The sequence below is a fragment of the Wyeomyia smithii genome, chromosome 3, assembly GCF_029784165.1.
Source record: "Wyeomyia smithii strain HCP4-BCI-WySm-NY-G18 chromosome 3, ASM2978416v1, whole genome shotgun sequence".
Lineage (NCBI taxonomy): Eukaryota > Metazoa > Arthropoda > Insecta > Diptera > Culicidae > Wyeomyia > Wyeomyia smithii.
The window spans coordinates 98,416,868-98,660,660 of record NC_073696.1 but is presented as its reverse complement, the minus strand read 5'-3'; the positions used below and the strand labels follow the sequence as shown (position 1 = coordinate 98,660,660).

Here is a 243,793-nt window from a genome sequence, read left to right as displayed (position 1 = left end):
GTAGATCTGATAAAACTCCAACAACACGATTTAAAAATCTGCCATAACATTTCTAACACACATTTAGATGTCAAAGATGCTGGGCGACAGAAGTTGAAATATGCTGTGCAGCTTTTTTCGAACACTGTATCTCAAGCTATTAAAAGAGGAATTAGTCTTGGTATGATTGATTCACCAAACGCTTGTGAGACTAGTGACTTCATCAAACTAATCAATGATTGGTTTGATCTATTCAATTCTTCGTCTGCTGTGAAAGGTCACAGAGAGCGCATGACAGCGTTTGATGCATCTAATGAAACGCATACAGCAATCCTTAAAAGTACATCCGAAGCTGTCAGGTGCTTGAGAGTACCAAATAAAAAGAGCATGCTTCCATTTCAAAAAGGAATACTGATCAATAATGCATCAATTGTTCAACTCGCCGAAACATTAAAAGCAACATACGGTAATCACTACATTCTGACAAGGAGACTGCAGCAGGATGATCTAGAGCGCTTTTTTGGTACAATTCGCGCCAAAGGCGGACTATACGATCACCCAACGGCAATGAATTCACGTATCGGTTGAGATTGTGTATTTTAGGTTATATCTAAGCATAAGAATGATTGTTTGTATAAGAAATATCGTTCTGTTTTATTATTCCATTCAGGCCGTTCCGATTGCACCCAGCAAGTGAGTGATTGGAGCAATGTAGAAGAAGGAAATGAGCAGATGGATGATCACCTACTAACGGCTACTATGCCGATTCATGTTGTAGATTCAGAGACCTCAGAACGTATTGAGGAACCGAGTTTCACAATAGATGAGTTGGAGTTAGATGATACAGATGATACTTTTAGTTTGACTGAGTTCGAAGAAGATGCTATAGAATATATTGGAGGATACATTATCAGAAAGTTGCATTTGACAGATCAAGTTGAAGATAATTCGACGGGCTTCACATGGGTAGATCAGTTATCGGGAGGTTAGCAGTTCCACAAAATATGTCCTAGTTTTAATACTTTTTTAACGGTAATTTTTGATTTGGGTGAAACTTTGTACAGATGTTTCTGTCTTTTGTGCTATAAGTATGTAAGTAGGATTTTTTTGCGTCACGATTAGTTTAGATAGGACGGTTTGTTTGAAAATCTGTGCGAAGTTTCAGTTAGATAAAAAATAGTCGATTCAAATAATTGTTCGTTTTTATGGAATTGCATAGGTGGCCTTATAAAACCCAGCCTAGAATTCAAGAAACAACTAATATGTTTGGAACATTGCTTCGTTTCCGTTCATGGCGATAAGCTGAATTGCGAAGAGAGAGCTATAGAGAAATGCTTGAGAAAGTGTCAAGACACAGATATTTCGCTCAAAGTTAAACAGCTTTATTTCAAAACTCGTTTGTATAACAAAATCAAAACACTCAACAAAGCCAACACTGAGCAATTGAAAAAGAAAAGAAGAAAACTTAATAAAACAATTACATAATCAATCGTTTACATTAGTAATATATATCCTAATTGTACTAATAAAAAACAAAATAATAATATCAGGAAATGTCCAACGATAATGAAATCTGACTTTGCATTAATATTGATGACACTTGATTGTCCCTTTAAACATTGTTTTTTAACTCTTCATACTTGGAGGTATCGCAGAATCGATTTTGGTTGAATCCTGAAATTCGTCACTAGCTGGAGAGAATCCGGAACATGATCGGATGCAGCCAATGTGGTTTTGGACACTTGGTTCGGTTTCCATTAAATTATGCTGTTTGCATGAGGTCTTATAGAAGCTTATATTAAAACAGATGTACATAATTTAATTGTCGAATGAACATTTCAGATGATCAGATGATACAATGAACGCTACGGTTTGTAGCACTTCGATCATCTGCGTCGAATATCGCTTAAAAATGCATATTATGCATTGCATTGAATATGATCATCAATGAACCACGTGGTAATGCCTTTGTGAATTAGTCATTTTCATCGCAGCAACTGATTTGTTTATTTCAACGATTCAGATGACGTCACTAAAAAACGAATTTCCAGCAGTAGCTAGCCTTGTTTTTGTAAGCCGTGCTGTCACGCAATCTCATACATTTTTCGTGGTTCCCAACTTGACACATACACGTACGCTTGCGCTGTTGTCGGAATACAGGTCGCATCGCAAACACGGCAGCAGGTGGTGCTAGTGTTGCTTAAGTAAACAGCTGTTATCATCCGAACGATGGATAGATAAATGATTTGTTCAAAGTGTTATGTCTGTTAATCTGTGCTTTATCGATTGATTTCAGTTGTTATCGTTTCATAAAGGTGCATAAAGAATGGTTAATCGGGTTATAGTTACAAGCCAATTGGGTTGTTTAGCTATTCACGGATTTCCGATTTTTATATATCATCTGAAAGAGTGTAACTTTCTGAGCAAAACGTGATTTTTTAAAACTTTATTTCACTATCCTTCGATTTTTAAATGAAGAATAAAAATTCACTCTAAATTGCTACTATGTCAGTTGATATATGGGCGAACTGTCATTGAAGCGATTTCGAGCAGTTTTAAATCGTGATTTAAAAAGCAAAGGACAACGATAGAAAAAAAAATTATATACCGTTTTACGTAGAAAATGCAGATCCTTCAGATGATATAAAAAACTGATATTGCTAAACAACCCAATTGGGTTCTTTAGCTATATATATAAATTTTTGATTTTTATTTCTCAGGGTATCGGCTATATTATCGTCCGGTTTTATTTATTATCGTCCGAGGAGCAAATAAAATCAAAGAGAACTTATATTCCGCAGAGAGGTACTCTGCGTTATAAAGAACTATCATGCAAGAAAAAACAATCTTGGACATCGTTTACTCCCTGACTCTAACAGGTAAAACCTGACGATAACAGAGCCGATACCTTCAGTTAAAAAACTGATTTTTCTATGCAAAACGTGATTTTTACAAAAACTATGTCGTTTTCCTGCGATAATTGAGGAAAAAAGCGTTCTAAATCGCTTGAATGACAGTTTGTACAATCATGAACTGTCATTTTAGCCATTTCGAAACTATTTCGAGCAGTTTCAAGTTGCGATTCGAAACCCAAAGGACAACTATATAATTTTACAAAAAATCATGTTTTGCTCAGAAAATTATACTTTTTTGGCTTATGTCTAGAAATCAGAAATCCATCTAGCCACAAGCTTATTTACAAAGTGGTTTTATTTCGAAATGAAAAAGTTAATTATGACCTTTTACAATGATGCTCTTGAATACTGATATCCCTATTTCAGTGACGGGTAGGTGGCGTCAGAATGAACGACGAAAAGAGCAGAAAAAGATTGACATTTCAATGACAGCCGCATCGTTAAATTTTCTGCGGCCATCTATATTTTCAGCTGCCATCGCGAAAACGTATCTCATTAATTTTGGAAAAATCTAGTGATTTGCTCTGAAAAACTTACATTTGTGTTGAGGAAAATGTATGTTAGTTAGTGATTTTAGAAAATGAAATTATTAATTTGATTTGATTTGCAGGGCGCGCTCGAAAAATCGTTCCGAGTCTGCCGATTCGGATAAAGCCGATAAGAAACAGCGCGGACGTGAAAAAGAACGCAAGAAGCGTAGCTCTAGCAGCAGTGACAGCAGGTTTGTGGAATAAAGCTTGAGCATCTTGACTTCTGTTTTTGCCAAATTATTGTTTTTCAGTTCATCGGATAGCAGTTCGTCACGTAGCAGTTCTGGATCACGTTCAAGCTCATCCAGCAGCTCATCTTCGTCATCCAGCTCGTCGTCCTCCTCGAGTAGCGGAGCAGAACGGTCACGACCCAAGCGAAAAACCGCAACTCGATCTCGCTCGCGGAGCGCCAGTCCGCCTGCAAAGGAGCCTCCAAAGGACATCAAACCTATACTACCGAAAATTAAAGAACGCAACGACCGGCGCACTCCAGAGCGTGACAATGACAATAAGGAAAACAAGCAAATTAAACCGACAAGCCCTCCAGATCGAGCTGCTAAGGATACACGCAGCCGCCGGTCACGTTCAGGATCTTCTAAACGTAGAAGGAAGGAGCGTTCCGTCACGCCACGCCCCACACGGATACACGTTGGTCGATTAACAAGAAATGTTACTAAGGACCACATTCTTGAAATTTTTAGCACCTACGGTGAAATTCGCAATGTGGATTTCCCCACTGATCGTTTTCAACCGTTTACTCGTGGCTACTGTTATATAGATTTCGCTAACCCGGACGGAGCGGAGAATGCGTTAAAGCATATGGCCGGTGGACAGGTCGACGGGCAGGAAATATCGGCTGTAGCCGTTCTGGTGCAGAAAACACGTCCCCCGATTCGGCGCCCTTCGCCAATCATGAGAAACAATCGGCCACCACCGCGCTGGCGTGCGTCTCCGATGCGCTACAGACGCCGCGATCCAATACGACGCAACAGCCCCCGACGCCGGCGCTCCCGCAGCCCAATCAGAAGGCGACGTCATAGTAACAGCTCGGACAGTTCTCGCTAAATCAACCGGGCGCGGTCTTGCGTCTTAGGCTGGTAGATATGTACGTTGCGATGAGTTCTTTTATTGATCATAATCAACTTTTCTTGAGTGGATAAGAAATATATTCAAATACCCGACCACCTAACGGACGGAATGTCTTTTTGTCTTTGTCACCACTAGAGGAAATCTTAGGATTACGAAGAAATAACCTGAATGATAAATTTAATTGAAAAAATGATCACATGAATGGAAATAAACACATTATTCTGCAAATACATAATAATCGTTCAGATTTGTAGAAGGATTTCTTTATCTAAAATAACACAAACAATTAGTCTTTTAAAATTGTCTCACATATATTCGCTGTTGCACACATGTAGGTCTAAGAACTGGTTTTCTTTTATACGTATCACTGGCAATCAGAGGAGGGAGGAGTGTTGAAAACGAACCGAATTCGTTCCACTAGACTACATTCAAAACATTGCTTAAACTTTTTTTTCGTAATACCGAACCTAAAATCTAAAATCACAATCGGATGCAACCCAGCTGAGCGCGTTTTACAGACATACACAATCACATATTTTTTAGCTGGTTCTAAAATCTATCTCCCATTCGACGGTATTTCGACACATTGCCGCAAACTTTCTCACGTGCTCCTGCACTAGCCTTCGGTTGACCTTTTCCCTGAAAATAAAATTGAGAAAATCGGGGTTAAAATACGTTTAGATGTGTATAATTATAGGTTGTTGATTACTTGATAACTTTTTTGATGAACTGTTCCTTGTCTGTTGCACTGACAAAGAATGTGGGAAAGTTTGGCTTCTCGAGAACTTTTATCCAACGAGCGAAATCGCTGGGGTATTTGTAATTCAGAGCAAGAAAAATGTCGGCAAACACATCAACATGAGCTCGAGGTGTGTATCCGCCTGGGAAGTAGAACAATTTAAGTTTTCATTGCTAGCATAATTTTTGCTCTCTCACCAAGACATAAGAAGGTGTTGCGCAGCAGGTTCTCGCCTTGAGCTGCTACGGCGTTCATCATCAGCGGATAGTTACGCGATTCCTTGATAAACACCGACAGAAAACCGACGCTTTTCTTAATTGGACCCGTCTCAGGAAGTATCATGCTCTTCATAGCTGTAGAAAAACAGAATAAAATCAAACAGTTAAATCTTCTCTTCACAAAATTCTTCCTTAACCACTTCGGCGTACCGTATTCAATTAACTTAATACAGTCGGCCTGCACGGCACTGTAGCAAATGGCCATCTTTTTCACTATTCGAGTATTGAACATGTAAAATGTTTCGATAAGATCAGCAACATCAGATAGTTTTTGGTGTTCATCGTATTGCTAGAATAGAGTAAGTAAAGTATTGATTAGAACATTACCGCCAGTAATCCTGCTGGCTTGTCCTATACCGAGAAACTTAAGATTTAAAATAAAAATAACATTCACCTGCATTTGCCCAAAGTTATACTCCAGGATGGCTGAGAATAGTTGCTTCATACTCTCTTGACTTTCCGGATCGTTATAAAAGATCAATATAAACTGTGAAAAGAAATTTCACTGTTACTAAACCATCGGCAACAATATACCAAAATAAACCCACATTTCCGGCCATCTCCACAGCGGACGGAGCGCACTTGTTGGCGAAGATCATCAGTATGAGACCGCACATGTCGTTCAGAAGTGGTTTGATATCGTCCATCAGATTGGTGAGCGCCTGCTGTAGCGCTTTGCACAATGTTTCGATAACACTCTCGTCGTGGATCCAAAGGGTGCAAAGGTTTTTCAGCAGACCCATGGTCTTTTCCAGTATCAACAGTATCGGTTGGACAGGTTGTGATTGGTTGCTTTGCGTGGGAACGAGCTGCAGCTCATCGTCCTCTTTTTCTGTGCGCTGTGCAACATTCAACTTGCGTGTATTGAGCGAAGAGAACAACTTCGAGATCATTTCCAGCCGTAGAATTACACGTCCTTTGGCCGCATCGCTTTTCTCCTGGTTCTGAACGTTTGCTTGAAGTTCTTCGAAGCAGGGCGAAACCATAATGTCCAGATATTGAATGATTTGATCGTACGAGATTACGCTCATAATGTTTCCGACAGTATACATGAGTCGGATCATTTCGGAATTTTTTAAATGACCACCCTGGAGAGTCGATCGGCAGGCATCGAGAAGTGGCAAAGCAAACGGAGTCATTTCCTTTTGGCACTCGGAGGTGAGATCTTTAAGTCCAAGCGTTGCTTGTGATGCTTGCGTCGAACTAAGTCCCTTAACGAGCAACTCGATCGCTGATGGCAGGTACTTTGGATTATCGCTAATCCAATCGCTATAAGCTCCAGCGGTTTCTAATGCCATACCAAGTAATTTATCGCTATACTTTTCGTACGGAATTTCGTTCAATACTTTGAGCAGTTTAACGACTTGTGGATATTCAGCGTATTCTATCTTCTGAGCTATGGAACAGTATGCGTGTATGGTCGCTTCCAAGAGTGGCCAGCTGTCTGTATTCTGAGGGTCATAATTTAGGTACAATATCGACTCATCCAGCGCTTCCGAGAGTACATCCAGCATTATGTCATTTAAAACATCGTGGCATGATAACAATGTATCTCCGATATCTTGCCGATAACAGCGGAACGTTTCCAGATCATCGGAGTTCCATTTGTGCAGTACACTGTCGTTAGGTAGTTGGCTTTTTCGTATCAAAACCTTCACAATATGCGCATAGACGGGCTTGATGGCATCCCAGCATTTCGTTTTGCGTTCGTCGTTTGGCATCGAAAAGATCTCGTCCTGTAGCATGTACCAGAATTCCATCGCCAATGTACTGCAAGATTCATCCACGGGATATGTACCGGGTTTATCGGTACACTTGACCAGCAAATCTACGGTTCTGCCGTACACCTTGGCAAGCTGCTCGTTGTCCGAAAGAATCCCGGCGAAGATCGCCGAGGAGTAGCATTCCAGGGTCGACAGAAAGAGAGTGTAAATGACAAACGCCAAATTCTCGTTGTCGTTATTCTCCTTCCACTCTACATCCAAGATCGGTCCCAGAACGTCCAGAAATAAATGCATATAGCGAACGACCGTTGCTGAGTACTTGTGTCCGTTGCAGTTTTGAGAACTCATTATTTTCTGGAAATTTAAAACAACAAAGTTGATAGTCGATTAAAGGTAGAGTTGTATTTTTGATATTTAGATGAACTAGTTTAAAATAGCATAGACACGAGAAGGTTCTATTAAGCGCTTAACATTATCACGAACCAGACTGAGGCGATCCCCCTGGCATGTGTAACGATAAGGAGGGGGAGAGACCAGGCCAACGACATTTGTACATAGTTGAAAAGCCACTACGCAACGGAAATTAACGGCCTACTAGCCAAAATTTTGACGGAGAGCTACGTCTTACGGTAACGTGGAGGTGCAAACTGGAAAACCGAAAACATCGAGAACGTCACGAAATTTGCTGTGCGTCCACCAAAATGAGGAAAAATTGTGATAATAATTCATTGATATACATAAGTGTGTGTGTGTGTATACATATGTTTGCATGAGGGAGAATTTGAATAAACAGAAAAAGTGAAAGTGTGAGCGAATGTGTATGTTTGAGTGCACATGTGCGTGTATAAACATGAAATGGTTATGTGCGTATGAAAGTGTATGCATGCGCATTATTACATACATATTTAACATTTTTAACGTGAAATTTCGGTTTTCGAATTTTTTTTTTTTGATGCCAAATGACTTAAAAACGCATGAAACGTCGAGAATTGGTGTCATCTGAAAAATTTTTTTTTGCAAAAATTTACTCTGGGACGTTTTTTCAATTGTGGAAGGCTGAGTTCAAAATGTTTAGAATTTATCTTTTGAAATTGATCACTAGTCTCTCGAAATAGCTTGAAAAATGATATACACTATAACTAGCATCGAATACATTATGTTCCATTAGGGTGGTTCATTTATTCGGCATAGGGTGGTTCATAATATTGTGAAAAATGAGAATGAAATAAAAAAACACTTCGGTTCGTTTGATTGGTGTGACGTCTTCGACAAAGTTGTAGATAATAGTTCTGTCTTTCTAAAAAAAATATACACTCAAAAAATTATTCGTTTAAAAGTTAGAAGAAAGATTAAAAATTAATTATTCAAAAGGGCTCATTTTTTAAAAACTTGATTTTTTTAATAAAACCTACGAAAGATTACCAAAACAATGAAACCAGTTCGATCATATAGAAATCAAGAAAAATAAGTTATCATTTTTCGAAAAAAAAAAAAAATATTTTCTGAAAAAAAAAATTATTTTCAATTATTTTTTTTAAAAGGCATCTTTTTTTTATGAGAGGACAAAATATTATCTACAACTTTGCCGACGGTTTATTTGATTGACATAGTGTATCTGGCAAAGTTGTAAATGATAACTTCGTTCCTCCAAAAAAAATGTACCCTGTGAAAAAAAAATAAATTTAAAAAATATAACTTTTTTTCTGATTTCTTCATGGCCGGTTTCGTTGTTCAGGAAAACTTTCGTAGTTTTTATAAAAAAAAATCAGTTTTTTCAAATGAACTGTTCTCGATAATTAATTTATAACTTTTTTTTTTTTTTAATTAGTAATTTGTTTTTAGAGTGTTTATTTTTTTTTCGAAAAACAAAACTATTACTACAACTTTGCCGAAGATGTCACACCGCTCAAACGAACCGTGTTGGCTCTAAAATTTTTTGTAATGATCAATACCTATCCGAAATAGCGGATTCCAATAGCTTTTCAAAAATGAGTTGTGTTTCAATAAATTAAACCAATAGCACAGAATGGCATCTTTTGCCTATAAAAACGTCTATGCAAAGTTTCAGCCAATGGGCACGTTCACGTTCTGATGATGTAAACTTGACAGAAAATGTATGGTCGAACTGTCAAAACGACGCAAACCCAGAAACAACGAGTCAATTTTGTTGCGTGTCTGATTGAGATCCCTATACTCTCATTATCACTGAATAACCTCGATACAGTCTTTTGTCCGATTATATAAGCCAGAGCACTGTATGTTCAATCAAGTGTTGGCAAAGGACATTATTGTGGTGAAAAAAAAACAAATAAATTGTCTGGTACAACATTCGAAAGACGAGTGCAAGTGTCGTAGAGAGTAGATTTTTCAAACAAAGTAATATAACATATTCCATCAGTTTCCACCGTTTCATTTAAAAGTTTAAGACACTTGGAATCGAAAACATTTTTCAAATATTAAAATTCCATGTACCTCCCGTGTGTGATTTTGCAAATGACATGAAAGCATTCAACATTTTCCACGAGACACAATCTTAATTTTGGTTGAGATAATTTTTTTTTGCACAGAGTAGTTTGATACATTTTGTAAATTTGTTTTGTAATATTTTGCCATTTTACTTATAACTTTTCCAATTCAACATTGCCACCATAACGACAATGATATAACAAATATTATATTTTCAGGAATTTTTCTATTGGTATTCAGTGAAAAGTGATTTTTTTCATTTTATACTCATTTTTACACAATATTATGAACCACCCTATGTCGAATAAATGAACCACCCTAATGAAACATAATGTATTATAGTGTATATCATTATACAAGCTATTTCGAGAGACTAGTGATCAATTTCAAAAGATAAATTCTAAACATTTTGAGCTCCGCCTTCCACAATTAAAAAAACGACTAAGTCCCAGAGAGTAAATTTTTGCAAAAAAAAATTTTTTCAGATGACACCAATTTTCGACGTTTCATGCGTTTTTAAGTCTTTTGGCATCAAAAAAAAATTTTCGAAAACCGAAATTTCACGTACCCCCCCCCCCCCCTTGGGTGATTTTTCGGTTTTCAAAAAAGCCAAACTTCAATCGCTTTGCGCCACCCCATTTTAAGTCCGATTGAGCTGAAATTTTGCACAGGGTGTTTTTTTCGAGCAGGTGAACATTTTGTATAGGGTTTTTTTTTAAATTTTCTGGTCACTTTTTTTACATACGATGATTGGCGCCCTAGTGCACAGGTAGACGAAATGTGCCCTCACATACTGTCCGAAGTCTTGCTACCAACACGGTCCGTTTTTCCGATAAATCACTTACGAACAAGGCACCAAACAACTTACACGGCTTACAAAACACAATTCCTAACCCGATAAACGTAATGGAAACCATGACCCTCGGAACATGGAACGTTGCTGGATGCTCTCAACAACATGACCAAGAATTCATTGATCAGTTTCTGCAAACAAATAACGTAGCTGTTGCAAGCCTCCAAGAAACAAGGAGGGCAACGTGTACAATCAGCACCAAGTCATACTCGTGGTTCAATGTTAACAGAAAGACTGTGCATGCAAGAATGGGAGGCGGGACTACCCTAGCTATTTCGAATGGATTGGTACTCAAATGCAGATTTTTAAGAATATCAGATAACTCATGCCCCGTATTTGTACTAGTTTTCGAAGAACTGCTGATAGTTGTTTCCATATATGCCAGATCCTCAAGCGGACGAGTCTATCCTGAGTACAGTCTATTACACAATTTCCTTCGACATCTATCCCCACGCGAACAAGCTAACGTGATTTTAATTGGTGACTTCAATGCACGTGTTGGATATCGCGACTTGCTACCAGCGAACAAACCAAGAGTTGGAAAGTTCCTCTATCACCCTTGGAGCATATACTCCAAGCCTACAATTATCGACTTTGTAGCTCTTTTGGACCATGCCCAAGTGTGCTACAAACTTGGACTCGCGGAATGAACCAATCGCAGATCGACCACGTGACAATGCCCATAATACCTCGTTTTCAGAAACCAAAGTGCAGGTGCGTTGCAGGAACAGCCGGATTCCCTGATCATGCTAATGTTAACCGTACGGTAAGAAAGCGCTTCAGCCGAGGAGGTGTGCCCTTTCCGGTCAGGATGTTTGCAATAACATGGAGAATCTGCAACAGGCGCTCCATGTTGTTGCGGGTCCTGCTTGAAATGGGTACTCCCAATGACTGAGGTATCTCTTATCCCACATCACAGCCACAAAACCGTTTTGGCACGAAACATACCAAAAACAAAACCAGAAAACCTAGCTATCAAGTTTCGCTACTTACGACTGATCCAGAAGTAAGAGAGCGCTACCACAACGCTCTAAACAGCAAACCGCTACAGCTGGAGGAGAACACCCCAACGCATATAAACCAGCTAACCGATTCAACTGTAGACGATATACTGAACGCAGCGGCGACAACACTGAACATAACCAAATCCCCACAAACGCTCAAAAGACTGAGAGCTGGATGTGAGATGAAAAAAATTCAGAGAGAGCTACTGGCAAACCACCAGAACGCTGAGCTTGAAAAGAAGCATAGAGAAGCTAAGAAAAGGAAGCGCCAGGCATACGAAGAACACGTGGAGGAAAAAGTGCAACAGTTTTTCGACAACATCGAAAGTTTCCCAGCTTTTGATCGAATCAGGCTCACATTTCGATATTTGAAGCGTCACCGACGCAAAGCAACACAACGAACCGCAACATTCATCTCAATGCGAAATTTGGAGGAAAAAATGGCAGGAGGGTTGTGTGCAAAGCCACGACCGCAAGGATGAAGTAGATCTTTTACAAGAAAGAAAACCCGGCTGCTTGCGTGTCAGTCATTTTTTAGTTTGTTGTTCAATTCAATATCGGATAAGATACCGATCACATCTTGGCGTTATCACTGACAGTGCGAATAAAGTATTCCTTGTGATAAAATAAACAGCGAAAAGCTGATTTAACACTCAAAACAAGACGGCTCATGTGCTGTCAAAATGAGTCAACTTTTCATTGAATGCATTTACTAGTGCCCGCTATCGCACAGAGACTGCATTTCACTAAAGTGCCTCACTGCATCAGCTACTATCGATGCTAAACCCACTGCAACTGCTACGCTGTCCGTAGCCATGCCAATGTTTTGGCCGCTATACGCTGCTATTGGTATCCGCTGTCCCTGCATCAGCTGGCCCAGCTGCTATCGATGCTGAGATCCGCTGCAACTAGTGCACTATCCATTGCCATGCCACAGCTGAGGCCGCTATCCGCCTGGTATCCACTGCACTGCTACTGCTGCTGCTAAGGGAAGACTGCTGTTGTCGCTGTCTAGAACTATTATGAGCGGCTTCGACTTGACTTGAATTATCTTTTGTTTCGAATTTGTTTACAAAGGTATAATTTTTTGACAGGATTATTGCTCAGCCCTAATGGCTCATCTTCTTTGTTCATAGTAGTACTTATAGATTAATCATTGAATCTTCTTGGAGATTAATTATATATCTTTGCTTAAAGGGCATGGTAAGTTTATGAAATAAAATTAGATAACCTTCCTATCTAACACTAACTTAAAACTAAACTGGCGAAGTTCGAATTGCTTTGTGAATCGATCTCTGGTGAGTGGCTTCGACTGAAACAGGCTCTTATATAGGGATGAAAAACCTATCGATAGTAGTAGGATATCATCGATAACTGTCGATAGCCATTTCAGTCAATAATTTTCACATCCTTACTTATACAGACAAATAGCAAATTTAAAATGGCAAGGTCTATGATTCTGTCGACCGTGCTTGGGAAGCAATCATATTAACGACTAGTCAGATCAGTCAAATTTCGCGCTTCAACAAGGATTGACCATTCTCAATAATATAGTTGCTTGTCATGATTTGGATATGATAATTTTTGAATTTTGATTATGCGAAAAATTAATTTTTATGCTGATAATGAAAGCTTTTCGGATGTTGTGCTCATGAGTGAAGGAAAAGATAATTCAGTACGTTCTGAGACACGGAGATGAAGTCAAATATATATCTGTTCCAAATTTCTTGAAAGTGTAAATTGATTTAAGAGAAAATATTAACTCTTCAATTAGGTTTTTATTTCATCCTGAAAAGGACAATTTGTTGTTTAATTCAATGTCTGATAAAATGCCGAGCACATCTTTGCGTTATCACTGGCAGTGCAAATAAAGTATTCCTTGGGGGAAAATAAACACTGAAAAGCTTTCCAGAACGTTCATTCCGTTGGATGCATTTGCTAGTGTGCCTGCTATCGCTCAGAGATAGCATTTCACTAAAATGCCACACTGCATCAGCTGGCCCTGCTTATATAGATGCTGAGACCAACGTCAACCGCTGCGCTATCCCCGTTGCCACTGTAGAGGACGCTTCCGTTGCCATTGGTATCCGCTGCCATGCATCACCTGGTCCTGCTATCGATGCTGAGACGCGCTCCGCTATCCGTTGCCATACCACAGCTGTGGCCGTTATCCGCTGCACTGCTACTGCTGCTGTATTCACTGCTACTGCTAAGGGAGGACTGCTTCTGTTGCAGTCTAGAATTATAATGAGCGGCTTCGATTGAAACAGGCTCTTATATAGGTCAAATTGCACATTTCAAATGGCAAGGTCTATGATTCTGTCGACCGTGCTTGGGAAGCAATCATATAACAACCAATCAGAGGCAGAATTTTTCGTTTTGACAAGGCTTGACTATTTTCAATAGTACAATAGTTTGAATAATAAAATTACAATTATCTGCATTTGAAAAGAATCTTAGAAGATTTTCCAATCTATTGCTGCAAGAACGAAGGAAATCCATCGAATACTAACCGATTTACACTAGGGTCTTTTTTTACGCGGTTGGTTGTACCGCGTTGAAAAAATCCGCGTATAAAAAAACCGCGTAGTTTCAAAAAAACGCGTGAAAAAAAAACTCTATTCAATAATAAGATCCGATTAAAAATAATGGCACGTAAGTAAATAGAAACTTGAAAAATGATATTAAAATGGTAACGAAACAAACAAAATGAGTTTTTAGTGCTTCTAAAATGAAAATTCGTTGAAGAACATGACAATAACTTTTTTATAATAATTTTGCTACATGTTTAAGCTTTCGTTTCTTAAACGGAAGTATATCGCAACGACCCTGACTCGTATCGTTGTACAATTATTAATGTATTTTTACTTAAAAAAAAGTTGATTTTTACTTTATTGGATTTGCTTATACTAAACTTATTCAATACCGCGTAAAAATAATCTTCCAAATCGCGTAAAAATAATCCGCGTTATTTCAAGAAACCGCGTAAAAATAATCCGCGTTATTGTAAAAAATCGCGTAAAAAAAGTCGCGTATAAAAATAACCCGCGAAAAAAAAGACCCCAGTGTATTAGCATTTGAAATTGGACATATTTTTCACTTTTTTTGGTTTTAGATTTTCATTTCACATCCCAATGTAGCCGAACTTCCTGAGAGAAGTATTCTACTTCAAAATTACTATCGAGGGCAGGCGACGATGAAGTGGAGTGGCTACCGGAACAAGATGGTCCCCCCGAAGGCTCGGGACCAACGCTTCAAGACGTGGTACGGCTCAGCCTCACGCTACGCAACGGAACCGCTGCCGGCACGGACGAGGTACGACCAGAACTAATAAGATATGGACCCGAAAGCTTGCACAAACGTATCCATCAAATACTGAAACACATCTGGAAGAACAACGAAGTGCCCTCCCGGCTACTCGAAACGGTTCAAGTACCCATCCCCGAAATCCCACGGCCCAGGAACACAGACGACTATAGGCGCATCACACTTTGTCCAGCGATGTAAAAGATATACGCGAGATTCTTGCTGGAGCAGCTCGAATCTCACCTTGGAGACGTCGAGAACTATCAGTTCGCATACCACAACAACAGAAGTGCCGAAGACCAAGTAGATGTAGTCAGACAACTGCTGGACGAAAGATGACGGAAGGGAAAAACTACCTATATAGTGTCCTTTGACCTAAGACAGGCATTTGGTACCGTAAACTTACGGATGGTACCGGAAACACTGGCCTAATTTACCAGCGTACCTAACGAACCGAATAGTGGCAGCATGCCTAACAGAGAGAACATCCCTCCAATGGTACGGACAAAAGACGGAAAACCATAACAAAATAAAAGGGATCAAACAAGTGTGACGTCACACCCTGCGAAGAACCCAATGCTCCGTCACGAGCCTTATAAATGAACAAAACGCCGCCTGTACTTTAGCAGTACTAGATTAGGTTAAGAGATTAGTAAGGTAAACAGAGAGTGGAGAAAGTCTCTCTCTCTGAGTTACCGGTAGGGTATATTTAAGTAGTGATGTACGAAAATGAGGTCAGTTAATCCACGTTAATCTTGTGGTTTGATTCCGCGCCGGCTGCGCGTACAGGGTTTTCTGGAGAAAGTCCTGGTAGGTTATACCCAGGATATAGGTATACCTACACATGTGGTGACAGCGCGTGGTCTTTTCTGCGCCATTGAATCTTTTCTTTAATCTTCGGACGTATCTCTGGAGTCAGACGCGGTCGTAAACTCGGTCGTAGTAATCACGCTAAGGAAGCAAAAAGAAAAAGTAGTGGTTTAAGTATCTGTGGTTCAGTGAAAAATGAAATAGTTTTTCGGAGTTTTAATCCAAGTAGTGCTCGCGGAGGAAAAAGAGTGTTATTTGAAAAAAAGGAAAAAAAAAGAGAACTGAAGAAAAAGTATTTAACGATTTATCGAGGTCAGCAGCTTGGAAAGTAGTGCTGCTAGTGAAAGAAGAAAAAAAGAAAAACGAAAACGAGAAAAGACGTCGACAAAAAGTGTTCTCTTTTCTCGCTTTTTGCATGGAAGTGAACTGTCAAAACACCTCATTATATTTCATGCGATGGAAGCAAGACAACAAAATCAGTTTATCAGTTAACGAAGATTGTCAGACATCGGTCAGTGTCAGTAAAAAAGTGTTTTGAAATATAGCTAGGCACAATCATTGACCACAGACTACAACGAGAAGAACAAAATACATTTAAACACTGAACACATGTGGTACCAGCGAAGAAAGAAAAACAAAACCCCAGTGAGTGAGTATGAAAACCGAGAGGACCCATTCAGTGTCATTTAAAACGCGATCGTAGCCATTCGTACGGTTGGGGAGGCTCGTGTGTGTCTTTCTTTTGGTGATCGTGCATTTCAGCTGGTGTGAACTGAGTTGGTGGCAAACCCAAGCGAGTGACATTCGTATGCGGGGAAAAGGTGCTGTGTTTTGCTGCTGAAGACGACTTGTAAAGTGCGATCGTTTGTTCATGTAAGTGTCAGTTTCGACGTTGGCAGATATTCAGATGCTTGGATATCGGTAGCACAGTGGATTTCTACTAATAGCCAGACATATTGGAACAGCCAGACATATTGGAATAGCCAGACTACTGTGAATTATCGTATTAAGAAGGTGCCGAAGTTACGTAGTGGAAATTAAAGTAGAGATGTCCACGACAATGGCCGGCCCTATACCAAGGATATTCGGGTGAGAAGCACACAGTAAGAAAAATTTATGTTTAAATAATGCAGCTGAAATTTTGACGGAAGAGTATTTTTTTTTTGTATCGTTCGACGCAGTAAAATTTGTGAATTAACATCTATTGAATTTTTTTTTTAAACTGATAGAACAAAAAATTACCAAATACAAAGCCATTTAGGAGCTATTGGCGATATAAGAGAACGACGGAGAGATACACATTAGGAGACATAAATGACCTTGGAGACTACATTAGGCAAACTACAATCGTAACAATTCTTCAGTGGTTCGTAATTATAACGATTTACAGGTTATCACATCTACTTGGGTCGAGAGGCCAATTTGTATAAACAATCAATTCGCGCCGCTGCTGCGCGGGTGATCTTATTTCTCAAACGGCTAACAATAAAACTCTCGGCACGACAAGTGCACGCAAGCGATTTTCGTTCATTTGCCCACAAAATAATTAAAGTGGCAGAGCGGGAAGCAAACGGGCGCTAGCAAATCGAATTTAAGAACGCAAACAGGTACTCGCAGAGTTGCGCACATGGAACTCACCTTAATTATTCTAAGAGAGAGTTTTAGCACACGGGTGGCTACGTCATCGTTAGCAAATATAAAGGGGCAAAGTCGCATTTCATTAATGTCCAATAATGAGCGTGAAAGCGGTAACTACGAATTGCGCGCTCACACGTTGCATTCAAAAGTTAGTCAGTTGTACTAATTGTCGGGTACGCTGTCTCTGTTTATGAATTTTGCAGTGTTATTACGATCAGCTGTGCCAGCCACGGCCAAGGTCGTATTTTGTAAGCATCAATTTTAATGGCCAATGGTAAGAACGTTTTGCTACCATACATGGCTTACCAGTAGCGGTAAATTGCTAAGAGGGTAAAAAAATGGATACATCTATAAGCGCAACGCGCGCAGCGATGGTGACATATCCACCGGTAGAGTAAATAGTAACCGACGGCAGAGATATATAATGTTGGAAGTTTACGTTAAAATATTATTTCATGAATAAGGAATGGCACCTTACGCCATCTAATGTAAACATTTACAATCTTTGATTAATTTAATTGCACTAAATAGAAATGAATTTTTTTTAAATAATCATTTAATTATTATGAAAACCTAAAGTTATTTATTTAATTAATAAAGTTAAACGTTGAACCGTTGACACTAAATGGTTCGAAACTTGGTGTTCAGATTTTTTGATGGCGCGACGAAGAAATTAGAGTCGGTCACGCTACGTTATCACATCTGGACAACAGAATCGTTAGTGATACCTAGGAAAAAGAGGAAGAAGGCTACATAAGCCTTTTATAGTCTTACAGTATTTATTCCGCAGTACCTTTTATTGTTTTTTAAGAAATATATATATATATATATATAAAATTTTATATTAATAATGGAGTACACGTTTCCAAAAGCAGATGCCATGCAGTGCATCCCAGAATTTGATGGATCGCTAGACGGACTAGAAGCGTTCGTTTATCATATCGAGCATTTTGCTCGGGAGATACCAGAAGGAGTATCACACGCTCCACTGGTTTATATTATTCTATTGAAACTAAAAGGCAGAGCTGCTGCCGCAATACATAGAATTAACGCAAATGCTTGGCCACAGGTTAAGCAGAATTTATTAAAGGAATTTGGGGATATTATACGCATCGAGGCAGTTATAAATCAAGTAGAAACAATGAAACAGGAAGCGAATGAGACCTTTCCTGATTATAAAAAGAGGACATTGAAAATTAAGGAGAAAATCGACTCCTACGAAACTAATTGTACGAAGTCATGCATGATAGTTAGTCTTCGATTACATTTTATGGCGGGTTTGTGTGACACCGCATTGAAAGAAGCTGCTCAAGGTAAACGAGCATTTAAGTTAGAAGAGCTGCTAGACGACTTAGAGGATTACTACCATGAGCGTAATCATATCTCGGAAATAGAAAATAGAATTCAGGGCCTAGAATTGGTCGAAAGACAGCGCGATGCACTTAGACAATTTAATAGTAGCAGAAATATTTTTACAATTAATCACAAAGACGCTGATTATAGCAACAGCCGTCTTGGAAGAAATGAAGATTATAATTACAAAAATAGAGATAGAATAATTTACAAGCAAAACAATTATAACAATATATGTGGATCTAGCGACGGTAATCGATCCAAATACAATTATCGCACAGCGCGATCATACCGACGGAGCCAAGGGAACTACGCCCATGGTTGGAAATATAATTATTATGGTCAAAATGGACCAACTGATAGGAGGTACAGGAATTCGTATACCCGGATGCCTCAGAAAATGCTTATGGTAGCCAACATTAATGAAAGAAGTAGTAATTCGCAAAAAGAAGGTATTTTGGATCCTGTTGCACAGGAATATTTTAACGAGGATTTAGCAGAAATTTGCGAAGATGTTGACTGGCGGAGATGTACCGATGAGCCCAGCAATATAGAAATAGCCGATTGGAGGACCGCATGCAATCACATAAGAGACAACAGTGCTTGTGTGGCTAAGCGAGTATATTACGATGTCAGAGGGCACTTAATGTTAACCCTACTGGCTAAGCAGAATGTCAAATTTACGTTGAACCTGATCTTAGATACAGGTGCATGTGCGAATATAATTAATGCACGCATTGTGAATCTTTTGAATGTACCGGTAAATACACAGGACGTAACCACTTTTGGAGGTATCGGCCAAGACATTGTGCGTACCTCAGGTACAATTATGTTGGATTTAATAGTCGGAGACTTTTTGATCCCGACGCAATTTCATATATTAGAAAATTTGCCAAGCGACGGATTAATCGGCGCAGAATTCTTAAAGAAGCATACGCTTCAAATAGGAAATAATTTTGATTACATAGTGTTCAAAAAACACGGAAACAGAAGTCCGGACGACTTGAGTCCGTGGAGTATGCCCAAAGACGAAGTCCTTAGTCAACATGTTTATGTGGCAGCCAGAAATAAAGTTATGGTGCAGAACGAGTTGCGAGATACTAGCAACACAGCCCGCAATGAGGCTGACGTAGACTAAAAAGGAAATAAATAGAGAGCACCAACCATATCGAAATGAAGAGCCGAAGAACAATTTACTTGACTCGAAGAATACTATAATGCCCGAGTTGGACCTAGACTCGAGGCTTGACTATGACCTGTTGGAGCACAAGCTGACACCAGAGTCAAAAGGAAATGCAAGAATTGAAAAACTACGGCAAGTGCTGAATTTGGCGCACTTGCCTGATAGAGAATTCAGGACAGTGAAGAATATGGTCGAAAGCTATGCGGATATATTCTTTTTCGAGGGCGACAAGTTAACTACTACTGACGCCGCCGTACACACGATAGAAACTTCATCGGAGGTGCCTATTAATAAACGACAATATAGATTTCCGGAGGCCACGAAACGACACATTAATAAAGAAATCGAGGAAATGAGGGTGCAGGGAATTATTAGGCCCAGCACTAGTCCCTGGAATGCACCGGTGTTATGTGTACCAAAGAAACCGGATGCTGACGGTAATAAAAGATACAGAATTGTGGTGGACTTTAGATCATTGAACGAAGTTACCAAGCCTTTTGTATACCTAATACCTCTTATAAATGAGATATTGGATAATGTTGGAGGAGCAAAATATTTCTCCTCAATTGATTTAAAATCGAGTTTCTATCAAGTCCCGATCGACCGCCGAGATGCGGCTAAAACGGCGTTTTCCACTCCCAAAGGCCCCTTCGAATTTACACGAATGCTGATGGGGTTAAAGAACAGTCCCTCAACATTCCAAAAACTTATGAATACTGTTCTTTTTGAGATAGGGGATGTGAAAGCATTTGTCTACCTCGATGATATTATAGTTTTCGGTGACACTATCACTGACCATAATGATAGTTTGCGAAAAGTATTACAAGTCTTGCGTAAACATAACTTAAAAATAGAACCATCAAAGTGTCAGTTTTTGAAAAAGGAACTGGAGTATTTGGGTCATGTCGTTAATGAAGAAGGCATAAAACCCACCAATGCAAATATTAAGGCCATTCAAAGCCTTAAGCACAGAACGGAAGGTCATCTGTGATACGAAAACTGCTAAGTGCTCAGTGAATTTTGCAGCGCTCCCTAGGGGTGGAAAGAACGCTTTTTACACGGAAAATAAACAGAATTTATACTACTTTTATCGAAATCTATCAAACACACTGGTATAAATCTGTCGGCGAAAACACTACAGGTTAACCCTGCTAAGCATCTGTGAGAAGGAAAACACATTATTTCTAGGGGCTTGACAACTTTATTTCATGAAAAATATTTCGGTAATATTACACGATATTGGTTAATATATTTATTAATATCTATCATTAATTTATTTATTTATTTACATTAACTTCCCAACCATAGCGACATGTTGAAACGGTTTGATCAACAAGTAGGCACGAGCGGGGAAGCGTTTTTTTGTTTTGTACGGTTGGAGACGAAGCATCACCAAGCGACAGTAAATAACTTTTTCTACTTGTTAATAGATTCTTACTAACTAAGCAAATGAAAATCGCAAATTCATGTGTTTCAAGTTGTGAATTGCTTCTAAAATGAATGAATATCAGTAGCAAGGTATGTAGCTTTACCGGATTTATAATTTGAATGCATCGAAATAGTATATTATAAGATGCGATGAATTTTGGTCATCGGTTGTTTTAATAAACAACTTTAGTCTTTGGCTTTTTTTTTTGCAATATAGCCGGTTGTACTTTTGGCATACCGTTTTACTATGTTTCTATACACCAACATCACAGAGACGATAAAATGACTTCAAATAGTTTTGATGTAACTAGAGGTGTGTCTGAAAATGCAACGATAAACCACAGACTAACAGACATAACACTTCGAACAAATTTTCAATAAAATCATCGTTTGGATGATTGCAGTACTTTACGTTAGTAACACTAGCACCATCTGCTGTTTTATTCGCGCTGCGTCATGTATTTCGACATCAGCGCCAGCGTTACTGAATGTGTCAAATGGGGAACTACAAAATATGTATGAGATTGCATGACAGCGCCCCGGACGACGTTTTCGCGCGATGACTGTTATTCGATTGAAAATTTGAAATGAACGTTTTTTGCGGCGATGGAGCTAGGTTCCAGTGTTACGTCTGTTAGTCTGTGGATAAACACTTAGTAACAATGAATACAATCGAATTTTGCTAGTTGCTCTAAATTCGTAGCCCAACTAGTGAAGGACTTTCACGCGTTGGGTTGAGCTATCCAGGTTGCAAGATGACACCGGTTGTTTCTTTTTGTTAGGATTACTAATCACCTATTGGGTTACGCAGTGTCTTGCCCCTAGCATCCTTCAAAACAGCTGACTCAGATAGCGGCATAGATAATTGTAGAACTGTTCCTTTATTGTTTTTTAGTAATCTACTCCTTTTAACTGTGAAAATAATCAGATTATTAACACGAGTTACATGAAGTGAGAGTCGCATCTTTTGTTTCAAGTCTCTAATTACCACCTCGTTTAGAGTCCTCTTAAAGAATATTCGTATATTACGTAACGTGAAGTTCGGAAATTTTCAAAACCCCCATCAACTAAGTAACGCAAATTTGCATGGTGGTCTTATGCAGTTTAACACTTCGCTGGATACCTTTCTTCCACCTCTCCCCTGAGCGCGTTATCTATTATACGAATGTTTCCATATATGAACGAACGCTAGGAGTAAGGCACTATTGATGAAAAGTGAATAAATAATAAAATAAATTTTGACTCCTCGTACTTGAGTTTATTTGTCATTGATTGTTGATGGTTACCTTGGATTACTCGAAAAAAATGACATTGATTACTTCGGAGTAATCTCAGGTTACGACGCATTTCGAAACCTCTTGAAACGAACCTCTTGAGATCCTTTTTCAGTGTACTGTAAGGTTGTCACTTTCGGTTGTCAGCAGGGATACCAGATTTGTCAGCAAAACGCTGATTTGTTTTGATTCGCAGGTATGTGCGGTTTTTTTTCAATCTCCATCCCGCATAATCAATAACCATAAACGGATGATAATCCATATGGTTTAACGATACCCCATACAGTGGAAACTATATCCCGAACTAGTTGTTAGGCACGTTTTATGGTTATTGATTATGCGGGATGGTTAACTACATTTTTTTCCCTATGACTTTCTCAAAATGTGTGCAGATTTTTACAGACTTCTGCCTGCTCGAGCGCATTTTTTCGAATCACGATTAGATTTTTATCAGATTTCAAAAAAAAGACTGCACAATGGAACCAGTACCTCTTACAAACGCATTATTCGTTGCCCTAGAAGCTAACCTGATTTTACTGAACCTTATTCTGCTTATTTTTATTTGAATGGCATGTCGCATGTCGCATCAATGAGTAGAAAATCTATATTCTCCAGAATGGACTAGAGTCAATCGGCAAAATATTTAATATAATCTAATAAGAGGATGAAACTAGTTTATAAATTTTATTTCCGAATAAAGATGTGATTCATTCATTATAAATATTCGGAAAATTTGCGTTAAAAAATCCATCTGTGCCATGATTTTTAAAAACTCAAAGTACTTTCTCGAGTTGAAAAAAAACTCACGAGCTGCATTTTATATTTTAACAATTTTCAAAAATAACCATCTATAACACATGGTACAATTGTAAATGGAAGAATTGCAACATTAACGGTTTGAAACGCACGATTTTTCAATAACATTGATTGTTGCTCGTGTTTCAAATCAACACTTGTCGATTACAATACCTTCGTTACACTATTGTAATATGACAAACTCCACAAATGTTAATAATTGCGAATTTTTCCCAATACGTTTTTGCATCGAACGTAATAGATTGTATTAAACGGGTTAAACTGTTGAAATAACCGTCAATTCAAAACATCGAATAAATTATGCCACATTATACCACTGGCAAAGCGGCATAAACGTACACGACAAATATATATTGCCCGAGAGCACAGAAAATTCAATTGTCATTTTTCAGTCCTTTTTGTGTGCACTTTCTGTTCGATCATATACCTGAAGTTGACCTTCCGTTCTGTGCCTTAAGCCACCCACAAACGTAAAAGGTATAAGGTCATTTTTGGGAACAGTAAATTTTTACGGGAAGTTTATCCCCAACATCGCGGAGAGGCGCAAGCCACTGAATGATTTGTTAAAGAAAGACGCTAAATTTGTGTGGGGAAAAGAATGTCAGGAAGCATTCGAATTCCTTAGAAACGCGCTGCTTACAGAACCAGTTTTAGTCCGGCCAGATTATCAAGACACTTTTGTTAATACGACAGACGCTAGCAATTATGCTATTGGAGCCGTCCTGTCGAATGAAAAATCCATACACCGGCCGATCGCATTCGCGAGTCGTGCACTTGTAGGTGCAGAGACCAGATATCATATCATAGAAAAGGAACTATTGGCGATTGTATGGGCCATAGAATATTTCAAACATTACATTTTTGGTCAAAAGTTTATCGTTTACACGGACCACAGACCACTTATAGCGATTTGGAGGCTCAAAGAGACATCTCCAACGCTGACAAGATTGAGACTAAAGTTGCAGGGTTTGGAATGCAGCATCAGGTATAAACAAGGAAGCGAAAATATAGTCGCCGATTTTTTGTCACGTTTGTCAGATGGGACGTGTCAGGGGCCAGAAAGTTCACCCCACAGGCAGATAGCCATGATTACGCGCCAGCAGAAACGCCTGCTAGAGCAGCAGAAGAACGCTTCGGATGATTTGAACGGCACAATACAAGATTTGAGTGCCATAGACATTGCGGACATCGCTGAGGACGAGGATGAGCAACAACTCGTCAACATTTCATATGATGACTTTTCACAGGCATTATCAAATGACCTGATACCAAGTGAGACGGTGGAAGTCTCGAAGAGAATATTGGACGAGAGGAATATCGAAGCTCGTCTTGTCATTTTGAACAGTCGGACGGCGTACAGAGAACTTCAGACACTGTATCCGCTGTCACAAGGACTAAAAGATTACGTCGAGGATGGTGTACTCAAATTTAAAGACAAGAAAGTAGGCGGTTTCATAGTAGACGGCAGCGAAAATTCGTTAATCGATTGCCGGAAATTTTTTTTACAGTTTTTGGATAGCTTCAATAAGAGCCCCGCGGCAGGATAGCTTCAATAAGAGCCCCGCGGCCCCGCGGGCGGGTAAACTAGAAAAACAATTAATACTATATAATGCTAATAGCGAGCGTACAGTGATCACGCCAGATCAAGTGGAAACAATTTTAAAGGACTTTCACGATGCACCCTTAGGAGGGCACGTAGGAGCGCGACGAATGCGCCAGAGAATTGGCACACTTTTTACATGGGCTACGATGAAACGGGATATCGAGAACTACGTTCGGCAGTGTGATTCCTGCCAAAAGAACAAAATTGGAAGATCAAACAAGATACCGATGCAGATCACCACAACCGCATCGGAGCCATTCGAGAAATTATACATGGATATAGTAGTGTTACCCGAGTCCGATATGGGAAACCGTTATGGTCTAGTCATGCAGGATGACTTGACGAGATACCTTATTGTCGCTCCAATGGAGAATCAAGAAAGCCAGACGGTAGCCAAGACCTTCGTAGAAAATTATATTTGTAAATTCGGTGCCCCGTTGGAACTAGTCAAAAACAACGGCGCAAATTTTGTGAGCTCACTGATGAAAGAGGTGTGCAAAATTTTAAAGATCAAGAAAATTACTACTAGCCCGTATCATCCACAAGCTAACTTGGTAGAGAGATCAAACCGCGAGTTAAAAACGTATTTAAGACAATTTATTGGCGGAAAGCCGCACACATGGGACGAATTGTTACCATTTTTCACGTTTGAATACAATACATTAGTAAACTCGTCTACAGGATATACGGCGTTCGAATTATTGTACGGACGGATAGCTCGAATCCCGACTTCAATCTATAAGCGGAACGGAGTGGAGAAGATGACATATGATGCATACACACATGAAATGAAGAAAATATTTTACGATTTACATGCAAACGCACAAGCCAACCTGAAAAAGAGTAAAGAGAACCGCAAACAAATTTACGACAGATCATCAAATGATTACAAACCCATGTGGGGTGAACAAGTATTAGTGAAGGCCGTAGCGACTGGTGCAGGCCAAAAGCTTCAGAACATATGGAGAGGACCATATGAAGTAGTGGAAATTCCAAGCGAAATGACCACAGTAATTAGAAACGGCAATCGTTTAGAAAAAGTTCATAATAACCGGCTTAAGCGTTATTATGACTGAATATATGAACTTAAACTATGCTTTCAAGGTTAACAAACAGAATATATTTAATGAAATACGATATTGGATGGCATGAGTTATAACCTAAAACTGTATAATAGCACCTAAAACTGTATAAAAAAGTAAGGTGGAAGTAAAATATAGGCGTGAAGAAATACGAAAAGTCGCCGAAAAATATGAATGATTTTATTGACGGGAGTCCATAAACAGAACCAAACGGAAAAAAGTATACTGAAGTAAAGGCGTGAAGAAATACGAAAAGTCGCCGCAAAACTTGAATGATTTCATTGACGGGAATTAATAGGCAGAACCAAACGGAAGAAAGCATACTGAAGTAAAGGCGTGAAGAAATGGAATAAGTCGCCGAAAAAGATATACAGCCTTTGATGATATTAGTCAAATGGCATGACACAGTTGAAAAAATTCAAATACGAATGAAGGCGTGAGGGAGGAGGAACGCCGCCGATAAAGGTTAAATAAACAAAAAACTTGGGTAATTCAAATTTCTAGAATGATCTGGATGGTTGTAATGGATAAAAAGAGTTGAAAGAATATAGAACAGCATTTGTTTTCTTTTGTAAAATGCAAATGTTAACATGGGAAAGAAATTATAGTGGACAAAAGACCTCATGAAAACGAGGTTTGATAGCTATTGGCTTAATAGGAAAACGAAGAAGAAAATCGATGGATGCTGTATTGGGAAATTTTTTTGCGATGGAGACAACAATAGAACTAGGAAAGACATTTAAAAAGAGGGCTGAACTTTCCAGACGAAAAGACTACTGACTTTAAGGGATTCGAACTATTCTTTCATTAGTTGAGGTTGTGTGAGTGTATACATCGGAAGTAATTAACCCGGAATGGTTGAGGTGAGTGCTGATTGATAGAGTAAACAAGGGAGTAATTAACCCAGAATGAGTGAGTGTGCGAGATTTTCCTTTTATTTCCTAACCTTCTTATCTTTCAGGAATCACTAGAGCGGGCGGTCGCACCTTCGGATGGAAGGGGGAGAGGAAATATGCAGACTACTGCATACCAGGAGAAGTCTAAGTAGTGTAAGTATGACAGTAGCAAGAGACAAATCGAAAATTAAATAATTACAGATTCAAAAAGAGATGCAAAAGATTAAAGAATAAAGCAGATGAGAAAGTGACGGGACATTTTAAGTGCAAATAGAAGATGATATGAGGTGTTAAGAACACGCCAGTTATTAGATGAACATTGTAAATAAAGACAGAAGAAAACGATAAATATTTAATCAACGCGGTTTGTACAATGAAAAGATTTATTTATGAATCAGACAGGAAACACTCGACAAAGGAAAAGAAAAGATTGAACCAATGCGGTTTGTTCGATGAAAACATGATGAAACAAAAATAGAGAGATGAAAAAATAATACATTGTGCGGAAACAGATTTGTTTTATTGAAAACTGTTATTAGAAGAAGGAGGAAAATATTTGGAAAGAACGCAAAATGAAGAAAATATGTAACCAAAGCAAAGAATTGATGCTATTTTTTAAAATTGCAGAAAGTTATTTGAACTCTTTTTGATGAAAAAAAAGGCGTTAATAATGGGCCACAAGACAAGTTAAACTGATATTTTAAAGCGGAAAGTAAAAGCCTTATACAGATGAATGGATTATGTGTCGAAATGATTTTAAATGTAAAAAAAAAACATCAAAAATCAAAGTTAGAGAGTGCATAATGGAAAAGAAGTAAACAATGCACAATTGAATGTTATATTTGTAAAATCAGATGAATCAAATACTGAAATACTAAATCAAATCTAATACAAATGATGTACAACTTAGTAGGGGGAAAAAACCGAATTATGTCATCCGAACAAGAAGAGAAATACGGGCCTAGATTGTAAGTAGAAGCCTAGAGTAGATAATAGAATGTAGAATGTGTAGAATGAAGCCCGTACGCGAGTGAACAGTAATTTTAAACAGCAAGTGGAAAAAGTAACGAAACCAAAAAAAGAATTGATAAAATAATGGCAAAAAATAATGCACCACTTGCTAAGTAGGGCAGCTAGCATTTAAGAATTGACAACGAGACGAGTTCCCGATCATCGAAGACGACCGAGGTGATTACAATGGATGCTGAGATGGGAGCATACCATGATGCCCAGTACAGCGCGAAAAGGAAAGCAGACGGTTGCGTGGGGAGTCGAACGGCGGGTGTCTATGGTGAAAGATGGAGTGAACAATCCAACCAGCCGTAGCTACGATTTGGCAGGCTTCGTACCTGTTCGCATCCTGAACAATAACACTCTCTTGCGTTTTAAGTGAAACTGATAAATTGAACGTCAATTTTGAGGCAGCAAAGAGCAAACTGAATGAACCAGATGACACCACAACCAACCGATGAGAACCTCTACTGCCAGACGCACCCTCTCGTTTCAAACCCCCTGCAACCCGGCGCTTGAACACGACAGCTGAACAGCAGATATCTTCACGACGCAGCGCATCAGGCGAGCAAGAAATTGTTAATTCTAAATAAGGAAAATGTCATGTATGATAATGTTAACTCAAAACGGTGCTACAGTTTTGAATAACAGAATTTCATTTGCCAGAGAAAAAAAAACATATTATAAAAAAACAACGGTGTATATAGTTGCATAAAAACGCGAGAATAATTGTAATAAAAAAGAGAAAAACACACCTATCGGCCGTCAGGACGGACCGTGTGACCATTGTCTCTTCTAGATAATGGCCAACTAGGCGGGGTGGCAGATGTGACGTCACACCCTGCGAAGAACCCAATGCTCCGTCACGAGCCTTATAAATAAAGTTTAATTTTGTTCCTTAGAGGGCATAGCCTTCTGCTATGCTTTAGTCAGGCGAAACATTTGGTTCCCTTGACAGAGGACCGCGAACGGCTCTGTCAACACTCTATGTATCAACAGATTATGCCATAGGTGGCAAAGAACTTCGCGCAGCCTTCTGCTGTGCCACCGGCAAACAAACTCAACCAAAATAAACAAGTTTTGTGTTATGAACAAAACGCCGCCTGTACTTTAGCAGTACTAGATTAGGTTAAGAGATTAGTAAGGTAAACAGAGAGTGGAGAAAGTCTCTCTCTCTGAGTTACCGGTAGGGTATATTTAAGTAGTGATGTACGAAAATAAAGTCAGTTAATCCACGTTAATCTTGTGGTTTGATTCCGCGCCGGCTGCGCGTACAGGGTTTTCTGGAGAAAGTCCTGGTAGGTTATACCCAGGATATAGGTATACCTACAAACAAGGATGCCCATTATTACCCAAGCTATTTGTTTATTTACTTGACCAAGCGCTAAAGAAGCTGAAACAACAAATGCCAGAACTGTTTCTTGGACAATCGTGAAAACTAAAGCTGCCGTGCCTACGAGTGTATGCGGACGACATACTACTGCTAGCCACAGATCCGACACAAATCTCAAGGCTGATAAATCTCATCGGACCTTGCCTGAGCGAGTTTGGTCTGGAGCTCAACGTGAGCAAAACAGAGGTGCTAATTCGGAACCCAACGGAACAAAACAGCGAAACACCAGAAACGGAAAGATTCGGGAACCTCGAGCTGAAAATTGTATCGAAACTACGGTATTTAGGAGCATTTCTAACAAGCACGCTAAACAGAGAAACAGTGTCAGACAGAGTCCAAAAAGCACTAAGTGCGTATCACTCGATAGTCTCTTTTGTGAGAGACCCCAACTTGAAGTGGGAAATCTTCCTGAAAATATACCATGCGGTGATTTACTCTCAAAGTGTCCACTAGGGTGGGACAAAAAATAAATGTTAGCTCCCATGCACTTTTCGTGTTCCTTATGGGTCCCATAACAACTGTGTAATTTTTCAGATCGATCAGTGAAACGCCCGATTTGCGCCCGATTTTTAAAGTTTCTATACGATTTTATATGGGAAAATCCACTTTTTCAAAACTTATTCTCTATAAATGTCCAGTTGCCTTCTAAAAATATATGGATAAATAACTATATTCGGGGTGCTATGAAGTGTTATTTCTGGAAGTATTTCTTTTAACTTAATAATCAAACTTTTTTTTTCTGAGTTGTGTCGTTGCATGAAACTGTCGGTTCAATCTGCGTCACATAATACTAAATAGCCCAATCACAGATTTCTAATTTACATAATTCAAACTAGCTTGACGATCAAAATTTGATCGCAAATGTGAGAAACAATTCTATTTCAAGGACTTTTACCTATAATGTGCAGTGCAGTTCACTCTCTTTTTCGATTTTATCCATACTATTCGATTTTATCCATACTATCATCATTACGTAACCCCGCCTACTTGATGCGTTAATCCTCTTCGTAGTCATTTAAGACACGGTTTTTTTTTCATCAGTTAAAAATTTGGATTTGTTTTTTGCACTGCTGCCAAAATAGAGGTGAATGAAGTTAAAGAAAAACTGATTTTTTTCTCATGAAGATACATTCATTATGAACGCAAAAAGAATATTGAACATGTGAGAAAGGTCCGTTACCGACCTTCCAATGAAATTGAAAGATTTTCGCTTTCAAAATGGTTTACCATGAGCTTTTTTCCAAAATTGCTGTGCAGTTCGCTATGAACTTGCGGAATGCTCCTTGGTTCGACACCATTTTAAACAGAACTGGCCATGCATAAATGAAGCAAAAAATACTGGCACTCTTATTTCTCTCGAAGGTGTTGTGGAGCAAGCCTCATAAAACCCAAATTTTCAGTTGTCACTCGTCAATAAAACGACAGTTATCCCCGTGACATTTGCCGTTGGCAATTCATGCTTTCATCCGGAGTCACTGTTGTCCTGGGAGGTTATCAGCCGAATATTCAAGCTATTCCACTCCCGAAGAAAATTGGAAAGAAAAAATAATTCGAATAATTCCCAGTTTTGTTAAACAGTATCATGGAAGCAGTACAAATGAGTTTTTGCTACATGCGCACACTTAAACATTTGCTTACGCATTTGTTTACGCTTTTACAAGTTACAGCACCGAGAAGCGGCTAACCTCCGAGTTTACACTACTATCTACGCAAGAAAATGATATTCGAGACCAAGGCCAAGGATAAGTATTACCCGGACTTTGCATCGTCGATTGGAATGATTCAAAAGTGGTTTACCGAGTTTCCTTGTGACTGTACGAGCACAGTTAATGTTGAACGATCTGGGCGCCCAAAAGAGGTCACTACACCAGAAAACGTCGAAAAAATCCTAGATATGATGTTGAATGATGCCAAAGTGAAATTGAGGGGTTAGTAAATGTCATGTCATTGAAACGTGTGGGCAATATCGTGCAATCAGTTTTGGGTATGAAGAAGCTCTGCGCGCGATGGGTGCCGCATTTGCTCACAGTGGACTAAAAACAAATTCGTGTGACGACTTCCCAGCAGAATTTGGCCTTATTTTCGCGTAAGTCGACCGAGTTTTTGCGCCGATTCATAATCATAACCATGAATGAAACCTGGACTCATTACTACACTTCTGAGTCAACGCAACAGGCAAAACAGTGAGTGCTCCAAAGCGTCCAAAAACGCAACAATTGGCCGGAAAGGTTATGACATCTGTATTTTTAGATGCACATGGCATAATATTCGTAGATTATCTTTGAAATTATCGTTGAAAAACGACCGCATTTGAATAAGAAAAGACTGCTTTATCATGCTTAATCGCACAAGCAAAATTGCATAAAATCGGCTTCGACTTGGTTCCTCAGTCACTGTGTTCACCAGACCTGACCCCCAGCGACTATCATGTATTTCCTAACCAGAAGAGATGGCTCACTGGTATGCGTTTTAACTCAAATGAGGAGCTCATAACTGAAACTGACGTATTTTGGAGACCTTCCGATCGAGTACTTTTCAGACGGTATCAAAAAGTTATAACATCAGTGGACTCGCTGTATCGACCAGAAAGGAGAGTATGTTGGAAAAAAAACCGACTTTGGCCAAAACAACGTCTCCGTGGTTGATTTTTCAGGTACTTATCAGACTACCTAGTGTATTAATACTGTTCAACATTTCCTGAAAATGTGCTGTATAGAAAGCCAGAGCGCAAAGAAGCGGCACCATTATTTCGAAGTCTTCCCTGGGTTTCGCGGATGCCATTCCACAATAAGGGCATTGGAAGATAGGTTGGTAAACGGCTGGGCAGAGCGTACCAGCATTACAATCCGTCCTAGTTGACATAAAATGGGCCCCAGTGTGGTCCAGAGCATACTACCCGGCAACCTCTATCCTTACCTCCACGTGGTACCAACTGCGGTACGAGCAACCAAAGGAAGATCGGAGAACTTGATCGTATGCTGACAGGGAAGGAGAAGCTGTTCTCCTTGGAAGCCAGCTTGTCCGAGTATCTATTCCCCACGTCAGTAGCGGGTCAAACAGTGACTGATCCATAGCGGACTGTTGAAATTTGATATGCTGTGTCTCGCCAGCTACATCTTGAACGGTGGCCCTGCGGCAGACCCGGCGGTTCATGTGGGTAGTATGGGTAGTAGTACTCACTCGGAACACATTCATGTGGGTATTTACCCACACGGAACTATCGGACAAAACCAAAAAAAATACGATGTTGCGAGCGAAAGTTTTTTTTTTTTTTTGGATATTGTTGAGTGAGAGGTTATAAATCTACAGATTGATGTACAGTTGTAGAGTTTCGCAGGGAAAAGTATTATTTTGTTAATTGTGTTATTTACGATAGAGTTTTAACCTTCATTTACGATAGAGTTTTGTTTTCTCGTAAAAATTTCCTACGCCATTTTTGAGCTCAATCGGACTTCAGGAAGTAGAGCCTCAAAGCGGTCAAAGTTATAGTTTTTGATCAATGAAAGAAATGTTCGAGCTGGGAGTGTCTCTTGTGTGTTCTGGTGTAGCTCGGGTCTCCCAGTGCAAAGGGACATGAACCTGAAAGTTAATTGTTTTGAAAATTTTTTTATGAAATCACATCAGATCTCGACATTTCATGCATTTCTAAGAGATTTTCTATAAAAAATATCGATTTCGGAAACTTCAAGAACTACTTTTGTGCATTTTCAGGTTGGGCAAAAATGTAAGACATTCACGACTGCAAGTGAAACCTTATCAGAAGTCCGATTAAACTCAAATTTTGGATGGAGACTTTTTTCGAGAAGACAAAATTGTTTAGCGTTTGCATTAAAAAAATGCCGATTTTTCATGGGTTTACCTTTACACGCACTGACGAAACTACCCAAAAGAAAGAAGTGAGCTCTGTGGTGATATTCATTTCATACAAAGTTCCCAAAACAGGTGCTGCTGTAACTGACAAATCGATACTGTACCTGTACTGATACTGTACTGATATACCAACAATTTTGTCCTAAAAATTGAGGAGGAGTTTATAAATAAAACTCAAAACTCAATAAAGAAGAACTCAAAAACATGCCTACATGCATGTTTTCGTACACCATGGCGAATGTTCCGGTAAACTCCTGGAAAGCTACTAGCAAGGGCGTGGAATTGCTTCTGAAAGTAAGCTTATATAATTACCTTCTATGAGAAATCCATTGAATCAATTATCTGTCTTGGTTTTTTGCTATCACCATTCGAAAAAAGTCCATTTTTTAATGCAAATATTACCACTGAACAATATTCGAAAATCTAATTTCTCTTAAACATTCCATTGACACCCCATTGTTGATGCACTGTCGATTTTTCGTAAAAATATGTTCAGGTATCTTAGGTCGCCCCTCGGCTACGCCTTTTTCACCCATGAGCCTTCCCTATTACTTACTACCCACTCGGGAAAATAATGTGACGCCGGCCCTGGCCCTGCCGCGAGACTAGGCATCAAGGCCCTAGTAAGGTAGTATGCCCTACTACGAACAATCTAGAAAGTAATACGAATCGGAACAATCGACATCGACCTGTCAGAATGTCAGAACTCGACTCGACCGGCACGCGTGAGCATCTTAGCCAGGGAGCTACGAAAAGTAAATGTGGAAGTGCGGTGGCCGAAGACGGGTGAACGTGAGTTCCGTGCGGTTGATCCTATCGCGGGGATGACTTTTAAATACCACATCTACTGCAGTGCCGGCGACAGAGGCGAACGAGGCACCGGTTTCGTCATACAAATAAACAGAACAAGCGGGTCATTAGGTGGCGGTATGCGGGTTAAGAATCTAGGGCATATTCTTCAATTACAGCCTGATCAATGTATACGCACCGACAAACGATTATCCCGATGATGTAATAAAAGAGTTCTACAAGCTCCTCGATATGACATACAGAGAGTGCCCAAAACATGATATAAAAATTGTCATCGGGGACGCAGTTCTTCCGTCCCATTATTGATGGATCGCTACCAGTAATGAGAATGACCTGAGGTTGGTGAACTTCGCCGCAGCTAGAGGAATGACAATCTTCAGCACATACTTTGCACAAAAATATATCACACATGGTAATATTCTAATGGCGAAGCCTACTCCCAGATTGGCCAAATTCTGGTTGAGGGTTGGCATTTCTCAGACGTCACCTCGTGGTAGAAACGATTCGCGCCAGGCTGGCCAACACATACAAGACGAGCACTTCGAGGAGGATACTGTTGGACATCCAGAGGTTGTCAACTGACGGAGTTGCCGATTGGAGACCTGAACAGTGGAAGCACATCCGCGATACGGCCAGTAATATAGCGCGAGAGTTGTTCGTGTGACGCGCCACCCAGCAAAGCAGAAGTCGTATAAGGATATTAATTCTAAGTCGTTCAAATGTTTATGTTAAGTTTGAAATTACATAAGATGCAACATTAAATTTGTTTATATCGTATAAAATTTAAATCCTATAAAACGCAATATTAGGTTATATATGAAGCCATTTAACGCGTCATATAAAGTTGTAAAATGCGTCATTCCTAATAGTCGTGTAGAATGCAATGTGAATGGTTATTTTTATCAAATAATAGTTCACTTAACAGAGTTGAGCGCTAGTTATATGAACCAATTTGTTTGCTGGGCAGATAAAGAAGAGTTATCGAGGAAGTTAGAGCGGCCGAAAAGAGACTTCATCAACGCAAGAAACATTGCGGAAGCGAATGTTAGTATCTCCAGGCACCGACACGAGAAGTTTCTATAAAGTGATAAACGGAATCGAGAACCGGATGGTACCAATCCCTGCCATGTGGAACCACAGAGAAGGGAACCTGATAACCGATGAGACACTGGTGACCATGCGATGAAAACAATATTTCGAGGTGTTGCTGAACGGCGAAGAGCATAGAGCCGTCGACAGAAACAGAAGAGAAATTGAGGAGGATGGACGGCATACGACTCAGTTAAGCACAACGAATTATGGTAGATTTGAACTTGAACACGGTTTTCCGTGTTCTTGCATTACGGAGGGCTAGCGTGCAAAGAAGCGGTACCGTTATCTCGAAGTCTCACATGCTACTAGGCTTTGCGGATGATATTAATATTGTCAGTATTAACCGTAGAGCAGCGACAGAGGTATTTGTGTCTGATGATTGCTACAGAGGGAAGCAGAGAGAATTCGACTTACCATCAACTCTACCAAAACAAAGTACAGCGTGGAGAGAGAGAGTGGAAGTTCTTTGAGTCTTATTTGACAGATGAGTGGTAGAATACCTTGGGGGAAAGGGAGAACTGGAATTATCATCAACTCTACCAAAAAGAATTATATACCTACATGGTTAGTAGAGAGCGTGGAATTTTTTCAAATGTTGATACTCACATTGTGATAGATAGGCATTGTCTGTCTGCGCGTAACTTGCGCTTTATATAAAAGGCGCTGATTGTCCCGATGGTGCTTCACGACCAGGGATGTTACGGATGTGATTTTTCAGAGATCTACAGAAGTCAATTTTCATGCGGATGTGCCGCATTCGCGGATGCGGATATCCGTAGCATCCCTTGTGTTTTATTTTTTTTGTTACACATGACCATGCCCGTCCCCAGTGCAAAAGTTATTTGGGCGAGCAGTAAATACACCAAGGAAATTTTTTCTGCAAAATTTTATGAAGCGATTTTTTTTTAATATCTGCATGGTATGATGCGGATGCGGATGCGAATGCGTTTTTATGCGGATATCCGTAACATCCCTATTCACGACCATGAATGTTGATCGATGAAGAAGACCAACGGGCGAGCACTTTGACTGTAGAACGCTTCATTCTTTGAAGAAATTCTGAGAATTAAGTGAGTAGCAGGTTTATGAAATTTCAAGGTAAAACTTATCAAAATAAGGATATTGTCAAACTGATAGAATATGGTAGACTACAGGGGGCTACTCACGTGACACGAATGTCGGAGGAGGGACCAGTAAAAGTATTATTCAGCAGAGAACTGGGTAAAGGTTTGCGACTCGATGGAAGGCACGCCCGATTGGCGGGTGTTCAAGGTGATAGGATAAAACTAAACCAAGATCGAATGATGCATGGCGTATTCTGGGTTCAACAGGATTCGACTACGTTCTTGTTTTACTGGTGAAAGAATTAAAAAGGTTGATTGTAGAGTGATCAACTCACAACCAATCCAACTGATCTAGATTCAATTCCAGCCGATACCGATGTTGTGAGACGAAAATCTCTGTAATCACACCTTTCATCACGTTAGGAAGTAAAGACGGTGGCGCCGATCTGTGAGTTAGGGTTCCGGGTGGAGTCGTCTCTCCGGGCGAAAAAAAAAAACAAACAAAAATTAAATGAGTAGGAGGGTGATATCGACCGTATGACGTTGGACTACGGTATTTTTATATTCCATTAAAACAAATAGTTGACGGAATTGTAACTCTAGTATTTTCTGCAATTTTATCTAACAGTGTATTTCTAAATGCGAAGACGTTGAAGCGTTATAAAAAATAATATATACCGAAAGAATGGATCTTTTATATTAGCGCTGTCACTTCAGAACAACCTTAGCTCCAGCCCAGCATATAACTTCATGAATGTATTTTAAGAAATTACGTTTGTTTCATAGCTTAAAAAAGCGACATGCTTTTTGCGTAGTTGTTATTTGGTGAGTTACAGAAAAATATATCAACTTCTTCAATTATAATTCAAAGCATTTCTAAATGTTTTATTTTTCACGATAAAAACTAGTTTGTTTTTTCTCAGTGTGCGAGAAACAAAAACAAAACCGCGCACCGAGAAACAAGAACGAAAATTAAATGTATGCTCATTGAGAAAACTTTGCCGATAATTTATGGTACCTAAAAGAACCTGTTTTGATCTAAATGAAGTTTCTAGCAAATAAGTGTTAATCAATCATCGGCAGTGATTTTTCCTTGATGAATAAACACTGGCTGGAGAAGTTTAAATCGCTGCTGTAAAGTCGAATTTACAACCGTGTTCGTTCAGGTGTTTTACTATTTTTAATGAATGTTAATGAATAAACGAGAAAAATCTTCGATGAACACCCGCTATAGCTACCCACACACGTGCAATAGTAATCCGTACATACGAACGAATGAGAAATTCAATTCGATGGCATGCGCTATTATAAGCGACCAATATTTGCCACCACCCGCTTCCTGCTGTTTCAGAAAGAACCGTCCGCTTTGCCGGTCAACGCACGAATGAGAAATTCAACTCGATGGCGTGCGTATGATACTGGTAGAGCTTTGGAATCTAAATGATGGGGTGAAATGTTCGAATGGTACCTTATATATCAAGGTTTCGTCAGTTATTGGAATAGAGGGAGGATTTCAGAAGAATAGGGAATGGTAAGGAAAGTAAAAAAGCATCGGAAGTGTGACCTCGAATGAAACAACAACGAATCGTTTACAAAGTCAGATTGATTGTATCCGTTAGTTTCGATTGTATAACAATTCCTCGAAAACCATTCCCCAGAAAATAAAACGCCGAAGCTTTTTCCCCAGAAAACAAAATCCCAGAATGTACCAATCACCAGAAAACTGCTACCCAGAAAGTACTAATCCCCAGAAAGTTATTATCCGGAATGAACCAATGCCCAGAAAACTATTTCCCAGAAAATACCGTTTTCCAGAAAACTGTTATCCTGAAACGAAGAAATCTCGCTAAACATGTGAAAAGGGCCCATGTGCCATATGTAAACAAGACACAATTACACGTTTTTCAATGAATACAAGCTTATTCTACTCGTACAAATAAGATTTTTTGATAAAGAGTGAATTCTTTTATCAATAAATTTTATTGGTAAAAGCAGATTTCGCTTGTATCAAAAAATGAGAAAATTTGGCTTGTTTACATATGGCACATGGGCCCTAATCACATGTTTGGCGAGAAATATGCATTCTTATTTTTTTAACATGCAAAAGCTGTTAAAACTGAGTTTTTGTATATCTGAAATGTATACATATGTGCTTAATCATAGAAAACTGAAAATCGAGCTGAAAGCCTGAAAAGTTTTGTGTTTTGCGATTCTATCATTTGAATCAACTTATTATCAACTAATACCTACATTTGTTCTTTCATGGAGTAAATAAGTAAGCGCTTGACACCAGGCCTTAGTCATAAAATCAGAGAACTTTCAGTAATCATTTTTGACTGAAGGAACATCACAAGTCAACCACAAAAACACAGTAGCGAATTGATTTTTGAGGCTCCTTGACCAGAAATCTAAAATACCCCTTCTTATCTTAATTCGGTATATCTAGTTTATATGGAGGGCAGCCCCCCTGCAGAAATTACCTCTGTATAGGTTCGTTCGTTTTCCTGGGTTGATGCAACATCCACTAGTATATATTAAACGAGCGAAAGGGAATCCGGTTACAATCCCGGAGTTTGTTGAGTATACGTTTGCATTGGCGTGCACACCGGAAACTGTAGTGCCTTTGTAATCATGGCAACATGAATCCTTTCCTTCGAGAAGTCAACAAGAGATATCGGACGAGTTTTCTTTTCTGTTTAACAGTCATACTAGCCATGGAAGTCTTTCATCGAGAGATATGGTTGGACAGGCTGGTAGAGCATGGTATTAAATTGCTGTGTCGATATTCTCTTCTTGAACCTTGAAAATCGAAGACTGGGGCACGCAAACTCTCAACAGCTTGTACCGAATCCGCAGCAGGTCTCCAAGGTTTAGAGTCTCTAGTCGATAGATCAATGTAGGTAAGAGAAGTCGGAAAATTAGATCCGTAACTTCGGGATAAGGATTGACTCTGAAGACTGGGATGACTCGGGCTACAAGGCTGCCGGGTCGGAGGTCCGCGCGTGCTCCAGGTTCGCGCGGGTGTCACGCCGTGGACCTGCCGGCGCTTCTACCTCAACGCACTCCGGGGCATCCGGCCGTGTGGGCCACCCGTTCGTCCGCTCGCCCGTCGCGCCCGGGTTTATACGCTTCCCGGCTTGGGCTGCAGTCATCGATAAACAGTCAATTCAGAACTGGTACGGCTGAGGGAATCCGACTATCTAATTAAAACAAAGTGGCAACAAGTTTTCAAAAACCTAAAGCTTGATATGTTGAATCAAGGTTTCGTTATCGTTTTTAATTTAGCCTGTGTCTCTGAAAGGGTACTTACCCCACGGTTCCCCTCGATAAATCCTGAACAAATGTCCCCTACTGTCCCAAAAAGTATGATAAATTTATGATCTTTTGAGAAAAGTTCGATCAAGTTCGGTTTAGATCTTGCGGAATGGCAGGTAAATTTTTTTTCATTTTTCCGGCTCTGGGGTCAGTTACGCACGTGTTAATTAAAAAATGTCGAATAATTTAGGAAGTTAACAATATAATAACTGAATACTTATGTTTTTTTCTGGATACGGTGATGCTAGAGAATAGTTTTCTGGGCATTGGGGCATTCTGGGGAACGGTTTTCTGGTAACTAGTACTTTCAGGGGTTTAGAATTCTGGTAACTAGTATATTCTGGGATTCGGTATTCTGGTGAATGGTTCATTCTGGGGAAAATCCTTCGACACTTTATTTTTCGACACTTTAGTCGGACAACCGTTAGTTTCGGCTGTGCATGGGAAGAGAGGTAGTTATTGGTTGTCCGGTATGATTTAGACAATCGATGTTATTTACCAATTTTTCAATAGGGTATCTTAAACAATAGGTTGTTTTTGTTACATACATTTAACCGTAAAAGAATTTCTGAACCTAGATATTCTGGGAAGAAATGATTGATATATCAGCGCTTAAAACCTGGCCACTTTTCCCTGGTTTTCCCAGGTTGAATTACCAGATCTTCAAATTCAGGCACAGTGTCCTCTCGTCTACTTAAAACACAGTATTCTAAAAAGAGTTCTTCGGCACACACTCTCTAATTTGTTGTATTGCTTCTATTTCTGATAAATCTAAAGCATCCGTTTTTCTTCTAAAGAGTCAATATACGACTTGAAAGTATTCAAATGAGTATTCTCATTTTCGTTTGAATCAATTCGTTTATTTGTTGAACTCAATTATCTTACTGAGTTTGGCTCGTACACCAAAAAATAGTTGGTTTTATACTAAGACACTTTAAATTAATCAATGCATTTTAATTCCGATTAGTCTCTGGGTAACGGCGGATAAAATTGACTTGCTCTGCCAACGTGTGTTGTTTTTCACTTGTTCTGTCCGTCCCTATGCTAATTATGAAGTAACGTAACCTGAATATGTGATAATGTGCTTGAAATGATCTGTGGCAACGGACTTTTCATACAATATTATCTGGGAATCGTGAAACAAAAAAAACATACATTCTTTCGTATTAAATATTACAAGAAATTCATTGGCACATTAATAAGCGCTGTTATTTTAACCCTCTAGTGCCCAAGTTGATTTCTAGACGGGCTTCGGTAAAAGCACTATGAATCATTGTAAACACTTTTTAAGTGTTTATTGAAGCTTTTTAGGAGTTTAACTGAAGCCCGCCAAAAGGCGGCATTGGACACTAGAGGGTTAATCAATAAATAAACATCCATCTGTTCTGTTTACTTTTCTTAAAAGTTGATGGTGGTTAGCATTGTCTGTCACCGTTAAATTGAGTTTTTGAATCCCAACCATTTTCAGTATACGAAAGGATATTAAAATATAACCATGAGCAAAATATATCTCGACTTTTCGCGCAAAAAATGCTTGAAAAATCATAGATACTTTAAATTCAAATCAGATTGCAGGGGCGACTCGTCCATAGGTGCAACCTGTGCATTGCACACGGGAACGCCATGCAAAAAATATATTTCAATCGCAAATTTATATTAATATTTAATTGGTTTTTAGTTTCACTTTCAAATAGTAACAAATAGAATGACTTGCGTGATTACGCGGACATGATTGTGATTACTTCCTCAAACTGCGATTTTCAAAATTTGTAGTTGAACAGGTAGGTTCAAAAGCCACGAGTCGCCCCTGTCAGATTGTATTTTATATGCTAGTCATTCATCAGCCATTGATAAGAATAGCAATTCAAATTAAGGCCGTTACAAATTTTATTTTCATTTTATGTCAACACCCCCCCCCCCTTCAAAAATCTTGATATTGGAAGAGGAAGAAAAAAAAAGCTCAAACCTTTTTGTTCATTTTATTGGTTTTCCGACAGCATAAATGCTTTATTTAGCAACAAACAAGTCCAGTGACAGCGAGTGTCGTCAAAAGGCAAGCGAAATAAATAATAATAATTATAAAGTGTTATTTTTCAACATTTATTTGAGTGCAAGTTATAAACGTCATAACTTGCACACAAACTTTGATCAAAAATATTTCTTTTTTTTCGTCTCAGTGTTATTTATTTTTTGCCACCCCCTTTGCTAATTTTGATAACCTTGGACATAAAAAGAATTTGAAATTTGTATCAGCCTAAATTGACTTTAATTGATCATTAAAATAGAGCCAGTCAGAGATTTGCTATAATTTCTCGCAGTCTGCATGTTAAGTGCCTTTTCTGGCATTACAGAATCAAAAATATAAAAAGGGCTGATAGTAATGTTTTTGCTCTTCTGCTCAAGAGGTTTATCGTCTTAAGCAAATATAATAAATGGATGGAATAGGTAGCACTTGTATGCTGGCTATGAAGTGGATCATTGGCAAACCTGGTTCCAGTATTTTGCCTGTTGCGTTAGAACTTATAAAACGCTAAACTTTATGCTATAAAACTAGTATCATTCAAATTCAAAAAATTCATCACTTTCACAGAGAAAAACTTACCACCAACACCTTCACGGCAGTTTCCGCCAGATCACTGTCCTCTTGAGACAGGCAGCCATCATCCTTCGGTTCCTTCCAGTAGCAATAGTGAATAATTTTCAGCAGCACTTGAACCATCGTTTCGCATTCATCGAGTCGCACATTGCCGTACTTCAACCAGGTTGCCAAGCACTTGGTTGCATTGATGAGGACATTCATTTCGCTTTCGTCAAACCGGCCGTCGTTCAATTTCCCGCTCAGATAGTTAATAACCGTCCCGGTCGCGAATTCCGCTTTTTTGTTCAGTTCTTCTCGAACCATCGATCTTGGAATCTGGGTGTGCACTGACTCGGCCTCATCTGGAATTCCCTCCAGCACCGACATCAAAATTTCGAGCTGTGTATTTTTCGATAGGGTACCAAGTTGTTCATTTAAAAACATCCCGGTCACTTCCTCGATTACCGTGGGATGTTCCAGCATATGCACAATAAACACACTCAACTGGAAGCATAAGTTTAGAATACTCTTGTAAAAAATAGAATCAATCAAAATTACCGAAATGCAGAGCTGGCTTAGCACAATCTTTGGACCATTGCCAAACATGACTATACTTTCAAGCAACTTTTGCTTGAACTCATTGTGTGCTTCTTTGGGTACTTCACCCCAGAACTTAGTCAGCTTCGAGTGCAAAGTGATGGCTCCAAAAAACTGAATCTCCGAAGGTTTATTAAGCTGCATCAGCTCCCAACAGAAGGACCATGCGTGCGGACTTTCTTGAATCTGCTGCAACCACTGGTGGGTGTCCTCTTGCTTGTGAGTACCGCTCTGGTAGAATGTAAGAACCGCTTCTTCGATCATGCGAACATCCATTTTGACGACCTTTATATTTTCACACGATTGTTAAAGGTACCGTTCTTTTTTGGCAACTTTGCGATGGGAAATCTTGCTCGTGGCTAATCGGCCATTCAGAGTCCTCGCGAGCTCACTTACTCATTACAACCTAAATCGGTTGATCAAATAGCTAAAATATGGAACGCAATAGAAGCAACTAAACTGTTATAAATAGAAAAATAATGACACTTGTGTACGCAACAACGACAGCAGCAGCCAAGCCAAGCATGGAAGCAATTTTTTCGATCTGTTCTTTTTTTTTTGACAGCACAGAGATGACAGCAACCGGCTGACTGTCACTGGAAGAAAGAAAATAAAGAAGACGAGATGATAGTAAGATTCAAAGTAAACATGTGAAAGGTATTTCTTTTCGTCTGATTAGTTCTAAGTTCTAAAGTTATTAACCCATTATGGACCGGACCTAGATCCTGATTTTTCTCCAACGCGATTTTCACAACACAGGCTTGTATTGTTCTCATCAAGAAAAAAATTGTGAAGAAAAAATTTTCCGACTTTCCACAACCGAGTATTTCACTGTTCGTTTTTCCGAACAGTGGGCCAATGTGTGATAACAAATCAATGAATCCTGAATCATATGATTTCATTGAAATTTATCATTTATGTGGTTCAAGAGCTTCAAAACATTTGGGATGTACATAAACATTACATTTTTACAGATGAATATTGTGGGTTTGTGACAATGCCTGCATCTTCTTGACTTTTCATCGTGAGCTCTAGCTGGAAAGTGTTGTCTAATACTTAAAATCAACGGGAGGGAGAATATAAACCACATTTACTTCAGATACACGTTGAATAGCTAAAGTTTCTTCATCATCACTCTCTTCCTCCAGTATAGCAAAAACTTCATGCATCGTCAATGCGCGGCGTCGATTCATCTTGATTTCTAAACATGAAGATTGTTATAATTGTTATAATTTATTAAAATTCATCTGACAGAGTGTGTGTCTTAATGAAAAATTTAATACTAATGTCAATAAACTATAACAAAAGGTTACCTAACGCGAATTGTATTTTTAAAAGCTGTGCCAGTTATATTAAAATCGAACGCATCTGCTACTGTGTTAAAGCTGGCCGACATAAAGCGTATTGGATCGAATTGACCATATTGTGCGTTGCGTTGAGGCAGGTTCAACAGGGATCTTGGTCTGAGAGATCGTTCAGGGGCATATATATCCAGGTGGCCGAGGATTTCCGGGGCGTCGATTTCATTTGAAAGAACTTTACCAATGAATACAGCTTGCGCCTCGAATCGTCTCTGCTCAAGAGTTTGCATTCCTAAAAGCCGACAGCGATCAGTGTAGGCTGGCAGATTTGAGGAATTGCGCCAAGGGAGGAATCTCAGCGCATATCGTACAAATTTACGTTGTACGGATTCAATTCTGGCAATCCAGGATTTGTGGAATGGACACCATACAACGGAGCAGAATTCTAAGATAGACCGTACTAGAGAGAAATACAGCGATCTGAGACAAAACGGATCACGAAACTCGTTGGCTATCTTAAACATGAATCCGAGTTGTCGATTAGCTTTAGCGATGATCTCGTTGTAGTGCAGTTTGAAAGATAGCGCAGTATCCAAAATAACTCCTAGGTCTCGAATTTGTGTCACTCTAGATAGAGGCTGACCGGACATAGTATAATCAAATAAGATTGGCTTCCTTGTCCGATAGAAGGAGATGACACTACATTTCTGAACGCTTACAGAAAGAAGGTTTCTAGAGCACCATAGGCTGAAAATATTCACCACTTGCTGGAGCTCAACGCAGTCCGCATAATTCTCACGACTTTAAAGAGTTTTACATCATCGGCGTACAATTTACGGCAACCTTCCGGAAGTAACAAAGAAATGTCATTGATGAATATCATGAAGAGTTGCGGTCCTAGGTTGCTACCCTGCGGGACTCCAGAGACTTCGTGAACTGTGCAGAAAACTCACTTCCTATCTTCACACAGAGTGTTCGATTCATCAAGTAGGAACCAAGCCATTGCACGAGAATAGATGAAACTCCAAGTTTTCCAAGTTTAGCCAAAAGTATCCTGTGGTCTACTCGATCGAAGGTCGGGAAGGTGCGACGCGACATGATGGCGGAGCGGCCAGAGGACCAAAAAAGGTCAAAAAGGCGCGGAGTAGGGGTGATGCCCTCATACTCAAGACGGATGGGTCGAAGTACTCAGAAGTCTTGAAGAAGATGAGGGGGGAAACCCAGCTCAAGGATCTGGGGGCGGATGTGCGGAGTATCCGCCGATCTCGCACTGGCGAGATGATACTTGAGCTCCGGAAGGACGCCAAGAACAAGGGGGCTACCTACAAAACGGTAGCTGAAAAGGTCCTAGGGAAAGAGGTGCAAGTGCGGGCACTCACCTCAGAAGTGACTCTCCAGCTTAAAAACCTGGACGAAATCACTGAGGGGTGCGACATTGCACAAGCCCTAAAAGCGAAGTGCGGGGTGGAGGTGGCTAAGGAGTCAATTCGCCTCCGCAAAGGGGCTATGCTCCGCCACGTTGGTCTACCGAAAGGTTTACCCAGATGGTCGACCTCCTATCCATGGAGCTAACGGGCCTAACGCCGTTGGTGGTGGCGGGCGACTTCAACGCTTGGGCTGTTGAGTGGGGAAGTCGCTTCACGAACCAGAGGGGCCAGATCCTGTTGGGGGCTTTTGCAAAGCTCAACCTAGATCTGGCCAACGTTGGGAACAAAAGTACATTTAGCAGAAATGGTGCGGAGTCGATCATCGATGTGACGTTCTCCAGCCCAGGACTGATCAAGAACTGGAGGGTAGACGATGGCTACACTAATAGCGACCACCAGGCGGTCTGTTATAGTGTAGACAACAACGAGAGGCGGCAAGCGACGGGTAGAGCCAACACTCCGACCGTTCGCGGGTGGAAGACATCGCACTTTGATCGAAGAGGCAATGAGAAGGGAGCGCGAGGGGGGCAGTTGGTTCCGCCCGACTGCTGACCAACTAGTTGCTATGCTATCGCGGGCGTGCGACGCCACCATGCCTAGGACTCGCCAACCTAGGAATGGAAAGCCACCGGTTTACTGGTGGACGGACGCGATAGCCGACCTTCGCAGTGCGTGCCTCCGTGCAAGACGGAGGATGCAGCGTGCGCGAAACGAAGAAGAGAGGACAGAGCGCCGCGCAGCATTCAGTTCGGCAAGATCGATGCTAAAGAGTGCGATAAAGGACAGCAAGAGGGCCTGCTTCGATAGGCTATGTGCGAGTGCCAATACAAATCCGTGGGGCGACGCCTACAGGATCGTAATGGCCAAGACTAAAGGCGCGCTGGCGCCTGCAGAGCGATCACCAGCGATGCTGGAGCGTATCATCGAGGGACTCTTTCCACGCCACGAGCCAAGTCCTTGGCCTCCGGCAGTCGAGTCTCACGTCCGACGTTCCAGTATCTCAGACATAGACCAGAGATGGTCGGCCAACCTGCCGAGCATCCAATCCGTGAGCGACGACAGCCGTGTCGAGGCAGGGGAGGAGGCAAGGGTTACGAATGAGGAACTCATCGTGATCGCCAAATCCCTAAAGGTGAGCAAGGCACCGGGACCGGATGGTATCCCTAACCTGGCGATCAGGCTGGCGATAAAAACGGCCCCCGGGCTGTTCAGGGCAGTCATGCAGAGGTGCCTGGATGACTGTCTCTTTCCGGACAGGTGGAAGCGGCAGAGACTGGTCTTATTGCCGAAGGCTGGGAAACCGCCAGGGGACCCATCGGCATATAGGCCCATCTGCCTGCTGGACACCGCGGGCAAGGTGCTTGAGAGGATCATCCTCAACAGACTGGTGAGGTACACGGAGGGTGTACACGGTCTGGCAAGTAACCAGTTCGGCTTCCGAAAGGGCAGGTCCACGCTGGACGCAATCTCTTCCGTCATCAAGACGGCGGAGGTAGCAATCCAGCGCAAGAGAAGGGGAATACGCTACTGCGCAATCGTCACGCTCGACGTGAAGAATGCGTTCAATAGTGCCAGTTGGGACTCCATAGCGCTCGCGCTCAGGAGCATCCATGTACCGGTGTCGCTGTACAAGATTCTGGCGCTCCAGGAAACTGGAGCTCGCGCATCATAAGACGGAGGTCACGGTTGTGAACAACCGTAAATCGGAGCAACAGGCGGTGGTCAGAGTCGGAGACTGCACCATCACCTCGAAGCGATCCCTGAAGCTCTTGGGGGTTATGGTGGATGACAAGCTCACGTTCGGGAGTCACGTCGACTATGCCTGTAAGAGGGCCTCATCGGCTATTGCAGCACTATCTCGTATGATGTCCAATAGCTCAGCGGTTTATGGCAGCAAGTGAAGACTTCTTGCCAGCGTGGTTTCGTCCATACTTAGGTATGGTGGGCCAGTGTGGTCCAGAGCGCTAGGTACTAACAGTTACCGTGGTAAACTGGAAAGTACCTACAGGCTCATGTGCCTGAGAGTTGCGAGTGCGTATCGTACGGTGTCATACGATGCAATCTGTGTCTTGTCCGGCATGATGCCTATCAGCATCGCCATCAAGGAGGACAGAGAGTGTTTCGACCAACGTGACACAAGGGGCATACGAGGTACCAGAAGGTCATTCTCGATGCTCCGCTGGCAGCGGGAATGGTCCAACTCCACAAAGGGCAGATGGACGCCGGATGGATACCGGAGATATCCGGCTGGGTCGGGAGACGACATGGTGAAGTGAACTTCCACCTGACACAAATCCTGTCAGGCCATGGTTGTTTCAGGCAATATCTGCACAGGTTCGGACACGCGGTGTGCCCCATGTGTCCCGAGTGCGTGGAGGAGGAGGAGACTGCTGAGCATGTCTTCTTCGTATGCCCCCGTTTCGCAAGATCGAGGAGCAACATGATGGCTGTGAGCGGGCCTGGCCCTACTCCGGACAATCTAGTCCGGAGGATGTGCGACGACCCGGACATCTGGAACGCGGTCTGTGCGGCCGCCTCTCAGATTGTTCTGGAGCTGCAACGTGTGTGGCGGGTCAACCACCAACACGCCAGTGGTAGCTAATTACCAGTCTCCAGGTAGTTAGCTAGGAGGTTATAAGAGTAAAGAGGGTGCATCACGCACAAAAGCCACTCCCCGACGTAATACTTAACCGTCGTTCCGGGAAGACCAGGGCTGGAGACTGGAGGGGTTTTAGTGGGTCGGGACAGGGATCAGTAGGTGTCTGGGCGAGTGTAACTACCCCAGCATCTCTCCCCTAGTCTCATCCCCACACCCTGAGTTCTCTTCTCAGGTGTCTGTTTGCAGATTTTCCCGCCACCTTTAAAAAAAAAAAAAAAAAAAAAACTGCGAAGGATGATTTCAGTTTATCAATGGCAGTAGTAATGTGACGGCTTGTTATTTCAAGCAGATTGAAATCAATAACATCTCTAGTACCTTCCTAGAGGGGGCCAGACAGCGAAGGATAATTTTAGTTTATCAATGGCAGTAGTAATGTGACGGCTTGTTATTTCAAGCAGATTGAAATCAATAACATCTCTAGGAAGGTAACTTAAAGCAGTATCAACCTGGGCGTCGGAAGCAGTATGCTCATGAAAATTGTGCTAAAAACTACGGGCAAATAGAGTACATTTTTCAAGCAATGTGCTGCCGTGAAGATCGAATTCACTATAGATATATAGATATATCAGAGTTGTTCTGGCGCTGCGCTCGAGTTTGAGGAAGGGGCCTCCCAACTTTTATCCTCAGGCAAGTATACGATTCTTAGCAACTCTTCCATACCTGATCAGCTTCCGTGTTCCAGTTTACCACCTGCCGACTTTTCACCCGACACTGCACTACCTACTAGCGGAACACTGGGATGCACTAGCTCACGTACTATGGAAGTCTCCGACCCCCCCGCCGTAGTCGAGCCTTTCCTGCCTGCGTTCATCAGTCATCCCGGTCCCACGGGCGGTAGCGGGGAACGAGACTTCCAAAACGCTACTCACGGCAAGTACAACTTCGTAACTTCAGTTCCCTCCGCTGATCCGTACTGCACTTTCAGTCTTCGGCAACTTGACGTCCCGCCGCCAGTGTTCGCAGAACGTAGCCTTGCGGCTGATAACCATTCCTCTGGACTTCGGATTTACTACCAAAATGTTCGTGGACTTCGTACCAAAATTGACGACTTTTTCTTGACGGCTACTGAATGTGACCACGACATTATTGTATTAACCGAGACCTGGCTCGACGATCGTATTGACTCCGCACAACTTTTTGGCAGTTTATTCACTGTCTATCGCTGCGACCGTAATCGTCATAACAGCTGCAAGTCGCGTGGTGGTGGTGTACTGATAGCTGTATCTAAACGCCTTAATAGCTGTGTTGACCTGGCTCCAATAAGTGACACCATTGAACAACTCTGGATTAGAATCTCAATGCCAACTCGCAGCATTAGTTTGGGAGTAGTCTATCTTGCTCCCGATCGTAGATCCGATATGACCGCTGTCGAAAACCATATCAACTCTATCTGCTCCGTTACCTCTCGCTTAGACCAAAATGATCTATCGTTTCTATTTGGAGACTACAATCAGCCGGGCGTAATTTGGAAACGTGGGAGCGATGGCATTCCTTCAATTGATCTGATTCATTCACGGATATCTGTTGCCTGTTCCGCTTTGCTAGACGGCTTTAGTTTGAACAACCTGACCCAAGTGAACCACGCTACTAACGACTACGATCGTTTACTAGATCTGGTGCTAGTGAATGACGCCACTTCATGTGAACTCACTGACGCGAGTGAGTCCTTACTGCCGCTTGATACGAATCACCCTGCATTAGATATAACGATAGATGTAACTGCACCCGTACAATTTGAGGACATTGGTGACGTTCCATGTCTTGATTTTTGTAGAGCTGATTTTGAGTCGTTGAGTATTGCTTTCTCTCGCATCGATTGACAATTCTTGGAATCCTCCCCACCTATAAATGATGCTGTTGAGTACTTTAACTGTGCTATCAACTCAGCAATCTGCCGTATTGTTCCTCCGCGAAGACCTCTAAGAAAACCCGCTTGATCTAATCCTCGTCTTCGGCATCTCAAGAAACAGCGTTCCACGGCGTTGCGACATTATTGTAAAGCGCGTTGTCCAATTTCGAAGCATCGATTCAATGTAATCAGCAAGTTATACAGAAAATATAACCGCTTCCTTTACAAACGGTACACCTCCATGATGCAGGGTAACCTCAGACGGAATCCACGATTATTTTGGTCGTTCGTGAATTCTAAGCGTAAAGAAGATGGTTTACCAGTAGATATGTTTCTTGGTGATTGTCACGGCAGCACATTGCTTGAAAAATGTACTCTATTTGCCCGTAGCTTTCAGCACAATTTTCATGAGCATACTGCTTCCGAAGCCCAGGTTGATACTGCTTTAAGTTACCTTCCTAGAGATGTTATTGATTTCAATCTGCTTGAAATAACAAGCCGTCACATTACTACTGCCATTGATAAACTGAAATTATCCTTCGCTGTTGGCCCTGATGGAATTCCGTCATGCGTTCTGAAACGATGTGGCTCTGTCCTTATTCATCCGCTATGCCTGCTGTTCAAATTATCTCTTCGACAACGCGTGTTTCCCTCCAGTTGGAAATCCTCCATTATGTTTCCCGTGCATAAGAAAGGTGATAGACGTGACGTGAAAAACTACAGAGGCATCACATCTCTCTGCGCATGCTCTAAGGTAATGGAAATAATCGTAAACGACGCCCTATTCGACAGCTGCAAACATTACATCACGTCGGACCAACATGGTTTTTACCCGAAACGCTCTATTACGACTAATTTAGCCGAATTCTCTTCAACTTGCTTGAGAAATATGAGTGACGGTGCTCAAATAGATGCAGTATACACCGATCTGAAAGCGGCGTTCGATCGAGTAGACCACAGGATACTTTTGGCTAAACTTGGAAAACTTGGAGTTTCATCTATTCTCGTGCAATGGCTTGGTTCCTACTTGATGAATCGAACACTCTGTGTGAAGATAGGAAGTGAGTTTTCTGCACAGTTCACGAATGTCTCTGGAGTCCCGCAGGGTAGCAACCTAGGACCGCTACTCTTCATGATATTCATCAATGACATTTCTTTGTTACTTCCGGAAGGTTGCCGTAAATTGTACGCCGATGATGTAAAACTCTTTAAAGTCGTGAGAAATTATGCGGACTGCGTTGAGCTCCAGCAAGTGGTGAATATTTTCAGCCTATGGTGCTCTAGAAACCTTCTTTCTGTAAGCGTTCAGAAATGTAGTGTCATCTCCTTCTATCGGACAAGGAAGCCAATCTTATTTGATTATACTATGTCCGGTCAGCCTCTATCTAGAGTGACACAAATTCGAGACCTAGGAGTTATTTTGGATACTGCGCTATCTTTCAAACTGCACTACAACGAGATCATCGCTAAAGCTAATCGACAACTCGGATTCATGTTTGAGATAGCCAACGAGTTTCATGATCCGTTTTGTCTCAGATCGCTGTATTTCTCTCTAGTACGGTCTATCTTAAAATTCTGCTCCGTTGTATGGTGTCCATTCCACAAATCCTGGATTGCCAGAATTGAATCCGTACAACGTAAATTTGTACGATATGCGCTGAGATTCCTCCCTTGGCGCAATTCCTCAAATCTGCCAGCCTACACTGATCGCTGTCGGCTTTTAGGAATGCAAACTCTTGAGCAGATACGATTCGAGGCGCAAGCTGTATTCATTGGTAAAGTTCTTTCAAATGAAATCGACGCCCCGGAAATCCTCGGCCACCTGGATATATATGCCCCTGAACGATCTCTCAGCCCAAGATCCCTGTTGAACCTGCCTCAACGCAACGCACAATATGGTCAATTCGACCCAATACGCTTTATGTCGGCCAGCTTTAACACAGTAGCAGATGCGTTCGATTTTAATATAACTGGCACAGCTTTTAAAAATAGAATTCGCGTTAGGTAACCTTTTGTGATAGTTTATTGACATTAGTATTAAGTTTTTCATTAAGACACACACTCTGTCAGATAAATTTTAATAAATTATAACAATTATAACAACTATATACTTCGAGCAAAGTAATCAAAAGACATGAAACTGATACTTACGATAGCTTCAATACAGATTTAGTCCACATAAACAATAATAATTCGAAACCAATCCAGCCATTCAACTAACTGCGTTTGACACTACGTGAACAAAGTGAATACCTATAGGACCACTGTTCGGAAAAACGAACAGTCATTTTCGATCAAGGGGCACGGGCGTTGTAATGCTCGTAGAGTATTGATCAATGGTACAAAATTAAAGTCATCCATTAGTAACTAGAATATATCAATATCAATAGCTTCCTATTATTTTTTTCAGTTTTAAAAGTTATAATGAAAAATTGTGTTTTTGAACACATCTGCGCGAAACGCTAGCCACCCTACGGGATGGTTGGGGAGGGGTGTCCAGTATATTTTTTTTGTAGCCAACATTCCCAGCTATCATATACAGAAGACGTAGTGTTTTTATCTTATCTCAGTTATTCGTGAAAAAATTCTAAAGTACTGTTTGGACCGGGTCCATAATAGGTTAAACATGTTGACCAAGCGCCAAATATTTGATTAATTTTTACAGATAAAATTGACAAAATTTAGGTCAAAGATAATTGTTTGTCAAACTTAATACACTTGGAAAATATTTGACCGAAAATTATTTTGTCAAATACGAAAATTTCAAGCTGGTGTGGCCGGTGTCAAACTGTTTCCAATCAGTGCCAACAGTATCCAGCTTCCCACGAGCGGTAATGGCGGACAGTGTACGCAGCCCATTTTGACGTTTTCTGTAGGTCGGGTAATTTTCAATCGCAGTAACGGGGTAAAAAACATAAAAGTTTTGCAACGTAGCACAGCAGCTTTATTAAACAGTTTTGTTTATTTTGATCTGCGCATGCGCACGACGAAGCTAGAATAACAAAACGCCCATTGTTTGTTGAAGTTGCTATGCTACGTTACTACGTTGTTATATTTTCTACTCCGTTACTGCGACTGAAAATTCCGTGAGCTACAGAAAACATCAAAATGGGCGTGCACTGTCCGCCATTACCGCTCGTGGAAAGCTGGATACTATTTGACGGTTCATGTTAAACTTTTTCAGTCGCTGTCGGGATTAGTTCGGGATTTGAATGTTTGCTCCGGGTAGATTACAGGAACAATAATTCAGGAGCGATGATCGCGTTAGAGCAGGCTTGAGATAACGTTGACCAAGAGAAAATTTTGTTTATCACTTTAAAATTTTGGCCTAAACTACGGCAAATAAAAAATTGATCAAATTATTCAACAAACGACACAGACTAACAAGCGACAAAAAAAATCTGAAAAAGATGAGTAGATATCTAATTCCCTGAAATGGCATGGCAAATAAAATCCACTGTAAAATTAATATTTTACTTTTTGCTCTACACATTATTTTTAAAACCTTTTAAATATTTTCAGGTTGTAATACCCTAATTGTTTAAAAGGTTCAAAATTATCACAATAAATTTATGCGATGTGATAAATGAAGTGTCAATCCATTTATTGGATGATTGCAATTGAACGTGTGAAAAGCAAACATAAAATCAAAACAAAACCCGATTGGACTTCTTTTATTGTTAATTATTGTAAATATTAGTTTTTTAATTCTATTTTAAGTAAAGTATTATACTACTTAAAATTCTTAATTAAAGTCTGTAAGTTGAATATAATTAATGTGCAATTTTGCTAAACGTGATGGCTGTCTGCGTTAAAGTGAAATCACGGAGTCTCAATTCGAAAAGCGGTACGAAACATGCAGTATATGTATGGTGAATCACTTGATAAAATTACAATCAATTAAATCACAGATATCTCCATCTACGATTATGCCCATTCGAAGAAAAGCACAACCCGTGTGTCCAAAGCCAACAAGTTATCAGTTGACGTAACAGAGGAGGAGCATGATTCTGAATTAGGTGAAGATCAAATTGGTCTGGGTTTACAAAACGTAGTCTCCAATACGCCACAGGAGAACAGTTATTCTGATTATGTTATCGCCATTTGGTATCTTATATCGGAATACATCCTACCGGAAGATGTTTGCAGTTTTGCGCTCATATGTCGTAAAACGGCTGAAGTTGTGCAGTCTGCTAAATTTTGGCACCATCTTTATCAGAAGTACTGTAAGCAGTGTGATGAAGATTTGCCCCGACGCTTGCAACCGGTAAATATGGGTATTCTACGTGGGCTGCGGACATGCACAATACGATCTTTGTTCTACATGTATCCACCGTTTGTACGTCGCCTTTCGATTGCGCCTTTCACGGATCCACATCGAATTGCCGGACGGCAACTGGTATTCTCGTGGTATCGCAAAAATAAAACAGGGTGGAATTATTACTTCAAGCTAAAAGCACGTCTGATCCCTGGAAGCCGATCAGCCCAGTCTGTCGCACTGCAAGGACAAAGAACTTCGTTGGACTATTTAAAAGATATCTACATGAATCCGGAGGAAGGATGTCAGATCTTGATTGTTACAACGGAAACTTTACATATCATTCCACAATACCAGGAACCACTGTTCATTCGCTCCCTAACGCAAACTCTAGCTGAAGGTATGCGGAATTATATGGTTCGCTTGCAAATGGCCAACTACTGTAAGCGAGTTGTGGCCGAAATTATCCTGGTACCGGTTCGACAAGTACGGGTACTGGACTGGTGGACTCCTGACTATTACCGAGAGGACCCGAACATGGAAAAACAAGATCAACCGTTGGTGGAGGAAGTGGACGCTTGGTACTGGGACGATTAAACAACAATGCTGAATGATTGAGGATGCTGTTAACTGTAAATAGTTAGCTATTTTATTTTCAATTCATAATAAATTTTTGTAATGAATTATAGCGTACAAGAATGTTTTTTTGCGTTCTGGTGTTCATATAGACCTTGATTTAGTTGTCATAAAACGTTTTGTTATGTATAAACTCCACAATTTCAATTTGAATGCAAAATTTCATCGTCATCTCAAAATCAATGGTGATTCAGCACATCCAACCATCAGTCCAACATTTTTATAAACTTTTTATTATTCAAATATTCATTGTTAACAAATACTGTGCATACCATTGCTCTAGTTGATGTGTTGATCCGTAAATACAGTATCAGTCGACAATTTGCATATCCATCTCGTTTGTTATAAACGTCGTTACGGTATTGAGTACTGCCTTCTGGACCTCCTTATTACCCATAAGAAGCGACAGTAGCACGCCCATATCGGTAGGATGGAAGTCTCGCACAGCATATACTACGCGATCCTTGAGTTGCTCTCGGTCACGTTCACTCATTTCGTGCAAAATAATTTCGCTAACAGGACGGAATTGCCCTCTACTCATAATAGCAGCACTGACAGCACCAATCGTTCCTCCCAATGCCAGACCTTTGGAACCGCCCAGGAGGCCACCAATAAAACAGGAAGCGGCACAGATGGCAGCACCTTTAGCACTACTTTTTACAGTGACCCGTACAACTCCACAAAGGGCAGATGGACGCCGGATGGATACCGGAGATATCCGGCTGGGTCGGGAGACGACATGGTGAAGTGAACTTCCACCTGACACAAATCCTGTCAGGCCATGGTTGTTTCAGGCAATATCTGCACAGGTTCGGACACGCGGTGTGCCCCATGTGTCCCGAGTGCGTGGAGGAGGAGGAGACTGCTGAGCATGTCTTCTTCGTATGCCCCCGTTTCGCAAGATCGAGGAGCAACATGATGGCTGTGAGCGGGCCTGGCCCTACTCCGGACAATCTAGTCCGGAGGATGTGCGACGACCCGGACATCTGGAACGCGGTCTGTGCGGCCGCCTCTCAGATTGTTCTGGAGCTGCAACGTGTGTGGCGGGTCAACCACCAACACGCCAGTGGTAGCTAATTACCAGTCTCCAGGTAGTTAGCTAGGAGGTTATAAGAGTAAAGAGGGTGCATCACGCACAAAAGCCACTCCCCGACGTAATACTTAACCGTCGTTCCGGGAAGACCAGGGCTGGAGACTGGAGGGGTTTTAGTGGGTCGGGACAGGGATCAGTAGGTGTCTGGGCGAGTGTAACTACCCCAGCATCTCTCCCCTAGTCTCATCCCCACACCCTGAGTTCTCTTCTCAGGTGTCTGTTTGCAGATTTTCCCGCCACCTTTAAAAAAAAAAAAAAAAAAAAAACTGCGAAGGATGATTTCAGTTTATCAATGGCAGTAGTAATGTGACGGCTTGTTATTTCAAGCAGATTGAAATCAATAACATCTCTAGTACCTTCCTAGAGGGGGCCAGACAGCGAAGGATAATTTTAGTTTATCAATGGCAGTAGTAATGTGACGGCTTGTTATTTCAAGCAGATTGAAATCAATAACATCTCTAGGAAGGTAACTTAAAGCAGTATCAACCTGGGCGTCGGAAGCAGTATGCTCATGAAAATTGTGCTAAAAACTACGGGCAAATAGAGTACATTTTTCAAGCAATGTGCTGCCGTGAAGATCGAATTCACTATAGATATATAGATATATCAGAGTTGTTCTGGCGCTGCGCTCGAGTTTGAGGAAGGGGCCTCCCAACTTTTATCCTCAGGCAAGTATACGATTCTTAGCAACTCTTCCATACCTGATCAGCTTCCGTGTTCCAGTTTACCACCTGCCGACTTTTCACCCGACACTGCACTACCTACTAGCGGAACACTGGGATGCACTAGCTCACGTACTATGGAAGTCTCCGACCCCCCCGCCGTAGTCGAGCCTTTCCTGCCTGCGTTCATCAGTCATCCCGGTCCCACGGGCGGTAGCGGGGAACGAGACTTCCAAAACGCTACTCACGGCAAGTACAACTTCGTAACTTCAGTTCCCTCCGCTGATCCGTACTGCACTTTCAGTCTTCGGCAACTTGACGTCCCGCCGCCAGTGTTCGCAGAACGTAGCCTTGCGGCTGATAACCATTCCTCTGGACTTCGGATTTACTACCAAAATGTTCGTGGACTTCGTACCAAAATTGACGACTTTTTCTTGACGGCTACTGAATGTGACCACGACATTATTGTATTAACCGAGACCTGGCTCGACGATCGTATTGACTCCGCACAACTTTTTGGCAGTTTATTCACTGTCTATCGCTGCGACCGTAATCGTCATAACAGCTGCAAGTCGCGTGGTGGTGGTGTACTGATAGCTGTATCTAAACGCCTTAATAGCTGTGTTGACCTGGCTCCAATAAGTGACACCATTGAACAACTCTGGATTAGAATCTCAATGCCAACTCGCAGCATTAGTTTGGGAGTAGTCTATCTTGCTCCCGATCGTAGATCCGATATGACCGCTGTCGAAAACCATATCAACTCTATCTGCTCCGTTACCTCTCGCTTAGACCAAAATGATCTATCGTTTCTATTTGGAGACTACAATCAGCCGGGCGTAATTTGGAAACGTGGGAGCGATGGCATTCCTTCAATTGATCTGATTCATTCACGGATATCTGTTGCCTGTTCCGCTTTGCTAGACGGCTTTAGTTTGAACAACCTGACCCAAGTGAACCACGCTACTAACGACTACGATCGTTTACTAGATCTGGTGCTAGTGAATGACGCCACTTCATGTGAACTCACTGACGCGAGTGAGTCCTTACTGCCGCTTGATACGAATCACCCTGCATTAGATATAACGATAGATGTAACTGCACCCGTACAATTTGAGGACATTGGTGACGTTCCATGTCTTGATTTTTGTAGAGCTGATTTTGAGTCGTTGAGTATTGCTTTCTCTCGCATCGATTGACAATTCTTGGAATCCTCCCCACCTATAAATGATGCTGTTGAGTACTTTAACTGTGCTATCAACTCAGCAATCTGCCGTATTGTTCCTCCGCGAAGACCTCTAAGAAAACCCGCTTGATCTAATCCTCGTCTTCGGCATCTCAAGAAACAGCGTTCCACGGCGTTGCGACATTATTGTAAAGCGCGTTGTCCAATTTCGAAGCATCGATTCAATGTAATCAGCAAGTTATACAGAAAATATAACCGCTTCCTTTACAAACGGTACACCTCCATGATGCAGGGTAACCTCAGACGGAATCCACGATTATTTTGGTCGTTCGTGAATTCTAAGCGTAAAGAAGATGGTTTACCAGTAGATATGTTTCTTGGTGATTGTCACGGCAGCACATTGCTTGAAAAATGTACTCTATTTGCCCGTAGCTTTCAGCACAATTTTCATGAGCATACTGCTTCCGAAGCCCAGGTTGATACTGCTTTAAGTTACCTTCCTAGAGATGTTATTGATTTCAATCTGCTTGAAATAACAAGCCGTCACATTACTACTGCCATTGATAAACTGAAATTATCCTTCGCTGTTGGCCCTGATGGAATTCCGTCATGCGTTCTGAAACGATGTGGCTCTGTCCTTATTCATCCGCTATGCCTGCTGTTCAAATTATCTCTTCGACAACGCGTGTTTCCCTCCAGTTGGAAATCCTCCATTATGTTTCCCGTGCATAAGAAAGGTGATAGACGTGACGTGAAAAACTACAGAGGCATCACATCTCTCTGCGCATGCTCTAAGGTAATGGAAATAATCGTAAACGACGCCCTATTCGACAGCTGCAAACATTACATCACGTCGGACCAACATGGTTTTTACCCGAAACGCTCTATTACGACTAATTTAGCCGAATTCTCTTCAACTTGCTTGAGAAATATGAGTGACGGTGCTCAAATAGATGCAGTATACACCGATCTGAAAGCGGCGTTCGATCGAGTAGACCACAGGATACTTTTGGCTAAACTTGGAAAACTTGGAGTTTCATCTATTCTCGTGCAATGGCTTGGTTCCTACTTGATGAATCGAACACTCTGTGTGAAGATAGGAAGTGAGTTTTCTGCACAGTTCACGAATGTCTCTGGAGTCCCGCAGGGTAGCAACCTAGGACCGCTACTCTTCATGATATTCATCAATGACATTTCTTTGTTACTTCCGGAAGGTTGCCGTAAATTGTACGCCGATGATGTAAAACTCTTTAAAGTCGTGAGAAATTATGCGGACTGCGTTGAGCTCCAGCAAGTGGTGAATATTTTCAGCCTATGGTGCTCTAGAAACCTTCTTTCTGTAAGCGTTCAGAAATGTAGTGTCATCTCCTTCTATCGGACAAGGAAGCCAATCTTATTTGATTATACTATGTCCGGTCAGCCTCTATCTAGAGTGACACAAATTCGAGACCTAGGAGTTATTTTGGATACTGCGCTATCTTTCAAACTGCACTACAACGAGATCATCGCTAAAGCTAATCGACAACTCGGATTCATGTTTGAGATAGCCAACGAGTTTCGTGATCCGTTTTGTCTCAGATCGCTGTATTTCTCTCTAGTACGGTCTATCTTAAAATTCTGCTCCGTTGTATGGTGTCCATTCCACAAATCCTGGATTGCCAGAATTGAATCCGTACAACGTAAATTTGTACGATATGCGCTGAGATTCCTCCCTTGGCGCAATTCCTCAAATCTGCCAGCCTACACTGATCGCTGTCGGCTTTTAGGAATGCAAACTCTTGAGCAGATACGATTCGAGGCGCAAGCTGTATTCATTGGTAAAGTTCTTTCAAATGAAATCGACGCCCCGGAAATCCTCGGCCACCTGGATATATATGCCCCTGAACGATCTCTCAGCCCAAGATCCCTGTTGAACCTGCCTCAACGCAACGCACAATATGGTCAATTCGACCCAATACGCTTTATGTCGGCCAGCTTTAACACAGTAGCAGATGCGTTCGATTTTAATATAACTGGCACAGCTTTTAAAAATAGAATTCGCGTTAGGTAACCTTTTGTGATAGTTTATTGACATTAGTATTAAGTTTTTCATTAAGACACACACTCTGTCAGATAAATTTTAATAAATTATAACAATTATAACAACTATATACTTCGAGCAAAGTAATCAAAAGACATGAAACTGATACTTACGATAGCTTCAATACAGATTTAGTCCACATAAACAATAATAATTCGAAACCAATCCAGCCATTCAACTAACTGCGTTTGACACTACGTGAACAAAGTGAATACCTATAGGACCACTGTTCGGAAAAACGAACAGTCATTTTCGATCAAGGGGCACGGGCGTTGTAATGCTCGTAGAGTATTGATCAATGGTACAAAATTAAAGTCATCCATTAGTAACTAGAATATATCAATATCAATAGCTTCCTATTATTTTTTTCAGTTTTAAAAGTTATAATGAAAAATTGTGTTTTTGAACACATCTGCGCGAAACGCTAGCCACCCTACGGGATGGTTGGGGAGGGGTGTCCAGTATATTTTTTTTGTAGCCAACATTCCCAGCTATCATATACAGAAGACGTAGTGTTTTTATCTTATCTCAGTTATTCGTGAAAAAATTCTAAAGTACTGTTTGGACCGGGTCCATAATAGGTTAAACATGTTGACCAAGCGCCAAATATTTGATTAATTTTTACAGATAAAATTGACAAAATTTAGGTCAAAGATAATTGTTTGTCAAACTTAATACACTTGGAAAATATTTGACCGAAAATTATTTTGTCAAATACGAAAATTTCAAGCTGGTGTGGCCGGTGTCAAACTGTTTCCAATCAGTGCCAACAGTATCCAGCTTCCCACGAGCGGTAATGGCGGACAGTGTACGCAGCCCATTTTGACGTTTTCTGTAGGTCGGGTAATTTTCAATCGCAGTAACGGGGTAAAAAACATAAAAGTTTTGCAACGTAGCACAGCAGCTTTATTAAACAGTTTTGTTTATTTTGATCTGCGCATGCGCACGACGAAGCTAGAATAACAAAACGCCCATTGTTTGTTGAAGTTGCTATGCTACGTTACTACGTTGTTATATTTTCTACTCCGTTACTGCGATTGAAAATTCCGTGAGCTACAGAAAACATCAAAATGGGCGTGCACTGTCCGCCATTACCGCTCGTGGAAAGCTGGATACTATTTGACGGTTCATGTTAAACTTTTTCAGTCGCTGTCGGGATTAGTTCGGGATTTGAATGTTTGCTCCGGGTAGATTACAGGAACAATAATTCAGGAGCGATGATCGCGTTAGAGCAGGCTTGAGATAACGTTGACCAAGAGAAAATTTTGTTTATCACTTTAAAATTTTGGCCTAAACTACGGCAAATAAAAAATTGATCAAATTATTCAACAAACGACACAGACTAACAAGCGACAAAAAAAATCTGAAAAAGATGAGTAGATATCTAATTCCCTGAAATGGCATGGCAAATAAAATCCACTGTAAAATTAATATTTTACTTTTTGCTCTACACATTATTTTTAAAACCTTTTAAATATTTTCAGGTTGTAATACCCTAATTGTTTAAAAGGTTCAAAATTATCACAATAAATTTATGCGATGTGATAAATGAAGTGTCAATCCATTTATTGGATGATTGCAATTGAACGTGTGAAAAGCAAACATAAAATCAAAACAAAACCCGATTGGACTTCTTTTATTGTTAATTATTGTAAATATTAGTTTTTTAATTCTATTTTAAGTAAAGTATTATACTACTTAAAATTCTTAATTAAAGTCTGTAAGTTGAATATAATTAATGTGCAATTTTGCTAAACGTGATGGCTGTCTGCGTTAAAGTGAAATCACGGAGTCTCAATTCGAAAAGCGGTACGAAACATGCAGTATATGTATGGTGAATCACTTGATAAAATTACAATCAATTAAATCACAGATATCTCCATCTACGATTATGCCCATTCGAAGAAAAGCACAACCCGTGTGTCCAAAGCCAACAAGTTATCAGTTGACGTAACAGAGGAGGAGCATGATTCTGAATTAGGTGAAGATCAAATTGGTCTGGGTTTACAAAACGTAGTCTCCAATACGCCACAGGAGAACAGTTATTCTGATTATGTTATCGCCATTTGGTATCTTATATCGGAATACATCCTACCGGAAGATGTTTGCAGTTTTGCGCTCATATGTCGTAAAACGGCTGAAGTTGTGCAGTCTGCTAAATTTTGGCACCATCTTTATCAGAAGTACTGTAAGCAGTGTGATGAAGATTTGCCCCGACGCTTGCAACCGGTAAATATGGGTATTCTACGTGGGCTGCGGACATGCACAATACGATCTTTGTTCTACATGTATCCACCGTTTGTACGTCGCCTTTCGATTGCGCCTTTCACGGATCCACATCGAATTGCCGGACGGCAACTGGTATTCTCGTGGTATCGCAAAAATAAAACAGGGTGGAATTATTACTTCAAGCTAAAAGCACGTCTGATCCCTGGAAGCCGATCAGCCCAGTCTGTCGCACTGCAAGGACAAAGAACTTCGTTGGACTATTTAAAAGATATCTACATGAATCCGGAGGAAGGATGTCAGATCTTGATTGTTACAACGGAAACTTTACATATCATTCCACAATACCAGGAACCACTGTTCATTCGCTCCCTAACGCAAACTCTAGCTGAAGGTATGCGGAATTATATGGTTCGCTTGCAAATGGCCAACTACTGTAAGCGAGTTGTGGCCGAAATTATCCTGGTACCGGTTCGACAAGTACGGGTACTGGACTGGTGGACTCCTGACTATTACCGAGAGGACCCGAACATGGAAAAACAAGATCAACCGTTGGTGGAGGAAGTGGACGCTTGGTACTGGGACGATTAAACAACAATGCTGAATGATTGAGGATGCTGTTAACTGTAAATAGTTAGCTATTTTATTTTCAATTCATAATAAATTTTTGTAATGAATTATAGCGTACAAGAATGTTTTTTTGCGTTCTGGTGTTCATATAGACCTTGATTTAGTTGTCATAAAACGTTTTGTTATGTATAAACTCCACAATTTCAATTTGAATGCAAAATTTCATCGTCATCTCAAAATCAATGGTGATTCAGCACATCCAACCATCAGTCCAACATTTTTATAAACTTTTTATTATTCAAATATTCATTGTTAACAAATACTGTGCATACCATTGCTCTAGTTGATGTGTTGATCCGTAAATACAGTATCAGTCGACAATTTGCATATCCATCTCGTTTGTTATAAACGTCGTTACGGTATTGAGTACTGCCTTCTGGACCTCCTTATTACCCATAAGAAGCGACAGTAGCACGCCCATATCGGTAGGATGGAAGTCTCGCACAGCATATACTACGCGATCCTTGAGTTGCTCTCGGTCACGTTCACTCATTTCGTGCAAAATAATTTCGCTAACAGGACGGAATTGCCCTCTACTCATAATAGCAGCACTGACAGCACCAATCGTTCCTCCCAATGCCAGACCTTTGGAACCGCCCAGGAGGCCACCAATAAAACAGGAAGCGGCACAGATGGCAGCACCTTTAGCACTACTTTTTACAGTGACCCGTACGTTTTCGTTATCCATCAGAGCTCCTACTGCCTCCATCAGTTCCATGGTGTCGATGGGCATCTTGTGGATATTTTTTTTAATAGTGAAAGTCCTTCAAAGATAACTATTGATAATCATTTCTGAATTCTTTTGCTAGGATGATGCAAGCAAACAGGCCCGGATTTGAGGGGGGGGGCAAATGCCCCGGGCCTCCCGATTCAAGGGGGCCCCCCTAGTCCTGGGCCGACCTTTTTTTTGCTCGTCACCTCCCAGAACGTTACCTCTAAATGTTTTAAGAAAAGAGGGCCTCACAAATAAATTTGCCCCGGGCCCCCCACCGTCTAAATCCGGCCCTGCAAGCAAACTGCGAACTGATGAACACAACACATGAAATGCTTTCTTGGAACGCTTAAATATACTATATATATTATCGCACGCCAATCAACTAATTCGGATTTGAAGCCACCGATGGAAAAAAAATCGCTTCTAGCGACTAATGACGACGTATAAACCAAGCCTACGATCAGAGTTGCCAATAAAATTTTCGATTTAACTGGAATAAGGCTGAAGAAAAAACTGGATCCCAAATAAATTTAGAAAAAAGGAAAAAAGATTGAAAGGAGCTTTTCTGTTACGGGGATTGAATCCAGTGTCAGTTTTGGATACAGCAACTAAAGAGATAACTCTTCGCAAAAAATTACTCATTTTAATCAGAACTGTCTTGTTTTGTTACATTTTGTTAAAATTACGGACTGACAACTTTCCTCTAACAGCAACAGAATTTAAAATTACGCAATCAATCCATCTCAAAATTAAGATATAGAGCTTTTCCATTTACTTTTATATCTAACAAAAGTATTAACGCGACATTTCCTTTCGTTACATCGGTGAAGTTTAAATTTCAATTATTTCTGACTTCGCTGTCTTTTGGTATTTAAGTCCTCTAACATTTTTTTAACTGCTACGCAACAGAAAATAAATAGAAGATTTTTTTTATGGTCTGGTAAAATCTATTTGTTTGGTTTTATTTCAACCATGTTATGCCGTCTTTTATTTGACCGTGTTTCCTGCGAGAAGATGGTATACTGAAAATGCTGTTACAGGTTGTCGAAAAACTGGAAAAACCTGAAAACTCGAGGAATGTCAGGGAATTCATTTTTCGATCAGGGAAATCAGGGAACTGACAAATATTCAGGAAAAATTTTTCAAACTAAGACGCGATTTTTTTGAGCGGCTTTTTAGTGCAGAAACTTATTTTTTCAGCGCAAAAGATTAATTCGGGACATCTACTGTTGCAGCGTTGTTAAACTCGCTCGCAAAAAGCATGCGATACTCCAAGTGGCGTTCTCGCCGCTACCGAAATCTCACACTAGAGATACTCCTGTCGTACTGTTTCTCATTCTCTTTTCCTTTTTTCATTTCACACTACCGAGCGTTGATGCTTGCGAGTTTTCTCATAGGCCGACACGCACTCTCGCTCGCGTACTTTCCCACTCGCGTGTACCTCCCTTTCTCGCGAGCACAACCGTCAAGACGCATTATGACGATACGGAGTGACAAGGTACGACAAAGCGGAGTGGCGAAAAAAATATTTCGATGGGTAGGCAGGGATGCCACATATACAGATTTTTCAGTACTTATACAGATTTTTGCGTATTTTTTATACAGATATCTGTATATACAGATTACAGATTTTCTGGAAATAGTACAGAACTATACAGATTTTTTTTTTTTTTTGATTTTCGTGGATCGCGAAACAAACTTTTCGATATAGTTGAAAATCGAAAAAGAACTCAAATGCTATTGAGCGTATTGGAGGTTTCATTATATTTATATGTTACGCATAAACGTGTGCATAATTGTGTTTTTTATTTTAAGGGATATGTCCAGTACATATGCAGATATTTATACAGATTGAAATACCACCAAGGTGATTTTCTGAGATTCGAAATACAGTTGAAATTGTGGCATCACTGCGAGTAGGTGGTCGAATATCATACACGTTCAAGCATGCGATTCTATAAAGATTTATCACCCCACTTTCGCTCGTCGGTGCACGATGCAAAACTGCTTGGCATCAGTTTAGCGATGGACAAGCCGCATGCGTGAGTCGGTGAACGAAGCATTTTTGTTTTCGGGCACATTTTTTCAAGCACTCCTAGTCAAGTACTCTTATTCGAGTACTCGCGTATTTGGCGTGAGTAAAAAAGCAAAAGAGAATTTGCGAGCGGCTGTATGCTGGCTGCTGCTCTGGCAAATGCACGGATAATAAAGAGTTTCTCGAAAGTGTGTGTGCGAACGACTGGAGAAGCGTAGCACACATCTCAGTCTCGAGCAGAAAGGAGTGGATATGTTTTGCTTCTCGCTCGTTTAGCAACGCTGCGAGTGACAGGAAAATATCTTAACTTCTTCAGTTGTGATTTAGAGCATTTCTAATTGTTTTGTTATTTTTCACGATAGCGACAAATTTGTTTCTTTCTCTGTGTGCGAGAAACAAAATCAAAACCGCGCACCGAGAAACAAAAACGAAAATTTAATGAATGCTCATTGAGAAAACTTGCAACTCTTTTTACCAATAATTTATGATACTCAAAAGAACCCGTTTTGATCTAAATCAAATTTGTAGTAAATAAGTGTTGATCATTCATAGGTAGTAATTTTTCCTCGATGAATAAAGACTGGCTGAAGAAGTTAAAATCGCTGCTGTAAAATCAAATTCACAACTGTGTTCGTTAAGACGTTTTAATATTTTCAATGACAATAATAATCTTCGATAAACACCCGCTATAGTTATTCACACACATGCTATAACTATCTAAACACGCGTTAAAACTATTCATACACACGCTGTAGCTATAGCTATCCATACACACGCTATTCCTTTCCATACATCCGATACAACTATCTATACACACGCATAAGCTATCCAACCATGTGCTATTACTATCCATACATACGCTATAACTAATCATTACACACGCAGCAGCTATCCACACACAAGCTATAACTATCCGTACACACGCTGAAGATATACACGCAATAGCCATAATATGCTACACATGCTAGTGTCTTACACACGCTATAGCTAGCCATACACACGCAACAGCGCCATCCCTATCATCGCAAATGTCATAGCAATACAGATGCACATACGCTATATGTGCACACTGCACACACACTAAATGGCGGTAGCTTTCCTAGTGGCGGTGCTGGCTCGCGCAGTTTCTGGCTGTTTTCACCCAACGATATCTGAATTGGATTACCGCTGGTGGGGTCCAACTCAGATCGAAGGAGACCCGAACTGAATGAAGAAATGCAGCTTCCCACTACCTCCGCCGCTGCTGCCTGATACCACCGCTCTGGTTCTGCTGCAGCTCAAGTTGGCCGCTGGAATCAGCCACCGCTGCTGATTATACAAGACCGGCCTGGTGGCTTTTCACTTGTTAACTGATGACTGCTATGAGACGACACAGGCTATTATATAGCCCAAAGCAAAAATCCATCCGCGAGCAAACAAGAAGCGAGCTTGTGATTGGTTGAATGTGCACGACTTTTAACACAACTTTTAACTAGTTTAGTATCGAAAACATATTTAAATTATTATATGACAATCTTGCGCAATATTTCCCCTATCAATCAAGCCATTGGTGTTTAGAATCTGTTCAGTGGTAATGATAAAAGAAGCATTTTAAAACGGTGTTGAAACACCTGTTGCAGCTACCGAAAGCGAGCTCGTTATTGGTTGAAAGCTGTGAGACTGTTTACAAAGTCAGATCGGTTGTATTCGTTAGTGTCGACTGTGCTTGTGAAGAGAGGTGGTGATTGGTTGCTCGGTATGATTTAGACAATCGATGTGATTTATCAATTTTTCAATAGTGTATCTCGAACAATAGGTTATTTTTGTTACATAAATTCAACCGTAAAAGAATTTCTTATCGGTTGATGCCAAAACCTCGAAATTCTGAAAAGAAATGACTGATATATAAGCGCTCAAAACCTTACCACTTTTCCCTGGTTTTCCCCGGTTGAATTACTAGATTTTCAAATTCAGGTGCCTAACTTCGATAAAGACGTTAGTCCAACGTCAAAAGTCGGCACATCAAATTTTCATTGCTGGAAACCACCAAAATTTTGCTGATTTATGGTGTGCTGTGCCTCCAGCAATCTGTTCAGCAAAATGAAATTTGCTAATTATTCAGTAGTGCTCAATTGCATAAAAGTGACAAACCGTTTGCTGCATGTTCGGTAAAACAAAATACAGAGGGGATTCACTGCTGTCAAATTTCATATATGTGTGCGTTATCGCAGATCAACTCTGGTCCATGACGTTTGTTGGTCCATGACGTTTGTTGGTCCATAACGTTGTAACTAGAAACAATAATGGGGGAAAAAATCACTGCACAACACATTCGTGAAAGTTTTCCGCGGTTTCTCGAGTTTTGATAAAAAACGTTTTAATTCTATAATATTTCACATCGATCAGTTTCGTGACCAAACAGAACCAAAACCAAAACAAACGCCATATTGCCGAATATGTTGGTTACACGATGCTTGACAGATAGATCCCCCCTGACAAAATACAACTTGCCGGTTGTCAGCTATGACAATTTGCTGCTCGTTCAGCAAAGCATAAATCAATTTGCTGGTTACCCGTTTATTCAATGTTTCCGTCAGGCACCAGATTCCATCCGCCAATCGGATCATAGGCAAATTACTGTTGAACTAGAGATGTATGATTATCATTTCAACTTTTAAGTTCATCTTGCCCAACAAGGACTTAGCTATGGTCCCATATTCGCTATCAGGAGCTTAGCGATGATCCCGTACCAGCTGCACAGCGATTTGGCGTGTTTTACTAATGACGGCTTGACGTAAATTTTTTGACATATCAATTCTTTTGCTGGATCCCTGCAACCATTCATTAACTGTTTCCTGTTCAGCAAATAGTTGTGCTGTATTTTCGCGAATCACTGAATCGATTACTGGTTCTCAGTAAATTCAGGGTGGCCACTCAATATCAATTTTCAATTTCCCGGTTTTTCCCGGTTTTCCCGATGATATTTAGTGAAATTTATTTTCAAAACATATGAGAAAAAAATCAATTTTCACATGCTTATTTGTGCCTTACAACAATAGTGTTACAAAACTATGAAAAACATTCCTCCTTAATCGTGTTTAGCTGTTTGTCGACTTTAGCAAGTACCTTCATGGTGATCTGCTGCACAATTTTCGCCCTCTTCATCTCCAAATCGTTGACAATCTTTGCCTTTCTCGCGCTTTTTTGCTTCCTTCTGCATCTTTCTCTGTCAACCTTCTTTCGAGCTTGTAGTGCTTCTGTATCAGGATGCCAATGAAATGCGTGGGATAAATTCAAGAGTTGGGGCATAGAGTTTTTGTCTTCTAGAAAAATGACCTCAGGCAAAACTTCAAGCGGACTTTGGGAAGAAGAGTCTCAGAGTGACCAATGAAAAAAATGCACATGAACTGTCAAGATGCATTTTACAAAATCACGATCTGTTATTTCAAAACAATTTTTTTTTTCGAAAAACTTTGATCCTGGGATTTTAAAATTTTCGAGCTGGGGTTAATGTATTGTATAAGAAATTTTCTCATGGTCCGTAAAATAAATTCAACTGACACTCTGAATAAACAATTTGAAAAAAAAAAATAATTTAGCTACTGTTTGTTTTTGATATAGAAAAAAAAAACTGAGAAATCTTTAACAAATAGCTCTTCAAGGTGGCGTCTTTCCCCAACAAAATCAAGTAGTCAAAAGGTCCAACACAGAATGAAAAAAAATTTTTAGCTGCTTTTTGCTGCTTGTGGTTAAAATCATACCAAAAATCGGGAAGTACAAACCGGCTAGCTCCGTTCCGGTCCGGTTCGAAATAAAATCGAGACTCGAAGTTTCCGGTCCTATTTGGCTTTTGACCGGATTCTCCCCGATGCGATGTCGAACACTATTCACAAGACGTTTCAATACGCCTCCCGCGACGCTGATAACTTTTTGACTTCTTTAAAATCTGACAATATATGTTACGGAACAGTAAATTTATCCACCTGATCAAGCCTGATTTTATTTGACGCAGATCTTGCTGCGAAGCCGCTGTCGACTTCAACTGAAACCAACAACCAGCTTTCCCCTAGCCGGCAGAATCATGCCAGTTAGGTAAACATGAAAAAAAAACAGGGTCTCATGTTGACATTTTCTCAGAAACTGTTGAACGAATAAAGCGGCAGACATGAAGAAGGATGATTTTCCCGGCGTGAAGCCTAATTTCCCGGTTTTCCCGTATTTTTTTTCCCGGTGATTTGAAATCCCCTGCTTTTTCCCGCTTTTTCCGTTTTTCCCGGTAGAGTGGCCACCCTGAGTAAATGTATTTATCAAACATTCAAAAAATGATCTCAACTATAGTATCGATACTTCTGGTATCGATACTTTTTGACCGATATTTTGAGTATCTCGATACTTTTGGTTCTTCGGGTATCGATACTGAGGTATCGATACTCTCCGTCGTATCGCCCAATGCTACTTCTTGCTCCCAAACTTCAGTGAAATTAATGACAGATTAATTCATACTGCGCGAGTTCCTCTCCGTGTAGTATAGTCAGCCTATAGGATAGAGAGAAGACGTAGAACTCACCGTTATGGTAACTGTCACACCAAAACGGCGGGTTCCCCCGCCAAAATAAGCTTTGCGATGTTATTTTGCGTGACTTTTTCAATATTATATGTTTAGGGACCCAAACACATCTCACGTAACAGGAATTAAACCGTATGGCAGTAAAGCGTATATCAAACATGTTTAAATTTAATATATGTTAGAGTCACATTCCGATTCGGAACTTGACCTTCTGTTTACTATACACAGACTTCGCAGCTAACCGTTGAGTGTACAGGACAATTGTGGGGCTAGCGCTACGATCCTACTAACACTAACAGTCTCTCCCGAGTCAAGACTCGAACCTACGATGAATGGCTTGTTAGGCCAGCATCGTACCTCGAGAGCTGGGATTCGAAAAACATTAACAATTCTTTTTTTTTAAATTGTACTTGCACACAAGTTGTTACGTAAACTAGCAAGTCCCTTTTTTCATCGCAACTTGATTGCAATACTTTGCGTCAAAACTTTCGAAACTTTAAAGGCCTTCCAGCCGTTTTGGTGTGAGCTTAATGGAAGTGAGTGTCATGGCGTCTCTCTTTTCTATAGGCTTTCTAGTGTAGTAGTCAGCCTATAGGATAGAGAGAAGACGTAGAACTCACCGTTATGGTAACTGTCACACCAAAACGGCGGGTTACCCCGCCAAAATAAGCTTTGCGATGTTATTTTGCGTGACTTTTTCAATATTAACACAGCTTTTAAAAATAGAATTCGCGTTAGGTAACCTTTTGTGATAGTTTATTGACATTAGTATTAAGTTTTTCATTAAGACACACACTCTGTCAGATAAATTTTAATAAATTATAACAATTATAACAACTATATACTTCGAGCAAAGTAATCAAAAGACATGAAACTGATACTTACGATAGCTTCAATACAGATTTAGTCCACATAAACAATAATAATTCGAAACCAATCCAGCCATTCAACTAACTGCGTTTGACACTACGTGAACAAAGTGAATACCTAAAGGACCACTGTTCGGAAAAACGAACAGTCATTTTCGATCAAGGGGCACGGGCGTTGTAATGCTCGTAGAGTATTGATCAATGGTACAAAATAAAAGTCATCCATTAGTAACTAGAATATATCAATATCAATAGCTTCCTATTATTTTTTTCAGTTTTAAAAGTTATAATGAAAAATTGTGTTTTTGAACACATCTGCGCGAAACGCTAGCCACCCTACGGGATGGTTGGGGAGGGGTGTCCAGTATATTTTTTTTGTAGCCAACATTCCCAGCTATCATATACAGAAGACGTAGTGTTTTTATCTTATCTCAGTTATTCGTGAAAAAATTCTAAAGTACTGTTTGGACCGGGTCCATAATGGGTTAAACATGTTGACCAAGCGCCAAATATTTGATTAATTTTTACAGATAAAATTGACAAAATTTAGGTCAAAGATAATTGTTTGTCAAACTTAATACACTTGGAAAATATTTGACCGAAAATTATTTTGTCAAATACGAAAATTTCAAGCTGGTGTGGCCGGTGTCAAACTGTTTCCAATCAGTGCCAACAGTATCCAGCTTCCCACGAGCGGTAATGGCGGACAGTGTACGCAGCCCATTTTGACGTTTTCTGTAGGTCGGGTAATTTTCAATCGCAGTAACGGGGTAAAAAACATAAAAGTTTTGCAACGTAGCACAGCAGCTTTATTAAACAGTTTTGTTTATTTTGATCTGCGCATGCGCACGACGAAGCTAGAATAACAAAACGCCCATTGTTTGTTGAAGTTGCTATGCTACGTTACTACGTTGTTATATTTTCTACTCCGTTACTGCGATTGAAAATTCCGTGAGCTACAGAAAACGTCAAAATGGGCTGCGTGCACTGTCCGCCATTACCGCTCGTGGAAAGCTGGATACTATTTGACGGTTCATGTTAAACTTTTTCAGTCGCTGTCTGGATTAGTTCGGGATTTGAATGTTTGCTCCGGGTAGATTACAGGAACAATAATTCAGGAGCGATGATCGCGTTAGAGCAGGCTTGAGATAACGTTCACCAAGAGAAAATTTTGTTTATCACTTTAAAATTTTGGCCTAAACTACGGCAAATAAAAAATTGATCAAATTATTCAACAAACGACACAGACTAACAAGCGACAAAAAAAATCTGAAAAAGATGAGTAGATATCTAATTCCCTGAAATGGCATGGCAAATAAAATCCACTGTAAAATTAATATTTTACTTTTTGCTCTACACATTATTTTTAAAACCTTTTAAATATTTTCAGGTTGTAATACCCTAATTGTTTAAAAGGTTCAAAATTATCACAATAAATTTATGCGATGTGATAAATGAAGTGTCAATCCATTTATTGGATGATTGCAATTGAACGTGTGAAAAGCAAACATAAAATCAAAACAAAACCCGATTGGACTTCTTTTATTGTTAATTATTGTAAATATTAGTTTTTTAATTCTATTTTAAGTAAAGTATTATACTACTTAAAATTCTTAATTAAAGTCTGTAAGTTGAATATAATTAATGTGCAATTTTGCTAAACGTGATGGCTGTCTGCGTTAAAGTGAAATCACGGAGTCTCAATTCGAAAAGCGGTACGAAACATGCAGTACATGTATGGTGAATCACTTGATAAAATTACAATCAATTAAATCACAGATATCTCCATCTACGATTATGCCCATTCGAAGAAAAGCACAACCCGTGTGTCCAAAGCCAACAAGTTATCAGTTGACGTAACAGAGGAGGAGCATGATTCTGAATTAGGTGAAGATCAAATTGGTCTGGGTTTACAAAACGTAGTCTCCAATACGCCACAGGAGAACAGTTATTCTGATTATGTTATCGACATTTGGTATCTTATATCGGAATACATCCTACCGGAAGATGTTTGCAGTTTTGCGCTCATATGTCGTAAAACGGCTGAAGTTGTGCAGTCTGCTAAATTTTGGCACCATCTTTATCAGAAGTACTGTAAGCAGTGTGATGAAGATTTGCCCCGACGCTTGCAACCGGTAAATATGGGTATTCTACGCGGGCTGCGGACATGCACAATACGATCTTTGTTCTACATGTATCCACCGTTTGTACGTCGCCTTTCGATTGCGCCTTTCACGGATCCACATCGAATTGCCGGACGGCAACTGGTATTCTCGTGGTATCGCAAAAATAAAACAGGGTGGAATTATTACTTCAAGCTAAAAGCACGTCTGATCCCTGGAAGCCGATCAGCCCAGTCTGTCGCACTGCAAGGACAAAGAACTTCGTTGGACTATTTAAAAGATATCTACATGAATCCGGAGGAAGGATGTCAGATCTTGATTGTTACAACGGAAACTTTACATATCATTCCACAATACCAGGAACCACTGTTCATTCGCTCCCTAACGCAAACTCTAGCTGAAGGTATGCGGAATTATATGGTTCGCTTGCAAATGGCCAACTACTGTAAGCGAGTTGTGGCCGAAATTATCCTGGTACCGGTTCGACAAGTACGGGTACTGGACTGGTGGACTCCTGACTATTACCGAGAGGACCCGAACATGGAAAAACAAGATCAACCGTTGGTGGAGGAAGTGGACGCTTGGTACTGGGACGATTAAACAACAATGCTGAATGATTGAGGATGCTGTTAACTGTAAATAGTTAGCTATTTTATTTTCAATTCATAATAAATTTTTGTAATGAATTATAGCGTACAAGAATGTTTTTTTGCGTTCTGGTGTTCATATAGACCTTGATTTAGTTGTCATAAAACCCTATTAGTAAGAACGTTTTGTTATGTATAAACTCCACAATTTCAATTTGAATGCAAAATTTCATCGTCATCTCAAAATCAATTGTGATTCAGCACATCCAACCATCAGTCCAACATTTTTATAAACTTTTTATTATTCAAATATTCATTGTTAACAAATACTGTGCATACCATTGCTCTAGTTGATGTGTTGATCCGTAAATACAGTATCAGTCGACAATTTGCATATCCATCTCGTTTGTTATAAACGTCGTTACGGTATTGAGTACTGCCTTCTGGACCTCCTTATTACCCATAAGAAGCGACAGTAGCACGCCCATATCGGTAGGATGGAAGTCTCGCACAGCATATACTACGCGATCCTTGAGTTGCTCTCGGTCACGTTCACTCATTTCGTGCAAAATAATTTCGCTAACAGGACGGAATTGCCCTCTACTCATAATAGCAGCACTGACAGCACCAATCGTTCCTCCCAATGCCAGACCTTTGGAACCGCCCAGGAGGCCACCAATAAAACAGGAAGCGGCACAGATGGCAGCACCTTTAGCACTACTTTTTACAGTGACCCGTACGTTTTCGTTATCCATCAGAGCTCCTACTGCCTCCATCAGTTCCATGGTGTCGATGGGCATCTTGTGGATATTTTTTTTAATAGTGAAAGTCCTTCAAAGACAACTATTGATAATCATTTCTGAATTCTTTTGCTAGGATGATGCAAGCAAACAGGCCCGGATTTGAGGGGGGGGCAAATGCCCCGGGCCTCCCGATTCAAGGGGGCCCCCCTAGTCCTGGGCCGACCTTTTTTTTTGCTCGTCACCTCCCAGAACGTTACCTCTAAATGTTTTAAGAAAAGAGGGCCTCACAAATAAATTTGCCCCGGGCCCCCCACCGTCTAAATCCGGCCCTGCAAGCAAACTGCGAACTGATGAACACAACACATGAAATGCTTTCTTGGAACGCTTAAATATACTATATATATTATCGCACGCCAATCAACTAATTCGGATTTGAAGCCACCGATGGAAAAAAAATCGCTTCTAGCGACTAATGACGACGTATAAACCAAGCCTACGATCAGAGTTGCCAATAAAATTTTCGATTTAACTGGAATAAGGCTGAAGAAAAAACTGGATCCCAAATAAATTTAGAAAAAAGGAAAAAAGATTGAAAGGAGCTTTTCTGTTACGGGGATTGAATCCAGTGTCAGTTTTGGATACAGCAACTAAAGAGATAACTCTTCGCAAAAAATTACTCATTTTAATCAGAACTGTCTTGTTTTGTTACATTTTGTTAAAATTACGGACTGACAAATTTCCTCTAACAGCAACAGAATTTAAAATTACGCAATCAATCCATCTCAAAATTAAGATATAGAGCTTTTCCATTTACTTTTATATCTAACAAAAGTATTAACGCGACATTTCCTTCTGTTACATCGGTGAAGTTTAAATTTCAATTATTTCTGACTTCGCTGTCTTTTGGTATTTAAGTCCTCTAACATTTTTTTAACTGCTACGCAACAGAAAATAAATAGAAGATTTTTTTTATGGTCTGGTAAAATCTATTTGTTTGGTTTTATTTCAACCATGTTATGCCGTCTTTTATTTGACCGTGTTTCCTGCGAGAAGATGGTATACTGAAAATGCTGTTACAGGTTGTCGAAAAACTGGAAAAACCTGAAAACTCGAGGAATGTCAGGGAATTCATTTTTCGATCAGGGAAATCAGGGAACTGACAAATATTCAGGAAAAATCTACTGTTGCAGCGTTGTTAAACTCGCTCGCAAAAAGCATGCGATACTCCAAGTGGCGTTCTCGCCGCTACCGAAATCTCACACTAGAGATACTCCTGTCGTACTGTTTCTCATTCTCTTTTCCTTTTTTCATTTCACACTACCGAGCGTTGATGCTTGCGAGTTTTCTCATAGGCTACAAAACGGTGAGTTCTACGTCTTCTCTATATCCTAGAAAGCCTATAGAAAAGAGAGACGCCATGACACTCACTTCCAGTTTTTCAGATATTTGCCAGTTTTATCCAGTTTTTTATTCACTCAAGCTCCGATTGGTTTTCGGAAATATATTTAAAACGGAAATTTTGTAGATTGATAAATTGTTATGACAATTTTTAACACAGGGTGGCGAAAAAATTTTAAAATAAAATTCCCTGATTTTCCCTGAAATTTAACATCAATTTCCCTGATATTTTTCAGCATTCGGCACAAAAAAGTACAACGTAGATCAACGCAAATCCGAAATCACAGTGAATAAAGTATTCAATCGGATATCAAACTCAACAGCAGCGTTGCTAAACGAGCGAGAAGCAAAACATATCCACGCCTTTCTGCTCGAGACTGAGATGTGTGCTACGCTTCTCCAGTCGTTCGCACACACACTTTCGAGAAACTCTTTATTATCCGTGCATTTGCCAGAGCAGCAGCCAGCATACAGCCGCTCGCAAATTCTCTTTTGCTTTTTTACTCACGCCAAATACGCGAGTACTCGAATAAGAGTACTTGACTAGGAGTGCTTGAAAAAATGTGCCCGAAAACAAAAATGCTTCGTTCACCGACTCACGCATGCGGCTTGTCCATCGCTAAACTGATGCCAAGCAGTTTTGCATCGTGCACCGACGAGCGAAAGTGGGGTGATAAATCTTTATAGAATCGCATGCTTGAACGTGTATGATATTCGACCACCTACTCGCAGTGATGCCACAATTTCAACTGTATTTCGAATCTCAGAAAATCACCTTGGTGGTATTTCAATCTGTATAAATATCTGCATATGTACTGGACATATCCCTTAAAATAAAAAACACAATTATGCACACGTTTATGCGTAACATATAAATATAATGAAACCTCCAATACGCTCAATAGCATTTGAGTTCTTTTTCGATTTTCAACTATATCGAAAAGTTTGTTTCGCGATCCACGAAAATCAAAAAAAAAAAAATCTGTATAGTTCTGTACTATTTCCAGAAAATCTGTAATCTGTATATACAGATATCTGTATAAAAAATACGCAAAAATCTGTATAAGTACTGAAAAATCTGTATATGTGGCATCCCTGCCTACCCATCGAAATATTTTTTTCGCCACTCCGCTTTGTCGTACCTTGTCACTCCGTATCGTCATAATGCGTCTTGACGGTTGTGCTCGCGAGAAAGGGAGGTACACGCGAGTGGGAAAGTACGCGAGCGAGAGTGCGTGTCGGCCTATGAGAAAACTCGCAAGCATCAACGCTCGGTAGTGTGAAATGAAAAAAGGAAAAGAGAATGAGAAACAGTACGACAGGAGTATCTCTAGTGTGAGATTTCGGTAGCGGCGAGAACGCCACTTGGAGTATCGCATGCTTTTTGCGAGCGAGTTTAACAACGCTGGTCACTCGCCCAAACCTTGATAACAACTACCGAAAAACGTGTGATTGAGCTCTTGCTATATTGAGTTATTGAACCAAACGTTTTTTTTTTTCAAATACATGAAGTTATATGCTGGGCTGGAACTAACCTAGCATGAGTTTTATCGATTAAATGTCAAACAATTTTCAAATTTAAAATTTTCGGTTGAATCGTTCTGGGCTCCAATTTCAGATAGTTTCGTAAAGTTTGCTTTTTGCTTAGATAGGAAAATTTTACCAATTCGCTCAATTAAATGATTGTCTTGGTAGTGCAGTAAACAAAGGGTTGATTCGAATATGTATGAAATGACAGCGATTAAATAAAAGATACCCATTCTTTTAGTATATATTATTATTTATAACGTTTTAACGTCTCAGCATTCAGAAATGCACTGTTAGATAAAATTGCAGCAAATACTAGAGTTGCAATTCTCTCTATTATTTGTTTTAATGGAATATAAGAATACCGTAGTCCAACGTCATGCGGTCGTGTCTTGAATACCACCATCCTTCTTTTTGTGGTTTTTCTGGTATCTATCCGCATTCTCTAGAGCAGCATGAATCAAAAGACTTCACAAACAAATACATACAGGCAATGCAGAAATTCTGAGCTTTGGCAAACAAATGAATTAAACAACTTATATCTTCAAGATTTGTATTCACTGGCCCAATGGGCTGTGAAGCTCCCGTCTTATTTGTATAAATTATTGACACACTTCCATATTAATTTAAGAGGAAATTGATGACATAAAAAAGTTAGATATGTCAGCGAAAATAAGATAGTGAAGTCTACCGCTGAATTTTTCTAACTAATAAATAATATTGTAATTTTTTTTTCACTTGTACTCTAACTTGTGTCGACGGAAAGCATGAGTTAGTTTCCGCTTGCAAATATTCGATCTGAACAGTGTAACCAGAAAACTTATATTTGTTTTTAAAATACAGTCAAGTTTCGCTCGTTGGGCTATGTTTAGTTGGGCTACGTTTTAGTTGGGCTCCCGCTCGTTGGGTTATGGCCCAACTAAATCGAAGCCAAACATCATTTCTGATAACGTTGAATTTCGTTTGAGGGGTTTGTGGATGCATTTCAACGCAGAAATAGAGAAGTAGAATTAATTGAAATAAAAACAAATGAAGCTGAGTATAAATGTGAACAAACAATATTTAAATCAATTGTCAGAGAAACAATATAAGTTTTGTGGCTTAATAATGCAACGTAGAGCTATGCCTATTTTTGAAAGTATTTGAGAACACGTTATTATTGAGCACTCCTTTTTGGCTTTAAATGTGTGGCTCAAGTAAAACAAACACAACATTCTCTCTATCTATTTCTCCATCTAGAGCCTGTAGTACACTCTTTGTCTAATGGTCAAATTTTTGACCTTCTGACATAATGGTCAAATTTATTTGACATCATGGTTGTTGTTTGCCCGTGTTTGCCTCATGTTAAAATTGGAGAGTGACAAATAATTATCTTCGACCAAATTTTTATCTGTCAAAAAGTGCCAAATATTAGACGTTTGGTCAAAGAGTGTTATACAGGCTTAAGTTTTGCTAGTGCAAATAGACTTGTGCGATATTTATACTGACAGTGGCAGCTTTTCAGTGGTTCCAGCTCGTATCAACTAGCTGGCATCTCTATCCGATTTGCTTTGCTTTATCGCAGCCAGAGCCGGATTTATAAGGGGGCCCAGGGGGCCCGGGCCCCCACATTTTTAGGGCCCCCACAAATCGACAAAAAGATTTTTTCTTTTTAAAAAAGAGATTTAATCAAAAGTTCGATTTACAGTAAGAAAATTCGAACAGACCATTACAATCTGACACTTTCCTTAAGTGTTATTTTTTCGCGAGCGCCAATATCGCAACTACATCCATAAGAGTTCACCTTGGATTCTCTTGGAATGACACACATTAACACACCATTTGAATCGAACCAGCGCGCATTAAACGCCTAGAGTTAAAGTTTGGCCGACTGTCATTAAAAGCGCCAATCGAAGTGTCAAAACTCGTTCCAATCGAACATCAGCAATGTTAAAACTATGATGAAAAAACTGTTGACTGTTTGATTGGAACTTTTCAATGACAGTCGGCCAAACTTTAACTCTAGGGCTTTAGCGCGCATGGGTGGTAAAGCAGATAAAGAAAATAACCCACAAGTTTTTTAATGCATTGCTTTTGCTCACTGGTCCGAATCAGGGATACCAGATGTGCTTTGCAAAATGCAGATTTTCTGAGCTCGTGTGCAAATTTAATTGACCTGCAGATATGTGTAGTTTTTTCCTAGTTTCCATTATTGTCAGAGTCGTCTTATATTTGTGCAGTCTTTCTCAAATTGTGTGCAAATTTTTGCCTGTGGATCGCATTTTTTTCAAATTGCGGTAGTTTTTTTTTCAGGTATCAAGAAAAAAGTTTGAAGATGAAACATATTAAAAATAGGTTGCGTGCGACTGTGAAGAATGAAAGGCAGTCAAACTTAGCATTATTAAGTTTCGAGTACGAGTATACTGAAGAAGTTATGTTGATTATTTAATTAATAAGTTTTCTGCAAAAAAACTCGTAAAGCATAGTTTCCAAGCGAAGTGAAAAATTTGACAAGTAAAAAGCTTAAATTTTCGCTTGCGAAATCTGTCGTGAAAACCCGTTTGTGGAACACGCAGGTATTTCACCAGTCTGCAATTTACAGTTTAAGTGAAGCGAAATTCACGAGTTTACACTCCGAGCGAAGAGAAAATTGGCTGCAACTGACAGAATATAAACGCACGCAAGTTTTTGCTTGCTGCTGCTTTTTTCACTAGCGTTTGCATGCGTGAAAAAAGTGAACACAAGAAAAGATGAGATCCACAACCTTTCGCGATCGCACAACGATTTCGCTTGATCGAATTTGTCTACAGTTCCTAGCGAAGTGAAATTTTTGCAGGTTGCATTTTTCACGAGCGTAAAAAAATGATCATTTTGTATGAGATTTTCACTTCGCTTGGAACTCTAAATAGGACTTAAGAAAAAATTCTAACAAATTTTTGGTAATTTTTTCAATAGCAAATAAATGCTTTTAACTCGTACGATAAAAAACAGTTTTGTTTAATTTTGGGGCCCCCACTATAACTGGGCCCCGGGCCCCCACAATCGTAAATCCGGCCCTGATCGCAGCCAACGTCGCAGCGGTTCTACGATGTGTGGGCTCCACTGATACTGACAGACAGCATAACATAGCGTATGAAAAGTGGCGGTGATCTCGTGTACACATTGAGATGTTAGCCCTTGTAACATGGCGCGATGTCAGCTAGCTGGTCCGTATGCATAAAAGTATATCGATACAAAAATCGCGGTTTTCAGTATCGATACGGTCGAGTATCGGACGCTTGTGTATCGATCCAAAAAATCGAAATATCGTCTCAAAAGTATCGATATTTCCGATACCGATACAATATCGCCCATTGCTAGCAAGAAGTGTTTGAAAAGTAGTGTTCTTAGATTTTTAAAGGCACAAATCTTATTAATAGTCGCAGTGAATTAATACTTCACACGAACTCAAAACCCGAAGTGATCATATTTAGTTAGTCATTTTGGTTGAATTGCGTTCTGACCGGTGAATAACAAATTGTAGTGCCAAAAATATCAATACGAACAAAGAAATTTGCGTTTCAGGTACCTATATAATTAGAGTTTTAAAAAATGAATTTTGATATAAGAGTGTTTTTGTGTATGTGTATATACTTTTAATTAACAGGAGAAATTATGCTCTATTGCTAAATATCTAGCAACTTTGTCGGGAAAAAACCAAAGCGGAGTATGAATCACTGGATCTAACAGATTAATTAGCATCCATGATATCAAACATAAGCATGAGTCACTGGTAGCAATTTCAATAGCAGCAGCAATAGAACCATAGAAACGCTTTGATTAGAAACCTTTCAGTCGTTTCTCAAATTATGCTGATAGTGCATTATTATTGCGATATCAAATTGAGTAACACAGAAGCATGTTATGAAATAAATACACACTGCTGATCTAGCTCGAGTGTTGTATAAACCTATAAAGCCTTAACTTCAATAGTGCGCTGTTTGGGTGTAAATATCCTATTTAAAATTCGTTTTTGGCTCACACCGAAAATGCTTTTATTGGATCTACTATCGTTTTATGGAATAAATTGTTTGCATGATTTTTTTTTAGGCTTATGAATTGAGAGAAATGTGACGTCGCGAGAAATAAACAGACATTGTCTTCACACAATTATAGAACAATTAAGTGTAACTCATCTGAGGTCTGCTCGGTTGGTGTCCAAAATGATTAAATTTGCGGACAGAACGTAACCCAGTTCTGAAACGGCGTAACAGCAGCATATTTTTTTGACATACAGATTGTTTTAAATTATCCAGCTTATGCAAATTCAGGTACCAACACTCCTCTGTTGAAGCTCGACCGTTCTGTTTGTTGCATACAGACTTTGCAGCCAGTTTTTAGTATACAGGACAATTGCGGGGCTAGCTTTTCAATCATACACTAATAGTCTCTCTCGAGCAGAGACCATAAAACGACGCATCGATCTCGAGAACAGCTGAAAATTCCAAGTAGGGCATCGATCTTAAAAACACTTTCCTTTCTAGATCTGCCAAAATGTCCCTCTACCCATCGCTCGAAGACATGCAAGCGGACAAACTGCTGCAGTCCCAGAATGCTGCTATCGCGAACGCTGCGGAAGCTCAACGTCAGCGCCACCAAGCGTCTGGATACCAGGATGCCCCATCACCATATTCGATGAATCCTTATCCGCAACTGAATGCTTTGGAACCGGCCTTTCCGGTTACCGTAAATGAAAAAGAAGCTGCCAAGAAGACTGACGAGTTCTTCTACCCTGATCTGGCGGATTACATGGGATTGGAGTTGAGTCGTGAAATGATTGCCGCCAATATGCCGGAATATTTGAACCGTGACTGGCGCGTCACACGCTACCAAGCTGAAGTATCTCCCGTAGCTAGCGTTAACAATGCACAAATGGTCGCACCGATCTCGGCGGGCTCAGTAGGATTACAACGTGGTCAAGTGACCAATGGAATTCGTGAGGTGAGTGAGCTTTCTTTTAGATCGGTTGTGCGTATGAGAATACAGATTATTTTTAATATTTCAGTTGATTCTCTGCAAGGATGCAAACAAAAAGGTTGGACTTCGCGCACAGGCTATCAACAAGGGAGTATTTGTGGCCCTAGTAGTTAAGAACAGTCCGGCAGCTTTGGCAGGTCTTAGGTTTGGAGATCAAATTCTGCAAATCAATGGAACTGTTGTGGCTGGCTTCTCGGACGATGACGTACACAAGCTGCTGAAAAAAAGTGCAAGCAACAATATTTCGCTGGTGGTGCGAGATCGACCCTTCGAAAGGGCTATTACTCTTCACAAAGACAGCGCTGGCAATGTTGGTTTTCAGTTCAATAATGGTGCAATTACTGCGATAGTGAAGGATTCTTCTGCTGCACGAAACGGACTTTTAATTGACCATCAAATTCTGGAAATAAATGGCCAGAACGTGATAGAATTGAAGGACAAAGAAATAAGTCAGCTGATTAGCACAGGCGGACAGATCATAACGATAACCATTATACCTACTATCATATACAATATTATGATGAAAAAGCTTCCGACCTCGTTCATCAAAGGAAAAATGGATCATTCAGTACCAGACTTTTAAGCTCCACGTACATGTATTTGAGCAAATAAAATAAATTCCACTAATGTTTTTTCCACTTTAGTAATACAAGCATATTATTCAATAACTATTATACCATGTTATACATTTTAGTGGACATATTCAACTTTTAATACCAGAATGCAATGCAGGTTAACAACTTTTGCACTTTATGTGAAGGTGTAGTGTTATTGTTAAGATATTCTCGAATATCTGTAACTTCAGCCATTTTTATATTATACTACCCGTAGTAATTTCTACAGACGCTTATATGGCTAGGAATAAATTCCGCGCCTCTTTATGAAGATAGTTTTACAAATAAAGTGAACTGTATCACTACCACCTCAAAGTAGTGCTAGTGAAAGCCGAAAATTTGACTTTTATTTTGATGAGAATAGCATGGAAGACTATCACCTTTTGTGCGCTTTGGTTGTGAATAAGCTGGTCAGAGTTTTTAAAACTAAGGCGCTTCACTATAAATAATTACATCTTTTTATCGGATTCAATCGACCATTTGGATTTGCTAGTGTATTCTAGAATACAAAACTCTGCTTGAATTCAGAACAAATCAAAAGAAATTCGAAAATTTCAAAAACGTATTCAAATTAATAATCAGAATCGAGCAAAAATCTGTATGAATTCTGTATTTGCAATTTCCTGAATTTCCTATGTTGGACATCAGCATCGAAATTGTTTTTTTTTTATTTTGATCATCAATCTATCCCATAGTGTTATGAAATATTTCACGTGCTATGCCGGTTTGTTTTGAAACGTTTTATCGTAAAATTTTTCTTCTTCTGTCAACACATTCTGTAATCAGCTGCCGGCTGGAACATGTTCGGGCCTGATTAAACTTTAATATTGTGATCTTTCGTATCCGATGTTGTGTTTAAGTGATTGGAACGATTCGTGAAAGTTTTGTATGTGTTATTAAGAGCTAGGGAGAAAATATGTCCATTTAGTGGTAGTTATCTGAAGATAAAAGGTATGTATCGGAATTTGAGTTCTAAACTCCACCAGAACTTTGCATTTTTCAATTACTTGTAGCTATTTGAGAAGTGACAATTTCTTGACTTATAAGAGTCGTTTCACTGTTGAAAATATACTTTAGCTCGAAGTGCATATTCTAGATTAAATATTCATCTTTTGCATGTTTCGATCAGGATCATTTCAAAATTGCACAACCGAGCTCATATCATATTGCATAGTATAAATAAGCATTTTATATAGGATTGGTAACGTCAATAATTTAAAACTTTAACAAAATTGTACTAAAAAGGCAATGAAAACATGTTTCCTTCCAATTGCAAAAAATCTAAAACCTCGAATATCGTTAAACAAAACAAAATACTGTCAAAAAAGCTTTCGAATAACATTTCCAAACAATACAAGTGTTGGCGCGATTTTTGTAATGGGAAAATTCATTCATGAACTTGATAAACTATTGAGGTACACCATAAAAAATCAACACGGTAATGTGAAATAAAATTGCTATTGTTCGACTACTTGCGACTATAGTCTGGTGGAGTGGATTCGTATAGAAACTCCATTGACTTGCTCCCGTTTTGACAGTTAAAATTGGTTCCCGAATCCACTTCGCCAGACTAGTAAAACATTTAGTGACTATAGTCGTGACCAAGTCGTGATCTGGAAACAAATAATATTTTCATTTCCGCTATGGTCATTATTTTTTTTTATACACTTACGCTCTAGAACAAGGGTTACGTTCAGTCTGGTAACAGTTCGGTGTAGCAATGGGCGATATTGTATCGGTATCAGAAATATCGATACTTTTGATGCGATACTTCGATTTTTTGAATCGATCGTCCGATATTTGACCGTATCGATACTGAAAACCGCGATATTTGTATCGATATTCTTTTATGCATACGGACCAGCTAGCTGACATCGCGCCATGTTACAAGGGCTAACATCTCAATGTGCACACGAGATCACCGCCACTTTTCATACGCTATGTTATGCTGTCTGTCAGTGTCAGTGGAGCCCACGCATCGTAGAACTGCTGCGATGTTTGCTGCGATAAAGCAAAGCAAATCGGATAGAGATGCCAGCTAGTTGATACGAGCTGGAACCACTGAAAAGCTGCCACTGTCAGAATTAATATCGCACAAGTCTATTTGCACTAGCAAAACTTAGATGGAGAAATAGATAGAGAGAATGTTGTGAGCCAAACGAACTGTCAAAATCTGAGCCAAGCGCAGCATAGGGCCAAATTCAAAATTTGATTTACTTAAACCACACATTTAAAGCCAAAAAGGAGTGCTCAATAATAACGTGTTCTCAAATACTTTCAAAAATAGGCATAGCTCTACGTTGCATTATTAAGCCACAAAACTTATATTGTTTCTCTAACAATTGATTAAAATATTGTTTGTTTACATTTATACTCAGCTTCATTAGTTTTTATTTGAATTAATTCTTCTTTCTGCGTTAAAATGCATCCACAAACCCCTCAAACGAAATTCAACGTTATCAGAAATGATGTTTGGCTTCGATTTAGTTGGGCTATAACCACAGAACAGATATGCAACTTCGAACAAAACTCTGCAGCAAATCGGTGCCCAAGCTGTCGCATTCATTTTTTGCTGTTCCTTCCTACATTGATTTTACAGTGCATCGTTCGAACAGTTCGCTCCAATAGTTTGAACATGCACCAAAAATTTATTTTTTTTTGCTTCAATGACCAGACAAAAAAGTGATCTTGAATAGTTGAATCTACCAAAATCAAGTTAAGACAGAATCGCATTCAAGAGTTCTTTAAAGCGGAAATTCAGTAACAATACACAATCAAGGTCAATGGAATAAATTGAACTAAAAATCTTTCAACCATTCAAACATTGTTTAACAATTTTTTTTTGGATCGTACACCTCACGACTGTTGAAACTATTTTAACCAAACTAATTACTTGAATATTTTCGCTGGACTTGGAAACCGAATATCTCGATCAACGACAATATTTTTTTCTCGTACCGTTTTTATACCTAACATTGCTAGAAATGCATATCAGACGCACTGTACCAGCACTGCTTACGACATTAGGTACAATGTAAAAAAATGATTGTCGTTAGTCAAGATATTCAGTTTTCAACTTGGGCAACAATGATTCATTGAAAATATATCTACATAAAAGCCGTTGCACGTATGCGGGTGGTACTGTACGTTTATCATGAAAAGGCACCCTCGCTATACCAGTACCGGGGAGAACAAAGGATTCTCTCGACGAAAAAGCGGCGAGAGCTCATACAGTCCTTTTGTTGAATGAATGGAATATAAGCGTAATGAAATTTCGAATGTAAAATGCATTCTCTCCACCGCTAGATGTCGATACTTAAAATAAAGAGATTTTGCCTCGTTTTTGGTTCATCAGTTGAACAGATGTGCTATAACCCAACGAGCGGGAGCCCAACTTAAACGTAGCCCAACTAAACATAGCCCAACGAGCGAAATTTGACTGTATTTCAAAAACAAATATAAGTTTTCTGGTTACACTGTTCAGATCGAATATTGGCAAGCGGAAACTAAAGCCTGTGGTACACTCTTTGTCTAATGGTCAAATATTTGACCTTCTGACATAATGGACAAATTTATTTGACATCATGGTTGTTGTTTGCCCGTGTTTGCCCCATGTTAAAATCGGAGAGTGACAAATACAGTCGCCGTTCGATAACTGCAAGTCTTTTAACTGCAACGCTTTTTAACTGCAAGACCGATATCTGCAACAACTTTGCAGTTATCGGACCGCAATCCGTCAAATCTGAAGTCAAAGTCATATTTGACATTGAAGTGACAAATTTCGCGGGAGGACTCTAAATGCATTCGAAAATAAAAATTGTTGAATCTCTAGAAACATTTCAAAAGGACTTTTCATTTTTCTCGATTTTTTTCGATTCCGTTTACTTGTTGTCTCTTCATTCTAGATGGGAGATTATAGATCTCCACTATTAATCAATGAAGCCAAATCACCATGTTATGTGGTTCACTTTCCGTAATTATTATAAGAAAAAAAAAATTCCTTGTGCATTGTTTGGCTAGCTTTCACGTCACGGATCCTGCTGACATTGATGTTGCTTTTACTTGCGTTATGTCAGCGGTTCCGAGCTTTCTTTCAAAATTTCATTCATGAATTGAGTTCAGAATCGTCTCGTAAAATGGTCTTCTGTAGTGATGACCTTTATCTTCGCCTACATATTGGTTATGTAAAGTAGTTACTAAAACGCAATAAATTATGATGCGGAAATATGACTATCAAATTGATTAATCAAAAAGCTTACCTATTTTAGTTTTCTGCTATTTTTTGCTACTATGTACTTCATTAAAAAAATACATTTCGACATCATTGAAAACAAAAATGGTAGTGACGGACCTCCCTCTAAATTTTGGCATGTGTCAAGTGTTGCATTTATCGAACGGCATTCGATAACTGCAATGTAAACATGTTGCAGTTAGCGAACGACGACTGTAATTATCTTTGACCAAATTTTTATCTGTCAAAAAGAGACAAATACTTGACGCTCGGTCAAAGAGTGTACTACAGGCTTAACTCATGCTTTCCGTCGACACAAGTTAGAGTACAAGTGAAAAATAAAATTGCAATATTAATTAGTTAGAAAAATTCAGCGATAGACTTCACTATCTTATTTTCGCTAACATATCTAACTTTTTTATGTCATCAACTTCCTCATCAATTAATATGGAAGTGTGTCAATAATTTATACAAATAAGACGGGAGCTTCACAGCCCATTGGACCAGTGAATACAAATCTTGAAGATATAAGTTGTTTAATTCATTTGTTTGCCAAAGCTCAGAATTTCTGCATTACCTGTATGTATTTGTTTGTGAGGTCATTCATGCTGCTCTAGAGAATGCGGATAAATACCAGGACAACAACAAAAAGTCGGCACATAAAATTTTTATTGTTGGAAACCACCAAAATTTTGCTGATTTTTGATGTGCTGTGCCTCCAGAAATTTTTTCAGCAAAATGAAATTTGCTAATTATTCAGTAATGCTCAATTGCATAAAAGTGACAGGTCGTTTGCTGCATGTTCAGTAAAACAAAATACAACTTGCTGGTTGTCAGCTATGACAATTTGCTGTTCATTCAGCAAAGCATAAATCAATTTACTGGTTAACCAGTTAGTTCAAGGGAACCATGTTTCCGTCAGGCACCAGATTCCATCCGCCCATCGGATCATAGGCAAATTACTGTTGAACTAAAGATGTATGATTATCATTTCAACTTTTAAGTTCATCTGGCCCAACAAGGACTTAGCTATGGTCCCATATTCGCTATCAGGGGCTTAGCGATGATCCCGTACCAGCTGCACAGCGATTTGGCGCGTTTTACTAATGACAGCTTGACGTAAATTTTTTGCCATATCAATTCTTTTGCTGGATTCCAGCAAACATTCATTTACTGTTTTCTGTTCAGCAAATAGTTTTGCTGTTTTTTCGCGAATCACTGAATCGATTACTGGTTTTCAGTAAATGTAAATATCAAAAATTCAAAAAATGATCTCAGCTATTGTATCGATACTTCTGGTATCGATATTTTTTGACCGATATTTTGGGTATCTCGATATTTTTGATTTTTCGGATATCGATACTGAAGTATCGATACTCTCCGTCGTATCGCCCAATGCTAGTTCGGGGCTGAATGTATTTGACACTTCATGTTCAGATTCCAGAAATTCATTCACGGTGTATGTTGGTGTTGAACAACTTGCTCCGCATTCTCCATCAATAAAATAAACAGATTCAGAGACCTCGAGTTTCGAAATACATTTACTTTCGTGTGTGTATTTTTCTTGCTGCTTTAAAGACTTTGCAGCAATATTTGGCCCCTGTTTTAATACTTCGATTATTCCGTTTGTTTTCTCTGCTACCGACAAATCACAGCACTCGACTATTGCGCCTGATAATACAGAAACTTCTGTTGGGTTACTTTGAAAAACTTAAGAATTGATGGTTTCTAAAAGAAACATTTTTACCCCTCAGGTTGCAAATTGATGATAAAATCTTACGTTCTGCTGTCTCTAGGAATTTATTCTATCAAAAATATTTTTACAACACTAATCGATTCCAGTCGACTCAAGATAACTTTGAAATTGCTCGAAATCAAATTTTATCAGGTCGGAAAGTCCGCGATCGCAATCTGAGAACAAAAATGAAAAAATATGAATAAACAGGTTGCTGCCAAAAATTTTCACTATTCAACACATTATTCATAAAAGTTTTCTCGAATTTTGATAAAAAAAACGTTCCGAATACATTAAACATTACATCGATCAAACTCATCAAAAGTAAAGCGACAAAAAACCAAAGCAAACAGACGCCATGTTGGCAAATATGTTGGTTACACGATCCTTCCTGGTCGGTACTTCGTTGTAAAAACGGTGGGCTCGAAATGGAAACGGACCCGAAATTTTTAAATTTTAAAAGCCTAACATCAAAAATTTTAAAAGCCTAACATCAATGCTAAATCACTTCGATTTGAAATGTAGCCTGCTAAACCGAGTGAAGTGCAAAAAGCACTACAAATAACCATAAAAATTTTGATTATAACCGAAATCACCGACATATTTAGCCTATGTCAATTCATGCACATAAAAAAGTGTTTTGACAGCAGTTAGGTGGGCTCCAGGTCAAAACTATGGTAAGCTGGTGGAATAAAGGAATTAGCTATAAGGTAAAATATGAACGCTCCCTCTCACAGTCAGAATAGCGGGACAATACTGTAGCGAGCTGTTTTGATTCATCGCAACTGCTTTTGTTTGGTCAATGAATCGAACTGGAAATCCTATTTTATTTTTTGACATTGATCGCTTGCTGGTGTTATCAATGAGAGGTATATTTTTCTTTCGCCTTTTGCCTGCTAGTTTAACACGCGTAAATCACAGTTCTATTCAATTAAGACATGTTTCTGTTTTAAATCAGTAATAGGTGTTTTAAAGCCAGCGTATTAGGTATTCGTAAAAACGAGTTGAAAAGATAAAATGAGTTAAACACAGTTTTCCGGAAGATGGACTCCTTTTTTGGTTTTGACTCTAGTATGCCTGCTACCGATGAAGGCGATGATACTTCTCGGAGTACGAGGAATCACAGTGGACGAAATCACAATTCTGAAGACGAATATGATGCCTTGAATGATGAAACCTTTGGGGATCCAGATAAAGGGGATTGGGAAAATATACACGAAACATTAGTTCGACTGGAACAAGGTGATGAATTGTTGCATCATAATGAGATTGACATTGAAAGCAAGGTACAGTTCGACGACGATGAGTTGGAATTGCATTGGAGTAAGTTTGAATTTTACGATGATGAGGAGAGTATCAGCAGTGCAGCGGACCTGAGCTTAGATGACGATATAAGCACAAAGCTGCGGCTCGATCCAAGCATCTGGAGCAGCCCCGTGAAGAAATCAGCATCGATGCAACAGCAAAATAATTATGACCTGTCTAGTGTCATTCCAAGTGTTTCTTGCGAATTAGCAAGAACAAAATCGATTAAAGACGACGCATTTGAAGTACATTGTCAGCTGCCGCAATTACCGGTTAAAATGCTTTCGGTCGAAGATGTAGAAAGAAACATAATTCAACAGCAACAAAAACAACAATTAAAAGATCGCGAGAAACAAAAAAAATTTCAACAGAGAAACAAAGACATCAAGAAATCCATTAATGTTTTGCCATCGGTAAAGTTGCCTTTACAACCAGTGGTGCCTCCTGCACAGTTGCTTGCTGCCCGGAATCAATTGTTTCCTCCACCACCACTGATGAATCACCAATCCCGGCTGCCAATCGGTTATTTACCGTACAGTTTTCTACCTGCTCATTACACCACCCCAATAAACAATTTAGCATTGCATCCAGGCATTCCACCAATAGCAAATCAGTTGGGCTTTTTTCCCCATCAACGTTTTCCTCTCTCCATTCAGCCGCCGCCTATTCAACAGAATATGCAAAATAATCAATTCAACGAACGCCTGGTACAGGAGATAAAACAAAATCATCCTATGCTTTTGTTCAATCGCCATAACCATCTGCAAAACAACCACCAAAACTTTCATAAACAGCAGCAAAGATACAGAGGACCTGATTTTGATGAGTATGCCAACCTAATGTCGAATCGCGAAAAACAGTGGCTCGTGGGAATTCAATTAACGCAACTCAACTCGGAAACACCATATATTAACGATTATTACTTCACTGTGTACAAAGAGAGATTGGCTTCTTTGAAAGGAAACGTCGAGAGCAAAACATACAAGGATAACAAGTTGAATCATCCGTTCACGCAACCAAAAGGACACGCGCAGCTATTACTGATGTCATCGCTTGCGAGAAATTGTATCCGAGAACGCAGAAGCTCCGAGTCCAAGAATAATAATGAGCAAAAAGATCAGGGTAGAACATACACGCCATTGCAGTTCGAAAATTCTCTCGGTAAACTGCAGTGCGGTAGTGTGACTGCTCCTAGGAAGATAATAGATATGGACGTAGTCGGAAATGAATCCCCGGTTAATGCTAGCTTGGAGTTATCAATGCAGAGAAAGTCACGACATGTGCTGCTTCATATCGAAACGGTGTTCAAGCTGGTTTTGAAAATGGAAGACATGCGAAATCCTACGGCAATAGAAGCTGCATTATTGGCAAAGGACAAGCGCGAAAAAGAAATGCAACAAATGGAAACTGAATCGTCGCTCTCATCCCACCCAGATTCTGAAACTTTTGTTGAATTAATGGCTGCGCTGATTAATGCCATACCCCAGGACAGGATAACGCAAATGCTTGCTGTGCGAAAGGGAAAATCTTTGCTGCGACGTGTTTTTGTTCTACTAAGAGAACATTCTTGTCGATGGAATGTGTGGGCTCTTGTCTTTTCGTCAATACCTTTTCTCACCAAAAAAGACCGAGATGATTGTGAAGGAGTTCTCTTTGCGCTGTACACGGAATTCGAACGACATATACAGTACAGCAAACCATTGGAGCTTCTCTACCTAGCCGAAATTATAGCTACGGAAAAGATACTGCTGCATCTCACCGGTTGTAAATTTCTTCTCTCGTCGATTATAACTATTATATTTCAAATGGAAACGTTTTTTGCACGAAATTCAGCTGCAGGTCTCACGCCCAGTGAACAAGATAAGTGGATTCGACGACTGGAAATAATAACCGCTATGATAACAAAGTTGCTCGGATCAACAGCGGCAGCAATCGCTCCCCAGCATGTTATTAAAATTGATCCCAACAACAGCATCATTCTTACTATCCGAACGCACTTGGAACGGTTTCCACAGCGAGTAAATGGAGAGGATTTTCTTTCTTTCATCACATCTGACTCAACCGAGCGAGAGAATTAAATCCACTAGGCATAGACGCGAGAATCAGCTTCTTGTGAGTTTTTGTGTGCTCAAAGATAATTACTGCCACTATAGTAATGATGTGCAGATACATTGCACATTTGCCCCATCCTTGGCTCTGCTGCGACCCCACAGAAAAAAAGTTTTGTACCTTTTTAGACTTTAAGTTTGTTAGTTCATTGTTGCTTGCATTCTTAAAAAGAAGAGCCATTCTTACCGCAAACATAAAAAGTAATTTAATACGATATTAGGCAAACGAACGTGTACAAATAACATTCACTTCACATCGCATATTGTTGTCTGGTACAACTCACATTCAGAACGTTAAACATTTTGTTAAGAGTAAAAAAATACGGATTAAGTTTTTGTTTTTCGAATAAAGGGTCTCATTTGCATAGAACAGCAGAAATCATAATCTAATGTTACTATTTCTACGATTGAACTTATTCAGTAAGAAGTATCAATCTCGAACATAAAGTATTTATTGTTTTATATAGTAACATTTCTCATGAGCTTTATCTACCCTCAAGATGTGCTTTGTAAAACTGAATGGAGGCGTGCAAGCATAAGAAATTCACCAAATTTCCTGAAAACATTGAATTCCACCGGCTTTCATGCACGTTCTACTTGAAAAATATTCAACTTTTGAATGAAATCTAGTTTCTAAAATGGTTCACAACAAGTTGTGTATTTTCAAAGTAAGTTACGTTTTTTAAAATAACAAATGAAGATTTTCAGGAAAATTAGTAATTTAAAAACATATACATGTATGCGTCAGAAAAAAACGCGGTTTAATTTATGAAATACAGATCAAATCAGTATTATCGAGCGTTTGTGTTTGTAGGTAATAAATTATCGTTGATTTCTTAGTGCGTTATACTTTGTGTTTTTATATATGTTATATTCTTACTGCTTAGTTATCTAGCACGGATTTGGAATTAAATTTTGAAAATCTGCAAACATGCTTTGCTCGAATATTACGGTTTTAAAACAACATTAAGGGCATTCAATGGATATCATGGTACATGCAATGTTTTGAATCACTCATAATATTCGCCGTTCATGCGTAATATTAACTTGTAAATTTCTATAAACAATGTTACACATCATTCTTTAAAACTTGAAACACTCAGAACCATTTCTTCATTCCTCTACTGCATTCAACCCTGAAACTGCTATTCCGGGCTGATTGCGAAGTCACTAGTTTTTGCAATTACTCAAATTAATAAATTTAAGCCTTCGTAACAATTTATTACAAGATTTTACCGAGTGGAATAGCATATTTTATCCATTTTGATAAACTGTTTTTAACGAATAGCAACAGTAAGTGAGTAATTCAATGTGCGCAAAACATATAGTATCAATAGATATCTATATAATTACGGAAATTATAAATAGGGTAGGGAACATATTCTAAGCAGCTTTAGGGACCGCCTGTGTATTGAGATGAAGTACTCGAAATGTGTTGGGTGAAATTCAAACATAAATATATCAATCTCTATCTTTTTCTCTCTCAAAGTTGTTTTTAGATTGTATAACTAAGTTAGCAAACTTTAACAGTAATCAGTAAAAGTTACCAATTGAGGGAGACTATTCCAAACACCCCGAACCTATTTTAAGCAGTTTCCATCTGTTTTGCAGGTGATTTTTTCAGCACCCGGAGTGGCGTCTGAATGATTGCAATTTGGTTGATTTATTTCGATTGATGTTTGTTCACAGATTTCTTCGTGATTAACGGTATTTCTTATTTTCGTGAGACAGCTAGACAATCAAAATTTTCGTTTCCATCATTGGAATTGTCGATATTGATAAAAATTCAGCAGTTTGAGGCCTGTTTTTATCGACTGAATAAAATAGGCGCCACTGCTTAAGCCGTTCCTTACCCTACTTGTTCAAATAAAAAAGTTATTCTCATATTAGGGATGCCTACTTATAACGCTTTGTTGGGTTTCTGAGTTCTTTTAAGGAGCGTGATAAAGTCCATTTTTTTCTGGTAAAGTCAGAATGAAAAAAACCGAATTGGTCCATTTTTGAGTTAAGAATAATGATTTTAACGTGTTCAAGGTTCAAAATAAAATCAGTTGAATTATAGGGCCATATTACAGAAGCTTCGACGAGACTCGGTCTTTTTTTAAAATACTCAGTCGACTCGTTTTTTGTAATAACACCCATAGTTTGATGACTACTTCGATTTTTTTTTCTACTTTGATTTATGCATATTAGATTTCGGTAGAAAACACTTGAAGTGTACTAAGTACTGCGTTATACACCGTCATAGAATATTTATTAAAACAATGATACATTGTCCTCGAATTTTCACTATCTACCTTCTTTGTAGTAGTTGCGTGCTGTTATTCTAAAATGTTAAAAGTAATTATAATTCTAATAATGCCTACATATAATTAATCCATACCACTACTGCTTCGTCACTGATGTGCGACAAATGATAACGAATATGTAATCGTTTTTCCAGACATTCTTCACACCTGTAATAAATATCTGCTATTAGGAACACACTAGGTTGAAAATATATTTTGTTCTCCTACTGAAAATCAAATATAATATGTTCAATTAAAAAGAAATCCTTCGTAAAGAAGCTTACAATTAAGATCAAAGTAGTTTGTGACTTATTCATTAGAGTGCCATGGGAAATCGACGTATTTCGTTCAGCGGTAGAACTTAAAAGTTTCATCTTATCGAAAGAACTTCTAATCCAAAATTTGAACCCAGTCGGAATTCGGGAAGGGGCCAATTGCCTCAAAGCGGCCAAAATTTCACTTTTTTGACCGATAAAAAATTCGCGGGTGGTAAGAAATGATCGAAATCGGAAGTAGTTTAGATATTTAGGATAAAAGTAAAATTCTTGTATTGTTACAATTTCGTGTACCTGCTACTTCTACTTTTTGCATAGGTCAAAAAGTGAAGCTTTGAGAAGACGAAACTTTTGACCGCTTCTTTGGTACCCTACTGTCCATCGTCTTACCAGAAAAGATCTGTTCCCCAGGTTAGGGGCGGCTCAAACAGCGACTGATCCAGAGCGGACGGCTGTACTATGAAATGCGGTGTCTAGCCCGCTACACCCAAGACGGCAGCCCCGGCAAAAACAAAAACTTGGCATTTGGAATGTAGGGACTCTGCTCGAACCGGCACGCATGGGCATTTTGGCCAGAGAGCTACGGAAGGTGAAAGTGGAGGTAGCAGCCATACAAGAGGTGCGTTGGCCAAAAACCGGAGAGCGGTTGATCCGACCGCGGGCACTTTGAATTACAATGGCGGTGACAGTGGCGGAATGGAGCTTCGGTTTTGTGCTACTAGCAAACCAAATGAAACGTATCATTAGGTGGAGGCCTATTATTGACCGTCTATGCGTATTGAGGATCAAGGGCAGATTCTTCAATTATAGCCTTATCAACGTGTACGCGCCGACAAGCGATTAAACCGACGACGTAAAGGAGGAGTTCTATGAGCTCCTTGAGAAAATGTATGGAGAGTGCCGACAACATGACATGAAATCGTCATCGGAGAGATGAGTGCACAAGTCGGACGAGAGGAATTCTTTCGTCCCATTATTGGTGGGGAAAGCCTTCACTCGACCACCAACGACAACGGCTTGAGGTTAGTGAACTTCGCCGCGGGTAGGGGAATGGCCATCCGAAGTATCCATTTCGCACGTCTGAACATTCGGAAGCACACCTGGAGACACCCTAATGGAGAGACCTGCTCCCAGATCGACCACATGCTGACCGACGGCCGGCACTTTTCAGACATCATAGACATGCAGTCTTTTCGAAGGCCGAACATCGATTCCGATCGATTCGAACAGCGCGGGAAGTGATAGGTATGACAACGGGACCTACGCATAGCGGTGGTTCGAGGCTGAGTGTCTAGAGGTGACGGAAGAGAAGAACCGGGCCTACGCCAACACGTTAGTAGTAGATAATCGTGTGACGCGCAGATGCTGAAGAAATACTAGGAGGCAAGAGACTTCACCACCGTACGAAACGTGGGCACTATGAACGCGTCCTCGCAGAAGTGGAGAATTGCTTCACCAGGCAAGACACGAGGAGCTTCTATACCAGGAACCAGGAACAGATCCTCGGCAAGTTTCGAGAACACAACTTGCAGGCGGCGTACAATATAGTGAAACGCAACGAGCTGAGGCAAATTTTGCTTGAACATGGTTTTCCAACAAAACTAACTAAACTGTTGGTTGCCGTTCCACATAGCTTCAGAAGGTGCAATACGGTGCACCATCATCACGAAGTTCCACATGCTTTTAGACTTCGCGGACGGCATTGATATAATTGGTGTTAACTGTAAAGCAGTTAAGAAGGCCTTTACGGCTCTCAAAAGGAAAACTGCGAGAATTGGACTCACCATAAACACTGCCAAAACGAAGTACATGGTGGCTGGCAGAGAGCGTGGTAATTCTGCGGGTGTAGATGCTTCGGTGGAGATGTATTGGGATACTTTCGAAGTGGTCGACGAATTTGTTTATCTCGGTACTCTTGTGACATGTGACAAGGGGATCCGCGAGGTACAGAGAGAGATTGCGACAGCGAATAGAGCTTATTACGGATTGCGTAGCCAGCTTTGGTCCCGTAGCCTACAGACCCGTACGAAATTTGCGCTACAAAGTACGCAAGGACTTTGATCCTCCCGGTGGTGCTCTACGGACATGAATCGTGGGCGTGGACAACGAAGGCTTGTGGTTTTCGAGCGTAGAATCCTGAGATCAATACTCGGTGGCAAACTAGAAAATAGGGTGTGGTGCAGGCGCATGAATCAAAGCTGTACGAAGTATACAAACACGCTGATATTGTTAAGCTGATAAAACACGGCAGGTTACAGTGGGCTGACCACGTAGCGCGGATGGTGGATAAGCGACCGGCGGAATATTCAGCAAAGAGCCGGATGAAGGCCGATGACTTCGTGGCAGACCTCGCACGCACTGGATGTGTGCTGTCGACCGTGTTTTGTGGAGGCGTATTCTGGATTCGGCATAGGATCTCAACGATCTGTCGCCATAAAATTAATGTAAAGTAAGTAGACGCAATCGTTTATGTTTCGCGTGTTCAAAGTTGACGACAGGAGAAATGTAAAGAATTATCGATATTATCGACATAATAAGCCTATCTGCAGCGTCGAAGCTATTCGCAATTATCTACGATGAAGTGATTCGTAGCCAGAAGAAGAGCTATATCTTTAATGATTAGCACGGTTCCATGCCGGGAGATCTGTTACCACGAATTTGTTGGGCTTCTCCAGCACCCGCGTTACTACAGTGAAGAACGGCAACTTAGGTCCGCTTTTTTTTTTCAAAAGCGACTTTCGGAGGATATAAGGAAGATGGTTTTTCATTCAACGACATTGTTATTGTTATCTTTCTACGGTACGTTTAGTGTAAATTAAATTACAGTTCAGTTTAGTTAATTGTAATAAAAAAATGAAATTTAGTATTGATCACTGATATGTCCAAAGCTTTAAATGAATTCGAGAGTTTTTACTAAAGAACATCTATTTCTATTCGAGGTTGGACAAAGAATAATCAAATTTTCCACTCTGATGACAAGGACAACTTTTCACTGGTTGCCTTAATGTAACATCTCCCCTCTTAAAACAGCCAATACTCTTGGAATCTGGAAGGCAGCGAAATGAGCCGTCTAGGTCGAACAGGGGTTTCTGGCTCTTCATTGTTTAACTGCTCAGGAACATTTTTTTCATTATCTAGTAGCTGTTCAATAGTATCGAGGGGTTGTTGTTCTTCACCATGAGTTGTGGTGGAGCTTCTAATGGTGGCGGAGGAAGCTCTTGAACTTCTTCGTGTTCAGCTGGTGGATCTTTAGAAGCAGGAGACTTCAGGATATCTGTATCGTTTGATTCGTCTTCTTCAAACAGGAACCAATGCGGTTGCAATCCTTGGAAAGGTGATTGTTGAAAAAGCAGTCCTTCACAAAATGCATTTGCCGCATTGCCATCATGGTGTCTCCGGTTTCTTAGTAGTGAGGTACTTGAAATGGTCCGGTGTTAGGTTCTGGAACTGAAAATCTTCACAGGCTCGATTGATGTTGCCGCCGTAGCTGATAATATCTTCAGCAGGGATGTCATGTAGAAAACCTGATGTAGTTTTCGACGAGTTTTCTACTTAGAATACCTCTGGTAGAATACCTAACCAAAAACGAGTATTATACGAAAACCTGCAAAGAGATTTTTGTGGTGAATTACATGAAGATTTCGAGTTCAAATTTAAGTTTAAAAACATTAGATATTTTTAATTGTGTTGATTATTTTGTGTGAATTGAGAACGAATTTGACATTTAAAATCGTTGCTTTTAATCCCATCGATTGAATTTGTTTTTGATGTGTTTCATAAGTTTTAGGATTAGAAATACCTCCCGTTTGTAAAATATTCTAAGGCTTTCTAGCCAGTAAAAACAACAAACTCAGGTATGTTCAATCTTATCTTCGAGTAACAATCACTCAGTTTTTAAAACACCTCGTTTCTCAATTATGCGTATGTACGGAGTTACTCAGTTTATGAGTTGTTCCACTTTTCACAAAAATGCGTCAAATCTTATTCATTTTAGAGTTGTTTTTTCCGAGGGTGTAAAGAATTCTTCCTGCAACCGTTTAAAGTTGCATGGAATTTTTGGTGGGCTTTTTTTATATATGCCAGGGGAACCATGAACCATTGAGATGTTGGGTACGCTCTAAATATATGAGATTTGACAGCGATAGCATAGTTCTGTAGAAATCGGGCCTTAGATGCGCCTTTGCTGTTGCACTGATTTTGTATCTGACGTATATTATGTGATTTTGCTTTCATTATCATTTTTGGATAACAACAAATATGTTGTTGAACCGTGAATTACGATGGAAGTTATTGATTGAAAACTATGTTTGCTTTTTTGAGTTTCTTTATCATTGCTTGTTTCGCCATAATCACAAAATAGTTCGGAAAATACTTGCGTCTTCGTGTTTCTTTTTTTTGGTTATAGTCATGGGCGCAACTACGGGGGGGCTGAAGCCCCCCCTAGAACGTGTTTGCCTCCCCCTAGAATTTCCCAGAAAATGATTGTATTCAATATATATACATTCCATACTACTTATCAGAGCATCAAAATCAACACAAATTGAGATGTCGTCATTCATTGGCTAAGAACTAGTTCTGCACCCAGGATCGATTCTCAACCCTTGCTCTCTTACTCACCTTACCAGTCAGACGAGAGCTGTATTAACTCGTGATGAATCAAGAAATCGCCAGTTTGCTCGGTTTTGGGCTGTGTTTCACCAGTTCCCCAGACGTCCCATCACTCGCAAGTCTCTTTCGATCTGGTCGAGCCATCATGCACGCTGCGCCCCTTAATTTCTTGTGCCGGTAGGGTTGCTGAAGAGAAGTGATTTCACATGGTTGTCGTCCGGCATTCTTACGATGTGACCGGCCCACCGCAACCTATTGTCTTTCGCCAGGTGTGCAATGGGGTTCTCTCCAAGCAGCGATTGTAGCTCAAGGTTCATGTGCTGTAGCCATTATCCGTCGTCCGCTTGTGCTCCACCGTAGATGGTCACCTTCTGTTTGAAAATATCAAAAGGACTTCCGTAGAGGACTACCGGTTATCAGGGTTTTGTAGCTTTTTGTATCGAAGTGGTCATGTCCGATCATCACCGTGATTGGTGCGTACGTTTGTAATGTCTGAGAAGAACGGGCCGTCGTTGAGAACGTGGTCAATTTGTTTTGCTGTACGTTGGTCGAAGGGACTTTGGACTGCTAATCCGCGGGAAGCTGCGAAGTTGGTGCATAGCAGGCTGTGCGGGCCGATAACCGGCTTATATAAGGCTATCCTTCCGTTCATGTCCCTAACGACGATCTTGATATCTCTACGCGAGCAGCTATCGTAGAGTTTCTCCAGCTGTGCGTAGAACGCATCTTTCCCTCAAGTCTTCCTTCGTGAGGGCAGTGCACATTGGGAATAGTGTAGTTGTGGAACCGGCCTTTAATTCTCAACAAACACAACCTGCCGCTTTGGTGGTACTGTGCCTTGCGGCCACAAATCCACCGTACCTTCTCTCCTTTCAGGCAAAGCTCCTGGAGCGCAACGATGTCGAAGTGGTGGGGTTCTGGCTGATCCAGCAGAATCCGGTCGACATCCGGGTCGTTAAGCGATCTACTGTTACATGTACTGAGCTTCTAATCGTCGTCCTTATTTCGTCGGCTGGTTCATTGCCGATTGTTCCGGTTCGTTTTGAATTCTTGTCTCCGTAGTATGTTTATTTTAGTATGCTGCCTTACTAGGGCTGCGATGCCTAGTCTCGCGACGGAGCTGCCGACATGGATGTAGCTGGCGAGACACCGCATTTCATAGTTCAACCGTCCGGTCCGGATCAGTCGCTGTTTGAGCCGCCCCTAGCCTGTGGAGTAGACGCGCAGACAAGCTGCTCTCAAAGGAGAACAACTACCCCGCCGGTTCACCGGTTTTTCCTTGGTTGCTCGTATCCCAGTCGGTACCACGTGGAGGTAGGAATAGGGCATTATGCCCTGAACCACACTGGGGTCTATTTTATTCTAACTAGTACGGGTGAACTGTTAAAAAGCACTGCCCAGCCGTTTACCAAATCTAGCTCTCCTCAATATCGAATCATTGTTGCTGAAAGAGCTTGGCGTTGACGATGTGTTCAAGATATTCAGTACATCTTCGGAGATTCTATCCCAAAGTGATTTTTTCTGCTTTTACGATACTATGTTAAGCATCATTAAATTAGCATATTCAAACTCTTTTTTTTCTTTTTTAAAATGACATACATGAAAACTAGCCCCTCCTAGAAATTTTCCTTAGTTGCGCCCATGGTTATAGTAATTCTCCCCTTTACTTAAATACACCTAAATTGCGCAGCGAATGGCATTTTATGACTCATACTGTGAATTTTCGAGTGTCAGAGTTTTCTACTTGCAAGAGGTTTTCTACCGTAGAAAACGTAGAATGCAGTTTTCTACGTAGATTACTTACGAGTCCCGAAAAATCGCGTAGAATACCATCCCTGATCTTCGGATTCGAAATTCACTAACTGCAGACACATGAACCGCTTCCTCCGGAACGTTGACGTTTGATGCTCGTAGATTTTATTGAGTATCTTGGCCGTATCTTCAAACTTCACGTCCTTGAGAAGCTTTGGCAGGATGTAGTTGAGATAGCGGCTATGCCAATGGGTGTCCAGCGTCCAGAGAATTAGACGTACCTTCGCCGCATCATTCAGCTGGCCTGCATCTTTCTCGAAGCGGTTCTGGTAGCGGTTAAACCAGCGTCCGAACGTAACTCCGTTTTCTTCGTCGAAGACAAACTCGGTAATGTTCGATGAGAGGGACTCCAAAATCTGCTCCGGGGGTAAAAGTTGGGCCATCTTGAGAATCATATCTTGAATTCCCGGTTGCAGCTGGTGATCAACTCTATCTTTTACCATGTTCGTGGATTCTTGAGATCCTCGTCGCCAAAATGTTATGTCCAAAGGTTTACATGAACTTAAGAGTTTTTACTAAAGAGCACCTATTTATATTCGAGGTTGGACAAAGAATAATCAAATTTTCGCACTGATGCCAAGGACAACTGTTCTCTGGTTGCCTTGATGTAACAATCACTACACACTAGTATTTGTTTCTATTTTTCAAAATACCATTTTTTACTTTTAAAATTTTAAAGAACATGTCTCCCCCCCTACTTGAAATTCTGGCTACGCCCATGCACCTCGATAATTGCCTAGATCAATCGACAACCTAGTTTCATTTCGAAGATTGTCAAAATCTTCACTGATCCATACTGCTTCAAGTACTTGAATTGTGCGTTGGTTAGACCATTCTTGAGACCGCTAGTGTTGTGTAGAAACTTGTAGATACGTGCTAAATTGAGGTGTTCAGCGCAGATTTATCCGGTTGTCGTCACCTTTCTCGGTGAAATACTCTAGTACGTCCTGAATATGAAAACCTACGCAGGCTTTTGAATATGGACACACTTGAGAAAAGGCGTAAAATTTAACAGGTGATGTCCCAATTGCTTGACACAGATTACAAGATGTTAAAACTCATTGATGGATTTGAGCTACTTGGTTGTAAGCCTGTGTCCCAATTTAGAGCTACATGGTTGATGAAACCAGTGATCGTTTAACTAAATAGCTCTTGGTAACCGCAAGGTTAGGGTAGATAAACTATTTAGCTTGTCTAAAACCCTGCGCATGTTGCCGAAGAGAGCTTAGCTTTTCCCATGTACCGTTAATGTTCGATATGGAGGTACCCAGAAACGGTTCAGGTTCAATGATTTGCTGAGCAGATCCTTGTCTTGCTAGGCTGTCGGCACATTGTAACTGAAAAATAGGCAAGTCGTTGAACTTTGTTAAGTTATGCCTGAGCTGTCGTTTCATTTACCTTAGGCCACCATACAAGGGCTGCGTAGGTTATACGTTGCCGAGCTGGTTATGTAAAACCGGAGCGCTAATTGTGGTCTTAGCCCTCATGTCATGCCGAACAGTGTACTGCAAGCCCAGATACCTGAAGTTGGCTTCTTTATAGCGTAGTCTAGTTGAGCAGTCTAGTTCAATTTCTTAGCCAGAACGATTTCAAGATATTTGGTTTGAGCGAACTAGTCACCATAGGTATTTAAAGAAACGCGATGGACATATCATTAATGAATGTTCACATATGAAGAAGCTGTGTCGCGTTTCTTAACAATTGATCAGAAAGAGTATAAAACGGATAAGGCGCAAAAAAGTGCTCTTTCACCTAGACAACGCTACCGCTCATTCTGCACGCGATACAATGAATGAATTGGATGAAGTGTGCTACAAACTGGTTCCTCATCCTTCTTTTTTGTCAGCTTTAGCCTTGTTTCTCTCGGTTCAAAATATGGCTCTCTGGCAAGTGATTTGAAGAACTTGATTTGCCGCATTACGAAACTGACTTTGAAATTTTAGAGGACTGCTACAATAAGTACGTTACTTTGGATGGAGACTATGCCGAAGAATAAAACAGTTTTTCATAAAAATTATCAATTTTCATTAACTTTTCATCCCATGTGGACAATACACATGGACACATTGGTTTTAGCTAGGTAGTCAAGGTATTCATCTTTTCAATGGTTTTTCGTGTTCAACTATTCTCCAATGGCATTTTTATATTTATGATTCATTCGTGTTTCTCAGATGCTTGTTATCATGAAACTCAATTTTTGCGTTGGCTTCGAGGTACAACGTTTTGAAGGACATTGCTGTCCAATGATTACTTTTATCTGCACGAAGAAATTGGGTTTCCACCTAATACACTGCCGCGCATAGCAAGTCAGTCCCATTTGCATTTTCAGTAAAATTGAGTTGTTACGCGTAAATGGTAGCTTACAATGCATAGTTTCGTAACAATGGATGGCTCAACAATTTTGTTCTGAAAAACTGCTGGAAAACATCCAAACATATTGTCCCATCTCGTAAGAAGCAATGTTATAAAATCATATTAAAACGCGTTTTTCTCGGCTTGCTGAAAATGCAGGTGGGACTGACATGCTATGCGCGGCAGTACAGGGGTCTCAAAAACGTATATGTTGGATGTAGGAATATCGGTCGAAATAACCCGATCTGGGAAAATGTGATGTTCTTCCGAAGCCTAACGGGCAGCAAATAAAGGCACTGAGCAACGCGCGACGCTAATTCTCTTTTTCTGAAACACTTTATTCTTTAACTTTAAACACGTTTATTAACTACTCAACGATAATTAGTTATATTTAATTTTAATCGACATATCACAATTTGCTGCCGTGGCTTAAAATAAGTGTGTTCCTGTTGCAGGGCTGGAGACGACTGATCATCGATGATGAAGTGGAAGACGATCTATCCGATCGATTCTGTTCGGGATCAATTTATCGATTCGATTGCTATCAAAAGTGGTGAATATAGCTGTGAGTGCTTTATTGGTAGCGCCTCGTTGCAAGGGTATGACCGTACTCCAACATTCCGACCCACCCTGAAATTACGCAATTTCAGTCGATTGCTACGGTTGATTGTGAGCCATTGGTGCATCTTCGGTAGGTTGTGGGAGCAAACAGATTTTGGTGACTGGTCTCCTCAAGTAGCCTGTAGCGGTGCGTAGGGTCACAACACGCACAATGCTGTCATCCGACGGATGTACTTGGTGAATACGGGCCATTTTCCATTTCATCGACGGTTGGTTTTCGTCAACGATGATGACAAGTCTGCCTGGTTTGAATTTGATTGGTGGTTTCCAATTTTTCACTCGTGCTTGAAGCTGCGCCAGGTATTCAGTGTGCCATCGTCGCCAGAAGTGCTGAAGTTGCTGCTGAATACGCTGCCAGTGTGTGAGCCGATTTGTAGAGATGCTGTAGTAATCGTTATCGGGAAGAGCCTGAAGCGATGACCCGACGAGGAAGTGAGCTGGCGTGAGCGGCTGGAGATCTGTGGGGTCGTCCGAAAGCTGTGTAAGAGGCCTAGAATTGAGACAACCTTCTACCTGTACGAGGAGAGTTGTAAAATCTTCGTAAGAGACGGGGGAGTTGCCTAAAACTCTAAGCAAATGTTTTTTGGCAGACCGCACAGCGGCTTCCCAAAGGCCGCCAAAGTGGGGGGCGGCAGGGGGGTTAAAGTGCCAGTTCATACCTTCGGTACTGCACTCTTTCTGGATTTCCTCATGATGTGCGCTGTTTTTTAGGGATCGTATTAGTTTAGTCAATGTGTTTCTCGCACCGACAAAATTTGTGCCATTGTCGGAATAAATATCGTGGCATTTTCCTCTGCGAGCGGTAAAACGACGAAGTGCCTGAATGAATAAATTTAGCTGTTGACAGATCGGATACAAGCTCTAAATGAACTGCTTTTGTGCAGAAGCAGACAAAAACTGCTACATAGGCTTTCGTAGTCCCTCTCCGATATCCTTGGCGTATGTACACTGGACCAAAGTAATCTACTCCAGTTGTCGTGAATGGGCGAGCGGCTTTAATTCTCGGTGCCGGCAGTTGGGCCATGAATTGTTGTTGGAGCCTTGGTTTCATGCGGTAGCATGTAAGACAGCGATGGGTTGTTACTCGACATAAATTACGTCCGCCTAACGGCCAAAATCGAAGTCGTATGGAGCTTAGGAGAAACTGTGGAGCGGCATGTAAGAACCTTTTATGACAACTTTCAGCAAGAAGTCTAGAGAATTTATGATTGCCATCAATGATGGATGCTTAGTTTCATCTGAGAGATCTGACTTGTCTAGCCTTCCTCCTACACGAATAATACCATCCGGTGTTAACATCGGGTTGAACCAACGAAGACGCGAGCCACGGTGAACAGGTTCGTTTTTGGAAAGACACCTCACTTCCTTGGGAAACATCTCGTGCTGTACCAGTCGAACGATACTACTTTCAGCATTCCGTAGTTCAGAAGTTGTTAAAGGTATAGAGCGAAGCCTCTCCGATTCTGGTACGCGTAAATTGCGTGCGAATCTTTTACAGTAAGCAGTGACTCGGATAAGGGTATTATACTCAGCAAACAAAGAGAAAAACCAGCCGTTAAAGGGTTCTACTGTAGCTATCATCGTAACATGGGTCCTCCTACGTTCTATTTCTGTATCTTCTAAATGAGGTATAGAGTCTTGCAATCCTGGCCAATCGTCTTGATTATCCGCTAACCAGGTTGGTCCATGCCAGATGGATTTTGTATTCCTGGTACGTGGTTCCAATGGCAGTTTTGGGTGTTATGCTGAATAAAGGAAACTCTATGTGCAACGAATGTCGTCCATGTATTTGGTGGCTGGGCTAACCACTGCAGCACCGTTTTCGAATCCGTCCAAAAAAATGATTCACAGCTGATAGCTAGCGATCCGATAACCTTTCGATGCAATTCTGTTGCTAGGCGTGCTCCGCATAGTTCTAACCGGGGAATTGTTTGGCGTTCCAGTGGTGCGACTCGAGATCTAGACGAAAGAAGAGCTACTTTGACCTGGTTTTCACTATTCTGAGACCGCAAATATATACAGGCTCCGTAAGCCTTCTCCGAGGCATCGCAAAAGGTGTGCAACTGGAACAATGTTGCATCCGAACGAGATACATATCGGTGAATGCGAATCTCATCCAGTTTAGGTAATTGTTGATAAAATATTTTCCAATGGGATACAAAGTCAAAAGGCAATAGATCGTCCCAACCTAGAGGAATGCCTTCTCTATCCTTCAGTTGCCAGATTTGCTGCATAAACCGTTTGGCTTTCGTAACTACTGGGCCGACCAATCCTAAGGGGTAAAACACCTTCGCAATGCATGACAAGACTTTCCGTTTAGTTAATTCCGTATCCGGTATTTTCACGTAGGAAATATTGAACCTGAATTTGTCCGATTCTGGTTCCCACACTAGCCCAAGAGTTTTCACCGTGCGTTCTCCATCGAGGTCGATACTTGCTCCCCTAGGCAGTGCCAAGTTTTCCTCGGCGATTCCAATAAGCGCCTCGGTGTTGTTAGAGACCCATTTACGTAAGCGAAAACCTCCTTTCATCAACATGTCGTCCAGCTCGGTTCGAATAATCCTTGCCTGTTGTACATCTTTCGCGCCAGTTATAACGTCATCTATATAAACGTCCTTGGCCATTCTCTCAGCTGCAAGTGGAAAACTAACAGCTTCATCCAGTGATAACTGCTTCAAAGTACGAGTGGCCAAGAATGGCGCAGGTTTTGTGCCATAGGTAACGGTAAGAAGCTCGTATGTATCTATTGGTTGTTCCGGAGAAAATCGCCAAAGGATCCGTTGTAACGGTAAATCATTAGCATCCATCTTAATCTGCCGAAACATCTTCTCGACGTCCGCTATTAAAACAATGGGATACAGTCGACTTCGCAAAATAATCGAGCGGAGGTCATCCTGTATGGTGGGGCCGTTTGATAAAACATCGTTTAAAGATGTACCGGTGGACGTCTTACTGGATGCGTCAAAGACCACTCTAACGCGGGTTGTAGTGCTCGTTTCCTTCACAACGGGATGGTGAGGGAGATAATAGCTCGCAGTAGTTTCATCAGGGTTGATCTGTATTTTCCTCATGTGTCCTCGATCCATGTACTCCTTCATAAAAGAATGGTATTCCTCTCTCAGTGTTTCATCTCGCGTAAGTCTCCTTTCCAGTAGCATCAAACGTCTAAGAGCTGTTGATCTAGACTCGCCAAGTTGAGTCAAATAATCGTAGGATTTTGGCAACGCAACCGTGTAACGACCATCCTTTTCTCTCTTGACTGTCTCCACAAAATACTGCTCGCATCGTGTCTCTTCCACCGAATAGTTTGAGGGTGAATGACCTTCTTCGCATTCCCAGAACTTGCTTATCAGCTGCTCCATTGTGTCCGGAACAACTGAAAGCTGACAAATAGTCGTGGCTGCCACCTGGCTCCAACCACAACGTCCGGTAACCAACCAACCAAAAACGGATTCCACGAGCATGGGCATTTCCTTTCCTAGGGATACTCTTTGCTTCATTGGGAAAAAGTCAAAGAAAAATTCACCACCAAGTAACAAATCGATGGTATTCGTTTTAAAAAATTCGGGATCCGCCAACTCAACTCCCATCGGTATATCCCATCCACCTTTAACAACAGACGTTGGCAAATCCTCTGTTAGTTTCGCCAAGACCAGAAATTCCATACACTGGGCGTAATCGTTAACCCTGGACCTCACTGTTGCCACAAGTTTCTCACGTGTTTTTGCCGGCTGCTGGCCAACACCAGATATTTGCATTTCCGTCTTGAATCTCTTCACGTGTAATTTTTGTGAAAGTTTAGTAGAGATAATATTGCACTCAGAACCCGAATCTAGCAGTGCTCTAGCGAAAACCTCATGACCATAATCATCAATTACTCGTACTACCGCAGTAGCTAAAAGTATTTGGGAACCTGACCTGCCAACGTTACTGCTCACGGTTTGACCATCCGTAGCTAAGGCCGTAGCTACGCGTTTGGTTGTTGTTTGTGACTCCGACTTCGTATCCTTGCAATTAGAGTTAGCTTCCTGCTCCGTGTTTCCTTTTTCTGATTTGTAGCAGACTAGCGTATGATGCCTTTCCTTACATCGTCGACAAGAGAATTTGGATGTACATTCCCTTGCCATATGCCCCTTCCGAAAACAATTCCTGCATAAAAAATACTGACGTAATAAACGTTCTCTCTCGCCCACGGATAACCTATCGAAAACCGGACATGTGTGAAGTGGATGAGAGGTTGAACAGGATATGCACTTATAATGATTGGCTTGAGATAACCCGTTACTAGCTATCTTAGATGGCTGAAACTTCCGAACCATTGTTGGTGGTAAATCTGCTACTGCTTGTTTGTTTGGTAAAGATTCTAGCACTCGAATGCGGCGAAGTAAAAATTCCATCATGTCCTTAAAGCTCTCCTCCTCCAGCGTCGATGAATGTTCCTCCCAGCTACGACGCGTTTTATCGTCCAGTCGTGAACTTAACAGATGAATCAACAGCAGATCTCTGTAATCCGCTGGTTGGACAACCTGGTCCAATATTTTGGTTGCCTTTTCGAAACCCTCAACCAACTTATGTAATTCTGCAGCCGACTCTTTTCTCATACTTGAGTGATCGAAGAGCGCTTGCACCTGTTTCTTTTTCAAACACTTGCTGTTTGAAAATCGCTTAACCAACAACTCCCATGCCACAGTATAATTCGCTTGTGTTAATGGCAATGAAGCAATCACTGCTAAAGCTTCACCTTCCAACTGACTTCGAAGATAGTGAAATTTTTCGATATCTGGCAACTCCGTTGAGAAATGAATAAGTGAAACGAACAAATCTCTAAATGCTAGCCACTCCTCCACATTACCAGAAAACTTCGGTAGACTAATCAGCGGTAATTTCACATGTGGGTGTGGGGGTGCAAGGGTGGACTCTAAAACCTGAGACGTATGCAAGGCTGCATTTTGTTCAGGGTTGTCCAGAAGTTTAGAAACCAAGAATCCCTTCAAAATGTAAAATTTATTCTGAAACTCCACACGATCCTTTACATACCTCTCGCCTACCGCCCCCTCTTCACTATCGACCAGCTCAGCCTCCGAAATAGCTTCGTTTATCTTCTCCCACAGAGGCTCTAACTTCTCCAACCGCGAAGCCAGCTCATTAGATTGATGGCTTCCCTCATACTGATCCATAAAACTGTAGATAACGTTGAATGACGTCATTAAGTTGCGCAAACGTGTCTGTTTCGCCCTAAGTTTTGACATCTCGCAGGAGCAGTAGACGGCAATCGAGAAAATAAGAGAAAACCAAAGGAGCACCCTACGAGGTGTGTGTAAATTTGGAGCGGTACTAACCTGCTCCCAAATAATTCGTGCCTTGAATTAATTTGGGAATCTGCAACAATACGCGATTCTTCGCGATTGGAATATGCCTCCAACCAATGGGATTAATGTGTGCGCCTGAATACGGTGAAATATTGCCAGGCTCCCTTGCTAGTGTTCCTATGAGTGATGAAAATTCCAGCCATGGCCACTCCAAAATGGCGGTTTGTGACGATGGACGCCAAGCTGAAAACCCGCAAACCAACGAGTTCTATATCCGTGTGGTCGCTCAACCACTGAGCGTAGAAAATCCTGCAGTAATCCGAATCTGGTTTCCGAATAAAAAATGCCTTGTATTAATTTGAAACTGGAGCCAAACGTCGTCTCCCCGAAAATAGTTGCTCTCCAAGCAACCAGACCAAGCGTCCAATGCGCGCGAAAATGCTATGGCGATCTATTGCAATGGCGATCCCTTGTTCGCCAAGCCTCCCAATGGCGGTTGCCAATTGTTCGATCGCGCAACAATGATAAGTAGCGTCGGCGCCAAATTCTCCAAATCCGTCCTTTTGATCGGGGTCCTCAACCGATCCGGCTCGAAGGACCAGCTGTTGGATGTAGGAATATCGGTCGAAATAACCCGATCTGGGAAAATGTGATGTTCTTCCGAAGCCTAACGGACAGCAAATAAAGGCACTGAGCAACGCGCGACGCTAATTCTCTTTTTCTGAAACACTTTATTCTTTAACTTTAAACACGTTTATTAACTACTCAACGATAATTAGTTATATTTAATTTTAATCGACATATCACAATTTGCTGCCGTGGCTTAAAATAAGTGTGTTCCTGTTGCAGGGCTGGAGACGACTGATCATCGATGATGAAGTGGAAGACGATCTATCCGATCGATTCTGTTCGGGATCAATTTATCGATTCGATTGCTATCAAAAGTGGTGAATATAGCTGTGAGTGCTTTATTGGTAGCGCCTCGTTGCAAGGGTATGACCGTACTCCAACAGTATATGATAGCCCCACTGATAGAGTTCTGATATCGATTATGTTTTGATGATCATGAAAGTAAACCGTTGCGTAAAACTAAACACTTTACAATTAATTTATTTACAGTATCTTATTTGCCTCTGGCAATTTCATATACTAAGAAGTAAGCCAATAGGCATCAAAACTGTTTGAAGCGATAAACATAAAAAACTGTAACACTGTATGCATTTCTGTATAAACAACTGTAGCAGGATTATCAGTTCTAACATCCAACCGATAACTAGTTCGCATTTGAAATTGAACTAGACTCATAGCTTGTTCATTTCCGCAGTGAAACAGCCGCATCACAATGTCATCACTTGCCGTGCTAGATCGGGATCTGTGCGGCGTTCTGGCCGAAATGAGATCCGAGAAAATCTCTCAGCGGACGAAAGCCTTCGAGAAGCTCGAGTTGATGCTGGATAACCGCGAGGAGGATATGCTGCGCTACATGGCCGAACAAAAGTACGACACCGGCTGGCCGGATTTGCTGGATGCCGCTCACCATGGTATTCAGAAGCAAAATCGTAAACTCAACGAAACCAGTGCATCAACCGGTGCGACGAACAACGTCTCAAGTAAATGCTACGCCTACATCAAAGCTATTCAGAAGATAGTGGACTTAGCAATGAATCGAGAAGAGGCACACATTAAGTTTTCGGAGCTTATTCGGCGTTGCTGCGATGCACTTAGTGATTCATCCATGTTGCAGAATTTTGGCGTGTGCTATGTACAAATTCTTCAGAAGCATGTGTTGAATTCTAAATGGGACTTGACTGTGATAACCTACGACGAGTGGCTTGGTAAGTTGTTTTAAGTGTTAAGTAATATATAATTTAATAGCGAAAAATACTATCTATTTATAGTGATTTTAACGCGATCCTTTGAGCTCTACACCGATGGACACATAACAAAACAGGCTGTCATTGGTTGCTTGTCGTTAGCAGTCCAAAAGAGCTTGGAGAACTGTTCCGTACAGGCGCATTTCGTCAAATTTCTTGACCCGTTGAAGAAAACGATACTCGAAAGTGACAGAGGACGATTACAAAACGAGTTAATCAGAATCGCATACAGTTGTACTTTAAGTGTAACTGAAAAATTGTAAGATTTACAACTCTCGTAAATATAACTTTTTTTCTAGCTTGCAGTTGACTTCCGCTATGAGATATGCAACTTTTCGGAACATATTATACCGGTTCTCGTTAAGGCGTATGAATCTAAAATGGATGAGGAAATGAAGACAGTTTATTTTCACCTGATGCATGTGGCAGTGATTGTACATCACCCGGAGAAGAGTTTTTCGGAATGGCGATCCAACCAGGATCTTTTCTACGCTAGTGATGGAACGGAGTGGTATAAATGTCTCCGTAATATGCACTTTATTGTTGTCAGTGAAATGAAGGCCCATGTTTCCGCCTCATACAATAGCGTTGTTGGACGTGAGATGTCTTTTGCCGACGGATTTATTGCGTTCGCCGCTAGATTGTGTTACTTGGTAAGTGTCTTTGTCGTTTAATACATACTGAAATTGCATTTCACGTGGTTTTATGCGGTTTCTGAAATTTACATGGATTTCTAAACTTACCTCGAGTTTACAAGATTATTCAAAATTAAATATGTTTTCCTACGCGGATTGAGAAATTCACGCGGTTGGTTGAGTAGATTTTGAAATTTACGCAGATTTTCAAGTTTATGTACTGGTAACTAATCTATAGCATACATGTTTCGAAAGATTTTCTGGCATGATGAGTTCTGGAACCCACCAGTGTCTGATAATGGAGGCGTGTCGAAAAAAATCAAACGAGCAAACAAGTTGCAGAGTTTGATGGATCTTATAGGTTCTGATTCAATTCAACCGGAATGGCGCTGGCTAGTGGTGTTGGCGGAAATTGTCGATCGATGTTCAGCTGTCCTGGAAGAGGAAGATTACCACCCGTTATTAGATCTCTTGAGCACGATTCAGGTAACATTCCAGTAAGTTTTCATAGTAAGTAGAATTTAAATTGATGTTTCTTTGTTGCAGCCAAAACTTACTCTTTCCATTCAGCTGAAAGCATTTCGTCTATGTTGCAAGGCGCTAGTAAAATTTGAGCAACAAGATCGATTCATTAAAAGCACTTTAATCAACGCAACTCGCTGCGCGGAACTGTGGCATAATATAACAGAATGCTGCTTTCGGTATTACACGGTGTATATTTTTTACCGCAATAAATTTTAAATAATTTTCTTTTTATTGCAGATGCAGTACATCCAACAGCAAATCCTCAGCCATTAACCATCAGCTGTTACAGTTTCTGATCGTTTCTCGAAAGTATCCTTCGGTAGCATTTTTAAATAGTATTCTGCAAGCATTTTATGCGTACTCAATCGATCGTACCAACAACAACGTTGCTACGGTGCGTACTCTGCTGGAAACGGTGCCGCTGGAAGTGTTCGGACCAGTTCAGGAGACCGTTGAAAATGTGTTCAACTATTTGTTTCCGAAATCGAGAGAAACGCAAGCAAAAGGAATCCTGCACAAAAAAGAACGATTGGATGCCTGCTTGGTAGCGCGAATCACGGTCGACTGCGTGGTTACCAAGCACAATCGAAGTGGCTGCAACGACGGTGGTGCAATCGTGTACGGCCTCCAAAGCGACCAGTATGTCGAACTAAATGAACAGCTTCGAAGTTTAGAAGAAAACATTCTGCTAAAGCGAATGGAGAAACTAATAACCATAAGCACTACACCTCTAATGAATGTAGTTACGGATAAACCGACTGTAACCTACAACATACACGAGAAAAACTTTGAGATGCTCTGTGCAGTCACAAATTTTGAGAAGCACACTCTCCCGACGGAAAACGATGCACTGTGTAATGGTTTAATCACTATCGTCTGCGACGTTGAACTGTACTTGCAAATCTTGAATGATTTGCTTATTCATAGCGCATTGAACGAAGGAACGTTTTCGAATTGTCTGATAACGAAAAAGATTGCCTTCAAAACACAGGAGTTGGAGATAGGTTTCGAGCGGCTACGGTCTTGGACGGTATTGGAACTAAGTGAGCTATCTTGTCGCCTGCTAGCAATCTTCAGTGGGTCATATCATCCACTCATAAATCAAATGATTAAAACGACTAATTTTACAAATCTTTTCGAATGGCTTTTTAAAAATACTAAGATTTCTCTAGAACGAGACTCCAGGTATATTGATTTGCTTAGTTTCGAAAGTCTGAAGAAAGAGCAGATTAATCAGCACAACTTACTTCTGATTATCGCACACTACATGAAGTACGATGGAGTGCATACCACCAAAGCAAAAGATTTCCTCGATCAAGTGCAGCTCAACATTGAGAGCAACATAGATCTGTTCCACATCTTTCAAATGTCGCAGGTTTTTGTCAAGCAAAGCTCGACGTTTTTTCTCGCCGAATGGGTTCTAACATACGTTAAGGATATATGCCGAAATCATCATTCCAACTGCTCCGTAACCGAAACTATTATAGACTTATTCCCAGCGCTAGTGATTTTTGTCAGTCCACATGAAGCACTTTTCGACGACATTAACACTGTGCTGCTTTCGTTTATTCGCAAAGCGAACAAGCAGATCTATTCAGTACGGTTGCAGCGGAAAATTTACGATCAGGTTAAATATCTGCTAAAAGCTTATCCGAATTATTTCGATTCGTTCGAACTGATTTACAATAGAATGGTCGCACTGATCAGAGCATCGAGTTTTATCATTCGCATGAGCGGTGTGACAAACCTGCTGTACCTTTTTGCTGACGAATGGGCTTTCTCCAAGAACTCTACGAAAATTGAATACCTTCAATTTCAGCGAAAGTTATACTCAGAAGTGAATTTTGAAATGGATGTAAGTAACGCGATTTGTTGAAATTTGAGTTCACTAAATTATGATTGGATTTGTAATGTTTGCAGTCGCTTCTTTCGAAGGATGAGCAGGAAGGCTTACTGGCTGCATATTTGCAATTGATTTGTGGAACATGGTGTCAAAGCTATCATATCAGAAAGCAAGCCACACTGGATCTAGTTGAACAGGTCCACCTGAGTCAGCTTGCACAGCGTATGTATTGCTTTCAAGTGGTTTGATGTTGCTTCTAATGATGCTTTGATTATCACAGGTAAAGTTCAAATGATCATCAAGCTGATTGGTAACATCACCGGTATCAATCCGACTGCAGTCGTACACGACTGCATGCAGCCTATCATTGACAGGTGGATAGTCCGCTACAAATTGCAATCGTGAGTAATAACCTATTTTTTCGAATCCGCTGTTGCAATTGTATTATTGGTATTGGTACCTATTTATTTTTGGGCTTAAAATTTCAAATTTCATTATGTTATTATCTCGCCTAATAACATATATTTAATATCCATTTAAGCTTTCCATGGTGCATTGCCGCTTGTGAATCACTGAAACAATTTGTGGCAAACTACCAGTCTGTTATTGCGTTCGCTATTATTCGTCACAAACCATCGGAGTTACATCAGTTCTCTGCAGTTGTGAAACAATCCTTATTTGATACGATCGAGGTGAAGAGTACAAAAATTGTGGATTATTTTCTTTGATATTGCTCTATCGTGTCCTTTTCAGAATATTTTCGCACAATGTGCTTCATACCTTATCCCGAAGTGGGCCTATTGCGTCAACATGCCGCAGCTATACCTACAGCGGGCAGCAGCAATGGATCAATTGATCACTAACAACAACGTAAACCTGAAGTTACCTGTAACCAAGAATGGATCCCTGATTTTGATTGTACAACATCTCATGGATTATCTACATGACACCGAAAAAATGAGGAAACTTTTTGAACGCGAAATTTGGATAGAGGAAAAGGAGTACAAACTGAGCAGCGATAGTTTTGCGAAATGTTTGGATCATCTTAAGGGCATGCTAAGTAGCGACTCGAAGCAACAATCACTTACATACTTTTGTTCGAAACATCCGTCGGCGGTTGAACGAATCATGATGGCTTTGAAACTGAAGCTTCAACGTTCGGAAGTGACGGAAGACAAACTTTTCGTGCTTTTCCAGTACTCCGTTCTGGTTGATTTACTATTGAATGATTACTTTGGTCAGCAACGTTCGGTTGATTTAATGCAATATTTAATTAGAGATATTTGCTATTTCCTCTGCCACAGCATGGTAAACACCGAATCTCTGCATGCGACGATCCTGAACATTTTAACAAATTTCGTTGCAAAAACCGTTGCTAATTGCGCTAATTATTTGGAACCATACCTTAATTTTATCGTTTCCTCATTGCTGATAGTTTACGACAAAAATTCTTCTTCTCGTACTCGCCAGAAAGTGTTGAATCTTTTGAAGTCGATAGTAATCGACCATTACGCTCTATTCGGTGAAGGTGTGAAAAAATTGAACTACTTTCCTGAAGCCGACGATTTTTCTCAACTTCGCGAAGCGCTGGTGAACTTGAAAGAAACTCAACATCAGTTGACATTGGCCGAAAGTATTGATCGAATCTTACAGCTGCCAGGTTTGAAGTATGAAGAGCTCACTACATTGCGTAAAATGTTGTGCAACAGAAAAACGGACTTGAAAGAATTGTGCAGCGCCCTAGAAGCTTCTAACGGATTCTCGGATAGTTGTTCGAAAAATGTTATTTTACGATTGATAAATGTTCTATTGGATGAGATCCGCAATAGCTCAAGCGACAGCCACACAATGGAAGCGTTACGCTGTCTCGGGGAAATTGGGCCAACTGAATTAGCTACGCTGGTGCTTCGGCCTGATACTGAAACAGAAATTTACGAATCCTTGGAGGGCTGTGAAGATGCCACAGTAATACTAGTGCGAGTTCTCCTAGCTGAGTTGAATAAACTAATCGTATCGAAGGATGTGATGATCGTTGAAAAGGCTACACTAGTTTGCTACCATATTTTGCAGAATAAATTCTATCATAATTTAATAGCCGACACGACCAGCTTATTTCCCTATATGACCCTTGCCACTGATGGGCAACAATTGTTTGCGAGCCCTTCAGGGCGTATCCCATTGAGTAACGTTGTTGATTTCACCAGCGGTAGTATGTCCTATGCTTCCTTCATACTGAGCTTGTCGTCGATTCTGCTGGACTTTTTACAAGATACTGTCATGAAAGCGTTGACTGAAATAGAGGTAAATGAATACGTTTCATCTAATAGATTGAAAATTCTGTATTTTTTTTTTTTAGCCCTGTTTTGCCGCCACCATCATCCCACTGTTACTGCAAATTGTTCTTAGTTATGGTAATGACGACTTTAACGAAGATGTTGGAAAATTCGTAAGTCATATTGCGGTTTTAATCTTTGATTCCTAAAAATGTAAAATTGTTTTTATTTTTAGGTTAACACATTTTTTGGAAAATTTTCTGAGGGGCGATCCGAAACTTGTATAAGCAACAATTTAGAAGCCATTATGCTAATGCTCAAGATAGTGGAATGTGTACGATTGAATAATCGAGAGTAATTCAGTTTTTGCTTGCACAAAAAATGCAATTAATAAAGCTTTTCATTTTGTAGTCGACCGGAGAAGCAGATTAAGTTAAATTACATAGCAATCGCTGCTGCTAGCTTACGCTGTGGTGCCTATTTCAAGGCGATACTGTACTGTGAGTTGTGGTGTCTTGCCCAGCAGAATGCGGGTTCAAAGCTCGATGAAATTAAACAAGATCCTCAGCTGATGTCTATTATGAAAACGGCATATATGGCAATTGGGATCGATGATGCAGCGAAAGCTTTTCTTGACCCGATAGCATCACGAAATGAATACTACCAGTTGGAACGTAGATATAGTCAGAGTTTACTGTACTACGATGTCACTAGTGCCAGCAGCAGCGGTGCTCATATGACCGCATATTCGAAAGCCCTAAAGCGCTCGGGTTTGTATGGGTTAGCTAGAAGTGCACTGGTCGATAAGGACCAAGTTGATTATGATTGTGCATGGCGTTTAGCTGATTGGAACGTTGTTTTGGAAGACGTCACGAAAGCGAATAATGAACGAATCGATTGGGAGATGATATTTAATAAACAGCATTACAAAGCGTTGAAATGTCTGCACTTAAAAGATGCAGTCGCCACTGAGGCGGCAGTGTTCGAGGCCAGGAATTCCGTTGCTGAGATGTTGAAAGTTGCTAGCATGGAATCAACAAAAAATATGTATCCATTCCTTTGTAAGCTACGACAACTACAGCAAATCGAGGACTTCATGGATGTACAATTTGTTAGAAAAAACGATGGAGAGCAGGAGCTTTTCACAAAATGGGAGCAACAAGATCAACTTCCTTACAGCGATTTTTCCTTCATGGAGATTATTCTAACCCAACGATCGACAATTTTACAGACTGCCCGTATTCGTGCGTTGCGCAAGTGGGTTCCTGATGCTCTCAATTACACACTGTTTCAACTGATTTATGAGGCACGCGTTAGTGGACATTACGACGTAGCCACAAGCGGAATTTGCGCAATGAACCAACGAAGTTTATCGAATGATGCAAAAGCATTGTTGTTGTTGGAAGATGCTCAACTGAACTGGGCGATTGGTGACAAGCTTCTCTCAAGAAAATTGGTCAATGAGATTGTCGCCGGTGGTAAGTGCAAAGACCTAATGGTTAATGCTGCAGCTTACCGACTCTACGGAAGCTTTCTAGCGGAAACACATGCCGAGGACGTGCAAAACGTTTACAAGAACTTTTTCCGACAGTCCCAAGCATTAGTAGAGGAATCCGTGCTTCAGGCTAGTCAAAGAGTTGAATCTCCTTTGGTGGACTATCAAAACAGGTGTTTACATAGCGATCGGAATTTCATCGTGCTGCACACCGTGGCCAAGTATGCCGATCGCGAGTTTGTTAGGGTGAGTAAACGATTTGGAGATTGTATGACTAAAATTCATAATATAATATTCTCCCACGCAGTTAAAAAACCATTTCACCTCCACCGAGTTTCAACAGAAAAAAGCAAATTTGGAAAAGTTAAAAAACGAACTGGCCTTGATAGAGGCGGAACAGGCCAACACAAAGGAGCCGGAAAAACTTTCCTTCTTAAGACGGGCCAAAATGTCGACGAAGCAGAATGCCGCCCGCGATGAGAATTCGCTCAAGATGATGCAGTCGGACATGGAAAGCTACCTCAAAATGGCACTGCTCTATTACTCCTCGTTCTCCCGAAAGTCGAGTGTTGAAAGTGATCTGGCCGTGTTCCGTATTGTGGCACTTTGGTTGGGCAATTATAGTGCTGCGGAAAGTTGTGCGGAATCGCTGCAGGTCATACCGTCGTACAAATTTGTTCCCGTGCTGGCTCAGTTGGTTCCGCGATTGGACAACCGGAACGAAGGTATCGGTAAAATGGTTTTATCCATACTGGAACGCTGCGCGGTTGATCATCCTTACCACACACTTCCGCACATATTTGCCCAGGTGTACGCGTATGCTGATTTAGAACGCTCAGAGTGAGTATCAGAATGTTATCACGTAACAGAGTAGTGATAAATCTTTTTTCAGAGTTCCCAAAGACGATGAACGTTTGCTAGGAGCTCAAGCGTTGCACCATAAACTGCGGAAAAATGCGAAAATCTCCAAAATTGTTGACCAGTATACGGAGATGAATCTAGCGTTGATAGAAATGGCCAACAAAACACTGGGTCAGAGTCAACGAGGATTCAGCGAGTACACTATGACCAATAAAGATGCTCTCAAGAAGTGCAAAAAGTTAGACAAGATACATTGTCCAACAGTGGAGCTTAAGGTTCAGGAAAATGCCACTTATAAGGAGCTTATTGGTAAGTAGAATGATTCGGTAAAAAAAGAATTTTGCACCTAATATCGTGATTCATTTTTCAGGTGTAATTCAATGGAAAGATCAAATAAAAGGCGTGGGTGGCATCAATGCCCCGAAGAAACTAATCTGCCAATGTACGGACGGCTTGGAAAGAATACAGCTGTTAAAGGGCAAGGATGATATGCGCCAAGATGCAGTTATGCAGCAGGTGTTTACCATCTTGAATATATTATTACACCATGATAAGGAAGCAAATAAACAAAAACTAGCGGTTCGAACGTACAAGGTGGTGCCACTTTCTCAGCAGAGTGGAATCCTAGAATGGTGCTTGGATACAATTCCATTCGGTTCCTGGTTAGTGCCAGCCCACGAGCGGTATCGACCCGATGATTTAACCCCTATCGAGGCCAGAAAATGCTTCGCTGAACTGGCGAAGTCGTCAGTGCGAACTAAGCAAGAAAAGTTCCTGAAAATTTGCCAACGGTTGAGTCCCGTTTTTCAATACTTTTTCTTTGAGCGTTTCCTTCTGCCGGGGATGTGGTTCGAACGACGCCTCTGCTACACCAAAAGTGTTGCCGTCTCGTCTATGGTTGGCTATATTTTGGGGATTGGTGATCGGCACGTGCAGAACATATTGGTGGACGAAAAAACTGCTGAGGTCATTCACATCGATTTTGGAATAGCATTCGAACTGGGCAAAAACTTACCCACACCAGAAACAATTCCATTCCGATTAACCAGAGACATTGTGGCTGGCATGGGTGTCAGTGGCATCGAAGGAATCTTTAGAAAGTAAGTTCCCCAGGTTTAATGTTTTAATAACACACTCACGAAAACATGTTTTAATTACAGATCCTGCCAGAGAACTATGGAAATTTTGCGTAGTAACCATGCTCCAATCATGACAATATTAGAAGTGCTTCTGTACGATCCGCTGTACACGTGGAATGTGCTTTCGAGTAAAAAAGCTGCCCGGAAACAGATGGTGGATATGTACGGCGAAGACAACCGCGGCCGATTTGATGGCGGTGTTATGTCGGCAAATATGAACATAAGCGCTGAGCGTGCTTTGCTGAGGGTTAGTGATAAACTACACGGGAAAGAGGACGAAAAATATACCTCTGTTGAAGGTCAAGTCGAAAGGCTAAATTGCGTAGCCTCTAGTAATGTGAATCTCTGCCAGCTATTCCACGGTTGGCAGCCGTACCTTTAAACTTTGTTGGTTTCAAATTAGGCTTTTAAAAATAGGTAGGTAACACGTAACATAAATTCAACTCTTTTTTTTTATTACAATACCGTTATATATAATGCACGACTGTGGAGTTAAAATATTTTTTTTAGACTTGGAGTGAACTTTCCAGAGCTTGAGCCAAGTTAAGTAGGGTGTAAACAATTTAAATGCCTTCTGTTTCGTTGACCTGAGTAATAATTTTAACCAATTTCACCGGCTCAAAGGCACTTTTTAACCTCCAGTTACTTCGATCGAAGTCCCGTTAACGTAGCTACTTTTGTCAGAAGCCAAGAATGCGATTACTTCGCCAATTTCTGAAACAAACAAGCATGCTTTAAATAGTTTGAACACTCGCAAAGTCGAGCCAATTATTACCTTCCGGGTTACCAAACCGCCGCAGCGCACACTGCATGATAACCATATCCTTTACCTTTTGCGGAAGCGTTTCTGTCATCGGAGTTTTAATAAAGCCCGGTACAACGGCGTTCACTCGAATATTGTAGCGGCCAAATTCACGCGCAACCACTTTTGTCATAGCTTCGACGCCGGCTTTACTGGGCGAATAGTTAGACTGTCCAATATTACCGTTCCGAGCTACAATCGACGAAACGTTCACCATCGATCCGCACACTTCGTGTTCTACCATTGCCTTGCCAAAATGCTGCAGCATCAGCCAAGTTCCCTTCAGGTTCACATCAATGACGGCATCGAAGTCAGCTTCTGGCATTTTCAACAAGAAGTTATCTCTTGTAATTCCGGCCGAATTGACCACAATCATCGGCGGCTTTTTATACTTTTCGACGACTGCTTTCAGTACTTTGTCTATACTTGCGCTGGATGAAACGTCCATCTCGTAAGCGGCGTTATCTTGTTTACCCCCCAAGCTTTGCACGGTCTCTTCCGCTGCGGCTAAATTGCGATCCACGGCCACCACGATTGCTCCATCGCGAGATAAAAGTTTGCTCGTGACGCGACCGATCCCAGAACCAGCGCCTGTAGAAGATGTAAATTGAATTCAACATTACAACTATGTTTGATGTACTGTATGACATCTCTTTTCTGAATCACACAATGTACAAACTCGTTCTTCAATCTAATCAAATTCAATTACGTGATAACAATGTGGGCCGGTTCTAATTTTACATAACAGTTTGAAAGCTGTTACTTGTCCGACCTTGAACTTACCTGTTACAAAAGCTAGCCGTCCTGCCAAAGGTGCACTCATATTTAACTTTTTTATGACTGTCCTGATGGGGTTAAATAACTGGCAGAAATGTTAGTGTTCCGATGCGCTACCGGAAGAATGCACCGGCAAGATAGTAAATAAGCCAGCCGCCGATAAACAGCCTTACCCACCGAGGAGAGGATGAACGAATGAATGTGACTGTCAGCGCTACAACACCAACGTTACAAATGAATAGTGCTAGCGCATGTCTGTAAAAAATGCTTTACGAGAGTCAGTACTTTTAGTTATTTTAACGATGACAACTATTGGATTTTTTAAATTCCTGTTTTCTTACTCGAGAACTTAAAAAAATGTTAACAATTTCTATTTAAAATCTAGCTAAAGTTTTGCTAAAACAAAGGTCATACTAAAGGTTTGCGAATCTTACAATAAATGATATTTCGACTAGGCGTGCGAAAAATCAAAATCGTGAATGGTGTGTGTCAATTGAAACGAACGCTACTACATGTAGATGTTGAAGCGTGAGTACGAGTGTAATAAAAATACTAGGTACCATTACAATGTTACTAATCAGCTGTGTTTGGCTAAGATAAGAGCTGTTTGGAGTTTATATCATACACGTCTATGGGTCGAGTGCGAGACATTTCTAACATGAATGTTCCAAAAATAGATAAATATGATAACTGCCAGCAAATGAAATCAGTGTAATCGGTTTATCGCAGGTTAGTGGCGCTGCCTTGAATTGCGGTGTAGACCGCACAGATCATCGAGCAAAAATTACAACATTTATAGGTATTATTGCCTGTAATTTTTCTTCAATTTTAAACTACCGAAGCGTTAGATCTTTCTTTTCTTTTTTTAAGCAATGCTATAAAATTTACTTGTTGTTTTGACGTCTTTCTAAAAAACAAATATTCTTTGGTAGGCTTGGTTGGTATTGTTTAATTTTCGCAAAAAGGGAGCATACTTATATGACGTAGCATTCATGGGGGGAGGGGAGGATTATGATCGTTTTGTGACAAGCTGGGACAAGAGGGAATGGGATTGAAATCGACGGAGTTTTTTTTTTTTTGAAAAACCATTTTTTTTTGCTGAAAGAATGTACACTAAAATCGCACAAAGCTTTGCAGCAGGAGCTGTCAAAATCTTTTTATCTGTGGCGTTCAGCAATCTTCTGAAAGCTGGGTGATTTTTTTTCAAACAACTTTTTCATATAAATGTTACAGCTTGTTTTTTTTCTGTACGTTTTTATAGAAGGGGGGGGGGGGGGGGGGTGTTGTTTTCATACGATTTTATATGGGAAAATTCACTTTTTCAAAACTTATTCTCTAAAGATGTCCAGTGTCCAGTTGGCTCCTAAAAATATATCGATACATGATATTTGTAGAAATTTTCCTGGGAAAAACTCTTTTGAAGACTGTAAGACGCTACCATGCTTGTAGAAAAAGTTATTCACCTTGAATTGATTAAATGTCTAACGAACGGCTCACCATTGAATTTTTCTAGCAACACTGCTGTGCTATTGCAAACTTGCTTAAGGATGAGAAATATTTTTGCGTGGAAGTAAGCTTGAAAGTGTAATTTTTGCTCATAGTATCTTCGAAGAAGCCTCCAAGATAAATTTTACACGATATCATTTCTTATCACATGATTGAATTTGCTGCAGCAGTATTGCTAGTTAAATTCAAAGGTGAGCCGATCGTCAAACATGCAATCAATTTGAGGTGAATAACTTTTTCTACAATCCTACAATCCTTCTAAAATTTCCTACAAATATCATGTATCGATATATTTTTAGGAGCCAACTGGACATCTCTAGAGAATATATTAAGTTTTGAAAAAGTGAATTTTCCCATATAAAATCGTATAGAAACTTTAAAAATCGGGCCATAAAATATAGTTACACCGATCGATCTGAAAAGTTACACGGTTGTTATAGGACCCATAAGAAACACGAAAGTGCATGGGAGCTAGAATTTATTTTTTGTCCCACCCTACTTTTTCACATTGACGATCAAAGGAGAAGAGGCTGGTTGCTTTATATTGCGCTATCAGCAATCCTTAGCAACAAAATAGTAGAAGGGTGGTATCCAAGACACGACCGCATAGTTGACGTAGGACTATAATAGTTTCATATTTCCTTTTGAAGTTCTGTTTGATTTGAGCTCGTTTTACATGTGCCAAAAACGAGCGGTTTCTTGATTAATTTTAACCACTTTAGGCTCAACATCATCCGGAGAAAAATATTTTGGTTCTTTTTGTTGTCGAAGCGGATAACCGGAATCGTTAAAACGGTCCCGGAGATATGACTGGAATGTGTTCCAGTAATATAACGATCATGATCAAAGCAGAACTATGTCTCTAATTACTCGGGTGGTAATATCAAGTATTTAGGTCATCAGCCTAAATTCATCAAGCGACACCTCAAACGACTAGGAACTAAAACTACACACTTAAAATTTATTGCCGGGTCTCGGTAATTTTTGCCGAGATGGTGCCGTTCTCTGAGTGCTCGGTTAAAAAAAGAATGACAGCTGTCACATTTGTTCGTAAATCTCGGTTTTCTCAACTGAAATTTCAGCACAAAATATCCGTAATCTCGACAGTGATAGCTCGGTAATAATTTATGCCGAAATTTCAGTTAGGTTGAACCGAGATTCACGAAAAAATGTGACAGCTGTCATTATTTTGTAAACCGAGCACTCAGTAGTACCGTTCTCGGGAAAAATTACCGAGACCCGGTAATAAATTTTAAGTGTGTAGTTTTTTCTACTGTTAAGGTCGTCTTTGACCACTTAAAATGTAAAAGAAGTCATGAAAATAGAACCGTTCATTTTTGGCCTGGTTCGATTTTGGCAACAGAAAAAATTCTGGCGTGTTGCCAGAATCGAACGAGGTCTGTATTTTGATTATTTATTTGCAGCACTCTATTTTAGAAGAAAAAATATTCTCTTTAACATTGATGAATAACTTTTGTTCTAATACAGTCAATTTTCTTTAATACGCGAAAAGGCATGTCCATAAAATTATAAATTGAGTACGATTTAGTAGAAATTAAACTTCCTTCTATCTATTTGTCTTGTGGAAGATGGCTCACTCTCCAATCACAAAGCGGCAAAGATGTCACTTTTTTGCAGTTACAAGCTCGTGGAAAAAATATCGCACAAGTACGAGTAAGGTTATGGAAAGTAATATTTACATTTATAAGTAATGAAAAATTCAAATATAAGTAATGAAAAATTCAAATACGAATGTCGGAACTCTAATATCAAGAAAAAATTTGGTTTTCCTCTATACCACCACCACGGGATGCAACTACGATTGTCATATTGAATTCATTTAGCTATCAAAATATAATCATCAGTACAGCTCGTTTAACTACCTATTCAAAGATCTGTACGGAGCATTTTGGTTTGCTGTTATCTTTTAAATACCCTATATTTAGTTATTTTAATAAATCTGAGATAAACAGAGTGTAGAGTTTAGAAATAAACAACGCATTTCAACTGTGCAATGCACCAAATTTGCACCCTGCTATCTGCCTCTAACGACACGTACAGACCACCCCAGCGGCGTAGTTCTTCTGCACTGATAGACGACGAGTGACCAGCGCTCTATTCATACATTGCTCGGTACAGTCTTGTTGCATGTGTCAGCATGTCTGATAGAAGAGGTTGTTAGGAACTTTCCGAAAAAGCTTCACCTTCAAGACATCAAAATAGTCTAGGTTCATGGAAAAAAAATTAGTTGACCTATTGGGACGGGGTGATTCTGTCAATTTTTTTTTGGCACTGCTATACAGTATATCACAGCAGGCAGCTTGTGTCTACTCATGAAGTCTGTGCCAGGCGTGTTCGCATGTGATTGGTATATTGTTCGTGAAAATTCGGCCTTGAAACTTTTATGAAATTTTCACTGTTTGATAATGAAATGATAATGATAACTTAAGAATCACAAAATTGTCCATCATTTTATCAATCCAACGACATATTGATTATTGCGATTCATCATGTGGTTACATCAGTATTAACGTTTGAAATCTTTCATTCCGACGTTACACCTTGGTTTCAGTTTTCACAGAATGTATCTCGATATAGTGCGGTTAGACGTAGTCCTACGTCAAAAATTAATACAGGATGCAGCGAGAAAAAAGGCGTAAATTTATGGTATTTTTTCGAATCACATTGTCAACTACTCTAAGCAGTGGCGTAGGGGGAGGGTTTTAGGGTTCAAACCGCCCCCCCAGAGCCTTTGGTTTTTTTTTCCAATATTAGGGCTCGACTTACTTTACTTTTAAATCGTTGAGACCCTATGTCGAATCCAGAATACGCCTACACAAAACTCGGTCTTAGGCTGCTCCTCTCCAGTCCCCCTTACACACGCTGCTCTGGCATCCTCGTCGACAGCACACTTCCAGCGCGTGCTAGGTCTGCCTCGAAGTCGTCGGCCTCTATCCGGTTCTCTGCTAAATATTATCTTTGAAGGTCGCTCATCCGCCATCCGTGCTACGGATCAGCGTGTTTACGTACTTCTTAAAACTCGTGTTTCATGCGCCTGCGCCACACCCCACGCCAAGGAGTATTGATCGCAGGATTCTACGCTCGAGGACCGCAAGCGCTCGTCTATCGGCCTCCCTCCACGTCCACGATTCATGTCCGTAGAGCGCCATCGGGAGGTTCAGAGTCCTATACCCTTTGGATAATCTGGTGAATTACACTACACAGCCGCTCGCTCCCAACTTTGAAAAGTTCGGCCGGAAAATCGTCCTTCCCAGCGGCTTTGTGGTTCTTCAGCTCTTTGCAAGCATTCCTAACCTCGTCCAACGTTGGCGGTTCCACAGCTTGTCCGTTCTTCCCAATTTTATCCTGTTCCCCTTGACGACTCTCCACCTTCCTCATCTTGAACACCACTTCAAAAGGTTGCTTCCAACGCCTGGCCACCTGCGATTGATTAGGTTCCCCTCCCTGTCATTGCACACGATCCGGTTCCTGATTCCGTTAATCGTTCTATAGAATCTCCTCGCGTCGTGCCTGGTGAAGCAATTCTCCGCCTCCGCGAGGACGCGATCGTAGTGCCCACGTTTCTAACGGCGGTGAAACCTGTTTTCGGTAGCTCTTGCCTCCCGGTATTTCTCCCGCATCTGACGCGTCACACGATAAGCTGCTACTAACGTGTTAGCGTTGGCTCGGTTCTTCTCTTCCGTCACCTCTAGACACTTCTCGGATCGGTCTATCAACTTTCCGAGTATACTCCGCAACAACTCCTTCCGCTGATAACCTCTGGATGTCCAGACGTATCTTCGTCGCCGATCTCGATTTAAATACGTTGGACAGCCGGGCGCGAATCTTGCCTACCAAGAGATAGTGATCCGAGTCGATGTTTGGCCCTCTAAAGCAGTGGGTCCCAACCTTTTCGGCTCCGCGGCCCCTTCTGCTAAACATAAGAGCTTCGCGGTTCCCCAGAATGAATTTCAGATACAAGCTTTTCACTCTCATATTGTTGTGCAAGTCTAATTTGTTTCACGTTTTGGAAGAGTTGAAAATCCGCCTCCACAGAGGTATCTAGGAAGAAATTTCGATTACCTGTCAAATTTGCCAAGAGCTTCGCGGCCCCCTTAGGTGAGTCTCGCGGACCCCTTGCCGGCCGCGGACTTCCGGTTGGGAATCACTGCTCTAAAGGACCGCACATCTATGACGTTTGATAAGTGCCGGCCGACGATCAGCATGTTGTCGATCTGGGAGCAGGCCTCTTCACTGGGGTGTCTCCAGGTGTGCTTCTGAATGTTCAAACGTGCAATATGGGTACTATAGATGGCCATTCCCCTGGCCGCGGCGAGGTTCACTAACCTCAAGCCGTTGTCGTTGGTGGTCGAGTGAAGGCTTTCCCCACCAATAATGGGACGAAAGAATTCCTCTCGTCCGACTTGTGCGTTCATCTCTCCAATGACGATTTCATGTCATGTTGTCGGCACCCTCCATACATTTTCTCAAGGAGCTCATAGAACTCCTTTACATATTCGGTTTTATCATTTGTCGGCGCGTACACGTTGATGAGGCTTTAATTGAAAAATCTGCCCTTGATCCTCAATACGCATAGACGGTCAATAATAGGCCTCCACCTAATGATACGCTTCATTTGGTTTTCGAGTAGATAGCACGAAACCGACATTACTCTTTATTGAGGAGTGCAAATATTTGACCTTCGAATTTCGTTCAGCAGTATACTATATATACTATATAGGGCTCAAAAGCATCGTCTTCTCGAAGAAAGTCTCCATCCAAAATTTCAGCTCAATCAAACTTCGGGATGTAGAACCTTGCCCTTAAAAAAAAAATCTTCGAAAAAAATGACTCTCTGGGAGAGTTTTACAGCTTGAAAATTTACAGATTTCCAGGAAAGGTATTGTTTGAAATTTGAAAAAAAATTCAATTTCTTCTAGAGACAACAGCAGATCTCGAAGTTTCGTTATTTTTTAAGACATTTGGCGCCAAAAAATGATCGGAAATCGAAAAACTCATGCTTTTCTTATCGGTCAAAAAACTCTACTTCACTTTAACCATGGTTGCAGTTCGCCAGGTCTTCAGTCTGCGTAGTTTTCTAAGGTCGTCTTCCACCTGATCGATCCACTTTGTCCGCTCTGCACCCCTTCGTCTCGTTGTTGACAGATTGGTTTCAAGAACCATCTCTACCCGGCTGTCGTCCGACATACTTACGAAATGCCCAGCACACTGCAACCTGTAAATCTTACCGATGTGAACGATAGATGGCTCCCCTACCAGCCCTTGCAATTCGTGATTCGTTCGTCGTTCCGTTCTGTTTTCCACCTACAGTCCACCGTACAACACCTTTGCAGTCTTCGAGCGAAAGGCGTACAACACCTTCCGCTCTAAGACTGCAAAGGCACGTTGGTATTCCACAGGCATAGTCAATGTCTTATGACCGTAGAGGACTACCGGTCTGATGAGTGTCCTGTAGGGCTTCTTGATGTTACTGGTTCGTATTGCTGATAGGGCGCCTTGTTGCCACCAACTGTCCTTGCCGACGTTCAAAACCGGAATGAATTCAAAAGCTCAACCGATGTCGTATCTATACCAGAAAAATTATACCTGCAACCCTATGCTCTTCCTTTCTGATGTTCGTATTAGGGAAATAACTCTTCAATATAAAAGAATGTGTTCAAATATCAATTTTATTTGGAGAATCGTCTTTATTACAACAGCTTCCTTCATAAATTTGCTGATGGAACGCTTCCTTTACAAATTTCCTGATGTAAAATACGTGCGAGGACTGCTTTGATCACATTCAGCGTCTGTCTATTCGTCTAATTCTAGAGAAACATTTCAAAGGTCCTATCTGCTTTGATCGATTTTTTGATCGTTCACTTTTATTCAATCATCACAACTTATTAAACATCTTTTATGACACGTTATTTGCACAAGTTGATAGCGGAAGGATCACTCTAGCCTTCTGAACGAAAACTACGCTTGAGAGAGTTACTAAAGCTAAACCATTATCAAAATCAAAAGACGCTTCGGAAAAACGATGAAAGCAGATAGGACCTTTTGAAATGTTTATCTAGAATTGGTTCTCTCTATAGACCATCGCAATGTGACGTCATGGATCTGAGCTTGACAGATACTGGTATCATTATTAACCTTCGGGCAATCCAGTTTAGTTCTCAACTATAGTAGATCATTTAAATTGTGACCAAAATACCCTTTAAATGTTGTACAAAATGTACCAGTATACTTATAACAATTATGAATTGAGCAGCATTTCCACTATGCACACGATAGCTCCACCAGAAAAAAGCACAGAGTCCAAAACGTAAATAAAGTTACCACTAACTGTCAGAAAAGTGAGGTTGAAGAGATTCGGTGAGATGGTCTATTCTTGCTTCTATATTTGTCACGGTCTCCGTAGTTTAAATTTTGTGGTTCTCGATTCCCCAAATGATTTTGCATAGGAGCAATTCTCGCTGAAAACGTCCCACTAGTGACATGAGGTCTTTCTAAAAGGATATTTTTATGTCTAAATGATTGAAAGTAGCGAAAAAATGAGAAAACCTCTTTGGTTAGTTCATATTGAGTGACCCCTCGGGCACAAATCGGTTAAACGGTTTTTACAAAAATTGATTTTTGAGCAATTTTTGACCTTTTTATTGATTTATTTCTCTTGAATTTGTCATCGAACCCCCTGCAACCAAAACATCGTTTTCAAGAGGAATGATAGAGCTTTCATTTGAAGTAGAAAAAAATTGGCCGCCATCTTGGATCTCGCCGCCATCTTGGATTTCATCAGAAAAACGTGTTTTTGAGCAAGTTCGCAACCACCGATTTTGAATTTGAAATCACCATTGGAAGGCTGAGAAAAAATGCTTTAAGATACATCCAAAACATTAGGTGAGCATTGAATTTACCTTGTCATTCTGGTCACTTTTCAAAATCGACTTCCAAACAGTACAACGCATGACGTGCGGCCAATATCAAATCATGCTGAGCCTGTGGTGTGTGACTGTAGTGTAGTGTATATTAGGGCCATCCATGTTCCACGTGGACAGATTTTTAAAGATTGTATTACCTCCCTCCCTTCCCTTCCCCCACAACTTCTCATATAAATTCTCAAAATTTTGTATGGACCGTGGACATCACACAGAACCCCCTCTTCAAAGTTGTCCTCGTGGAAATTGGATGGCCCAATGCCTGTGTGACTTTGGGTCTGTTCACAAATTACGTAAAGCAAAAAATCGTATCTTTGATCCCTTTTCACTGCATTCACATTGTTTATTTCTTCACTCCCTCGCTCCTCCTTGAGTATAACGTAATTTGTGATTAAGCTTCTCTACGTTTTTTTTGCTAGAACAAAGTTTGGTTCCCTGTACGGAGGACAGTTTTCGCGTGTTTAGTAATTAAACAAATTAATGTTAATGTTATAATGCTATAGCAAATTCTTATCGACGAAAAGAGTACGAAAAAAGGGTAACGAAATTCAGCCAATTGATTAAAGGCTATTCAAAAATTAAGGTGCGTGGGTGCACTCACTACCTGTGAACTAGAAATACTGACTGTCCACATCATAAGCACACCACAGGCTCAGTATATTGCGTTGATTTGATATTGGACGCGAGTCATGCGTTGAACCGTTTGAAGCTCGATTTTGAAAAGTGACCAGAATGACAAGATAACCTCAATGCTCACCCAATATTTTGAATGTATCTTAAAGCATTTTTTCTCAGCCCTCCAATGGTGATGTCATATTCAAAATCGGTGGTTGCGAACTTGCTCAAAAACACGTTTTTCTGATGAAATCCAAGATGGCGGCGAGATCCAAGATGGCGGCTAATTTTTTTCTACTTCAAATAAAAGCTCTATCATTCCTTTTGAAAACGATGTGTTGGTTGCAGGGGGTTCAATGACAAATTCAAGAGAAATAATTCAATAAAAAGGTCAAGAATTAATATGAACTAACCAAAGTGGTTTTCTCATTTTTTCGCTACTTTCAATTATTTAGACATAAAAATATCCTTTTTGAAAGAACTCATGTCACCAGTGGGACGGTTTCAGCGAGAATTGCTCATAGATAGATAAAAATAACGTAGTCAGCCTATACATCAGAGAGTCGCCAAGACACTCATCGTTAAGGCAACTGTCAATACCAAAACGATTAACGACAATGCAAAATTATACAGCTCGCCCGTTTTGATGTTCACAGTTACCTTAACGGTGTAGTGTCTTGCGGACTCTTTTGTGTATAGGTTGACTAATTTAACGTATGGATTATATGTATTCCGAATTAAGAGCGTTTGTATTAGACATCGCTATCTCGTTGTTGATTCTCTCAGCGACTCTCAAAGTTTATTTATCCACCCCTACAAACTCGTGAAACTCTCCACAGCCACATTGCTCTGCGAGAAGTTTCACAGCAAATACAAATTTTCACCGGATTCTGTTTCCTAGATCTAAACTTCAGACACGGTATCTGACTCAAGCTTATCGTAGCGTTTTTTAGCTTTTTAGTAATGGCCTCATATGTAAAAGGTTTTTGATCTATCCCTGGATGAAGCAACTTCAGGTCTTCCATTATTTTGATCTTTTGTGGTATCTCACTCAATATAGTTAGAAAAAGTCGAATCTACAACGTAAAAGTCGATGGTGCTCATTAATGCCATTGTTGAAGAATGACCACTTTTAAGTTTTAATAATACCAATGTTCCGATCAGTTAATTGGTAGCTCGATTTAGTTTTAGTCTAACCTAAGTTTAGCGCCAATTCTGTAAGCAATGTCTTGCAACTAGCGTGCTAGTTTTTTTAGTGCGACTATCTGCTCTCGTCTATCTCTAACGGGTACTTCTCGAGCAATATACGTCATTTTACTGATACCCTGACATTCAGGGAATTCTTTATAAATAATAAATCAAGACTGTTGATGATCAAGGCTACGGATATCAGGTGCTTTATACTGTGCTATCTGCAAACCTTGGTCACAAAGATAGCTGAATTGTATAGAGGGGCTTTGACAATCATGCTTACCGAACGGTTACACTTTCAAATATTCTTCTTCTGCAAACGCCCGCTTGGTTTGAAGTACGGCTTCAAAATTCCCTTATTGGATATTGCGATGTACAACATAACCTTCAATTCAATCTTGTGCTTGAACTTGTACATTACTTTTGGAGGAATAGTCAGGCCTTAGACGCGTACTAGGTTTGTTTGTGACATATTTTTGGCTCCGTTTTCATTTCGAACCCATCTTGATCTTATAATGTCACAGGTTATTTTTGGGTCGTGAAAAGATGGCGTCTTTTCAAAAGCCTGCGGGAGTAGTGGATTTGTCTTTAGTGTAGAATCGGTTGTTTTCGGGCATTTGAGACTTCGATGAAGGAAAGTAGTTTCCTTCATCCAACATGAATGACTTTCTGCCGTATTTCCGATTCATTCAGCGGAATCCTAGTTGTTGGACATGTTGTGTAAGGAGCGGTGGGCTTTCTTATTTATTTTCTCCGTCTAGTGGACGGCCTAGACCGCTGCCTCTCTTCCGGATTACTATCATGGGAGTTCCATGATGTTCCATTTTGAACACGACTTAACATGTTAGAGTAAAATAGAGTGTAAGACAATTTTCTGAAGGGGGAAAGGATTCATTTACCTAAGGTGATGTTTTTCTGCAAATGTTTTTGTTGGTATTGAAAAGTATTACATCCTCATTTTTAAGTGAAAATCCGTTATGTTACGATTGAATAAGTTATTATTTGACCGTCCAATAACGTTGAGTTTTGAAAAAATGGTCCGGTTTTTCGTTCGTTTAGGATTTGGTACGCGTAATTTTTGCAGAGCAATGACTTGTGCATCCTGGAGGAAATTCAGGAAGATCTCAAGTGAATATATTGTAAAGGTACATCTGCTCTGATAGGAAATCGAACAGATTTAAAATTCTAATAGAATATAAAACTAGTAAATTGCAAGTTAACCATTTACCAATCGAACCAAACACTGTCGAACCCCTTTTCTATGTTTAGAAGATCAGTTCCGATGCTCGTGTCCTGATTACTTCATATTTTTACCTTTTTATTAATTGGTCTATTCTCACTTAAGTTAGTTTAGCTAAATCACTTCCTCAGGCAAAAATTTTTGGGAAGAAGAGATTTGATTATATTGACGAGTGACAAAGGTTTGAAGAAATGTAACGAAAATTCAATATTAGTTATACAATTTCGCTTTATTTCAATATTTCGCTTGCACACTTTCACATAAGTAGTGGTATTTCTACAGGGTAATTGATTGCGATTCTTTCCGGTATATACAATCATTGACTATATCACCAAAATAAATATATATATGCTTTCATGACTATCATCATCATCGGATTACCGTGTTGTTTTCCTCGTTATCCTATGATGAGAGTACACGTACAACAGCTCCCTCTCTAATGTTGCCACGTGCCACCCAAGTGGCACCGCGCGATCTGCAGATTGCATAAACCTCCGACGGAAGATGTTATAATAGCCGAACTCACCAGATGTAGCCGGAAAGTTTAGATTAGATTCTATATTTAGTTCCGTTCCTCCCCGTGCCCTAGTGGTCCGAAGGTTACTAGGTAAATTATAAACACACAAGAAGCGCATTTCCAGTTTCGTGCATTAATCGCTTCGATGCAGTGATTCTATATAGGTAAACAAAAAAAAAAGACTTTTCCCCTATTACACACGCACGCAATACACACACAAGTATTAAATGAAACTAATTTTTGTTTGAATTAGAGTAGCAATGGTAATAGACTGCCATAAACTGCAGCATTCAACAGGAAGAGTTACACGCATCGGAGATTTGAAATTATACACGCTTCACTCAGCAGTCAGTATTAAATTTATGGTTTGTTTTCTGATCTTAAATTCGGTACAGTCTGCACAGTTACCAGTGTTACGAGTTTACCAGTCTATTAAAATGGGGTTTAAATATAGTTGCGTTTGGAAGTGAAGTGGAGTAGAACCGTTGTCTGTCTGAGCTTAAAACCTATCGTTTAGTTTATTTAGCATTCTGGCTTAGATGACTAATCTGTGGATATGGTTGGTATCGATGACAAAGTCACTGCTGTTTGTAGGAAGATTTTTGGCTTTTCGTGTCAGTTGGCGTTTCGGCTGAAAAAGAAGCAAATTCTCGATTACTAAAACATCCGGGGAGGATTTGGGCGTTTGAACTGATTACCTGTCCGTTTTTGTTGATCATCTTGCTTTGGTCGATTAGACGATTCGGCACCAGCCACAAAGAGTCGGCGAGCGTGATGAGTACGTTCGTGAGATGGCAACACTGCGCCGCCATGCGGACCTGAGCTCCAATGTTGCTCTTGTCCGGTGGATGTATGAATCTGCAAAAGTCGTGTCATGATTATTAACGGATTATACAGAGTATCAACCCTCTTAATACCTTGGCGGAAAGAACGAGGGTGCAATTATGGTGGCAACATTCTGTTGCGTCATCTTGTTCGAGTCCTGCAGGTCCACGACTAGCCGGAAAAAGTTAAGTAGTTCCCGTAGGGTGTTCCGATTTTCGTGTGGTAACAGCTGACAAAGCACGGCCAACGCTCTGTACTGATCATGTGGAGGTAGAACTAGAATTGGTGAAGGAATGAAACAATTAGTACATTTTTGACATACGTGTATTGACATTTTTACCATTCGTTTGATAGAATAAATGCACAAGATCATTCGCCAGCAAGGGTTGAGGTAGTTCTCGAAGCCAACGCTTCAGAAGTGCGCTCAGATCATGAACGCCGGCCTTTTTGAACAACGGCTCTACTTTTTCCGGTTTGTAGTAGAAACTTTGCTCGATCTCGTTGTAAAGTGTCTCGGTCTGTTCGGAGGTAAATATAGATAGATTAGCTTTGATCCTAGATGTTTTAAGTTGATTTACTTATAGATACCTTTTGCTTGTGGCCTGGCACTCGCAGAATGCCTTCCTCTCTAGCACCGCGTAACCTTAGCTGAGATAAGATCGCTTGCAATATCAAGGGCACGAGTGTGGTATCCTCGCCGGTAATCTGCTGGTCTCGTCTCACCAGCGCGTTCAGCGATACTCCGAAAACGTTACCTTCCTCCTTGCGTTTCCGTTTGAACGGTTTTCGCTTGTCTAGTGTGACGTGGTTCTTGTCAAAAATGGAGGCCAGCTCCAGCCACAGTAGTGGCTGCAGTCGTTTCAGATCCCCCTCGGACACCTGGTCGATGTCGCAGCAGCTCTCGCGGAGACTCTGCCATAGTTTGTGGCACGCTTCAGTGGGGGTCGACGTCTGCTTGACCATACTCTCGAAGCTGATCGGCTCATAGGATGTAGACCGCAGGGGAGAATTCTCGACTGAGCAGAGCAAACTGCTGCGTGGTGGAGAACTCGGCGGACTTTGCTCGGATGACGAGTTACCGGAGTCGTCGTTACTCTGGTTGCCATTGTACAGGTTAGTGTGGCTGCGGGTACCAGAAATGTGCTGTCCGGCGTGTGGACTGGGGGAACATTCGAACAAATTTTTTATTAGCTCAGCTTAGAGCTCTTGAACAATTTCAATTTAATAACGTGAATGAAATTAGAATATGAATCACTATTAGTCCTTTAAAATATTTCATCAATCATGACTTTTCCAGAGATAGTCATATCTGGAAAAAATGCTATTGTTACCTCGAATATTTTTGACTAAATTGAATTTTACCACTTACGGCATTATTTTCTATCAAACATTCTTTTAGGCAAACAGTTCGATCAGTTCAAACAATCCGTTTTGCGTTTCCTGTTTCTGCCAGGCCGCTCCCCAAAGATGCGAACATTTTTATTTTCCAAAGAATTATGCCTTGGTGATACTGTACTTCCTCCAATGTGATCATTTGTACAAACGCGTCAGGTCGCGTCGTTTCCTTCAAAACAAATCAAATGGAGGTAGGTATTCCGATGGAAACTTTCCCAAAACATACTGATTTTTGAATGTGAGCCTTCTTTTGTTACTGTTTTTTTTTGATAAAAACTAAACGTTTTTCCTTTTTTTTTTTAGTAAAATCTTTTTTTAAGTGAAAATTGGAAGAATATAATTATGGTATCAAAAACACAGTGTGTTTATTTCAATTTGAACCGAATAAATGAGGGAAATCGGAAAAAAAGATGAGTACTTTATTTTGCCAATCACTGTACGCCCTTTTAAAAAGTTACTCTTGACGAAAAAAATATAATTTGTAATATTGCGATCAGCTGATTTCAGTTTGTTCACAACTTTTGACAGCTACTGGTATGCTCCAACGAACGATTCAATCGAGATCGGAAAAGCTTGATAAAGAAACGTTGTTCTATCGGTTGCTCAAGTACCGCGAGTGGCAATCCTTCGCACAAGAATAAAATATCACTTTATTTTTTTTGCCGACATTAATAGATTTATAGTTCGATTTTGGCCTTCCAGAAGGGAGGTATACCCGACGACTATATACGGTATTCGGAGCTTAATACCAAGCTTAAAAGCCTGGCTAAAGCAAAGAAACGCGGATATTGGCGTCGGTTCGTGAACGAGACGTCGAGGGAGACATCGATGAGCACTCTTTGGAACACAGCCCGAAGAATGCGAAATCGCGTAACGGTCAACGAAAGCGAGGAGTCTTCAAGTCGGTGGATATTTGATTTTGCCAGGAAAGTATGTCCGGACTCTGTTCCTGCGCAAAACTTTGTTCGCGATACGTCTCCGGGTCACGACGCGATAGAATCACCTTTTACGATGGCAGAATTTTCAGTTGCCCTCCTGTCCTGTAACAATAACGCACCTGGGTTAGATAGAATCAAATTCAACTTGTTGAAGAATCTACCCGGCAATGCCAAGAGGCGCTTGTTGAGCTTGTTCAATAAGTTCCTGGAGCAAAACATTGTACCGCAGGATTGGAGGCAAGTGAAGGTGATCGCCATCCAAAAACCAGGGAAACCAGCTTCTGATCACAACTCTTATAGGCCGATTGCAATGCTATCCTGTATCCGGAAGTTGATGGAAAAAATGATACTCCGTCGTTTAGACCACTGGGTCGAATCAAATAGTCTACTATCAGATACTCAATTTGGCATCCGCCGTGCCAAAGGGACGAATGATTGTCTTGCGTTGCTTTTAACAGATATTCAACTGGCGTATGCTCGCAAAGAACAAATGGCGTCTGCGTTCTTGGACATTAAGGGGGCTTTTGATTCCGTTTCTATTGACATTCTTTCGGGTAAACTTCACCGACAAGGATTTTCTCCAATTTTGAACAATTTTTTGCACAATTTGCTGTCCGAAAAGCACATGCATTTTACGCACGGCGATTTGGCAACTTTTCGCATTAGCTACATGGGTCTTCCCCAGGGTTTATGTTTAAGCCCCCTTCTTTACAACTTTTATGTAAGTGACATCGACGAATGTCTGGCAAATTCATGCACGATAAGACAACTTGCAGACGACAGTGTAATCTCTGTTACAGGAGCCAAAGTTGCCGATTTGCAAGGACCATTGCAAGATACCTTGCACAATTTGTCTGCTTGGGCTTTACAGCTAGGTATCGAATTCTCTCCGGAGAAGACTGAGATAGTAGTTTTTTTCTAGGAAGCATGAACCTGCTCACTTCAAACACAATTAATGGGTAAAACGATTTCTCAGGTTTTGGTACACAAATATCTTGGTGTCTGGTTCGACTCTAAAGGCACCTGGGGTTGTCACGTTAGGTATCTGATGAAAAAATGTCAACAAAGAGTGAATTTTCTTCGTACAATAACCGGACAATGGTGGGGAGCCCACCCAGGAGACCTTATAAGGCTTTACCAAACAACGATATTGTCTGTCATTGAGTACGGGTGTTTCTGCTTCCGCTCCGCAGCAAACACACATTTGATCAAACTGGAGCGAATACAATATCGTTGTTTGCGTATCGCCTTGGGTTGCATGCAGTCGACCCATACGATGAGTTTGGAGGTCTTAGCTGGAGTACTACCATTGAAAAACCGCTTCTGGAGCCTGTCTTCTCGCATTCTTATCAAATGTGAGGTCTTGAACCGTCCTGTGATTGAAAATTTTGAAAGGTTAATCGAACTTGATTCTCAAACCCGTTTTATGACATTGTATTTCAATCACATGTCCCATAATATTAACCCTTCTTCGAATATTCCAAATCGTGTCGACTTATCAAATACTTCTGATTCTACTGTGTTTTTCGATACATCCATGATAGAAGAAACTCGTGGAATCCCGGATCATTTACGCGTGCAGCAGATCCCCAAAATTTTTTCCAATAAATATCGAAACATCAACTGCGACAATATGTTCTACACTGACGGATCACTTCTTGATGGGTCCACTGGCTTCGGTATTTTCAATAACAATTTAACCGTCTCCCATAAGCTTGATAATCCTGCTTCTGTTTACGTCGCAGAATTGGCTGCAATTCAGTACACCCTAGGGATTATCGAAAAAATGCCCACGGACCATTATTTCATCTTTACGGACAGTCTCAGTTCCATTGAGGCTCTCCGATCGATGAAAGATGTTAAGCACTCTCCGTATTTCCTGGGGAAAATACGGGAACATCTGAGTGCTTTATCCGAAAAATCGTATCAGATTACCTTAGCGTGGGTCCCTTCTCACTGCTCGATACCGGGCAATGAGAAAGCGGACTCTTTGGCTAAGGTGGGCGCAACAAACGGTGGAATTTATGAAAGACCAATTGCCTTTAATGAATTTTTCTCATTTGTACGTCAGAATACGATCATCAGTTGGCAAAATGCTTGGACCAGAGGGGAACTGGGAAGGTGGTTACATTCCATAATCCCCAAGGTGTCGACGAACCCGTGGTTCAAGGGGTTGGATGTAGGTCGGGATTTCATTTGCGTGATGTCCCGGCTTGTGTCCAATCACTATAGATTTGACGCGCTTCTCCGTCGTGTTGGGCTCGGGGAAAGTGGTATCTGTGCCTGTGGTGAAGGTTATCACGACATAGAGCACGTTGTTTGGTCATGCCCTGTACACCGTGACGCCAGGTCTAAATTAATAGCTTCCCTGCAGGCCGAAGGTAGGCAGTTGGCTGTTCCTGTTCGTGATGTCTTGGCAAGCCGTGACCTATCCTACATGTCCCTTATATACGTTTTCCTGAAATCCATCCACGCCCCAGTTTAGTCCTACCCCCTTCCGCCTGCATCCAGCCTAACGACAAGAACACGTTAAGACCCCGGATCCGGAAACAGCAATCAGATCCGCACGATACTCTCAAAGCCCGAGTGAGACAACCCAATATGCCAGTCCGTAATATCTTGGCCCAGCAGCGGAACATGTGCTTACCTATGGCAATGAAAACCATCATACAGTAAACCAGTGCTTTTAATGCAAAATATTATAGCTTTAAGTTACATTTAGTTTCAGCTCGTAGTCGGCAGCGAGGATAAAAAATTTGCTTTTAGTTATAAAGATACTTTAGAAAGTAAGCTACCAGATATAATTGGCGCCGTTAAACATTAAATTGTATTTGTGCCGTGTCAAATAAATTATAGATGAACAAAAAAACATTTTGGATTGTAAGATGGCAACTTCCGGTTTCTGGAAAAAAGCCAAAAATGGACGATTTCCACCCAATGTAATAATATTCGGATAAAGAATAATACACAGGAGCTAAAATGGACCACAGATACCATTTTGAATTCTAAGATGGCGACTTCCGATTTCTGAAAAACAGCGGCAAACGACCAAATACCATCCAATATGGGTATTTCTGGAATCGTAATGAATTATATTGTAGGATGGCAACTTGTGATTTCTGGAAAACAGCCAAAAATGGCCGATTTCCGTCTAACATGAGTATCTCCGGATCTAGAATGATACATAGCAGCTGAAATCGACCGCAGACCTCATTTTAGATTCTAGGTTGGCGACTTCCGGTTCCTGGGAAATAGCCGAAAATGATCGAATGGGTGTTTCTTCAGCCAGAATGACGCTCAGAGGCCAGAAATTATCTTAAATACCAGTTTGAATCCAAGATGGCGACTTCCGGTTTGTGAAAAACAGTCTAAAATAACCAAATACCATCCAATATGAGTATCTCTGGAAACAGAATGATGCAATGAGCTAGCAATTGACCTCAGGCACCATTTTGAATCGCTGAATGGCAACTTATAGGAAACAGTCGAAAATGACCAAATAATACTCTATATGGATATTTCCGTAATCGAGATGATGCATAGAAGCCAAACATTGACCCTTGACACCATTTTGAATTTAAAGACGACCACTTTTAGTTTCTGGAAAACACCCAAAATAACTAAATACCTCCCAATATGAGTATTTCCGGTGTCAGATTGATGCCAGAAAATCTGCTGAAAATGACCGAATACCACCCAATATGAATATATTCAGAATTAAGGCGATATACAGTAGCCAAAAGTCGAGGATGTTGTCATTTCGATAAAACCAATCATTTCAAACGATTTGTTATTAGACCTTGGTCATATCCTATAGCCGATTCGTCGTGCATTTTCAGACTTAAAACACATCGCAAGGAATCAATGAATTTGAAACATTCCAATAGTACGATACCACATTTAATTTATGTTGAGGCCACATATATCGATCAAAGCAGGTATAGTTTAAAATAGTCTTTGACTTTCTTTTCTTTCCATAAATTTTGAGCCACATATTCTGAAAAACATGAGTGAAATTAAGTAGTCTCAAAACACGTTTCTTGTCATAACTTTTGAACCACAAGTCCAATCTTTATGAAATTCAAAAGTTAAGGGTATTTCAGGTAGCCCGTTCATTTGAATCTAATTTTGTTCAAATCGGTTTTGTAGTTTTCGAGATAATGATGTTTCATGATTTTTACATTTTGATACATGACCTCTAAACTAAAAATCCGATTACAATGAAATTTGATAGGGTCTTATGGGACAACGAGACCTTTCATTTGCAATTAATTTCATGAAAATCGATCCAGCCATTTCTGAGAAAAGTGAGTGAGAATAAAAATCTGCACATACACACACACATACACACACACACACACACTCACACACACACACATACAGAAAATGCTCAGCTCGTCGAGCTGAGTCGAGTGATATATGCCCTTTGCAGCACTTTTATACTTTCGGTTTTGCAAGTGATTGCTATACCTTTCTGGGAGAAGGCAAAAAATCGAGTTTTTTCAGATAATTAATTTTAAATTTCTTAAACTTTTTTCAGATAAAAAAAGAATTTTTTTAGATTGTATATTTTTTCCGAAAGACAAAATTGTTATCTACAATTTTGACGAAGACGTCATACTGATGAAACAAACCGATTTGGCCCTAAAAATATTTGTAATCATCAATACCTTCCCAAAATAGCATTTTAAGCTTCTCAAAAATGAGTCGTGTTCCAAAAAATTAAACCAATAGCACAAAATGACATCTTTTGCCTATAGAAACGTCTATGCAAAGTTTCAACCAAACCAAAAATGACAATTAAAAAAAAATATTAAAACTGGGACATTTTTTGTGGAACTGCACTCAAAACAAAAATATAATTATAAATTGAATATCACAAAAAATTCACTTTGCTTGAACCGTTTTTTGCCTTTCTCCTAGAAAGGTATAGCAATCACTTGCAAAAACGAAGATATAAAACTGTTACAAAGGGCCGAACGGCATATATCACTCGACTCAGTCGACGAGCTGAGCATTTTCTGTATGTGTGTGTATGTGCAGATTTTTATTCTCACTCACTTTTCTCAGAGATGGCTGGACCGATTTTCATGACATTAATTGCAAATGAAAGGTCTTGTTGTCCTATAAGACCCTATTCAATTTTATTGTAATCGGATTTTTAGTTTAGAGGTTATGTATCAAAATGTAAAAATCATGAAAAATCATGAAACATCATTATCTCGAGGAGCGGGGGCCTAGTGTGGTTGGTAACGTCTCCGCCAACCACGCTCGACGCCTGGGTTCGAATCCCACCGCCGATATAGGTGTCGATGGTTGTGAGGTGGCGTGATCCACTCACAACCAACCCAACTGGTCTAGATTCAATCCTAGCCGACACCGGGAGATTTTCTGAGGCGAAAAATCTCTGGGATCACGCCTTCCATCGCATGAGGAAGTAAAGCCGTTGGCGCCGGCCCGTAATAAACGGGTCGTGAGTTAGGGTCCTGGGTGTGGAGTCGCCTCCCTGGGCGTCGGTGATTGGCCACAACAGTGGCGGAACTAGACCGACGGAAAATAAGCGAGAATAAAAAAAAAAATCATTATCTCGAAAACTGCACAACCGATTTGAACAAAATTGGTTTCAAATGAACGGGCTATCTAAAAACCCTCAACTTTTGAATCTTATAAAGATTGAACATGTGGTTCAAAAGTTATGGAAAGAAACGTGTTCTGGAGACTGTTTAATCTCACTCATGTTTCTCGGAGATGGCTGGACCGATTTTCACAAAATTAGTGTCAAATATAAGGTCTAGCTGCCTCATAACATCCTATTGAATTTCATTATAATCTAACTGTTACTTTATCTGTAATGTATCAGAATGTGAAAATCACAAAACGTCATTATCTCACACACCACCCAACCGATTTAAACAAGGGTTTGGTATCAAATTAACGAGCTTGTTAAGGGTTAACTAAAGAATTTGTGTTGTTGTTGTGAAAAGAAACATGTTCCGATGACTCTTCAAATTCATTGGTTCCTCCAAAGATGACTGGACTAATTTCAACAATCTTAGTGTCAAATAAAAAGTTTGGTTGCCATGTCATTTAATTATAATCGGACTTTTATTCTAACCGTTATGTATTAAATTCTGAAAACAACGAATGTCTATTTACTCAGAGATTACACGACTTATTTGAACATAACTACGGACTGTCTCTCAAACGTACAAATAACAAATTTCATAACAATTTGATACGTGGTTCAAAAATTATGGAAAGAAATGAAATTGATTGATCAAAATATATTGGGGGCCAGCCACATCCCAATCCGCACGAGAGTCACAAATAAAATAGGACTTTTTCCTTACAATTGTCCTCCGAACGTTTCAAAAATAATATGGAAATAGTTTTTGTAATCGAGTAACCATTACTTTTTATAGAAAAACTTGTGTTTCCTTTCCTACAAAAGACACTCAAGCTATGATTATGGTGAAACGGGACGTGGTCGCGATCAACTCGAATTTGGAAATCTAATTTTCTCTTGATTTATGAAGACTACGTGCATGAAACTTTTATTATTTGTTTTCACAACTGTTGCATGCCTGAAGTAGCAATATGAGTGCTGTTTATTTAGTGGAAGCCGATTTTTTTTACGCTCAAACTACAAAAGTAGAAAAAACTCTAACCTCAAAATTGTATAGGAAAAGACCACAATCCCGTTTCACCTTTACAAACAAATATTTCTCTTATTTTGTTTCCGTGATCATTGAACTGCGATTTATTTATTTTTCTCTGAAGAGTCACAGATGAAATCATTTCACTTGTGAAACGAAAGTATTTTTTCCATTATGTAGTCAAGGTGAATGATAATTTGAAGTACAAATGGTTTTTTGTCTTAGAATAGTCACCAATAAATTAAGAGGTACATTTAAATTTTTCTGACAAATGCACAGTGACTTTTTATGGAAATAGTTTCCCAGTTAGTCACTGTGACTTTTGTAAGAAAATATTTGACAAAAGTTTTGTTTAATAGAGTTCGTGACCTTTTGAAAAAACTTATAAGTTATTAACATTGTCACAGTGATTTTGGTAATCATCTTTTGGTTTAAATAAATCTTCCGATCTTTCTGAAAGTTCCGCGGGATTTTAATAATTATCCTTTTTTAACCAAGTAACAAAAAAAAGTTCAATTTAATAAGGTTACATATTCCCTGAAGCTAAGGTTCGATTGGTATTGTCTCAAATGAGTCCCCGTATCAGTTGATCTTTATTAAAGAATCAAGAAATGATCACAACCGGTGAACGCTCCCGGTATTGTTCGTGACTAAAGTGTTTGAAATTAGGAGTCATTTTTTTATTTCGAAATTTTTCTTCAGCACAAATATAACGTTTCACATTTTATACTTCAATTATTACTTCAAATACAACATCAATATTCTAGGACCCTAAGAGTTAATATACCTTTATTGGATTGAATTTGGCAATTTAAGGTTGTTTTCCAGAAACCATAAGTCGCAAAATCGGATTTCAAATTGAAGTATGGAGTTGATTCCCGACCTCTAATCATTATTTTGGTTCCTGAAAAACTCACATTGGGTAATGAAACTGAAAGCTACTATCCAAAAATTTAAAATGGTGTCTGAAGTTGATTTCCGGCCTTTGGGTACTGTTCAAAAAATTCTCATATTGAATGATATTTGGTCTTTTTAGGCTGTTGTTCATCAGGGAAAAATTTCCTACTATAAAAAGTTGAATCTAAAATGATATATAATCGAGTCCGTCCTATATATGACTACAGTGACGTTTTGATTATACCAGTAACAAAAATGAATTCGAATATTTGAAACATATTTATTCCATGTTACTTCCCAAAGGTTCGGTATAGTTATGCTTTTTTCTACCAGAAATTCGTTATTAGGAGTGAAAAATAAATTCAGCAGAAAAATCTCAAGGTGAATGTTTTTTCTATTAATGGAAGGTTCCATGTAAATCTATTCAAACAAATAATAAGTTCGAAAGAGAGAAGGTGGGTCTCACCGCTAGGTGGATTAATTTTGGGGTTTTTCTACGAAAACGAAATTATGAAAATTATTACTCTGGAGTTACTAAAAGTGTTGTCAACCGTTTTCCACTACTCTTTGGCGTCTTTCATTTTTTTATTCTCGCTTATTTTCCGTCGGTATAGTTCCGTTGTTGTGCCAATTGCCGACGCCCGGGGAGGCGATTCAAAACTCTACCTTACAACCCGTTGATTACCGGATCGGCGCCAACAGCTTTACTTTCTCATGCGAGTGTCATCTTTTTGTCAAAAGGCCGGATATAGCGTCGAAAAAAATTTTTGTCTTTAGATTCGAGTTTTGGTATTTTCGAAGTTGTTTAGTATAGCTTTTCTTATGTAAAATTGGTCAACAAATCGATTGGTGATGGTTCCGGGCACGGGAAATGGTCTTTTTTGCTCCGAACGCCGAGGTGAAGTTCATTTCACACACCAAGTTCCCCAAGAAGGGGCTGCTGTGGCCGACAATCAGCGAGAAGGGGATGTCGAAGCCGCTCTTCCTTCGATCTGGACTGGTCGCGACCGAGGAAGTTTATGCTACGAAGTGCCTGCCGGAATTTGCGTTGTTTATGCCATAAGGGCGCAGACGCAATGTTCTGGCCGGATCTGGCGTCCAAAAGGCCAATAATTTGAGGAAAATCACCATACTTTTATTAATCACCATATTGACTGGTATTTAGCGATTTAACTGTTAAACTGTTTCCAGGAAGATACCATCAAAAATACAAAACGGCGTCTGAAAATAAGTTTTGGCCGCTTTGGACGATGATTGGCTATTTTACATAGTTTCACAGAACCCACAAGTGGCCATCTTTGATTTCACAGTGGCGTCTGGGGTCAGATTATGGCCTCAGGGCTCATATCAATTCTAAAAATACCAATATCAAATATTGTTTGGCCATTATACAGTCGAATACCCCTGAGAAATAAAGTGAATAAGATCAACTGCGATACGGAAATTATATTTCTAACTAAGCTATCTTTGATTCGTAATTGCTCTTGAGAATAATGTCTGGCCCCTGCGTATCAATTAAAATAGCCGCTGCACAGTGGTCCAATAAGGCAAAAAGTGGAACTTAATTCCATAGCGCCTTTTACCTTCATCTTAGCTTAAAAGTGTCTTCGGAACAATTGTTTGTATGAATGACCCGCATAATGGAAAATTGGCTAAAAGTATGAAAAGTTTACTATACTAACAATAAAAAAAAAATAACTTTTTTGCATTAAGAGATAGAAGAATAGTTTGTTCAGCAAAGTTGTAGAAGATTCAAAAACATAAAACTTTGTTGAACAAATGAAAACTATATCTTATTTCGGTACAAAGTTATAAAGTATACTACATGGAACTTACTTAAATGTTAGTTTTTTGTACTTAACTTTTGTTAGTTGCATTTTACATGAAAGTATTGTTCGTAGGAATTGTTAGGGCACACAAAACATACATTTTTGCCCAAGGTCATATATCTCCAGGAATTTTTCTTACAAAGTTTAATCATATTTTAGCTTATTTTCCCGATAACTTCAAGAACGTATAGGTTAAAAAGAGGCAAGTGGAATCATGATGTCAATACTTTTCCTTGATGTCAATACTTTTCCTCCACGTTAAACTGAAGTACTATAAACTCCTTTAGTTTCCATTTGTCCCAATTCACCCATATTAGAGTACGGCGAGCATATGTTACAGTAGGTTTTCATATATCAAAAATACTAACTTTTTTGTGTTGAGATAGAGGAAAGTTTTATACGGCAAAGTTTAAGAACATGCAAAAATATGAAACTTTGCTGAACAAACAAAATTTCTATCTTCATTGGGTACAGAGTTACAGCGTATATTCTATGAAAGTTACTTGAAAGTTAGTTTTTTGTACTTAATTTTTGTTAGTTACACTTTACAAGAAAATGTTGTTCTAAAGAAGCATTTGGGCATACAAAACACACGTTTTTGTTGAAGACCAACCATTTCCAGGACTTTTCCTTACAAAGTTATAGAACATTTCAGCATATTTTTTCAATAACTTTAACAACGTATAGAATAAAGATAAGGTAGATTGGGACAGATGGAACTTATAACAGTTCTGAGCACTCGAGCTAAACTTCGAGAAAAAGTATTAACATCATGATTCTCCTTCCCCGTTTTTACTTTATACGTTATTAAAGTTATCGAAAAAATTAGCTAAAACATGCTATAACTTTGTAAGGAAAAGTCCTGGAGATGTGTGGTCCTCAACAAAAACGTGTGTTTTGTATGCCCAAATGCTTCTTTAGAACAACGTTTTCTTGTTAAATGTAACTAACAAAAGTTAGGTGCAAAAAATTAACTTTCAAGTAACTTTTATAGAAAATACTCCGTAACTCTGTACCCAATGAAGGTAGGAATTTTGTTTGTTCAGCAAAGATTCAGATTTTTGCACGTTCTAAAACTTTGCCAAATTAATAACTCCTCTATCTCTTTAACACAAAAAGTTAGTATTTTGAATATATGAAAACCTACTGTAACATATGGTCACCGTACTCTAATATGGGTGGATTGGGACAAATGAAACCTTAAGGAGTTTATAGTACTTCAGCTTAACTTCAAGAAAAAATATTGACATCATGATTCCACTTGCCCCTTTTTAACCTATACGTTTTTGAAATTATCGAAAAAATAAGCTAAAATATGATATAACTTTGTAAGGAAAGATCCTGGAGATATATGGTCTTTGGCAAAAATGTGTGTTTTGTGTGCCCTAACAATTCCTCTGAACAATATTTTCGTGTAAAATGCAGCTAAAAAAAGTTAAGTACAAAAAACTAACTTTCAAGTAAGTTCCATGTAATATACTTTATAACCAAAAAAAGATAGGGTTTTCATTTGTTCAATAAAGTTTCATATTTTTGAATCTTCTACAATTTTGCTGAATTAACTATTCTTCTATCTTTTGACACAAAAAAGTTAATTTATTTATTTTTAGTATAGTAAAAATTTTCATACTTTTTGACAACTTGCGATTGTGCGGGTCATTCATACAAACAATTGTTCTGAAGACTTTATTAAGCTAGGATGAAGGTGAAAGGCGCTATGGAATTAAGTTCCACTTTTTGCCTTATTGGACCAATGTGCACCGCCTATGATCGTTTTAAATTTAGCTCCTGCAACAGCGGCAATAAAACGGTAGCTAGCGGACGGTGAAAACAGAAGGCAGCCACACACATACACACACACACACACACACACACACACACACACACACACACAAAATATCGACCTTGGACCGTTTAGTTTATTCAAGTAATCATATACTACGATCTATGTTCTAACTCGCTTACCCAATCGTGCAGGATGGATCAGAACCCGATCGAATCCTTGGTATGTGGATGGTTCCCAACCTTTGAAAGTTGAGCAGTTCTATTCCCTCTGCGAAAAAAAGGCTAATTTTACCAACCGTAAAAGCATATACCCAGCACTACGCACCATTATGGAAGGGAATGTCACAGCGCACGTGTGTACCCCGGAACAGTTCCGCCGAACCGCGCAATGGTGCACTGGGCGTCCGCCTTAGGTTCTGCTTGCCGCGAACTGGCGTTGGTCGTACCACTGGCCCGTTGCCCCCGTCAAAGACGGACACGAAGCTTGGAATGTGGTGATGATGGTGGGTACCGTTGGTGCCATTGCTGTTCCAGCTTTCGTCGCCGGGCAACGAGTCCAGCGAATCGGGAGTTGCGCTGCGGGATCGGGTGCCGGTACTCGAAGAGTCCAGATCTCGGAAGACATCCCGAATGTCCGGCTTTTTGCTGCCCCGATTGCGCGTCCTTCCACGGACAGTTCGGTTGAGCGCTTTCACTCGCTGCTTGACTGCTTCCGCATGTGCCACCGAGAGGCTGGCGATCACCGGTGCCAACTCTGTGGTGGAAAGCTCGCGACCCTGAAAAAAGCATAAAATGTAACGAAAAGGTCGTGCGGTCAGTAGCGCGAAATGTGGTGTATATTTCTCAGTTGATGGAGGGTGTCGGTGGTAGGAAGGGGCAAGGAAACGGAACAGAACTGCAGCAGCGTGGATCGGCAATAAAAGTGGTCCCACGATGATGACGACGGTGGGTACATTAAAAAAAGGTATGCAACTGACCCGGCAAGATCATGGTCAAGAAGCGTGCGATCAAACCATGCGAAAACGAAGCGATTGCTTTTCTTGCGTGGGAAAGGGCTAGGAATCGTTCGTAATATATCTAGGGTATATTTATGGAGTTTTATTATAATCTTCTTTTGAAAGGTATAGAATAAAATTTTTCAAGGGAAATTGTGTTTCGAAATGATGGTCTGTACTGCTAAGTGGTTAGTAACGGTTCGTGTTTCTGCAACAGCCACGAATCTGATCCATTCATCGCAGTGGTTTGCAAAGGTGACGATACGGTAATCGTGATGGGTTTATGACTCAGTTGGATGGAGCGAAACCATAAACTGTAGTGAAGGGTTAGAGCATCTTTCTTGTGTACGCGGACGCGCAAAACGCGCAAATAGAATCGATTTCGATCGTCACGGTTGCTTGAAAGTTATCTAAGTGCTTCCGTCGGTAACGGAAGTAATAATTGATTTTAGCTAGATCAGCTAGTGCAGCGGTTCTCAACCTGGGGTACGCGTACCCCTGGGGGTACTCGAAGCCTTCAGGGGGTACGCGAAAGAAAAATCAGTAATGGCGGACAAAGCAATTTTTCTCTTTAATACTTCATTTGTTGGTCAATCTAGCCCCTAAAACATGACTGTAGCAATCAAACAAGCTACAGTTTAATTTGGAACCTTAACTAGACTACCATAACATGATCTACCATCACTCTCTCCTACTCTGCCAAAACATTCCAAGCCAGGAGGTACAATCGATATGAAAAATATCGACAAGGGGTACGCGGACAAAAAAAAGGTTGAGAACCGCTGAGCTAGTGGAAAACCACACATGTCTACGGTTTGATTTATTAATTATTTATGTAGTTATGAACTGAGTCACGAAAAAATATAAGAATTATAAAAAGGACAAAGTCGAAGGATGCTTTTATATGGTTTTCAGCAAATAATTTGCTATCATGTACGTTGCGATTATAGTTTTCAAGTTTCACAGAGAAGGCGAAACTCTTCTCTTTCTCTTAAGAACGTGATGGATTTCCTAAACTCGTAATCGATAACGTTGAGACACGTTAATTTTAGTTTTTCATGATGAACAATTACTGTAACAAAACTATAAAAGACATATAAGAAGTAAAATCGTTATGTTTGTTTACTGTCTCCTTGAAAAGTGATACAACATCCGCATGTTTTTCCTTTAAAAGAGGCAACGGAATTTTGATTGTTTTCATTTCCGTTCTTTTCTGAGTTTGCGTTGTACTTGCAGTAGTTGCTCTACAATTTTTTTTTCGCGATTCCGTTATGCGTTTTATTTTATTTAGTTCTAATAATATCAGTTGATTGGTAGGTTTTCAGCAATGAATGTATGAGTTATGTACTCGTAATGTTATGCCCATGCGTCGGAAATGACTCATTTGTGAACTGCTCTGTTTTATTGAATAATTAAGTTTCACTGTTGGCCCTTGGTTGTGGCTACAAACGTAGTACAACTGAGTTGCTATTTGCTGTATTTGATTGTCTTGAGAACATACACAAAACGCGAAAATCGTCATACGTACAAGAGAAGAATTCAATTTAATTTAATGTTACAATGTTTTAATCCAATTTATTGTATTTTTATCGACATTCTGTCAGTAAATTTCAGTAAATTATAAATTTAATGTAGTAAAAAAATTGTAACACATCCTTAAAAATTTATACTTTCCTCAATGTTCTCAAGCGAAAACCAGCTAGCCTCTTATCGTGTCACATCCTTCCAATGACCAATTTTCAAGATTCATATTTTATTTTCTATCTGCTATAGCGGTTTGTATTTATTCGATTATTATCACCCTGTCAACCACTTTCATGTTCTTTGAGATTCTGATACGTTCACGACGGCTAACTTTAAGTTTTGATTATTTATCCGATTTTTGATCCAAATCCAGGTTCAAGTTTAGATTCAAATCAATGTTCAAATCTAGGTCTGATTCCCAATAACAATCCAGGGTTTAGTTAAACTTCAAATATTCCAAAGACTCAAGAATTAAATGAAGATTCAGGTCTAGTGCTACCAATTTAAAAGCAGATCCAAATAATTGGTAACGTAAGGTCTGAATTCTAGAATCAGTTCTGATCTTTTTCAATGTCCAAGTCAAAATCCAGGTTCAAATGTAGTATTGTATCCTTGTTCAACTGTTTATCAAAAATCAAGCTTCAAACCTCTAGACAAACACCAAACAAGTCCAGACTCAAGTTTGAATATACATCGATTCTAATCCAGAGTTAAAACAAATCCTCGTTGAAATCCAAGTTAATCATCAATTCACCTAAGTTCTGTGCCAAATCTGGGATCTAAATGAAACAACGACTCAATCCCCATTCTAGAATACTATCCTACATCCATGTAGGATAATATACTGATCAGGCTTGTCATTTCTCCTCAGTGAATCATAAGGAGAATATCTTTCACTGCTTTCACACTGGTGGGCAAAGTGACGCACTTGCTTGAAGGGAGCATGAAAAAACACCGCGGTAGAATCTGAAATATTTCTTCAGAGAGATAACAAACTGATTTTCCCATGAAAGGACATTACGCTCAATAACTACACAACAGAGCTCACTGCAGTGCTTTTACTGCGTGTCTCTCGAGCATATATCAAATGAGGGAAGCACCTAGGTAGGAAAGTAGATTGCGTTGCTTGTTGTCCTCTCGAAACTGAAAACAAGGTCCAAGTTAAATTAGGCCATGTTCAAGTTCAGGTGCTAGATATTACTCACAATTCAAGTCTTCCTTCATGTTAATGTTGAATACTAGCACTGGTTAATACTTCAAAAGTGTTTTGATTTTGAGCCGTTCAATACATTGAACATTCGCTAGAGCACCAAATGCGTTATGAACAGCACACATCCGTTGTACTGGTTCCGAAACAGTACAAAAGATGTTCTAGAAAGACGCAGTATTGATGTGGTTACGCACAGTCCAACTTTTGCGTGTGCCAACTTGAAATATGAAGCCAACAGTCAGACCTTGGTCCAGTAATTTATTCAAAAAATCAGAAGGGTTGTGTGCAAAGTCACGACCACAAGATTGACGTCAATAGAACTACATAAAACTGTTTGTTATATTACTTGCATTATTGCATTCGAGAGTGATCGCAGGTAATAAGTTCTGATCAAACTTTTTTTAACGAAGAACTACGTCTTACTATAGTTTAATGCTGTGGAAAATGTAACTAAAATGGACCTTCTTAAAATGCATATTAGGTTACTGCCACTGAATGGATTTTGAACGCCAATTTCTTAATCGCAAGGTGAAGCTTACCCCAAGCATGTGGTGTAGTAATTGACACATCTTTAAAATTATAACTTAATCAAAAGTTGAGTTAAAAGTCAAACATTTCAACTATTTTAAGCAGTTTCCATCTGTTTTGCAGGCGTTTTTTTTTTCAGTAACCGAAGTGGCTCCTGAATGGCTGCAATATAGGTCGATTTGTTTCAATTGCAATTGAATTCTTTGTGATTAACGGTATTTCTTATATTCGTAAGACAGCTAGGCTAAGTTTTCGTTTCCATCAATGAAATTGTCGATATTGATCAAAATGCAAGAGTTTGAGGCCTGTTTTCTTCGACTGATTAAAATAGGCGCTACTGCTTAAGCCGTTCCCTACCCTACATATTTGTTAACCCTAAAAACATTCACCTGCCAAATTTAGTTCCATTTACTTGGTTAGTTCTCGAAATGTGCAGAAATTTGTGTTTCAATTGTATTTAACCCCTTCCTTCCAGAGGAGGGAAGGACGTTGAACTATTATGGTCTTATTTGCCATCCCCCAAAGAAATCCTTATGCAAAATTCGGTTGCATTTGCTTGATTGATTCTGGAGTTGTGTGAAACTTGTGTTTCATTTGTATGGGACCCCTCCCTTACAAAAGAGGGAGGGGTGTCGTACCATTATGGTCATATATTTTACCCCTAAAAACATTCACATAGCAAATATTGTTCCATTTTCTTGATTAGTTCCCGAGATGTGTGAAATTTGTGTCGTTTGTATGGGAGCCCTCCTTTACGGAAGAAGGAGGTGGGTCAAACCATTATGGACATATTTGTTAACCCTAAAAACATTCACATGCCAAATTTGGTTCCATTTACTTGATTAGGTTTTAGGATGTGCAGAAATTTGTGTTTCATTTGTATGGGATCCCTCCCTTCCAGAGGAAGGATGGGTCTCAAACCATCATAGGAATCTTTTTAGTTTCCGAGTCTATATGGATCAGACAGACAGACAGACAAGCAGATCGGACTGCATTTTTATATGTATAGAAGAGAAGATAGATAGAAGAAGATAGATAGATAGAAGATTCATGTTGTATGTTGCTTCACCTTTTTTTCAAGTTATGTCATTATCTTAGTTTCGCCAGACACAAAGAGGTTTTTTTCCAGTGTGTAATAGAAATGTACGAAACCTGAATCTCATAGAAGATGGAGAAGATGGAGAAATTCAAAATTGGTTTCGTAAAAGTGGTATATCTCGAAATTGACTCATATTTTCTCGAAGTGATAGCTGTTTCTTACGTGTCATTTTCCAAAGAGCACGATGAAATTACGGAATTTAAAATTAAAATGGCTGCATTTGCCGAATGATGTAAATTTAGTTATTAAATACACAAATACATCTTACGTCTATAAATTGTAGATAAAAAGAGATTTTGAAAAAATGCGTTATTCTGCAACAAAGAGCGGCGGGTATTCCAATCGACACCAAAATTGGGATTTTTTCAAAGTGAATCTAGAATAATAATTCCCCCTCACTTTAAGCCAAATTCGTGATGGCCGGGTCCAAGTGGTATGGACACTTCGCATGGAACGACCCATACATTTTTTCTTTCACTAAACAGATATTGAACACAAATGTCTTAATCAATAGGTGAAGTTTTTCTCTAACTTTTGATACAATAATTAGCATATCTTTTCAATTGCAACCCAATGAAAAAGGAATTAAAAAACAATTAGAAAAGCAGCTATGTTTATTTCTAGGTTCGATGTTTATTTTAGAATCATGTTTTGAGTTGCTCCTCCTTTTTTTCAAGTTTCATAAGACGCAAAGGGATTTTATTCCGCATGAAATTTGAATGTATGAAACATATATCTGATTTTGTGTTGGCAAACAGTGCAACGGGACCAATGAAGCTCTCAGCCATTCAACCCAATATTACGGTGTTGCAGCTAAGCAAGGAGCTCGTGTTGGATAGAGATAGATGAGCTTAGAAAGAAGACGATTAAATTCCTCTCGTATCGGATAAAGGCAGATGTCAGGAGATACCGTACTCTCAGCCACGTTCTGCGTTACGTGTTGCATATTGCAGTTGTGCGGCTGAGGGACAACAAAACTTTGTTCATGTTGACGTTGACTGTTGGTAAACATGGAAATGGAATTCCAAATGCTACTGTAAAGTCAAATAAACTACTTTCTTTAAGACGATTTTACATTTTGAGCGAAGTTGTTGTATATAGTGTATGTCTTATGTAACAAATTCTGCATTTTAGCAAACGCCGCACTTTTGTTTGAAATCGGATTAGTTTTGTATAAAAGCAAAGCCTCGGAACTTGACCTTCTGTTTGTTATACACAGATTTCGAAGCCAATTGTTTTAGTGTACAGAACAATTGCGGGGCCAGTGCTACGATCCTACTGACACTAATGGTCTCTCCCGAGCCACGACTCGAACCTATGATGACTGACTTGTTAGGCCAGCATCATACCTTAAGATCAGCTGGAAGGCCCATTAGTTTTGTATATACCACAGCATTATTGAGTTGTGGTGAACATCAAACTACTGCAATTTGATAAAAATCATTCTCTAACGTCTTCCAAATATGTTCAATAACCTTGAAAAACTCCAATTGATTTCAATTGCCAATTTCATATACTGCCCATAATCGCTTACCAGTGCCACCTGCATTGTTGTAGTTCTTCTAGAGAAGTTATGCTAAATGTCTATCTCATTATATTATGTCGAAAATATGGGAATGGACCACGCTCAACAGCTGAAATAACTTAAGGAAGAAAAATACCTTAACGCACTGTTTTGTCAACTTGATGAAAATGAAACTGGGACTGATATGCGATTATGGGCAGTATACTTATCGCAAAAATGTGTAACACCGCGTACGATATCCGCAATCACATTGTATCATTCTTCGTCTTGTCTGGTTTTTATTTCAGAGAGATTGTAGCTATAATATTATGTGTTGTGAATGGCTTCGCTTTTTTCTCAAGAAACTACAAGATTGATTTTAAAGTGTGTTGTGAGCCTTCTGGATCTAAAAACCTTAAATCTTAATTTCTTTCATAGAGTCTCCCTTCGAATATCGTATGCGGAACAAACAAAACCACTTTTAATTTGAAACTACTTTTGTTGTGTGACCTTCCGGAACGTTTCTATGCCAAAAAAGTCTATCAACCTAGCTTCGTTTTGAATAAAATGTGTACAAATATTTGGCTAAGGGCATCTTCAGCGGTGGTCTATTTTTGAAACAACTTTATACTAGATTTACACCAGTGAAACCTGAATAAAACCAGTTAATATAGACCAACTTTTCGTTCTCCGCACCGGTGTTGTATATCTTGTTGTTTTAAACCGCTGCCATCTGTCACACTGTCAACAATTCAATACCCCATGCTATCAGTTAATGAGACTTGTCATAATAAAAGGCATTCAATATTTAACAAACGGAAATTCGATAATTTTTTCGCACATTAAACGATTACTTAGGCAAGACACTTGATATCCTCAATACTTTATGGACGGTTTGACCCGAGCGTCAGTGACATTTCTCAGGATGGATTGGTATGATCGAAAAATTTCTGCTACAAGTAGGGCTTCAGAGGATAGCGAAAAATATTTGATCGCGTAGATTTTCATCTTCCGTTTTCGTCCCATTAATGTTTCAAAATCTTGCAGTTCTTTGGTTGGGTTTTGAGGATATTGGGTGGCATTGCGCAGCTCGATTCGAACGATTTTCGCTATTTTCGAGTAGGTCACATACTCTCAGTTATGCTTCAAGCTTAAAAGGAGCTGTCATTGTCATTTATCCTGCGGCTCATCTAACCCGCAAAGTCGAAAAAATACGAAAAACGAAACATAACATCCCCCAGCGATCATTTAGTTTTGTTCGAGTTGCTCGAGACGAATTGCGCAATGTCATCCCGGCATTTTGAACGTTTCCAGTTCAGTGTCTTCGAGGAACATTTTTCTGGCCTCTCAAGGTCTCCTCTAGTCCCACTATAATTAAGGCGATTAACAAATAGCCAACATATTTGTCATCCTGGTGGCTGATTGTTGCAAACCAAGTAGTTGAACCTACGGTTATGGTCTTTCAGAATTCCCCCTTTTGCTGGTCGGTTTCCTTGAAGCCAAAAACGACAAACCTGTTCATATTCTTCTTCAGAAAAACCACAAAAATGAATTGTGAATTGTCATAAAAAATCTTAGTTTTGTTTATTCCCCAACACTAGCAAAACGCTTAAATGGAAATAGCTAAAAATGAGGTATTCAATTAAAATATGACATTCTACCCACCTATTGGCAGCGTACAAAGGGTTTTAGAACGATCTATTTCTTGTTCCAAAAAGTGACAAGAATAGACCAAAACGTATACCAGTTTCAAATTTTTTCAATTTAGATCTGGTATAAAACAAAATTTACACCACTGGTGCAGCAGTGAATTTGAGTTTTTGTTCCAAAAAAAAAAAAAAACAAAACAACGATTTGGACCACCGCTGAAGATGCCCTAAGAGAACATTTCTAGATTCAAGGGTGTACGCAATTTAGCATACACTCTATTGAAAGTGTGGTATCTCAGAAACATTTGGTTGTATGGAAAAACTGGATAAACATGAATTGTTGGGAATAGGTACTGCAAAAAAAAAATTTATTGATTGACAGAAAAAGATTAAAAAAATGTCAAATTTGTTTGTTGAATGTTTTTTTCGTTTTTTCAAACGCATTTGTTTTTAAAATTTTTAAAATGTAGCCTGAACAAAAATCTAAGTTACTTACTATATTCCTTTTTATATGAGTTATCCGTGATCCTCTGGCAATTGTGAAAAGGATACAACAAACTAGTTGTAAGCAAATCAAAATTTCACCATGAACAAATGAAGCATGTTATTGTTCACTTGGGAACTAAAGAAAAAGATTTTATTCGGTTTTTTGCTATTGAGCAATTCCACAAAAAAAAAACATTTTAATCGCCCATGTTTGATTTGGTTGAAATTTTGCATAGATTCTATGGGCAAAAGATGCCATTTTGTACTATTGGTTATTGGTTGTTTTGAGAAACTTTTACCACAGACAGACGTCCAAGCAAGAACAACATTGATCAAAATTTCCGTGTAAATTTTCAAAGTAACTTGTGTTATAAATCACTTGTACACTAGCGCCGCCTGGTGACCTTATCGCTACAATACATTTTTTTTTGCTGGTGCACGAGGCTGGCGGTGCTGGTAGCGCTATCTGGTTACGGATTGCTACTACAAAAAACTTTACACAAGTTTGGAACTCAGCTTGGACGTCTGTCTGTGCTTTTACCATCCATTTTTTTAAGTCATCAAATTAGTCTCAGTTCACGGAAGCAGTCAATTTTTTATACCTACTAATATAGAAAATATTACAAGAAATTGTTAGTGTCTAATCATGTCATCTGTGTTTGACATACTCACATGCGATTGGTTCATTTTTTTTCTTCATCTATAGTGATTGGTTCATTGTTGGCGGAAATTTTTCCTTTACATTTTTTCAATAATTTTTTAATTCCAATTTCAATTTTTCAAATAAGTTAAACTTTTCATCTATCCAACAACATATTAGTTATTGTTATCCATCATGTGGTTATACTGTTATTACACTTTTGCCAGTTTCATTTTCAATTTTACAGAATGTACACCAGTATAGAAAACAACGTAGTTCTACGCCAAAAAATAAAAAATAATTTTCGTGCAAAGCTCATTTTAATAAATCTATTTTTTTCCAAACTACAAATGATTAGCTGAACATTAATGACTGTCCGATCATGGAGAAATGCAAAACAAAATCGGTATAACGTCTTCAGCAAAGTTGTAAACAGTAATTTTGTATGTGCAGAAAAGAATACACAGTGAGAAAAAAAGATTTTTTTTAGACAAAACACAAAAATTTAAATATGAATAAAATATAAAATTAAGTATCTCGCAAAACTCAAACATTATTATTCACAACTTTGACGACGACACTATACCGAAAAAACAAACCGTTTTGGCTTTGAAATTATAATTTTTTTTTTATTCTCGCTTATTTTCCGTCGGTCTAGTTCCGCCACTGTTGTGGCCAATCACCGACGCCCAGGGAGGCGACTCCACACCCAGGACCCTAACTCACGACCCGTTTATTAACGGACCGGCGCCAACGGCTTTACTTCCTCATGCGATGGAAGGCGTGATCCCAGAGATTTTTCGCCTCAGAAAATCTCCCGGTGTCGGCTAGGATTGAATCTAGACCAGTTGGGTTGGTTGTGAGTGGATCACGCCACCTCACAACCATCGACACCTATGTCGGCGGTGGGATTCGAACCCAGGCGTCGAGCGTGGTTGGCGGAGACGTTACCAACCACACTAGGCCCCCGCTCATTTTTGAAATTTTTTGTAAACATCAATACTTTTTACATACCATATTTACATAGCTTATCAAAAAGGAGTCGTGATTGAAAAAAACAAAAGCATAAAAAGCATAAAAGCATAAAGCATAAATTGCCAAAAGAAACACCTATGCAAAGTTTCAGCCAAATCAAAAATGACAATTAAAAAAAAATTAAAAAAATAAAGCTCAAAACAGTTGCCTTAGGAAGATTAATTATAGCTTTTTAACCATCTCTGTGAATTTTGGAGCCCCTAGTGTATGCAGAAGTGCGTCAGAGTATCGCATAGTAATTGCTCGGCGGGTTCATCGCTTCAACGTTATGTTTACGAGAAAACTCATTTAAGTCTCTAAAAAAGTTATTTGTTCTAAGGGCACCCAAAAGCTATAATCTATCAAGTTTTCAATTGTTTTTTTTTCTCGGTGTATATCGTTTTTACGAAGCATTTAGTTTCTACACAGCTTTTCACTACAACCGAAGGTCTCTGAGCTTATACTACAATATATCTAACTAATGGTAGCAGTGGTCATTGGCCCCTACAGGAAAAAAGGTCTCTGAGCTCCAAACAAATATGTCTAAATGCAAAGCGGAAACTTCAACAGCATAACGAGCAGACACTCGAAGTTTGATGAGATTAGAATCTTCTTCATTGGCTCGTTAGAAACTTTCCTTTCGGCTAGGACGACGCGATTAAAATATCATTAGTTAGCATGAAACTGTACATTTGACCAAGCAGGACTGCGTGTACTTACCTCCTCGAAGGCTCTGGTAAGCTGGGGAAACCCTGCGGCGTTTAACCATTCGGCTTCTAGCTCTCCATCTGCAACGTAGAGAAACAGTATCTTAATTAGTGGTGCTTTGCTTGACGGATGTGGCTTAATGTGACAATGATATAGTGAATACACTGGGATAATTATAACCGTATGCGCTATGGCGGGTAGCTTATCATTATTCGATAGAGAAAATCAGACATAATAGGAAGGACTCTCATTATAACTTCAGAAAACGAGTTTGCTCATTCAACAAATCGCGTGCCACGCCGTCATCCGTTGGTCAGCTCTCGCAGACTGCCAATTTATACCGTCGACCTTGCCATTTTGGGGCTCATCCTCGCGCAACTCGCATTCTATATGGCAAGACGCGTTTCAAAATTGCGCAATACACTGCACAGCAGGACGCAAGCAATTGCAGGCAAACAATTTAGTAAAAAAAAATTTACAAAACAATAAAAGAAGTCATAAATTCGATGAAGTTATAGGTAAGGTTGGTTTAAAACACAGCCGCCGACAAACCAATCTCTTACTCGGTTTCTTTATGCAATTACAGCGGCACAGGGAGGCTTCTCGCGTATGAGCGCACATAAATAATTCGTTCATTTGAGAAAACCTGTAACTTCAATTATGGCTACTTTGAAGAAATGGAATGTACACCACCTCTTGGGCAGGAGACACATTCAAGGTGTTCTCCGAGGAAACGATTTCAATGGGTGCCCGAGCGCGCGCGTTCGTTGTTTAACATATGTTTTAATCGACATGGCTTTTGCACACCTGACGGCACAGACGGCTAACAAATGGTGACTATTGAAAACAATCGTGACCAGACGGTCGAGTTTTGCATGAAGCGGGGGCTAGCAGAAAGAAGCACCGGCAGATGATGACGCTTCAAACAAAGCGGGTTTTCATTATTTCAAAGGGAGTGAATTGTAAGATTCCTGCTTTTAACCAAAGTTGGAAAATTCATGATGCTGTTTCGTTAATCGGTTCAGAAATGCCAGGAACAATAAATAACGAGCCGCATCAGGTTCGTTCGAATCGATGGGCGATTTGGCAGGTTTGATAATACCGCAGGCCCAGGGTAACCTGTTTTTTCGGTTGACTGAATTGAGCCGTGGTGAGTAGAGCGGCGAGTAGTTCGACAAACTTGTTTCATTATGACAGCTGTTGATGGATGTAATAGTGTGTAGCGTACGTGTTAATAACCATTTTTTATTGCGGCAATTTAATAATTAAACTAAGGTGCAAAACCATTACAGCACCTGTGTGTGTTCACATGGGGCCAAGATGTCTTATGTGAGCACTTTATCAGCACTCACGGGCTTGTAGCTGCGTTTGCTGCACAACTTCTTAGTTATGAACGAGTGATGGTTTATCTAGTATCTGTAATAGGCAGTTAGTCGGAGTTAATTGGTCATTGATGCTTTCTGTTTGGTATTTGACTTTTTTCCAACCAAAGAACTTTACTTTCTTTTGTGAATGGGTGGGTAATTTAGGATTGAGCAAAAGTTTTACCAAAGACAGGAGACTATGTAATAGAAATATTTTTTTATATTCCTTATTCTCTTGTTTGGAATTGTTATATTGTGGTTCATAGGTGAAATCGTTGTTCTTTTTTATACTCCAGTTTTCATGTTCATTGTAAGCTTAGTTAGGAAAAAAGTAAAATTACAAAAAAGTGAAAAAGTAGAGATTTTATTTATTTCACATCTATGTTTCACCCGGTTTACTTTATTGAGTTTCCATTTTTTCGTATTATTATTCTTTCATTCCATATGCCAGATTTGTTTATATATAGTTTTTTAAAAATTTGAACGACACATATCAACTGACTAACCTACGAGGCTCTGTTATCGGTCCATGCTTTTTTCCCATTGCTCAAAAAGCGTATTCAAAAACTGTTTATTTATTATTTATTAAAAATCATAATTCAGTACTGTAATTGCGAAAAAAAAACAATTATTCGAAAAAAGAAAAGAAAATTTAAAAACTAATGCCAAAATTGGAGCTTGAAAAAGTTTGATTTTTAATATATGCGAACAATGAGTTATTTTTATCTTTAGCATCAAAAAATGTTTTTCAATTACCATAAGTAGAACACATGAAAACTTTCCTTAAAATTGTAAACGAAAACGTAGTCGTATGCCAAAGTATGACTAGCTACTCATATCTTTTGAACGGTATATTCTAATCGAAGGTTTTAGTTTTATTTTTAGCTTAATTATAACAATTTCAAGCAAACGATCCTTTCGAACTAGAAAAACACCAACAAAACCGTTTTTACCCAACACGAAACCATACCACAGCAACCACGCGTGGCCCCAAAATCTATATGCCGCTCCCCCAAAAAACCCTTGTCATTTGTGCCTATTTTAAGTTTCCAAACCTTACGGTGCGCCACCCCAGTAAGAAGTGTTACGCGATAACGTAACAGCCTGCGGCAAAAATGATGATCCATCAACAGCTTCTTCAGTGCCACCACAGCATCCTCTGTGGAGCTCTGGTTGCTGGATGCTGTCGCAACAGCAGTTGTGGTCATTTCAAGGTGCCTGGTTAGTTGATTCGCCGAACGCGCGCTGGCTCTGAGTGGGCATGATATAACACAATTGAATAAAAATTCATAAATTCTTCCCTTGTCAAAGCCCCCACTTGCCACAGCCACGGCCGCGTCGTTACGAGTCAACCGTAGGATTAGGGCGCTGACCTCCAAATTTAGCAGCTTGCGCTCTGTGCTAGTAGTTCAAGAGGTCGTTGATTTGCAAGTTGCACGGCATTTTTTCTGGGATCCACAATCCGCGTGGGAAAAATGAACAGCACGTCAATCATTGAGTGCAGCTCGCAGCCATCAATCCTCTGCGGAAAAGCAGCCAATAGTGTTTTTTTTTCTCTCCCTGCATATTGATTGAACGTTATGATTGACAAAAATATTGAGGTCTCTGGGTCTTGGGCTGCTATTTGACTTTTTTTCGCGAGAGAACATGATAAGTATTGACGGGATGATGATGAGGTTAACGATGAGAGTGATTTGTGTATTTTGGTAGAGGACATTGAAATTGCGTTTGATTGATAGCTACGACGATTGGTGGCCTTCATGTTTGATGATGGTGACTGAGAGCTGGAAAGAACCTTAATTTCAGGATACGTACGGCATTGGCATGTAGCAATAACAGCAATAACGTGTGAGTGGAATACTGAATGAGCATTGTGCATCAATTTATGTTGTATGAATTTATCATCATTACGTTATTGAAACGTGAACATAATAGGAATGAAGCAATGGAATAATGTCCCTTGTTACGACTTTACCTTGTTTTATGATTGGACTAATTTGAGACGTGGTGGGTGCAACACATGTGCTGTTTAAATGAAGCGTTGGGTACTTTACTCAATGGTCAATTCGAGAACAATAATCGAATTGTTGTTTACCGCATGACATAAACAGTAAAGTACCAATGGAAATTGACTTTTCGAATTTCCTTCAGCGGTAGGGCTCCAAAGTTTTGTTTTCTCGAAAGTAGCCTCTTTCCAAAGATGATTAGAACAAAATACCTGACTCTTGCAGTATGCAGCGGGCACGATTGTCGCAGCGCGTGAACGAAAGTCGAACTTATTTGTACACTGGTAACTTAATGATGACGATAAGGTAACGAAAAGTGAAGTAATTTTTTCAATATCCTTGTAGTGTCCTGTCATCTAATTTTTAATATTCTTGCATGGTATGGCAATCCAATTTTCAATATCCTTATACGGTGCTGCCATCTAATTTTCATTTTCATCTGGCGGATATTGCACGATAAATCAATTTTGCTAATAACCAGTTTTATGCGCATTGAGGTGCACTAACCGTTGTAAGGGTATCGTGGGTAAAATGTAGAAAAAACTGGAAGTCAGGTATCTTGTTATAATTATCCTTGCTTTTTCCCAGAACCACGTATCGTCACAAAATTCCATTCCCACAGACAGACAAACAGTCGATGCAATCTTTATTACATATTCTGATATAGTATAATTTTCCAAAATTTCTTCACAGGAATAAAGTGCTGAAACTAGACACCTTGTTTCCCGTGGGAGAAACAATTTTTTTGTTTCGAAGTTGCATGCATTTCTAAGGCATTTGTCCACTTTGAGGTGCTACATGCTAAAATTCGATTGAGCTGAAATTTGGCATGAAACTGCTAACAGTAGTGTTCAATGACGGCATTGAATCAGGTATTTATCCGAAATTCCAGAAGATCGCACATCTAGCTCCGATCTACATAGGAGGTTGTAAAACAGACGTGTGCAACTATAAACCGATCCACAGTGGGGCGACTTCATACAAAGGCTGGCCAAGCAAAAAAAAGTGTCGATAAATGCGACAAAAATATGGTATTTACATAATTTTGGGCTGCTGAAAACGAATCTGGATTTAATTTGGGGCCGTCCATAAAGCACGTGACCCAATTTTCAATGATTTTTTGACAGTTTTTCCTTTTTTTATTAAATAGAATTTTATGATCTTTAACCCCAAGCAATGCCTCCGGGCGTCCTCCTCACTGAAAAATATTACGTAGTTTCTGCACGACCTCTCAAACCAACCAAATTTTGCGAAAAAATTGTTTTTGATAACTACAAATTAGAACAACCATCATCTTCTTCTTAATCAACATCTTCTTCCTCTTCTTTTTCTTCATCTTTATAACTGTGCTCAGATTCATCATGAGCTTTCCCTGATTCAACAATTGTTTTCTTCAATAGAAATATTACTTCATCTGGATGTTTTTTATAATTACTTTTTACCTTTTTTAAAATAAGGGTTAACTATTGGATCTGTGGAAATGAAAAAATGATTGAATTTATCATGATTAGTATATTCAAGACTACTTTTGTGAGTGAAATGTCCTCTGGCATATTTAATTATTTAATAAGGCTTCTCTTGGGACTCTTCAGTCATCCTTCCTATACATAGTATTGCGGTTTGATTTATATTGCTGACCTGAAACATCGATTTGGTCTAACCTGATTTTTTCTTGGTAGTTTCATACTGTATTTTGAAACCATATTTTCGCCCGCGCTCGAATTCCATCCGATTTGAAGTACGAGTGATGCACTCAAAACAACGTATTCAACGATGAAGCGAATATATTCCGCAATTCAAATTCATTTTTTAATGTTATTAAACTCCGATATTGTAGCTGTTTTGTTCAGGGAATTGACGCATTTTCATCAATCATTGGAAGAAATAATAAGAATGAAACAATGACAACACGTTTTTTGCTAACTTTTTACTGATAACTTTGTGATTTTTGCTCTAATTTATATTTTAACCTTTACGGATTTTTAGATCAATGATTTTTATCAATGAAGTATTATGAGTTTGATTAAATTAAATTCTAGATAAAATTTCAAGTGCAAGAAAATATAATGAAAAAGTCTTCTATTGCATTTATCACTGAAGCAACAATTTGCGCAGGTTTGCGCTACAGCGGGCAGTATGCATTTGAAAGCTTAAGTTTTTACCTAAATTTTGAATGCAGTCACACGGTTGTGACTACGCAATAAAACTTTTTAGCAGCTTTTCTACAAAAAATCACTTTTTTATTAATTTTTTCAGTGTCAGACCTACTATAACCAAATTCTACAAAATCTCATGAAAGGGATTTGTTTTGCACAGTATTTCGAACAACTCTTCTCTTGACGCCAATAAAATTCAAGCTATCACTGAAACTGCAGAGCGTTTCAAAGTAATATACTTTTTCAAAAAATATGTCAAAAAAATTTATCAGAATTTAGCTTCGAAAAGTCATATAAAATCAGATTTCATGATGCTATGCCCAAATTTTAGATTTAAGCACTTGAATGTTATAGCATTAAAAAAAATTGTGGAAAAAATTTATGGACAGCGATTCCCCACTGTGCGATCTCCGTTTTGTCTGTGACCAACCATGCGGTCAAACAATTACGGTCAAACAATTGCTTTTTTGCCAACTTTCTCCCGCAGCACAAACTTCTTAATAACTGTCAATATGGTTTTCGTGCCGGTTCCAGCTTGTTAATGACATTGTTAAAGCGTTAGATACAGGAAGGTTGATGGGCGTTCTATTTTTGGATCTGAAGAAGGCGTTCGATACAATCGAGCACGTTATTTTCTTCCAGAAACTTGAATATTATAGGGTAAGAGGAATTCTCAATCAACTGCTAAAAAATTATCTCTCGACCCAGTACCGGACCCAGTACGTCGGAGTAAACGGAGCATGAAGTATTTATCACCACTTAAGAATAGGTGTCCCACAAGGCAGCAACCTCGGTCCGCCGTTGTTCCTGATATACGTAAATGACATAGGCAATCTCAAAGAGCCTCGCCTATTCGCTGATGATACCTTTCTCTCGTGTCCTGCAACAAACATATTATATGTTTCTGTGAAAATCTTCTGTGTCTTTACTTGGGCATGACCAAATACATGATCTTCCCCTCAATTCGTTCAGCATCTGTGAGTGCTCAAGTTCAGATCGGCTTCACCAAGATCGAAAAAGTATTCAGATTCAAATACCAAATATGCGTGCGAAATCATTGAATAAATAAACAAAATATGCTTATGTGCTCTTAAGGAATCGTTCAGCATTGTATATTTAGTAAAATTAGCTGAATTTACCCTGAATTTTGTAAAACAAACCATTTTTCACAACGCTTCCATATCCATCTCAAAACTTGAATCACTGCTCAATTATTCATCTCACGACGCTACCATATTCATCACACTGTTAATCATGAATTAATCACATTATCATAAATAAACGTAGCCGCAGTCCGTCGTAGTAGGTTACCTAGATATCCGCTTTAGTTGTTTACGTGCAAAATTGGTAACCTATGTAACCACTACAGTGCTCTAGATTTATGTCAATTATGTCGGAATAATTCAACATTTTCAGTACGATTTTTTCGTATTAACAGAAACTGATTTGGCAACTTTTGATTTTCTTCAACGCAGTGAAAACAGATGAAAATACATACAGTTAAAATTTAGGGATTGCAGAAATTCATCTTGTATATTTCTGCTAATTCAAGCTTGTTTTTTTTTGGAAATTTGAGGTGAACATTTCAAAGATTGAAGTATTCTTAGTGTAGTGAGTGATTTTGTTTAGTGATTAAAATAAAAAGTGGTCCGCTAGTGATGAAAAAAACTTTGGCTGGCTGCTGAACGAGTCCCGTAAAAATAATAATAATAATAGCAGATTGGTTTAAGGAGAAAATATGCGTTTTTTTTTTCTGTTTTCAATTGTGTTTTCATGTTGTATGAGATGAATATATGGGTTGCGATGAATAATGGAGCAGTTCCCCTATTAGATGATTTTCAAAGAAAATAAATCAGAAATCCAGAAAAAATATAAATTTTGAATTATATTTGGATTTCAAAGTAAAATTTACATTTTTCCGCAAATGCAGTCATTTTTATTTTAGTTCGTTATTTTAATCGTGTTCCTCGGGAAATTTTACGTAAGAAATATTTATAACTCCGAGGTAATATGAGTCAATATTAATATATACCATTTTTTGAGACTAGTTTGATTTTTGTCGGCTGAACCACGCAACGGTTTTTGAGTAGCACGTGCGTTGCACGGTAAGCGGCATCGCTAATGATAGCAGAAAAACACTTAACTTTCTGAATTGTTCTTTCCTATTCTGTCTTCAATATTCTCTCGCACTCATTTTTCTGTCGCAACGCGACCCGTATTGAAAGTGAGTGATGTGATCGCGCCAAACCACTGTTTTTTTAATACCGTTTTGTAACATAATAGTAATTGATTTAAGTTACTCCCTGTCTCTCACCTTCCTCTTTCTTCAATGCTCTCAAAATTCAAATTTTTTTCATCGAAATATGAGGTAAATTTGAATTGGTTTGATGAGCCCACACAACGGATTCGTTGAGTTACAGATTGGTGGGGGTTTTGTTCGGTGGATTTCGATATATCCAATATTTTTATCCTCTTCGTTATCAAACATCGATTACAATAAAACTTTATTTTTGTCCATTGGCAATATGTTTAGAGAATTTGATTGCCCGGACGAACACATACGATTCGCATAGATTCTCTAGGATTCCTCACATTGGATTCCTAAGCGTACTTGAAAAGGATTCCTGAAAAAGAATTCTCAGGAATGCCCTGTATATGGCTCTAGGATTCTTGAAATAAGAATCGTGAGTGGGATCCGGATCGTGTTGGCGATTCCTTTCACGATTCCGTCACCGAGTTATAGGTATCCTGGGGATGGATTCTCTGCGAGTTAGTAAGGGTGGAAAGCTGTGTGTGGCTAATTCTTTCTTCTTCCAGTTCTGGTAAAACCGCGTAAATTCCGGAATCCGCGTAAAAAAGCCGCGTAAAAAAACCCGCGTAAAAAAATCGCGTAAAAAGCGACCTTAGTGTATAAAATTCAAAAAACACCATTTAAATTGAAGTACCACTACCATATTGTGTTTATGCAAAACTATTTCAACAAAAAATGAAGTTTGGTGGATTAATTTGAATTAGTTTCCATACATCTTAGAAACATGATAAATACGAAATGCTTTGCGTGATAAATTCGAGAGTGATAAAATCGATACGTTACTGTACTGTATTAGGTTAGTTTTAATGAAGTTTACGCATATTCGAATAAATATATTGTTTTAAGGGCATGATTGTAACGGTTGCCCAGCAGTGTGTGTAGTTAGGGATGAGTAATAAAATAAGTCGGCGGTGGAATGTGATACGCATATAGATAATGGAACAGTACCACCGTCCCCCGTTGTTTCATTGGTCAAAACACCATGCCGAAGACAGGGAGTTTGCGGGTTCATGTTTCGTCGGGATGCGCTTTATTTTTCTAAATCTGTATCATATTTCCAGTTCGCTTATTTTTCGCTTCCCCTGCTGCACACATTGTATGCTTAATGAACATAATTGTATACTTGATATTAGGATACTTATGTTAACTGGGTTTGCAGGATGCACCATTCTCATCAACGAACCATTTTCAGATCGGTGCTGATGATTAAAATTAATGGTTCCGAAAACATTGTATGCACTTGTATGGAATTTTCCGCCATCACATGAAGTCATTATACAAGAATAAGTTTGAGAACAATCAAGAACTGGCTCTGATTACGAAAATAGAGCTTTCAGTTGAAACATCAAAACACTACCGGTAGGTACTAAAAAGAGCCCAGAAGACTATAAAAGAAGCATTCTAAGCATGCATTTGTCTGGAAAGGTATGTGGTAAATACAATAGAAAATAAATTGATCTCTCCCCGGGAACTGTCCCGAGGAGAAAACCTGCGTTCCATTTTCAAACAAAGCAATAACAAATCCGATAAGAATAACTTACGAACAAGCTGACGGTTGCAATAAAAAACTACCATTAACTATTCCTTACAATGCTTTCAACTTTCTCACTTTCGGAATTCGCAGTTGGCAAGGTAGGAAACCTATCTCATGTTGAGGCGAATGTCACACATTCCTAAAGGTCTACATACATTCATCTGCCGATTATGACAGTTGGCATCAGCCATTAGACCAATGTCAGAGACATGACGCATGCAAAAGTCCTACTTTCCCTTCCCGGTCGGGTATGACTAGCCGCTAGAGTGATTAGCCAGCGCCAATGCAATGGGTCATAAAATGTAGATGCACTTTACATTTCCCTTCGAAGACCTTTCCATCGGTTACAGAAATGGAATTCTGTCGTTCAGCGTGTGGAATTGATTGCTGCAGCATGGATCAAGAAACAAAGGCATTCCATTTGCCAGTCCTCAGTATAGCTAGGCTGCTATTGGGATGGTCCACGTACGACGATACCCAGCGATGAAGCGTTTGCTGTCTCTGTAGATAATAATACAGCAATTCTGTGTGTTTGTTTTTTTTTCTGCGAAGAGCATAACCTCCAGCCAACATGTATTGATACAAGTAGGAATTCATAAAATTGCACTGTAATTGTTTATGCTATATTACAATTGCGTTTTGTCGTTTGTTTCCGGCACACGGGCTTTACAATGGTGACATTATGTGCTATTTAAAGTGCGTGTGAATAAGAATGTGCATTGTATAGGTTGGAAATTTTCGTTTTCCTCAAAAAGGTTCATATAAGAAAATATTGAACATCCTTGGAAGGAATAACTTTATTTCTGCAGCTTTTACAGTAGCTTACGTTTTATTGATAGGACAAGAATAACTATGAGTGTGACCCTGGATAATTGAATTGAAAATTTTTAGGAGTGTATAAATTTCAACTATTCTCGTGTTCTCTCCATGGCTGACCTCTTTGGAGCTATATAACTGCAATAAAGTTTAGCATTTTATCACTAGAATTATCGCGCTTCTCGTTAGACTAAACAAATCTCAATAACCCACGTTGTTTTGTTTCTTCGATCGACCGTAACATGATACGGAGAGAGGCTTATCCTTACACGCGGTTAACATGTAGATGTCAATATATTAAACGCTCCTAAATGAACCGCTAAGTAGACGCTAACCGAATAGATGCCCGGCTGGAACTCTAACCATACACAGTTTAGCGCGAACGGATGCGTACCAGACCATACTTGTAGCAACGACTATTTTTAGAACCACATGCTGCTGCTGCAGTCGGACGACGACGTTGACATATGAGCAAACGAGAACCAGGCTTCGCTACCAGGCGCGATTTGGACCGAGTCTATATGAGTTTGGTACGTGACCTGAGATGTAGAGAAGTGTCTGGTAGTACATGTTCCAGGACGCATGATACACACCCTGTGCTTTGTGTTCTCATTTGTAGAAACTTGATAATACCCAGCCATTAATATAGGCTGACCGGCTTGAAACTTTTCCGGTCACATGAATGATGCAACCAAAAAGGCATTTCAACTACAACGAATATGGATGGATTTCGGTAACAACTAAAATTCTACATGGTGTTATTCTTTTTCTCTCCAATTGTGCAATTTCAAACAGCATGGGGAAACGATTCTGATCAACCATTTTTTTATTTGGTTGAAACTTTGCACAGATGAACTCACGTCGTTAAACCAAATTGCATCTGTGACTTGATAGTTTTTGATCAAGCAACAAAAAGTTGAAAAAACAATTAGTGGTCAAAAAATGGCGGTCACAAATACTATTTTATTTCGTTAGATTATTTGGGTAGAGAGGTGAATTCCTAATTTTATCAATACCGAGTGTAAAAAAAAATATGTTTTACAAAGCTTGTAAACTTGAAAAGAATTAATAGTTCACAAGACGTTAATTATTATGAACTTGTTTGTATCTCGCTATTCAAGTGTTACCTATATCACGATTTACTGGCTCAAATGCATTTAATGCTCCAACAATTATCAGAAATGGATCCTCGAACAAATTATATATTAGACTCAAAAAATTAGGCAGAAACAGCCATTCTCACTCGTTTGAACGTAATGCCAGAAACACCAGCGTTTCTCTATGATCATAGTTTAAATTCCGCAAACAACAGTGTAATAGCTAACTAAAGACAGTGTAGACGCATTTGGCCAATTAGCTTCATTGATAGCTACCATTATATCCGCTGACCTACTTGCTGTATTGCTTTTTTTCCTATAAGTATGTAAAATTTTCACTCCAAAGAGCCGGGTTACAAATCTGCTGCAGCAAATCGGTTTCCACCTTCCCTGGACTGAAACGGCAATATAATTCATTACTCAGCCACACAGCTAAATTGATGCGCAAAGAGGAACTCGAGCTCAAGTAGATTAAATAAAAAGCGATTACGCGAGCAGCTGACCGAGATGAAATAATCGCAAGAGAGGAAGTGAAAAAAAAGTGACATTTTCATTATCTACCTGTTCGCCACAAGTGGTGAAGTGGGTTTTCCTGCACTCAGCTGCACAATTCCGCACATACACAGAAGTGTGTAATTCATCAATACAATAAATTTGGTGTGCTTTCACCTTCACAAATGGAAGTATACTCTGATTATACACTTGATGCGGAACGATATAAAAATTATATTGTATGAAATATGACATAGGTATGATTAGGAGACTGCACTTCTGGGTAAACATATCCATCTTAGTTCACTATACACAATTACCTACCATCAAAGATAAATACTAGAATTAAACAAATGTAAAATCGACAGATTACGGCAATCTATTTATACAAGCACTGTGACCTTCTTGGGTTCTATATCTTATCTGCGCTCGGCTGTTTTCTGCGTACGATTTCTCGTGAAGTCCTTAGAAACAATACAAAAATAATCAACAACAGACTAGGTAATGCATATAAGAAGAGCACATATCTTTGGCATTCCACACGGTATCGCGCCCAACTGATAGCAGCAACTGGCTAGTTTCATGGATCGGCTCACCATTGGATTCATAATTAGTCACATGGGTAATAATTATTTCACTCACTAACAACTTTACGACGCAGAGCGGATACTCGATAGTTTACAGTTCGCGACACCGTGAAGATTTTTATTATCGCTGTCAACTGTGTCACATCCATGGAAGGAAAACATGCAAGCTAGCTAATGGAAACGTTCCCGCCTAGTCAAAGCCGCTAATAAGGGAAAGGTCGCTATTTGGCCACGGTTGCAGTTTTCGAACAAAACGCGACGTACGGCTCTGCAAGTGCACGAAAGTTCGCTCGTGTTGAGTATTTCGTGTGGATATTCTTAATGACATCTCCGGACGTGCGCCACCTTAAAAGGGTTTAATGACAGTTAAAGCGAGAAAATTTACAACTGCATTCCAGTGGTCTTCGCGCGTGTCACGTAACAATTTGTACCTGGAAACCGGTTGCTTTAGCGAGTGTAACGTTGGTCACTTCATTTAAACCTACAGGTCGTATTGGGATTCTGGCCTATCCACACACTAAAGTCTATCTATCGTTCATCGTTTATAGACGATAGCGTTAACGACTTTTTCTTTGTAATTTTGCTTACCTTGACATCTCATTTGAGAAACTCCTCTTTCAATATCGTGATCAATTTTAAAAATGCAAATCCAATAACTCATTACTAAAAGTAAACCAAGGTCTGGGTACTATCCGCTATCAGAACTTCGGTTCTATCGACACCGACTTCTACCGACTACTACCGATCCTGCTGATTATTACAATCACTTTCTTCCGAAATTCGAATCCCCTCGAGTGTTGACAAAACTAAGTCTGAATCTACCATGGAATCATACGAGCTTTTTACAAAATTTTGCGTTTCTGTTTCTGCCGATAAAGTTGCACAAGCTGTGATCGCTTCAGTTGATGTTTCTGTCGATTTATTGTTCCCTGTACTTTCGAAGTTACTTTTGGATCCTAATATCATATTAGCCGTTGGTAAAAAATTTAAACGGTCGTGCTGCCCTGGCCTAGATTGAATTTCTCACATGGAACAGAAGGTGCAAGTCCTAGTTGTATACACTGATTTGAAAGCTGTATTTGATCATATTGACCACAAGATTCTTTTGCGAAAACTTGCACGGTTTGGCGCTTCTCGAAAAGTAACGGAATGGCTCAGTTCATATTTGTGCGACAGAGTTATTCGTGTGCAGATAGAGTTATGTTTCTCGTCAGAGTTCATGAATGTTTTGGGTGTTCCTCAAGGCAGCATTTTGAGACCTCTGCTTTTCATTTTATTCTGTCGCTATATCGTATGGTCTAAAATTTTATTTTGTAGTTTAATCTATTGATGACTGCTGTAAATGTATTCAAGCGCACTTGGGCACGATTGTTGATTGGTGTCAACGAAAGTGGCTTGTCCTTAGTGTTTCCAAATGTCAAGTTATGACATTTCACCGAAAAAACAGTCCTTTACTATCAAACTACAAAATCGAGGGGCATACCCTAAAGAGAGGGACCTACTTGATGCTAAGCTCATTTTAAATCAGCATCGGATGTTATCCCAAAACCCACACGTCAACTTGGATTTATGGAAAAAAATTGCTCGAGACTTCGGAGATCGAACCGAAAGTGTGCAGAAAGAGTTTCTACGCTTTGCACTGAGAGATCTATTTCTGTGAGATCCTATCAATCTTCCACCGTATCCTGACCGCTGTCGTCTACTTGCCTTGAGACGCTGGAACGACAAAGAAAATTCAACAGGCTGTAGATCCAGGCCAAGATAATGAACAACAACAAAATTGACTCCTTAAAAACGCTGGTAATCTTCCGGCCTTCACAACGAACTCTTTGTTCTTCTGGACTGCTGCAACGAAACTTTTATTGTACTGCATTTGGGTGCAACGAACCAATGACTGCATATATTCGTGCCTTCTCTATTGTGGAAAACTTGTTCAGATTTGAAGAACCATTTTTTATATCTAAAAGAAGACTGCTAAATAATACCGCGCTTTTATAGTTTTGACCGCACAACATTTAGTCAGACGTTTGTCAGCTAAACTTCATTAAATAAAGAAATAACGTATGACGTATGACGGTGGAGTAATTAAAATCATGCGTGTGGATAGCTGGCGAGACATCAGTCGCGTTCGTAACGTTAGATGGACTGAAGCAAGAAGATGCGCTCTCTAACCTACTGTTCATTATCGCCCTTGATGGTGCAGTACGAAGAGCAAACTTGCAAAGAAACGGTACGATCATCACGAAATCTCACATGCTTTTTGTTTTAGCGGACGACAAGGTCATCAATATCGGCCGCACAGCCGTAGAGGAGGCCATCAGGCCTTTTAAGAGGTAAGCCGCGAGGTTGGGACTCAACATCAACTCTGCCTGAACAAAGTATATGGTAGCTGGCAGGGAGCGTGGGAGTTCCGGTTGTGTTGGGGCTGAAGTAAAAATTGATGGGGAACGGTTTGAACAGATTTTGATGAACTCGTTTATATTAGTAGCTTTAGACATGTGACAACGATATGAGCCGCGAGTTGCAGCTGCGAACAGGGCTTTCTATAGACTACGTAACTCGCACTAAACTAGCACTGTATAGGACGCTGATCGTCCTGGCTGCCCCTTACGGACATGCAGCATGAACGCTGAAGGAAGCTGATCGACGAGTGCTCGGCGGTAAATAGGAAGATGGAATGTGGCGCAGACGCATTGTATACGAGTTGTACCAGGTGTACAAACATACTGATATAGTGAAGGTAATGCAACGGCTTCAGAGGGCTGGACATGTAGCCAGAATGCCTGGCAGAAAACCAGGAAGAGGCCTGTGCTAAGCATCGCATTCGGTGGATGTGCGCGGTGGAAGAAGATGCACGATATGCTGGGGTACGAGGTAACTGGAGAACGGCTGCCCAAGGCAGAAGAAGCACGCTAAGATTACAATAGACTATCTTCTATCATCATCAATGTAAACAATTTTTATTTAAAACTAATAAAATAACTCTCTTAAAACTATATGGTGGCACTGAAAAGATTCAAAGTGGCAAATGAAGTCGATTTACGATCTATGAATATCATCTCGAATCCGGAAATACTCCTATGAGGTGATATATCGTCATTTATGGTTGTTTTCCCGATCGGACTTCTGGGCATATTTAGCAGTATTTTGTCACTTTTAGCTATTTTCCAGGAACCGGAGGTCAACATGTTGAATTTTTGAATGGCCATAAATCGACCTTAGATGCCATTTTGAATCTTTTCAGTATTACCACATTATTTACATAGTTATTTTATTGGTGTTGGATAAAAATTATGTAACAAACAGCCTTATGTAGTTTTACGTCAACTTGCGGTCGTGGCTTTGCACACAGCCCTTCTGCTATTCACTAAAAATGTGCCGCGGTACCTACTACAACTACCGGTACTGGTACCCGCTGTAGATACCGGCGCAGGTATTCGATAATATTAACCTTTCAATTAAGTATTTAATTCGTCCTCAAAAGGACAATTTGTTGTACACTCTAATATCAGATATGACACTGTTCGCATCTCTGTGCTATTCCCGATAGAGAAAAAATACTTTTCTGATATCACAGTGCAAAACTATTTTCACGCTGAAAATTTGAAGGCCGACAGGCTTTGATCATCCCAAAAATTGATGTGTGATTTCAAAATACGGCATAGCTTTTCACTGGAAGAAGTTATTAGCCTATGCGCCTACTACTGATGCTGCCGCTACCATACAAGGGCAACTTTTTGTTAGAGGCAGAAGTAGTGTCACTGCATCTACCACTGACGTTGCCACCACTGCCGCTGCTTGTATCCGCTGCCACTACTGCTGCAGCTAAGTAAGGACTGTCCTAGTCGCCATTCAGAACTTCTTTGACTGGCAGAAGCAGGCTCTTACATAGGCCAAAGAGTACCTTCCCGGTTTACTAGGTATATAATTCTGTCGGCCACGCTAGCGAAAGCAAGCATTAGCATTTGAAATTAAACATATTTTTCACTTTTCCGTTTATAGATTTTCATTTTACATCCTTATGTAACCGTATGTAAAGACGTAGTTCTACGTTAAAAATGAAAATTCCTTAAGAAACTACGTTTCAAGAAATCTGAAAATAATGTACCGTGCTGGATCGAAACCCGTACAGTATCGAAATCCGTACACCTTGATGTTTTTCTTCAGTTTCAAGCATTATAAAAATGAAAATTCATACATATCCGTTGAGTTGTTGGTCTTCTGTTAAATTAAACTATGCGCCAGTAGGCCATGAAATAAAAATATTAAAAATGAAAAATCAATCGTGTATCGGTTTCAGTTGTCATTTCGTTGTATCATTAGAGAATTTACTAAGGAAACGTTCTTCAGATAAAAACGATTTTCAAGTGGGATATGAGTGTTTTACTCTGTGAATCTTTTTGAAATTGATGGAAAAGGTAAGTCTTTGTCATTTTCGAGCTGTGTATTGTCTGGTAGATAGTGTAAATTGTATTTATTCAACAAAAACTGTGCCGTACGGATTTTGATCCTTGTTAATTGCTTGAATCGAAATCCGTACAGTGTGTGTATCATGCATATATTGTTGAACTTTCTTCTTGTTTTCAGCATATAATGGAAGAAAACAAGTATAAATATACGACAAACAATTTCAAACGAGCTGTGACTGAAGTGCGCAAGGGAAAGTCGTACCGGGAAGCGTCGAGAGGTTCCGGCGTTCCGGTTACTACGAAACGCTACGAAAGTTGCACTCTTTCAGCTGATATAAAAAATTAGAAAACCGTGTGAAACTCTAGGAACCAATTGATCCTCAAAATATATTTATTCGTTAATTTAAAGATAAGTTATAAATAAAAGATGTTCATTTTTTTACTTCTATATCTATACGGAGTTTGATTTATTGTTGTATGGACTTTGATCCAGTCTATATCGCGTGTGTGCGGATTTCGATTTAAAAAACTGTGTACGAATTTCGATTCAAAACATGTTCTATTCAAACATGATTTTTTCAAGTTTCGGAGTGATTTTAATTATTTTGCTTGAAAAAAGTGATAAAATATAAGAAGACTTATAACTATACATGTCAGTTAAAAGCAATATGTGATTTCATGTTTTTATATTGACCGTCGAAAATTATCATATGCTTAAGTGTACGGATTTCGATCCAGCACGGTACCAGAGAATGGCACAGCAAATAATCTTCAATTTAATAAAAGCAAAACTGGATGATTCTAGGACTACATTTTGGTTAAATGCTAAAAATTAAGTCGAGCAAAAATGTACAAAATTTTGAAAAAATCTTTATTTTTTTCAACTTAATATTTAACTATAAGTGAAACTTGTAGAAATTTGAAGAATACCCTGCGAATTCCTAGGGACGCTAGAAATCTTAAGCTTAAAAATTTAAAAATGAATTAAATATTTCGTAGATCTCAAAATCTTTAAATATTTTACAAAAAAAAATTCAAAACTTTTAATGGACCATCCATTAATGGTGTCACGCAAAATTTGGAAAAAATTAACTCCCCCCTCCCCCTTGTCACAAACCGTCACAACTTTCCTGACCCCCCCACCTAATTATGTCACGTTTTTATATGCGCTGTCATTCATCAACAAACATGCATGGTAAAACAAAACTAACGAACATTATGTTTTTTAAACGAAAAAAAATTGTCATTTATTGTATCTTAGGGGCCAATAATTACGTAAGCATATTTTTCCACTTTTTTAAACCCCCTTCCCTTCCTTGTAAGACATTGTAAAATTTTTTGATACCCCCCTCTCCTCCCCCCTTGTAAGATCTATATATATATATATATATATATATATATATATATATATATATATATATATATATATATATATATATATATATATATATATATATATATATATATATATATATATATATATATATATATATATATATATATATATATATATATATATATATTTACTTCAGTTTTATCATTATGAAGCAAGCGCAGTACTTCGTTTCCTCTTCTGTCCTTTATTCGAGTAATTCCGTAATTTTCTTTTCATGAATTTTACCGTCCACACTTTTATGAACATGATTACTTGAACAGCTGCACTAAAAATGTTTTTCTTACGTAAGATAATCAATTCACCCGGTCCCTTAAGCAAATCTTGAACAAAAAAGGGGTCGTAGAACTATGAATGAATGATGCAAGTATCATAAATAATTCTGAGTTGAAATGTGATGTCACACTCAAGCTAACTCCCGCCTCCCCCATATGTCACAAAATGTCACAATAACCGTTTTTACGTAATGTGTGGACAGAATAACGTCTTTCATCTTAGATTTTTAATGTACCCCATTCGGAGTGGTACAGAACGAAAATTTAGGCTGAAACTGAACTTGCGCTTTTTTCTTGTGGTTTTAGAGCCATACTTTCTATAGATTAGTTCCTTCCAGAGAAATCTAAGCATATACAAATGAAGATTTGTCTGTCTGTCTGATCCATATGGGCTCGGTACTAAACCGATCGCCGTGAAATTTTGAATATGGGGGTCTTAGGGGTTGGAAAAGGTTACTAAGATATTTCGAGACTCCCTATTTTAGAAGGGATGGGTCCCATACAAATGAAACACAAATTTTTGCACATTTCGAGAACTAATCAAGTAAATTGAACCAAATTTAAAATGGAAAAGTTTATAAAGGCAAAAAAATATTTCAATGGTGGTTCGATACCCCTCCTTTTCAGGAAGGGAGGGGTCCCAAAGAAATAAAACACAAATTTCGCACAACTCGAGAACCAATCAAGCAAATACAACCAAATTTGGCACTTGAATATTTTTAAGCGTAACAAATATGTCCATGGTGGTTCGACACCCTCCCCTCCTCCGTAAGGGAGGGGTCCCATACAAATGAAAAACAAAATTTTGCACACCTCAAGAACTAATCAAGTAAATGGAACCAAATTTGGTTTGTAAAGGTTTTTAAAAGCCAAAACATATTTCCATGGTGGTTTGACACCCTCCCTTTTCTGGAAGGCAGGCGTCCTATACAAAGGAAGCACAAGTCGAGAACCAATTAAGAAAATACAACCAAATTTGGCATGTGAGTGTTTTTAGGGGTAAAAAATATGTCCATGGTGGTTCGACACCCCTCCCCATTCAAATGAAACACAAAATACTGTACATCTCGAGAAATAATCATGTAAATGGAACCAAATAAGGCATGTAAAAGTTCTAAAAGCCAAAAACTATTTCCCCGTTGGCCTAGACAAAAAAAAACGTGTTTGAAAGTAACCCATGGCCAAAATTGCCATTATCAAACCGAATTACGAATTGGTCAAAACACCGCTAGATTTTTCTATATCTATCAAATTCGTAGTGTAAAAAACAGAACAAGTTAACCAATTCAGTTGATATCATGTAAACATACTAAAGTCACATTCATCGTGTACACATTAGTTCAGCTGCCTGCCTGGGTTCAGTTGTTAAAACCTTAGCGCGATTTTGAACTGAATTATATATTTTTAGTTTTGAAAAATTGTTTTGCATAACCCCCAGTAATAAATTTGCATACCCCCCCCCCCCTGTTCCCCTAAACCCTTATGTAATTTTTGGATTCGATTCTTTTCAAATTAGCAAAGAAATCCAAATACTTGCAAACCCCTTTATAGTCTGGAAAATAGAAGAAACATTATCACAAATTATACTTTGCATGATTGCAAACAGTTCCCAATTCAGTTTTTTGGATACTCCTCCATTAAGTGGCTCTAACTTCAAGTATATACTATTTAGCGCAATTCTATTGGTTTCATTTGAAAACTGAGAAATTTTTTTCTAGATATAGCTTCTACATGCCTAAAAAATGTAAAAAAAATCATTTCAAAAGTAGTACTGTTTAAAATGTTTTTTATAATCTTCTCACAATAAAATCGTTGGTAATATTTTTTTTCTGTCAAAACAAGTGAATCTAGGTTTTCCGAATCAATCACAAATTCCTGAATACGCTCCTGGAATCCAAAAAAATAAACAAAAATAAAGAAAATGATCCTAAACTTGGTATTATTAATATAATTCTAACGAAAGGAAAAAACCGAAAGGATCAAAACTGAGTCTAATGGCTGAAGAGCGTTTATAAATAAAAGAAAAGGGCAAAGCAGAAATTGATTCCAAATTTAACTGTGTGTGGTTTCATATATGAATGAGACTAAAGACACAACTTATTCCAAATTTATCTCACAGCTTAGTTTAAAGTACTTCAAAAGTTCAAAACAAAATTTATGAAAAATGATTTTAAATTAGCCTAAAAACTTGAAAGAACCACTGCCAACAAGAGAAAACCAATAAAGAAGAATTATATCTTACTTTAAACGAAATTCTTAAAAGGTTATCAACATGTGCTCAACATGTTTGAAGAATTGAAGTATCTTTAAAAATAACGAAGAGGCTACAAAGAAAATGGTTCTCAACTTATCTCAAGTAAAGCTGACACTAACAAGGACTCTAAAATCAGAATAAATATAAAAAATATCCTATGCTCTGATTCGTAATAATGTAACTTTGATATAACGTGACGAAGAGAAAATTGAGTTATAGTCGAATTCCTCTATAGCGTCATCTCAAGGCACCTTGGTATAGAGAGATGTCGCAATAAAACGAAGAATATGTTTGTATGTATATAAAACAGAAGGGAAGATTTCCATGGTTTAACATTCTTACTAAACTCTAAAGGCTTCTAGAAACCGAACTAATCAAAAACATTTTCTTAAATTAATAGGACGTTAATAGTCGATTTCGAACAATGATAAAATTTTTCAGGTCGCTGAGAATAGAAAATAAAACATTAAATTAAATTCTCAATATGATGTTTTTTTATTCAAATGGTAACTTGCTTACATTAGCGAAAATTTTATTGAACTTGTCAACTGTCTGCTCAAATCAATCAAGGCAAAATTTCTTTGTCCCGAAGCCTGTTACAATTGGGTGCGTTATTTTGCTTCCAGAAAATATGACGCAATTACTAGTTTGCTGTTCTGTAAACAGAACCTGTTTTGATGGTAAATGAGCCGAACAATATCGCCCATGAACAGGTAAATAAAAACATCCAGACAAGTGAGCGCAATGATGTAGGTTTAGCGTAGACCTACGTGCATTGCGCGAAATCGCGCGATAGATAATAAACTCGCGCAGAGCAAATACCGGGCGGGTGATTTCTGAAGTGCGGCTTGGGGTGCCACACAACATGCAGCGTACTTTGTCCCATACAATGGGCCGAGATCGGGTCCAATTATTGCGAAGTCGTTCAATCAGGTTGAATATTTTATTCCGCTTGCTGATTATACCTATTCTATCGATCGTATAAACAACAACATATAGCTGCCAGCTATGGTGGCTTTGTAGATTTCTGTGCTCAATGCTTGCTAAGCATTCTGGATAAGTTGAAGTCTGATGTTTAATTTCCTGCTTTTAGCACTTGTCATTGTACGACTGTGCAATGAAATGATAAGCCGCTCTTAAAATAAATAAATGGTATCTCACGTGGTGTAAATCCAATAAACACTTCAAACGGCCGGATAAAGTGCAAGCATCAAACACGTGTAAACTTCCGAATGGAATATTTGCTCGATTTCGATTACCATAATTTATATCATCGAAGCCATAAACCAGCAAAAGAAGAAATAAAACGACACTTACCCGCATAGTGACTGATCGGCTCAGTAGGTGCCTGCAGTTTATATTCGGACAGGTATTCATCCAGTTCCGCTTCCAGGTCTCTGTGGTTCATCATAGATCCAATCGAGGAGGAAGAGGACAGCTGTGAGGTTGAAGCGTTATGTCGGTGTTGCAACATTGACTCCCACTCCCGGCAACAGGATGAATGACTCTAGCGAAGCGTATCGTAGTTTGTGTGCCGCAAACAGCGTCGATCGGGAAAGGCTAATAGGTCGGGTAATTTACTATTAATCACTACGGAGGTGCCGCATTACAGCGCTCATATTTTCAAAACTCTTATTGCATGTAGCACTCATTAATTCACACACTTGCAAACACTTCCGCTTTCAGCGCTACCACTTGACGGTTTGTTTTCTTGCTTCTGTGGGATTTATTACTTCATAACGCGACGACGATGAAGATATTACACTTTCACTGGATACCTCCTCTCCTAGTGCTGTTGGGTGGGAATCAGATGGAAACTCGCCTCGCTGTTATGCATTAGAATGGATGGGATTTGTCGAAGGCGACGGCAGCTTATGCGCTCCCAGTTCGGTTTCACTGTTCGAAATTAATCTGGAAGGATAGAAAGCGATAGACGATGTTAATTGGAGACCATCATGAAGGCAGTTTGGTAGCAGTAAACGGAATGAATGTGAAGTGAACCACCAATTGAATTATGAGTGCTTGAAAGTGAAAATAATCGGCCATTTAACTATGACGCATTCGGACAGTTTCGAGTTAGTTTGGCTTTGGGACGCCATTGTTTAATTGTGTATTTAGGTTAATGGGTGATGAAACTTTTTTTTTGTTATATATGGCCTGCAGTAGCAAGCTTTTTCGTAGGTAACTGTTAGTATAATCAACATAATAGGTAATACATAAGGTTGTATCAGGTTCATGGTAGTTTGTTCAATTTCAGTTGGCCTAAAGTATTTTGGGAGGTTTTTAGAATGTAATTACAAACGAAGTGATAAGGTGGTCGTGTTCTAAACTAATATTGCATATATATTTATTCAATTCTGTTGAACAGAATTTGGGAACGAATGAAATAAATACTCATGATTCATTATTTATTTAAATATACAACATGGGGCTGATGAAACATTCATTTTTATTGTCGATATTAGGAATAAAATTAATGATAAAATAATAATAAAAAAGTAAATTTGAACTTAAATAATACATTAAGCTATTGGCATCGTCAAAATCAAAAAATAAATTAGGGTAAGATTAAATACATTTCTCACGGTTGATCACCGGACAACTCAACTATTTGTTTTACCTAAAATATATTGAATTTTTAGATCAAATTTAATCCAAATTGTGGATACACTTTGTTAACTAAGATTTCATGGTTCTCTTAGTTTGGTTCAAAGACATTTTATTTGACCTGCTTTTTTTCTGTTTCCTTTCCACGTTAATTTGAAGTTGACTGTTTAATTTTAATTTTCTTTCAGCTCAAGTTAATATGTCATGCAATTTTAATTTGCTTTGATATAGACTCTATAATTTACCATGATCGTCTGAGATAAACAGATAAAACAATTGATATTCAGTGCAAAACGTAGGACTTTTAATCTATGCCATCTGAAGTTTATTATGTTCAACATTAAAGCACAGCTTAATTATAGTCTTGCTTTAAATCTTTTATGGTTTGCTTAAATCTTAGATCATAGCTGAGCACTTTTGTTAGCAGTGTCAAACAAGCAGCAGCAACAGCTTTTATTTGCTCTTCATCTACACTGGTGACTTCTTTTAAATAAATTCAATTCACTATCGTTGAGACCATTCTAAGAGTAGTGCTCATAACTTATACATTTTTTGCTTCTTTTCACGAACCATAGCGCGGCTCCATTCAGCAACCCTGGCTAATGGCGCTGCAGGTAATAAAACTAACAACAACACAATTTAATTGTTGATTAAACATAATGATAATCGCACTTTTTTAAATTTCCCAAACGTGCTTGGAAAATCCCTTTTTAAATCATATGAATGTTTATATGAATGTTTTCTACACAACTGATAAAATGATTATTTGTTCGAAAAACCGTAAAAATGAGTTATTCAAATTCAAACAAAAACATCTTCTGCCCATAGGATATTTAATTTAATTTAATTTAATTTAATTTAATTTAATTTATTTTTCTTTAATTTGGCATTACATATTATGTGTTAATAGAGTACATAAGCTGAGATATGGATAAACTTTCAAAAACTGGATTATTCGAAGGCAATTAATTAATTTCAGAACACTAGCTTTTTAGTCAAATGAAGGAAAAAATTGAAAAAAAAAAAACCCTCGGTCATTGCAAATAGTATAAGGGATAGTTAAAGGAAAGGTGAGTTCAACTATTCTAATATCACAGTTTTATGCGGCTAGGCGCTCCAGCAATGGGTTTGCTGAATTAGCACATCCGTTCCAAAACTTTGGAAGCATTCGTTGGAACCACTCGTTGAGTTCTTCCATGTTTGCAGCTAGGTGAACATCTTCTGTTGGGTGAAGTGGGTCCAAATCCAAAATCATTTTTAGTAGCCGGTTCTGCTTCACTTGTAGCTTTTTTCTGTGGCACGCAGCGCAATCATACCAAGCAGGAAAACCATATGTTATTGATGGTTTGAACACCGTTTTGTACAGCAGCAGCTTTGATTTTTTGTCAAGGTGTGATCGCCGTTTAATCAGCGGATAGAGTGCTCTTGTGAGTTTATCGCATTTAGTTAAGGTGTTTTTAATATGTGCTGCAAAGTTCAGTTTTCGATCTAATGTCAGGCCAGATATTTTACATCGTCTGACCATGGGACTAATTCCCCACACACGGTAATCTGACTGCGGGGAAAATTTCGCGGGCTTCGTTTTCGTGTGAAGAAGATTGCTTGCGATTTGCTAGCATTGATGTTGATCTTCCATCGTTTCTGGTAGTTTTCAATAGCATTTTGGGCAGCCTGCAGTTTATTGACAACTATCGTTGGATCCGAGTTAGAAGTGGTGAATCCGGTGTCGTCCGCAAAAAGAAAGTACTGGACACCGTCTACCATTACGAGGTCAGCTGTAAATATGTTGTACAGCGTAGGACTGAGAACTGCTCCTTGGGGGACTCCATAGGGTACTCTTTTCTGGTCAGATGATTGCCCGTTGACAACAACCCTGAACGAACGATTTACTAGGAACGAACGAATGATTTTTAGTATGTACAAAGGGAAATTTCCTTGAAGCATTTTGTGCAAAATTGCTTCTTGCCAAACAGAATCGTACGCTTTTTCGACATCCAGAAGTACTAGGCCCGAAGATTTTCCGAGTGCGAAGTTGGTTTTAACTTCTTTCACAAGCCTTAGAAGCTGATGGTTGGTCAAGTGACCTCTTTTAAATCCGAATTGAACGTCGGGTATAAGACGTGTGTTTTCAAGGTGTTGATTAATCCGATTTAGTATGGTTCCTTCAAAAAGTTTACTGAGGGTAGGAAGTAAGCTAATGGGCCTGTAGTTCGAAGCGTTCGTTGGGTCCTTGTTTGGTTTTGGAATAGCAATGACTATCGCATGCTTCCAATTCGAGGGAAAATATCCAATTCGAATACATGCGGCAAAGATTTTGGCTAAAAGTATATGTGCTTTTCGTGGTAATCTCTTTAGCACACAGTTTCGGATTTGGTCTTGGCCGGGCGACTTTTTGGATTTTAGCTTCTTGATAAGCTGTACTATTTCTTTGGGACGGATCAGCCACGAATGTGCATCGGACAGGTTGGTTAGATCGATGTGATTGATCGAGTCGTTCACCGCAGCGACAGTTTCGGCGTCGTCTACCATTTGGTTGATATGAGCCTGAGCAAAACTGTTTGCTAGCAGTTGTGCCTTACCGGATGAAGATGCCACTATAAAATCGTCAAGGCGGAACTATATTTGGTCGATTTTCGCAAAGCCTTGGATATTCTCCAAAGTGTGACACGGTCACTTTCGAGTGTTCGTAGTGTTTCCTCGAATTTTTTGAAGCGTGCCTGGGCGCATTCAGTCCGAATCCTGCAGTTTAGTGATGATACAATATCTCGATAGATAGGGTCTCTTCTTCTGTACCATTGTCGCCGACGTTTGTTGCGCAGTGCTATTAGTTGTCGAGTGTGATCGGAAATAGATTCAGTTTGATAGGTGCGTTGCATTATTTCAGGAACCGAAACAGCTTCTGCCTCTAGTATTGTGGTTGTCAGCAGGTCGATTGCGTAATCAATTTTACTCTCGTTATCCAAAGTCGCTATGGTCGGATTTAGAAGGTCCAGTTTCAAATTTATTTCTTGTTGAAAGCGAATCCAATCAGCACGAGCGTAACAGCGATATTTAGGTACTGTTTGTTCGAGCGGCGCTGTTAAGGTGATGTTAAATGCTACTGGAACATGATCGGATGATAAATCGTTCAGAGTAACTGGTTTCGTCATATCCAATAAGTTGTTTGATAGAGTTAAATCTAAAGCTGAAGGGCGTCCTCGGCCGTAGGGACAAAACGTGAAGGTATCCGGGAAATGGATGAAAAAATTACGGCTAGCTGCTTCTTGGTAAAGTATTGTCCCGGTTTTGTTGGCCCTAGAGCAATTCCAGTATCGATGCCGTGCATTAAAATCTCCCACTATGAAAAAGGGTACAGTCCTTCTGGTCAGAGTTGAAATATCTCGACGGAAATGAGTCCAAGTAGAGCGTCTCCTCGCCCCAGGAAAATAGGCTGCAATCAAGTGCACCTCCCCATTCGCAGTGCTAATCGAAATGCCTAAAGATTCTACCGTCTTGGTATTGATGGACAGCTCAGTAAATTTTAGCCCCTTACGGACAGCGATTAGAACTCCCCCACCTCGCTCAGCCTCATTTGAAGCACTATCGTAACGAACACAGCAAAATTTAGGGTGAAAGAATGCATGTTTGTTCTGTAGCCAAGTTTCTGTTACGATTGCTACGTCCACGTCGTGTCGCTCTAAAAAGTCAAAAAATTCTAGTTTTTTATTGTAAACGGAACTTCCGTTCCAGTTAATCACGCTCAAGCTGTCTAAACTAGGCATTATAGACATACTTGATCATTAGCTCTGATATGGCTAAAAATTGTTGTTGTTTGCTTCGACAGTTCGAAAGACGGTTAAACAATTCACGAGCCAGGGCAAGAAACTCGGCCCTAGTGAATAAGTCTGAGTTGTTACTCACTTGGCTGCTGAGAATGTGAGCGTATTATCCTGACGTTGGATGATCCGAGGTTGTTTGACGGGTCCTATAGCGAGTTGAGGGAGCAGTTTGTAGAATTTGCGGTTGTGTTGTTGATGGTGGACGTTGTGTTTTGGCCTTAAGTGTTTCTAACTTCTCAATATAATTTTTACGGGTTGGACAGCCACGATAATTGGCGGTATGCTGACCACTGCAGTTTGCACAGCGAATTAATTTGCGTGTTGTCTCTAGCTCTTCCTTTGGTAAGTTGGTTTTTTTAGGGAGTGAACATGACGTCGATAGGTGCTTCTCGCCACATTTGACACACAGTGGGGTAAGATTACAATTTCGCATCCCGTGCCCAAATCGTTGACAGCGATGACATTGTACTGCATCCGAAGCACGTCGCTCGTAGTAACGCCACTTCACAATGACATTGAAGATTGCTTTTACTTTTTGCAGTGCCGTTAACTTGACGGTCCCTTTGGGAAAGTAAAGTAGATAGAGGGCGGTTTCTTCCATACCTCTTACTTGTGACTGTCGGTATAATTTCTATTTAAGAATGGTGAGAGCATCGTGCGATTAGAATAAAATTCCAGTAATGTCAAGAAAACTCAGGTGGGATCTGATTACCAGACGTACCCCTCCCACCCTATCTCTGATGAAGCATGCAGCCGCAACGAAACAGCTTCATCCCACCCACCACCAGGGGGCGGAAAATGGAACTAATCTGCAGATGGGTGGTGATAATAAGGCGAAAAAAAAAAACTTGAGAGAGCAATATTCTTGGCGCGAAAAACTAAGGCTATTGGTCGTGAGAGCGAGGACAACTAGAAGGGTTGGTCATTCCAATTCCAACCGCCTAAAAGATAGGAGGTTACTTTATAGAAAAGTGGAGAAGTGAAGTTCAAGGAAAAGAGAAGAAGGAAGTTTATTCAAAAGAAGCTTGAAGAAGGAGAAACAGGCGGTACGCAACGCAAACGACAGGTAGGAATAAACCTTCGATCGCGCTCACGATCACGACCAATAGCTACTCGACGCTAAAACGTCCTTAAACGACAGGACCCCGTATTTTTACCCTGGAATCGACGCCCATTGTGCATCACCACCACGCCGCCACGACGCCATTGCATTGCCGCCATCACCAGCCGCTGTTACCCACCACCAAAATTTACTGCTACGGTTGCACCCGGCAACCTCGCCCAACCGTTACCAACAGGCGACCCACCAGACCGCTGACCGCAGTTCCGGCTTCAGAGAAGGCGCGCCACCGAGTTTCGAGGTAGGAGTAGGGTGATTAAGAAATCCAAAAGTGGAGATATTAAAAATAAAGGGGGAAGTTTTGGTGAAAGAGAAGTCACAAGTGTTTTCTTGGCAATAAGTCGCGAACCTGTGCCGACCCTGAGGCTTGTTTGGGGGTTCTCATAATTGCTGAATAGCAATATATCCCGTTAGTTACACTTTGGCGCCCAACGTAAATTTAGAGTCGCGATTATTGTCTCGAAAGTTAACACACTTGAAGGCTTGCTACGTGTCTGCAGAAGTCTCTGGGAAAACTTCCAAAATTCTTGAGGACATCTGACCATACTCACCAAAAAAAAAAAATCTATCACTGGAAAAAAAAAAGCTTTTAAGAAAAATATTACACTTTCGGGGTCCATGATTGTTTGCGGAGCAAGAAAATTTGCATTCCAACGCTAATAAAACAAATTTACACCTGCAAACCAAAGAATATTCAACTTACCAGAATTTCTAACTACAGTGAATATTATTTTGAAAAAAATTTATCGGTTTCGGATGCGGGAAATAATACACAAAACAATACACAAAATTTATTGAAATAGAATAACCACTTCTGACATGAAATAACTATTACTTTCTTAAAGTTTAGATAAGTGTGCCATATTTATAATTTTGTCGTGTTTTTATTTTGATAAATTTTACATTCCGAGATCAAACCTAAATCATCGCAATGGAGATGCCTTTGTTGTTAGCGCAGTATCAGTCGATGGATCCTTCTCATCTAATGGTGGATGAGTTGGAATACGAGTTGCGTATTCGCGGACTTAATGTAGTCTCGTCGCGTAGTCAACTAGAAAGAGTACTGCGTAACAGTTTGAAACAGGAAAAAGGCAATTCAAATGTAGTATACAATTTTGTTGCAGAATCTGTAGATCGTGAATTTGAAACTTGCTGTGAAATCGTAGATGATATAGAAAACTTTTTTGAAAGTAGACGTGGTAAAAGAGTACCGGAACAGAAGTGGAAGACTAGGATAATTCATGTGTTTTTTAGAATGGAAAGATTGAAACGTCATATCATTGGTGAAGAAAATTTGAATAGTTTAGCAATGAAAGCAGGAAATTGTTTGAAATTATTGCGTGTTTATTATTCGGTGACGTCTCATCTGCCCGAAATAAGAGCAGCCGAACTGGCGTTGATAAACGAAAGTTTAAATCAGATTCGTGCTGAGACTGACAAAGACCAACCAGAGGAGGAAAATATAGAAGAAGACATAAATATAAATCAGAACGTGGAAGAAGGAAACGTGGCTAGAGTTCAGGAGGTTGAATCGGAGATTTCAGATGAGGATGAACAACAAGACGAAGAGAGAGAGGAGGAGGAAGATGAAATAGGTGCCGTGGGTGGTCATAGTAATGAAAAGCCAGATGAGCGAGGAAAAGCGAAACTAATTGCGGAAAACAAAGACCTACTAATAGTGGTAAACCAGCTTTTACAGCGTATTCAGGTATTGGAAGCAAAGCAAGAAAAAGAACATTTAGCGGCAAATCAAGCGAATCCTGTCAATAGCACACAGATTGGTGGGAAAGAAAACCGAATCGTGCGAAACCAAAAGACAAGCCCATTAAATTTTTTGGATTGGATTAAGGAGAGGAACAGTTCGATGGGAAGTGCAAGAACGGCAGAAGGTAAAAACGTCAGTGATCGTTATGCTAGAAGAGACAATCGCCTACCCGTACACAAATGGACCGTGCGCTACGACGGTATGGATAACGGGAGACGACTGAACGAGTTTTTGAAGGAAGTAGAATTCAACCGACGCTCAGAAGGATTTTCAGAGGAAGAATTATTTCAATTTGCACACCATCTGTTCACACACAAAGCAAGATCATGGTTCATGGAAGTAAACGGCGAAAATGAATTGCGAAATTGGAAGAATTTAACACAAGAGCTAAAGAACGAGTTCTTACCGGTAGATATCGATTACTTCTACGAACAGCGTGCGAATAACCGGAAGCAGGGTGCCAGAGAAAAATTCCAGGACTACTACTTAGACATGGTCCGGATCTTTCGCAGCTTATCATGTCCTTGGGATGAGAAACGGAAATTTGATGTCCTTTTTCGTAACACTCGCGACGATTGTAGGGTAGCGATGCTTGCTGCCAATGTTTCAACCATACCTAAAATGAAGGAATTCGGAAAACGTTTCGATTCTATTAATTGGCATTTATACCAACGCAGAGAGACTAAATACCCTACAAGAACGCTGCAGGTTGATGTGGTTGAAAACCAGCGTCAACCGTACACAAGGCAAAATTCCCAATTCCGTAATCAAGGTCGACAAGAACAAAATCGACAGCAAAAATACACATCCAATTTTTCCAGAAATTACCAAACAGATAGTTGGAAACAGAAGCAACAAAACTACGAGCAAAAGCCAACAGAGAGCGAACAGAGATATAAAAAAAAGGAACCTGGACACAACAACCAACAAAGAAATAAAAGTCCCGTGGCAGGTCCGAGCGGAACAAGCGCATTGTACCGCATAGTCAAAGCATATGTACCTGTACGGAAAGGGGTATGCTTCAACTGCCACGAACAAGAGCATGGCTTTAGAGAGTGTACTAAGCCACGGAACATTTTCTGCGAACAGTGTGGTTTCCCAGGTTTCCCAGTACCCGATTGTCCCTACTGTCAGTCAAAAAACATCTTCAAGACTGCTCAGTGAGGCGAGACAGTTTTATGCACACAACAAGACCTCACAGAAACGGGGTGGAGAAAAAATTTCCCATGGATGCAGAAATCTCAACAGTATTTATAAACCTAAATGGAGATCCTAGACCTTTTGCAAAAGTAGATATGATGGGCATCCCGGTAATCGGACTACTAGATAGTGGCGCTGCAAAAACAGTTATCGGAGTAGGAAGCAGTGAATTGATAAAAAAACTAAACCTCAAATTAAAACCTTCTAATATTAGCCTGAGAACAGCTGCCGGACAAAGGTTAGAAGTGCTAGGTTGCACAGAGATACCGATTTCTTTCAACAGCCAAACGAAGATACTTCCAGTTTTAGTTGCTCCGAATCTAAGCCGCAGATGCATTCTAGGCTTCGATTTCTGGCAGAAATTTGGAATACGACCCACTGTGAGATACATCGAAGCGATTGCTGACGACAGGGAAAATGATCGAGAGAATTTAGAACTAAGCAACGCACAAAAACGACAACTAGAGGAGGTAGAAAATATGTTTCTAGTAGCGAGACCGGGAATGTTTGGGAAGACGAGTCTGATAGAGCATAAAATAGAAATCAAAAGCGAGTTAAAGGAAGCCGAACCGGTGCGGAAAAATCCGTATCCGTGGAGTCCGGAAATCCAGAGGAAAATACACTTAGCAGTGGACAACATGTTGAGTGATGGTGTGATAGAGCCTTCGGACTCTGATTGGGCTCTGCCAATTGTACCTGTAAAAAAGAGGGACAGTGACCAAGTACGGCTCTGTTTGGATGCCAGGAAATTGAACGAGCGAACAAGAAGAGATGCATATCCGTTACCGCACCAGAATAGAATTTTGAGCCACTTAGGACATTTCAAATATCTATCGACCATTGATTTGTCGCAAGCGTTTTTACAAATTCCGCTCAATCAAGAATCGAGAAAGTATACAGCGTTTTCAATTCCAGGGAAAGGCCTGTTTCAGTTTACTCGTCTCCCTTTTGGACTTGTAAACAGTCCGGCGACTCTGAGTAAGCTTATGGACAAAGTTCTGGGCTATGGTGCCTTAGAACCATTTATATTTGTTTACCTGGATGACATCGTTGTAGCGAGTAACTCGTTCGATGAACACATAGCAAAATTAAAAGAACTGGCAAACCGTTTGAAAAAGGCAAATTTGTACATTAACGTAGAAAAATCAAGCTTCTGTCGTCACGAGCTACCGTACCTCGGGTACATTCTATCCCGAGAAGGATTGCGGCCTAATCCAGATCGCGTGCAGGCGATTTTGGGATTTGAGGCCCCCAGCTCGGTGAGATCACTGAGGCGATTCCTCGGTATGGTCAACTACTACCGTAGGTTCATCGATAAATTTAGTGAGCTCACAGCGCCATTAACTGACTTACTGAAAAACAAACCCAAACGAGTACAATGGACAGACAGAGCAGAAGAAGCATTTAAAAGCATCAAAGAGAGGCTGATATCAGCTCCCGTGATGGCCAATCCGGATTTTGGTTTACCGTTCTGTGTACAAACGGACGCCAGTGACTCAGCCCTTGCGGGCGTCTTGACTCAAATTCAAGACGGAGAAGAACGAGTAATCGCGTACCATTCAGAAAAGCTTCAAGGAGCCGAAATGAACTACCACGCAGCAGAGAAAGAGGGACTCGCAGCACTCAGATGCATTGAAAAATTTCGTGGCTATATTGAGGGAACGAGGTTCACTCATCAGCGCTGACCTTCATAATGAAGGCCAAATGGAAATCATCGTCACGGCTGAGCCGGTGGAGTATCACCCTGCAGCAGTACGACATGGATATCAGGCATCGGAAAGGAAAGGACAACGTTGTCCCTGATGCACTTTCCAGATCCATCGAAGTGCTAGATGACGAAGGAGAAGACAGGTGGTACAAAAACCTGTACAAAGCTGTAGAGGAAAACCCGGAAAAATACATCGACTTCCGAATCAAAAATAATAAAATTTACAAATTTGTAGCTACCCGGTCCGACATAATGGATTATAGGTTTGAGTGGAAAGAATGTGTTCCAGAGTCAGCTCGGTTAAGGATTATGCAGCAAGAGCATGACGGTAATTTGCACATTGGGTTCGAAAAATGCATCGAAAAGCTAAAGAGAACGTTTTATTGGCCACGAATGAGTACGGATTTGAAGAGGTATATCAAGCAATGTGAGCCCTGCAAAATAAACAAGCACTCGACGAAAGCTACAACACCGGAAATGGGTAACCAACGAATTGCAACCAAACCTTTCCAAATTGTGTGTATAGATTACATACAGTCGCTTCCCCGAAGCAAGCACGGTAACGGTCACTTATTGGTCATACTGGACCTTTTTTCTAAGTACTGCCTGCTTGCTCCGGTCCGGAAGATATCCGCTAATAATCTATGCAACATTGTGGAAGAGAAATGGTTTCGCAGGTTGGGTGTTCCGCAAATTGTCATTACGGACAATGCAACAACCTTCTTTTCCAAAGAGTTTCGAAAATTGCTGGAAAAATATGAAATTCGTCACTGGGCAAATGCACGACACCATAGCCAAGCAAACCCGGTAGAACGTCTAAATAGAACGATAAACGCGATGATCCGCACATACGTTCATGACGATCAAAAACTGTGGGATAGCAAAATATCGGAAATTGAATATGTACTTAATAACACAATCCACGCGTCGACGAAATTTACTCCCCATCGCATCATTTTTGGTCACGATATAGTAGCCCGCGGAGCCGAACATGAATTGGAAGAAGAACTCGATTTTACCGAAGAAGAACGAACGGAGAAAATGTGGGGGGCAAGCAAAAAAATATTCGAGTTGGTACGGGAAAACTTGCAAAAGTGCCATGATAAAACAAAACGGCACTACGATTTGCGGCATAAACGCTACTCACCATCATTCGACATCGGACAGCGAGTATTCAAACGGACGTTTGGACAGTCAGCTGCAAGCAAGGCCTTCAATGCCAAATTAGGTCCTCAGTATGTTCCGTGTATCATAACCGCGAAAAGAGGGTCCAGTTCCTATGAATTAACTGACCTAAAAGGGAAAAATATAGGAGTATTTTCGGCATCAGATTTGAAAGGGTAGAAGTTTACAAGAGGGGAAGAAAAGAAGGAAAGTAAACTATAAGAGAAGTTCAGGGAAATAAGGAAAAACCGGTTCATTCTTGAGAAATGAGAGGTCAAGTGGTTAAGAGACATAATCCGTTAATTTGGATACATATCAGGAAGTGGTTGCTCTACCCATTTGCGAAATCTTAGATAAAGGAGAAAAAAGACAGACAGACATTGATTTAGGAAATCGCGATGATGAAGGTTGATCGAAGATAAAATTTGAGCGAAAACAAATTTCGTTTGTTTTTTTTAATTCAGAATTTTGAGAAAAGTTGAAAGATAAGGTGGAAATCAATTAGTGCTCACTCACAGTGTATGCATGCACCGAATCATCTTGCCTACAACCCTGTTAAATGGATTTCAAGGGCATAAAGCAAGAGATTGGTGATAACAATGGCGAGAAATTAAGAAAGAGAGTAAAGGCGAAACCGAAGAACATGACCTTGAAATGATTACCGTGCACTACAAACCAAATCGAAACGAAACAATAGAATTTAAATGCCGTTGTCTCACATATCCTTTGGCTATGCTGAAAACTACGGGATCCGCATAATCATTGGTTATGTCGCATCATGAAATATCACAGCCTGGAACAGAAAAGAGTGAAATTATATAATTACATTTCTACTCACCTTCTTCAAAACCATCCTGTCTACACTCGATGAACTTTTAACTGAATCTACAGAAATGGAACTACCACAAGAATTAACATTTGAGAGATCATTTGGCCAAATATTTGTTCGACAAAATGTCGCAAAAATGATATTAAATTCTTGATCAAGTGCGCACTTATCGTAGATCTAGTCAAAACTGCATCGATCACCACATGGTGCCATTGAAACTATTGTGACAGTTCTAACTCGCATCCAAGTCACCCACACAGATTAAATAATTGAGTGACCATGAATTTTATTGATTGCAATACAAAGTCGAGCAGTATGAAATATTTCAAACCGTATCATAGTGCGGCGTTGAGAGTACAGTCCTCTCACTAAATTTATTTTATTATTTCCGGAATGTAGAATAGGTTGTAAATATAAATTTAAGGATAGGTTAATATTTATTTTATTATGTGTTGGTTATAAGTAAAAGCTATTTTCACTAAGCAGATGCATAGGCGTCCTGAAATACAATATATTCTTAGGGGCTTCGTTCAGATACAGTGATAAAAAAAAGATTGGTGACTGGTCAACTATGGCTCTGGAAAAATTTGGTTCAGAGGTACGCGTCATGTAACGAGTTTTCTTGTGTGATGTTGTGTAATTTTGTGTGGAAAAAAAAAATTAAAATTTTTAATTTTTTTTTTACCCGAACTGGGGGAGAGTGTGACTGTCGGTATAATTTCTATTTAAGAATGGTGAGAGCATCGTGCGATTAGAATAAAATTCCAGTAATGTCAAGAAAACTCAGGTGGGATCTGATTACCAGACGTACCCCTCCCACCCTATCTCTGATGAAGCATGCAGCCGCAACGAAACAGCTTCATCCCACCCACCACCAGGGGGCGGAAAATGGAACTAATCTGCAGATGGGTGGTGATAATAAGGCGAAAAAAAAAAACTTGAGAGAGCAATATTCTTGGCGCGAAAAACTAAGGCTATTGGTCGTGAGAGCGAGGACAACTAGAAGGGTTGGTCATTCCAATTCCAACCGCCTAAAAGATAGGAGGTTACTTTATAGAAAAGTGGAGAAGTGAAGTTCAAGGAAAAGAGAAGAAGGAAGTTTATTCAAAAGAAGCTTGAAGAAGGAGAAACAGGCGGTACGCAACGCAAACGACAGGTAGGAATAAACCTTCGATCGCGCTCACGATCACGACCAATAGCTACTCGACGCTAAAACGTCCTTAAACGACAGGACCCCGTATTTTTACCCTGGAATCGACGCCCATTGTGCATCACCACCACGCCGCCACGACGCCATTGCATTGCCGCCATCACCAGCCGCTGTTACCCACCACCAAAATTTACTGCTACGGTTGCACCCGGCAACCTCGCCCAACCGTTACCAACAGGCGACCCACCAGACCGCTGACCGCAGTTCCGGCTTCAGAGAAGGCGCGCCACCGAGTTTCGAGGTAGGAGTAGGGTGATTAAGAAATCCAAAAGTGGAGATATTAAAAATAAAGGGGGAAGTTTTGGTGAAAGAGAAGTCACAAGTGTTTTCTTGGCAATAAGTCGCGAACCTGTGCCGACCCTGAGGCTTGTTTGGGGGTTCTCATAATTGCTGAATAGCAATATATCCCGTTAGTTACATACTTTTCGGGAAAACATTTTCAACTCAGTGGGTTGAATATCATGTGTAGCCAGCTCTTGTAGCAGTTCATCGATGTCAAATATTGGCAGTCCTGAGAGGATAATTTTTACCGGTTGTTCAGTGGCGAGAGAGTAAGTGTGGTACTCAACATTGTTATTCTTCAATGTTTCCAGAACACAGCGAAAGCCTTCCTCTTGTGAACAGAACATTTGTACACCGTTCTTAACAGCCTTCATATGGTATTTCTCCTGTCCTATATTAATTTTGGTCATGAGTTCGCGTACCTGCTTGGTGGTTTGATTGACGATGGAGATCGGAGGAGTGCGCACTTTCTTCTCTTTGGAAGACGCCGTTGTCTGTGGAATCGAGGTTAGCTTAAGTAATTCACTGTGATTGTCATTGTCACAATCATCATCACTCAGCATTTCGAAATCATTTCTCACGGGGATATTAGCAGCAACTTGCGTAGAAGATGTGTCACTGCTGGAAGGTCCGTTCTCAACCAGTAGACTCGGTGATGACATTGCTTTCGTTTTGGCCACGTCAGACAAATTCTCGCGGGAACGAGTTTGGTATGGACTTTTTGCGCGAGAGGAACCATCTTGAAGGTTATGTTCTTCCTCGAGCCGGTGTTTGATGTTTTTACGAAGACCCGGCTGCGGTTTGGAGGCCGCATTTTGCACGTCCGGATTCCCGGAATTTTTAATTCGTCCCAGGATGACGAATCGCGATTCAAAACGTCGGTTGTATAAAGAAAAATCGGATTTTGGAGAGCGAATAAAAACGCGGTTTGTTTACTTGGCAGGGTAGTGTTGCCAGTCCCATAGGATATTTGAATAAGAATGTTCCGCAAATATAATAAACATACTTTTGACGACATTCCGATATGTTTAATCCCCGCAAACACTCGAATCCGACCTTGGAAAGAACTATTATTGACATAAAGTGATGAAGTCAAGCATACTTGAGCAGAGAAACATGATTGCGTTCTGAAGTGACGGGTCACGATTTGTGTTTTATCACTGCTTTTGCACTTTAACCGGTCGAGACGCGCATAGTCTCTGCCTTTGCTTATCGCTGCGTTCATCATCGTGTGCGGATGCCGTGACGCAGCAGGAAAAATACCCGCTTGATTGCGTCGTCGGTTCTTCGAAACGGCACTTTGAAATCCATCAAGCTTCACTTCAATCTTTTAATCAATAAAATTCTTCCAGTTCACAGAAGAGAGGGTACATACAATGAAGTACCGATGCCAGATAATTCGCGCTGTGGCCACCAGCTTCGGCTAAATTCGTCGGTTGAAATCGTGGTAAAAACCTCAACTCTTTTTGGTTCGTGATATTCGTTTATATGAAAAAAAAAAACTATTTTTTGCGTCGTTGAGTAACTTAACAAAACAAAAAAATCGATTGAATCTTTCATTTGATGGTGATGGCGACTATGGCCAGCCAGGCATGGCGTCGCATTCAAATGAACGCCAGAGCGCAAGAATGTGGATTTGCCGATTCGACGGTCGGAACAGCGCTGCGCAAAATAGTCTAAACTTCTTATTCTACTCCAAATAGGTGCTTATTTTAGCAGTGTGACTAACGTCCCATTATTCCAACTAAAGGTAAACTAAACATTTCACATTAATTACACGGCAATTCGACACATCGCCAAGGGAGAACTTTTCGAAGCTTCACACCAAACCGTACGCCAAACCACCCAACAACTAGAATCTGGGTATCCTTTGTGTGAGGTTATGATTAGCCATGCTCCAAAGGTTGGTAAATCAACGCAGACGGGCGTCGTTGTTGTCGATGTGCACTACATGGAGAAACAACGAGTGCACGTAAACGCAATCCAAATAGCAAAGAAAAGCGGTAACGATTCCATTGTTTACTCGTCATCATCGCTGTCATCTGACATGAAAAAGGTGCCAGATCCAATCTTGTGCCCGATGACTTTAGGCGGGTTGAAATTGAGTTTTTTATGTCATGTTCGCCCAGGAAAAGTTACTCAGTAGAAGTATTTTTGCCTTTTCTCGGCATCATTTACAGAAACGACACACATGTAGGCAAATTCCGTCATTCTTTTGTTTAGGGGTCACTCCATGTCAGTTGGTTTTTTGTCGTTTTGAATGGTTTGCAACACAAACAATTTGCTTTACACTTGAGCGACAAGATGTTCAACGGACAACTGACGAACAAGCTGTGTGCAAAATGTTAAGGTCGACCGGCCGCTGTTTCACCGCGGAACGCATGACTGACATTGGTTTGGTTTCAAAACCATTGCTATTTACACCTGGAAGAGAAAATCGAAATAATAACTAACCACCGGAACTCGCAATTCATGCCAGCATCGCATAAATCGAGTGACATCATTCGACTCGTGTGCTGTGGTTTCACTTTCCTTTTTTGAGCATCAAGCATAATAATTGAAATATCACTGATCGCCGATAGGAGCACTGTGGGTCTCTTTGCGGTCGGAGATATGTTCCTGTGCCGCCACTATATGGTCATTAGCCGGCATCTCTTCTGCTACATCGGAAAAGTTGTATTTTACGTCTTGGTAACAATTATGGTAAATGCGGAATGGGTTTGCTCACTGAAGCGCAAGCACACATTTATTTCACGCAACGCAGAGCTACCAGAGAGGCAATTTTGGAAAGATTTTTTTTCTAACAAAAAATCACATACTATGCTCGAACTTTCCGACGCCAATTGCATTTCCTCAAGAGTTATTGAATGGTTGAAATTGACAAAATAAGTAGATAAATAAAAATTATCGATTCAAATATAACAACTGATCAGGTAGCTTTTTCAATTATCATATTTTTCTTTTTCCTTGTAGGAGACTGAACCACTGCACAAATACAAATGCAAATACAAATACAAATATCTTATTTTTCTTATATGCAACATGTTTGGAAACTCTCCAAACATGAAATCATAATATATTACATGTAAAACATACTAAGACTCATGCTTTTCCCACACTTTTTCCGGAAGTTTCCAATATTTTCAAAACTAACAATTCCCTGATACTAAATCTCGGAGTCTGGCAATCTAACAATTTAAGCATCTTCAAACTAATCAAACCTTGGGACATAATGGTCGCAAATCCATAGTCAATGATATTGTCAACCCTAAACTTATGATTAATAATTTTATAGTTATCGGAATACGCAATTTAGTGATTTTCAGAAGATTTCTTTAGAACTCAAAATCAGACAATTTTTCGTTTGTGTGGTTTTGGAACTTAACCCGTAAAGACCCGGGACGGAACTTGTTTTTTGAAAATGCTCGTTCTCAGCACTGGAACGGCCGATTTGGGAAAACTTGGAATTTTATTCAAGGGGAATAGTTGCTCTAAGTTTTGGTAAAGGTGCCACCCCTTTGGACCCCTCCCCGTTTTTGTGAGACGCAAATATGTCTGTGTTTTTTTCTAATTTTTCAAACAGATTGAGCAAACACTGGGAATTTTCATACGTATAAATTGCTCCATGTATCAAATCGTGTCAGGTGGATGAAATATGGTATGTAAGAGTGAATTTTGGAGTTTCCAAATTATTTTAGTACAAAATCACAAAACTACGTATTTTTATAAAAATTCAAACAATAAAACCGTTATTAAAATTTTTAGCCCTACATTTTTGCGGTAAGGTCTTCTGAATCTATACGCGATGAAATATTTATTTTAGCATGCAAACATTTTGAGAAAAACCAGCTTAAATTCACCAAAGTACGTATTTTCATGGAAACCTGATTTTCTCAGTCTCCCACAGTAAGTTTCAACTTAGCTCTTCAATTTTGTGATTTTGTACTGAAATAATTCAGAACCTCCAAAATTCACTCTTACATACCATATTTCATCTACCTGACATGATTTGATACATGGAGCAATTAATACGTATGAAAATTCCCAGTGTTTGCTCAATCTGTTTGGAAAATTAGAAAAAACACAAACATATTTGCGTCTTACGAAAACGGGGAGGGGTCCAGAGGGTTGGCATCTTTACCAAAACTTAGATCAACTATTCCCCTTGAATAAAATTCCAAGTTTTCCCAAATCGGCCGTTCCAGTGCTGAGAACAAGCATTTTCAAAAAACAAGTTCCGTCCCGGGTCTTTACGGGTCAAATGTTTAATGAGTTTTGGAGCATTGGAATTCTGGGATTTGGAACTTTATAGTTTTAGAACTCTAGAATTATCACGATTGTATGTTATTTAAAATTCAAGAAATGAAGAGTTTAAGAGCTGAAGGACTCAAGGATAGCATAATTTAAAGATTTAAAACTTAAGGATTCAACGGTTTTAGGGCATAAGGATGTGAGGAATCGAGGATTTATAGATTTATGGACTAAAAAGATTAAATTCTAGGGATTTCGAAATTTACAAATTTAAAGATTTATGAATTCCTAAATTTTATCTTAGAAATTTAGAATTCTAGTGTCTGAACATGTTTAGTCTTAGGGGCTTGAAAATTTAAATCTGCAACCACTGCTATTTTCAATTATCTACTTTTGATTAATCATTTTATAATTATAGAAAGACAGAATTTTTAGGATTTCTTGATTTTGAATTTCAATATTTTAGGAGTTTTGGAACTTTTGGACTTTGAATTCGGGGTTTTATGGTATCATAGCATCAGAATTTTACCATATTTATGATCATGGACCTTAATGATTTTGGTTTTTGTATTATTTTAGGACTTTGGATTTTGATTTTGAAATCTAAAGATACCAGGAATTATTAATTTGAAGATTCAAGGAATTAAAGATTTAAGGATTGAGGCTATAGAGATTTAGTGATATCAGGGTTTGAAAATTCAAAGATTTAGGGAGTGATCATGAACAATCATGAAACCCGATTAAAAGATTTACAGGTATTAGTCTTTAAGGATTTAATATTTGAAGATTTCAAAATTTTTGTAATTAAGAATTTAAAGTTCTAACAAGGTAACCGTTCGGAAGGTTGTAGGATTTGATTATGTTAAGAATTTATGACTTTATAACTTATAGATTTTGAAACTTTGGGATTTACTTATTCAAAAATTTTAGTTTGTGAGGATTTGGCTGTGTTAGTGTAGACTAGACCCTTGAGAGGTTTAGGATTACTTGATTTTAGGATTTTAAAGCTTTAAGATTTGAGGGTTGGAGAATATAAGGACCTCAGGAAATTTTTTGGGATTACCACCTTGGGACATCGAATCACCGAATCTAAAATTCCAGCCCTCCAATATTGATGTTCTTAAGTCCATAATCACTGATTCATAATCATTCAATAATAAATCACGGAGTTCCAATTTTTTGGTTAAAAATCCATAAATCACGTAATTCTACTTTGAAAATGAGCATTTTTATTAAGCAAATGATTCTATTGCGTTACGTAATGAGAATGAGGGTGTAGGTGCTTGCGTTACGGATGCGGGTCGAAAAATTGGGTTTTTTTCGTTACGTAATATAGGGATGTCACCTTAAGGATTTTAGAAGAATTTTTTTATTTTAGAATCAAATGTGAGGACCTTATGATTTTGCGACTTAAAGATTTTCGCATTTTGCCATTTTATCGTTCTAGGACTAAACAGTTCTTCAGGACTTTTTGAGGATTTTAGGAGTTTAGGATTTTAGAATTTTATGCTTTTTGATACAAAGGATTTTCGATTTTATCACGGTCAAAACAACATGAATCCAACAAAGCTGTGGACTTATTGAAATGATGAATTTTAGTGTTTTTCGTTAGGGGCCATCCACATACCACGTGGGCAGCTTTGGGGGGAGGGGGGGGTGGTTTAGGTTATGTCCACGATCCATACGTTTTTTTTGAGAATTTATATGGGCAGTTGTCCACGGAAGGGGAGGGGGGGGTCAAAATCGGCAGAAATCTGTCCACGTGGTATGTGAATGGCCCCTTAGATGTCACTGCTATGCAACAAAAAATACTAAACTCCGTTATTTCCTCGAATCCGAAGTTTCGCTAGATTTACCGGAAAGTGTTTTTTTGACCATGATAAAATCGAAATTCCACTCTAGTACAATTTCTTTGAACTTAGAACTTTGAAGATTCAAGTGTCGAAGGATCTGAGGATTTAGGTAGTTGATGTTTCAAGGGTTTACGATTTACGGAACTAAGAATTCAAAGATTTAAGGTTTAAAAATAAAGAATTCAAGGGCATCAGGGTTTTAGGGGTTATATCTACCAAAAAAAAAAAATATTTTCGCTATTTAGTTTTATTGGCCTAAATCATGCTAAAACTATCCAAGAATCAAAATCTACAACGCCCAAGTACAGATCTAAACTCGAAGTTCGTTCAAATCATTTTTTACCGAACAACTTTTATACTCCAAAATCACATTTTTCGTTTAATTTGGCGATGCTCGTTTTTCTTTTTATTTCGAGGCTTTGTAAACTAGCAGAAGTTACCTACGATCGTTATCGTGTTTCAAATTTGAAGTATAGAGGTCTCTGCATCAAATTTCGACCGTTATAGCGTCTCTACAGAACGTGTTTACTCACAATTTCCCTTTGTTTAGTCGATCAGCCATTCTCGTTGGGTACATTCTTTGTTCGAGTTTTTCTATACTTTTTAACTGTGAGTTATATTCAAAAGTACTTAAATATGAGTGACAAGTTTGAGTTTTGCGTGGGATCGGGCGCCAACTGTGTCAAAGTCGTTAAGCATCGCATGTCCGACGGAAAATAAAACCCAAGAAGGACAATTTTACGACACAGGGATAGCTGACTGAAGGTAAAAAAAATATTAGGGGCTTTGTGATTGCGATTCTTGAAATTTATAGCATTTTGAAACTTCAAACGCGTTTTTCTCAAAACCATGTTTTCAAAATCGGCGAGCAGTAGAACTGAAAAAGTTTACATCCGATTGACTTGAAATTTTAACTGTAGCTTCTTCATTAGATTATCTAGTGAAGTACACACGATTTAAGTGATTGATTAACAACAACTAAAGTTATAAACAATCAAAGTCGATTTTTTGTCGAAACAGAACTTTTTTTTTCAAACCGTTTCAACCGTTGGGATTTTGGGATTTAAAAATTGAAAGGTCTCAGGAATCCCGAATCTTTAAAATTTTCGATTTAATAAGAATATGAGGATTGCAGGAGTTTAGGACTTCAGCATCTCAGTATTCATTGATTTTAGAATTAAAAGATTTGAGTATTTAAGTTTCAATTGTTTCAACACTGTGAGATTTCATTGTTCAAGGATTTTGATATTTTTGGAGTTTATGATTTCTAATTGTTAGAATTGTATTGTTTTACGATTTGAAGGAATTTGACGTCTCATAATTTGAGGATTTTCCAAAATAATATTTCTATATAGGTTTATACAACTATAGAATTTTAGTATTCGAGGAGTGCCAGTTTTTAATATTTGAAAGTTAGAAGATTCTAGCATTGGAACTATGATTTTATGGAATTATATAATGAGGGTTTGAGATTTCAGTATTTTAGAAATTTAAGAGTAAGGAATTTAAGTAACTTAGAATTCTAGCATCAAAACATATTTGGATTTTGAGGCATAAAAATTTAAAAAATTGAGTAATTTTAGTATAAAGCATAATTTTAAATAGCATAAAAGGATTTGAGGATATTAGAACAATGCAGTTTTGAGAAATGAATAAAGCCTAAATTGAATGGATTTGTCACATATTTCGATCTAAATCAGTTTTGAATTTGGGATCGACGAATATCGATTTAAGATTTCAGTATTTGATGATTCAAGAGTTTACGACTTACGGGACTAAGGATGCGAAAATTTAGGGTTTTAAAAATTCAAGGAACAATTTAAGGGCTTCGGGGTTTAGGGATAAGATAACTCAAAGATTCAAGGATTTAAGAGTTATGGGGTATAAGGATTTGAGGATTTCACGATTTACAAATTTAATGTTCAAATTTTCAAGGACTTTGAGGTTTGAAAAATGGAGAAATTTGCGGATTCCTAAACCCTTAAATTTTTCGATTTAATAAGAATATAAGAGACATACGAATTTAAGGATGGTAACAACTTAGGACTACAATATCTTAGTATTTAATGGTTCTAACACTCTGTGATTTAGGAATTTACCGATCTTAGAAATAATGGAATTTAGTATTTTAGATTCTAGTGATTCAACATGGAGGGATTTCATGGTTTAAGGATTTTAAGGAGTTTATGGTTTCAAATTTTCAGGATTTTATTGTTTAAAGATTTGAATGAATCTGAAGTCTCACAATTTGAGGATTTTCCGAATTTGTATATTTGTATGTATATAGGTTTTTTCAACTATAACATTTTAGTATTTGAGGAGTGCAAGTTTCAAATATTTGAAAGTTTTAGGACTCTAAATTAATTTTGGATTCGGGGTTGCGAAATGTAAAGGTATAACGATTTAAGGTGTTCGGGATATTGGGAGTTCGAGTATCATAGGATTGGAGGATTTAGGAATTTGATGATTTGAGGATTTACGATTTACAAAACTTAGGGTTCAACGATTTAAAAAGGTTAAAGGTTTCAAAAATTTAGGGATTAAAAAATTTTAGGGATTTAGGGATTAAGGATAAGAGTATCTAGACTCAAGGCTTTAAGGGTTTTAGGGTATAAGGATTTGGGGATCTCACGATTTATGCATAAATCCTTAAAAAGTTTAAACTCTAGGGATTTAAAAATCGAATGATTCCAGGAGTCTTAAATTTTTTGACTCACAGGGAAACCTCCAGGAGTCGAAATATCGACTCATGGAATAATTTTTTGCAGACGTCAATTATTCATACAATAGATTGCATAGAGTTGTGTACACTACTTTTTTTATTTTAAACTCAAGGTTATTATCGATCAATTTTATTAGCAACAGGTGACTAGAAACATGGTATAAGGATTGCACATTTCAGTGTTTTAGAAATTAGGAGTTGGGGATTGTAGTAGTTTAGAATTTTAGTATTCTAACATATTTGGTTTTCGGGGCTCCAAAATTCCAAAATTTTTGGATTTTAGTACTTTTTGTAAGATTTGTAAAATTTCAGAACCATATGATTTTTCAGTCTTAGGACCATAATCTTATATAATCCATAATCTTATAGAATAGAACCAAGGAATTTTAGAATTTTGGAGTTTAGGGAATTGATAAATGTTGGATTTGTAATTTACTTTGAACTCAGTTATTTTCGATCATGGGATCGGAGAACTTAAAGAATTTTATGGAATTCAGGATGTTGGAAGTTTAGGATGCGAGGATTTAGTGGCTTAGGAGTTTGTAATTTTCAGGATTTAGGGATTTTATGATATTATCAAATTAAAACAAATTTTTGGAGTGAGGGTTGTAAGTGAGCCGCGTAACGTTGGCTTTAAAACGCGAACAGTCGTGGGTTCCAATTTTGGTAGAATCAGGGTCATTCCTTGTCAAAAGACTTGAGCATGGGTTTATTAGAAGGCTCCCCACTTACCCTTCAACTTTATAATACCGTGACTACTCCTTGACAAAATGTGACTCTAGCAGAAGAAACAATGCTGGTTAGTAGAGGAGTTGGTGCAATTTCACAACCTTTAATTTAGATAATTATGTAAAATAAGTCTGCATTCATTCCCTATAAATACATTTTTTAGCGATCAGGGAGACAATTAGGGTATCCCAAAAAAAAAAAATGATGTTGGAAAAGTCAAGGTGCTTAACCCTGAAATTAAAGGTAATGTTATTTATAGTGTTTTTGTAGAACATTTCGACTTCCTAAAAAATTGTTCAGAGGTTGCGTGATTTATGAAAACATGATTTTTTCAAGCTAATCAACCATCTTTTTGCAAGTCTGTTTGATTCCTACATTTTTCCGTACTATTTTTTTATTTTTGTAGGATTATTTTTGAATATTTTGCATGGTTTAGTTCAGCATCGCATTCAGTTATTTGACTCCCTGAGCTCATGACAAAAATTTACATAGAAAAAGAACCGAGGAACTGAGATATTGGCATTTTTACATGTGATGGAAAACTGAGCATTTTCACAAAAATGCCACTAAAGCTAATATCTCTATTGCACGTATGTTCGAAGAAGTTTCGGGATATTCAAAAATGCATCTTTTGATATAGAAAAATGGGTGATCAATCCACCAATGAGTGAGTAGAAAATTTACTAAGTTTTGCATGGCAGAAAAAATGTATTTTTTTCTGAACGTTGTTTTTTGATATATTTGTAAAAATGCTTAGTTTTCCATCACATGTAGAAATGCCAATCTCATGAAGAAAAGCTCCCTGGTAAGATATCAGATATATTTTTCATGTAAATTTTCGTCATAAATCCCGCTTTGTAGTGAAAATTTCAGTTCTTGGCAGACTTTTTTTGTATAGGTTTCAAGGGGTTTTATCTTAAAATTATAGACAGAATTTACTTATTTGCAATATTTAAGGCTTTCTGTGATTCAAAATATTCAGAACTAACCCTACAAAAATAAAAAATACGCAAAAAATAGGGCATAATTCACGTTTGGATAACCTGTAAACATTTTTTTAGAAAGTTTAATTATTCTACAAAAATACTATAAATAACATTATCTTTCAATTTAGGCTTGATTTTGGGATACCCTGCTATTTATTTACAAAATAAGGCTTTAAGAAAAAACCAAATGGGTAATTGCGTTAACAATGTGAAATCTACCAAGACACTTGTAACAATCAGTGTTAAATTTGTGTTTTTACACTTATTAAAAATTATAAGTAACATAAAATTTTTGTATTTAAATCATTGCAAACCCGAAAGAGCACAGGTAATCTTAACTATCGTCACACACACAGTATTAAGGCTACGAAAGTTCAAGAATGACACTCCAAACCGCAAACCTCATCGTTAGCAGTCTAAAGTACCATTCAACCAACACCAAAACCGGCTGAGCAGCCGGCCTCTGGTAAACGATGCACCCGTAGCGACGCAAATTGATGCAAGTTAAAGTACTTCTGCGTCATCCTTTCGGCACAATTAGGTCACCCACGCAGAAACGAAGCGCGAAAGTTTCGAAACTCGAATGGCTAATTTGTCGGTGCATTGCGTGTTTGTGTGAGTCGACCCAAACGTTCACACACGCTTCACAGGGTCACTTGTGAATATGTGTAAAAATGCATTGGGCAGCACAGCCGGAGGCCGGATCTTGAAGACTGTGAAGAGTATGCCACTGCCTTAAATTTGTAATAGCTAATGACCACTAGTAATAACAATAATGATCATGTGGTCGATGAAGATCTTTACCTTCAGTAATGCAATGAATAACAGCTTCAAAGTCAATCGAGTTGCAGGGCGCAAATTATCAACTCCACGGGCAGAGATGATGATCAGTTTAAAGGATAGGTACCACGCAGTGCCGAGTTAAGAATGGGCAGTTCTTTGTGAGAAAGTCTAGGAATTGCTAATGTTGGATTGGTTAATTGGACGACTACGTCGATAATTGAGCTCCGATTGCTGCCCATTTGAAAACGTGACCGTTTAAAAGATGCAACGATGAATGTTGTTCATCGTTTGAGTTCTGCCATAAGCAAGACACCGTTGGAAATATCGCTCTTCAAGAAATGAAAACTTGGTTCTTTTCAATTATTCAATAAGGGACATCCATTTGTCGGAAATACTAACTTTCATTCGCTCATTTCATGTTGGCATGCACGTAGCAAAGGTCATGAGCATAGGAAACTATGTTTAACATAATCGAAGGAATGTTGAACTTTCGAAGACCCGGACACCGTACCAAAATGGCACGCAATAATATTCACGTCAATACCCGTTAATGGTAAATCTGTCACTACCCGGCTTCGACGTGAGAGGAGCTTTCGTTACACTGTATTTACCTTTCGACCGACCAGTTCCGATATTTCTATACAATTGTACCGCTGGTAAATTAAGTTCCTCGTTTACCTAATTCCTGACCATTCAGTAGATTCAAACGGACACTAATTGGCGACGAACTAAGCGCTCTATTGTGCAATCGTGCCACTCAGCGGTAATAATGCGTCGTAACAGATTCGACTGGTTTAGGCTGGCGTTTTTTTCTTCTATCTATTTTATTATGACTTACTATTCGTTTTTTTAAAGTAGGTATTTATTTGATATATTTTTTTTTTTTCAGTTACGTTTAAAGTAAAAAATGCCTTTAAAATAACCTAGAATTTACATCCGTGACATCAAGAAAACAACTTTTTAGGCATTAACTCTTAAATTTTCGTATGAAAATAATTCAATGAAAGCCATATTCTTAGAATTCTTGAAAAAACACCTAAGATTTTTCAAAGTCAAATTTTTCATTCATGTAAAAACTCCATTACCTAAAATAATTTTTTTTTTCATTTGATTTTAAGACCAAAGTTTTTTAAATCAAATATTTCTTATCGTCGTCTCCAAACTCACAAACTTTCACTAAAATTTGGGAGGGCGTTGCCAACTCCATAGACGAGTTTGCGTGAAGTCCTTCTATAGCAAATTAAAAGTTTAAAGTGACGTGTCAACGGCTTTGCCAAAACTGTGCATATTACGTTAATGCTAGCCGCTACCTGTCCAAACGGGGTCAGCAGGTTTCCAGATAACAAGGATCGGTCAAATGACCTACACCAAACAGGTGAGAATCAAGCTTTTTGTGTCAGTAACAAACAAAAAAAAAGAACACCGCAGCTGGCACAACATTTTTACTTCGAATATTATAACCGGCAAGTTTGAACTAATCGTTGCAAAACCTAACGTTTTTACACCAGCTAGCCAGAGATCACGATCGTATGTCGAACCCCAAAACAGAAAGAGTGAGGAGAGAAGATCAGTTTCATTCCCTCACGGTCTCGTGCCCAGCTGATCGATTTCAATTTCATCATTTTGTGCGAATCGATCGGCATTCGGCATTCGTCGCGGAACAACAAACTGTAACCGATGCTTGGCTTGCCGCGGCCGGCCGATCGGTGCGTGGCACAAGGTTGCGATTTGAACCAATTTTCGGTTCATTGCGGATAAGGTTGTGAAGAACAGCAAAAAAACACACGCAGAGGACAAACAGCGATTTCAAATTGTTATTGATTGTTTAATCTAAATTAGTTTGCTTGTTTGGTGTTACGAACGCTGTTACGCTACTTCAAGTTGCTCGGGTTCCACTTAAGCATACCGTTACTAATTTATACCCAGGGTTCAGAGGTGCAGCTTGATTGACAATGAAACGTATGTGTGCGTGAATCAAACCTGTACGATAAATTGTTTTGTCGGTCAAAGCTAAAGACAGTCGGTCAAAGTTAAAGACAGACCCCAAGAAGTTTTGGAATTTCGTCAACATGCAGCGGAAGCAAGCTGGCCTGCCTTCTACTATGGAGTTTGCTGGTGAGAGAGCAGATTGCTCCAGCGCAATGTGCAAACTGTTTGCCAAGAAATTTTCGAGCATATTCAGTTATGAAGTTCTCACTGAAGATCAAGTTTTCGAAGCTGCCAATAATGTTCCCGTTACTGGACGTTCCATCGCCTCCATCAACATCGGTGACACTATGATTATTGCTGCCGCTACTAAACTTAAACACTCTTTCTCTCCTAATCCAGATGGTATTCCTGCCACGTTGCTAAACAAGTGTATCTCCGGTTTAGTTATTCCGTTGGGATTTTGTTCCGCTTGTCGCTTTCCACAGGAAGGTTTCCTACATCTTGGAAACATGCTTTTTTGTTCCCGGTCTATAAGAAGGGTGATCGTACGCAAATCGACAACTACCGTGGAATATCAGCTCTGTGTGCTATATCTAAACTGTTCGAGATAATCGTGCTGCAACCTATTACCTCTCATTGCCAGAATAGCATAGCTGACGAACAGCACGGATTTCTACCGAAACGTTCCTGCACGACGAACCTAATGTGCCTAACAAGTTTTGTTGTCGACAGCTTTATCGAAAGACGGACACGATCTACACGGACCTCTCAGCCGCATTTGATAAAATAAACCATCGTGTTGCTGTCGCTAAACTCGACCGTTACGGCTTCAGCGGCCACCTTCTGAGCTGGTTAGAATCCTATCTAATGGGACGTACACTGAGTGTTAAAATCGACGACGAAATCACCCAATCGTTTTCCGCTACTTCCGGGATCGCCCAAGGCAGTCATCTTGGCCCACTAGTGTTCCTGCTTTATTTCAACGACGTTCACTACTCCGTAAAATGCCCTCGTCTAGCATTCGCCGATGATTTGAAGCTTTTCAACAAAATAAAACATACCACCGACGCCACTTTTCTTCAGCAACAACTTAACATATTCGCCAACTGGTGCGAGTTGAATCGAATGACACTTAACCCATCCAAATGCTCCGTGATCACGTTCACTAGAAAACTCCTGCCACTACATGTTGATTACACCCTTAACGGTTCCCCAATACGACGAGTCGAATTCATCAAGGACCTCGGAGTGCTTCTGGATGAAAAACTCACCTTTAAACAACATATATCTTTCATCGTAGCGAAAGCTTCCAGACAACTGGGACTTATTTTCCGAATGACGCGTGATTTTCAAAAAAAAAACAAACTGTTTAGTCACGCTCTACTATTCGCTGGTTCGGTCTTCACTGGAGTACTGTTCAACGGTCTGGATCCCTCACTATAACAATGCTATCCATCGAATTGAAAAGATCCAGCGGCGGTTTGTACGTTATGCCCTTCGAACGCCCCCCGGGCGGCAACCTATGCGTAATACTAGGTACAAGGATCGCTGTCAGCTTCTTCAGATCGACACTCTCCAACTACGCCGAGAAACAGCGCGTGCTATGCTAGTATCAGATATGCTGACATCACGAGTTTACTGCCCTGCCATTCTTCGCCAAATCAACCTGAATGCCCCCACTAGAACTCTGCGAAGGATGCCAGCGTTGCTATTGCCCTTTCGTCGAACTAACTACAGCTCTAATAGTGCCATCATCGGTATACAACGCGCTTTCAACAGAGTATCACAAGCCTTCGATTATCATTTATCGTTTAGTGTTATACGCTCGAAATTTTTGTTACTGTTCCGTCGACTTCTATATTAGTAGCCATTAGGACAAGTTATTTCATGTCTGTTGGCAGTGGTAGTAAATAAATAAATAAATAAACAAAGCCGCTGGACACCTGCTCCGATCCACATTGTCAATCTGTCTCGGCATAAAATCAGATTGTTGATGGTATGTAATAGCATATTTCTCTGTCTCTCCGTGAATTATTCGTTCGATTGGAAACCTACTGGTCTTCATTAACCGGTGCTTCATGCTCATCCTGCGAAACCATCAATTCGATCAATCGCGTTTTATACATATTAAAGCTGCTTAATAAATACCAAACGTTTTATAGGCTGATTGTTTTAAGATAAATCAATACTGCATTTGTAGTCTAGAGAGACGATTACTGTTATCTACTGTATGATTTATCAATACCCGTGTACTTATATTTCTGCAACATGAGGAAATTTAAAGATTATATTTCATACCAGTTCGCATAATTTACTACTGTATACATTAATTACTTCCTCATTTAATCAATACTGCGAATCAACCATAAAACATTGAATGCAGTTTAAGGGTTGTGCAAGTAATTTCAAATCAGAGTGAAAAGAGTTTTTTCATTTGAAATACAGTTTTCAGTAGGTAAAGCGGACACGATGGACATGATAACTTATTTCACAAACTGCAATATTCAATAGTTTAGTGATGCGAAAACTTTTGTTGAGTTAGAGGGAAAGTGAAAACATCTAGATTCTGATAGTAAACCGTTTTACTGAGGTTCGGTTACAAACTGAGATTCAGTTAATATTTAATATAATTATACCTTAGTCAAACAATGTTGTCTTACCATATTTGGTGAACTTTCTCTTTTTACGAAAATGGATCGGGGAGCTTTGCCTATACATTTTATTTTGCGGTAAATATTACTGGTTTATAAGAAAAGTTCGAAGATAGTAATCATACTCACGATGTGCGTATGTAAAAAACAACATTTGACAATTTGTAAACATTATTTGAGCTTTTAAATGAAATAATTGCCTATAACACAGTGCAACAATTTTTTTGCCTTGGCTTCTACGTTTTTTTATTTATTTGGACGCAAAAACAAATTTCCCCGAGTTTGAACACATTTAGCCTTTTCAAATGTTCGTTATTAAATTCCACGGTCAATGATCGGTTTTTGATAGACGAATTTTATATTTTTTTTCCTGCAATTTTCAGCACTCAAAACATTTATTTTTCGGGAAAAACGTTCCAGTTTGCACTTAAAACAAAATACTTATGAAAATTATCGTTCAAATACCCGGCACACTTCTAAACTAATGAAATAATAGGAGGTTTTTGATTTCAGTTGATCTGTTGTATCTCTATCGTAAGCACCGCAAACCTCTGCAAAAAAACAGCGTTTCGGGGAAACGTCCATTACTTCACAAATAACATGTATTCCTTATGCACAAATTACTACTTTTATGCAATAAAAAAGGTGCTACACGCTTCAAAAAAATTCCAAACTTTGCTCTTTTTTTCTCGAGCAAAACAGTATATAACCCCTTAATTTAATTCTTTGGGTATAATGCAAATGCTAAACACGGTTCTGAATCTTATACAAAAAAAAAACTAAATTATAAAATCGTTATCAAAAAAGCACCACAAGTTAAAAATCTTGCAACATCCGATATCCGGAAAATAGTGCGGATCATACCGAATAAAATATAAAATAGTAGATTAAGAATCTACCAAATTCACTAACTTACTACTACACTTTACACTTTTTATTCACTTTCACTATTTAATTCTATCACTTTTCACTTTTCACTTGCATATACGTATTTCAACACTTACATACGTATATGCAAGTGAAAAGTGAAAAGTGATAGAATTAAATAGTGAAAGTGAATAAAAAGTGTAAAGTGTAGTGAAAATTTTCTATCAAGACGCTCGAACAGAGGTGAACTAATTTACTATTTCAACATTGTTTGAAGTTCCCCAAGGTTCGTTTTAAGGATTGTTTTTTTTTTATATCATATGTGAACATTATGGTTTTAAAACCGTCCACATACTATGTGGACAGAAAAAAAGGACATTTTAGATCCTCCCGTCCCGCAGTGGTCCAAAGAGGCAAAACGTGAAACTTGATTCCATAGCGCCTTCACCTTCATTCTAGCTTCGGAATAATTATTTGTATGAATGAACCGCATAATGACAAATAGTCAAAAATTATGAAAAATTTACTATATCAAAAATAACTTTTTGTGTTGAGAGATAGTGGAATGATTTGAGCTTGACGACCGCTAATTTAGTAGTTGCTGCTTCGTGATCGATCTGAGCTAGTGAAGTTGCACAAGGAACCACGTATATGGCTACTTGGGATTAGTTTGCCATCCTCAGTGTACAACAATTCAGTAGCTACCGCTTTGTATAGATCGATGACGGCGCCGGCCACATCCTTACGGTCGTTAGGGCGAGGAAGGAGATTGTAAGGAAGGATGTGTAACAATCGTTGCTGTCGGAGACCGAGTTCACCTCTGCATCTCCACAACTGCGACGGAGAGGAAAAGTTGTGTCACCGTGGTAAATGTCGGATTCAAACAATGTTGCTCGTTACGAAAACGAGCTAATAGCATCATTCTTTTCAAACACCGGAAATCTATGCGAGCGACGCGCGAAAAATTGTAGAAAATTGAAAAATATGAAACTTTGCTGAATACACACGATTGAGTACAGAGTTACAGAGTATTTTATATAAGGTAACATAAAAATTAAATTTTTCTACTTAACTTTTTTTAATGGCATTTACAAGAAAACATCCACGTAATTTTCAAAACTTTTCCTTACATGAAACTAGACCATTTACGCTCCTAAAGTTATCGAGAAACTAAGCTCAAATATTATATAACTTTACAAGAAAAAGTCCTGGAGATATGGATAAATACAAAAAACTAACTTTCCTATGAAACACTCTGTAACTCGGTAATCAATCAACATAGGAACTTTGTTTATTCAGCAAAGTTTTATGTTTCTACATGTTTCAAAAGTTTACCAAATAAACCATGCCTTTATCTAACAGAAAACCCTAAATTAATCCACCTAGCGGTCAGACCCAGCCTTTTTCATTCAAACTTATTATTTGTAAAAATAGATTTACATGAACGCTTCAATCCAATAAAGGAATATTCACTCTTTGGATTCTAAAATATTTATGTTGTAATTGAAGTATAAAATATGAAATTTGACGTAATTTTAGTGCTTAAGAAATAGCAAAATAAAAAATAATGACTCTTAATTTCGAAAAATTCAATCACCAGCAATATGAGGAACGTTTAAATAGTATGATACCATATTTTAATAATGTTGAGGCCACATATATTGATCAAAGCAGGTATAGTTTTGAATAGTCTCTGAACTTTTATTTCTTTCCATAACTTCTGAACCACACATCAAATTGTTATGAAGTTTGTTATTTGTAAGTTTGAAAGATGACTCGTTCGTATGACATTAGTTGTGTTCAAATAAGTCGTGTAATACTTGAGATAATAGACTTTCGTTGTTTTAACAATTTAATACATAACGGTTGCTTAAGTTCGACTATAATCAAATGAAAAGGGAACGTATAGAGCAGCCAAACTTCGAAACCACGTGTTCAATCATAATTCATCAGTTAACCCTTAATTAGCCCGTTCATCTGATATGAACATTGTTCAAATCGGTTGTGTAGTTTCTAAAATAATGAAGTTTTGTGATTTTCACATTTCGATACATTACATACGAAGTTACAGTCCGATTACAGCAAAATTCAATAGGGTGTTATGAGGTAGCTAGACCTTTCATTTGACACTAATTTTGTGGAAATCGGTTCAACTATCTCTGAGAAAAGTGTTTATGTATTCTTCGAAATATGTTTCTTTTCATAGCTGGATTTCACATTTTTATACATAACAGGCAAAGTAATAATCCGTTTTCAAAAAAAATCAATAGGGTCTTATGGGGCAATAAGACCTTCCATATGACACTAATTTTATTAAAATCGGTCCAGCCATCTCTGAGAAACATGAGTGAGATTAAATAGTCTCCAGAACGCGTTTCTTTCCATAACTTTTGAACCACAAGTTCAATCTCCATAAAATTCAAAAGTTAAAGGTTTTTTTGGTAGCTCGTTAATTTGAAATTAATTTTGTTCAAATCGGTTGTGTAGTTTCTGAGATATTGATGTTTCGTGATTTTCACATTTTGATTCATAACCTCGAAACTAGAAATCCGATTACAATAAGATTCAATTGGGTCTTATGGGGCAGCTAGACTTTTCATTTGCAATTAATTTCATTGAAATCGGTCCAGCCATCTCTGAGAAAATCGAGTGAGATTGGGAGAGCGTTACACATACACACACATACACACATACACACACATACAGAAAATGCTCAGCTCGTCGAACTGAGTCGAGTGATATACGACATTCGGCCCTTTTGAGCACTTCTATAGTTTTTAGTTTTCGCAGTGATTGCTATACACTGGGGTCTTTTTGTACGCGGGTTATTTTTATGCGTTTTTTTATACGCGACTTTTTTACGCGAATTCTTACAATAACGCGGATGATTTTTACGCGGTTTTTTGAAATAACGCGGATTATTTTTACGCGATTTGGAAGATTATTTTTACGCGGTATTGAACAAATTTAGTATAAGTAAATCCAATAAAGTAAAAATCAATCGTATGGTTCATGACAATAAGATATTCTTATTTATTAATCTAAATAATGCATGTTTTTAATATATTTGCTGTTATTATCAAAAAATGGGCAATTTCCCTTAATTCGGGAAGAAGGAACAAAAATACATTAATAATTGTACAACGATACGAGTCAGGGTCGTTGCGATTTACTTCCGTTTAAGGGGTTATATATCTTTTTAGTTTTCAAAAACCGAAAAAAATTTTAATGTATTATCTTCAAATACAACATCTTGAGAACATTTTCACAAATTTTCATAAAGATCTGAGCAATAGGAAGAAAGTTAGAGCGATTTGCAGCACGCCTCGCCACGGCCGCATAAGCTAAACTTGAAACTTTACACGCGATTATCTCGGAATAATGTTTTCCGAAAAATTACTTTGCCATGATCCTGATTGCGGGAAAACTACTGAACCGATTTCCTTCATCTTTTTTTTTAAATTTTCGTTATTAAATTCGCCGGTCCTTGAACGATAGCTTTTTAAAATATACAGTTACATTTTGCCGCAAAAAATTTTTTAATGCAATTTTTAGCGCTCAAAACGTTCCCGTTTGCACTGAAAACAAAATACCCATAAAAGCGAGCGTTCAAGGACCCGGTACACTTTTAAACAAATGAAGTAATATGAGTTTTTTCATTTCGGTTGACCCGCTGAGTCTCTATCAGGATCACCGCAAGCCTCTGCAAAAAAATAGTGTTTCGGGGAAACGGCCATTACTCCAGTAATAATTTGTATATCTCAAAATCAAACGTATTTTGTTGTTGTTGATAAACTGTACTTTCAAAAAAATACCCCTTTGATGCAATGGAAATGGTGCTATGCACTTAAAAATAGATTTAAACATCCCTCATTTTTCTCGACCAAAAAGGTATATAACCCCTTAAGAAACGAAAGCTTTAACATGTAGCAAAATTATTATAAAAAAGTCATTGTCATGTTCTTCAATGAATTTCAATTTTAGACTCACTAAAAACTCATTTTGTGTGTTTCGTTAAATTTTTATATCATTTTTCAAGTTAATATTTATTTACGTGCCATTATTTGCAATCGGATCTTATTATTGAATGGAGTTTTTTTACGCGATTTTTTTCAAATTACGCGGTTTTTTTATACGCGGATTTTTTCAACGCGGTACAACCAACCGCGTAAAAAAAGACCCCAGTGTACCTTTCTAGGAGAAAGGCAAAAAGTTAGTATTTTTAATATACGAAAACCTACTATAACATATGCCCGCCGTACTCTAATGCGGGTGGATTGGGACAAAAGAAACCTATACTCAGGGCCGGATTTACGATTGTGGGGGCCCGGGGCCCAGTTATAGTGGGGGCCCCGAAATAAAACAAAATCTTTTTTTATCGTACAAGTTAAAAATATTTATTTGCTATTGAAAAGTTATCAAAAATTTGTTAATTTTTTTCTTTCGTGTTGTTTTGCAGAAAACTTATTAATTAAATAATCAACATTTAACTCCTTCAGTATACTCGTACTCGAAACTTAATAATGCTAAGACTGCCTTTCATTCTCCACAGTCGTACGCAACCTATTTTTAATTAGTTTCATCTTCGATTTTTTTTTTACTTGACACCTGAAAAAAAACCTTATTTGAAAAAATTGCGATCCACAGGCAAAAATTTGCACACAATTTGAGAAAGACTGCGCAAATATAAGACGACTCTGACAATAATCTACAGAAACTAGGAAAAAACTACACACATCTGCAGGTCAATAAAATCTGCACACGAACTCAGAAAATCTGCATTTTGCAAAGCACATCTGGTGTTCCTGATTCGGACAAGTTAGCAAAAGCAATGCATTAAAAAAATTGTGAGTTTTCTTTCTCTGCTTTATCTCCCATGCGCGCTGGTTCGATTCAAATGGTGTGTTAATGTGTGTCATTCCAAGAGAATACAAGGCAGGGATGCCACATATACAGATTTTTCTGTATTTTACAGATTTTTGAACTAAAAAAGCAATACAGAATCTGTATTACAGAATGGTGTCAAAAATACAGATTTTACAGCATCTTTTGCTATTCGAAATGAAATCAATTTTTTGGAAGGTTAAATTCAATTCAACGACTTTTAAACTTTTGTGAAAAAACCTGATGCTGTTTATGTTAGTATCGTTGCAGAAGAAGAGAGATGAGGCTTGGACGAAGGCGGAAAATAACGTTTCGAAATATTTGACGGGATATCTATTTAAAATTTGTGAAACAAATTGCAAAGCTGTTCTATTTTATCGATTCTGTTGTAAAAACGGTTGCTTTATTCAATTCTAAACATTCGTGAAATTGGAAAATTTAAATGATTTGATTTCCAAAATTCGTAACAGTAACTGATCGACAAGACATGAATAACGAGTTTTACTCGCTAAGAACACACTTTTTGACCGGAAGATTCGCTGAAACAGATGACTTAACTTGGTCTGAGTAGTTGGACGCCACAATGCCAATGGTAAATTCATGTTTCCGTTTTTCAATAATTCCACATTCTTCGGCTTTTGTAGAACGCATATTTTCAATATATAATTGCAGCAAGTCTAAAACCAGAAATGTCATGGCCCCTAAGCTTATGAGCTCAATTTTAAAAGATGAAAGCTACGTTGCTAACCAAGCAGGAGCTACTAGAATTAAATTAACAAAAACATGCATGAACATCACGTAAAGATAAATAAGCAATATCGTGTTCAGTTACTACATTTGATTAACTCGCCTAATTATAAGTTTGGAACCAATAAAAAATTAGGCCAAAGCAAAAAATGGTGATTTGTTTCAATATATTCTTTAAGGAAGAAGATTTTCATGCAACATTTTTAGTTTGCTGGATACAGATACAGCAAAAATACAGAAATAAATGTGGCAACCCTGATCCAAGGTGAGCTCTTATGGATGTAGTTGTGATATTGGCGCTAGCGAAAAAATAACACTGAAAGAAAGTGTCAGATTGAAATGGTCTGATCAAATTTTCTTACTGCAAATCGAACTTTTGATTAAATCTCATTTTTTAAAGAGAAAAAATCTTTTTATCAATTTGTGGGGGCCCCAAAAATGCGGGGGCCCGGGGCCCGGGCCCCCTGGGCCCCCCCATAAATCCGGCTCTGCCTATACTGTTATAGTACTGGAGATAAACTCTGAGTGAAACTATTGATAGAAGTGATACACGTATTCGAGTGCCCCTCGTTGTATTTTTTGTTATAACATAACAAACATCTGAGCATGTTCTGAAGGAGCGATGTGTTTCTGTTTATTCTGGATAAGTTTTTAGTTCCGCTCTCAAGAAAATTGCAATGGATTCAAATAGAGACCAAGTAAGGGTCTTGCACCTGCAAGCAGAGCCTGACAAAGTCATTTTCAATTGACAATTATCAGGTTATAGTGACGCTTTTACCCGTCGCTTTCAATTGAAAAGCTTTTATATCATTCTCAAGCACTTCGCGAGTCACATGAAAACTACTCGAAAGCTCTTGCTTTGATTTTGACAACTGAAGGGCTAGAAAATGATACGAATGAGTTTTAATTGAAGGCGGAGACTATCACCGTCACTCTAACATGACGATTCTCAATTAAAAATGACAATGAGCGTTAACGTAGACAAGGGCCTCCCTCAATCCGAAGTGGTTACGCAGCGCCAGTGATCAACAGAGAAAAAAATTTCCGAAATATTGATTGGAACCTGCGTGACGTATTTATTGGATGCCATTGCCGTTTTAACTGCAGCTTGCGGTATTAGAAAACTATTATCAAACGACGCGATGCGGTGCTAGTTTCAATTGAGACGCTGAAGGAAAGGAAAGAGTCTTTCTCTCCGTCAATTGAAATAGTCATCAGTTTCATTTGAAACGATTCGATGAATAACAGGAGGGAAAGCGAGAGAAGTGTTTCGATGACAGTAGCCGGAAGGAATCAGGTGAAAATGAAACTGTTTGAATTGAAAAGACAGTGCGAAATATTCAGTTTCATTGTTTTGTTTCGAAAATGTAGAGCTCTGCCTGCAAGGACTAACATTTAGATCAGAAAGAAGCTGTCACATCTGAATTTAAGCAGATTATTCGTCTAGAGGACCACCAAGCGTTTTAAGGCTACAGCCACGGTTGTTCCCAAGAAGAAACCTGGTAAAGAACGGAGTGTTCGGACTCCAGCGGTTATCAAAGCAGTGAAGAAACGTTTCCGGCGAAATCCAGCCCGTTCGGCAAGAAAATGGCGTCTGAAATGAACACGAGCCACCTTTCCATGCAAAATGCTATCGAAAAGAACCCTGGATGTTTCAAGAAGCAGAAAATTCACGGATTAACTCGTAAATATTTCCGACAGGGTTGCTAGATCTCGGTTGCTGCTGAAGACGCACACAGGTCATAACATTATTTTTTCGCACGAAATGTTGTTCATTCTGGAGGCAACTTTGAACAAGCAAAATGACTATGTTTATGGAGCATGTCTTCGTGATATATCAGCCGATAAAAAAGCAGTCCAGCGATATCAAAAGGCGTCAGTTGTGATGGTTTAAGGAAGTATATCGACCAAAGGGAAATTACTATTACTATTCATTGACAGGGGCGTGAAAATAAACAAGGAGTACAACTTGCAACACGTTGTCGAAGGCCATTTGCAACCTCGCGCTAAAAAGCTTTTGGGGAAGATAGTTTTTGCTTTCAACAGAATTCAGCACTTATAAGGCATTGACCGTTCAGAAATGGTGTAAGCAGAATTTGCCTTGTTTCATCAGTTCATCTGATTTGAACCCGCTGAATTTCAGTATCTGGGGATTCATGCTAGGAAAGTTGGAAGACGTTAGGAATTTGAGTTTGGACACATTGAAAAGCGTTTGGTGAAGATTTGGGACGAAATGCCGAACGAAGTCGTGCGTGCGGCTTGCAATGACTTCTAAAAGCGTCTATAGGACGTTATCGAACACAAAGGTGAAAGATTCGAATTCAACTGAATACATTGTAGTTTTACTACGTATAGATGTTATTGAAATCGATTCCGAAGAGAAATACAAAAACTGCTTTGAGTTTTATGCCATAAATAAAGTGTATCACTTTCACGTTGCCACCCTGTAAAACCAGAATATATGTAGAATTTTGATTATAGATCAATATGTTTTTGGCAAATTGCCATTTTTTTTGGAGAAAATATCGTGTCCACCTGGACCTCCCCCTCCCGTGGACAAGCGTGGATATTTATGTACCCCTTAACCTTCCTCTATGCTGTCAACGTGTATCAATTGAAATTAATTGATATTAAATATTCTGATTCACGATTTTAGGCTAGGAATTGTACTACAGTGTAAGTGTAATGTAAACGTTTTTAAGTGGTTGATGAATTCATTTATGTTGGTACGCTTGTGACATCAAACAACGATACGAATTGCGAAATGAAACGACGAGTAGCAGCTCTGCGTTACCAGCTATTTTCCCGTAGTTTTCAAACGCGCTCAAAACAAGCATTGTATAGGACGCTAATTCTCTCGGTGGACATAAAACATGGACGCTAGAAGACGCTGATCGATTTTGAGCGCAATGTTGTGCGATCGATACTTGGCAGTAAATTGGAAGATGGAGTGTGGCGTAGACGCATGAATCACGAGTTGTAACAAGTATACAAACGTGCTAATATAGTGAAGGTTATACTGCAGGGCAGACTCCTGTGCACTGGACATGTAGCCAGAATGCCTGACGAGAGGGCCACCAAAACTATCTGTAGCAGAGTACCAAAAATAGGCCGTCGAAACCGTGGTAAGCCTAGCACTCGGTAGATGCACGAACTGCTGGTGTATGAACAGCTGCCCAAGATAGTAGAAGCTGAACATGGATCGGTAAACGGTCCGTGCGTCGGTCAACAAAGTAAAAATAAAGTATTGTACTACGGTGTAAAATGATTATCGCATATAAATTCGCTCGTTATTACAATGCATACTATTATTCCTCAATAGAGTTTTTCATGCAAGAGAATTTTATTTTTTTGAAAAAATAATCGAATGCTAACTTTTGGTCCGCATATGGACCAAAAGTTCGAATTGCATGGATCAAAAGTACACGGATAAATACTTGTGATAACCCGTGCATAAAGAAAATCATATTTTTGGCTATTTGCCAGCTGACGATAAAATGCTAAATAAAATCTGTTAGACAAACATTGTTTAAACAATAGGTACTTGTTTCCTAGGGGAAATTCACGGCTTTTATTTCATTAAATATAAGAAAAGAAAAGTCTCGCACGCTCGAAACGATGTTAGACGTGACGCAAGTGCATCACGCGAAGCCACCTGAGGATGATTGCTGTTGATTCTTTTGAAAATGTTGCCGCACGGTTCGCTAAAGATCGCTAAAGATCTGCTGAAAACTGTTCACACATCGGAATGAGTAGCATTCGCGGTTAAGAATAATAAACTAGCATTTGCCGTATGCTTTGGTAACTATTTCTCTTTCGACAAGCGCCTAGTTACCATAAAACGAAACTCTTCACTCATGCGTCACGCTAATGGTTCATTACTGTTCCCATATGAAAATTTAGAGCAATCTCTTTGAAAGGCCACTAATGATCACTATTCACTCAATCATCCAATTAAGCTCTCCGAGATCGAACATTCTTAATCAGTATTTGTTTAAAATGTAATAGACCTGTAAAAAAGCTCAGTACATACTACTGATTGGATTAGCGCCGTTCTGTATTTGAGATGGAAAGTGCCTTGCATGTGCCTCCGAATTGGACCTCATGAGATACAAGTACGAAACCCGTTCCCGGCACGCAGAGCGCCGCCGCGGCGAATGGTGCTTTCAACTTTCAAATAAATACATGAATAGGCAGATTGTCCGCGCAAAGAAGCTTCAAGTAGGCAGCTCAAGATTCTTGAAGTTCTATCGCCGGAGATGCCCGAGGTAAACGTACATTGGCGTGCTGATAAAACAACGAGCGCTGGACGGACAGCAGTGTCTTCACAGTGCAGTAGTTTACCGCTTTCGGCTTGATTGATACGTGATACACGGTTCTTGTGCGTGCAGGTATGCCGCGGTTAGCGGAGTGTAGCATAAAGATGGCGAACTATACTAATAGAAATTCAAGCCGATGAAGTTGAAGCCAAGATTGTTTGTTCTACTCAGGTTGGTCCTAGAAGCGTCGGCAGGAGCTGAATAAGAACGGGGCAAAATGTAGTATATGATGTTCAATTTTAATTTAACATGACGATGTACCGTAGTTGATAATGCTAAAACACCGGTGACATTTGAGTCAGATGCTTGTACCTAAATTATGGAGAATTTCCTCACTCTCAATGTGGACGCTACCGAAAGAAACAACAAACACAGTATGAAACCTAGCTCATCATCATTATCGACTAGATTAACATCGTTTACATTACATTGCAACAAGAAAGTTCCATTATGCGAGAAGTTGCAGCCCACCAGGAAAGAAATAAAGCTGAATAGGTAGCAGCCGCGATAAAATGCCATTGTCAGAGGTCAACAAACAAGAATGCGTCGTCCAGAAGCTGTTTAAAATCAGCGAAGCTGGTCGTACTTGGGAGAGGAGGTTATTTTTTTTCAAGATTGTGTGTGCATACCGATTTTAATTGCACTGATCCCATAAAGAACACTTATTTAACGATGCCATCGCGTTCGTTCATGCAATTATTCGACGAAGCTACCATCTTCGGTGATGACGATGTTGTTTGCCGAGCTAACGTAAGTGATGCGGGCTCATTAAAATGGCTCTACAGTTGCGCAACTACTTTAAAGAGCGACCAATCGGAGGAGCATGTCGTATGATCGTAGGACAAACCGTCAAAGATATGAAAAAAGAAAACAAGCTTAGAGGTGTTCCACAGCAAATAACGACCTTCGCTGATTCGGCCGAAAAGTTTCATACTTATTCACCGTGACTAACAATATCGTTTGGCCTCCCAACTGACCCTGTAGGTATAGTACTCTGTCGAAAGTTGTACCCATATGACATTGAAATCAAAACCTCTTTTAATATCGTATCTTTTGATACCAGTTGTGGTAATTAATAAGTAAAGATGAACTGTTGTTAGTTTTTTTGGCAAAAAAAAATAAAAATAAGAAAATTTTTGCTATGATAGCATTGTTCGAAACTAACGAAATTTTTTTAACGATTCTATATCTCAGCTAAAAGGCAAATTTTACAGCATTTAACAATAATTTTCGAAAGTTTTGTGTTCTTTAAGCTAGTTTAATAATTTACTGGATAATCGTTGCGTTATATTTTTGGCGCAACTTTTTCACGAAATCGTGTCCAAATTTTTGTTAATAAAAAGAACATAATATTTGATCACGGCTCGAATTTTCAGGCGAGGTCATTACTTACGTAAATAACTGTTGTTAACGAGAGTTACTCTTTACCGCTGCAAATGATTCAAAGTATTGACTAGATCATATAACGGTTAGGCTAATGTTCAATGATAGTTTGTGTTACTGGTGTCAAAAAGCTCGTAACTTCAATTTTACATCACTAATACTATTGTTCTTGTTTTTGTTCTATTTTTATGAAAATAGAATGCAGGGCAACCTCTATTGAGTCAAGGTTAGTCTAAATGACAATAATAATTGAAATGAAACTTGCAAAACTGTACACTATTTATATAATAACAATTATACTTGCGAGAAAAAAAAACATTATATATCGCCATGATTAGTGCCTCTCGTGGTGCCAGATGTGTGCAATTGAAACAAATTACGTTACAACTTCAACTGTTAAAGTGTGGCGTAAAATTGAATAAATTACAGTGTAATTATTTTTAGTGTGTGCCATTCGGTACGACCACTCGTGTGTGTGTAGAAGTGTATGTACATGAATGATTGTACCCAATGCAAAACATTCAATATCTGTCCCCGTCAATCAATATCCGATGAAACGCTTGACTAAAGGCTGTCCGTCCGTTCATTCATGTGTTCAGTTTGATGAGTGCCAGGTTTATTATTCAATTACAATTCGTGACTCGCACAGGTACTATTGTAGAATTGGATACGCGCAGCTACCGACCGGCCGTGGCTATAGACGATCGACAATTATATCGAATAGAGGCAGAATATAGAACTATTTTTGTTGGAGTAAAAACCACACGGCAACAATAATATATACACCTGAGGGGAACTTAACCTAGAAATCTATGCCATCAATTCGCATGTTGTTGGAAATGTCCACACGAATACATTCGATGTGAGGGTAATATTTTTTTTTGTACCGCCAGGCATAACTTTAACCTCAATCAACTGTATGTGACAAATTGAATCAGAAAAATCAAGACACAAATTGTTTTTCTTATTTTACAGCGACTAATTATAAAATCAAGGTAATTATAGGTCGAATGATGCATTGCATTATAATTCGAAAATTTAGCTGCACATTTTTTCAAGCGCTACGCGAACATTAATGGGGACTCGAGGAGATGAGGAAGTTGCCTGTATTACTTCACGTCACCCTCCAAGCGGAATATAATCTAAACACTTCACTAGTGCTAAGGTTTGATCATATGGTGAACTTTTGAATTGTAACACGCTGAAACCTCTAGCACATCGTGTGTGTATCTGTGCGGCCTAATTGACCGCTGAATAACACCCAATGCGGAAAAATTTAGGCGCACAGGAAAATGTTGTTGGGCAAACTATAAACTTATCGTTGCAAGTCCATGTAAGTGCAGAATGCGGTAGTTTCGCGGCAATTTTCGAGTCGTCATCCAGTCAGGAAGTCACGAGCCAGCGCAGCTGGACCCCTTAAAGGCCATTCAGAGCGGAAGGAAAGACTAGACCGTAATGAAACACGGTCGGTTGGTGGCGACCTCCTCGTGTAGGCTGCTAGAAAGTACCTGGCTAGGTTTAGTTGGAAAATTACGGAGATAATTATAGGCACGCCACTTGAGTTACGTGTCAAGTACCTGAGCGTCAAGCGTGATGAAGGGTGTGTATAGAGACTGTGTGTACTTAGCAAAGGACCCCCTTGGGGCTTCCATGCTGGGTGTCGAATGTTGGTTTATTGATTTTCTAACCGACGCGACACTTATTTAGTTAGTAGTTTGCTGAAAAGTTGTAACGTCGGTAAGACTGGACTTTACAACTATATTGTATTGAGCGGTAGTTAAATGAGAGAATCTTTGTTTCAGAGATTTTTTATGAAAAATTACTGAACGTATTTGCTAATCACAAAAGCAGCATTGTTTTTTTTTTTTTAAATCAGCTGAGGAATATAATTACTTGAATCGCAACTATTATTATCTGAACTATTTAATTTTTTTTTATCAACTCATATGTTGATATACATTAGCTTTAGCTTGGAGTAAAAAAGATTATATTTTAGATTACTAGTGTCAAAATTTTATTATTTTATTCATTATTTCATTTGAAATGTAAAGAATAAACAGTTAGAGGGGGTCAAGTAACTTACCGTCCTTGCTAGACAGATAATTCTGTAAAGAAACAAAAAATCAATTTAGATGGAATCAAAAGAAGTGTTATTGGTGATTGAGTTGTTATGGGAAATGTTTGATAATATAGAAAATGTCAAACTAAACGTACAGATATAATATTTATAGTAGTTTTCAGTGCAAATCGTAAATGAAAACCACATTTTCATATGGATTGTTTGGCGCCGTTCCTACAACACGTGGTCATATTTTGATCAAATATTTTTATATTAAAAATTGAGAAATGTATGAAGAGCAAAATGTTATTGATTTTTATTCTCATAAAACAATTGATTTACGATCTAATTTTGCAAATATATGAGCAAGTATTATTTTGAATAAATATGAATAATTAAAGGTTTGAAAAAACTGGCCTACAGCCATTACGCAAATTGCACATGAAATTTTCAGTTATATCAGATTAGATAATGTTGTTTATCTTTAAATAACATTTCAGTTTTGTTAACAAATATAACAAACTACAGGGCTACATTTACTGAACTGAACTGAAAGCTTTTTTAAATATGCTATTTCGTTGAGTATATTTTAAATGATTTTGAATACATTTTTATGTTAGGTATAAAAATTAAATTTGTTTAAATAGTTTGATCATTCATGAATTTTTGATGCACCTTTCGCTACTAGTAATGGTAAATTTTATACTCATCTAAAAAAAAATCGAATATTAGTGCCAATTTGAAATATTCAGTTGGTAGTAAATTAGTCCTTACTTTAACTGATTTTCAGGTAGCTATAACTGGCAGACTGGTGTTTTAGGTATCTATAACTGTATTTTTTATCATATCGTCAAACGAATGTGTAATTTTGTTTTATTTTTTAATAATTTAAAATGTCTTTGAAAGTTGAATTAAATATTACGTTTTCTCTGGCGACTGGATGGGCAAAATATACGATCAAATATCGAGTTCTGTAGTGTTTCAAAACTCAAGAATATATTAAACAATTTTTTTGTTATTGACATCATCAGCACTATTGGGCAAATGAAAATGTTTACCATTTTTTATTTATAAAACATACTTCCAGGAATAATGTCACAAATCTCGACGCGCTACAAAATACAATTATTATTACTTAGAGACAAACGCCAATTCAGGCGTCGTTCCCTAGAACGATGTACTTGGCGTCTCCATCGATTCGACAGGCGAAGGAGGCGCACGATTAACGTTCGCGTCGAAGTGAGTGGAAGCTTTTGACGCGTAATAGAAATGGCTAGGGGCACCAAAACTCACAAAATTGAGTAAATAGCTATAATCTCTCATTTTTTTTCATTTTGAGCTTTAGAACCGCACCGTAGTTTACTTGTTGTGACTAAGTAAAATAGCTCTATGTTGGTTATTTTGAAAGATAGAAAAAAAAAAACTTTCTTCTACAAAGTTACGCAACATTGACGGGGCTACAAGATTGTTGAAGATCGTTTAACCCTATCTGCAAAAATAAGAAAGCCTGATTTTATCGAAAATTTGGGTTACCCTAATTTGTGATTACAGGAAAATGTGAACTCCATATTATGTAACAACTTTGCAGAAGAAAGTTTTTGTCTAGAATATTACAGGCGAGCTCTGGATCTGGAATTGCTCCCTCAGCTCGTTCCCTAGAAGGCTGTCGAATAATTAACTTAGTGTCTCCATCAATTCAACAGTGACAGAAGGTGCACGATTAACGTTCGCGCTGGAATGAGTGGGAGCTTTTGACGCGTAGCTGAAATGGCTATAGACTGTTCCGAAAATTATAAATACATCTTCTTTCTTGAATAAAACAAAAAATACAGGATTTTTCGGGTCATTTTATTTTGAAATATAGATAATAAGTGTTTTCTTTCCAGTTTCAATTCAAGTTGGGATTATTTTTCGTAGGATACGCGAGTTCTCTAACTTTTCTCTTAATACTACTCATAAGCTCTTGCACAGTGTGTTCTCCGACCATTTTTACCACTTTAAGCCACTCTTTTTTAAATTTTTCAACATTGTCCGCTGGTTTGGCATATTTCCTCAGCTTTGCCTTGGTCAAAGCCCAAAAAAGTTTCAATAGGGCGAATTTCAGAGCAGTTTGGAGGATTCATCTCCTTTGGGACACATGTGACATTATTTGTTTTATACTACCCTAGTGCATCCTTAGAGTAATGGCAGGAAGCAAGATCGGGCCAAAAGATTGGAGGATTGTTATGCTGCTTAACCATGGGTAACAACCTTTTCTGCAAACACTCTTTCACGTGAATTTTTTTTTCTTCAACTATAGACACGGCACAAATACAGTTCAATGTTTAACGGCGCCAATTATATCTGGTAGCTTACTTTCTAAAGTATCTTAATAACTAAAAGCAAATTTTTTATCCTCACTGCCGACTACGAGCTGAAACTAAATCTAACTTAAAGCTAGAATACTTTGCATTAGAAGCACAGGTTTGCTGTTTGATGGTTTTCATTGCCATTGGTAAGCAGCATATTAAATTTGTTCCGCTGCTGGGCCAAGATATTACGGACTGGCATGTTGGGTTGTTTCCATCGGGCCTTGAGAGTATCGTGCGGGTCTGATTGCTGTTTCCGGATCCGGGGTCTTAACGTGTTCTTGTCGTTTGGTTGGATGTAGGCGGAAGGGGATAGGACTAAACTGGGGCGTGGATGGATTTCAGGAAAACGTATATAAGGGACATGTAGGATAGGTCACGGCTCGCCAAGACATCACGAACAGGAACAGCCGGCTGCCTACCTTCGGCCTGCAGGGAAGCTATTAATCTAGACCTGGCGTCACGGTGTACAGGGCATGACCAAACAACGTGCTCTATGTCGTGATAACCTTCACCACAGGCACAGATACCACTATCCCCGAGCCCAACACGACGGAGATGCGCGTCAAATCTATAGTGATTGGACATAAGCCGGGACATCACGCAAATGAAATCCCGACCTACTTCCAACCCCTTGAACCACGGGTTCGTCGATACCTTGGGGATTATGGAATGTAACCACCTTCCCAGTTCCCCTTTGGTCCAAGAATTTTGCCAACTGATGATCGTATTCTGACGTACAAATGCGAAAAATTCATTAAAGGCAATTGGTCTTTCATAAATATCACCGTTTGTTGCGCCCACCTTAGCCAAAGAGTCCGCTTTCTCATTACCCGGTATCGAGAAGAGAGAAGGGACTCACGCTAAGGTAATCTGATACGATTTTTCGGATAAAGCACTCAGATGTTCCCGTATTCTCCCCAGGAAATACGGTGAGTGCTTAACATCTTTCATCGATCGGAGGGCCTCAATGGAACTGAGACTGTCCGTAAAGATGAAATAATGGTCCGTGGGCATTTTTTCGATAATCCCTAGGGTGTACTGAATTGCAGCTAATTCTGCGACGTAAACAGAAGCAGGATTATCGAGCTTATGGGAGACGGTTAAATTGTTATTGAAAATGCCGAAGCCAGTGGACCCATCAAGAAGTGATCCGTCAGTGTAGTACATATTGTCGCAGTTGATGTTTCGATATTTATTGGAAAAAATTTTAGGGATCTGCTGCACGCGTAAATGATCCGGGATTCCACGAGTTTCTTCTATTATGGATGTATCGAAAAACACAGTAGAATCAGAAGTATTTGATAAGTCGACACGATTTGGAATATTCGAAGAATGGTCAATATTTTGGGACATGTGATTGAAATACAATGTCATAAAACGGGTTTGAGAATTAAGTTCGATTAACCTTTCAAAATTTCCAATCACGGGACGGTTCAAGACCTCACATTTGATTAAAATACGAGAAGACAGGCTCCAGAAGCGGTTTTTCAATGGTAGTACTCCAGCTAAGATCTCCAAACTCATCGTATGGGTCGATTGCATGCAACCCAAGGCGATACGCAAACAACGATATTGTATTCGCTCCAGTTTGATCAAATGTGTGTTTGCTGCGGAGCGGAAGCAGAAACACCCGTACTCAATAACAGACAGTATCGTTGTTTGGTAAAGCCTTATAAGGTTTCCTGGGTGGGCTCCCCACCATTGTCCGGTTATTGTACGAAGAAAATTCACTCTTTGTTGACATTTTTTCATCAGATACCTCACGTGACAACCTCAGGTGCCTTTAGAGTCGAACCAGACACCAAGATATTTGTGTACCAAAATCTGAGAAATCGTGCTACCCATTAATTGTGTTTGAAGCTGAACAGGTTCATGCTTCCTAGAAAAAACTACTATCTCAGTCTTCTCCGGAGAGAATTCGATACCTAGCTGTAAAGCCCAAGCAGACAAATTGTCCAAGGTATCTTGCAATGGTCCTTGCAAATCGGCAACTTTGGCTCCTGTAACAGAGATTACACTGTCGTCTGCAAGTTGTCTTATCGTGCATGAATTTGCCAGACATTCGTCGATGTCATTTACATAAAAGTTGTAAAGGAGGGGGCTTAAACATAAACCCTGGGGAAGACCCATGTAGCTAATGCGAAAAGTTGCCAAATCGCCGTGCGTAAAATGCATGTGCTTTTCGGACAACAAATTGTGCAAAAAATTGTTCAAAATTGGAGAAAATCCTTGTTGGTGAAGTTTACCCGAAAGAATGTCAATAGAAACGGAATCAAAAGCCCCCTTAATGTCCAAGAACGCAGACGCCATTTGTTCTTTGCGAGCATACGCCAGCTGAATATCTGTTGAAAGCAACGCAAGACAATCATTCGTCCCTTTGGCACGGCGGAAGCCAAATTGAGTATCTGATAGTAGACTATTTGATTCGACCCAGTGGTCTAAACGACGGAGTATCATTTTTTCCATCAATTTCCGGATACAGGATAGCATTGCAATCGGCCTATAAGAGTTGTGATCAGAAGCTGGTTTCCCTGGTTTTTGGATGGCGATCACCTTCACTTGCCTCCAATCCTGCGGTACAATGTTTTGCTCCAGGAACTTATTGAACAAGTTCAACAAGCGCCTCTTGGCATTGCCGGGTAGATTCTTCAACAAGTTGAATTTGATTCTATCTAACCCAGGCGCGTTATTGTTACAGGACAGGAGGGCAACTGAAAATTCTGCCATAGTAAAAGGTGATTCTATCGCGTCGTGGCCCGGAGACGCATCGCGAACAATGTTTTGCTCAGGAACAGAGTCCGGACATACTTTCCTGGCAAAATCAAATATCCACCGACTTGAAGACTCCTCGCTTTCGTTGACCGTTACGCGATTCCGCATTCTTCGGGCTGTATTCCAAAGAGTGCTCATCGATGTCTCCCTCGACGTCTCGTTCACGAACCGACCCCAATATCCGCGTTTCTTTGCTTTAGCCAAACTTTTAAGCTTGGTATCAAGCTCCGAATACCGTAAATAGTCGCCAGGTATACCTCCCTTCTGGAAGGCCAAAAACTCGTCGGATCTTTGCGTGTAGACATCGGAGCACTCTTGGTCCCACCACGGAGTGGGAGGCCGTTCTTTGATCGTTACGCCGGGATATTTCTTCGTTTGGGCTTGCAACGCGGCGTCGAGAATCAAGCCCGCGAGGAGGTTGTATTCTTCAAGTGGTGGATGATGTTGAATCGACTCGACCGCTTTTGAAATCATTTCCTCGTTTAACTTCCAATCGACATTCCGTGTGAGGTCATACGGAATGTCAATTGGTCGCATGCGAGTTGACCCGTTTGTAATAGAAATATGAATAGGCAGATGGTCGCTACCGTGAGGATCGAGGATTACCTTCCATGTGCAATCCAACCGTAGCGACGTCGAACATAAGGATAGATCCAAAGCGCTTGGGCGCGCTGGAGGTTTCGGGATACGTGTCATTTCACCGTTGTTCAAAATAGTCATGTCGAAGTTATCGCAAAGGTTATAGATTAAAGAGGAGCGGTTATCATTGTAAGGGGAACCCCAAGCCACACCATGAGAGTTGAAGTCTCCCAAAATCAAACGTGGCGAGGGAAGAAGTTCTATTAAATCAAGGAGCAGCCGTTGCCCAACCTGTGCTCTGGGAGGAATATATATTGAAGCAATACAAAGCTCTTTACCTTGTATTGTCATTTGACATGCGACAACTTCGATGCCTGGAATCGAGGGGAGGTTAACACGATAGAAAGAATAGCACTTTTTAATCCCTAAAAGTACTCCTCCATATGGGGTGTCTCGATCAAGGCGAATTATATTAAAATCATGAAAGTTGAGATCAATATTTGAAGTAAGCCAAGTTTCACAAAGGGAAAATGCATCGCATTTGTTTTTATTTATCAAAACTTTAAACGAATCAATTTTTGGTAAAGTACTTCTACAATTCCACTGTAAGACAGAGATAGAATCCTTCATTTACGCAGTTGAGTTAGGCATCGAAGGATACAATCGCTGCTAGGAGGGGCCATTGGGCAGTCAACTGCTTCAAAAATGATCTAACTGTTGGGAGGAATGCTGTAAGAAAAATTTTAATTGGATCGGGTACATTGAAATTTTCAAAAATCCAGTCCACAATGTCAGAAAATTTCACTAATCCAGAGTTTGTTTCATCGACTGGATGTGCAAAAGGAACAACTGGGGTTTTAGATGTTCCTGGCAGTGCTGGAAACTCCTTCTGGGACTTTAAATTTCCAAGCCCAGGAGGAGTTTGCTTCGGTTTTTCCGCAGCACTGTTTGGTTTGTTCGTACTTTTCATTACACTTTGGGAAATCTTAGGACCTTTACGGGGAAGTTTAGGAGAAGAAACATTTTTCCTCTTCCTAGACTCCCCAGGATGAATCGTCGATTCCCGCTGATGAATCGTCAGAATCGGTTTCATCAGAGGACAACAGATCAAAGGGGTTCAATGTTATGGTAGAAGTGGTCACGGTCTTCTTCAGCATCTCAGCATAAGAACGCTTTGAATGCTCCTTAAGTGACCGCTTGATTTTATCTCTGCGCTGCATGTACACCGGGCCGAAGAGAGACATGGACCGTAATTGCTTACAATCCAAAATCTTCGCCTGTGTTTCGGTATTTTTGAAGCAACCGGTTGCGCTTTTTAGGATACACTCGACAATTAGACTCGAATCGGTTATGACACCGTCGATCTCCACGTCTCGTGCGGGTATGTAAACGCGATACTCGCGTGTGAAGAGCTCAGAGCAAGCGATAGCATTGGCCTGTGCCAGATCACTGACCACGACACGGAGCTTGTTAGGTCGGACCTTGGAAATTTCGGTCACGGCCTTGTACCCCTTCGTCAGGTCTTTAGAAATTTGCAGTATGTTTAATCGCTTTGAATTCACTCCTGCCTTTGGACGAAAATAAACAGTATAGCTGCCCTGTTGAGATCCGTCCGGGTAAAGCCTGGGGCGAGGGGGGACTGGAGAATGAACAGGGGAGGGGGTAACAGAAGGGTCAGGGGGGTTCGGGGATGGTGGCACGGGAGGCGAGGGATCTATATCCATCGCGCTAAATGTAGCGCACTAGCGCACTAGCGCCGACAAGAACACGTACCTATTTACTTCTTCCTTCCAGCAGTGGTTGTCCGATCGTTCGAAGCTGCACCCAAAGCAGCCAGCAGCACCAGTACAACAGCACCAATACAGCCACCAGCAGTGAGCCGGGTGTGAGATCACTCAGCACAGCGACACGACTCGACAGTCAACTGATGGCCTTGAATTAGAAAGATCTATTCACTGTGCACAGATCAAAACTGCAGCTGGTATTTTGCACCAATACAGCCAAAGTTGCGAGCCGGGTACAGAACGTAGCGACACAACTCACAATTTAGTTGGCCTTTAGCGCGAATAATACACTCTTTTGTTTGGCTATTCGAACACACGGACCGGATTGTAATAGAACGACCACTTTGCACGTCCGTTTCTGTCGAGTGTTCGACGCGGAATGATTTCACGTAAATTTAACCATTCATTGTGTCGTTCGTAATGAATGGACGAGATATTTTCCCACATTCACAAATGGCCTGCCAAACCATTACCTTCTTGCCGAATTTTTCGGTGTAAATGGCTTTCACTGGTCCAGGGACATCCCTTTCCTTCGGTGATGTATAAAATTGCGGTCCTGGCAGAGTCTTATAGTCCAGTTTTATGTAGGTTTTGTCATCCATGATAACACATCCCATTTTTTTGGTCAGAAGTTTGTCATAAAGCTTCCGAGCTCTCGGTTTCACAGATTCAGCTTGTTTTGGATTTCGTTTTGGCTGCTTCTGCTTCCGACGGGTCCGCAGACCCATTCTTCCCTTGGCACGCATAACGTTACTCGCCGAGGTTCCAAGCTTTCTCGCCACATCTCGTACTGAATCTGAAGGGTGCCGCTTGTAGTATTCCTTAACCTTCTTGTCCATTGTGGGATCAACAGGCCCGGGTTTTCTACCACGTCTTGGGGCATCAGTAAATGTGCACTCTTCACAATACTTCCGCAATGCGGTTTGAACCGCTCCGACACTTATACCTTTTTCTCTGGCAAATTTTCTCATAGAAAGACCACTCACGGTGCCCCATTTGTGCAAAATTCGCTTTCATCGCTCGGGAGAAAGGCCACGCATTTTCAAAATTTCGCTCTAAATGTTAGAAAAAATGACAGCATCTGTTTCTTTTGGATGTAAACAACAGGACGCAGCCAACGTTTGGTTGAATACTGCACGTTATTTGAAATGACGGTTGATCGTAAGTGTATTTATAATTATCGGAACGGTCTATAGGGGCACCAAAATGCACAGGAATGGTTAAATAGCTAATAAACTTTTATTTTTCTTCACAGTTTGAGCCTTTTGTCGACCAGTGTTATTGACCCGTTTAAAATGAATTTATTTATTGAAGAAAAACCACAAAAAACTTTAGTTTTGGCTAATACACTTCTCTAAGGATAGATCGAGCATGAATGCATTGTTTTTCTGTAACAACAATCATAATTCTTAGTTGGGTGGCAATAATAAATTATATGTCCGAAAAAACGTGGTCTTTTCGTTAACCCTTCCACCCTCTGCATGGTCTTTTGAGGTCTTTTGACAAACCCCTCTCCGCCTTTCTCTTTATGATCACGTGGCCTAGAAACGGCCCTCTTTAAACTAAACCGGCCCTCTTTAAACTACTTAAACGACGTAGCATTTTTTCATGATTTTTCACTCGGTACGATCCATGTCTGTAGACAACACAGAAAATGATCACGAGTTCGCAAAAAAAAAATCGCTGCACTTACCAGCTTTAGATACAAACGAGTATCTAGTAAATTTCACTAATAAAAGGCACACATAAACAATGATTTTTGTTTTCGAAAACGGATTGTGCGTTTGGAAATGCAAGCGATTGTTTATGTGCTAGAAACAGGCATGTTATTCTCCTCAAAATGTGGAAAGAGCCGAGTGAATATTCACGGCTCACTTCTTGCCCAGCATGAGCGCTGCATGTAGCAATTTTTTGCACCACACATCTTTCTTCTGCTTTGTGCTGTGTTTCTGTCGCTCACAGATACATTAATATGACCAATTGCTCCTTACACCACAGCTGAGCGAAACAAGAGTGATGAATCACTCTAGGGAGAATACACAGTGTACTGCTGAGATAAATTTGATAACATTCGAAGAACTACATTTTTTTTCATTATCAAGGTGCAAAGCGAACAACGCACTCTACTTTCTTACCTGGATGCTACCCTCATTTGATTTATGCTTAACACAGTAAAAGCACTGAGCTCTGTTGTGTAGCTCATACCAGTTTATTATCTCTCTGGAGAGATATTTTAAATTTCACCGCGATGTTTTTTACAAGTTCCTCAGATATAAACGATTCGCTGCTCTTTTCAAGCAAGTGCGTCGCTTTGCCCACCAGTGTGAGAGCTGTTGTTTCCGCAATGTAAGATATTTTCCTACACGCTAGGTATTCTCTGAGAAGAAACGACAAGCCTGGCTATAAGAGCTTTTATATCGCAAAATGCAATAAATAAAAACGATAGATGTTACAGTATATTTTTAGTGCACTTTTTTTTCTGCGAAAAAAATCGGTCTCTTATACAAAATTGCAGAATGTTGAAATCCTAAAAAAAAATTAAAATACATTTTGCTATTTTTTGTTGAAAAACAAAAACGAAAAAATATATCAAAATCTTATAATAAGCGTGTTAAGGACGTTGTTTTTAATATTCTGTGAATCAATACCAAAAATAGATCTTACTCAAAATGTCTAACGAATTCGTAGATATGAACTCATTTCAGTCCTCCTCAAATTATTCATGTAACATAGCTGCAAACGAATTTTGATATAAATTTGCAAAAATTTGTACAACTTAGTAATGTTTAATATAATTTTTGAAACATGTTCAAATATCAAAAGGAAAATAAATGTTAATCAGAAATGTCAAGTATGTGAAGAATTTCGCGCAAACTCGACTGAGGGGCTGGCACGTTGCTCTTAGAATTCAATGAAACTTTATAGGTGTGTTGGTAATTCTAAAATAAAGAACTTTTGAGCTTTTTTTATTTTTCAAAAATATATCTGGACTTATATTTGGAAAGGTCTGAAGTTCTTAGTTTTTTTTATAAATCTTTGTATCTAAGTATAAAGGAGCAAGTAACTTCAAGGAGCAGTTCCACAAAAAATGTCCCAGTTTTAATATTTTTCAAGTTGTCATTTTTGATTTGGCTGAAACTTTGCAGAGATGTTTCTATAGGCAAAAGACGCCATTTTGTGCTATTGGTTTAATTTTTTGGAACACGACTCATTTTTGAGAAGCTATTGAAAAATGCTATTTTGGGAACGTATTGATGACTACAAATATTTTTAGGGCCAAAACGGTTTGTTTGATCGGTTTGACGTCTTCTACTAAGTTGTAGACAATAATTTTGTCTTTCCGAAAAAATACACACTTTAAAAAAACATTTATTTATTGTAAAAAAATTATAAGAAAAATTTAAAATCTATTACACTAAAGTCGCATTTTACGCGGGGGATACGTGTCGCGTAAAAAAAAACGCGGAAATTCTGGAATACGCGTAAAAAACCGAGTAAATTCCGGAATCCGCTAAAAAACCGCGTGAATTCCGGAATCCGCGTGAAAAAACTGCGTAAAAACCCCACGTAAAAAAACCGCGCAAAAAGCGACTCAAAAACGCTCATTTTTCAAAAACCTATTTTTTTTATAAAAAGTACAAACGATTACCTAAACAATGGAAAAAAATAAAGAAAAAAAAAGTTATGATTTTTTGAAAAAAAAAATATTTTTTTTCCCAGGGGATATTTTTTTATGGAAGGATAAAATTACTATCTACAACTTTGCCAAAGAGACTATGCCAATCAAACAAACCGTTTTGACTGTAAACATATTTTTAATTCCCATAGAGTACTCTATTGGAAATTAAAAATATTTCTGCAGCCAAAACGGTTTGAATGATTGGCATAGTGTCTTGGGCAAAGTTGTAGATAACAATCTCGTCCTTAAAAAAATGCCTTCGAAAAAATTAAAAAAAATTTTTTTTCAGAAAATCATAACTTCTTTTTTCTTGATTTCTCCATGCTCGGACCGGTTGCATTGTTGAGGTTATCTTTTGTAGTTTTTTAAAAAAAATATATTATTAAAAATGAAGCTCATTTTAGATTTTAGATAATTGATTTCAAATTTTTCTTAGAAGGCTGATACAAATTTCGAATTCTTTTTAAGTCCAAGGTTATCAAAGTTAGCAGAGGGGGTGGCAAAAAATAAATACACCGAGACGAAAAAAAAAAGAAATATCTTTGATCAAAGTTTGTGTGCAAGTTATGACGTTTGTAACTTGCACTCAAATAAATGTTGAAAAATAACACTTTATTATTATTATTATTTATTTCGCTTGCTTTTCGACGACACTCTCGCTGTCACCTGACTTGTTTGTTGCTGAATTAAGCAATTATGCTGTCGGAAAACCAATGAAATGAACAAAACGGTTTGAGCTTTCTTTTTCTTCCCCTTCCAATTTTCAAGATTTTTGAAGGGGGGGGGGGGGGGGGTGACATAAAATGAAAATAAAATTTGTAACGGCCTAACTTTTAAAAAATATATATATTTTTTTAGAGTGTGTATTTTTTTTAAAGACAAAATAACTGTCGATTTAACTGGTTGCCCGTTTTTTGTGGAATTGCTCTAAGGCTTTAATATGCGATTGGTCATGAGTTCGAACAAAATCCTTCACAGACCACGGTGACAAAGTGACCCTCTTTTCCGCTACAATCAAGAACGTCACGGAAGCTACTGAATTATTGTCCATTAAAGAAAGTAAATTAATCCTAAATTACCCATCTTTCGATGGTACTCTGTGCACCTACATTGGCTCAGATCCATATGGAAGAGCAGTTACGAAACGTGTGGTCGTTCAAGCTCAAGCTCAAGCTTCGTTTTATAAATAAATATATCTAAATAATGAAGAGAGATAGAAGAAATTTTCTAAAAGTCTTTCTAAAAGACATTAACATTATGCTTAAACAATGCGTAAAACTTATGCTAGGTGCTATTTTGTTCTTTTCTGTTTTTGAGAACTAGATGCCAGTTTTGCCAAAATATTATAGTATTTTTCATAATTGAACGCATGACACAAACTCTAAAAAATCATATTTAATAAACATTGTATATTGTAGATTCAAAAATTGACGTGAGACTTCGCTGTGACATATTACCTGCAAGTCGAAAAGTAAACCTGAACATTTATTTTGAATGTTTTTGAGGAAAAATTTTTTGGATGAAAAATAAATGTCAGCCCCAATGCTCTTTCCTCCTTACTTATGAATTCTACAACGAATGTGTAAACTACCAAAACGAACGGTGGAACCCCATTTTTGAACCAGATTTTTTAAGTTTCTATAGGATTTTGTATGGAAAAATCGACCTTTTCAAAACATGTTCTTTAGAGATGTCCACTCTTAAAAATATATTTATACATGATATTTGCAGGAAATTTTCCTGGTAAAAGCTCTTCTGAAGATAGTAAAGCGCTCCGATGCTTGTATGAATAATTTATTCACTTTAAACTGACTGAATATCTGACGAATGGCTCAACATTAAACTTTTCAAAGAATATATAATATAAAACGAGAACGAACGGTCCTGAGAGTGAGCCTTGGGGAATACTTTAACAATTTCACAATAAAGGGTGTCCACGATGAAATTGCCACACAATGAAATTGCTCTATCTTTTTAACCGTTGGGTAGAATTTAAAGAAAATTGGGGTGGATTTAGTTCATAGTGCATTATTTACACCCTGCAAGTTTTAAAGTCCTGTGAAATGGAGTCGAAAGAACAGCTCGTGCGTGATAAAATCTTGCGCATTCATCACGAGAACAAGGATCTCTCGCATCGTTCTATCGCTAAAACGTTGGGAATCGCGAGTTCCACGGTGATTAAGCGGTTCGAGGAACGATTGATCACCGATCGGAAGCCCAGAAGAAGCTGCACCTAAGCCGAAGTTTTGTCCAGAAGGCCAAAACTAAGGCTGGGCTTCGAATGTTCAAGGTACAAAAGGCCCCTAATCGCGACGAGAAGCAGAACAAGTCCGCCAAAACCCGTGCCAGGAAGTTGTACCTCAACATGCTGACGAAAGTTGAATGCTAAATCATGGACGACGAAACATATGTGAAGGCCGACTTCAAACAGATCCCCGGCAACCTGTTTTTCACGGCCAAGGATAAGTTCAGCGTTCCGGAGCATGACCGCACTCAGAAGATGTCCAAATTTGCGAAGAAATTCTTGGTTTGGCAAGCCATCTGCACGTGCGGGAAGCGGAGTGCACCTTTCGTGACCCAGGACACGATGAACGGACAGGTGTACATGAAAGAGTGCCTCCAGAAGCGGCTGCTTCCTCTCCCGAAGGCCCATAATGTCCAACAATCTTCTGGCCTGATTTGGCCTCATGCCACTACTCCAAGGACGTGCTGAAGTGGTATGCGGACAATAAGGTCAATTTCGTGCCGAAAATGTTCAACCCTCCCAACACTCCGGAGCTCCGCCCCATCGAAAAGTACTGGGCGATTATGAAGCAGCACCTTCTTAAACAACCTAAGGTAATGAAGACAGTCGAGGAACTGAAGAAAGTATGGGTTTACATGCAAAAAACGGTTGATTCACAGGTTGTGCACAATCTTATGGCCGGGGTTAAGGCCAAGGTGCGGGCATTTGCGTATGGACTGTAAATAAAAAACGAGTAAAATGGTATAATGAAGTTTAATGGTTATTTTTCAATCCCTGAAAATTTGATGGCAATCGGATGAATACTCGAATTTTGCGAGTCAATTTTGTGTGTGGCAATTTCATCGTGGACACCCTTTAATTTCGCTAGACTTAAGCTCGAAAGCGTGACTTTTGCTCATAGTGTCTCCGGAGAAGCTTTCTACCGTAATTCATTGAAAAATGTTGTGAAATTGTTTAAGTGTTACCCAAGGCTCATTCTCAGGACCGTTCGTTTTAGCTCTATATGTTCACAATGTTTTTTTTTTAAATATTATTGTATGCTAGTAACATGAAACTTTTGTATGCTTGTTGTTGCAAAAGTTTACTAAAAGTGTATTACAAAAACAAGTTTGGAAAAATGTGATGGTGTAATTTTCTCGCTTCAATGCACTTTTTGTTTTCCTTATGAGTTCTAAAATAGCTGTGTAAATTTTAAGATCTGTCGGTTAACCCTCTAGTGCCCAAGTTAATTTCTAGACGGGCTTCGGTAAAATCACTATGAATCATTATAAACACTTTTTAAGTATTTATTGAAGCTTTTCAGAACTTCGACTGAAGTCCGCCAAATGGCGGCATTGGGCACTAGAGGGTTAAAGCTTTTCCGAAGTTCTATAAGCAAATATCGGGCTTTTAAATTTCGAAGTTGTTTCTCATTAAATAGCGATTCAAGAAGTATCCTACAAGTATTCGTTTGCTTCCATCAATATTATTTTAGACGGTCTATCGTAGACGATTTTGGCTTTAAGTGTTGTGCTAAAAAAGCACTTAAAAACATAACCGTAAAAATCCGCACATCACTGTAGTCATCAATAGAAAACTATCCTGCCCGTTTCAGCACGCGCTGCTGCGCAGTAGACCAGTGCACTTTTACAGCCAACAGACGACCGGGCCGACAGAAGAAAGTGTAAATCACCGGTAAACATCCGGCGTGGGAAATAGAGGATGGAAAAGCAAAACAAAGCCCTCCCCCCTCTACTTTGCTCCCACAAAGTGTAAACACAGTGCACGGTGCAGTGTAGGAGAATGAGAAAAACCGGCACACAGTTAGAAACCACGTCCGCTATCAATGGAACGGGGAATTGAGATCGAGAGTGATGATGCCGATCCGAAACCGCCGGATCAGGTGAGGAAAAGAGAAATTGCAGATGGCCGGGGTCGGGCGCTCAAGCCCCAGAGTGAATCTGCACAGGCTCACACCTCCGGTAGGCGAGCCGGGCTCTACTCGATGATTGCGGGATAACTTGATCGAATTGCATCAATTACAAGTGATTTATTAAACTACAAATCTACTTCGCTGATCGCATTTTCCTTAGTTGAGTGCCATACAACTTACGAACAAGTGAACACGAGCTGGGATTTGATTTTTCTTGAGCGCGCACGTGAGCTTCAGCTGTGTCTTTCGTCGCGCACAATACTGTGGTAACCCGCTAACGCCTTCTGATGTGTTTTTATACAACGTCGTTGGTTTAAAGCAATAGCAACGAATAAACCCTGTAACAAAGGCGAAAAATCGGTTATAACTTACCGTAACAGCTGTGCCATGTTTCATCCTCCATGTTTTTCGCGATTGGAACCGTGCTACAGTGTACGCGGGGGTCTCTTGAAACCGAACGAACTACTGAACCAAATTCGGATTGCTAACCGTCGGTCGGTGACGGTGTCATTCACCTGGTTCGCTGACCGGTGACCATTTTCAACGGTTAACTGAACCAGCCACTAATCGCTAGGTTAAACCGCACTTTTCCCATTAAACAACAATCGAAACGGGTGGGCAAAATATAATCAAACAGCTGTAGAAATCTTCCAAACGACTTTCTACGCATGTTCGTATACCAAATCCTCCGACGGTGCACTGGCAGGCTGGAACAGCTCGCACGCATCACCAAACGTGGATTTGGACCGGTCCGGCGGTCGTCGTGGCCAAAACCAGATGCCCATTCATCAGTCAGTATCTACCTCGGGCGTGCGCGTTTATTTATTACTTTCTGGGAAAAGCTGACGCATCGCACGGATAGTTAGCACACAGATCGTGTGACACAGAGACGCTTATACAGAAGAGGTACTCTCTGCAGCCAGGCCAGACAGCGCAGAGCGTTAATCTAATGAATGAAAAGTTTTTTTTAGTCATTAGGGTAGGACAAGGGAGGGGGAATTCGTTGGCTGTTGTCGGTTTCTATCGCGTGGAATCGTAGTAAAAGTGCACTCATTCATGATTTTTTACCTTTTCTATGCCGTGCAGACTGCAATTGTGGGTCATTCACTTGAAGTGTAGCGCAAAGGTGACCGGCTTGCGTTAGAAAATTGTGATGTGATTTTATTGCAATTTCTAGCTATTTAGTCCTTTGTTATAAAAAATCACAGCTCAGTTTTCCCTTCAAGCCAATCACGAGAGTTGAAGGAAGTCTAACTAAGCTAAGTTTTAGACGGATCGCAAAATTTTATTTTGCACCGAAAAATAGTTAGTATATAATTTGCTATAGAATTTTTTCAGCAAAGAAATAAACTGTAACAAAACTGCTAGATTTCAAAATGTAAACATTTTTTAAATTTTTTTGTTTGGATTTAATTGAGAATGCTTACTGAGTGTAAAACCATCTGTTCAACCAAGGCTTCGACGAAGATTTATGTCATCAGAAAGCTGTTTTCCCGTGTTGCTGAATAGAATATTTTTCTGAATTTGTTAATTAATTATTCAACGCTAGGTTCCGCCGCTTATCGACAACTGAGAATGAATTTTGTCGCCAATTGATAAACGTTGAACTTGGATTAGCGAAATATTATAATAAAGTTATGATTTTTTATTCTGTTTTTTGATAAGTTGCAGATTTCATGCATATATATTTTTTAGAAAGTCATGTGATCTACAAAATTTCTGCTTTTACAGCGAACAACGTTTTCTTGTAATCAATATATATTGGTTGCTTCTTTCTCCCCCAGATTTTTGCAGTCCCATGACTTAAATTATATCATATTTCAGCGTTGCACACAAAGATGCTAAAACGTGGCCTGAATTATTTTGATCCAAAAAAATGATTTCAGAGCGGTAGTGTCTTCATTAAAGTTGTTCCGTTAATTATTCTCTATTTCATAAAAGTTGAAACTTTGTAATCAATCCATCTAAAAATGAGAAACAAATATTGCTTTTCTCATTTTCGCATATAAAAATCCACTTTGTTCAGGAAAGGTGTGGTACATTATATGAGAAACAACTTTGCCGAAGACACGTTACTTTTATTAAGCAGGTATTAGACGAAGCAAATATTTGCTTTTTTTGGTACGGATTCTATTTTGTGCAAATAAAATTCGTACCAAAAGTAGCAAATATTTGCCTCGTGTAATGCCCGCTTTAGCCTATTAATATGGAGTTTTGTGAATGCCCCTTAATTTTCTTTGAAGTAATCTTTCATAGCGATTTTCTACAATTTTTCAAAGCTCTGAAATGTTTTTAACTATACAAAGTACTAAAATGTTTGCTATAACTAAATAGACAATTTCACCGAAGCAAGTTTATTTATATCTCTTACATTTTTTTGTAGAAAATCACTTCAAAAAGCTTAACTTGAAAAAAAGGAAAATTTTTTAGGGGAACTCTTCAGAAAACTTCACAAAAGTTCATTTCGAGATGTTTAGCTTAGCAAAAACCGTTTCT

At 39.3% G+C, this 243,793-nt stretch overlaps 14 protein-coding genes and 1 long non-coding RNA gene across 21 annotated transcripts; 8 read left to right on the top strand and 7 right to left on the bottom strand.

The window, feature by feature from the left end:
- Positions 1-3,299: 3,299 nt before the first annotated feature.
- Positions 3,300-4,751, top strand: LOC129729755 (RNA-binding protein with serine-rich domain 1-A-like). Its single transcript, XM_055688573.1, has 3 exons — positions 3,300-3,449; positions 3,505-3,615; positions 3,676-4,751. Coding segments are annotated over exons 1-3 (927 nt in total). The 5' UTR covers positions 3,300-3,447; the 3' UTR covers positions 4,490-4,751.
- Positions 4,752-4,799: 48 nt separating this feature from the next.
- On the bottom strand, positions 4,800-43,256 carry LOC129729754 (importin-13). Its single transcript, XM_055688572.1, has 8 exons — positions 42,658-43,256; positions 42,124-42,603; positions 6,079-7,608; positions 5,925-6,017; positions 5,681-5,819; positions 5,450-5,605; positions 5,223-5,394; positions 4,800-5,152 (listed from the first exon to the last, which is right to left on the bottom strand). Exons 1-8 carry the CDS (start codon positions 42,970-42,972, stop codon positions 5,053-5,055), a joined length of 2,985 nt encoding a protein of 994 aa, XP_055544547.1. The 5' UTR covers positions 42,973-43,256; the 3' UTR covers positions 4,800-5,052.
- A 10,286-nt stretch (positions 43,257-53,542) lies between these two features.
- On the top strand, positions 53,543-54,889 carry LOC129728055 (transmembrane protein 183-like). Its single transcript, XM_055686426.1, has 2 exons — positions 53,543-53,779; positions 53,844-54,889. The coding sequence occupies exons 1-2, from the start codon at positions 53,731-53,733 to the stop codon at positions 54,785-54,787; spliced, it is 993 nt and encodes a 330-aa protein (XP_055542401.1). The 5' UTR covers positions 53,543-53,730; the 3' UTR covers positions 54,788-54,889.
- A 135-nt stretch (positions 54,890-55,024) lies between these two features.
- On the bottom strand, positions 55,025-56,432 carry LOC129728438 (protein C19orf12 homolog). Its single transcript, XM_055686879.1, has 2 exons — positions 56,407-56,432; positions 55,025-55,548 (listed from the first exon to the last, which is right to left on the bottom strand). The coding sequence occupies exons 1-2, from the start codon at positions 56,430-56,432 to the stop codon at positions 55,137-55,139; spliced, it is 438 nt and encodes a 145-aa protein (XP_055542854.1). The 3' UTR covers positions 55,025-55,136.
- Positions 56,433-61,419: 4,987 nt separating this feature from the next.
- LOC129731778 (transmembrane protein 183-like) lies at positions 61,420-62,766 on the top strand. Its single transcript, XM_055692028.1, has 2 exons — positions 61,420-61,656; positions 61,721-62,766. The coding sequence occupies exons 1-2, from the start codon at positions 61,608-61,610 to the stop codon at positions 62,662-62,664; spliced, it is 993 nt and encodes a 330-aa protein (XP_055548003.1). The 5' UTR covers positions 61,420-61,607; the 3' UTR covers positions 62,665-62,766.
- Positions 62,767-62,901: 135 nt separating this feature from the next.
- LOC129731779 (protein C19orf12 homolog) lies at positions 62,902-63,934 on the bottom strand. Of its 4 annotated transcripts, none has more exons than XM_055692030.1 (2): positions 63,637-63,934; positions 62,902-63,479 (listed from the first exon to the last, which is right to left on the bottom strand). In XM_055692030.1, the coding sequence occupies exon 2, from the start codon at positions 63,434-63,436 to the stop codon at positions 63,014-63,016; it is 423 nt and encodes a 140-aa protein (XP_055548005.1). In that variant the 5' UTR covers positions 63,437-63,479; positions 63,637-63,934; the 3' UTR covers positions 62,902-63,013. The 4 variants fall into 4 exon arrangements, with proteins under 4 accessions (XP_055548005.1, XP_055548007.1, XP_055548006.1 ...); XM_055692032.1 differs by having other exon boundaries at positions 63,775-63,931; XM_055692031.1 differs by having other exon boundaries at positions 62,902-63,467; positions 63,775-63,930.
- An 8,404-nt stretch (positions 63,935-72,338) lies between these two features.
- On the top strand, positions 72,339-73,693 carry LOC129727402 (transmembrane protein 183-like). The gene is made up of 2 exons (XM_055685224.1): positions 72,339-72,583; positions 72,648-73,693. Exons 1-2 carry the CDS (start codon positions 72,535-72,537, stop codon positions 73,589-73,591), a joined length of 993 nt encoding a protein of 330 aa, XP_055541199.1. The 5' UTR covers positions 72,339-72,534; the 3' UTR covers positions 73,592-73,693.
- Positions 73,609-74,853, bottom strand: LOC129727403 (protein C19orf12 homolog). 4 transcript variants are annotated; one of them, XM_055685227.1, is made up of 2 exons: positions 74,717-74,853; positions 73,609-74,409 (listed from the first exon to the last, which is right to left on the bottom strand). In XM_055685227.1, the coding sequence occupies exon 2, from the start codon at positions 74,376-74,378 to the stop codon at positions 73,956-73,958; it is 423 nt and encodes a 140-aa protein (XP_055541202.1). In that variant the 5' UTR covers positions 74,379-74,409; positions 74,717-74,853; the 3' UTR covers positions 73,609-73,955. The 4 variants fall into 4 exon arrangements, with proteins under 4 accessions (XP_055541202.1, XP_055541201.1, XP_055541200.1 ...); XM_055685226.1 differs by having other exon boundaries at positions 73,609-74,421; positions 74,579-74,812; XM_055685225.1 differs by having other exon boundaries at positions 74,579-74,812.
- A 5,714-nt stretch (positions 74,854-80,567) lies between these two features.
- Positions 80,568-83,193, top strand: LOC129731678 (syntenin-1-like). Its single transcript, XM_055691855.1, has 3 exons — positions 80,568-80,789; positions 81,749-82,205; positions 82,270-83,193. The coding sequence occupies exons 2-3, from the start codon at positions 81,759-81,761 to the stop codon at positions 82,822-82,824; spliced, it is 1,002 nt and encodes a 333-aa protein (XP_055547830.1). The 5' UTR covers positions 80,568-80,789; positions 81,749-81,758; the 3' UTR covers positions 82,825-83,193.
- Positions 83,194-83,616: 423 nt separating this feature from the next.
- Positions 83,617-120,625, top strand: LOC129732589 (serine/threonine-protein kinase ATM). The gene is made up of 18 exons (XM_055693582.1): positions 83,617-83,806; positions 110,824-111,334; positions 111,398-111,618; positions 111,673-112,026; positions 112,264-112,494; positions 112,555-112,709; positions 112,771-114,388; positions 114,454-114,598; positions 114,657-114,777; positions 114,918-115,068; positions 115,130-116,677; positions 116,733-116,822; positions 116,885-117,003; positions 117,061-118,390; positions 118,452-118,984; positions 119,037-119,314; positions 119,376-120,105; positions 120,166-120,625. Exons 2-18 carry the CDS (start codon positions 110,842-110,844, stop codon positions 120,524-120,526), a joined length of 8,478 nt encoding a protein of 2,825 aa, XP_055549557.1. The 5' UTR covers positions 83,617-83,806; positions 110,824-110,841; the 3' UTR covers positions 120,527-120,625.
- On the top strand, positions 89,665-94,746 carry LOC129732590 (protein PAT1 homolog 1-like). Its single transcript, XM_055693583.1, has one exon. It carries the CDS (start codon positions 89,865-89,867, stop codon positions 92,202-92,204), a length of 2,340 nt encoding a protein of 779 aa, XP_055549558.1. The 5' UTR covers positions 89,665-89,864; the 3' UTR covers positions 92,205-94,746.
- On the bottom strand, positions 105,861-109,397 carry LOC129728437 (uncharacterized). The gene has a single exon (XM_055686878.1). It carries the CDS (start codon positions 109,395-109,397, stop codon positions 105,861-105,863), a length of 3,537 nt encoding a protein of 1,178 aa, XP_055542853.1.
- Positions 120,579-121,945, bottom strand: LOC129732591 (estradiol 17-beta-dehydrogenase 8). The gene is made up of 3 exons (XM_055693584.1): positions 121,730-121,945; positions 120,920-121,537; positions 120,579-120,858 (listed from the first exon to the last, which is right to left on the bottom strand). The coding sequence occupies exons 1-3, from the start codon at positions 121,767-121,769 to the stop codon at positions 120,776-120,778; spliced, it is 741 nt and encodes a 246-aa protein (XP_055549559.1). The 5' UTR covers positions 121,770-121,945; the 3' UTR covers positions 120,579-120,775.
- Positions 121,946-133,426: 11,481 nt separating this feature from the next.
- Positions 133,427-181,583, bottom strand: LOC129732587 (rho GTPase-activating protein conundrum). The gene is made up of 9 exons (XM_055693581.1): positions 181,427-181,583; positions 159,428-159,495; positions 148,384-148,834; positions 148,239-148,326; positions 135,147-135,717; positions 134,899-135,076; positions 134,651-134,834; positions 134,432-134,591; positions 133,427-134,364 (listed from the first exon to the last, which is right to left on the bottom strand). The coding sequence occupies exons 1-9, from the start codon at positions 181,581-181,583 to the stop codon at positions 134,269-134,271; spliced, it is 1,953 nt and encodes a 650-aa protein (XP_055549556.1). The 3' UTR covers positions 133,427-134,268.
- LOC129732588 (uncharacterized) lies at positions 181,236-182,635 on the top strand. The gene is made up of 2 exons (XR_008729291.1): positions 181,236-181,449; positions 181,503-182,635. It is a non-coding gene; the product is annotated as an uncharacterized LOC129732588 (long non-coding RNA).
- The last annotated feature ends 61,158 nt before the right edge of the window (positions 182,636-243,793 follow it).

Excerpts from the sequence above, each read along its gene's own strand:
- LOC129729755 (XM_055688573.1), top strand. Across the intron at positions 3,616-3,675 it reads TCTAGCAGCAGTGACAGCAG|TTCATCGGATAGCAGTTCGT; the intron begins GTTTGTGGAATA and ends ATTGTTTTTCAG.
- LOC129729754 (XM_055688572.1), bottom strand. The coding sequence starts at position 42,972 with ATGGATGTTCGCATGATCGAAGAAGCGGTTCTTACATTCTACCAGAGC. Across the intron at positions 42,604-42,657 it reads TAAGCCAGCTCTGCATTTCG|TTGAGTGTGTTTATTGTGCA; the intron begins GTAATTTTGATT and ends TTATGCTTCCAG. Across the intron at positions 6,018-6,078 it reads CTGTGGAGATGGCCGGAAAT|TTTATATTGATCTTTTATAA; the intron begins GTGGGTTTATTT and ends TTCTTTTCACAG.
- LOC129728055 (XM_055686426.1), top strand. The coding sequence starts at position 53,731 with ATGGCTGTCTGCGTTAAAGTGAAATCACGGAGTCTCAATTCGAAAAGC. Across the intron at positions 53,780-53,843 it reads GAGTCTCAATTCGAAAAGCG|ATATCTCCATCTACGATTAT; the intron begins GTACGAAACATG and ends ATTAAATCACAG.
- LOC129728438 (XM_055686879.1), bottom strand. The coding sequence starts at position 56,432 with ATGAGCATACTGCTTCCGACGCCCAG. Across the intron at positions 55,549-56,406 it reads ATACTGCTTCCGACGCCCAG|CCGGATATCTCCGGTATCCA; the intron begins GTTGATACTGCT and ends CTCCCGACCCAG.
- LOC129731778 (XM_055692028.1), top strand. The coding sequence starts at position 61,608 with ATGGCTGTCTGCGTTAAAGTGAAATCACGGAGTCTCAATTCGAAAAGC. Across the intron at positions 61,657-61,720 it reads GAGTCTCAATTCGAAAAGCG|ATATCTCCATCTACGATTAT; the intron begins GTACGAAACATG and ends ATTAAATCACAG.
- LOC129731779 (XM_055692030.1), bottom strand. The coding sequence starts at position 63,436 with ATGCCCATCGACACCATGGAACTGATGGAGGCAGTAGGAGCTCTGATG.
- LOC129727402 (XM_055685224.1), top strand. The coding sequence starts at position 72,535 with ATGGCTGTCTGCGTTAAAGTGAAATCACGGAGTCTCAATTCGAAAAGC. Across the intron at positions 72,584-72,647 it reads GAGTCTCAATTCGAAAAGCG|ATATCTCCATCTACGATTAT; the intron begins GTACGAAACATG and ends ATTAAATCACAG.
- LOC129727403 (XM_055685227.1), bottom strand. The coding sequence starts at position 74,378 with ATGCCCATCGACACCATGGAACTGATGGAGGCAGTAGGAGCTCTGATG.
- LOC129731678 (XM_055691855.1), top strand. The coding sequence starts at position 81,759 with ATGTCCCTCTACCCATCGCTCGAAGACATGCAAGCGGACAAACTGCTG. Across the intron at positions 82,206-82,269 it reads TGACCAATGGAATTCGTGAG|TTGATTCTCTGCAAGGATGC; the intron begins GTGAGTGAGCTT and ends TTAATATTTCAG.
- LOC129732590 (XM_055693583.1), top strand. The coding sequence starts at position 89,865 with ATGGACTCCTTTTTTGGTTTTGACTCTAGTATGCCTGCTACCGATGAA.
- LOC129728437 (XM_055686878.1), bottom strand. The coding sequence starts at position 109,397 with ATGACGTCATTCAACGTTATCTACAGTTTTATGGATCAGTATGAGGGA.
- LOC129732589 (XM_055693582.1), top strand. The coding sequence starts at position 110,842 with ATGTCATCACTTGCCGTGCTAGATCGGGATCTGTGCGGCGTTCTGGCC. Across the intron at positions 111,619-111,672 it reads CATACAGTTGTACTTTAAGT|CTTGCAGTTGACTTCCGCTA; the intron begins GTAACTGAAAAA and ends CTTTTTTTCTAG. Across the intron at positions 118,391-118,451 it reads CCGATCGCGAGTTTGTTAGG|TTAAAAAACCATTTCACCTC; the intron begins GTGAGTAAACGA and ends TCTCCCACGCAG.
- LOC129732591 (XM_055693584.1), bottom strand. The coding sequence starts at position 121,769 with ATGAGTGCACCTTTGGCAGGACGGCTAGCTTTTGTAACAG. Across the intron at positions 121,538-121,729 it reads ACGGCTAGCTTTTGTAACAG|GCGCTGGTTCTGGGATCGGT; the intron begins GTAAGTTCAAGG and ends CATCTTCTACAG. Across the intron at positions 120,859-120,919 it reads GCGGTTTGGTAACCCGGAAG|AAATTGGCGAAGTAATCGCA; the intron begins GTAATAATTGGC and ends TGTTTGTTTCAG.
- LOC129732587 (XM_055693581.1), bottom strand. The coding sequence starts at position 181,583 with ATGTTGCAACACCGACATAACGCTTCAACCTCACAGCTGTCCTCTTCC. Across the intron at positions 159,496-181,426 it reads GCCGATCAGTCACTATGCGG|ATGGAGAGCTAGAAGCCGAA; the intron begins GTAAGTGTCGTT and ends TCTACGTTGCAG. Across the intron at positions 135,718-148,238 it reads GATCCATCCTGCACGATTGG|TCCACACGCCGGACAGCACA; the intron begins GTAAGCGAGTTA and ends ATGTTCCCCCAG.